This window comes from Camellia sinensis, chromosome 7 (genome assembly GCF_055761805.1).
Source record: "Camellia sinensis isolate YWXY chromosome 7, ASM5576180v1, whole genome shotgun sequence".
NCBI lineage: Eukaryota > Viridiplantae > Streptophyta > Magnoliopsida > Ericales > Theaceae > Camellia > Camellia sinensis.
In genome coordinates this window covers 92,334,548-92,622,905 of record NC_138967.1, presented here as the reverse complement: position 1 = coordinate 92,622,905, position 288,358 = coordinate 92,334,548, and the positions used below count along the sequence as shown (strand labels likewise).

Below are 288,358 nucleotides of genomic sequence, written 5' to 3'. Positions count from 1 at the left end.
AATGACGGTTGTGCTACAATTGAGAATAAGGTAGCTTGACTACCCTGCCTATTAAATTGTACATCGAATTCATTTAGTTCACCCAACATTTTCCCATGGCAAGGCTAGCAAGTGTACTTATAGACTTCCTACTTAGATAATCGGCAACTACGTTTGCTTTTCCCGGGTGGTAATGCAATTCAAAGTCATAGTCTTCCATAAATTCCATCCACCTTCTTTGACGTAAATTCAAGTCTTTTTTGGAAAACAAATATTTGAGACTCTTATGATCAAAAAATACATAAAATCTCTCTCCATGGAGGTAGTGTCTCCAAAGCTTCGAAGCAAAAATTATTGCGGCTAGTTCAAGATCATGAGTGGGGTAATTCTTCTCGTGTGTTTTTAGTTGGCGAGAACCGTAAGCCACTACTTTGCCTTCTTACATCGGGATGCACCCAAACCTTTCTCTAGATGCATCACAATAAACTGTGCAACCTTTTCCTCTCTCCAAAATGATTAAAATGGGTGCGGTAGTTAATCTAGTTTTCAATTCTATGAAGGAATTCTCACAAGCATCACTCTATACAAACCTTACCCCCTTTCTAGTCAACTTAGTTGCGCCGCTAGAGTGGAAAAATCCTTCACAAAACGTCTATAATATCCGGCAAGACCCAAGAAACTATGAAATTCAAACACGTTTATAGGTCGTTCCCACTTCTACACTACTTCAAGCTTTGAAGAATCTTCCATAATTCCCTCATTTGAGACAACATGACCAAAAAATCTCACCTCTAAGAGCCAAAACTCACACTTATCATATTTAGCGTATAATCGATGTTCTCTAAGAAGTTATAAAACAATGTGAAGATGCTTCTCATGTTCTTCTTCAGACAGAGAATAAATGAGAATATCATCCACAAACACTGCCACAAACTTATCAAGGTAATCCTGAAAGACTCAATTCATTAAGTCCATGAAAGTAGCCGGAGCATTAATTAAGCCAAACGACATCACAAGAAATTTGTAGTTGCCATACCAGGTACAAAAGGCCGTTTTAGGAATGTCCCCTCCTTCACCTACAATTGATGGTACCTCAATCTTAAATCTATCTTTGAAAAACATCGAGAGCCCTTGAGTTGGTCAAAGAGGTCATCTATTTGGGGCAAAGGGTATTTGTTTTTAATTGTGACCCTATTGAGTTTGCGATAGTCGATGCATAATCGCAACGAACCATCTTTTTTCTTCGTAAAAAAGGCCGGCACCCCCATGGAGAGGTACTCGGGCGTATGAAACCCTTGTTTAACAATTATTGTAGTCGCTCCTTCATGACTAGTAGTTCCGCCAGGGCAAATCTATAGGGAGACACAAAAATGGGTGTTGTTCTGGGCATTAAATCTATAGAAAAACTCCACCTCACGATGAGGTGGTAACTCAATGAGGTCCTCCAGAAATACATTTGGATACTCACAGACTACCTTAGGGAATATTCTTTGAACCCCGTTACTTTCATCATCTACGATAGTCGATAGAAGAAAACTAAGTTTGCCTCGGGTTCGTGGATCATAGAATGGTGACAACACTCTACTAGCTCTGTCCCCCAGAAAATAGAAACAATCCCCTCCAGTTGTACACACCGTCATCCTTTCATGGTAGGAATCTATTATAGCACGGTAGGAGGACAACCAGTCCATACCAAGAATAACATCAAAGCTAGTCATTTCTATTAACATGAGATTAAAAAGAAGTTGACGTTCAGCTACCTCAATTATTCACCCTTGACCCCTGATCCAAAACAACTTGACCTCCAAGCGGTGACTCAATCTTAAGTGATGATGCTAATCGGTTTGCCTTTAAACCCAACGTAGATGCAAATGCAGATGCAACAAATGAATGCGATGCCCTAGTATCTATCAATACATTGGCCCATGTATTATAAACAGGATAGGTACCTCTCATCACCAATAGTCCTGATGATTGTTCAGATACAGTCACGGCATACACACTCTTTTGAGGTCTTTGGTCACCCCAGTCACCCCTCATAGCACTGGCTGGGGATGTTGATTGCGTTGAGGTATTCTCTTGTACTGCCCTCGATGTTTGACCAGACTGAACTGGCTAAAAACCTTGCCTTTGACCTTGGCTTGCTTGGTAAGCCCCGGCATTTTGAAACCCTGAAGTACTCCCTGTGTCGATCAATTGTGGACAAGATCTTTTCACATGACCAGATTGCCCGCAATGATAACACATTGGAAATTGGCCTTTCCCTTGAACAAGGCCTTACGAATGAGCTTGTTGTTGCCGACTAGGGTTTTGATTGCAATCCGATGCTCTGTGGCCTTGTTGGCTGCATCTATAACAAGTAATACGATAGGAACTCTTACTTCCAGAACTTCTCATGGAAACAGACCCCGATGTCTTAGCTTGTTGGGGTATGGATTGAAAAGATGAAGAGTAAGAGCCCTTAGATCTCTTGGAAGATCCCGTATCACTCTTGGATTCTGCATAACTTGACCTCTTGTGTTTTTGTCTTGCTTTTTCGGCTTCCAACATTATCTCGACATATGCTATGGCCTCTACCAACTTATCATATTCTCAATATACGTGGCCCATCACCTTCATCAATATCTTAGGCCTTTGCCTCTTTTCGAACTCAAAACACTGACGTTCTTTTATTGCTACAAGCTCGGGAACAAAGCGTACTAAGCTAGTAAATGTGGCCTCAAATTCTGCCACCGTTGCATCTAACTGCCTTAGGTCTTGAAATTGTTTCCTTAACCTCTCCCTGGCCGTAAGAGGTAGGAACTTCTCTTGGAAGGTGTGCGTGAAGGCCTCCCATGTACGTTCCACCCTGTGCTTAACCGATTTCCATCACTGACCAGCCTCCTCTTTCAATTGATACGCTTCAAACGCCACCCTAAGCTCCCCGTCATTAATATTCAACTCAGACCACGTCACTCTCACTACTCAAGAAAGCTACAAGAAGGCAACTAAGCCTCCCCGACCACATGAATCTTACACTAGCGACAAAACTTTATCAGCTTAGTCCCCTAGAAAATAAAAACATTCACCATTAGGGGTGCACACCAGAACTCTTTGACGGTAACTGTGGGGGCCGAATAATTGGGAGTCGTAGAGATTCCGGATAGTCGAATCTGGGAGAGTCGAGATTCGAAGCACTCGGCAATTGTCTCGAAAGCTCAAATCCAACCCTACTCGACAAGGGGCCGAGTGAAGATCGATCTATTATAAAATGTGCCGAGCATGAGGTGGGAAATGGATCTAATCCCGAGGCCCAAAGAAGAAAAGATATAAATAGAAGAAACATCAGCCAGACAGAGGTATGTGAGAATTGTTGTGCTAAACATAGAATACAAGCATTCTTGAGTGTAGAGACTACTTGTCCGTCGGAGTGCTAATTCCGGCACCCTCGACCGGAGTGTTTATTCCTTTTCTGGTGACTATCAGGGGATCACAAGCTCCCCCCAAGATCAGAAGAGTATTGCCAAACCACTTCTCCATAATTGGTGCCGTCTGTGGGAATTACTCAAACACATCCATGGCGGGCGCAGCGGAAGACCCTCCGATAGCCACTGACGAAACAACGCAAAGAGGCGACCTCACTCCATCAAACATGCTTGGACCGAACACCATCCCTGTAAGACGTGCTATGAACTTCGCCTCACCCTCAACTCCAGAGCATGAAGCAATGCAAGCAATCATGGAACAAGCAAAGCAAAACGAACAAAGGTTGGAGAACATGATCGTAGAGAACGAACGTCTTCGTGAAGATTTGGCCTTGGAAGTGGTGAAGTCCAAACAAGCTGTACGCCTAAAGCCGGATCGACCTCCGCAGGCAGGTGGTCGACGTCCTCGAGCCCGACAAGACGACACTGATAGCGGCTCCGACTCGTTATCCCCGGAGCCCAGGAAGAAGGGGCAACCTGAAACTACCAGTTTTTCTGAAGAAAGTCCTTGTATAAGGCACAAGCGAACAAGGCACAGTTCGGACGAAGATCAACACGATCCCTTCGTACAACAGATTGCAAAGGCGGTGCTACCCAAGAAATTCAAAGCACCGTCATTCACCTTGTACGACGGCAAATCAGACCACACCGATCACATCCTCCACTACAAGCAAGCCATGACATTGCATGCAGATGGCGAGGCCCTCATGTGCCGAATATTCCCCAGCAGTTTGGGACCATTGGCCGCTAGGTGGTATTATAAACTGGAACCGGCTTCGATCAAAACTTTCAAACAATTGCAGAAATCCTTCAGGGCCAGATTCATCACTAACGAGGTCCAACCGAAACAAGCCGACTCTTTTTGGGCAATACAGATCTAGCCGGGAGAAACACTAAGGGCGTATTTGGCACGATATTGGGAGTGCTTTAATCTTATTGATGACGCCTACAATGACTCAATGGCCATCACCGCCTTTAAAATGGGATTACACCCAGACAGTGCCCTCCGCAGCTCCTTGACAAGAAGGCCCCCCAAAAAAGTCTGGGCATTGATGAAGAAAGTTGAGGAATACTGCAAAGTGGAAGACAATGCCTTGCGGGTTAAAGCTGGACAAATGGCCAACAAAACGGCCCCTCCTGAAATTGCTCAGCCAATAAGTTCCGTACCATCTCAGAGTCCTGAACCACGACAACGAGCTAAACGAGACAAGAAACAGGATTCTCGTCATTCAAGCGATCAATGCTCACACCGAGCAAATGAACAACTGCAGGTCAATAGCAGGCGCACAAAGCGCACCAACAAGAAATATACGGAGTTGTCAGAGCCAATCAGCTCGGTTATGTCCAAAATCCAACATCTTCCGTTCTTCAAATGGCCGTCTAAAATGGTTGGACCCCCTGACACGAGAAGGCGGGACAGGCGGTGTGAATATCACAAAGATTACGGTCATGATACGAACAGTTGTTATGCTTTGAAAGAACACATTGAGGAATTGGTCCAAGATGGTCGCCTCCAGCAACATGTCTGAAAGAGCGCAATCAAAACAGTTGCCCTTCGGCAGGACTCACCTTCGCTCGGCGTTATTTATATGATATATAGCCTTCCAACGCCACGTATTGTACATGCAATTCAGTCAGCCCCCCAGAGGCAACGCATACCAACGAAACAGCCCCACGAAGCTCCGAGTATTGTCTTCGACGATTCTGATCTTATCGGCATAACACTCCCCCATATTGATCCATTGGTCATTGAACTACACGTAAATCGAATTACCGTTGAACACATCCTCATAGACTAGGGGAGCACTTCGGAGGTTATGTATTACGAGACCTTCATCAAACACGGCTTCAACAAATCAGACTTGTCCCCGGCTCCTCACCCATTATTCGGCTTCAACGCAAATCCAGAGTACCCATTGGGGAAAATCACACTTCTCGTTCGAGCGGGCTCCCAAACAGTGGATGTGGAATTCTTGGTCGTGAAGCTCCCTTCGCCATATAATCTCATCATGGGGCAAACCTGGTTGCATCATATTCAGGCCATGCCAAGCACCTATCATCAGCTACTACGCTTCTTGACCAAACACGGTATTGAGCAGATCCGTGGTTCTCGGCAATCTGCACAAGCATGTTATCTCATTTCTGGAAGGACACCAACGAAGTCACATGTTAACTCCACTGAAGTGCCGAATCGAAACAGCCTTGACGACGTCGAACGGCTCCCTAGCGAAAAGCGACGGAAGCTCTAGGCGATACCAGCGGCAGCTTGCCAGGACGTATGATCAACGCGTTCAGTCGCGCCGCTACATGCAGGGAAAGTTGCTCCTGAAGGTATTTCTGGATGATAGGAGACCGGTTGATGGAAAATTAGGTACGCGGTGTTGCTCCTGAAGCACTCACGAAAATTCTGTCATCAAACTCGACTTGTGGGGAATGATCCTAGTTCTAAAAGATTCGCGATGTACACATTCCACCTTTGTAATGGAAGGATTCTTGTTTAGAAGCTGGATTCCTATGTAAAATAGCGCTCCGACAAAAAAGCCTCCAGATTCGGAACACCCTTCGTGGATATCACGATTGGCCAAACTAAGTCTCCAGATTCGGAGCCCCATTGGCACATGACGTCTTTGGGCCGATTAAGCCTCCAAATTCGGAGCGCCCTTCGTGGATATCATGATTGGCCAATCTAAGTCTCCGGATTCGGAGCCCCATCAGCGCATGACGTCTTTGGGCCGATTAAGCCTCCAGATTCGGAGCGCCCTTCGTGGATATCATGATTAGCCAATCTAAGTCTCTAGATTCGGAGCCCCATTGGCACATGACGTCTTTGGGCCAATTAAGCCTCCGGATTCGGAGTGCCCTTCGTGGATATCACGATTGGCCAAACCAAGTCTCCGGATTTAGAGCCCGATCGGCGCATGACGTCTTTGGGCTGATTAAGTTTCCAAATTCGGAGCGCCCTTCATGGATATCATGATTGGCCAATCCAAGTCTCCGGATTCGGAGCCCCATCGGCACATGACGTCTTTAGGCCGACTAAGCCTCTGGATTCGGAGCGCCCTTCGTGGAAATCACGATTGGCCAATCTAAGTCTCCGGATTCGGAGCCCCATCGGCGCATGACGTCTTTGGGCCGATTAAGCCTCCGGATTCGGAGCGCCCTTCGTGGATATCATGATTGGCCAAATAAAGTCTCCGGATTCGGAGCCCCATCGGTGCATGACGTCTTTGGAGCCGATTAAGCCTCCGGATTCAGAGCGCCCTTCGTGGATATCACGATTGGCCAAACTAAGTCACCGGATTCGGAGCCCCATTGGCGCATGACGTCTTTGGGCCGATTAAACCTCTGGATTCGGAGTGCCTTCGTGGATATCACGATTGGTCAAACTAAGTCTCCGGATTCGGAGCCCCATCGGCGTATGACGTCTTTGGGCCGATTAAGCCTCCAGATTTGGAGCGTCCTTCGTGGATATCACGATTGGCCAAAATAAGCCTCCAGATTCAAAGAACCCTTTGTGGATATCACGATTGGCCAAAATAAGCCTTCGGATTCGGAGCACCCTTCGTGGATATCACGATTGGCCAAACCAAGTCTTCGGATTCGGAGCCCCATCGGTGTATGACGTCTTTGGGCCGATTAAGCCTTCGGATTCGGAGCCCCATCGGCGCATGACGTCTTTGGGCTGAAAAAACCTCTGGATTCGGTGCCTCATCGGCACAAGACGTCTTTGGCCGATAAAGCTTCCAAGCTAAAGGGTCGAGTAGTATTCTGAATTCGGAGCGCCCTCCAAAATGAAAATATTTATACATCAAGGCAGGGATATGTAGGTTGAGCCAGTACAACCGCATGAACAAGACAAAACGCGCTAGCATTCAAAATAAGATTCTTAATTAAGCATATAAAGATTCAGAATGAGATAAACTTTTAAAATAAAACATTTTATTCGATTAAACAGTAATTACAAAAGCATAATCCGCGTTCCAAGCATTACAATATCTATTCTTATACGGCGTCGTGTTGATACAGCAGCAGCGCCGAATCAACGCCCGCTGATCGGAGAGCATCCGCAACTTGAAATGCCTTGATCTGACCATGCTTGAATCTGCGATGTTCACACCAACGAGACAATCACTTTTGAGGTGGAGAGCTTCGACACCATAGACAACGTCAAGGCCAAGATCCAGGACAAGAAATGAATTCCTCACGAAAACAGTAATACTCAACGGTCGCGGCGCTACATCGGCCTCATTTCTCGGTAGCGGTTGTGGAGAACTCCTCCATTGCTATTTCTCTCTTTGGGCTGATCTGCTTCGACGACTTATGGGTTGACATTTTTTTTCATTTTTTAAACGCCCTACCTCCCTCGCGAGTGGGTTCTCTGCTGCGATTCATTGCAATGTCAAGCTCAGCCAAAGTCGAAGTTTCTCCTCTGCTGTTGAAGAAAACTCCATTTGACATCCACACTTATCTAGCCCCACGCAACAAAATCATTTTAAATCGAGTCTGAACACAGTAAGTGAAGTTACTAGAGCGAAAAGTTCGAGGCAATTTATTTCTAAATCCTTACAGCGACCCCAAGGCGATTTCATTAACGCAACCCCAAAAGACGGACACCGAGCGATATTGGCCACATCCACTCCACGTACTAATTTTTGGCTTTTTTGGAGTTAAAATGGCCCAATTATATAAATGGCAATTATAGATGGGCTGACTGTCTCCGGATTCGGCGCCCCAAGTGCATGACACCTTTGCGCCAGTTACGCCTCCGAATTCGGAGCCTCATCAGCACAATGGACCATGCGTGACATGCCAAATATATATTTAATGAAGAATGCTCATGACAAGCCGGCATATAACCGTTCGGAATTAAAATACCTAGTTGACTCGGGCCGGTCAATGTTTATACAATGAAACACATGCAAACACGTGTGTGCCGAATGCAAATCACAATGAAACATTTTATTCAATTAGACAATAATTACATAGTTGTGAATGCGATCGGCGTTCGAATGTTACATTGAGTGTTTTTACACGACGTTGCCCCCATCCTCACTCTGCTCGACTTCAAAGGTGGAAAATGGACAATGGTTACACTGGTACAGTGGCAATGCCGAGTCGACGCTCGCTACTCGAAGAGCTTCTTTGGCCTGAAGCGCCTTGATCCAACCATGCTTAAATCCACGATTTTCGCATCGGCAAACTTCCTCGCCGAGCTTCTCCTTGGTCTTCTGTATCCCTACTTTCTGGCCTTCATGGAATCCTTGTTCATAAGCCCTCCCCTTCGTGGATTCCATCACGAACATGCTCGCCGTATCGCGATTAGTGAGCGCGGTACTAATAAGCCACTGGGTGACCCTTTCTTCCACGATTTGGTTACCCTATCTGACGGTTGTGCCTGAACGGCCTTGACCTTCCGTAGCTCACGCTCAGCCACCTTCGCGCAAGCCTCCAAGCTTCGGATGCGTTCATCCCTCTTCTCTATTTCTCGGCGGGCAGCACGGAGACGCATGCCAATTTCGTAGGCGGTGTAGAGCCCTTCACCGCACCGTGAATGCCTTCACGAAACACTTCGAAGTCCTGCCGACCTACCATCGACTGCTGGACCTGGGGTGAAAAAATCTGACGAGCAAATTCGACTGCCACACTTGAATCTTGAACGATCGGGTCTGCATCTATCATGGGTCTATTCCCCACGAAGACTGCAAAACTCAGTGGGCGTGGGTTCGCACCGGGCTCCCTTCCAGAACGGGGTTGCAGGGATTTACCCTGTGGCTCCTTGTCCCTCCTAGGCGACCTACTTTGACGACGAGGAGATTCACGTCTCTTCCGATCCCTCGAAATCCTCCCTCCCACACGCGAAGGTTCGCCACTTCGATTCATGTCTCCTCCCAGCTCGGATAGCGTCCTCGCTTCCCCTTTACTGTTAAAGAAGAGTCTATTTGACATTCGCGCTTGTTTATTCTTTATCAAAGACCTGGACTGAGTTGCTCATTGAGCACATAAATAGAACCTTCATTCATTTATTCCCTACGATGGCAGCGCCACCGAGGCAATCTCATTAACATCGAAACCTCAACAGCCCGGCGCTGACCGAGTCATGCCCCTATCAAACACTGTTATTCGGCAGTCTTAACTTTCGCAAGGGCAGATTCATCAATCTATTCGGCTTAAGTGCCGCAGCCGCTTCACGAATTGACTCGTCAATATTGTCTAATTCGGCGTTTAACGTTCGTGAACCAGCTGGGGCAAGGGCAGATTCATCAATCTATTTGGCTTGAGTGCCGCAGCCGCTTCACGAATCGACTCCTCAATATTGTCTGATTCGGCATTTAACGTTGATGAACTAGCTGGGGCAAGGACATATTCATCAATCTATTCAGTTTGAGTGTCGCAGCCGCTTCACGAATTGACTCATCAATATTGTCTGATTTGTCGTTTAACGTTCATGAACCAACTGGGGTAAGGGCAGATTCATCAATCTATTCGGCTTGAGTGCCGCAGCCGCTTCATGAATTGATTTACTAGTCCTATTCGGCACCAAGAGTTGACTTACTTGTTCAGATAAATCAAAGTTTAAACTAATATAATTGCCAATATTACACTGCTATCCAATCGATAGTTAGAAGGCACAACGGACAATAATCATTTTATCCAAAGTAGTGGAAGGCAAAACTCTTCATAAATATCAAAAACTGCGTACAAGTAATAGTGAAACAAGAAGGAAATTTTCATTAATAAATTGAGCGCAGATAGTAACTAATTTATACATGAAAATTACCTTGAAGTGACAAGAATCCACTAAACAAAAACGTACATTGAAATTGAAGATACCCAATAAAACTAGAATGTCTCCCAGGTCAATCCTAGGGATCAGACTCAAGTGGCTCAACGTCCACTTGCTCGTATGGAATTAACAAGGCCAATGTAACTCCAGCGGCAGCGAGGGCTTTGAGCCACCCATGTTTGAAACCCCGATTCTCGAATTTGGGGACCTCAATTACGTATTCCTTTAAGGCGGCGCTCTTCCCAGCCTCTAGTGCTGTAGAAGCTTCAGATTTGGCTTTTTCCTTGGCCGCCTTCAATTCTTCTAACTCGGCCTCTGCCTTGGAAAGCGCCTCTTGGGCTAACTTGAGCGACTCCTCACTCGTGTTCGCCCTATCCTCGGCTTCAGATCTGAGTTGGTCAGCAGTCTGAGCCCTTTCCTTTTCAGCTTCGGCTCGAGCACTTTCCATCGCGGCTCTCATCGCCTCGAACTCGGCCCTACTTCTTTCACCTTCAGCTTCAAACTTTAAGCGGCCAATTCTTTCAATGGCATCACGCTGTCGGCGGCCTAGTTCGGCTATCCTTCCAATCGTCTGCAAAACAAGTTTGGATCACCACACCAAGCAATATCGTATGCAAACCAAACCAAACGAGCAAAAAAGAAAGTATCGCATACATACCAGAAGGGCTGACTGGGCAGCGAACACTATAGCTACCAAATCCGGCTCTTCTAGAAAGGTGGCCTTGTCAGCCGATAGCGAAACTAAGGCAGCCAAGCTCAACGCCACGGCTGGATCCTTCATGGCCGATACGTCAGAGGAGATTGGCGTGTCTTTGATCTTTGGTTGAACAATGAAAGGGACAACCACGTCGGACTCCTCTAAGTGAGGTCGTTTGTCAGTAGGGCTATCCTCTGAGCCGGCCTCTCCCTCGGCAGAACGTTTTTCGCCCCGCTTTTTTGAAACTAGCCGTTCTTCCGTAACCTGCTATTTAGCCCCCTCATCTCGGTCACAACAACTTGAGCTGTTTCTTCTCCAGTAACCGGTTGTAAAGATTTAACCAGGTCAGGCTCAGAACGGGCGGCCTTGGCTTTCTTTCGGGCGGCCATTCGCTCGGCATTTCTCTTTCTCACCATCTGCGTGAGATTTTCCCCAACCATGCCTTCAGAAAAAGTGCCAGGTAGATCTCTCAAGTTTGTAAAAATATCTCGAAGGAAAACTCTGCCCGACTTGAAGTGGACGAAGAGTTAGGCTGGTTAAGACCGGCTGCCGCAAACGCTGATTTCAGAGCTTCGTCGACCTCTTCGGCCTCCGCAGTGAACACCTTTGTTGATTCGGCAACTGCTTCGACCACCGGCTCTAAGTCTTGCACCGAATCAAAAGCTTTGAGACCAATTTGCCTGAGGGCCTTGAAGTTGGGGAAGACAAGAGCCGTACGGTGTTGTTCGCCGGTTGGGATCGGAATGTCATCCGCGGCCGAGAATGTAGTATAGGTTGGCTCGTACCGCAGGAGAATATGGGCGGCTCTTCCTTGCTTATGTACGTTTGGACGGCCAAAGTACTTTAGTATAGTCTTAATTTCCGCAAGGACTTCGTCGTCAGCCGAGGTCAGAATCCTCTTCAACTTATTGCCTGTAAAAACAAAGGGTTAGACTCCGAGAAAAAGCCAAATAAAAGAAAGATCAACAAACAGGGAATTATACGGTAACCTGGTTCACCCCTCTATCTGGGAATAGGGTCTAGGCGATCTTTGCCTTCGTCGAATTCCCAGTTGCCTCGGACGTTGACCATTACATCATCAACTCGTTTGCTAGAGCTGGCAAGCATCGTTACCAAGTGATGGTCGGTGTCCTTAGCCTTGAGAAAATAGTGTCCGAGCCGACCGGAGGATTTGGCTAAAGTGTAGCAGTGTCGAATCGCAGGAATGCCAAGATTGATCTTGAGACGCCGGTTCAACTCTACGATTCCCATTATAATTCGAAAAAAATTCACATTGGGTTGTGAAGGAATCAAACCCCAATAGCGGAGGACGACCCTAAGAAATGGGTGTAGGGGACAGCGAACTCCGCCCGCTGCAATGGATAGGAGAGGAAAGATAATTGTATTTTGGTCGTCCCTCTCCATATCAAGGGTATTGTCCTTTACTAGAGATAGATGGACATCATTGGGGATAGAGAAATGTCTTCGGAACCCAGAAATTCGACCCTCAGAAAGGAGGTCTTTCAAATGCTTAGCCATCCTGGTAAGGACCCAAGGATATTCTAAAATCAAAGATAAATACGGAATGTAGGGTTGCAAAACGAAGAGAAGAAAACTTACAAAAGGCAAAGGAGAAGACGGAGAAGACGGAGAAGAGTCGCAGAAAACGCGTTGGAGAAGAGACACCGACTGGCAATCCAGGAGGTTCAAATATTCGAAAAAGCATGCATTCGAAGGGACTGAAGTTTCAAAATCGTAATAAATGCGAGAGAAGCATGAATGAGGCAGGAAAGCGTTGCAGTGACCAAAAAGCATGTACGCGTTCTGACGCTCATCGGGAAGAGGGTTAACCGCCGAATTTTTGACTGCCTAGACTAGAAGCCAAACACGCCGACTAACTGATGCTAGTGAGGTGTTTGGGGGGCAATTGTGGGGGCCGAAGAATTGGGAGTCATAGAGATTCCGGATAGTCAAATATGGGAGAGTCGAGATTCGAAGCACTCGGCAATTGTCTCGAAAGCTCAAATCCAACCCTACTCGGCCAAATTACCGATTAAGCAAGGGACCGAGTGAAGATCGGTCTATTATAAAATGTGCCGAATATGAGGTGGGAAATGGATCTAATCCTGAGGCCCAAAGAAGAAAATATATAAATAAAAGAAACATCAGCCAGAAAGATGTATGTGAGAATTGTTGTGCTAAACATAGAATACAAGCATTCTTGAGTGTGGAGACTAACTTGTCCGTTGGAGTGCTAATTCCAGCACCCCCGACCGGAGTGTTTATTCCTTTTCAGGTGACTATCAGTGGATCACAAGCTCCCCCCAGGATCAGAAGAGTATTTCCAAACCACTTCTCCACAGTAATAATCTATAATAGCATGATACGAAGACAACCAATCCATGCCTAAGATGACATCGAAACTCGACATGTCTAACAATACAAGAGCAAAAAGAAGTCGGTAACCGGGAACCTCAATCTCACAACCTCGACGTCCTCGGTCTAGGACAACCCTACCCCCAACTAGTGGCTCTACACTGAGTGGAGATGCTAACTGAGCCACTTCTAATCCCAAAACAAATGCGAATATAAACAAAATGAAGGAATGAGATGCACCAGTATCAATTAACACATTGGCAATAAAATTGAACAACAGAAAGTTAGCTCTCATAACAGAGGATACACATGCTTGGTGGGTCTTTGATATACCTGCTTACCCCTCAGAGCATAAGACTAGTAAACTAATTGAGCCGAAGAGGTCCTTGAGTGGCCCTCAAGACCTGTGCTGACTGGGTAGGTTGATGGCTCTATGTCTGCCTCGAACCAGACGCACCAGATGTGCCACATGCCTGAGGGCAAAACCTCTTCAAGTGCCCTAATTGCCCATACTGATAACAGGTAGGAGGCTGTCCTCTTCCCTGACTCTGGCTCTGTGGACAAGCCAAAGACGATATAGACTATTTCCTTCCTACTCTCTATGGACCCCGCTGACAACACTTAAAGCAAGTGGTCCCACCTTGACTACCACTTTCTGTGTGATAATCCTGTCCAGTGTTATGTTTATTAATCTTAATCATGATTGTGGTTATGTGCTTAATATGATTTTCGGTGCCATTTACATGATTATATGTGTTTTTGAATTTCTATCTGTTCACTATAGAAAAACCTGCTCGATTTTCTATTATAAAATTTAAATTGAGGGCCGTAGAGGCGATAGAATGCAAAATTGACTGTGTCCTTGCGATTAGCATGATATTTAGAGCCTACAGTGAAATTTAATTAGAAATTGATTTGGATCAAAATAATTAGATTGAACTGATTAATTAAGCACAATTACTTAGCCTTAATCAAATTGATTAAGGCAAGCATGTATAAAGGCCTAACTACACTTAAACTCATTCTTTTGAGCTCAAAATTCTGGACTTACACCTAGAGAGAGAGAGAGTGCATGGTTTTAGAGAGAGAAAGAGGCCAATATTGAAGACTTTGCTAAGAAATCGGAAGACTAAGGGAATTGGTACAAGATTTAACTTCATTTGTGAGGATTAGAGCCTCTAGGTGAGTAATTGAACTCAACTTCATGAATTTAAATTCATAATTGAGTGAATTGAAGCAAGATATGAAATGAATTACAAGAATTGAGTTGATTTTGATAAATTTGAAGTCAATAGAACCATGCATGTAGAGAATTGCGATGAATTTGTGTAATCAAGCATGTAGCATGTTAATTATGAAGAATTGAGTATCAAAGCTTACATGCATGCATAATCTTGTTGAGCCTTATGGCATTGAGCATCATTTGTACCTTTTGGAATGAAATTGGAGTTAATGAATTACAAGCATGCTAGATTCATGAAGATATGTAACTTGATTGCATGAGCTTGAAGAACTTGAAATGGTTTTGGAAATTTGGGAGATGAACCATGATTTTTGCGCAAATGATTTCAAGTATCCAAGTGCTTTTATGTCATAATATGTTTGTCTATATTTTTGGCATCAATTTATAGCTTTGGAGCCTTTGAAGATGTGTTTTGAGACTTAAACAGAATTCTGGAAACCCAGAATTCGACCTATCCACTCAAGCATGGAAATTCTCGCTCGAGCGTGAAAACTTAGCTCCCATTAGTTTACAGAGAATACACGGACGCTCGAGCGGCCAAAGCTGCGCTCAAGCGTACCTTGTTTGACAAGACTTCTCGCTCGAGCATCAAAAGTCTCACTGGAGCGTAAATTACAAACAACCAATACTGTTGCAGACCGAAAAGGTCCGCTCGAACAGCCAAAGTTGTGCTCGAGCGGAAAGCCCTATTTCAGAAATTTTGAAAAGTCATTTTTGTGTTTTGTTTTCCATTCTCTTTCATTTCTAAGCACTCTTAGGCATGCATTGGGCATTGTAAATGACCTAAAAGGATAAGAAAGAGGCCTAAGAGAAATAAATAAATTAAGAACAGATTGAATTGCTTGTAACCCATATGTAATGTGTAGGGTCAAGTCCAAGGACAAATCCACCCGCAAAACACTATGAGTAATATCTTAGTAAGTGTGTATAGAAGTATGCTAACCTCTAAATGCTTACTTTTGTCTGGGTTTTATGGATTTGCTAATTGAATCAGATAATTGTTATGTCAATGATATGACTACGATCTCAAGTATGAAATGAGTATAGAAAAGAATGGGCCAAAGGCCGTTTGACATAAATGAATGGGCCAAAGGAAGTTTGACATAAATGAATAGACCAAAGGCCGTTTGACATGAATATATGGGCCAAAGGCCGTTTGACATGAATGAATGGGCCAAAGCCCGTTTGACATAAATGAGTGGGCCAAAGGCCGTTTGACATAAATGAATTGGCCAAAGGCCATTTGACATAAATGATTGGGCCAAAGGTCGTTTGATGTGATTCATTGGGCCAAAGGTCGTTTGATGTGATTAATTGGGCCAAAGCCCATTTGATAAGAACGAGTTGAGCCTGAGCCCATTGGTTAAGAATGATGTGGGCTTAAGGCCGTCTGTTAAAGTAGATAAATACATGAATTGGGCCTATGGCCGTTTGATGTATTTGTCATGGATTTCATTCATACGACTTCTTTATTTGATATTATTCACTGGCCTTTTGCTTACTCTCATTTATGTGTATGTAGGTGAGAATAGAGACGCCACCCAACCTCGGTGAAGAATAGGAAAGGAAGTCAAGTTTTGAGAAGTCAGCCTTAATGTCTCACGCACGAGACTATGTTTTTGTTCTTTTGCTCTTTTGTTTATTTTTGCTCAGTGAAGAAGTGTCAAACATGGACTGCTTTGCCAGATACAGAGTCGCCACCTAAATATTTTATTTTGGAAAATTTAGAAAACCCTGACTCGGTGCCAAAAGCCACGTGTCCATCATCACCAAAGTTGCCTCGGCTCGGGAACTTGGGTACGATTGGGGAAGGTCAGCTATGAGCACCCCCTCTCGCCCGATCAAAGATCGTCCTCTACTAACCGTGATATCTTGTTTTGAAAGCATTATGTGTTCCTATTCCGGTTATTAGCCTAGAATTACTATGTTATGCGCACAGCAAACAAGTATAGACCAAATCGCCTAAATTGGAACAAAACATTTCATGTTTGTTTGGAAAATGATTTGCTACTCGCGAGTAGGCTAAAATGCAAATTTTGCCACCCTTAAGTGGGCTTTAGAAAAGATGGTTTTGCCACTATCTAGTGGGCTTACAACTCACAGTTTTAGTGCATTATTCCAATTTAGGTAATTCAACCTCCATCCACAGGCATTCAGGCAGTTACATCACATAAGTAGCTAGCCTTATCGTAATTATGCTATCATGGCAACATTCACACACATGTGGCATGCTAAAGCATAAAACCTTACTTAGTACTCCAAGCCAAAACAGAAACCAGTTAGTAATCATGTGCATGATCCTAGTTCATGTTAAGATGGCTAATGCAACACATGCAAAATGCAACTAAGATAGGCTCGGCTAATCTACAATGGCATGCGAGATGCTACAACTAACACGTATTCAATTTGGAATTGAAGTACAAATGCAGTTAGAATGATGCACCGAGCCCGGTGCATGTAAGACAAATGTATGGATGCACGCATGCATAGCATAAGGTATGCTAAATTAAATATGACCTAATATTAACCATCAAAAGCAGGTAAGTAAAAGGGAGAAAGAAGTGGGGGTTGGAAGACATACACACACGCACCTACATTTATTACAAATTTGCCCTTGCTCAGAGGGACCAAAAGAATAATAATACAATTAACTAACCTACAAGTTAATTAATTATTACAGACAAATTAACTAATCTAATGAAAGCAGTAAACAGCCTCGGGAAGAGGGCCCAATGCAATGCGTGCTCGGCTCCGCTCAGAAAGCCACTGCCATGCACAAGTTGCCTCTACTTTGACTGTTATCCTTCTTTGAAGACTGCACAAATCTCAGGGTTGCTTCCCTGAATGCCGTGGAACACCACCGGCTGAGGGAATTGGTCACCGGCCATGGAGAATGGTCACCAGCCACAAATTAATACATCGGCCACTTATGGATGGCCGGTCGGCACTTCAGATGGCCGGCCGGCCAAATCTTCCTGCAGAATCTGTTTTTGACAGCAGCAGAGGGCAAAACATAGCATGGCAATGCATTTCAAGTAGATGTGTGCACCACCACATCCCTTATCAAGTTTATGACTCAAAGGGACACGGTTCTCGATTCTCGGACCACCAATCACGCATTTCAATGCGTGATAGCCCAAGGAACCAAGTTGTGCATTTTCAATGTGGAGTGAAATGCACATAAACAAACAATGGGGCTCAACCTCCATCACAATCAATTCAAGAGGTTAAGCATGCGTACCCATGTGATGCAACCTAGGCATGTGAGCTAGCATGCAATCATGGAAATGCAAAGAAGCATGCAAGGCATACAACAATCATGCAAGGCATGCAAAGCATGAAGCAATGTAACCAACAAGTATGCAAGATAAAATGTGGGTGTTCAAGCATGCAAGCAAACATGTGACTTCATTCAATCATGCAACAACACACTAGTATGCAACAACATGCAAAGGGGTGGACTTAAACTAATTTAGGCAGCCCTCAAACAAACCTAAAACAGTGGACAATGCTATGGAAATGAGGGCCTACACACACACACATGTACATGTTGATGGGCCAACACTTAAGCATCAAACAAGCAACCTTTAAGCACACTTGAAAGAGCCTAAACATGGGCAATTAGCATGCAATGTAAACTCTGGAAATCATGTTAATGATGCTGCCAAATCAATTTAAACAAGACAAACAGGGCATGCAATTGGTCCAAGTACTTGAGGCAAGCCAAGGAGACTTAAACCATGGCTAAGTCAACCTAGCCTCTCAAGGCCAAGAGGACTTAAAACAGGTTCAAGGCAGACCTAGACAGTAGCTGAGTATCGGACTTAAAATATTGATCCATTTTTAGCACTTTTCTACGACAAATACTTTCTGCAATGTGTTCATGATAGGAAAGTATCGGAGTTCATCGAACTAAAGCAAAATAACATGACAGTAGCTGAGTACGAGGCCAAGTTTACTGAATTGGCCAGATTTGCACCACACATGGTCGATACCGACTATAAGAAAGCAAGACATTTTGAGGGAGGCCTTCGGGATGATATCTTAGAAAAAGTGAATGTACTCAAGCTTGAAACCTATATCGAAGTGTTAGACCGGGCCATAATATCAGAAGCTAATATAACCAAGCAGGCCAAATCATCAACCGACTAGAAAAGTAGTAAAAGACAGGGCTTCTTTTCAAAGAAGAGATTTCCAAAGAAGAAGAATACGGGCTCCTCATGTACCTTGAATTCTTCCAGAGACATATCCCTAATGTGCAACCAGTGTGGAAAAAGGCATCGTGGGGTTTGTTACCATATATTAGGGACCTGTTTTAAGTGTGGTAAGGCAGGGCACATGGCCAGAGATTGTAATCAAAGCAATGGTGTGGACTTGCCTTTTTTCGCGCCCCACCTTTCAAAAAGGTTTGAAAGAAAGGCCTCATAGTTCGAACTCCCGCGGTTCTAAATCTAAATCTCGCAAGTGCAATGTGAAATTGAAAACACCAAAGAGTCCAAATCCGACAAATCTTTTTGGAAAATCGATTTTAAATCAAATAAGGCCAAAATTGGATTGCTTTGCTAGATAAAGAGTCGTCACCTAAATATTTTTTATTTTGGGAAAATTTAGGAAACCCTGACTTGTGCCGAAGGCCATGTGTCCATCATTACCAAAGTAGCCTTAGCTCGGGAACTTAGGTACGAGAGGGGAAGGTCATGAATTGAGCACCCCCGCTCGCCTGATCAAAGATCGGCCTCTACTAATCATGATATGATTTTTTTATAAACATTATGTGTTCTTGTTGATTATTAAGCTAACATTACTATGTGATGTGCACAAACAAGTATAGACTAGTTTGCTCAATTTGGAACAATTCAATTCATGTTTGTTTGCGAAAATGGTTTGAAGTTGCCACCTCGAGTGGGCTTAAAAATGCGAATTTGCCACCAAACATAATGGACTTAAAACATGATTTGCCACTTAACAAAGTGGGCTTAAAACGCACATTCGTTGAATCGTTCCAATTCAAACAACAAGCCTTCATCCACAGGCATTCATGCAATTTTAGCATTTAAGCACATAGCCTCATGGTAAGCATGCTAATCATGACAACATCCACGCTTATGCAAGTATGCTAAAGCATAAAAACTCACCTAGTACTCCAAGCTAAAACTAAAACTAGTTAGAATGATGCATGATCCTAACTATGCAAGATGCCTAATGCAATACATGCAATAATGCAATTAATAGGCTCGACTACTAATATGGCATATGATTGATTTGATAACAACATGCAATTAAACACATATTCAAAGAAGATATTAAAATGACGATGTTGTTTGAATGATGAGCTGAGCCTCTGTGCATGTAATATGAATGAATGGATGCAAGCATGCGATATGCTAATTCAAACATGTCCCTAATCTAACCATCAAAAGCGATTAAGCAAAAGGGAGAAAGATGTGGGGTTGGAAAACATACATGCATGCATGCACACTTATTACAACATTACGCCCTCGCGAAGGAGGGTCCGAATGAATAAACTAACTAACTAGCTACGCTAATTAAGCTAACTAATTATTACAACCCGTAAACGAATAACTAGTTCAATTAACTAATTATTTACAGCACTTAATTAGCTACAACTAATTAATTACAACACATATAGATATTTAAGCGACAAGTAAACTTGGAATGCAATGGAGGCTCATGCACGTGCTCGGCTTCACCCAAAAAGGGGCTGTCTTGCTACTGCATGTCTCTGTTTACACATTTGAACACCAAAGAAGCTGTCCACTTCCAGAACACCTCTGCTCCACCTCAGGAACACACTGTGCAAATTTCATTGGTGGCCGGTCGACCACTGGTGATGGCTGTCGGCCACTGATGGTCTGAGCTTCCTTGCTACAACAAAGAGCAAAACAGAGCATTTCTCAAGGGTTGTTTGCACACCTTGCCTCTCCTTTTCATGGGAAAATCAAATGAGGGACAAGCTTTGGTTCACAAACCATCAATCAAGCAATTTCATTGCATGATGGCTTGTGAAACCAATTATGCAAGATCAATGAATGCAAAGACAAGACCAAAAGGACCATCAGCCTATCATGCATGATCAATGGCAATGGAGACCAAGGAAAGTGGCACATTTCATCACTTTTGAGTATGCAATGTTCCATTTTCCTTGTGTTCAAATTAACATCCGATTTGAACACATGCAATGCAACATAAAGAATGTTTATCTTGCCTCTTTTACTTGTTGATTTTTGTTTACTCGTTTTAACTACCAAATCATCCTTTAATCCATTAAGTCCATTGGTGAGTGTCCTCTAATGGAAAGAGGGCTCAAACCACAAGTTGCTTTGGGCATGAAAGAGGCATTACACTATTGGTAATGAACCCACTAAGGGATTAAACCATTAGGTGTAGCACCTCTATTTTACACTTAGGCAAACAAGTGGTTTGAAACCACTTTCAAAGAAAATCAAAAGTGAAGAATTGAGGGGGATTGCAGATGTGATTAGGTGCCAGAAATGAATGATAAAAACACTAAAACATGCAACCAACTCAAACCAGTGTTAGTTAAAGCCTTACAACACTAAGCTAGTGAAGGAATTAACACTGCAACCATACCATACACGGCTCAAATGAAACAAATAACCAAAAAAAAGGCAAAATTGCCCTAAATATGGTCTAAAACATGCTGGACTAAAATCACAAAAAGCTAAAACAATAAGCTGATACATAGAGTTAACTAGGCATGCAAACAAGACACAAGGAAGTGAGGCTAACCCCTCCAATTTTGGACTTCAAAGTAAGTTTTTTACCACTGAAAAACCTCTAAAATTCAGTGGTTAAAAGGCCCAAAAAAGTTGATTTGAAAGTGATGAATAATGGCACAAAGCTTTACAAACTAACAAACAAGAAGGGTGAACCAACCCCTAACTTAAAAAGAGCTCAAACCAACACTTTGAGGCCACAAAAAAAGAGTTTTTCTCAGCTCAAAACCAACCCCAAAACAGTAAGAAAAGATGGTAAAACAAGCTTGCAAAATAAAGTAAACAAGTCAAGTACACTACCTCTTGAAGCAAAGGGGAATTCTAGGCTCAAGAACAAGCTAAAATCACCTTCAAGGGCTCCAAGACGACCCCAAATAACCTCAGCTCAAAGGTAAAAGTATTTGATTTAGGATGTGTATACAAAAGTGCAGAGAAAAACAAGCACTTACGCACAAAATTGTAAGAGAGAGAGAGAGAGAGAGAGATTTTTGCTTTGAATTTTCTAACCCTCAAAAATGAGGGAGGAACCCCCCTATATATAGAAGAACATGCCTTGAGCTTAGAAATATCCCACCATACACATGTAGGAAGATGCAATTCAATGTGGTAACAGCTGTCATAGCTGGCAACAAATATCAAGAAATATTTGGAAAAAGAGACTGGTAGCCGTCGGCCCCCACGGATAGCCGACCGGCCACCACTCGTGGCTGACCGGCCACACCAATGGCTGACAGCCAAAGGCAATGGCCGACAGCCTCTGGCAGTGGCCAACAGGTCACCACAAGTTCCAAGCACCAAGTTTTGATCCAAAACAAGGCACAGAAAGGGCAAGGTCCAAAGGCTCAAAGACAGGGCGTCCCGCCGAGGGCTTCAGGCACTCAAAATGAACACAAACAAATATTATCATCATACACACAAGGGATGACGCCCCAGTGTTGAGGATGATAAAAAAATGTGGTGTCTACAGTTGGCCCTCTTTGACAGAACTCGAAAGTCATGGAATGACGGGAGTGAATGTCAAAACCCAGAGACAACCCATTTTTGACAAGGCCGGAGACTTGGACAAACAAACAAGCAAGACAAAAATGGTTGCACCCACAGGCTGCCTACGTATCCCTTTGCAAGGAATCAAACCAGTGTAGTTCTAGGGAAAAATGCAAGTGATATGCATGATGTAGGAACATAACTTATGATCATGCAATGAGGTTGTAATGAAACATTTAAATGCAAACGCTATGCAAAGAAAATGCCACATCCAAACCGAAACAAGGTATATCAACCTCAAACACAAAAGTAAGTAGACACGCCACACATGGAAATTACGAACCAAACCACATTTCATTTAGAAAGGATATAAGAAAATTATGCAAGCTTAACTACGTGATGCGTAGGAAAGACTAAGAGCAACAAAATCACCGGGCATACCCGAGATGTCAAACAAGATCCTAACGCACTGCACGTAGAAGAAAACAAGGATGGTGTGAACACCGGGATGCACCCGAATGTTTTTAACCGATGGAAGGTAACCAAAGAATGGTATGAACATCAGGACGCACTCAAATGTTTTTAACCGAAGGGAGTTAACCGAAGGATGGTATGAACATCAAGACGCAGTCAAATGTTTTTAACCGAAGGGCGGGTAACCGAGGGATGGTATGAACATCAGGACGCACACAAATGTTTTTAACCGAATGACGGGTAATCGAAGGATGGTATGAACATCAGGACGCACACAAATGTTTTTAACTAAAGGATGGGTAACTGAAGGATGGTATGAACATCAGGACGCACACAAATGTTTTTACCCGAAGGACGGGTAACCGAAGAATGGTATGTGTTAGACTTATTTATTTTGATGATTTATTTAATTTTGTTTTAATTTATTTGGAAGAGAAAAATAGAATCAAATTTCATTTTGATGAATTATTTGAAAGAGAAAAATAGAATCAAAATTTATTTTGATGATTTATTTGAAAGAGAAAAATAAAATCAACATTTATTTTGATGATTTATTTAATTATGTTTTAATTTATTTGAAAGAGAAAAATAGAATCAAAATTTAGTTTACCCCATTATTTCTCACCTAAACTTCTATCATAAATGTTGTTAGAATGTATTTAATATTTGCTTAAATCAGGAGTTCAAACAGCCCAAAAACAGAGGTTCAAACAACCCAAAATCAGAGGTTCAAACAGCCCAGCACAGCAGCAGTCCAAAAAGTTTAAATCTGTCAAAGGACTGGACGTCCGGGTGGACATCCGGCTGGTCATTTGGCCGGACGACCAGGTAGGCCATTTCTGCTCAGTTCTGCTTCAGTTCAAATTTTCTTCTCAATGGCTCTGAGCTACAACGACTATTTTTCAAAGTAAAGCTGTTTCAGACCATGGTTTGCCTCCTACCAAGATCAAAGTAATGATGAAATGATTTATATTCAAAATGAATTCAACGGCTTTATAAGCTTCATTATAAATACAGAGCCTCTGTTGAACAAGCAGGAGTAGTTACAGAAACCATATATACAAGAGATACAACCCAGCAAAAATTCCTTGATCAAAAATCATTCTCATCTTTTCTCCAAAAATTCTCTAAGAAGTGTTATTCAATTTTGTTTACATCTTTATCTCAGAAATTATACACTGAGCCTTATAGCATTAAGCTCATCTTTCCTGTGTGAGGTTTCTAGAAAAATCAAAGCTTCATTTTATATATCTATCTTTGAGAGATAATTCTTGTAGCTTTTTGTGAAAGCAAAAATAACTTCTTTCAACCTTGTAAGAGTGTAGTATACTCAGTGTTCTTGACTTCGAAAGTCTATGTAAAATCTGTGGTGGATTGCTCCATCTGTGAAAATGTTGCTAGCACCCTGTGAAGCTAGATTACAGTGGAAAATCTCAAGTGAAGCGTGAGGAGTGGACGTAGGTCGAGTTAAAGCCGAACCACTACAAATTTGTTTGCCTCTCTCTCTCTCTTCTTCTTTATTTTATTTTAAATTGCCATAGCTATATTTCAAATTTTTACTCTGCTAAAATCATTAACTAACATAGTTGTTAAGACAGTTGTTTTAATTATTTTTATTTCCAGGACGCACACAAATGTTTTTAACCGAAGGACGAGTAACCAAAGGATGGTATGAACCTCAGGACGCACACAAATGTTTTTAACCGAAAGAAGGTAATCCTAACGCGCCTCATGTGCAAGGAGAAGGAGTAAAAGGATGTGATTCGAAGGACACAAATGATTTTACCTGAAACTCCTCTGAATGGACTGTACATACAATATCGTTTGTCTCTGCTGGCTCCGCTAAATGAACAATACATACAATATTGTGCCTGTGTACAAAAGCATGCTATGTAATAACAATGCATTTTCTATGAAAGAAACAAGAATGAAAGCATATTCTATGCAACAATCGAGAAGTGCATATTCTATGCCATAATAGAGAAAGGCATATTTTATACAAGTGTAACGAATAGGAAATGCATATTCTATGCAAGAAAACAACTAAGATATAATGGCATGTTCTATGTGAACCAAACAATTTGAGAGCATATTCTATGCATGATTGGTAACGGGAGCACATTCTATGCATGATTCAAAATCAAATGCATATATTCCATGCATGATTCAAGAGCGAAAGCAATAAGCATGTTCCATGCATAATGCAAGAGCGGAAGCACATTCTATGTAGCTAGAATAAAAGCATGTTCTATGCGACAGTAGAAGTAGAATATACGTTCCATGCAATAACAAAGAAACACACATGCAATGAAATAACAAGAAGCATATTTGTCAAAACCGATTCAAGAACAACTTTCGATTTACCTCTCGGAAGAGTTGCAACATGGAAAAAGGATACACCTTGGTCAACGAGTGACGAACAACGACCAACGAAAACACAAATTTGAGATTCCATAGATAGAATTTGAACTCAATAGTGACCTTATCTTGCACCTCTTGGGAAACAGAGACAACTACAGCACCAACACACAAAATAGGAGCATTGGGCACTGGCGGCCACTTGGGAGGCATGTCGGCCACCTGTCAGCCACCCCTAACGTTGTTGGCCACCAATGAGGCTTGTCGGCCATCAGTGGTGGCCAACCAACCACCGATGGCATATTGGGCCATTTCGGTCTTTTCACCTGTAGATCTTTAAATATAGGTCATGGGACCCCATTTCCACACACCTCCATGCCCGAAATTCCACCCTCTCTCTCTAGATCCGAGCTTTTTAAGCGTTTTCCAACGCCCCACACATATTTTCTTCGCTAAACCCTCTTGGTTTACCTCGTTTTGAACCAATTGAAATTTGATTTTGGGACTTTTTCTTGGAGTTTCACCACTTAAGGCTTGTTCCCCTCGAGTTTCTCTCGGGTTTAGTGCCTTGTTCTGGGCTTTGACTTTTTCTTCCCTTTTCTCTCTCCTAGGGTTTGACTTTTTCAAAGTTTACTCCATTTTCTCCAGTTTCTTCACTGTTCATCAACTCTTCACCCATATTCCAGATGGCAGACAACATACCACATGATGGAGGTCCCCTAGAGCCATTACCACTGGGAGTGAGGCCTTTTGATCCGGCGAGGTATCATCCTCAGACACATATTCTGCCTGCTGGAGGCGTTAGGCACTTCACTGACTTTGCTACTGACGTGCCAAAGGATCTCATACTGAGGGAGCTAGATTCCCATCTTTCAGTCGTTGCCGTTGAGGTACAACCTTTATTCACTTGCACATCTGATGTCCTTTACTTACATTTCTTGCGCCGTCTCTCATCTGATTGTACTACTTTCATCACCGTCATCGCGTCCATTTTGCACTTCTTTTTCAACTAATTGTTTTACACTAGTTCACTTGTCCTCTACCACAGGGGAACTCTCGCGCATACAGGGGCTATGGGGCCACGACGGCCAGAGATTAGTATGATGAGCTCCCCATAGGAATGCGTGACATTGTTGACGAGGCTGACTTCGGCCTATTCTGCTCTGGATTGACACGTGTTATAGCAAGTAATCCACTTCTTCGAGCGCTAGTGGAGAGATAGTGGGACACCACCAACTCTCTCCATATTTCTCTTGCCGGAGAGATGACGATGACTCCACATGACTTCACCATGATCACAGGCCTAGGTGTAGGGGGTGATCCGATTCGTCTCGATCTTGACATGAGGGAGTGGGAGGCTGCCTGGATTGAGCTACTGGGGGCGTGCCTACCTTTGATCCGGACAGCTATGGTCAGATACAGTTGGTTTGAAAAGTAGTTCCGGGGGATTGAGGCAGAGGCAGTAGAGGAGATAGAGCACTATGCTCGGGGTTTTCGGATGTTCCTCCTCGGTACCACCCTGTTTTCGAACAGGAACATCGTAGGGTTATACTTGCTGGGCACACTGGTGGTCCTTCCCCAAGTGAGTTTCTATGATTGGGGTGGAGCCAGCCTCGCTACTTTATACGGCTATATGAGCTCAACCTCCCGCGGGAGTGGACAGTTGATCGGAGGCTACTGGTGAGCCTGGGAGATACAATCTCAGTTCCCTCTTTACACCTTGCATTTTCTATTAAGCATTTCTTGCTTTACATCTGTTCAACATATGTACTTTCTGGTTTTCGCTTCCTATATCTGTTCAAACACTGTATGCTTTCTGTTTTGCATTTGCTACATCTGTTCAAACACTATATACTGATCACATACCACTGCACTTTCTCCACAGCTATGAGTGTATGCATACTTCCCGACTTTGGCCCCAGAGCCTGCAGGGGAGGTTCCATTGACGGTTTCCTATTCACGGGTGTACGATGGTCAGCTTTGTCGCAGGACCCGCAGGCCCTTCACGTTCTCCAGACATTACTTTGATATCGTAGCTGTCCATGAGGTAACCTAAAACACGGTCATCATTTTTGCTCTACATCTGTTCTTATTCACATATTAGCATCAAACGACTACTAATAATCTATTCATCTTCTATTTGCAAATCACATGGCAGCCATGGGCTAGGATGCCGACGGGGATTCGAGGCCGGTACATTGTGGCCATGGGCATCTCGCGTTATCGTATTCTACTTGAGGGTCCGGTTTGTCGAGCCTAGTACTTAGGCGACAGAGTCGTACATTAGTCTCTGGCTCTGCATACTTCATTCATACCGATGATGTCACCAGAGTCTATGAGGTCAGCAGACAACCTATCTGTTGACAGAGTTATCCAATTCATGGTGGGCTTGAAGGCAGAGGACTTCTGAGTCGAGGGCGATTATACGGTCTTCATTCAGACACAACTTATGCCACCTCGAACCGATGTTCGTGGTGGTGAGAGGGCGAGAGCTCTTGCTGCGAGGGCGGGCCTAGAGCGAGGTAGAGGATTGGCTGGCCGGAGCTTCCTACTGCACTCACCTGTTGGTGATATACTGGGGAGGTATATCAAATTCCAATTGAGCCTACTGCAGCAGGGCACAGATATGTCAAAGCTCTTGTCATACCTTCGGTATGTACCACTTTTTTAGTTTTCTCATCCCTTTCTGATATTTGTTCTTTCTGGACATTGATCATTCCCAATGTAATTGTAGGCATCCCCAGGATACACTGAGGATCTGCTGGAGCTATTAGCCTCATTCGAGGGCATGATATTGAGGAGGGAGGCACTGCTCAACTCCCACGGCATTCAGGTCATTTGTTTAGTTTTCTTACATTCCCGTCATAAATTTCCACTGACACACTGAAACTAACATGAGAAATTTCCCCACACTGTACTGATACACTGCATCTAAAATACTGCACTTCCATACTGTATTCATACTCTGCACTTCCATACTTCATTCATATACTCATTCTACCCCATACTTGCATTTGATACATCCTCATAATTGCATCTGATACGCATACTGTGGCTGACATATGTCAACTGTCTTTTCAGGTTCCACCCTTACTGATAGCACTGGCGGCAGCTACAGCACATGCGCCAGCTATGCCTCCTCTGGCAACAGGGAGAGAGAGACAGGCTCCAACACACAGCTGAGGTCGAGCTAAAGACACATGGGCTGAGGGTGGCCCTTCAGAGCCTATTGTGAGCGATGATGAGGCTAAGACTAGCGAGGCTAAGGTGGAAGCGAGTCAGCATGCTGAGTCACCCGAGAGTGGAGACAATGACGCTGGTTCAGGTTCTGCGAGTAGGAGTACTGAAGCTAAGGAGGGCTCCGCTGAGGAGGACTCCGAGGCGAAGAGTGGAGACGGCTCTGGTTCAGACTCTGATTCTGGTTCAGACAGTGGCACCGATGGAGACAGTATCACAAAGTCATCTCCTCTGAAGAAGAGGGCTTCTCGAGCCTGAGGCGACCAGCGTTGATTTTCTGTAGTTTTTGCTTAGCTTCTTTCTGTTAGTAGTGTTTAGCACATTGTACAGCTTCAGAAGAGCTTTATTTTCTTTACAAAATTGTACTGCACTTCTATGATCGGAATGAAACTAGTACATTTTTTAAAAAGTGTTGTGTTTTGCATCATGAGCACCGCACCGCAAGAAAATGAGATTGAAATTGATATTGAAAACCAAATACTTGTATTGTCACAACAGTCTGAATGAGGTAACGAACAGACCAACAACTGAAATAATCAAAGCAATATAACTCGATAATCAAAATAACTATTTCGTTAAACAAAACTAGACAACTCGATAAACAACAAATCAACTTGAATACAACTCGATGTGCAAAACAAGACAAATACAACTCAATAAACAAAACAAAAGAAACAGACCTCAACAAGCATGCTAAGGCCTGAAAAGACTCAAAACAAGACTCCAAAACACACAAAGAACAAAACAAGGCTCATGCTACCAGCACTTTCCAGCACAAGAAGGACATCATGCTAAAGTGGGAAGATGTCGGCCATGAATGGAGGCCGTCGACCATCAGTGGTGGCCGATCAGCCACCAAAGTGGTGTGTCGGCCATCACCAATGGCCGGTTGGCCACCACTGCGAGAAGCCTCCAGAATGTTGACACCTGGCTTCCACTCACTACTTTATCTTCTACAAAAGGTTTGGAGCTCGTAGTTACTTCATTTCAACAGCAAATTCTTCACAAATGGAGCCATTCTTTTCTGAAAAACTCTCGAATTGGATTGCAACTTTAGATGGCTTGGAAAAGCTTATTTTCTGGGGTTTCAGCATAAATGCACTATTCTCACTGAGTCGTTCTCCGCTTTGTTTTCCATTTCTTCACACAATGGCTAGATGTTGGAACCTAACTACACACATCTTTAGCATCGGGGGGACAAGAGATATGCCCGAAAATCAAAGAATTTCAAGTGCTAATGGAGTCCCGGCGCGATGAGAAAAACTTGGCTCAGTCCCGTTTTGGTTACATCCAAGCTTTGGAAAGGATGTGTAGATTCACTTTGCAGGAGGCTCGATCCTTGGTTCACAATGGAGAGTTGGACATCCACAGTTTGATTCATCGATTTTCTAATGTCGGTGACCGAAGCGATCTTCTCTGGCAGGGTTTTTGACAACACGCCCTTTGTTTATGCATGCTATCACATTTTTTCCTAGCCCCTAGTTTCGGCGGGTCAAGCATTCGGCTAGTTGAAGTAGCCCAAGGTTTGAAGGAGGGCAAGAGCTAGATTGGTTTGACTTTGGCTGAGACTTTGATGGGCTTAGACACCTTTCATCAGTGAGAGACAACCAACTTTACGGGAAGTCCATTACTTCTTCAGGTAATGTTTCCCACCCTTTCAAATATATGTTTCTCACATCACTCGGCACTCATGCTCTGTTTTTCTCTCAAAACCCTTTTCTCAACACACACCTCTCTATTCTTTAATCTCTATTTTCTTTCATCCCTCCCCAGATTTGGCTCATGGATAGGTTGAAGGTAGTGGATTCTTGCCCTGCATATTTCGCACAGGGCTATTTCTTTCGCCAACGGCTAGTGGATTTCCCGAACGAGGGGTGGTGGTGCCATTGGATGTGCAACAGGTCTGCTGTTGACATTGCTTAACGTTGCCTCTAGTTTGATTTTCCCGAGATGAGCTACAACATGACTTGGCAACCTGGCATTTAGCTGATTGGATTGACACGCTGTGTGTTCTACTTTCCGTTCCGGTTCAAGTGTCAGTTCAAACACGATCAAACTTGCCCAGAATAGGGGGTAAAGTACGCAGCTTTATTCCTAATCCGAGGTTCACAATTGGCTTGATATCCCACTGCATAGAGGACTAGAGAACTTATGGCTCTTGTCCCTAGTTTCAACTGCGCACTTTCTGGCGAGTGCCTGACTTGGCTTGAAGATGAGACACAATCTGGGCCCACTTTAGCATCAGGATCTTCCATAAGCACAAGCGGGGGATGCAGGAACACCTGACTCAGCTATGCCCCAAGTTTATTACTTTGATCTTACTTTTCAAGTTTTATGCATGTAATAAAAAGCAACTTTGATTTGTATCAAGAGTTGGAGAACTTTGTATTGAAATCAATGAAATTGAAGTTGTGGGCGTTGAAAATTTTCCTTTTTGTCCAAAAATGGTCTAAGTTGTAGAAAGATTAATCTGAACAAAATCAACTTTTATTAAAACTTTTTAAAACCATTTTCGATAAAGATCACAACTTGACACACATGGAATCTATCCTCGAGATGTACAACCCCGAATCTAGAAATGGAAAATTGCCCCTTGACTGAATAGCACTGCTCAGCACTGTAGTCAGCTCTTCTCTCAGGGTAAGGATCACAACCGAACTTTCAGATAACTAATAGACAAGGATGCCTTGATCAAACCAATGGACACAGTTGATTTGGAGGTGTTTACGGCTGAATTTTGAGATGAAATTGCCTACGTATCCCGAAGATGGGAATCAGGCCTTACGTAGTTCAGTTCAGGTTCACTCGGGTATTAATGCTCTCCGTTTGCGCTCTAACTTTTGCGAAGGTCTCCCTTTAGAGTTTTCAACCTTGCGAGCTCAGTTTTTCTTTTTTCCAATTTTTTGTACTCTAAATTTTGCCTAGGTTGCCCTTCTGGGTTTTCGGCCTAGCGAGCCTCTTAGGGGTAATATTTCTTCAACTTGTCCATGTTGATTGGTTGGGAAAATTCTAGGCCATCCAAGTCCATGAGAATAGCAGCTCCACCCAACCAGATAGTCTTGATAATGTAAGGACCAGTCTGATTAGGTTTGAACTTGCCCCTTGGGTCGTGGATGGAAGCCCGGTTGTCTTTCAATACCAAATCCCCTTCCTTAAGATTCCGAGACTTAACTTTCTTGTTAAAAGTCCTGGCAATCCTGCGTTGATATCTTTGAACATGGTACAGTGCTTTTAGCCTTCTCTCATCAAACAGCATCAGTTCTTCAAACCTGCTCTGTTGCCAGTCTACTTCTGCTATCTGGCACTCAGCCATAACCCGCAGCGATAGAACCTCTATGTCAATCGGTAGAACAACTTCTATCCAATAAACAAGAGAGTACGAAGTTGCCTCAGTAGATGTCTGAATTGAAGTTCTGTAGCTCCAGAGAGCAAATGGCAATTTGTATTGCCAGTCCCTGTAGGTCTCAACCATTTTTTGCAAAATGCGCTTGATGTTCTTGTTGGCGGCCTCAATAGCTTCATTGGTTTGCGGCCGATATGTAAACGACTTATAAAAAGCCACGTTGTATTTCTCTAACAGGTCGATCACTTCTTTCTTAAAATGGGAGCCATTGTCTGAAATGATCTCATTTGGGACTCCATAACGACAGATGATGTTATTCGGGATGAACTTAGCCACATGCGCTGCTTTCAACACTGTATAAGACTAAGCTTCCACCCATTTCGTGAAATAATCAATTGCCACCAAAATGTATTCGTGCCCATTTGACCCTTTTGGTGTAACTTCCCCAATGACGTCAATTTCCCAGGCTGAGAAAGGCCACGGTGAAGTCATGTTGTACAGCTTCGACGGTGGGTGTAGACACCCCATTTTTGACCGACCTTAAGACTCAGACGTCATCGATTGAGCGCTCGGTGATAGTGCGTGTTGTGCTCGTTTTGAGCTTCGGAGTTTTGGTTGAGAGCCTTGCCTCCGGGTCTTCGAACTCTTTGTGCTTCAGCTCGGTTTGAGGACCAAACCCTTGTTTCCCTTTCTAAAGGGAGGGAGAGGTCTTGTAGACCATCTCTCGGTGGTCGTAGACTACTTTTCATGGTCATAACCCACTTTTTTCGTTTGGAGACTAGTTTCCGGTTTTTGGAGCCTTCGGTCATGCGCCTTTTCTCGGGACCGGTTAACGTTCTCCATTTCGCTTGGTTTTTGAACCAGACCTTGCTTCCTCTCCCTAGAGGGACACTGTGGTCAGAGAGACCACTTTTGTGGTCGTGTACCACTTTTGGGACTCAACAGCTAGTTTTTGAGGCTCCCGGCTGCGCGCTTTGCCTCTCGAACTCTCGTCTTGTATCCGTTTTGGTTTGTTTTTGTACAAATCTTGTATTCCTTGTTTGGAAGGTGGTACGAGGGTGGGAGACCAGTCTTTTCCCTTTGAGACCACTTTCCTTCCCACTAGTCAGTTTTCTAGTCGGGAAACTAGTTTTCTTGGTCTTTGGGCCACCTTTTCTGGTCTCCCACCCCACCATTGGCTTGCTTTCAGTGTGGAGTGCACCATTTCCCCCTGCCGACCACTGTTTTTCTTGGGAGACCACTACAAGTAGCAGGCCGACCACTTTAACTAGTCAGCAGCTCTCCCCCTGTTTTGGCAAACTGTGTGAATGCTAGTTGTGCCAGCTGGAGGGCATAGACTGTATCCTCCATACACGTGTATAGAGGGATTGCATCCAAGTTTTAGCTTCTCCAAGAAGCTTGAACCTTTGTTTTTCTATAAGAGAGGCTCTCCCTCTCCATTCCAGAGGTTCTAAAATTTCCCTAAGGCACAAGTATATATCTCCCTCTATATCTCTATATTTGGTGCCAAAAGAGTGTGTTGTTCTTCACTTTTGAACCACAACTCTTAACCATACACCCCCATCATTAAACTGAGGTTCTTGAAGGACATTTTGATGGCTAAAACGTTGGTTCTTGGCTGAGAAATTTGCTGGTATTGCAGTGCTTCAAGGATAACCTATTTTCTCCCTTTTAAGCTTTGTTTTGATCACTCTCTTAGCCATATTTGCATGCTTCTCTTGGCTTAACATTGAACTACAGAAAGCTCTATTTTTCAGTCCTTAGAATGTTTGTTTAAGGGAGTCTGACAATAATTTGTGGGCACAATTACTTGGTATTGAAGTTTCGAACTTATTAGGCCTAAAGAGCAGCAAAAAAGAACCAAAAAACAAACTCACTGAATTATTTCTCATTGTGAAAAAATGGCAGAAGAACTTACTTACGAGGTGGATGGTGTTACGTTTGAGGAGAGCATGTGAAAATCACTACCATGTGCATAGTTGTTAGAATTTTACAATTCGCAATTTGATTCACGATTCATGCATAGATCGATGTGAATCTATTTTAGGATAGGATCGATAGTGAATTGCAGTATTCATAATTTGATTTGTGTTTTACAATTCATACGATTCAATCTATGGCTGAATCTGTTTTGAGATAAAGTCTGCAGTGAATATGATTTCAGTTCACAATTTGATTCACGATTCATGTAAATTTTGAAATTGTTGAGTCCAACAGATTTTGATACGTTTTTACATCTTTTGTTTAATATGCAATTTAACTTCGTAGAGTGTTTAGTACGAAAATAATCAATACCTCTACATAATTTGTTGTTCTTTTGGTGATTAGAGGGTTTTGTAGGATCCAATCATATCCAATCAGAATATTCTTTCTCACATTTTTCTTCAGAAAAAATTGTCAAAATACATCTTCTAAGAATGTTTAAGGCTAAAATAACTTTCACCCATGAAATATATATTGCTATCTTGGTGAAATAATCATAGTCTAATATAATATAGGCCAGGTTAGTTGGACCCGAAGGTTCCACAATTTTTTTTTTTTTTTTTGTCTTTTTCTTTTCCCTAAACTGATGTAAGTAATCATCATGTGCTTCTGTTTGTTAGTTGTTGTGTTAGCTAGTAGTGGAGTTAGTTGCCTACAAATAGGTGTGTAGAGGCTTCATAACTAATATTGCATTGCTCTTGTATTTCCCATTGGGAATTTTCTAGATATCATTCTTTCTCTGAATTTTGGATTCATCATTTTGGTATCAAAGTAAAGGATTCTGTATCTACTATGTTCTTGCCTGGACGATGATCTCAACAAAAATTAGCTTGATCTCAGTTTGCACCTCTTGGTGGATAACAAACACTAACTGGGAATTATACCTTTCATCTTAAGTTTGGGAGTTGATTTCAAAACAACATGAGCCCTAGCGGCCGTAATGGGTGGCAATAACTACTACAACCGTTACGTAACGGTTGCGGCTGCTTTTTAAAACCTTGCTTTTGACTGATTTGAGTGTCCCTCAGTCTTCTTCGACCTCCCTTGACTCCATAGTGCTATTCAGATTGCCCATAACACTGTCTTTTCATGAGCGGACGAAGCACATTGAGATTTATTGTCATTTTGTACGTTAGCATTTGCAATCTGGCTCCATCTTGCTTCTTTTTGTCTCTTCGGCATTACAACTTGTTGATTTCTTTATCAAGACTCACACCACTGCTCGATTTCAGTTTCTTCTTAACACACTCTCACTGTTTTCTGCTAAAACATCTTGAGTTTGAGCGGGGGTGTGAGAATATTATGTTAATTATGGAAATATATATATTAGGTTGATTGTATAGGGTTATTCTTATTTCCTATTTTAGATTAGGTTTACGATTGCTATATGTATGTCGGTTGTACTCTTTGTATTATACACAATTGAACATACAGAATCGTTTAGAAAACTTATAGGGGGCCTAAGTGTATTTTTTCTAAACCTCAGGGTGGTCAGTATAATTTACCCTTTATTTAATTTTGTATTGGTTGTTTTGTTTCTAAGATCTGTGATATTTAATTTTGTATTGGTTGTTTTGTTTCTAAGATCTCTGAGACAATGAAAGTAGTTAGTGCTTGTGGATTTCAATGAATTTTTTTTTTTATTTTTTGAAGTTTTGGGTAGTCGTAATTTCATTTCTCCCTATTTATTTTAGTTATGTTGCTTTTGTGTTGGTTTTAAGGGAGCAATAAAAGAAGAGTAAGGTAAGAAAGGAAAAATTAAGCATATTAGTAATTCATCCCAAATTTCTTGTGCTACGTAATAATTGTTCTTGTAATATTGGGTGAATCCTTGAACTTTTTTTCAATTGTGCAGGAGGATATAATGTTAACAAGGACGGATATGCAATTCCCGCCGGAACTGATATTTTCTTTCTGAGTGGTTCATCTTCTTGCATCTTTAGCTTATTTTTAGTATTATATGGATGCATGACGGATGTACAATTGTTATGGGCTTTACCCATTTTCCCCTCCAAAAATGATAATCTTTTACAATGAGAAATGAAATAGTTAGAACTTGATTTTGCTAGAGGTACCTTCGTATAGAATATCTGTTTACCAGCTTTTTGTTCTGTTTATTGACTTCAACTCTCTTTTTCTATTAAACGTGATTTTCGATTGTGATTCTCCTGTTTAGGTTTATAATCTCCATAGATCTCCATATTTCTGGGACAAACCTCATGAATTTGAACCAGAGAGGTTTCTAGCACAAAAAAATAGTGAAGGCATAGAAGGGTGGGCTGGATTTGATCCATCTCGAAGCCCCGGAGCATTATACCCAAATGAGGTTTTATACAATAGCTACTTTTTAGCCTTTCTAATATTTCACACATTTTTTTTAATATCAATTAATGGTTTATTGCTTCATTTAACAGATTATATCAGATTTTTCCTTCTTGCCTTTTGGTGGAGGACCAAGAAAATGTGTTGGGGACCAATTTGCACTAATGGAATTGACGGTGGCATTAGCAATGTTGTTACAGAATTTTGATGTGGAGCTGAAAAGATCTCCCGAATCTATGGAACTTGTTACCGAGGCAACAATTCATACAAAGAATGGACTTTGGTGCAAACTTATGAAGAGATCTGATATTCATTGAAAAAGAGTAAGCAATAGAGATTGCACGCGTATAAGCCAATAATTGTATCTACCATCTAGTGTACTCCTGGAAAAAAAATTTACACATATAAAGTACTGTGAATGCCTGAATATATATGAAGTCCTTCATCAATATATATAAACCTAATGTCTCAGGTTATGTTAATTTTCCTGACATAGTCGATCAAAGATATGGGTATTGAATGAATACGAGTTCTGCCAACACAGAGATGTTAGCCCAACAGGCCATCGACTCTCTCTCTCTTTCATTTTTATTAGCATTCAAATGCAATTGTTTGTATTCTAGTAGACAACAATAAGTAAAAAAATGAAATGTTATTTTATTATGAGTTCTGCTATTAGCACCTATCAAAATTCTTTGGACCCCCCATTTCTTTGGACCCCAACCTTAAACCCTAAATTTTAATAATATTTTTTTGGACACTCCACTTATTACCAAATCTACCCCTATTCCTAATATTTTTACAATCAAATGCACACCCACCTAATTTTCATACCTCTCATTCCTGACTGTTGGTCTACCACTGTGTTCATCTTCGAAAGTGCTTGGGACATTTGAAATGCACACCGACCTAATCAAATGCACACCGATTGAATCCATTTTGCTGCTTGATTCCATTCCGAAAGTGCTGCTTGATTCCATTCCGAAAGTGTGCTTTGGACCCCCATTTCGGAAATTCAACACTTTACTGCTGTAAAATTTTCCATCTACCATCAAAGGTATGATTTACTGCTATAAAATTTTTCATCTACCATCAAAGGTATAATTTATATATCTTTTCTCTTCAATTAATCATCACCACACAAACAAAAAAACCATTTACCAACCAAAACCACAACCACACAAAACGCTAATATTATAATGTAATGACCAAGTGTGGATAGGGGCATTTTGTAAAATTGAACAAGTGTGGGTATACATATATATATATATATATATATATCTTGAGAGCTCGTGTGGTTTGAACCTTAGGCCTGGTAACACTTTTTTGATTGGATTTATTGATTTTGGGAATTACAAATCACAATAGAAAATTGTAGATTCAATTATAATCTATTTCCCTATCTCAAATATTTCATTTATTTATTAATTTCAGGGTTTAACAACAATCCATTTGTTTTGAAATAAGGGCTCTACATATCTAATTTCTTTTTTAGATCAGACTTTCAGAGTGAGTTCAATTTTGTTCGGAAAATGAGGATGATGAAGAGGTGAGAAGAAGAGGAAAAAAGAGATATAAGAAAGTATAATAACTATAATTGTAGTTTCTTTGTTTGAAATTCCATATTGTTCTTAAATTTTCTACATATTAAATTCAAACTCTGACATCTATCCTTACCTAAGAAAAGTATATTAACACTGTCATATAATTGTTAAATAGATATAGACATATCAAGTGCATGAAGAGAGATGGGGTTGATCTGTTGGTGGTTTGCTGGAGCTCTGGTGGGTGTTTGGTTCTGTTTTGTGTGGCTGAAGTTGAACTGGTAGTGTGAATGTTTGTACTGCTTGGAGTGGGTTGAAGTGGGCTGAAGTGGGTTGAAGAGGGATGGGGTTGATCTGTTGTTGATTTGTGTTGTCTAGGCTGGAGTGGGTTGAAGTTCTGAATCTGAATTTTGTCTTGCTGGTATAGTGGTTGTTCTGAATCATGTTTTGGTATGCATTAAAGAGGGCTGGCTTGTGCAGAGGAGTTTAGATTCAAGCATCTGAAGTGTTCAAGAATCTGCCTTAGACTGTTGGGCATGCCGGTTCTGATCTGCTGCAGGGTAGAATGTTGTCTTGGTCTGCTGTATAGCCCCAAAAAAGGAGTTATGTTGTTCTACTTCTGGCTTCCTAGCAGCAGGGGTGCTCTGTGCTGGCTTTGGGTTATGGGTTGGTTTGGTCTACCTCTGGTCTGTTTTGCTCAACAGTGCTGCTCTGTCATAGGATTTTGGCTAGGGCAGAGGTGTTAGTTTGTTCTATTTGGACTGCTGGGCATGTTGGTTCTGATCTGCCTTGGACTGCTGGGCATGTTGGTTCTGTTCTGCTGCAAGGTTGTAGGCTTCCTGGTCTGCTGTAGTGCCCAAAAAAAAAAAAAAAAAAAAAAAAGGAGTTACTCTGCTTTACAATGCTGCTCTGAACTTACTTGTGGGTCTCCTGCAATCTGTTTGTGGGCAAGTCCTCTTGGTGTTTGACTTGGTTTTGTTGGATTTTGGTTTTGTTGTCTCATGATGTCCTTCTTTCTTTTGAGTTTGGTTCCTCACCAATCTCTTGGGGTTGAGCTTGCAGATGATTGGGCTACCTTCTCGATGCCAACCTAGTTGGGATTGGGTTTGGTCGCTTTGATGCTTGATGCTTCCCCTCTCTCTTTTTTGATGTAAACTCATATCTTGTATGATTTTCCATCAATAAAGGTTCTTTTTGCTGATCAAAAAAAAGAGCGCATGAAGACATGATATGAGTGTTCAAACATAATCATGCTTTCAAGGGGCTCCTACTGTCCTATTTTGAGTAAATTTAACAATTTGCAAACCTCATACTGTCAACCACACCAGGCTCTCTATCACTTAATATCACCTTGTGGCAACCATTAGGGGGTACTATAAGAATTCTACCTAACCACTACATTGGAGTGGGTAGTTCCTTCTTCTTGTGTTCATTTGTTTTGTGTTGATCTAAGAGGTTTTGGTTCAAGTGACAAAACTCAAGATGTTTGTAATTGTGTTGTGTGTTCAGTTTTGTGGGTCATATGGTTAGCAAGGGATGATAGAATCTTTGAACGGAAAAGTGATGATTTTGAGAGATTATGGGAGAAGATTCACTACTTGGCTTCATTTGGGTTTCAATATCTCCTTCCTTTAAAGGAGATTCCCTTATTTTTTTTATTTCTAGAGATTGGAAGGTTTTTCGTAGATCATGATATTTTCCTTTCGTTTTTTTTTGCTGGGGACTTCTTGTCCTTATGGTTTCCTTTTATTTTTGTATTCCATGTTCTTACTTTTTTATTAATGAATTTTTTTGTTATTGACAAAAAAAATTATGGTGGGACAATGATATCATGAACCCACCAAGTGGAGATCATATTATTTAAGAAAGTAGAGGGAAGGAGGAAACAGTGAACCAATCCCAAATCAAAAAAACTCAACTAATCAATATCTAAGCCAAGTTTGCAAAACCTATTACATATCATCCTAGGAAACCTCAGTAATAGTTGCCAAAAAAAAAACTACAATAAATCCTAATAAAACCCAATAAATCAAAAATCAGAAAATAATGCTAAAGCAAATCCCTAAACTTCAAGTTTATAGTCACATTTTTTTTGTCCATGTATGTTTAAAGGGATGGTATTAAATTTTTTGTCAGTTAGAACTTGAGAACTTGTGCAGGGTTGAGATACTTTGTAGAATGGAGGTATTAATTTAAATTTGATTCTTATTTAAATTTGAATTGTGTGAGCTAATTTAAGTAAGCTAGTTAAGGATATTAATTAAGTCATCTATCTATTCTATCTGCATAGCATACCTGCATTTAGCAGTAAAGCCCAAGCAAGCCCAAGCTATAGACCAAATAATGCATCTATCTATTTTTTTGTTTTTGATGGCCTTGCTCTTGGCATGCTTCTAATGCATTACATCTAATTGTACTTGGTGGACAGCTATGGTGGAAACTGCTCGAGATCGCCCAACAGCGTCTAGGAGACGTAATGTTATACTTTCTCAAAAAGTGGCTAAGAGATCTCAACGCACTCGTAAGACTAAGGATCAAGGTAGTGGAGTTAATGAACATGGCATGAATGACATAGGTGCTGCTCTAGCAAAAACGGTTGAGGTTGAAAACGATAGAGGCAATCAATTTAATGTGAGTGACATGGGTGATGATTTGGGGGATGAACCAATAGATATGGGTGATGAACCAACAGACATGGGTGATGATCTAGGTGATGAACCAACAGACATGGGTAACTATGAAGACCAACCAGCAGATACAACTGAAAAAGTTAATGAAGATCTTACTGGACCTTTTCTTGGAGGGCCATATGATCCTTCAATTTTGAAGAGTTTTCATTGTCACATAGCAGCCAAAATTTGGCATAATGATGTAAGTCATTGTCTTACATTAATTTAATGTTTCAAATTTTGTTTCAACTTTACTAATTCTTTTTTTCTTTTTTCTTTTTTCTTTTTTCTTGTTTTCATTCTATGTTGCAGGAACATGGAATACTTAAATGCTTAAATCATGGTTTTAAAGTTGGAGAATGGTCATTCAACTTGGAAGATAATGAACAGTCCAAATTTCATGGTTTAATTAAGGATTCGGGGTTGATTTCTTTAGTGAGTTGCTCTTACAAATTTGTAAACAAAGTTGTAGTTTTGGCCTTTGTAGAAAGATGGCAGCCAGAGACAAACACGTTTCATCTACCATTTGGTGAGATGTCACCAACCTTAGATGATGTTAGTGTAATTCTAGGGATTCCAGTGATTGGTAAATCAGTCTCTTGCAAGAAGTTATCAAATGTTGACGCTGCAAATTTGCTAGTTGAGGCTTTTGGAGTAACAATAGATGAGGCGAATGTAGCGTTGAAGGTAGCACGGGCCAGTCTATCAAGGTAGAATGGTTTAGACAACGGTTTGGGTCAGTGTCTGATACGAACAATGATAATACCATTGAGTGTGCAACTAGGGCATATTTGTTATATTTGTTAGGTTATACCTTATTTGCAGACAAGACAGGCACACGTGTTCCGGTAATGTATTTGTCTTTTCTTATGGATTTGTGGTCGGTTGCTTCTTATGCTTGGGGTGCAGCCGCATTGGCTTTTTTATACCGGCAATTGGGTACTGCGACAAGGTATGCCGTAAAACAGATGGCAGGATATATGACATTGCTGGAAGCTTGGATTTACGAGCATTTTGTTGGTGCTAGACCCCACCCCAATTTGGACTATAAAGAAGATCAACCTCGTGTCTTTTGTTGGATTTCTCGCACCCAATCTGGTTCGTCAACGTCTATTTTACAAAGGTTGCGAGAGGACCTCGACAGATTAGAGGCCCATGACGTAAGTGTCAATCTTATGTCAATGTATGTACATATTACTTTTTATTATTCAATCTAATTCATAACTTACATATAAAATTTTTACTATTGTAGGTTATTTGGGATCCATACCATGATAACTGTATTGAGCATCCTTTTTTTGATGTTGCTTACTATAGTGGATGCTTAAAATGTATGCACATTGTTGAACCATACCATCCAGATAGGGTACTGAGACAGTTTGGTAGGGTGCAAATTATTCCCTCACCTCCGCTTGCTCCAGTTCGAGCCTCTAGAGGATCCACTGCAAAACAGTACATCATTGCCTATAAATACTTGGATACGATTTGGGAGAGTTGGGAAAATCACTTGTTGTCTGAGATAGGTCGTAGTGTTCTAGTCTTGCATCCATCGGATTGTGTGCCAGGTTACTTGGACTGGTTTACTTCCATTTCACACATGCAAGTTCAAAACCCGACACATCGTTCTAAGTATAATCCACACACAAAGACATCAGCTGATTATCATGAACTTCAATTCGTATGTCAATTTTTACCATTTTCATTTTCATTTTCATATATATTTTGTTTAAGGCAATTGTTAAGTTTTATTTTATTGTTTGCAGCGCATTGACAGTGCCTTAAGCATTTCACGTTCAATGCTCGAAATTGGATACAATGAAGCAACTCCCACCCGAGATATGTTACGCAATGCCATGAAGAAGATAACACAAGTCTTGGAGGGCCAACAGTCCACTGAAAAACATACACCATCAGAGAACTTAGTGTACACTCATCGCAGGAAGCATGGAGCAACGTCTTAGACTTTAGTATTTGTTGGGTTCAAATGTTTTGAATGTGTATTTTGAAATCTTAGTCTCAAACATGTGTTAGACTTTTTGATGGTGTTAGACACAAGTATAACAAATGTCAAATAACACTTTACTATATGTTAGACTTTTTGATGGTGCTAGGCTTGTATATGACTTTACCATACCTTTTTGGGCACTCAATGAATTATTTTGATGGTTTAGATGGTTTGATGGTTTAGATGGTTTGAATTGTTTTGATGGTTTAGATGGTTTGATGGTTTGAATTGGTTGGATGGTTTGATAGTTTGTTTCTTTCAAATATTGGTAAGTTTATTGCATTATGGTCATCACTGAATAAACAAAGATGGAAATAAACATGAATTTTCTATTCATCACTGACTAACAGAACAAATCCTCCTCGTTCAGCACTGTAGAACTGAATAAAACTGACTTATTTAGCACTGTAATGCCGAACAGGTAGTCTTAGTTTATCACTGTAATGCTGAACATTTGATGGTTTAAATGGTTTGATGGTTTGAATTGGTTTGATGTTTGATAGTTTGTTTGTTTCAAATATTAGTAAGTTTATTGCTTTATGGTCATCACTGAATAAACAAATCTGGACTAATGAATAGACATGAATTTTCTGTTCATCATTGACTAACCGAATCAAACTGACTAGTTCATAACTGTAGTGCCGAACAGATGGTCTTTGTTTATCACTGTAATGCCGAACATATATGGTTCATCACTGTGTAACTTGAATCTATTCCAATTCACTTTTTTCATCAACTTTAATTCAGTACAACACAGAAAATAACATTCATTTCAGTCCAATGTTTACCATTCCAATTCATTAGACTAAAGAAAATAACATGAATTAAATCCATTCAAAATACATAACTTAAATCCATTCCAATTCACTCTTTTCCATTCTAAGTTAATTTAACAAAGAAAATTACATAACTGGAATCCATTCTAATTCTATTTCTTAGCTCACTCATATGACATTAGTCCTCATCCAGGTCTACTGTTTCGATTGTGGCTACGTCTAGATTGATGAGTGATTTGAAATGTTGCACTCTGAAACTGTATGCAACCTCCCAGCCTACTGCACAAGGGTCATGGTACCTCCGCCAGTTAGTTGCTATGGCTGGAATAGGATGACCATGCTCCAAAATGAGCTACAAAAAAAATAAAAATAAATTAGAATATACAAAAATATTGTCGTTATTAAGAAATTTGTCGTTATAATATACAAGAATTTACAAAAAAATTAGAATGTACAAAAATATTAGAAACCAATACTTGAACAAAATGGTTGTTGTTGACAAAGCCAATACATATCTCCTTGCGAGAGGCAACATACGTCGGTATTGACGTAAGAGGGAGGAATGTCAAACATTGTTGCATAGACAAGTAGACCAAAATGACTTGGTAGAAAGACGATATAAGATGACCCATGTCAGGCATCGTCATCCACCGGTCCAACCCAGGGTTTGGTTCAAAATATGCCAAGATGTTGGTCAAGTCATCGATTCTCTGTTGTGATCCAAATAAGTTCTTGTAGTGGTCACTATGCGCATGCAACTGTTTAAGTAAATCTTTTCTCACTTGTAACCATCCTTCTTCTCCAAAACCCATCAAACCAGCAATAGCTCGAAACCCACAATTGCCATCCGCTGCAACATCCTTAACGTATTTAATATATCGTCTCAATTCAGAAGGGAATGCCTCTAAAAAGCAATTTGGATTCAATGATCGAAGCCGATGAACCTATCTTAGGCCAATGCCAATGTTTGACAATAAAGTAGGCAACATGACACAATTATACCTCACTAGTAAACCATGTACCTTTTCTTTCTTCTTTGTTTTCACCTTTTTTGTTGTTACACTCGCCTTGGCAATGACTCCGGGTGGATAACTATCTTGTGCTGAAGCAACTATTTCAAACGCAGATGGCTCACGACGAGTGGAGGTCTCAATCTTCAATTTTGGCCGACCCCGTGGATTAGACTTCACTTTCGGCTCAATCAAAAATGTACAATCAGGTTTGGCTAACTCCCTCAATTTTTGTAACAAAAACCTCTTCATATCTGGATCCACTTCCTCAAATCGTTTGGCAAATAATTCTAACTCAGGTGTACAAGTCCACTCTTCACTTACAGTGTGTGGGGTACTCAACATATCAAGCTTAGTCCAATATGAACAAACCGAAGAGAGGGGAATTGGCCGATTTTCCCTCATGTAATTTGCTATCTCATGTGCACATAGCAAACCATAAGTACGTCGAACAACACATCCACATGCCGTAATATCAATACCAACAGAAGATGCTCATTTAGACTCAGCCAATATGATCTCTAATGCAGTAATTGAGGCATTACCATGAAGCTCCTTAAGCTGCGCAGGTTTGACATCATGTTGCACAATTAACTTGCTTTTCTCAAATGATGATTTTATTTCACTATGTTGCAACTCAAGTAAATTGTGTATCCTTGTCCAATTCGACTCAAAATTTCCTTAACTTGATCCAAGATATCTTTTAAGTTTTGCATGTGAACTCTCAACCCTATATATGAAAATAAACTATTATAAAAATAATGTTATAAAAAAACCAAACAACTAGTAAATTTAAATGTTCGTATTTACCTATTTGTTGTAGAATTTCCAAAGTGCATAAATGTGTCAGTCCAAGCAGCCACAAATTTCGACTTATATGTATCCAACCAAGATGAGGTAACATAATGAAGTGCATCTTGATAAGTACTGAACTCACTATATAACAAAGACAGTCGTTGCATGTATACTTCTTCAGACGATGACATAACCAACATATTCCAACTCATTATAAACATTTCCCATTTATCCTTGGTCTCAAACATCTTTTTGCAATTGGCAAGCACATTTTTTCCAATATGCCATCTACACAACAAATTTGTAGTTACAGGAAACACCGTACATATGGCATTCATAAGGGCCAATTCTCTATCTGTGACAATAACAGAAGGAAGAGTGAGTATTTTCATCCGTGACACTATGCAAAAGACCAAGTGCCCATGTATAGTTATCCTCCTTCTCATACTGAAGGTATGCAAATGCAACTGAAAAGGTCATGTCTGTCGATGTCACACCTACATTCTCCAGAAGGGGCAACCGATATCGATTGGTCTTATAAGTACAATCCATCAACAATACTTTTGGAAATGCACGTAACAAATTCAAACTAGTAGGATGTGCAAAGAACAAATCAGTCACTGTCTCAGTATCTGCACGGCTCCTATGCCACTCAATGTACTTGTTCATCGCTAACTGACCTAATAGTTGGTGCATTTGAGATCTCTCAGCTTTCTCAGCAACTTTATACCTATGGCGTGCATTGTAAATTGTCTTCATTATGGAAGCATTTGCATCATCACGTTGTTTCAATGTAACCAATATCTCACTCGGTCATACCATACTCTTCGACATGTCTACCAACAAAGAGGTTTCCTCATGTGACAACCTTCCAGCATAAGAATGACCCTCAAGATATTCTGCAGCAGAATGATTATGCACAACACAAACAACTATCAAGATCCAGTCATCATTTGTGGCTAATTTTTTGCCCTTTAATAAAAAAGGACATTCACATTTTTTTGTACCAGTCAGTCTTGCTTTTTTTTTCTTAGGCCTGCTGTTTTTTCGAGTGTCCCTATAAGATCCACTCCTCTCACAAGCTAATCTAAGTCTTGGCTTCCTACCTCGAATACCACCCCCATCTGATTTCTGCACGATAATAACGAATCCATTTTTTCTTCCAACTTGACGTGCCCATCGAATTAACTCATCTCGACTCTTGAAAATCTGAAATAAATAAATAAATAAATTAAACTAACCGATTATTGCACATAAGAAAGGTGCATTACTTGTAAAACAATCAAAGACTCACCTCATGAGCAACAAATTCATTACTATAATCCATTACAAGTTCTGAATCAACCTTACTGCCTCTAGTCAAAGCATCACCCTGAAAACACGTGTGAAGGTAATTTCAAAATTGAGAAAATGATGTTCATTTTAACAGTCCCGAAACTAATGGTTTTATTCAGTTCAACAGTGACGAAAATGAAGATGATATTCGGTTGAACAGTACTGACTATATGCACAATGTTCGGAACCTATGTATTGAACGAAAGGATTATGTTCAGTACTGTATTACCGAACATAATTCTAACAGTCATCAAACCAGTACCGAACAGTTCGAACGAAACAAGAACGAATGAACGAAAACAACTGAAAACGACCGAAAATGACCGAGAATGTTAATACAAGATAGATAAACTTACTAATGGAACGTCGGTCTCACTAGAATTGTTGTCCTCCTCCTCCATTGTTGTACACAGTGACATAAGTGAAGCCAAACTTTCAAGTCCAATAGTGTTGATGATGGTGATGAAGATAACACATTCAGGATTTAAGATGATTATGAAAAATAATAGATTTAGGGTTTATGTTAGTTGGTTATGAAAAGTAATAGGTTTAGGGTTTACAAACATGGAATACGTATAGTTTGAGTTGGAGGTGGGGGTGGAGGTGGAGGTGGGTGTCCAATATTATAGAGTATTAATTCTTATTGATAGGTGGGTGTTCCATTTAATAATGTCTTTTAATGTAATTTTACTTTAGGGTATAATTGTAATAAAAAAATTATAAAATGGGGGGCCTAAAGAATTTTGACAGGTGCTAATAGCAGCACTCTTTATTATTCCTTATGGCAAGTGCATGTATGTTGGGGAACAAGTATAGTTGGATCATGGGAGGTAGCATTTTATGAGATCCAATCAAACAAAGTCATCAGCTGATGGAGCACGAACCCAACAACACAATAGTTAAAATTGTCTCTTTTTTTTTTTAATTTTCTCCAATTATAGTCGTTCCATACAAATATTTGTATATGCTGTGTTGATTATTTTTAGGGTTTAGAAATTGTGTGGTCAATTTAAATTGATGCTCTCGACATATGTGGATATATATATGCCAATGACTTCTCTCTTGTGTGTGTGTATTACTAGCATGGAGTTATGCACAATGGATGTTTGCTAAGTTATCTCAATGTGTGACTTGACTGGGAAAGGTTACCATGTGCATTCCAAAAAAAATTTGCATATGTTAAGCATTTTATATAAATAGAATAACTTTTTTTCATTATAAAAAATTTAACTTCTTGTTCTTCACAAAAAGTATTCACTGTGTTTGGTTTGAGTTTTCTGGATTAAGTTTTTTAAAAATTGAGTTTTTTGAATTTTTAAAAGATTTTTTTTACAATTTTTTTACTTTTTAGGTGTATTTATGTTAAGTGTGTCTAAAAAGTAAAAAATTTGCATAAAATATTTAAAAAATTCAGTAAAAACAAAAAAACACGGAAAATAAGAGTGTAGAATTTTCTGAAAACTGTTTTTAAAAAATGGAAACCAAGCAAAGTGATTACTTTTCTTGTGGTTATTTGGAATGTCCTAAATAAGTGTACTTTTTCAGTTTTTGGACTAATAATTAAAGGGAAAAAAATAGTTGTTTGGGATAATTTTTTGACTTAGGGGTGTAAAAACAATCGATAAAAACGAACTGACCACTCAAGATCAATTGAAATTTAAGTTTTTGTTGCATTTTTTATACTGGTATTCTATTTCGATTTCGAAAATTTTTACATTAATATAAACTGAAAGATTAGGGGTGTAAGAAAAATCAATGAAACCAAACCGATTGCTCAAAATTGATCAAAATTTTAGTTTTATGTCTGTTTTTCATATTGTGTGGTCTGTTTTGATTTTGAAAATTTTTACACTAATATAAACAGAATCAACTGAAATATTATATTTAAAAACTTTTATGTTTTAAGTGATTAATAATTCAATTTTTGTAATAAAAATTAAGGAGGGAAACATTTTCACTATTTTTCTTCATTTATTCCCAATGTGGAATTTTACAAGTTTTTATAAATTATTTTAAAATTTCATGTGAATCCTTCTTCTACACCAAATTGACAAAACCAACAAAATTGAATTGTAATATGCGGTTTATTTGGATTATTTAACCACCAAAACTGAAAGACTCAGTTTGGTGCTAAACTTTCTCATAATCCTGACCGAACCAAACCACTTATACGCTTATAAAAGATGAAGAGTTGAGAAAAAATATTGGGCAAATTACACAAGTAGTCTTTGACACTTATATCATTTTGATCCTTATAATTTCAATTGGCTCAATTTTGACCTTGAATTTATGATATTGTCTTAATTTGATCCAATTGATTATAAGTGTTAGTTTTTTTTTATAGAAAATGTGCACATAAGAATATGTGTCATGCTTTTAAGAGTAAAATTATAAATTTAACTAACTCTGTAAATTAACCTCAACCAACTTAGTAATCATTTTTTGACAAAAATCATAATCAGTATTATCAAATGGACCAAATTGACACAATATAAAAAGTCAAGGGTCAAAATCAAGCAAATTAAAAGTGTAGGGACTAAAATGACACGATGGACAAAATTCAAGAACTATCAGTACAGTTTACTTTAAAATATTTCAATCATATATGACAATTATGATAAAATGATAAAATAAATTTGACGATAAATAACATCACATGTTCAAAAAATTCTATCCAAGTTAGATAGGGACGTATGTCAATATGTTTTCAGTGCAAATGCTCTTGCCAACAAACGCAGTCATGATCCGACCCCATTTAGATTTTCTTTCTTTCTTCTGTTCAGAATTTTTGAAATTGTAAATAAAAACTTGTTTGTTTACAAAAAAAATTGGTTTCACTTTTTAATTTTTCCCCTCCATTTCTTCCTCTTTCTGCCACCCTTTCCAATCACCACCCACTACTCATTATTACCACCGCTTACCATTGTTAATGGCCTCTTATGCCAACCACTTTCAGCCACCAATCGCCTCCCACTTGTGATAACCACATTCGGTCACCACTTCTTGTTAGAGACAAGCTTTAACTAGCACTTTAGATGACAGAGTGGCTAATATTTCGAACCGTCAATCACTTTCGACCATGACCTCTCACTGTTGGCAATCACTTTTGGCCACCACTAACCACCTCCCACCAGTGGCAATTACTTTTGGCCACTACATTCGAAGGCGAACAACCACATTTGGTCATTATCTTCAACCGTCTACAACTATCTCCTGCAGACCAATTCTTTCATTTGTTTTCAAAATAAGTTTTTAAAACACGTATATCAAATTTGCTTTTTGTTTTCATTTTTACCTAAAATAAACATAAACATATTTAATATTTTCTGTAAACTAAAAATAATAAAATGTAAACGTTACCAAACCACATATAAATCATTCCACCTTAATCTAAAAACACAATTTGAAATATCAGTTTCAAAAAAAAAAAAATTTGACAAAGTGTATAGAATAATTTTACAGGTCCACGAATTTTTTTCCTCACTTCTAGCACAGTTGAGTATAAACTTGGCTTTTAAGAGCAACTCCAATGGTTTTTCTATTTGCCTTGCCAAAGCCAAAAAATGACTTAGCTTGACAAAAGCACTACTCTAATGGTGTGCCATTTGCAATGCCAAAAAATAGCAAAGCCAAATCAGTTTTACTACCAAAATTAGCTGTTTTTTTTAACCTCCAATTGTTAGTTTCACAACTTCTACAAATCAAAACTCTACCATAAATTTTAAAACTATAGTAAAATCTATGAAATTACAAAAACTCAATAAAGATCCATCCAGAGATTCAGCTTTCCAAATTTAATTTGGAACACTCAAATTTTTTGAATACTGGAAAGTTTATAGATTGTACAAAATTTTAGAATAATTTAGAACCCAAATTTGAACACAATTTTAGAACAATTTACAACCCAAATTTGAATTTGGCATGTGGTTGTTCCAAAATGGCAAGTCCCTATTAGAGTAGAATAACCAAAAAAATAAGTTTTGTGCACTGTAGTAAGCCAAAAAATAATTTTGACAAAGCCATTTTAACTTGAGCCGTGGAGGATCTAACTTGCAATTTCAGAAACGGTTGTAGGTTTGCTAAATAATTTCTAGGAAGTTTTGGGGGTGGGAGGATGGTGGTTTTGTGCCTTCTCCCTTCAGTGTTGGAGCTGAATTTGAGGGCTTTTGTATTGCCATGTCAACAAAAGGGGATGAGCTCTTTGCTTTTGATTTTGAGGGTGCCAATGGTTTACTCAAGTTTCATTGGGTAATAAGTGAGCTTTCTATTATGTTCAATCCTTTGCTTGAGCATTACGTGGGCTTTGTCACCCAGCTCGGTGATGGCCGTATGTGTTTCCTGTATGGCGGCGAGGAGGAGAAGCTCTTCCCAGGCGGGAGGTTTATTATTCGTGTAGCGGTGGTCTTTCGGGTTTTCAAAACATTTGGTGTTGGTGGCAAGCCGTTCCTCTCCGAACAAATTGAGCATCTGCAAGCATATGATTCAGAAAATTGAAATTGTGCTTATCGAGTAATCGAGTCTGTCATCATGTAAGCAAATATTTTTTCCATTGCTTCTTTTTAACACCCACCCACCCCTATATTATATGCATGACTGCCTTCCCTTTCACCTTTTTATGTTGGTTTTCCCCTTTTTATGTTGGCTTTGTATTTTCATTGTGATGATGATCCTAATGTATAGATTATTGTATGGCATTTAATTTCCTGTACGCCCCTTTCCCCCTCAATGTTAGTATTATTATGATTGGACAATTTCATTCCATATATTTGTGTGCTTAGGCGGCAAGGTGGAAATTATGTGCTACATTACATCCCTCTAGCAATTAGAGCATTATTTGGATTAGTCTGTGCCGAAGTTGGAGACCTTTTCACTCTGTTGGTTGTTACTTGTTTGATGTTACTCTTATTCTATTTTAAGTTAATGTTATAAAAGTGTTTTACTTTCTCAAAAGAACTTCCAGTATTAACTGGTGTGTGATTTGAAACTTTATTACTACTATGTGTCTTGCCAAGTGGTACCCACTTTAGTCTAGCTGTGAGATCGTTATATGAAGTTAGAAGGCATGTGAAAGTTGAGGTCCTTGGGTATAATGGAAAGGAATAGAACTGTATAATATACAAGCAATTATCACTGCAACAAATTACCCTTTTGGCGACTAAACTTTTAGTCGCCAAAAGTCATATTTTAGTTGCCAAAACGTTTTGCCAACTAAACGTTTTGGGCGCCAACTTTGTCGCTAGATTATTGTCGGGGAAGGTATTGGCGACTAAAAATTATTTAGTTGCTAAAGGCCTCAATTGGTGACTAATTTTTTAGTCGTCAAAAGTTTTCAATTGGCGACTAAGAATTATTTAGTCACTGAAAATATTCAATTGGCGACTAATTTTTTAGTCGCCAAAAGTTCATAATAAATTTAACATTATATTTTTAGTGACTAAAAATTTTTGTCGCCAAAAACTTAATCATTTAGGGCGACCAAACTTTTAGTCGCTAATTTTCTTTTTTTATTCATCTTATTTCTTTTAGCTACTAAATGGTTTAGTAGCCTAAAGTCTAGTTTTTGTTTAGCTACTAAAGTTTTAGTCGCCAATTAATTTTCTTTATTTTGTTTTTTTTTTTTTTTTGCCACTAAATCATTAGTCGCCTAAAGTCTTTTGTTTATGGCTACTACATATTTAGTCTCCAAAAGATTTGTTTCCATTTAATTCTTTTTTTAGCTACTAACTATGTAGTCACTAAAAATATTTATTCCATTTTTGGCTACCAATTGTTTAGTAGCCAAAAACATAATTTTTTGTTTTTTGTTTTTTTAAAAAATAATTAATTTATCCACAACCTATATGTATTCCATGCAACCTGTAACATGTACACAAACAAAACAATACATATATATATTATCACCCATTCCACAATTTGCATCTATTTCACTTACAACCATCCAAACAAAATTATAACTTTTAATGTCAACATTGCAAACAAAGTATATTCCAACTTAAAATAATAATTTCATACAAACCTATTTAAACATATGAGCTACCAGTAACATCCATACACCAGCTATATATAAAATCAAAAGACTTCAAAAATCCACTAGAATAAATCAAAAGGCGTTCTACATGAAGGGATACACCAAAGGCGTTCTGTTGGTGTTGAGCAGAACCCAATAAGACGTAATAGATTCCTGTGAACAGCTACACTTATCATCTCAACTTCACGCTGGAATGCTGCGTCTCCACCAGAACTCTCATAGTCATTTAATCGTTTCACAGCCACTTTAGTATTATTTGAAAGCACTCCTTTATAAACCTTTCCAAAACCCCCCTTTCCAAGGACATTTTTCTTGTTAAAGTTGTCTGTAGCTAGCTGTAATTCTCGCGAAGCGAATCTTCTCAATTGGCCAAATGCAATTCTTTTGTCAACTTCACCTGAGCATACAAATAAACAGAATCCATCAGTAAATTACCAGAAAACCCAAGTCACAACAAAATCAATACCTCAATTATATATCTACCAAAGATTTAGAATTAATGAGAAAGTTAGAGGTTAATACACATTGACAAGATAATATATCAAACACTGAAGAACTAACAAAAATATAATGCACCAAGAAAATGAAATTATGAACTATAAATTGTGCTAATAAAATCTCAAAATTCAACTGATAACATCTCTTTGGCATTGTTTCATTAAATCCAATTTTTATATACTAATAAGTATTCTTTTCTCAAAAGAATCCAATCTGCTTGTAGATATCAAAGATGCTTCACAAATTGATTTGGGAAAAATATTAAATAAACCTAACAAATAGTTGTCACAAGTCCTTTTCTAACTAAGTTTAAAGCGTATTCGGCTCTAACTCTCAATCTACGGGTCCGAATTACGTTCTATCAGTTGTCACAAGTCCTATTTCTCAAGAGGAAGCTGTCCATGAGAGTCACACGGTGGTTCGAGGGTTGTTTTGAATTTTCGCCCCCGGAATGCCTTTTTTCGACTAAGTTTAAGGCATTTTCGGCTCAAACTCCAAGCATACGGGTCCTAATTACATTCCAGCTATTGTCACAGGTTGTAATTTTCATGGAGAAGCTGTCCGTAAGAGCCACACGGTGGTTCGGGGGCTATTTTGAATTTTCACCACTGGAATGCTCTTTTTCGACTAAGTTTAAGGCGTATTCAATTCTAACTCTCAACCTACGGGTCCAAATTACATTCTGTCAGTTGTCACAAGTCCTATTTGTCAAAGGGAAGCTGTCCGTGAGAGCCACACGGTGGTTCGGGGGCTGTTTTGAATTTTCCCCCCTGGAACGCCTTTTTTGGACTAAGCTTAAGGCGTTTTCAACTCAAACTCCAAGCCTACGAGTCCTAATTACATTCCGGTTGTTGTCACAGGTTGTAATTGTCATAGGGAAGCTGTTCGTAAGAGCCACACGATGATTCAGGGGCTATTTTGAATTTTCGCCCCTGGAACGCCCTTTTCGGACTAAGTTTAAGGCATATTCGGCTCTAACTCTCAACCTACGGGTCCGAATTACATTCTGTTAGTTGTCACAAGTCCTATTTGTCAAGGGGAAGCCGTTCGTGAGAGCCACATGGTGGTTTAGGGGCAATTTTGAATTTTCGCCCCCGGAACGCCCTTTTTCGACTAAGTTTAAGGCGTATTCGGCTCTAACTCCCAACCTATAGTTCCAAATTACATTCCATCAATTGTCACAAGTCCTATTTGTCAAGGGAAAGCTTTCTGTGAGAGCCATATGGTGGTTCAGGGGTTGTTTTGAATTTTCACCCCCAGAACGCCCTTTTTCGACTAAGTTTAAGGCGTATTCGGCTCTAACTCTCAGCCTACAGGTCCGAATTACATTCCGTCAGTTGTCACAAGTCCTATTTATCAAGGGGAATCTGTCCGTTAGAGCCATACAGTGGTTTGGGGGTTGTTTTGAATTTTTGCCCCCGGAATGCCCGTTTTCGACTAAGTTTAAGGCGTATTTGGCTCTAACTCCCAACCTACGAGTCCGAATTACATTTCATCAATTGTCACAAGTCCTATTTGTCAAGGAGAAGCTGTCCGTGAGAGCCACACAGTGGTTCGAGGGCTGTTTTGAATTTTCGCCCCCGGAACCCTTTTTTTTACTAAGTTTTGAATTGTTAAGAATGTAATATTAAGTTTGGTTGTGGAGGTGATGGACTACGAATCTAGGGGCAGCATCACTTAAGTTAATAGTTATTTTCCATCACCAAGCCCATAAAGATTACAAAGAGAAAATAAATATTATTAATCATACTTTTTGCACACAAACAATTACCACAAAAGCCATTCAAAAGCATTAACCAAAGCACATTACCCCTGTTTGCCAAATTGCATGTCATGCCTCAAACATAATTGTAGGTCACTTTTGTCTAGGGATTGAGTTCTTCTTTAGATGGTTTTGGCAGAGTATCCACAGCAATAGTACATTTGTAGATATATGAAAATAGATCAAAAGACGTGAGAAAACTTTAAATCAACTGATAAGTAATATTTATGGGCAACAAAGATGCATGCAACTGTGCCCACCTCAACCTTAACAAGCTTCTCATTCTTCTTTTTAATAGGCTTTTCATCATCTGTTGCAGCCCTTTTCCCAAGTAATGCATATAAGTTTGCATCTATGAGTTGCTATTCCAAAAGACAACAAAGAAGTGTAACTAAAAAGATTATTGAAATACCTCAATAAGCCTCTGATATTATACCATTTGTTAAAAACTAAGAAAAGCATTTCATATCAAATATATGTACTACCATGCATAAATGAAATACCTCAATAAGCCTCTCTTAGCTTCTCATACTGTTTTTGATATCCTTCCTCCTGTTTAATAAAAGCAGCCATAAGTTGAAGAGGTGGTAGCCGAATTCATTATAGGTTCTATTTGCTAAGTTTCTGACTGCAGCTTCCTTGCAGAGTCGCAGAAAAGGATAAGGTATATTGAGCTAAAAAGTAATCAAGTAATCTTATGCATGCTACAAATGTATGAGAGAGTTTGAGTGTGTGGTAGTGTATTTTTTAAACCCTAGTTTATTTTCTTTCCCGACCAACTTTTTTAGTCGCCAATAATAAATAAAGGAATTAATTTTCCCTCAAAAATCTGAAGTCCAATTGTTAAAATTTTTAATTATAATTGCCGACTAAAATTTAGTCGCTAAAAGTAAATTAATCCTGACTAAATTATTTTTAGTAGCTAAAGATTGTACATTTAGGGACCAAATTATTTTTAGTCACCTATTGGGTAAGTTTTTAGCTACTAATTGTATTTTAGTCACCTATTGGGCTATTTTTAGCGACTAACTATTTTTTAGTCCCTGATTGGGTCATTTTTTAGCTACTAATTGTGTTTTTAGTCGCCAATAAGTAATATACGGCTACTAAAAAATTTTAGTAGCTAAATTATGCAACATTGCCGACCAATTCAAATTTTAGTCACCAAAGTGCTAAATTTTGGCGACTAAATTAATTTTAGTCACCAAATTTGGTCGCCAAAAGTGTAATTTCTTGTAGTGTATACATACGCTTGCCATAAGTTCTTTTGGCCACTGTTTGTTCGTATGACATATATTTCATGCAAGAATAGGTTCTAGTGTCTTAGAAGATGTTTGTGTAGTTATGGTGAGCGGATTTTGGGCAGGCAGGTACACCGGTTCTAGGGAAAGAGAGTTTATAAAGGTTGGTTGCCCGCAGTTAGGGGTTTTACATAATTGGGAGTCTTCAAATTACATCATGTGCCTCTTGTCGCTCGAATAGCATTCCCCATCCCCTTCGCCTATGAAGCACATATATTTCTAAAAGAGTGTTCTATCCGTATCGTATCTATATCAAATACTGATATTTTTTTGAATATTTGCGGATATGTATTCGAATTTCCTAAATGTATTCGATACTTGATGTCAAATTTTGAGAAGCTTCGAATATCATTTAGACACTCTAGGTCACGTATCCAAACTATTATGAAATTAAAATTTTAATAATTTTTGCATATTATTAAAGTGTAATTGTTAGAATAATTTCAAGAGTAACTTTTCAATATTTTCTTAAATCTGGCTTTCTTTCTCTCTCCGGCGAGCTTTGCTGGCTATGATGAATGACAATGAGGGCTTGCCGTTGGTAGGGTACACCAAACTTATGACCGTTGGTAGTGGAGAGAGAGCTAGAGAGAGAGAGAGAGAGAGAGAGAGAATAGGTCTAAATATTATGGGTAAAAATGTCTAAAATTTAAAAACTAGGGACTTTAACTAGAAACTAAATTTTTTATGGATTTAAACCCTTACAAAAATATTTAAAGGGGTGTATTGCTAGTTTTCCTATAAGCATTGTCATTTACTATATCTTATGCAAATTGAATAAAAATCTTAATGATTAATATTTAAAACTAGCGCTATTTGGTTAGATCACTCTTTCCATTAAATATCAAGGAGTGTGGCATTTTGATAGTTAAAAGGTCAAATTGTATGTTTTTATAGTTTAGGAGGTTTTCATGTAATTAACTCATTGCTAAATAGTACATTGGCTATAAAATAACCAAAATATTGGCACGTGTCTTTCAATCTCCCGATTTACTCACAACTAAAGGATGGAGGGGGGCGTATGTGATACATTTTGATAGTGTCAATTTGTATGTTTTTTAGTTTAAGGACCTAAAATGATATTTGACAATAGTTTAGGGGTCAATTTGTTCGTTTTTTTAATATAAGGGTCAAAGGGGTACCTAACAATAGTTTAGAAGGTGTTTGTGTAAATACTCTTTAACTTGACTAAACGTCTTATTTCTAAAAAATTCAAAGTCTTATATCTAACTTAATGTATTTTTTGTTGTAAATATTTGATGCATTTTTGTATTGTTTAACATTTAGTTAGGAAAATTTTAATTTTATATTTTACATATATGACTTTTTAATAGCAAAAATTTTACTTGGATATTAAATTTTTCAAGACAAATTATTTTTAAATCTCAAAAGTTTAATTGTTTAAAAATTACAATAATAATTACACTCTTTTTTAATAATTTAAAAGACGAGAAGTAGAGCATAAATATTATTATTTAAAAAAATTCTAATATCGACCCTCCATTTTTAGCCCTATCTACGATCATTCTCTACAGCAAATCACCTACAAAGTCGGCACCGCAATCTCTGGGCTGATGAAAGCAAAGGATAGATAGGGTTTTTGAGAATACGCAAGTAGGCGGTGAGAAATTTTGAGGAGGATCAGATCAAGATGGCAACAAAGAAGGATTTGTATATGTATGTGCAGTCACCTAAAGTACTATGCCGTCTCAATGTTACCAAGTTATGCAAAGGTGGCGCCGATCTTGAACTTGTGTGTGATTTTCGCAATTGCACTAGCACCAATGGTGGATCCCTGATGGGAATGGGATGTATGGTTGTGGATTCCAAATTGTATATGGTTGGGGGTACGACTGTTGTAATTGATTAAAATGATGGTTCTTGTAATTGATGAAAATCATGGTCACAATTGAGGGAAAAATTTATGTTCTTTCCAGACATTCATACTACTCATACCTATTTGAACTTGAGATTGAGGCACCCTATTTTGAGGTTTTTGATTCCAATCCCGTTGACGGAGGAGATAGAAAGTGGGAAATCCTCTCCAACCCTCTTAGCTTCAGTAAATCTGGTGGTGATACTATCCTCGACTACTTTGCTTGGGGACACAGGCTCAAAATTTATACCAAGGCTGGTTTCTGCATGTTTCACACTAGTAAAAATAAATGGGAGGATGGGACAGAGTTTTCAAGCCAGTTTTGTGTTCTGGATGATCTTAGTTTTGTGCCTTGTCCCTTCGGTGTTGGAGCTGAATTTGAGGGCATTTGCGTTGCCATGTCAGCAAATGGGGATTAGCACATTGATTATGATTTTGAGGACGCCAATGGTTTCCTCAAGTCTCATTGGGTACTAAGTGAGCTTTCTATTATGTTCAATCCTCGGCTCAAGTTTTACGTGTGCTTTGCCACCTATCTCGGTAATGGCCATATGTGTTTCTTGTATGGCGGCGAGGAGGAGAAGCTCTTCCCAGGTGGGAGGTTTATTATTTGTGTAGCGGTCTTTCGAGTTTCAAAGCTGTTGGTGTTGGTGGCAAGCCGTTCCTTTCCGTACAAATTAAGCATCTGTGTTTGTGTTGTTCTTGTCCCTAGTGTTTTCGCCCCCCCTTTTCAAGGATAGATATGATATATTTCATGCAAGAATAGGCTCTAGTGTCTTAAAAGATGTCTGTGTGGTTGTGGTGAGGGGATTTTAGTTACGCAGGTACACCGGTACAAGGGAAAGAGAGTTTATAGAGGTTGGTTGCCCGCAATTAGGGGTTTTACATAATTGGGAGTCTTCAAATTACATCATGTGCCTCTTGTTGCTCGAATAGAATTCTCCATCTTCTTAGGAGGAAGAAAGGATATTTACTCGGATATGATATGACAATTGAAGGTGATTATTTCTCAAATTAGGACTAGGATGGGGAGTTCTAGGGTTGTATTACTAAGGCACTTGGATAATGGTTGTGGCCCTCCTCCTATGAAGCACGTATATTTCTAAAAGGAGTCCTATTTGTATGGTACCCATATCGGATACCGATACTTTTTGGATATTCGCGGATACGTATTTGAAGCTTCCTTAATGTATTCGATACTTGATGTTAAATTTTGAGAAGCTTTGGATACCATTCAGACACTCTAGGTCATGTATCCAAACTATTATGAAATTGAAATTTTAATAATTTTTGCATATTATTAGACTATAATTGTTTGAATAATTTCAATAATAATTTTTCAATATTTTCTTATTTCTTACTGAAGAAGAAAAAAGTAAAATTAAAGTAGTATAAATATACAAAGTAAATCCTTCACTTCAGTTAACAAATACCGTGCATTTTAATCATTCGATCATACAATGTCTTGACTAAGTCAATAGATTATGAAAAACTATCAAACCCCAAAATCGTATGCGCTAAATATAACTAATATTACTCATGTTAGTGAAATTAAAAATTCCTTTCTAAATATCACATTGCCCTGGCCAAGGTCTTCCTTGAGTAATTCTAAAACTTGAGACCATCATAGGTGTCTTATATCTGTCTTATTAAGTAATGAACATTTGTTTTGGTAGGTAGTTAAAACTCCATATAGATATTCATCAGTCATCACATTAAGTGAATTTGTTCTCTAACAAGCACTCACATCATATGTTTGCATTACATCGCATATCTGCCTTATTTTCCACACTAGTGACTTGAGACTAGCTACTTTTCCAAGTGTGCTAGCGTAACACATGCTAGTCTTATCGAGTTGCTAACGCCCAATTAATAATCCTATGACTAGGAACAGTTAAGAATAAAGCATTGAGAAGTGAAGTATTATATTCTAAATCTTAAGAACACGTCTTCTCAATTTTAATTCTATGGGTTATCAGGTATAAACAATAACAAACAAAGTAAATATGACAATAAAACTTGCCTTTTATTATTAATTAAATGATAAGATTTTTTACAAAATTGTATCATCCACATTTTATGGATTGGTTTTTAGGGTACAACACTAATGCTAGGTTTGGTGGGGCATTAGTGTTTGTGGCCAAAAACAATGACCAGTTGGTGAATCATAAAAATAAAGGAAGGAGTGGGTGGGGCACACTGGTTGAATTGGAGTTGAGTCAGAGTATTTGAGGTTAATCAATCTCGTGAAAGGCTCATATGACTCTAATCCATTAGTAAATTAGATGGAACTAAATGAAATGTGCATTGAACCAAATTAAAGAATTTGAGAGCTTAATTAAGACAATTGGTAGTTAGGGGCTTAGTTGACACAATAGGTATAAATGAGAGTGAGGTGCCATTTTGGTAATCTACACTCTAATGTCAAATGTTTAAAATAAAAAAGAATTGAACACTACTCACATCTGGAGTAAAAAGGCCACATGACTTCTATAAGGGTGTGCACGGATGTCGAAGCGAGGTGTGTGTGTGGCATAACATATAAAGGAGGATCTGATGTCATGTTTGAGCAGAATATTTGAATTGCACACACAGATGCTCATAATTAATTTCTTTGAGCAGAATATTTGAATTGTTGTTAAATTATTTTCTGTTGAATTATAAGTTATTCTTTCAAATTCAAATGGAATTTTGTTGAGCAATCAAAGTATGAGAAACATGTGTTTTGTGGGTTATTAATGAGTTGATAGCCACTCAAAAAAAAAGAATGGCTTAATAGTCAGAAGTCCATATACACATCTACAAGGTCTCCTTTGGTGGTGAGGTGTCAGCTCATATAATGATTTTTCAGAGCATATAAAGAGAACAAAGAAGAGTGAAGTAGGTCATGGATTCTATATCACTTTTCTGAAGTTATCGTTGATTATTTTATTTTAGCGATCAATTTCACCTATGAGCTTCCCATTTTCTCTCATTGTCCCTGTTGCAAGTAAGTGGCACTTGCTGGTGAGGGAGAATCTAGACAATTGAAGAAAGTAAAGTTAGAGAGATGAACAGTACAATCGATTTGTCTAGCCATAAAAGATTTGCACCAGTGAGGCAAACTGATATGAGTTTGGTCAAGATTAATGTTGAAACAAGATAGTAGGAAAGGATTTGATCCTGTGGTTTCAAGAACATATGACCCTTGATAACCCTTGATATTGCACAATTATAGAACAAGTTTTAATTGCTAAGAGTATTATTGCAATGTGTCAAGAGGGAGAGGGTTTCTCCATTGGGAATATTATTGCTAAGAACAAGGTATTATTAGGGTAATGGTTATGGAGATTTTTTTATTAAATGAGATACTTCATGGCATTCTGTGATCAATAGTAAGGCCCCATTTGGTGAGTCCTAAATAAGCTAGCTTTTTCTAAAAAAACCCAAAAAGTCAAAAAAAACCAAAAACACCCCTAAAATGAGTTTGGCATCCTCTAAAAAAGCAACCACCAAAATTACTTTTTACTCGACCAAAACGTTTTGCTGTGACATTACCTTCTTTCTACTACATCAAGGGAAAAATCATCTTTTACCCCACCAAAAAGTTTTGATGTGACATTTGATCCCACTTTTTCAAATACCAAAAAAATTCATTATTTTAGCCACAGCCAAACACTTTTTAAAAAAGCAACTAAAAAGACAAAAAGTAGCGTTTTTAGAAGTTCCCAAACACCCACCAAGTATGGGATCCAACACAATTGTAACGCCCTCAAAATAATAACATTAAACCCATCAATATAAACATACATTTATATACAAATGATCCACATTCCCTCAATTAATCAGAGTACTTCATTACAAAAGTATTACACGTTAACAACAAAAGTAAATGCCCTGCGGGCTTACAGCTTTCCAAGTTATCACTTGGTTACAAAAGAGAGTATTAACTCGGTTACACATTAAGCCCTTGGCTTGAATTTACATGTAATACATCAAAAGGAAAATAAGGCAACAAAAGTATGTCCTGCCCCTAGCCTCACAAGCTATGTCCTTAGAGGCTACATGCTACCTGTACCTGAAAATGATGTTCCCATATAGGGTGAGCCACAGCCCAGCAGAGATATACTAAACCAACTATGAACAATGATTAAAAGAATAGCAACTGATAGATGGTCGATACTTACACTTCCATTTACATCTTATTTCAATTCCATGACAACCAAACCTATGTTACAATTCACTTTTCATTTCTTATTCAACTTCGAGTTTGAAAACAGGGTTCAGTACTCTGGCCAAAACATTTTGATGAGATTATAGTTCATCACTAGAACATTTTCAAAATTCACGGTGGATACACATTTTGGTGTTGTATCAATAACACATAAACTACTTCCATACTTCACAAACGATGATGATATACATTTTAGTGCTATATCAAATCAAACAGACTTTTCAGTAGATAAGCATATGAGCTATATCACTACTACAACAGATAAGCATATGAGCTATATCACCATTCCAATAGATAAGCATATCACACATCAACAGATAAGCATATTAGCTGTATCTACACTTCACTAGACAAGCATATGAGCTGTATCTACACTTCACTAGACAAGCATATGAGCTGTATCTACGGAGTTCATCCCCCATCTCCTCCCAATCCTATCCGGTTTAGAGGTACAACCCCCATCTTCCCCTAAACCGCGGAGTACATCCCCCATCTCCTCCTCTACACAATGCAAATAAACACAAAGGTTCTATACACAATATAACGCATGTAAACACAGAATCACATACGCAATCAATCAATACATAAAGTTAATGTACTCTATCAACCGTCATACTCTATGACACATCCGATTGATTAGTTTTAGTTTGCCTAATCATCATGCATTGTCTACAACAATCAACACTACCTTCCACCGGTAGCCCAAGCAATTATTTCTAAGCAGGAAATAAATGCACAAATGGATAATATATCAACATTTTCAATTCAATTCCTCGTTTTCTTCAATTAATTATATGCATTAATTAATTTAAACCAATTAGGGAAAATTACCATAATTCACAAAACAACCCTAAGGTTCCATTTCCATCAATGTACCAACATTAATCTCATTTCTCTATGCCTAACATGCATATAGGTTTATATATTTAAAACCCCGACTTTCGTAAAATTACACAAAGGCCCAAACTTTCTCAAAATTACCCAACAACCCCCAACATATCAAAATGCTAAAATTCAAAGACAAAGCTCATAAGATGGAGTAGGTTATCCCTACCTCGAAGTTTGAGCCAAAAAGGAGATGAAGACTCGAAGATCAACGTGTTCCAAATCCCAACTTTTTCAGATTAAAACAAAGTTCTCAATGCCCTCTATCTTTTTAACAAAGGCCCTAGGCTAGATTCACACTCTAGGGAGATCAATTCTTAGAGAGAGTGTAAGTTTAAAGAGAGAGAGTCTCGGATCTAGGGTTTGATCAAAAGAAAAGTGAAAAAGTGATGTTCAAAAACGCTACTGTCCGCTGATATAAAACACGCTCGCTCGAGCGAAGCATTTGTCGCTCGAGCGACCAGACACAGAAAGATCTCGCTCGAGCCAAGAAGTTCTCGCTCGAGCCGAAAAGCTAGAAGTGCGCTCGAGCGAAAGAACGCTCGCTCGAGCCAACAACTCAAACCCTCAGGTCTGTAACCAGAAGCACGCTCGAGCAACATACCCCTCGCTCGAGCGAAGAACAAACCCAGACCGCTCGAGCGAAGAAAACTCGCTCGAGCCAAGAAATGCAACTCTCAGGTCCAGAACCAGACGCAATCGCTCGCTCGAGCGAAGCCACTCTAGCTTGATCCACCAGACACGAACTCAACTCTCGCTCGAGCGACCAACTCCTCGCTCGAGCGAAGGTCCAAAAATCTGGGCAGCAGCACTAGGCTCCCAAACACAACCAACCTGTAACAAACCTGCCCAACACATCCTATAACTCAATATTCAAAGTAGTAACAGATGTAAACAAGACAATAATCAATTACTAACATCCACGGACACATGTCCGGATCACTGTTCAACAAGGGTAAACCTGGGATCGCTATAACAATGGTTGGGATTCACATGTGGTTTTTAGGGGCAACTCTAGATCTCGATGGAAATGCATTGTGCATTTATAAGGGATTTGATATTTTTAAAATTTCATTCCTCTCATGGTAGGGAATCGAAAGAATCTCTCTTTGAGAGAATGTTTAGATTGTGGAGGACTCCTTTGATCATTTATTTATGTGCCTTTTCCGTTTATCTTTCTCTCACAAGCCACAATACTCCCGTCACTTTTCTTGCCAGTTCCCGCGAGGCTTCCATTTCTTGGAATATCAAAATTTTTAGAAATTTAAATGATACGGATGCTAGTGACTTCTGATTATTGTTAGTTATTGCTCAAAATGTTTTCTTGAGTCGTCATGCTATAGATAGAAGAGCGCGGTCCATTGATTCCTCGGGTATGTTTTCTTGCGAGTCTTTTTGCATCGAAATGTAACCTTATTACTAACACAAGTAGAAATAGTAAAATATTGTAGATTGAAAACCATGAGATACCAGAAAGCGGAAAGATTGAAAATGATGAAACTTATAGTGTACCAAAGTAGGTTGGCTCAAGTGGAGATGTGCTAGATAGTAACAAATTTGAAAAAAAAAAATCTTATAGGGTAACTTTGAGGCCTACAATGCTTTATGGCACTGAATGTTAGGCAACTATGAAACAATAAATTTGTAAAATTTAGTGTAGCATAAATGAGGATGTTAAAATAAATGGGTGGTAAGATGAGGAAAGTACTTTCGTGGAACGTTAGGGGTAGCAATGGTTGATCATTGTGTAATGGTTGTAGAGGAGTTATGAAGATGGTAGGCAGGCACTAATATGGACTAGAGGTGGCAAAGGAGAGAGCCAACGGTAGCCAACAGTAGCCTTGGTAAAGAGGTGTGGCGGTGGAGAGCTTGTATGTCAGAAGAGCAAGGAGATGCAGTTATGTTGTGTCTCGCATGCATTTTGAACCCTCCTTTATGTTGGGTGATGATCTAGGTTGAGCCAACTCAACTGATGATAGATGGATCAATCTTTTAGGCTTGGCGAATTTGAGGGAAATTAGATCAACTCTATAACATTTGATGTAGGCCTCGGGGATGTAACATACTTGGATACGTGGACATAGGTAGGCTTGGTACATCCCTTTTTGGGTGTGTCAAGAGTGGCATAGAGATATGATACGACCATCAAGGTGTCGCGTCTTGGTTAAGGCCCCTCTTACAAACTGGTTTTAGTGTTCCAACTCAAGGGTGGTAATGAGTTACTCGGGCAACCCTTTTGTATTCTAGCCTCTAATTCACAAGTCCTCTAGCGTTTATGAGCGAGGTATTTGAGCTCTACTCCCAACCTAAGCGATGTATCAAGAATGTGTAATAGTGACAATTTAGGGTCTGTTGATTCAGAGATGATTACCCAAAAATAAGATCCTTCTCTAAACTCGTTGATTCATAAGGAATACAAAGAATAAAGGCTCAATAATGGTTGATTTGAAACGAATACCTAAGGTTGGAAAAAGAATAAAAACTCAAAATTGTATTAATTCTCTAAACTATTCACCCGTAAGGCTTACAATGATTTTTTATATTGACAACCACCCTAATGTACTAGGAATAACCAGAATCAACAATTTTTTAATGAGCAAAACAAAAATAAGCAAATACAATGAAAATTGCGAAAAAAAGAAATATCGAAATAAAACAAAGAAATTAGTAATTTAGGCTACCACGATAATCACAAATTCGACGGAATCGAATTCTGACTTGTGCACTAAGATTAATTGAAGTTGCAAATCTTTCCAAAAATGGCTAAATCTCGAAATTGATGGCCTAAATGATGGAATTTTCCCAAAATTATTGAGTTCCGTGGGACAGCTATGGATCTTGATCAAAACGATATTTCCATCAACTCAACGAATTTTGCGCAATTTTGAGCACGTGCCGTTTGATTCCTGCTGGTGCCTTTTGCCTTGTTTGGCCACATGCCTATCCATTTGATCTACAAATTTTATGGCCACACACTACGTCATCATCTCCAAGGTAGGAAGAATTCACCCTTGAATTTGTAGCCTTGTCATCAGAACTATCTCCCTAATATGGAATGTAGGGGTGTTTACAGGTTGGGGTTTACCCTCATCCGTTGTCGACCGACCTACTATTCGAAATTGACCGAGTCATGACAATCGATTAGGTGGTCGGTTTGGTCGATTTTGCAAATCTGTTATAGAAAGAGGTTGGAGGAAAAAAATGGAAAAAATATGATTCAAAGTTTAAAAAAAAACAAAACCATAAACTCATATACATACAAACAGATTGAAATAAAGATAATGGAGGAAAGAAAATGGGAAAAAAAGGGAAAAAGAGAAGGGAAACTCACCATGCCACGACCATTGCTCATCGACACTACCACCACCGCCATCACTCAACGCCACCTCCGCCACACCATTGATAACTACCAACATTTGCCACCATCGCAGAGGGAAAGACTGAAGATTGAGAGGGAAGAGAGAGAGACGCAGAGATGATTGAGAGATGAGAGAGCATTTATCTTGAAGTTCCAAGGAAGAGAGAGACAAGTCCCATAGTTTTTTGCTAGAGTTTGTCTTTGTGAGAGAGTGAGATAGAGAGAGAGAGAGGGAAGTAGGATAGATGGCAGGATGATAGAGACAAAAAGGTAGATGAACGGGTGAAAAAGAAGGTGAAAAGAGACAGAGTTAGAGTGAAAATTAAAGTCTCTGACACTAGGTAAGGCCATAGCCCAACTATTGATTGCAGAAGTCATTGATGATAATGTTGTATGTGTACAACTAAGGTTCTTGGGAAACAAAATCCACCATTAAAAGGCAACATGTCTAAGCACCATTATTAATTTAATTATAATTATATTCGGTTGGATCAATTTATGCAGTTTTTCAATTAATACGCTCATAATTCGATCGAAATCCGCACTAAATTTATAATTTCAATTGATTCTCGACTGTTCAACCATTGAAACTGTCCAAAATGGTGTCAGATCGGTTGGATTGGCTCGATTTGCTCGAGTGATTTAGTTTTATGAACACTCCTAATGGAATGAGATGTTTGATGTGGAACACGTTGGTGGTGCAAATGAGATCTTTTCACAATCTCTAATGGCCCAATTTTTCTGGCTGCCAATTTGTTGTACTTGCAGGCAGAAAACTTGTCTTTTGTGAGAACGACCTAAACAAAATTTGTGGACTTCCTATAGGTTGCTAATAAGATTTTTTGCTTTTTCATTGATACGCTTTCAGTTCGGCACAGGTGCCAAGTCCAATGGAGCTCGTGGTTGATAACCATAGTTAACATAAAAGGGATTAAAATCAAAACTTCGATTTTCTGAAGGGTTACAAGTGCAATTTCTAGTCCAATGGTTTCAAATGATCCCCTACCAAACACATCAATGAATTTCCCAAATTGACAACTCTCATTTGACTGTCACTTTGAGGATGATAGGCACTACTAAAGTCAAGCTTTGTATTATACAAATAGCTCCAAAAATGATTGAGAAATCGGCTATCCTTGTCTGACACAATGGATTGTGGTAGCCCATGTAGGCAATAGACTTCTCAAAAATACAATTGTGCCACATTTATAGCATCTATTGTCTTCTCGATGCAATGAAATGGGCCTTTTAGAAAATTTGTCCATAACCACGTAGATGGAATCATAACCTCATTGTGTATATGGAAGCCCCAAAACAAAATCCATCCTAACATCAATCCATTCTAACAAAATCCATTCTCACCAATATTCAACTGCCTTGGATCCACGTTGGACAAGAGGTTTCACTTTCACAGGATGGGTAAAATTAGCTCTGGCATGCCAATAATGAGTAAGATGACATGACTAGGAAACTCAAGGTCAATATTGCTAGTTTGTCAATAATGACTTAGATGACAGGAACAAATTTGGGAGAAATTTAAATAAAGGAGTACTTTTCTCCAATTTCCAAATATCTGGATGAGTTTGATTGTATATGCCAAGTACTTGGAATAAATTGCTAAGGCATCGATAATAGTTTGAGTTAAATTACGAACGTAACATCTCTAGAGTTAGGCTTCAAAAGGCCATGAGTGTGTTCACAACCCAAATATATTAATTACATATCATTAAAATAACACAAGCTTGTGAGCTAACTCATCTTATAAGTCTATAAACAAACTAGTTAGGTTTACACGCCAGTCTCCAAAATAATGGCAACTTAAAAAAGGTAAATACGATTAAGCATGGGTATACATGTATAACTCTGTAAAAGATTTGAATATATGGCATGGCCACCCAACTTTATGCTTACAGTGGTGGAGTACCTGTAAATGTAAAGGACGAGCAAAGATTAAAGCTCACTAAATAATCATCCAAGACATTGAAAATGAGTAGCCAATATATTAAATGTTATAAGGATGACGCCATATTACACAATTATCTTAAAATTCACATACCACCACTGTAAGCATCAATTGCTCAAATATTATGAAATTCAAGGTAAAATCAATACCACCCAAAAATCAATGAAACATCTCGATAACCTAGACAGACCCTATTGAGTCTAACTAGAACACAATTGTGTCTTTAACCTAGGCGACTAATCCCTAATCCCGTATTTATGGTTTACTAGACCAATACACTATGGGAAAGCCAACCCCGCGTGGGTGTTAGGGGTTGTCACCGATGGTATGATGCGGCACCAATCCTTACTCTAATGCACACAACTAACCAAATAGTGGAACATCGGTGCATTTGTATTATTTATCACAAAAGAGGCTTAAGGAATTCCATTGTTAGGTTATCTTTGGGACGTTCAGGTTTCATGTCCTTATTTTGAACATTGGTGCATTTGATTTATTTATCACTAGTAAATGGACTTTCTATTGTTAGGTTGGCTTCCCATCATTTATTTTGCTGTAGAATTTACTTGTAGATTAGAGAATCTAAAAAAAGGATTCCGGCACATACAATTTTTTTAAAGATTTGGTTACATGTAGGGTTTATTATCTTAAAATCATAAATGCGGTGCATTTTAGTGGACTAATCATTTGGTCAGACTAAGTGTCCAGTCTCGAGTCTTGACTGCCGGAAGTTGGAAAGGCGTCAAGTTACGGGAAATTTTGATATCATCGAACAATTTGATAAAATAAAAAAATAAAACCTCAATTTTTAATTTTTTTAACTCTTTTTTCTTTTTTCTTTTTTTCTCCTATCTCTTTTTCTTTTTCTTTTTTTGAACGTTCCCATTATGTGCCCCATGGTACACGATTCATAAATTGCTCTTTTGTGTCCGTCTTACCCATGTTTGGGATTTGGAACCTTTGGGATTTTAATTAGTATTGTTCATGCAGGAATTCGTACAGTTTTTCCTTTTTGTGGTTTGAACTTTTTTATAAGCCAGCTAATCTAGTTGTTTGGAGATGATTTGGTTTATAAATGTGTTTCGTATCATAAATTAGATGTCTCTGCTTTTGCTTTTCTGTAAAAGTTTTTGTAAGATTCTAACTTCTAAGTGCAGATGAAAATGAAGTTTAGAAGTTGGGTGGCATGAATCAAAGCATCTGAGGTTTTGGGATTATCAGCTATATGTTTCAAAAGAACAGCTTTGGGGAGACTTCAATCCTATTTACAATATATAATTATTTTGCTCGAGTTAATGTTTCTGTAAAACATAATTTGCTGCAGTGAATTTTTAATTTAGTTAACCAGAAGTATTTAACATATTTCACTGTTGCATTACTTCTTGTGAAATTAGTTTGGTTGATTATTGTCTTACGAGTACTTAGCAATGTTTGACTTGGATATATCGGGAGTTTTAAATCTTAAGGGAGAATTACATTTTTCACCTTTGTAGTTTGACTCAAATTTCAATTTGATTCTTACACTTAAAATTCAGTTTTAATTTGGTCCTTTTGTCTAAAAAATTGTTAATTTTTTCATGCACGTATTACAATATTGTAAGTTTTAATGTTTAATTTGAATGGAAGGATTGAATTGAAATCGGACTTAAAAGGCAGGAATCGAATTATTTAAATTAAAATGGTAAGGACTAAAGTGAAATTTGAGTCAAATTAGAAGTTTAACTTATCTTATCTTAGTCAACATCTCTGTGGTTTTCATAGAGCAATCCTACACATGTAACGAGTACTAACTTGTAGAATTTTCCATAGATGTAAAGAAATTCTAGTTTTTTGAGCCTGCCATAATTAAATCCCTTCTTTTTTCAATTGCTGCTTACCTGACAAGTTGATACCTAATCCTTTTTATAACGATTGATTTCCCACATAACCTAAGTGGCGACGTCGTTTTCTTGATTTTATGCATGCAACACTTTGACCTCCTTAACCGTAGAATAAAAATTGTATGGGCCACTCTGGATTCTTTGTATGTGTGTGATGTGTAATTGGCCAAGCAAGGAAAATATTTTATTGTTCTTATTGAAAATTATTCTTCAACGTAGTTAATTGATACCAATCATTGTTTGGGTAAGCAGTGTCTTGTTTGGATAATGCTTTATTTGCTTCACTATTGGAATGAAGTGGAATAACATGATTAATCTATTAAAATATTTATCATCACCTTTGATTCACTAAAAAAATAATAAAAAATACACCCTAAATTGAATCATCATTCACATTATAAAAGAATGATAATTTCATACGAAAGTCTAAGGAATAATTATTTTAACTTGTTTTAGCGAATCAAACAATTCCTAGTTGTTAGATTAAGTCTAATAAATTGTACTTTCAAGTTTGACTTGTATACATAATAAATCGATTTTGAACGACAACCATTGCTGCTATAATGCTATTGTCATTGCTATTGCTATAATTTGGCAATGAATAATGCTATTTTGTCAAATTATAGCAATGGTGCTCAAATAGTCATTTGTTATTTTAGCAAATCTTAACTTACTTTATTTCTAAATTTGTAAGTGTTGTTTAGATATAGGTTTTTTTGTAATTTTATTTTTGTTTATTTTTTTTCTTTTGTGACATTTTTTTACCTGTTTGTAAAAAAAATTATATATTTATATTATTTCTATCTAGACAAATATAAAAAATGAAAAAAAAATGAGAAATTGGAAAAAAAATTAAATATAATTCACCCCACTAAAAAATATACCATTACATATTTAATAATTTTTTTAACTATATATAAAAAATAAACAATTACTAATTAGCTATAGAAATTTAAAATATTACTGTTTGAAAAAAATAGCCGTTTAAAGATAACTGTTGTTATTAAATTTTTTTTTTTTTAAAAACCAAACAGAACACAACGGCTATTTTAAGGGCAAAGTGGTAGATCACAACCGTCCACGTCTAAAATGTTCAATGGTTGAGATGATTCTCTAGAATCATCCAACCCTCTCCTCTCACTCTCATCACACCGTCTTCCCTCTCCCAGTCATTCTGTCTTCCCTCTCACTCTCCTCAAACCGATCTCAAACCGATCTCTCTCTCTCTCTCTCTCTCGCACTATCTTCCCTCTCCTCAAACTGATCTCTCTCTCTCTCACTCTCGCTCTCACTCTCGCACTGTCTTCCCTCTCTTCACCGATCTCTATACTCTTCGATCTCTTTACTCTCCGATCTGTCTCTCTCTCTCTCGCTCTCCGTCTATATACACATCATGTATATATATATATATATATATGCTTTGATTTTTTGTTTATTTTTCTGGTTGTTGATGTGGAGGTGATCGCGATTTTTCAAACTCAGGTCTCGCGATGGCTTCAAACCGGATCTTCAAAGAACTCAAGCATCTCCAGATCTTCAAACAACTCAGGTCTGTGCTCTCCGATTTTTCGTAATTATTTATTTTGATTTTTGGTTTAATTTTTGTTCATCCAACTATTTTTGTTCATCCATTTATTTTATTTTGATATTTATTTTGATCTTCAAAGAACATCCATCTGATTTTGGTTTGGTTTATTGTGATAATAGCCATCTGATTTTTACACTCCATTTGGATCAACTGATTTGGTGATAAATGATTAAAAAAAACAGAAAAGAGAAACCGAATTTGGGTTTGTCAAATTTATTCTGAAATTTGTGAACTTGGCAAAAAAAATTGTATAAATTGGGTTTGATTCTGAATTTGTTGGATTTTCTACTGTTTCAAATCTGTTTCTTCATTTAAATAAATTGGGACCTTACTGTTTCTATGTTGGGACTTATATTTTAAAATAAATTCCCCATTTAAATGATGTTTTATTGCAAAAATGTCATTGCCACGTTATTTTAGTGATAAATTTTGTATGAATAACAATTTGCTTTCTCATATGGTCTGGTATGTTTTATTATTTTATAAATATAATAAATACTATACATGCACACTATTGTTATTGCATAAGTACATATAAAAAGGTGAAATAAAATGAGAGAGCTATTATTTATCAACGGCTTCATTTGACCTCTTGTGTTTATACTATAAAAGTCACGTACATGTGTAAAAAAAAATCATATTAAAAAAATAGTAGAACTTACCATGTCACATGAAAGATTAGGGGTGTAAAAAAAATCGATGAAACCGAACTGACCACTCAAGATCAACCGAAATTTAAGTTTTCGATGCATTTTTTTATACTGGTATTCTATTTCGATTTTGAAAAGTTTTACATTAATATAAACTGAAAGATTAGGGGTGTAAGAAAAATCAATGAAACCGAAACGATCGCTCAAAATTGATCAAAATTTTAGTTTTATGTCTAGTTTTCATATTGTGTGGCCTGTTTTGATTTTGAAATTTTTTACATATAAACAGAATCAATTGAAATATTATATTTAAAAACTTTTATATTTTAAGTGATTAATAATTCAATTTTTGTAATAAAAACTAAGAGGGAGACATTTTCACTATTTTTCTTCATTTATTCCCAATGTGGAATTTTACAAGTTTTTATGAAATATTTTAAAATTTCATGTGAATCCTTCTTCTACACCAAATTGACAAAACCAACAAAATTGAATTGTAATATGTGGTTTATTTCGATTCTTCAACCACCAAAACTGAAAGATTCAGTTTGGTGCTAAATTTTTTCATAATTCTGACCAGACCAAACCAAACCACTTACACCCCTATAGAAGATGAAGACTTGAGATAAAATATTGGACAAATTACACCGGTAGTCTTTGACACTCAAGTTATTTTGATCCTTATAATTTCAATTGGCTCGATTTTGGCCCTGAATTTATGATATTGTCTTAATTTGGTCCAATTGATTATAATTGTTATTGGTTTTTTTATGAAAAATGTGCACATAAGAATATGTGTCATGCTTTTAAGTGTAAAATTTTAAATTTATCTAACTCAGTAAATTAAGCTCAACTAACTTAGTAATCATTTTTTGACAAAAATCACAATCAGTATTATCAATTGAACTAGATTGACACAATAAAAAATCAAGGGTTAAAATCAAGCCAATTGAAAGTGTAGGGACTAAAATGACATGATGGACAAAATTCAAGAACTAACAGTGTAATTTGCTATAAAATATTTCAATCATACATGACAATTATGATGAAATAATAAAATAAATTTAACGATAAATAACATCACGTGTTCAAAAATTTTTATCCAAGTTAGATAGGGATGCATGTCAATATGTTTTCAGTGCAAATGCTCTTGCCAACAAACACAGTTGTGATCCAACACCATTTAGATTTTCTTTCTTTCTTCCGTTCAGAATTTTTGAAATTGTAAATAAAATTTTGTTTGGTTTATGTTTTTGTTTACAAAAATTTTCTAAACACAAAAAAACTGGTTTCACAATTTAATTTTTGCCCCCCATTTCTTCCTCTTTCTTCCACCCTTTTCAATCATCACCCACTAATTATTTCCACCACTTCCGCCAACCACTTTCGGCCACCACTTCCCTTGGTCACAATCACCTCCCACTTGTGATAACCACCTTCGGTCACCACTTCTTTTTAGAAACAAGCTTTAACTAGCACTTTAGATGACTGAGCGGCCATTAGTTCCGATCGTCAACCACTTACGACCATGACCTCTCACTATTGGCACTTACTTTCGGCCGCCACCTTCGAAGGCAAACAACCACATCTGGCCATCATCTTCAACCGTCTAAACAGACCAATTCTTTCACTTTTTTCCAAAATAAGTTTTTTAAAACATTTACGTCAAATTTGTTTTTTGTTTTCATTTTTACCTAAAATAAACATAAACATATTTAATATTTTTTGTAAAATAAAAATAATAAAATGTAAAAGTTACCAAACCACATCTAAATCGTTTCACCTTAATCTAAAAACACAATTTGAAATATCAGTTTCAAAAAAATAAAAATAAATTAGAAAGTGTATAGAATAATTTTACGAGTCCACGGATTTTTTTCCTCACTTCTAGCACAGCGGAGAATAAACTTGGATTCTAATAGCAACTCCAATGGTTTTTCTATTTGCCTTGCCAAAGCCAAAAAATAACGTGGCTTCACAAATGCACTACTCTAATGGTGTGTCATTTGCCATGCCAAAAAATGGCAAAGTCAAATCAGTTTTGTAACCCAAATTAGCTGTTTTTTTGAACCTTCAACTGTTAGTTTCACAACTTCTACAAATCAAAACTCTACCATAAATTTTCGAACCACAGTAAAATTTATAAAATTACAAAAACTCAATAAAGATCCTTCTAGAAATTCAGCTTTCCAAATTTAATTTGGAACCCTCAAATTTTTTGAATACGAAAAGTTTATAGATTGTACAAAATTTTAGAACAATTTAGAACCCAAATTTGAACACAATTTTAGAACAATTTACAACCAAAATTTGAATTTGGCATTTGGTTGTGCCAAAATGGCAAGTCCATATTAGAATGGTATAACCAAAAAAATAAGTTTTGTGCATTGTAGTAAGCCAAAAAATAATTTTGACAAAGCTATTTTAACTTGAGCCATTGAGGATCTAACTTCCAATTTCAAAAACGGTTGTGAGTTTGCTAAATAATTTCCAAGCTATAGTATTTTATAAATAACTATAAGGCTGAGAGCACATAATTTGTGGTTGAAAAAAATCACGTGCGTTAAATATTTAAAAAAAAATTGAATAATAGCATAGCTGACTCTTGTGGGCATTTTTAATATATATATATATATATATGACATGTCTGCACTAATTTAATTGTAAGCTTTATGTTATATATTATAATATTAAGGGTACACACATAACGTGTGTATCATGACAATTGTTTAAAGTACTTAGATTTCATAATTATGACACTTATATTTGAAGCAGTTAAATATGAGAGGGACAACTATCAAGTTTAGAATTACTTTGGGAATTTTTTTTTTTTTTTTTGGCAATTTACACTAATTTATTTGTAGGTTTTATATAATAGAATAGATTAACAACCAAAAGGCCGGTTATGATGGGAAGGATTTGTATCCAATTCTCATAAACGATTTGGACTATCTAGTCAAGTCATTGGGGTCTATTTCAATGATATGAATCATTCAACTTAAACTAGATATATTTGGTGATTATACCTATGTATTTTCATCATTTATTTAGAGAAAAAAAAAAGTAATTAAATATGATTAAAATTATCGAACTAAATAAATTTTGTCTGTGAATAATTTACATATAAATATCAAAAGAATAAATAAATCAGATTATCAAAATGGGCCAAAAGAATGAATGATCATATTATAAAAATGGGTCATGTGAAAGGCCCCCCAAAGGTGAACTTGATGAGTGGATGCCTTTTTCCGTTGTAATTGAAGGAAAACCCTACCCCTCTCTTTGGGCGAGAATTTAGCGGAAGGAAACCCTACCCCACCTTTTGTGGGTGTGTTTTTTTTTGTTTTTTTATCTTTTACTGCGAGTCCCTGTCTCCATGGCTGATTGAAGAGAGAATATCAAAGAGGAAGTCTGAGTATCAAAAGAGAAAAAAGATTGGTCTAGGAAAGAAGCAACCGGTCGTTCTCCTTGATGGTATATATCTGTATTTCTCTTTCCGGTTCGCATGCAATTCCTCCTATGTAGTTATAGAATTGCACAACAATGAAACGTGTAACTAGCAAGTAGCAAGAGAGTGGTTATGCTCACCTCGCCTCGCCTTTTCTCGCCTCTACAAAATTAAAAAAAAAAGAAAAAGAAAACCAGAGAACTAAGAAGACAACAATGGAGCATTAAAAACCACCATTTCTGTCTTTCATGTCCTTGTTTCTTGGTTCTTCCATTTAGACGGCAAATGTCAAAAGCTATCACCTTTTTCCTTTGAAGTTATCTGAGCTAATTTAATAATGTGTCATACAAAAGGCTACATTGTGGTTTCGTGGTGCTTATCTTGACATACTTCCCATTTGATTGCATTAGGGCTTCCCACTCCTTTGCGTAGTGCCACAGGCATTTGAAGCCTTCTCAACCCAACAAATATGCCCAACAAAGTAAACGTCAATACATAAAGAAAAAAAATTACGCTTATGGTTCTAGCTAAATTTTTTTCCCACTTAACAAATGTCCTAGTTGAAAATTAGTTCCAGTGACTTCCAATTGTAACGCCCTCAAAATTAACCCATTATATATCATTGACATGCATTATTTAAAGAAGACAATTTATTAATTCATTCATCAGAGTATTACTAAATAAAGCATTACATGTAACATCGAATAAAATGCCCTACAGGCTTACATCTTTCCAAGCCAACACTTGGGCTTGAATGTTTACTTGTACTATTAAATAAAAACTATTAACTAAAGGTAGTCTTCTTCAATCCAGAAGCGAAACCCTCCCAAGCTAAGTCTTTGGAGGTAGTTTATCACCTGAACCTGAAAATGATGTTCCCATAAAGGGTGAGCCACAGCCCAGTAGAAATATACTAAACCACATATAAGCAATGAATAAAGCAATAGCATTCAACAGATGGTTAACCAAAATAATCAATTACTTCATTTTACAGTCTCATGACACTATTGCCAAAGATACGTTTTACTTTCCAATTTTATCAACATGGCTCAGAACCTGGCCAAACTTATAACAGTGAATCACATATATCATATTCACATCCTTCCAATATCAACAAACAAATGAGACTCAAGCTCAAATCAAACACTTCATACTTCCAGATTGATACACATTTTAGTGTTGTATCAATAAAACACTTATATATAAATAAGCACACATAAAAGTGATGCTAATGGAGTCCATCCCCTATCTCCTCCCAAACAAAATCCGGTTTAGAGGTCCATCCCCTATCTTCCCCTAAACCGTGGAGTACATCCCCTATCTCCTCCCACACACAAAACAATGTATGCAAATGCAATGCTCAATCAATACATGTATTTTCTGTATCAATGCCATAGTCAAAATTAATGACTTAACCAATGTGATTAGTTTCAGTTATTCCTAATCTACATGCAATGTCTACAACAATCACGACTATCCTCCACCGATAGCCCAAAACAGTTATTTCTAAATTGAAAATAACTATGTCAACAATTTAATAGACAAATGATTCCAATTACCCAATTACGCTATTTAACCAATGAATTCCCCAATTCCATGAATTTAACCATCTTTTCCCAATTCCATGAATTACTTATACAAATTAATTCAATAATACAACTAGGGTTTTTCCCAAAATTTACCAAAGTATCCCCAACATATCAAATTACCAAAGCTTAGAACAAAACCTATAAAATGGAGTAGGAAATCCCTACCTCGAAGAAAACAACACAAATGGTGAAGACAAAGATGAGTGCCCAAATACCAAAGTGCTCCAAACCCAAGAGTGTTCAGATTAAACGGAAGCCTTCGACCCACTCTATCTTTTTAACAAAGGGCTTAGGGTAGAAATACACTCTAAGTAGATCAAACCTAAGAGAGAAGGTGTGTAGGGAGAGGGAGAAGACGGTTCTAGGGTTTTAAAATCAAAAAGGAGATAAAAAATGATCCTGAAAGTCGGATCTCGGATTTTTATACCAGTCGCCCCGCTCGAGCGTGGAAACCCCCGCTCGAGCGCCACTCACAGACTCCCGCTCGAGCGGCGAATGCACTCTCCCAGAATTTTTTGCAGACAGGTCCCCCGCTCGAGCGCCCAACTCCCTGCTCGAGCGTCACACATGACTTCCCGCTCGAGCGTCCAATCCCCCGCTCGAGCGGCCAACACTACACAGGACATACTGGATGGGTGTATTCCCCGCTCGAGCGTCCAAACCCCCGCTCGAGCGGACAAGCCAAAATCTGGGCAACTAGACTTGGTTCCTAAGCTCAACCAACCTGCTCCAAATCTTCCCAACACAACCCAAGACTCAAAATAAGAAAATAATGAATGACAACAACAATTATACAATGATGGAATCTACGGAACCTAAGTCCGGATACAAAAATCAAATGGGAAAAGACCGGGGTCGCTATAACCTCCCCCCTTAAAAGAATTTCGTCCCCGAAATTAAGCATAAGTTTGTAAATAAAAACAAGTTTTTCTCAATTCTCAAAGATATTGTATAACAACAATAAACATCTTGACCCAATACTGGTCACTTCATCTCTTTATCAAGGGGTATCTCACAATATATATAAAACAACATATATTTCAACCTGCATTACTATTGTGCATTATTCCTTCCAACGTTAGCAATTCTCATATCGAATTCAATTCCAAAATATAACCATTGACCAAAACATACCCAGTATTTTACAACTTAAGACATTTATAAAGCTCTTAAGTTCAACAATATTACAAAATCTAAATACAAGAGTGGCTTCCTCCACTCCATGATGTTTCCACAAAACTTTTACCAAAGGGATGGTCTTGCCTCGCAAAACTTGATCCCGCATATCCAAGACCCGAACCGGTCTCTCCTCATACGAAACATCCTCATCAACCACTAAATCGGTCCAATCCAGCACATGTGATGGATCCGGCTCATACTTCCGAAGCATACTCACATGAAACACGTCATGTACTCCGGACAACTGCGGTGGCAAAGCTAAACGATAAGCAGCCTCGCCAATCCTCTCAAGGATCTCAAACGGACCAATGAACCGAGGGGACAACTTCCCACTCTTCCCAAACCTCATCGAACCCCGTCTAGGTGATATCTTCAGAAAGACATGATCACCCACCTCAAACACCAAAGGTCTCCTCCTACGGTCGGCATAAGATTTCTGACGATTCTGTGCTGTAACAAGCCTCTTACGGATAAGCTCAACTTTCTCCGTCGTTTCCCTCACCAACTCCGGACCCAACAGAGGTGCATCACCCACCTCAGCCCAACAAACAGGAGATCTACACGGTCGGCCATACAAGGCCTCAAATGGTGCCATACCGATACTAGACTGGAAAATGTTGTTGTAGGCAAACTCCACCAACGGCAAGTGCCTCTCTCACGACCCACTAAAGTCTAGGACACAACCCCGAAGCATATCCTCAAGTATCTGAATAGTACGCTCGGACTGTCCGTCAGTCTGAGGATGATAAGCCGTGCTAAAGGTCAACTTAGTGCCTAAGGCACTCTGCAAACTCTGCCACAACCTGGCAGTAAAACGAGGATCTCTATCTGAGACGATCGTCACTGGGACCCCGTGCAATTTCACTATGTCCCGAATATACAAGTCGGCAAGATGATCTACCGAATCTCTCACGCGCATAGGAATGAAGTGCGCCGACTTAGTCAACCGGTCTACAACCACCCAAATAGCATCACTACCCCGCTGAGTCCTCAGAAGACCCACAACGAAGTCCATAGTGATGTGTTCTCACTTCCACTCAGCAATAGGCAAGGGTTGCAACAAACCCGCTGGCCTCTGATGTTCAGCCTTCACTTGCTGACAAGTAAGGCACTTAGATACGAAAGCTGCCACATCACTCTTCATACCCCGCCACCAGAACTGGCGACCCAAATCCCGATACATCTTAGTGCCCCCCGGATGCACCGCAAGACGTGAATGATGAAACTCTCGGAGTACCTCCTCTCGGCAAGACTCCGGCACAAACAGACGGTCTCGGTATCTCACACTCAGGTCGGAATATACCGTCAAACCCTTCTCAACCTTCCCACCGGAAATCTTCTCACGGAGAGATTCTACCTCAAAGTCACCTCTCTGAGCCTCTAACACTCGAGTCACAAGTGTAGGCCGTGCAATAACAGAAAACAAGGCCGCAGCCTCAACGGATTCGCCCAGAAGTAAATCAAACTCCCCAAGTGCACCCAACATCTCCCATTCTCGGATGGCTATACTAGCTATGACACCAACAGGTTTTCTGCTAAGGGCATCGGCCACCACATTGGCCTTTCCTGGATGATAATGCAACTCAAAGACATAATCTTCAATGAACTCCATCCACCTCCTCTGCCTCAAGTTCAAATCTTTCTGTGTAAACAAATATTTCAGACTCTTATGATCCGAGAATACCTCAAATTTCTCACCATAAAGATAATGCCTCCAAATCTTCAAGGCAAATATCACAGCTTAGGGTAATTCTGCTCGTGAATTTTCAACTGACGTGAGCCATAGGCAACTACTTTCCCCTCTTGCATTAACACACAACCCAAACCCTCTCGCGAGGCGTCACAATAGACTGTATAACCCAACCCTCTCTCTGGAATAATCAATACTGGAGCGGTGGTCAGTCTAACTTTCAACTCCTGAAACGACTTTTCACAAGTCTCACTCCATACAAATTTGACTCCCTTCCGAGTCAATCTAGTCAAAGGCGAAGCTAATCTGAAGAAATCTTTCACAAACCGACGGTAATACCCAGCTAATCCCAGAAAATTGCGGATCTCAAATACACTCTTAGGCTGTGCCCAATCCTGCACTGCCTCCACCTTAGATGTATCAACAGACACTCCTTCCCCGGATACCACGTGGCCTAAGAATTTGACTTCCCTCAGCCAGAACTCACACTTCCCAAACTTGGCATACAGCCTATGGGCTCTAAGTAACTCAAGCACCACTCTCAAGTGTGACTCATGCTCCTCCTCAGAAGGCGAATAGATAAGGATGTCGTCCACAAAAACGACTACAAACCGATCCAAGAATTCCCGGAAGATCCGGTTCATCAAGTCTATAAAGACTGCCGGTGCATTGGTGAGTCCAAATGGCATCACCAGAAACTCATAATGGCCATACCGCGTACGGAATGTCGTCTTCGGAATATCCTCCTCTCTGACCCTCAACTGGTGGTAACCCGATCTCAAGTCTATCTTAGAGAAACAACGGAAACCCTTCAACTGGTCAAACAGATCATCTATACGAGGCATAGGGTACTTATTCTTAACCGTAGCCCGATTCAATTTCCGGTAATCTATACAAAGTCTCAAAGCGCCTCCTTTCTTTTTAACAAAGAGGGCTGGTGCTCCCCACGGCGAAACACTAGGACGTATAAAGCCCTTATCTAGCAACTCCTGGAGTTGGATCTTCAACTCAACTAACTCAGCTGGGGCAAAACGATAAGGTGCCATCGAAATCGGCGCCGTGCCGGGCACTAGGTCAATGGAGAACTCAATCTCCCTATGCGGTGTGGCAAACCAACAAGATCCTCGGGAAAGACGTCCGAGTACTCACAAACCACCCTTGGCAACACAATCTGTGTTACCTCATCCTCACTAATCGAAAGGTTAGCAAGTAGACCACTAAGCTCACTCCGTCCTCGTGGAACATACCCTGGTGGCAACACATCACCAACCCGGTCCCCCAGAAAGTGAAAAAACTCTCCGCTCACAGTACAACAAGTGACCCTCTGGCGGTAGCAATCAATAACTGCCCGGTATGACGATAACCAGTCCATACCCAGAATAACATCAAAACCCCTCATAGGCATAACTACAAAGGAAAATGGGATTCTATGATAATCAACCTCTATATCACAACCCCTAACGCCTTGTTTCAAGATCAATTCACCCCCAAGAGGTGACACTACACAAATAGGAGATGCTAACTGTGCTAACTCCAACTCCAAAACAGATGCAAATGCAGTAGACACAAAGGAATGAGATGCACCCGTATCAATCAAAACATTAGCAACCGAGTTACAAAACAAAAAGGTACCTCTCACAACTGATGGTGCTGGCACAAGATCCTGCGCGGTAACAGCATACACGCGCCCAAACGACCTCTGATCAACCTGCTCACCCCTAGGAGCATAAGATTGCTGCACTGACTAGGACGATGAAACCCCCTGATTGGCCCTCGAGGCCTGACCTGATAGAGCTGGCTGCTGACCCTGAATCGGCCTCAAACCCGATGCTCCAGGTGTGCCACCCAACTGCGGGCAATACCTCTTCATATGCCCTGGCTGACCACACTGATAACACGAGAGTGGCTGGCCTCTACCCTGACTCTGGCTCTGAGATCGAGCCGAAGAAGATACTGCTCTCTGAACTCCTCCCCTCTGAGGGCAAACTGGAGACTTGTGGCCCAGCTGGCCACACTTGAAGCAGGTAATGTCTCCCTGACTGCCTTTTCCCGAACTAGCACTCGGCACAGGAAAAGTCGATCTAGAAAAGCTACCCTGAGACTGCTGAGGATTAAAACCCTTCTGTCTCACTCTGACCATCCTGACTCCTCTTGGAGCCCTTCTGTCCTTCCTCCTCCTCCTGCATCATGATTTCCATGTGGGCTGCAGCATCAACCATACGCCCATAATTCCGAATCATAGTTCCCCCAACTCTCAACTTAAGGCCATGCCTCAACTTCTTTTCAAACTCAATACAACGGCGTTCCTCAGACGCCACTAACTCAGGTGCAAACCTGGACAAGCTAGTAAATGCAGCCTCAAACTCGGCCACTGAAGAACTCGACTGCTTAAGCTGACAGAACTGGTCTCGCAGCTTCTCCCTGACTGCTGGAGATAAGAACTTCTCCTGGAAAGCATTCACAAAAGCCTCCCACGTAACTCCTATACGACCCTTAGTAAACTTCCACCACTGACCCGCATCCCCCTTCAACTGGAAAGATGCCAAGGTCACTTTCAACCCCTCGTCTTCGATGCCAAGCATCTCAAACGTCTTCGTTGTCTGTTCGAGCCATTCATCTGCCTTAAGCGGCTCTTTAGGATCACCCACAAATTCATCCGGATTAGACCGAAAGAACTCCCTTTTCAGAAAAGAAGGTCCTGCATCTACAGCAACATCCCGAGCTTGATTCTCAGCTCTGAGAATGCCTACTGACTCCCTGAATGCCCCTGCTATCTCTCGAGCTAAAGCGCCCATAGCCTGCTGGCCTACTGGCTCGGCCACATTGGCCTGGCCAATACCCTCCTGAACTGCCGGACTCTCCTCTGGCACAGGCACCTCCTGCCTACCCGGCCTACCACGCCTACCGCGTCCTCGTCCTCGTCCTGACATCCTAATAAAGGAAACAAAGACATTAGCACATTAATAAATGTGCCGAAGCTAAACACTCGCGTCCTAATGCATTGAACAACAATAATTCATTCCACGTAAGTACATAACCACATAAGCACCTACCAATTTCATTCCCGGATCAGTCCCAATGCGTTACTATAGTTCCGGTTGGAAGCAGCAGTGATCAAGTGCCTTTCCAACAAGACTACTAGAAACTCAAGGGTCCAATCAACATCCTAGAAACTACATTCCATACCCACATAATCACATAAACATGTTATCACATAAGCATATAACTTTACACTAAGTCTCTATCAAACGAGACGAACCCAATGTGATACTAATCACTTCCCACGTACCCAAAGTATTCAAACCCGGTACGTTCTGATACCAAGTTGTAACGCCCTCAAAATTAACCCATTATATATCATTGACATGCATTATTTAAAGAAGACAATTTATTAATTCATTCATCAGAGTATTACTAAATAAAGCATTACATGTAACATCGAATAAAATGCCCTACAGGCTTACATCTTTCCAAGCCAACACTTGGATTCAAAAATATGAGTTCTAATCTCAATACAAGAAAAGCCCTAGGCTTGAATGTTTACATGTACTATTAAATAAAAACTATTAACTAAAGGTAGTCTTCTTCAATCCAGAAGCGAAACCCTCCCAAGCTAATAAGTCCTTGGAGGTAGTTTATCACCTGAACCTGAAAATGATGTTCCCATAAAGGGTGAGCCACAGCCCAGTAGAAATATACCACATATAAGCAATGAATAAAGCAATAGCATTCAACAGATGGTTAACCAAAATAATCAATTACTTCATTTTACAGTCTCATGACACTATTGCCAAAGATACGTTTTACTTTCCAATTTTATCAACATGGCTCAGAACCTGGCCAAACTTATAACAGTGAATCACATATATCATATTCACATCCTTCCAATATATCAACAAACAAATGAGACTCAAGCTCAAATCAAACACTTCATACTTCCAGATTGATACACATTTTAGTGTTGTATCAATAAAACACTTATATATAAATAAGCACACATAAAAGTGATGCTAATGGAGTCCATCCCCTATCTCCTCCCAAACAAAATCCGGTTTAGAGGTCCATCCCCTATCTTCCCCTAAACCGTGGAGTACATCCCCTATCTCCTCCCATACACAAAACAATGTATGCAAATGCAATGCTCAATCAATACATGTATTTTCTGTATCAATGCCATAGTCAAAATTAATGACTTAACCAATGTGATTAGTTTCAGTTATTCCTAATCCACATGCAATGTCTACAACAATCACGACTATCCTCCACCGATAGCCCCAAACAGTTATTTCTAAACTGAAAATAACTATGTCAACAATTTAATAGACAAATGATTCCAATTACCCAATTACGCTATTTAACCAATGAATTCTCCAATTCCATGAATTTAACCATCTTTTCCCAATTCCATGAATTACTTATACAAATTAATTCAATAATACAACTAGGGTTTTTCCCAAAATTTACCAAAGCATCCCCAACATATCAAATTACCAAAGCTTAGAACAAAACCTATAAAATGGAGTAGGAAATCCCTACCTCGAAGAAAACAACACAAATGGTGAAGACAAAGATGAGTGCCCAAATACCAAAGTGCTCCAAACCCAAGATTGTTCAGATTAAACGGAAGCTCTCGACCCACTCTATCTTTTTAACAAAGGGCTTAGGGTAGAAATACACTCTAAGTAGATCAAACCTAAGAGAGAAGGTGTGTAGGGAGAGGGAGAAGACGGTTCTAGGGTTTTAAAATCAAAAAGGAGATGAAAAATGATCCTGAAAGTCGGATCTCGGATTTTTATACCAGTCGCCCCGCTCGAGCGTGGAAACCCCCGCTCGAGCGCCACTCACAGACTCCCGCTCGAGCGGCCAAACTCCCGCTCGAGCGGCGAATGCACTCTCTCAGAAGTTTTTGCAGACAGGTCCCCCGCTCGAGCGCCCAACTCCCTGCTCGAGCGTCACACACGACTTCCCGCTCGAGTGTCCAATCCCTCGCTCGAGCGGCCAACACTGACATACTGGATGGGTGTATTCCCCGCTCGAGCGTCCAAACCCCCGTTCGAGCGGACAAGCCAAAATCTGGGCAACTAGACTTGGTTCCTAAGCCCAACCAACCTGCTCCAAATCTTCCCAACACAACCCAAGACTCAAAATAAGAAAATAATGAATGACAACAACAATTATACAATGACGGAATCTACGGAACCTAAGTCCGGATACAAAAATCAAATGGGAAAAGACCGGGGTCGCTATACCAATAAAGAATGTTCCATATGCTTCTTTGTTATATTATTGGATTTATAAATAGTAAATACTAAAAGGAAAATGTTTGAGAGCCACAATTTTTGTGGCCACAATGGCTCAAAACTGTCAAAACGACGTCGTTTTGGGTGCAAAACATGCCAAAACGACGTCGTTTTAACAGTTTTGAGCCATTGTGGCCACAAAAATTGTGGCTTTCTAGCATTGTTGATACTAAAAATCTGTACAAATACAAAAGAAGCAGGACACCTACTTCATAGTAATAAGAAAGAGAGAGTATAACAACAATAATTGTTTTAAGAAACTGACACTTATTTTGAAATTAAAAATTATAAGAATCCGATAAGAAACTGTTTTCATATCACCGAATACGTGATAAATTCACTATTTTTTTTGTTAATAAACTAACACACTTATGCTTGTCCAAAGGCTAGTTTTGAATTTTCTTTCATCATTCAACTTCATGACTGGTATAGTCCTAGCTATTTCAATTGGAATTTTTAATTAATTAGGCATTTGTCATGAAGTTAATTGCTTGATTCATTGTTAAGAGGTAATTTATTGGTTTCACGGATTAAATTATAGTTTCTTTGACGTGTATAACGTTGATTATTATGCTAATTGTGGTCATTTAGGTTATCGCCTTCGTGGTGGAGTGAAAAGCCTGCCAAACTTGCCGGCCTAGGTATTAATGAACCTGTTTGCTTTATCAACATTTGATGCATCAGCCAAAAAAGTAATTAATTAGCTTGAAGTAATCAGCAAATTTGCCGTTTTAAATACTAACTTATCTAATGTGTGTACAAAGTTAGTAATCAAATTTTAATTAAATTCATTGAATAGGATTATGGGAGAAAGAAGAAAATTTTCACTCACCCACTTGACACAAATACAATCACAAATACTACCACCGACATTGTAGCCATTTGTTGAGATACTTCATGTAAATGCCATTTGATCTTCTACTTGATCGAACTTAGCAGCTAAGAAATTGTATAGGCAGATAGAATTCAATGTAGTAATTTTGATTATCACTCAGTTGATTAGTGTAAAGCTTTTATAACCTTTGTTTTTGCACTAAACAAAATTTGGTTATTGTTACGAAACTAATTTTTCGCAATAAGTAAATTTATTGTGATGAAAATTATTTTGTCCTTATAGTTCGTCACAAATTCCATGGTCGGAAGTTTTAAAGCCAGTGGGAGTTAAATACTGCTATGAATTAGCTTCATCACAATAAATTTGTTGCAATAAAAACTCGTACCACCATTGTAAATCTTTTGATTGTGACTCAAGGTGGTACACCACTTTGCCCAACTTGGCATTTCCATAAACCAAGTAGACATTGTTTGCACAAATTTCTCCATGTAGTTGTCTCAATACATCTGAAGTATATGATGCCATTAAGTATATCCCTACAGAGTAAATGACCAAAAAAATTTGAATGAAAAGACAAAAAAACGAATGAATTGCTTGGATAAATAGCAAATATGACATAGACATGCACTTACCCCAAGATGCCAATAAAAGGCTTACTCAACCTTTCAGTATACTCAGAATCAATGGGAGGGTTTTTCATCACCCAATCGTGTAGAGTTCCTTCTACCACCTCTGTGAAAAGCACTTCATTGCCAACAAAACTACTTTTGATACTTTCCAATTACTCTCAGTAAATACAGGCTGCAGTAACTCGTCACAAACCCGTACCAATGGGTAAATCTTTTGATTGTGACTCAAGGTGGTACACCACTTTTATGCTATTTTGTGTATTTCCAATGTAACCAATATACATGTTTGAATCCTCAATTTGTTTTCCTTCTGAAAATTGTATTTCAAATGCTCTAGCAGGCTAGAGTCATATAATTTAAACAAAATATATAGATAAAAAGTTACCTATACGATAATATGGATAAAATATGGAGGTAATGGATGAAACATACTATGGTATCTGGATCAATAACCATCTTGAATCAAAATCAGCAACTCTAACCCCAGATACCATAGTATGTTTCATACCATAGTTATCGTATAGGTAACTTTTTATTCATATATTTTGTTTTAATTATATGACTCTAGCCTGCTAGAGCATTTGAAATACAATTTTCAGAAGGAAAACAAATTGAGGATTCAAACATATATCCCGAAAGGTTGAGTAAGTGCATGTCATATTTGCTATTTATCCAAGTAATTCATTCATTTATTTTTTTGTCTTTTCATTCGATTTTTTTTGTTTGAATCCTCGATTTGTTTTTCTTTTGAAAATTGTATTTCAAATGCTCCAGCATGCTAGAGTCATATATTTAAAACAAAATATATGGATAAAAAGTTAGCTATGCGATAATATGGATAAAATATTCTACAAAATGGAGGTATAGGACGAAACATACTATGAACAGCCATCTTGAATCAAAATCAGCAACTTTAAAATGGGGTCACCCTATCTAACAGATTAGAATCTCCTTAAATCTAGGTCATTGACAAAGCCAATGAACTATAAGTACAATAAGGATATGATTAAATCTTCTCAATGTTAGCATACAATGACAAAAAAAAATTGAAAGGATTTAGTAGTTTTATTGCAAAAATAACAACCACGTCAATTCTCCACATCACCAGCTGTACATGTAACAAATTGTATCAAATGTTAATGTCTTGGTTCGTATTGATCACTCTTCTTTGTTTTATTTCTGCTTATTTGATCCCATTGGACCTCCTGATCTCCAGACCTCCTATTAATAATCCCTTGAACTGGGCTTGGTCCAACATCATATTTAAGTTAATGCTGGGCCTGTGCAGATCCGAATTGACTGTACCTATGATGATGGGTCTGGTATTGAGGAGGGTTGGGCTGGTGATTGATATTTTGTGATTTGGGCTTCATCCTGTTTCCATTTCCATTCACTTCTTATGTGGTTCAGACCTCCAATTAATAATCCCTTGAACTGGGCTTGGTCCAACATCATATTTAAGTTAATGCTGGGCCTGTGCAGATCCGAATTGACTGAGGTGCATTACCTATGATGATGGGTCTGGTGGCACAAGGGAAGCTTGCGCTTTCGGACGTCGAGAATAAGATCAACCCTATCCAAACGACCACCAATGTCAGGAGAAGTGTTAGTCTTAAGATCAACCTTATCCAACTATTAGGCTCCCCCTCGCCACAATTCGCTGACTAGAAAGGAAAAAAGATAATTTATGTTGATAGGCCATCTCCTCATCCGCAATCTCATCTATATAACACTATCCCTCGAAGAAGATGGCAGAGAAGAAGGAAAGATCGCGGAAAGTAACATCCATACTAACATACACTTTGCAAGTGTAAAGATCATAGCATTCTGAGTAGTAGAATAACCAATAAAGACACAACGTACAGCCTTATAATCGAGTTTCCCACGAGTACGAGGTTGCAAATGAACAAAACAGACACACCCACTTTTCCCAGCATCAAAACCCTTCCACTTTTCCCTGACTTGTCCCATAGCACGTCTCATTAACTACTGACATAGCTAGTGAAATGATGCCTCTTCCAGAATTCATGGATTTGAGTTCTTTTTTTCTGGTGCCTTCCACTTTTGTTGTGGATTTGAGTTCTTTTCTTCTAGAATTCAAGCCTTCCTCACCAAGCTTGGCACTTTTGTCAGATATCTTTCCAATTACCATGTAATGATACGACTTCGATTATTACTATTTTTTGGTTTAACTATCAAACTTGATTGTTATTATTTTTGTTATTAATCATATGTCGTTTGTATCTGTTGGTGACCTAACAGATGTAATATTTCTCACTTCCTTCTCTTTTCAGTTTATATGGAATTTTGTCAATTATATTCTATAAATTGTGGAGAATTGGTCTTGATCTTACTTTTGTCAATTATATGTATATGGTTAGGGGTGCGAATGTTGTAATTGATGAAAATGATGTTTCTTGTAAAGACAATTTCTGTTTAGATGCTTTTGCCTTTGATCCCACCATTGATCCAGAGGAGAGTTTGTTGGTCCCTATCCGTGATATTCCCACCACTAATATTCCTGCCCAATCCTCTCAGCTTCGGTAAAACTAGTGGTGAAACTATCCTCGACTACCTTGCTTGGGGACACAGGCTTAGAATTTGTACCCAGCCTTCCTCACCAAGCTTGGTACTTTTGTCAGATATCTTTCCAATTACCATGTAATGATACGACTTCGATTATTACTATTTTTTGGTTTAACTATCAAACTTGATTGTTATTATTTTTGTTATTAATCATATGTCGTTTGTATCTGTTGGTGACCTAACAGATGTAACATTTCTCAATTCCTTCTCTTTTCAGTTTATATGGAATTTTGTCAATTATATTCTATAAATTGTGGAGAATTGGTCTTGATCTTACTTTTGTCAATTATATGTATATGGTTAGGGGTGCGAATGTTGTAATTGATGAAAATGATGTCTCTTGTAAAGACAATTTCTGTTTAGATGCTTTTGCCTTTGATCCCACCTTTGATCCAGAGGAGGGTTTGTTGGTCCCTATCCGTGATATTCCCACCACTGATATTCCTACCCAATCCTCTCAGCTTCGGTAAAACTGGTGGTGAAACTATCCTCGACTACTTTGCTTGGGGACACAGGCTTAGAATTTATACCAAGCCTTCCTCACCAAGCTTGGTACTTTTGTCAGATATCTTTCCAATTACCATGTAATGATACGACTTCGATTATTACTATTTTTTGGTTTAACTATCAAACTTGATTGCTTTTATTTTTGTTATTAATATGTCGTTTGTATCTGTTGGTGACCTAACAGATGTAATATTTCTCACTTCCTTCTCTTTTCAGTTTATATGGAATTTTGTCAATTATATTCTATAAATTGTGGAGAATTGGTCTTGATCTTACTTTTGTCAATTATATGTATATGGTTAGGGGTGCGAATGTTGTAATTGATGAAAATGATGTTTCTTGTAAAGACAATTTCTGTTTAGATGCTTTTGCCTTTGATCCCACCATTGATCCAGAGGAGAGTTTGTTGGTCCCTATCCGTGATATTCCCACCACTAATATTCCTGCCCAATCCTCTCAGCTTCGGTAAAACTGGTGGTGAAACTATCCTCGACTGCCTTACTTGGGGACACAGGCTTAGAATTTATACCCAGCCTTCCTCACCAAGCTTGGTACTTTTGTCAGATATCTTTCCAATTACCATGTAATGATACGACTTCGATTATTACTATTTTTTGGTTTAACTATCAAACTTGATTGTTACTATTTTTGTTATTAATCATATGTCGTTTGTATCTGCTGGTGACCTAACAGATGTAATATTTCTCACTTCCTTCTCTTTTCAGTTTATATGGAATTTTGTCAATTATATTCTATAAATTGTGGAGAATTGGTCTTGATCTTACTTTTGTCAATTATATGTATATGGTTAGGGGTGCGAATGTTGTAATTGACGAAAATGATGTTTCTTGTAAAGACAATTTCTGTTTAGATGCTTTTGCCTTTGATCCCACCATTGATCCAGAGGAGGGTTTGTTGGTCCCTATCCGTGATATTCCCACCACTGATATTCCTGCCCAATCCTCTCAGCTTCGGTAAAACTGGTGGTGAAACTATCCTCGACTACCTTTCTTAGGGACACAGGCTTAGAATTTATACCCAGCCTTCCTCACCAAGCTTGGTACTTTTGTCAGATATCTTTCCAATTACGATGTAATGATACGACTTCGATTATTACTATTTTTTGGTTTAACTATCAAACTTGATTGTTATTATTTTTGTTATTAATCATATGTCGTTTGTATCTGTTGGTGACCTAACAGATGTAATATTTCTCACTTCCTTCTCTTTTCAGTTTATATGGAATTTTGTCAATTATATTCTATAAATTGTGGAGAATTGGTCTTGACCTTACTTTTGTCAATTATATGCATATGGTTAGGGGTGCGAATTTTGTAATTGATGAAAATGATGTCTCTTGTAAAGACAATTTCTGTTTAGATGCTTTTTGCCTTTGATCCCACCTTTGATCCAGAGGAGGGTTTGTTGGTCCCTATCCGTGATATTCCCACCACTGATATTCCTGCCCAATCCTCTCAGCTTCGGTAAAACTGGTGGTGAAACTATCCTCGACTACTTTGCTTGGGGACACAGGCTTAGAATTTATACCCAGCCTTCCTCACCAAGCTTGGTACTTTTGTCAGATATCTTTCCAATTACCATGTAATGATACGACTTCGATTATTACTATTTTTTGGTTTTACTATCAAACTTGATTGCTTTTATTTTTGTTATTAATCATATGTCGTTTGTATCTGTTGGTGACCTAACAGATGTAATATTTCTCACTTCCTTCTCTTTTCAGTTTATATGGAATTTTGTCAATTATATTCTATAAATTGTGGAGAATTGGTCTTGATCTTACTTTTGTCAATTATATGTATATGGTTAGGGGTGCGAATGTTGTAATTGATGAAAATGATGTTTCTTGTAAAGACAATTTCTGTTTAGATGCTTTTGCCTTTGATCCCACCATTGATCCAGAGGAGGGTTTGTTGGTCCCTATCCGTGATATTCCCACCACTGATATTCCTGCCCAATCCTCTCAGCTTCGGTAAAACTGGTGGTGAAACTATCCTCGACCACTTTGCTTGGGGACACAGGCTTAGAATTTATACCCAGCCTTCCTCACCAAGCTTGGTACTTTTGTCAGATACCTTTCCAATTACCATGTAATGATACGACTTCGATTATTACTGTTTTTAGGTTTAACTATCAAACTTTATTGTTATTATTTTTGTTATTAATCATATGTCGTTTGTATCTGCTGGTGACCTAACAGATGTAATATTTCTCACTTCCTTCTCTTTTAAGTTTATATGGAATTTTGTCAATTATATTCTATAAATTGTGGAGAATTGGTCTTGATCTTACTTTTGTCAATTATATGTATATGGTTAGGGGTGCGAATGTTGTAATTGATGAAAATGATGTTTCTTGTAAAGACAATTTCTGTTTAGATGCTTTTGCCTTTGATCCCACCATTGATCCAGAGGAGAGTTTGTTGGTCCCTATCCATGATATTCCCACCACTAATATTCCTGCCCAATCCTCTCAGCTTCGGTAAAACTGGTGGTGAAACTATCCTCGACTACCTTGCTTGGGGACACAGGCTTAGAATTTATACCCAGCCTTCCTCACTAAGCTTGGTACTTTTGTCAGATTTCTTTCCAATTACCATGTAATGATACGACTTCGATTATTACTATTTTTTGGTTTAACTATCAAACTTGATTGTTATTATTTTTGTTATTAATCATATGTCGTTTGTATCTGTTGGTGACCTAACAGATGTAATATTTCTCACTTCCTTCTCTTTTCAGTTTATATGGAATTTTGTCAATTATATTCTATAAATTGTGGAGAATTGGTCTTGATCTTACTTTTGTCAATTATATGCATATGGTTAGGGGTGCGAATGTTGTATTTGATGAAAATGATGTTTCTTGTAAAGACAATTTCTGTTTAGATGCTTTTGCCTTTGATCCCACCATTGATCCAGATGAGGGTTTGTTGGTCCCTATCCGTGATATTCCCACCACTGATATTCCTGCCCAATCCTCTCAGCTTGGGTAAAACTGGTGGTGAAACTATCCTCGACTACTTTGCTTGGGGACACAGGCTTAGAATTTATACCCAGCCTTCCTCACCAAGCTTGGTACTTTTGTCAGATATCTTTCCAATTACCATGTATGATAGGACTTCGATTATTACTATTTTTTTGTTTAACTATCAAACTTGATTGCTATTATTTTTGTTATTAATCATATGTCGTTTGTATCTGTTGGTAACCTAACAGATGTAATATTTCTCACTTCCTTCTCTTTTCAGTTTATATGGAATTTTGTCAATTATATTCTATAAATTGTGGAGAATTGGTCTTGATCTTACTTTTGTCAATTATATGTATATGGTTAGGGGTGCGAATGTTGTAATTGATGAAAATGATGTTTCTTGTAAAGACAATTTCTGTTTAGATGCTTTTGCCTTTGATCCCACCATTGATCCAAAGGAGGGTTTGTTGGTCCCTATTCGTGATATTCCCACCACTGATATTCCTACCCAATCCTCTCAGCTTCGGTAAAACTGGTGGTGAAACTATCCTCGACTACTTTGCTTGGGGACACAGGCTTAGAATTTATACCCAGGCTGGTTTTTGCTGGTTTGACGGGGTTCTTAACGAAGTTCCAGTGTTGGAATTGAATTTGAGGGGGGCTTTAGCAAAAGGGGATGAGCTCACTGCTTATGATTTTGAAGAGGCCAATGGTTTCCTCAAGTCTCACTGGGTACTAAGTGAGCTTTCTATTATGTTCAATCCTTTGGTCAAGCGTTACGTAGGCTGTCACCCATCTCTGTGATCGCCTTAGGGGCTCTTCCCAAGCGAGCGGTTTTGTATACGTGCAGCGGTCTTTCGGGTTTCCAAAACCTCTTTGACGAAATTGAGCATCTGCAAGCATATGATTTGGAAAATTGGAATTGTGCTTATTGAGTAATCGAGTCCGTCGTCATGTAAGTAAATGAAGGAATCCTTTTTTGATATGACAGAATATCCTATAAACTAACGTACCAAGTTAATATCCCAAAAATATGGGAAGAAAATTAAGAAAAATCACTTTGCTTGTATATGGCGTTGAAATGTTGCAGTCAAACTCTTTCCCATTTTGTTCTTTTCTACTTAGAGCCACCATCGACCACCGCTGACCAATCTTTTTCCTTTATAAGATCTTTCCCACTTCCCAAACCTTCACATGATTAAATATATGACACACAACTCATAAATATTTTTTCAGGTCTATCACATTTTTTTCCTCCAAAATTGTCTATAAAATTTGTAATTGCTCAAAAATTTTCAATTGCAAAATCTTTTTTATTCATCGAAAAATCTAAAATTTTATATATAAAATTATAAATGTGGGGACTCTGTATGTAAATGTAGGACAGAATTTTGCTAATTTGGCTGATGTGCATCATGTAATTGGTTGTCTAGCAAATCCATGGTGTATGAATTAGCTGTGAAAATTCTGGTCTCAACCACAAATCAGATGGTGGTTGTTAACGTGATCCTGATCCTCATAATAATAACAATAGGAGTAGTGTTATATAATTAGAATTTCTAGATTAAAAAATATATATATAACAAATGATATGAATTTTTGTGATATTTTAAAAAATGTCACTACAACATTATTTTTGTCAAAAATTTCATATATATATAACAAATGATTATTGTTTTTGTACAAACACATTAATTTTATTATAATAGAATGGTGCCGTGGCTCGTCAAGATTTGCCCAGCACATATTTTAAGCACCTAGTTGAAGTTGGTGGAAAGATGATATGGCTTCAAACCGTTCAGTTGTGCCATGGCAAATCATATCACTTAATCTTTATTAATTAATTAAATACTTCAAGAAATGTCTAGGATTGAGAATGACAGTTTTAGGGTTATGGGTACAAATACTTAGCAACTAAGGCGTGATTAAGGGGTTGTTTGGGATGTTCTAAATAAGTGTACTTTTTATATGGGTTGGGTTTGAAGTGATGTGTTAAAGAGGTGATATGACCTAAATAGGATGATGTGATTTAAATAGGATGGTGACTTTTTGACTTTTTGATTTTTCAGAGTATATGAAGAGAACAAAGAAGAGTGAAGTAGGTCATGGATTCTATGTCACTTTTCTGAAGTTATCGTTGATTTTTTTATTTTAGCAATCAATTTCACCCATGAGCTTCCCATTTTGTCTCATTGTCTATGTTGCAAGTAAGTGGCACTTGTTGGTGAGGGAGAATCTAGACAATTGAAGAAAGTAAAGTTGGAGAGATGAACAGTACAATCGATTTGTCTAGCCATAAAAGATTTGCACCAGTGAGGCAAACTAATATGAGTTTGGTCAAGATTAATGTTGAAACAAGATAGTAGGAAAGGATTTGATCCTATGGTTTCGAGAACATATGACCCTTGATAACCCTTGATATTGCACAATTATAGAACAAGTTTTAATTGCTAAGAGTATTATTGCAAAGTGTCCAAGAGGGAGAGGGTTTTTCCATTGGGAATATTATTGCTAAGAACAAGGCCTTATTAGGGTAATGGTTATGGGGATTTTTTTTTATTAAATAAGATACTTCATGGCATTCTGTGACTAATAGTAAGGCCCCATTTGGTAAGTCCTAAATAAGCTAGCTTCTTCTGAAAAAACCAAAAAGCCAAAAAAAATCCAGAACACCTCTAAAATGAGTTTGGCATCCTCTAAAAAAGCAACCACCAAAATTACCTTTTACTCGACCAAAAAGTTTTGATGTGACATTACCTTCTTTCTATTACATCAAGGGTAAAATAGTCTTTTACCCTACCAAGTATGGGATCCAACACAATGGTTGGGATTCATGTGGTTTTTTGGGCCAACTCTAGATCTCGATGGAAATGCATTGTGCATTTATAAGGGATTTTATATTTTTAAAATTTCATTCCTCTCATGGTTGGTAATTGAGAGAATCTCTCTTTGAGAGAATGTTTGGATTGTGGAGGACTCCTTTGATCATTTGTTTATGTGCCTTTTCCGTTTATCTTGCTCTCACAAGTCACAATGCTCCCATCACTTTTCTTGCCAGTTCCCGCGAGGCTTCCATTTCTTAGAATATCAAAATTTTTAGAAATTTAAATGATACGGATGCTAGTGACTTTTGATTATTGTTAGTTATTGTTCAAAATGTTTTCTTGAGTCGTCATGCTATAGATAGAAGAGCGTGGTCCATTGATTCCCCGGGTATGTTTTCTTGCGAGTCTTTTTGCATGGAAATGTAACTTTGTTACTAACACAAGTAGAAACAGTAAAATAGACTTTATTACTAACACAAGTAGAAACAGTAAAATAGTGTAGATTGAAAACCATGAGATACCAGAAAGTGGAAAGATTGAAAATGATGGAACTTTAGTGTATCAAAGTAGGTTGGCTCAAATGGAGATGTGCTAGATAGCAACAAATTTGAAAGAAAAATCTTTAACTTTGAGGTCTGCAATGCTTTATGGCACTGAATGTTAGGCAACTACGAAACAATAAATTTGTAAAATTGAGTGTAGCATAAACTCTATGTCATAGGTATTGTAATTGCTCTTAAGCTTCTCACTCTAGTACGCAATCGGCTGGCCATCTTGACTCCAAACAACACCAATACCTACTTTTGATATGTAACAGTGTAACTCAAAGGGCTAAGAAAATTTTGGCAATATGTGCACAGATGTTGAAGTCAACTTTTGCTTGATCTATTGAAATGCTTTTGTTGCAGCCTCTATCCAAGAGAACCTCTAAGCCTTCATGCAGTCTGTAATAGGCGCCATGAAAGCTACACACATCATGAATATTCTTTGGTATTGGTCACTGACACACTGCTTCTACCTTGGGAGTCAATATTGTTGGTACTGCACACGCACTGAGGCTCTCTCTAACATGTTCCTTTGCCACTTGCTTATCTACCTAACGGTGAAGCTCTTCATGTTGCTTTGGACTCATTCAATAATGGGGACGATTTGGCAAATTTGCTCTTGGAATCAGATCAATCTGATGTTGTATGTCCCTCAAGGATGGCAACCTTGGAGGCAACTCATCTAGAAAGACATCATGCAATTCCTCAATCAATGCTTTCATAGGTTCTGGGATGTTATTTTTCACATTGTGTTCTTTTCCCACCAACATGAACACCATTCCCATTTTTGTCACTTAATGAACCGGTGCATAGACAACAAACTGGAACTCTCTTTTGCTACTAGTTTTTGAGCTTCATCTCTACTGGGGGAGGGGGGTCGTTCATAAGGCTGGTGATAGCAAGCGGAGGTTAGGAGCGACAGAGGGTTGTGACTGGCGGTGAAGGTGGCTGGAGGGAAGGTGTGTCCATTTAATCCTTGATGGTAATTTGTGGTGTGCAAATAGAAGCTCCCTTTATCTGCATATTTTGGCTTTGTGGGCAGCCTATAGATACTACGGCTATTGTCATTGAGAGATATTTTTTATATTAAGAATGGACATTGAATTTAGAATGAGAGCTCTATTATTTTTCTTTTTTTATATTTTTTTTTTCTCTTCTCTGCCTTTTCCCCTACAGGACTACATCAATAGTGTCTGCTAAATCTGATCCATAGTTGTTAACCAGTAATCATAGTCTTTGTGATTGCTTGCCACTGCCAAAGTTCCATTATCAACTCTTAATTGTTGCTTCAGTTTGTGTTGCCATTCATCACTAGGACAATGACTAGTCCTTCGTTCTTTTTTGTTTTGGTTTGGTTGTTTTTTGTGTAATCAAGATTGTTGTCATTGCGTTCCATTGTCGCTAGAAGATTCGAGACAAAACCATACCCATCTTTCCTAATTGTTTGTCGTGATCATTGCTTTCTGTACGGGGAAGAAATAATTCTCCTCGTATAATCCTGTTGACTAAGTCCACGCTCCTCCGTACGACGTCGCTTTGTCACTTGAAAACACAAACGTGAGCTAGCCGGCGGGTGTGTGCCGGAAACCTCTCCGATGCCTGAGTCAGAAAACTTGACAAATAGACAAAGCTCAATGTGTTCAGAAAAGAAGATTGTATGTAGTGTTATGTTGTTACCTCCCCCAAGGTGATGCTTGTGAGCTTTTATAGATTTCGAGTGGCACAATCCTAGTAGGACTTTTATTTTCTCCACGCAGAGTCCTCCTAGGATTCATACTCCTAAAAGATAATGCTTATCCTTTTACACCCCCCCACTGCTTAAACCAAGTGGGATGGTTTTCACTATGGCCGAACTACCACTTGACCGAAGTAAAACGGGCTATGTTGAGCCACAGAGTAAGCCGAGCTATCCTTAGTTCGGCTCTCCCTCTACTCCTCCTTACCTCGGTTTTCTCCTGTTCAACCCATGGTATGTCTGGACCGAACCAATGACTTGACCGGTATAATTCTAAGACCGACATAACTTCAAGGCCGGTCTTAACTTCAAGTTGCTGCAGGACCGAAGTACATTTATAATCCTACAACCGAAGTAACTTTATCTCTTCTTAGGCCGGAGTAACTTTATCTTTCTTAGGCCGGAGTAACTTTATCTTTCTTGGGCCGGAGTAACTTCTCGGCCCTTTTCACCCAGTCCTTCGTACTTTGGGCCACAAAGTTCACCTCACACAGCTCGGCCCAATTTTTACCAAAAATTACCCTCTCAATTGCCCCTTAATTCCATCTGCACAGCATGATTGGGATTACCAGTCCACCAACCGAGCTGAAATTATTAAGCCCTTCCAGCCGAGCTAAAAACCCTTTAGCCTCTCCAGCCGAACTAATTTTACCTAGGGCTTTGTTTTGTTCGGTCAAAAACGTCTCTTCAACCATGACTGCAACGCTTCCCTTTCCGTATACACGTGGCACGCTCCCATTCGTAGAAGGCAGCTGTCAACGCCGTCTTCGTATTTCGCAATTTTTGAACAGTTCCCGCCTTTTCTCTTTCTCTTTCCACAAAACATACATTCTGCCCTTTGGATCAACCACTCTACCATTACTATTCTTCATCTTCTCTCTTTGTTCCTCTTCCTCTTCATCTGCCAAGCTCGTATATTTTTTTTTTAATAGCTGCGACTGTTCCCATCTCTAGTTCCTTCTTCTCCAATCTGGTAAGTAAATCCATTCTCTCTCCTCTGTTTTGCTTTTGCATCTTGCTTTCCATGTTTTTTTTTTTTTTTTTTTTTTTTTTTGCAAAACACATTTGTATAGTTTTGTTTTGCTCCTGTACTTTCATGGGAAAACCAGTAGTATCGTATGAGTATATGCTATATATCTCATAAAAAACTTGATTTTGATCCAAAATCATGTTCCAACCGAACTAGGGAACTGTTTGCCCCATATAGGTAGATCACTTTAGATAATAACCGAACTAGCCCTTGTAGAAATAACAGTAGTTTCCGAAAGTTACCAACTCCTGACTTCCTCTTGCCGGAATGATATCACCGAACGAAGTTTGCACTTATTTCACTAGGAACCCCGTCTTTCAACCGAGCTAAACCTTGGGGCTAAGCCATCTTTCTTAGTTTCTGAACCAAACTCAGAAAGCTGCCCCTAGGGGCTCAACCGAAGTAACAAAACACAGAGTTCAACCGTTTTAGGCCTCAGGGCTAAGCCAGCTCTCTTAGTTTTTTAGACCGAACTAAGAAAGCTGCCCCTAGACGGTGAACCGGTCGAATAAGCAACCTGCTCAAACCGAGCTTACCAAACCTTTTACCAAACCGAGATATCACCTGCCCTTAAAGCCGAAATAGGACGTTTTTACCTTGTTTTTAATTTGTAGCACGGTCCTATGATCTATGCTTAACCCCTTTGTTTTCTACTTTGTAGACTTAGGTTGTCCAGGCATTCCTTCCTGTGCTCAACCGAGCTACTTGAGTCCAATCTTCCGACCGAACTAACTTATTAATAATTTATACAACAAATGGGTAAGTATATGTATTTGGTAGAGACCCCTGGTGGCATGGCCGAATTCCGAAGGGATTATGGCATTCCAGACGATGTACACCTTACCCTAGCCAAGAAGGATATCATACCACTGGGGTGAGGCAGGCTTTGTGCCCTTTACCCTGCTTTCAATAATAGAGACCGGACTAAGGTTCCCAGTCCAGCCTTTAATTTGTGAATTTCTTAGGCAAACCAGACTATGCCCAACCCAGCTATCCACCAATACATATCGGATAATAATGGGTATAGCCGAGCTAAACCGCCAAGCAGGCCTGAACCTTGGTTTAGCCGAAATCTTCCACCAATACTCCATAGGTTCCAAAGAAGATGGCTGGGTTTATTACCTTAGGATACGCCGCCGTAGAGAAAAGATAATACAAGACACGCCGGATAAGGACGTTAATGATGATGACTTTTTCTGGGTATCGGGCAATTTTGAAGATCAGCAAGCCCAAATCCCAGGCCGAAATATTAACTGGAACAAAGGAAAACCTGGTAGAGTTTACTCCGATTTTATGTTTTTCTTGTACTTTGGTTTCGGATGTCACAACCGATCTAACAGTTATCCATATTGCAGATTCAGCTCATCTTGCTTCCTATTACAGTTACCCAAATCTGAACACACTCCGAGCCGCACTACGGATCAAAGAAAGAAGTTGGGCCAAGCTTCTAAACTTTGAACCGACCTACAGATATAGCGGTCGTCGAAAAGCCCGAGTGACCGATTTCCTTCTTGAGGAAGCACCAGAACCGGACCCAACCCTGCCCGAAATACGACTTGTCCCATTAACTGCTGAAGAAGAGATGGCAAAGAAAAGCAAAGTTAGGGCCCTTCTGACTTCAACAACCAGAGCCGAAGTACAGCCATCCATACAAGCACAGCCTGCCGTTGTGGCCCTTCCTTCTCAGCAACCTTCTTCATCTCGCCCTTCTAAACGCGCCCGATCTACATCGACCGAACAGCAACTTGTCGATGAGGTTGAATCCATCCCCCAAAGTCCTCAACCTATCCAACCGGAGCAAACTGACCCAACAGAACCTTCCAAATGGGCTCCGAAGTTAACCTTCAACGACCGAGATATCAAAGATTCTGATTCGGTTGTTACTCAAAAGGATCATCAATTGGCCTTTAACCTGGCCAAAAGTGTTGCCTCCCCAAGGACATGGAGCACCACCTAAAGCAATTAAACACCGAAATGAAGTCAATTCGGTCCACGTCGAAGTCCATGATTTTGGTAAGTCACTCTGTCCGCTTTTTGTGTCTGATTTTCCCAACTTTTACTTCGGCTTAAGAGATGTCTTCGTTTTGTCAGGCCTTACAGAAAAATAACATTACTTATAAAAAAGTCCAAGAGCTTAGAAAAACCACGAGGCAAGCAATGGCGGAAGCCGAAGCAAAGGTGGCCAAGCTAGAAGAAGCCGAAAAGAAAATGGCCGAGCTTCAAGCAGAAAACGGTCGACTTGCCGATCTGGTTAGTTCGGCTGAAGCGGAGAAGCAGAAAGCCGCCATCGCTATGAAAGACAAGTATCTGCGCGAGTTGGTTAAGCTTGAAAAGAGAAAGGATACCGAAATAACTCAACTGAAAAATAGCGCGAAGGGGGCCGAAAAGCAGGGCTACAAGAAGGGTTATAAGAAGGCAGAGGACGCTTATGTCAAACAGTGCGATGCTGCCAAGGAGTTGTTCTTCAAGTGTGGCTGGAGGGCAGCAATTGAGAAGCTCGGTCACGACCCACAGACCGAGGTTTTCAACCCTCCTGCTTACTTCATACCGAGCTCCCTTGGGGAGTATGCCAATGCCCTGCAACAAGAATTTCTGGAAGACTCAGATTCCGATGACTCCTCTGCTTCCGAAGACATTCCGGTTGTCAGTGCAGACCCATCACTTCGGTTGGAGCCCATGGTAGAGGACTTACCTATTGAACAGCCAAGTGACACCGTGGTTCCAACCGAAACCATCCCGGCAACTGAGAGCGAACTTCCTCTTGAAACCGGTCTTCAAGTTGATGGTGATGCGGCTTTTGACGCCGAAATTGAAGAACTTTTTTCCTGATTTTTTCTCCTTTTTTGTTACATTTTCTTTGTAACCGGGCTATGTCCCTCTTGTACTTGCTTTTTAATGAATGAAAATTTTGTTAGACTCTTATTCCGGTTCTGATATGTACGCCTGTACTTCGTAATGCCTTCTAATACTCCAACCTTTATTTCGGTTTTTACTTGTTAAACTATGCTTACCAGCCAACCACTCCTTAGCCGACATAATTATTGTGGCTGAGGAGTACACAGAGTTTGGTTAATCCATCCAACCACTTCTTCAGCCATACCCTTACTTCGGCTGAAGAGTAATAAGAGTTGGTTTTATTCCAGCCAACCATTCTTCAGCCGTAAACTTACTTCGGCTGAAGAGTAACAAGTGTTGGTTTATTCCAGCCAACCACTCTTCAGCCATTCCCTTACCTCGGCTGAAGAGTAACAAGTGTTGGTTTATTCCAGCCAACCACTCTTCAGCCATTCCCTTACTTCGGCTGGAGAGTAAAAAGAGTTGGTTTATTCAGCCAACCACTCTTCAGCCATTCCCTTACTTCGGCTGGAGAGTAAAAAGAGTTGGTTTATTCAGCCAACCACTCTTCAGCCATTCCCTTACTTCGGCTGAAGAGTAACAATAGTTGGTTTATTCAGCCAACCACTCTTCAGCCATTCCCTTACATCGGCTGAAGAGTAACAAGAGTTGGTTTATTCCAGCCAACCTCTAAGTTAGTTTTTCCAGCTAACTTAGAACAATGTTTGGTTATTCCGACCAAAACGTCCTGCAGCCTGGATCCTTATCCTGGGCTTAGGAAGGGTGTTGGTTTAATCCAGCCAACCTCTAAGTTAGTTTTTTCCAGCTAACTTAGAATAGAATGCTTGCAATATACCTAACTAAGGCTAACTTTTACAAAGAACAACTTGTGCTGAAAAGAATTGCTTGTTTTATTGAAGGAAGAAAAAATTACATATGTTTGAAAAAAGAAAAGCTAAAAGTAAAATAACTTGAGATTGGCCGTATTCCATGGCCTAGGGATTGCCTTGCCATCCTTGTCTTCTAGGTGGTATGCCCCTTTGCCTGCTAACCCAACCACCTTGTAAGGGCCTTCCCAGTTTGGCCCTAACTTTCCATCTCCTGGGATCAAGGTGTTTCCCATTACTTTGCGCAGTACCCAATCGCCGATCTTGAATTGTCTTGGATGCACCTTTTTGTTGTATTTTCTGATTAACTCGCGTTGGTATGCGGCGATGTGAACCAGTGCTCTTTCTCTTCTTTCTTCTGCAAGGTCGAGTTCTAAAGCCATGGCTTCTCCATTTAAGTCTGGATCAAAATTTTCGCTTCGAATTGTGGGGAGGCCAACTTCTAGTGGGATTACTGCTTCCATTCCGTAAGCTAAGGAGAATGGTGTTTCTCCTGTCGATCACCGAGGTGTGGTGCGGTATGCCCATAAAACATGAGGAAGTTCGTCTGCCCACTTGCCTTTTGCCTTCTCTAGTCTTTTCTTTAGTCCATCCAAGACGACTTTATTTGATGCTTCTGCTTGACCATTCGCTTGAGGATATGCTGGTGTAGAATTGTAGAACTCTATCTTGTACTCTTCACAAAAGCTTCTGAAGATTCTGCCGTCGAATTGAGTGCCATTGTCTGAGATTAGGGCCTTTGGTATGCCAAATCGAGTGATGATGTTTTGCCAGACGAACTTCTTCACATCTTTTTCCTTGATTGATGCCAATGCTTCTGCTTCAACCCACTTTGTGAAGTAGTCTGTTGCCGCGAGAAAGAACTTCCTGCTGCCGGGCGCTGTTGGAAGTGGTCCTACAATGTCCAAACCCCACATTGCGAAAGGCCATGGGCTAGTCAATGGTAGGAGTTCTCTGGCTGGTTGATGTATTTGATGTGCGAATTTCTGGCATTTTTCACACTTCTTCACATATTTCTCTGAGTCTGCCTGCATGTATGGCCACCAATAACCTTGTGAAATGGCCCTGTAAGCTAGCGACCTTCCCCCTTGATGGCTTCCGCATACTCCTTCGTGTATTTCGAACAAGAATGCTTCTACTTTGCTGGGATGAACGCACTTTAGGTAAGGCCCTGAGAATGACTTCTTGTATAATGCCAAAGATGGAGATAGCCAAAATCGCTGTGACTTTGCTCTTATTCTGTTGGCTTCTTTTTTCTTTTCTGGTAGGATGCCGTCTTTTAGGAACAGGATAATGGGATCCATCCAAGAGGGGCCTAATTCTGCGCAACATACCTCTTCTGCTTCGGGGTCTTCTATGCTTAGTCTTGGTAAGTAGTCGATGAGTAATGGATGAGGGATGAATGCATCTGCCATTGAGGCAAAGCCTGCCAGTTCGTCTGCTCTGCTGTTTTCCTCCCTGCTAATTTGTTCTATCCTTACTATATTGAACTTTTTGATCTCTGTTCTGACCAGCTCTTGGTATTTGGCCATTCTGTCATCTTTTGCTTTGTAGTCGCCAGAAATTTGGTTTACCATCAGTTGTGAGTCGCTGTAAACCATTAATTCGGTGGCCTTCATGTAGTGTGCTAACTTGAGTCCTGCGAGAAGCGCCTCATACTCCGCTTCATTGTTGGATGCTGGGAAGTCAAGGTTGATTGCTTGCTCTACAACCAGGCCGTCTGGAGAGATGAGGACTATGCCAAGTCCTGCAACATGCCGGTTGGATGCTCCATCCACAAAGAGTTTCCACATCTCTCCAACGAATAACTTCCAGCAAGTGGAGGGGTTAGATGATGTCGTGGGGTCAAGAATGGTGTTTTCTTCAAGGTCCATGCCTGTTGTCGGTTCCTCGCCATCTAGTTGGGCTGTTGGTGAGTCTTGGGCTGCTTCTTCCTTGCGATTTTTAGTCTGGTCTGCCTTGGAGTCTGACTGAGTGCTTATTGCTAGGAGTTGCGCTATTCCGGCGTTAACTTCCATCCCTAGTCTGGTCTGTCGATCGGGCAGATGTGATGACTTTCAGGAGTAAATTCTGCGACAAAGTCTGTCAAAGATTGGGCTTTTACTGCGGTTCTGGGTTGGAACTTAATGTCGAATTGTCCCAACTCTACTGCCCACTTTAAGATGCGCCCAGAAAAGTTTGCCCTCTCAAACAAAGCTTTTAGTGGAAAAGCTGTGAGGACGACTATGGTGTGGGCATGAAAGTAGTGTGCCAATTTTCTGGATGCCATCATTAATGCTAATGCAAGTTTCTCTAAGGGCAAGTACCTTGTTTCGGCTCCCAACAATGTCTTGCTGACATAAAAGATGGGCAAGTGTTGTATTCCTTCTGCACGAACCAACACTGCGCTAACTGCGTGCTGAGAGACTACCAGGTACAAAAATAGTTCTTCATCAGGTACTGGAGTAACAAGAAGTGGTGGGGAAGACATGTACTCCTTCAAGCTTTCCAGAGCTTGGTCGCATTCTTCATCCCACTCAAACTTGGCTTTTAAAGCTTGGAAGAATGGTCGTAATCTGTCTGATGACTTGCTTATGAACCGATTGAGCGCAGCCGCCATGCCGATGAGATGCTGTACTTCTTTGACTGAGTTTGGTCTCTCCAACTCCAAGATTGCCTTGATTTGAGAGGGGTCTGCCTCTATACCTCGGTTGGTCACGAGGAAGCCTAGGAATTTTCCAGATCCTACTCCGAATGCACACTTGGACGCATTGAGGCGTAGCTTGTGCTTCTTCAGGATCTCAAACATCTCGCCTAGATCCTTAAGATGGTCATTCTCATCCTTGCTTTTGACCACCATGTCGTCGATGTAAGCTTCCATTGTTCTGCCTAACAATGGTTCAAACATCTTGGTGACCATCCGTTGGAATGTTGCCCCAGCGTTCTTTAGGCCAAAGGGCATGACCTTGTAACAGTATAGTCCTCTTGGGGTTGTAAAAGACGTGACCTCCTGGTCTGGCTCATGCATGGCGATTTGGTGATAGCCTCTGTATGCATCCAGAAAGCTAAGTCGGTTGTGCCCTGCCGTTAGGTCGACCAGTTGATCTATCCTTGGTAGAGGAAAGTTATCTTTTGGGCAGGCCTTGTTGACTGTTTTGTAGTCGACGCAGACTCGCCATTTGCCATTTTTCTTTGGCACTACCACTGTGTTGGAGATCCATCTTGGATAGTGTACTTCTCTAATTGCTCCTGCCTCCAGCAGGTTGCCTACTTCTTCTGCCACTATTTCAGTGTGGTGGAGTGCCGATCTGCGTGTGCGTTGAATGACTGGTCTGGCGGATGGGTGGACATTGAGTTGGTGACTGATGAAGTTTGGATCAATTCCTGGCATGTCGTAAGGTGTCCAGGCAAACACTTCGATGTTAGAGGTCAAGAACTCCAAGACCTCTAATCTCTCAGTGCTGGACAACGAGGAGCCAAGCAAGAAGAACTTATCCGGGTTCTTCTCATCTATTTTTACCTTCACTAAGTCTTCCACCGCTTTTTGATCAGCCTCTTTGCCGACGTCTGCGAATAGCTCATTACTTTCTGGTTCTTCCACCGAATGAACGTACCCTTTGGCGGCGCGGCTGCCATTCACCGTGGCGAAACATTGTTTTGACATGATTTGGTCTCCATATACTTCTTCAATTATACCGGAGTCATTGGGAAACCGCATCACTTGATGGTATGATGATGCCACCGAACGCATGGCGTGCAGCCATGTTCTGCCCAAGATGATGTTGTAAGTGGAGGGGACCTTTAATACCCAGAACTCCACTTGGTTTGTTACACTTCCTGCTCTGATTGGAAGAATTATTTTGCCGACGGGCCACTCTGGCATGGAGTTGAATCCAATTAGGGGAGAGACTGCAGGCGCCAAGTCTTTGTCTTGCAGCTTTAACTGTTTGAATGTTTCGTAGGACATGATCTCACATGAACTACCCTGGTCGATCAGAATCCGCTTGACGTCAAAATCTTTGACTCGGAGAGTGACAACCAGAGCATCATTGTGAGGACAGTATATTCAATCCAGGTCTTTATTCGAAAAAGACATGACGTTTGTTGCTTCTGTCTTCCCTTTCTTGGTGGCAGGTTGGGCACCTAGCACTTCTCTAAAGTGCTCAGCCTTTTTGATTGAACCTCTGAGCTCGCATACGCGCTCAGGTTCAAAAACTCCATGTATGACATTGATAATACCTTGAGGCGGTGCATCGATTGGCATTCCGTTGGGATGGTTATTATGATCTTGGAGGGCTGGTTGCGTCCCCCCTTCAATATATTTGTCCAAGTGGCCTGCTGCCACCAACTCTTCCAAGTGTTGTCTTAACGGTGTGCAATTCTCAGTTCGGTGCCCCTTTTCTTTGTGGAAGATGCACCGTGATCTGTCGTCGTAGTCTTTCTAAGCTTCCCCTAGCTTGGCTGGCCACTTGACAAAAGGCTCATCTCTTATTTCGCTCAGAATTCGATATATTGGTTTTTTGAACACTGTTGTTATGGTAGTGCGGATTCTCAACCATCTTTTGTCTGGGTCTTCTCCGTTATCTCGTCTGCCACGCCCGTTTTTATTCTGCCGATCTGCTATATTGACCTTTGCTGAGGTCTTCTTTTCTGGTACTGCGGTTGCACTAGATTTTGCTTTGGCACGTGCGCCATCCTCTTCTACCCTGATGTGCTGATGAACTCTTTCCATTAGGGCCTCCATGGTGAGGGGTGGCGTCATGGTGATCGAATCCCTTAGTCTGTTCCCTACTGGAAGGCCTCTTTTATACTGTGCAATGGTAAGATTGGTGGGGCAGTCCCCAATCTGATTGAATGTTTCCCAGTAGCGACTGTTGTAGGATCTAAGGGTCTCTTTATCCCCCATGTCGATGGAGAGTAACTAGTCTATCTCCACCGGCGTTTTAGTGTTTGTTCGAAACCTTGTTACAAATGCTTCTGCCAGTTGAGCCCAGGAGGCTATGCTGCCCTCTGGGAGCTTTTCGAACCAAGTCAAGCCTAGGTCGCCAAGGCTTGATGGGAAGAGTATGCACATTAAAGCCTCGTTTCGCCTGTACACAGCCATGACTTGGCGAAAGTGGCTCAAGTGTGAATACGGGTCCGCCTTCCCTTCATATGTAGTGAATTTCGGCTGAAGGAAGCCTGATGGTAGGGGAGCGTTCTCTATTGCTGGAACAAACAGCGAAATCTGTAGCCTTGCTAAGGCTTTGTCCGTTGGTTCGTAGGCAGGGCGCGGTATTGGCATTCCAACCTCGACGCTTCCATGCGTTCGAGGAGCCAACCGCTGTAAGGCAGAAACTTGGTGTGGATCCCTTGCCCTGGCATCCTCCTTGCATCGTGCTTTTTCTTCGAGCATGGTTCGTAAGTCGGATGACCTGGGCAGCTCTGTCTGTCTAGATCTGGTTTGGTGTGAATGTGAAGGCCAATACGTGCTTCCTTCAGTGTATGATCTCTCAGATCTCGTCCTCTCAGACCTAGAGTGGCGAGTTCTGGAAGACAAGGATTGAGTGTCGCCTGTCCTGAGGCTTCTGCTTTCTCCTTGTGAGGGTGTAGTATTCCTACTACGATTTTCTGAGTGGCGAGGGGGCCTCTTGTTTTTGCGCCCCTCTCCTGTCGCCACTTCTTTTTTCTTCATCTGGTGTTTCAAGGCCTCCATATCCGCCGCCATCTTTCTAATCAATTCATCTTGTTCTTTCACGCGGTCTTCCAGAACTTGAGGGTCAATCCTCCGTCTTTGCCTGTCTGGACTTTGTGAATGAGAGCGATGGGGGCTGTTATTCCGCCTTCCCCTAGCATCCCTCCTGGAGGTATGTCGTTGGGGCTCCAAGTCCGCCATGGGATGGACAAAAGGTAATCCTTCACGCCTTGCGCCCCCTTCTGGAGTTAGTTCGTCGATGGCGGACGGCGGTAGTTCTTCAATGTGTGCCATTGATTGAGAAAAGGAGAAACTTAGTCAAGAGGTTTTTTGTTCTTGTCTGTTCTTCCCACAGACGGCGCCAATTGTACGGGGAAGAAATAATTCTCCTCGTATAATCCTGTTGACTAAGTCCACGCTCCTCCGTATGACGTCGCTTTGTCACCTGAAAACACAAACGTGAACTAGCCGGCGGGTGTGTGCCGGAAACCTCTCCGATGCCTAAGTCAGAAAACTTGACAAATAGACAAAGCTCAATGTGTTCAGAAAAGAAGATTGTATGTAGTGTTATGTTGTTACCTCCCCCAAGGTGATGCTTGTGAGCTTTTATAGATTTCGAGTGGCACAATCCTAGTAGGACTTTTATTTTCTCCACGCAGAGTCCTCCTAGGATTCATACTCCTAAAGGATAATGCTTATCCTTTTACACCCCCCCACTGCTTAAACCAAGTGGGATGGTTTTCACTATGGCCGAACTACCACTTGATCGAAGTAAAACTGGCTATGTTGAGCCACAGAGTAAGCCGAGCTATCCTTAGTTCGGCTCTCCCTCTACTCCTCCTTACCTCGGTTTTCTCCTGTTCAACCCATGGTATGTCTGGACCGAACCAATGACTTGACCGGTATAATTCTAAGACCGACATAACTTCAAGGCCGGTCTTAACTTCAAGTTGTTCCAGGACCGAAGTACATTTATAATCCTACAACCGAAGTAACTTTATCTCTTCTTAGGCCGGAGTAACTTTATCTTTCTTAGGCCGGAGTAACTTTATCTTTCTTGGGCCGGAGTAACTTCTAGGCCCTTTTCACCCAGTCCTTCGTACATTGAATTTAGAATGAGAGCTCTATTATTTTTCTTTTTTTATATTTTTTTTTTCTCTTCTCTGCCTTTTCCCCTACAGGACTACATCAATAGTGTCTGCTAAATCTGATCCATAGTTGTTAACCAGTAATCATAGTCTTTGTGATTGCTTGCCACGGCCAAAGTTCCATTATCAACTCTTACATTGTTGCTTCAGTTTGTGTTGCCATTCATCACTAGGACAATGACTAGTCCTTCGTTCTTTTTTGTTTTGGTTTGGTTGTTTTTTGTGTAATCAAGATTGTTGTCATTGCGTTCCATTGTCGCTAGAAGATTCGAGACAAAACCATACCCATCTTTCCTAATTGTTTGTTGTGATCATTGCTTTCTTTGTTGCCACTGACATGTTCATTAGTGAGGGGTAGCAGTTTGGGTCTATTTTTGAATCAAATCGTGTCTTTTATCATAAAGGAGAAGATCCATTTTCCACAATTGGTTTATAAGTCTTGACATGCCCCTGATTCATTAGTTGAAAGGTCAGATCAGGATCTGACCCAAATCCAATATCCAAACCAAGATCCGAACCAACAAAATTAACCCATTGTCCAACACATCTTCAACAATGACTTTCTTTCTTTACCTTATTTACAGTTTCCACTTTTTATATCCCATAAGTACACTTTGAACATCGGAGAAACAAAAAAGAATCTTAAATTTTGTTCCATTGCTATCCCTCTTCATTTATCACCTCTAGTTGGAGTTTGTTGCATTATCAATGGGCTACTAATTCCTTGCTAAGCTATGACTCTTCTACACTAAATCTTGGCTAGTATCAATATTTATTGCTTTCAAGTCAATTGCAAATTAGGTTCTAATTTATTTTTGTCGTGCTCAGATTTTGACAAAGAAAACTAGACTAAAAATTGAAGTTTTTATTGCAACGATGGAAATAATATCCAATTACTTTAATCAGGCCTTTTTAATTTACTGAAAATTTAGAGTCACCACCTAACATAGAGTAAATAGTTTTGTTTTTGAGCCAATACTTTGTATTTTTGTTTACAAGCATGCTAGATTGGGTATGTTTCATATTAGTGATTCTCATTTTGGTCAATGTAAATCAAAGTTGAGTCTGCGGGTTTTATGTTACGAGTAGGGAAGGTGTTATGCACCCTACATCGCCCTTTTGGTATTGACTTCCCTAAACCTTGTTAATTCCTATGAATGCTGACTTGGGTTTTTGGATGACCTGTTACCTGTTATATTTAAAAGAACATGTCTTTAGAAAGACGACAATGTATTGATTGTGGAATTTATTCAATTTGTTCTTTCTATGATAATATCAATGTGAGCTTCCTGTACTAGTATTGATTATAGACTTGCTGTGAAGATGACATTGTATTGATTGTGAAGTTTATCGAACTTATGTTTTCCATGGTGATATTAACATGTATCTTTCTATAGTGGCCGAACTGATGGAATGAGGCCAAACTGATGGAATGATGGCTTTAATATGCCTAGATGGTGTATGAGTGATAAAATATATTATTTTTAGTGTGGGAAAAGAAAAGCCTAGGTGGCAGCATATTTGTTATATATTGCGCTAGGGCAAATAGTAGTATAATACTACATATATTTACTATATATATTTTGTATATTTATTAAGTTAGAAAGTTCGGACGATAGTATATTTATTTACTACATACTATACTAGGGACAATAATATAATACTGCGATGTATATTTACATATGTATAGATTGCTGGAATGTAAATAATAAGAATGGAAAAGTCCAGGCAATGGTATATTTTACCCTTTTTCCTTGTTTAAAAAAAAATAAAAATACGTAGGACAAAATGGTATATCAACAATTTTCTACCCTTTTTCCTTTTCCATTTTTATTCCCCTACCAAAAAGCCCTTGTTGCATCCATACCCACACTACTTTTGTTGAAAACTCTAGAATTGGCACTCTCATCGCATTCACATTCCTTTGTACGTGTTGTGAGTAGGACATAATTTATTTATTTTTTGCCATTTTAAATATTAGCGTAAACCATTTTCCTCCCTTACGCCACTGTGACCATTAGTGATTTCTATGACCAACAAGCCTTATTGGACCAAACGCACCTTAGAATAGAACATGAACACGGCCATCTGTCAGAAGGACTTGACCACCATTCAAAACAACTTCATGACTATCATTAAACCCACATGTCCCAACCAATCAAGACATGGCGGTCCTTCAAACCAACATCATAAATCAAATCCATTCTGATTTTGACGCTCAATTCCGTAGACGATAGGATGATTTCTGTATGCAACAAGATGAAATTTGTAAGGAAGTCTTTCCTGATGTAGCAAGCCAAGTAACTCAACAAGTTAGTTCAGTGAAAATTTTCCCATTAGAGAAAAACATTTTGGAAAGCTTCCATTTGAGGAAGCTTAGGTAGAGTCCAATGTTTTGTATCACATTGTTCCTGTGGGTCCTTCGGTCGCACTATTCAATTTTTCACCAATATTCAACATCCTTAGGTCCATGTTGGACAAGAGGTTTCGCTTTCACATGTTGGGTGAAATTAGCTTTGGCATGCCAATAATGACTAAGATGACATAACTAGGAAACTCAAGGTCGCTATTGCTAGTTTGTCAATAATGACTCAGATGACAGAAACAAATTTGGGAGAAATTTAAACAAAGGAGTACTTTTCTCCAATTTCCAAATATCTCAATCAGTTTGATTGCATATGCCAAGTACTTGGAATAAATTGCTAAGGCATCGATAATAGTTTGAGTTAAATTACAAACGTAACATCTCTAGAGTTAGGCTTCAAAAAGCCATGAGTGTGTTCACAGCCCAAATATATTAATTACATATCCTTAAAATAATACAAGCCTGTGAGCTAAGTCATCTTATAAGTCTGTGAGCAAACTAGTCTGGTTTACATGCCAGTAGTTCCTAATCTCGTATTTATGGTTTACTAGAACACAATTGAATCTAACTAGAACACAATTGTGTCTTTAACCTAGGCGACTAGTCCCGAATCCCATATTTGTGGTTTACTAGACCAATACACTATGGGAAAGCCAACCCCGCATGGGTTTTAGGGGTTGTCACCGATGGTATGATGTGGCACCAATCCTTACTCCAACGCACACAACTAACCAAATAGTGGAACATCGGTGCATCGGTATTATTTATCACAAAAGAGGCCTAAGGAATTCCATTGTTAGGTTATCTTTGGGATGTTCAGGTTTCATGTCCTTATTTTAAGCATTGGTGCATTTGATTTACTTATCAATAGTAAATGGACTTTCTATTGTTAGGTTGGCTTTCCATCATTTGTTTTGCTGTAGAATTTACTTGTAGATTGGAGAATCTGAAAAAAGGATTCTAGCATATACAATTTTTTTAAAGATTTGGTTACACGTAGGGTTTAATATCTTAAATCATAAATGTGGTGCATTTTAGTGGACTAATCATTTGGTCAAACTAAGTGTCCAGTCTTGAGTCTTGACTGTCAGAAGTTGGAAGGGCATTAGGTTATGAGAAATTTTGTTGTCATCGAACAATTTGATAAAATAAAAAAATAAAACCTCAAATTTTTAATTTTTTTGAACTCTTTTTCTTTTTTCTTTTTTTCTCCTATCTCTTTTTCTTTTTCTGAACGTTCCCATTATGTGCCCCATGGTACACGATTCATAAATTGCTCGTGTTGTGTTCGTCTTACCCATGTTTGGGATTTGGAACTTGTGGGATTTTAATTAGCATTGTTCATGCAGGAACTCGTACAGTTTTTCCTTTTTGTGGTTTGAACTTTTTTATAAGCCAGCTAATCTAATTGTTTGGAGATGATTTGGTTTATAAATGTGTTTCGTAGCATAAATTAGATGTCTCTGCTTTTGCTTTTCTGTAAAAGTTTTTGTAAGATTCTAACTTTTAATTACAGATGAAGATGAAGTTTAGAAGTTGGGTGGCATGGCATGAATCAAAGCATATGAAGTCCTGGGATTATCAGCTATATGTTTCAAAAGAACAGCTTTGGGGAGACTTCAATCCTATTTACAGAATATAATTATTTTGCTCGAATCAATGTTTCTGTAAAACATAATTTGCTGCACTGGATTTTTAATTTAGTTAACCAGAAGTATTTAACCTATTTCACTGTTGCATTACTTCTAGTGAAATTAGTTTGGTTGATTATTGTCTTACGAGTACTTAGCAATGTTTGACTTGGATATATCGGGTGTTTTAAATCTTAGGGGTAATTACATTTTTCACCTTTGTAGTTTGACTCAAGTTTCAATTTGATTCTTACACTTAAAGTCCAGTTTTAATTTGGCCTTTTTGTCTAAATACTAGCTAATTTTTTCATGCACTCCTTGGGAGACTGACACGTATTACAATATTGTAAGTTTTAATGTTTAATTTGAATGGAAGGATTGAATTGAAATCAGACTTAAAAGGTAGGAATCGAATTATTTAAATTAAAATGGTAAGGACTAAAGTGAAATTTGAGTCAAATTAGAAGTGTAACTTATTCTATCTTAATCAACAAATATGTGGTTTTCATAGAGCAATCCTATATATCCAACTAGAACTAACTTGTAGAATTTTCCATAGATGTGAAGAAATTCTATTTTTATGAGCCTCTCAATAATTAAATCCCTTCTTTTTTTAATTGTTGCTTACCTCGGTGCTTTTCCTAAACTAAGCCCTGCACTATTTTATTTCCCAAACTAAGTCTAGTTTGGCCGATTTTTTCAAATTAAGCTAAAACGTGTTTATTAAATACACTTTCAGCATTTTTGTGGTTTAGGCAGACAAATTAAATAAAATTATGAAAACGTGTTTAGAAAACGCATTTTCAATTAAGGTCGCGCGGTTGCAAATTGCGTGTTTATTAATTATCGCATCAATTAATAAAACGAAATTGAAAAATACGTGTTTTGAAAATGCGCTTTCAATAAAAAAAAAATTAATTAATTTTACACTAAAATTCACTCTTTTTTTTTTCTCTCTCTCTCTCTCTCTCTCTCTCTCTCTCACATTCACTTACACTCACATCACTCACACTCATATCATTCCACTCTCTTTCTCTCACACACACTTCTACACACATTTATAATAAATAAATAAAAATAAAAGTAATTAATTTTATTCATTATATTTATTTTAATAAAAACATATATAATTTTTAATGTATATAAATTTTATGTTATAAAATTGAGACTAATATTAAGGCCTCGTTTGGGAACCCTTCCTTTTAGTTAAAAAGTAAAAAAGTTACTAAATTAGCCAAAAAGCCAACAACCCATGCCAAAAAGTCAAAGATTCTCTTTTCTCTCTACTTTTTGCACATATTTTCGTAAAAAGTCAAAAAGTCATCCCAAACATACTAATTTTTTTAGCTCATATTTTAGCCAAATAGCCAAAAAGTTACTAAATTAGTCTGTTCCCAAACGAGGCCTAAATATATACATATATATATATATATAATTTATAATAACAAATAATAATCAACTATATAAAATGATCACTTTTTTTACTTTAATACTTAAAATTTATTTTTTTTTTATTTTAAGGTTTAGGATATAGGGTTTAATTCTTAATTTTTTTTTTTATTTTAGGGTTTAGGGTTTAATTCTTAACATTTATTTATTTTTATTTTAGGCTTTAGGATTTAGGGTTTAGAATTTATAGTTTAATTCTTAAAATTTATTTTTTTATTTTAGAGTTTAGGGTTTAATTCTTAAAATTTATTTATTTTTATTTTAGAGTTTAGGATTTAAGGTTTAGGACAAAGTGTAATTTATGATGCCAAAAAACATAGTAAGAGCATTAAAAAAAAAAAAAAAGATAAAACTGTGTCGTTTTAAGTACAATAAAAAACGCAATAGGGGGTCACAGCAGTGACCCCGTGGCCAAAAAAAAAAAAAAAGATAAGACTTGGCATCAGACATCACAGACACTCACACTCTTTTCTCTCTCTCTCTCTCTAACACACTTACACTCACATCACTCCACTCTCTCTCTCACACACATCCACACACAATTATAATAAATAAATAAAAATAAAAATAATTAATTTTATTCATTATATTTATTGTAATAAAACATATATAATTTTTAATATATATAAATTTTATTTTTATAAAATTAATATCAATAAAAAGATGTCAATCATATTTTTAAAATGAGACCAATATTAAATATATATATAATAATTTATAATAATAAATAATAATTACTCTGTTTGGTTTGGTTATATTTTTTAAATTATTAGTCTCATTTTAAAGATAATCAAATCAAACAGAGTGATTGTTATTTTTATAGACCAATATCAAATATATGTAACAATAATTTATAATAATACATAATAATCGAATCAAACAGAGTGATTATTATTTGTTATTATAAATTATTATTACATATGTTTAATATTGGTCTCATTTTAAAAATATGATTGATATCTTTTTATTGGTATTAATTTTATAAAAATGAAATTCATATATATTAAAAATTATATATGTTTTATTAAAATAAATATAATGAATAAAATTAATTATTTTTATTTTTATTTATTTATTATGAGTGTGTGTGGATGTGTGTAAAAGAGAGAGAGGGAGAGTGAAGTGATGTGAGTGTGAGTGACGTGGGTACAAGTGTGTCAAAAAGAGAGAGAGAGAGAGAGAGAGAGAGAGAAAAGAGTGTGAGTGTGAGTGTGTGTGATGTGGGTGTAAAATTAATTATTATTATTATTATTATTATTATTTTATTGAAAGCGTGTTTTCAAAACACGTTTTCATGTTGCATGTTTTTTAATTGCGTTTTATTAATTGACACGATAATTAGTAAACACGCGATTTATTATCGTGCGACCTTAATTAAAAACGCCTTTTCTAAGCACGCTTTCATAATTTTGTGTATTTTGTTTGGACCACAAAATACTGAAAGTGTGTTTAGTAAACACGTTTCAGCTTAGTTTAGGAAATTCGGCCAAACTAGACTTAGTTTGGAAAATAAATTAGTGTACGGGCTTAGTCTGGGAAAAGCCCCGCTTACCTGCCAAGTTGATACCTAATCCTTTTTATAACGATTGATTTCCCATATAACCTAAGTGGCGAAGTCTTTTCCTTGATTTTATGCATGCAACACTTTGACCTCCTTAACCGTAGAATAAAAATTGCATGGGCTACTCTGGATTCTTTGTATATGTGTGTAATGTGTAATTGGCCAAGCAAGGAAAATATTTTATTGTTCTTATTGAAAATTGTTCTTCAGCATAGTTAATTGATACGAGTCTTTGTTTGGGTGATATAGCGGTCCCGATATTTCCTGTTGTTGTTTAACTATAATCTGGACTCAGTTTCGTAGATTCGTTGTTGTCTTATCCTCATTTCTATCCCTTACTCTTTGTTTTAGAGTTTTGGGTTGTGTTGGGCAAGTTGGGAATTAGTTGGTTGTGTTTTAAAGCTTTGAAATTTTGCCCAGGTTTTGGTCTCTCCGCTCGAGCGGCGGTTTTGTGCTCGAGCGAGCTTTTGTTGCTGCCTTTACGCTCGAGCGGCAGTTTGGACGCTCGAGCGTGAATTTCCTTCTCTCAGCATTTTGGTCGTCTGCAGAAAATTCTGGGAGAGTGCACCCGGCGCTCGAGCGGATCGTTGGACGCTCGAGCGTGAACTTGTGTCTGTACGCTCGAGCGGGGTGTTGTACGCTCGAGCGGACCCGCTTTTATATCAGTTCGTGAAACCACCTTTTTGATCACTTTTTGATTTCCTTTCTCTCTCTTACTTTTTCAAAACCTCCATTGGAGAGCACCTCACTCTAAAACCGAACTTCTCTCTTAGGATTGATCTACCTAGAGTGTTTTCCTCACCTTGGGCCTTTGTAAGAAGTGTGTTGATCGTCGAGGGCTTTGTTGAGATCTGAGAAATTTGGGATTTGGAGCACTTCTGAGTTTTACTCATCTTCTCCCTTGGAGCTCTGAATTTGAGGTAGGGATATCCTACTCCTCTCTATGGATTTTGTCTTTAAATTTTGGTAATTTGAGATGTTGGGGTTGGTTTGGTAATTTTGTGAAAGTTTGGGCCTTTTGTGTTATTTTACAAAAGTTGGGGTTTTATTTGTAATAAACCTAGATGCATGTTTGGTATAGAGAAATGGAATAAATGTTGAATCATTGATGAAAATGGGACCTAAGGGTGGTAATGGTAATTATGGAAAATGACCTAATTACATTGTTTAATTAATTGAGATAATTAATTGTGGGAAATGAGGAAATGAAATGGAATTGCTGAGATTGGGAGTGCATGGGGTTAAAGGGTGTAGTTGAATTATTTATCACTCACCGAATTGAAATGTCGATTGAATATCCATTGTGCATTTATTTCCTGCTTAGAAATAATTTCTTTGGGCTACCGGTGGAGGGTAGTGTTGATTGTTGTAGACAATGCTTGATGATTAGGCAAACTAAAACTAATCAATTGGATGTGTCATAGAGCATGTCGGTTGATAGGATACATTAATTTTATGTATTGATTGATTGCTTATGTGATTCTGTGTTTATATGCATTACTTGTGTATGGGAGGAGATAGGGGATGTACTCCACGGTTTAGGGGAAGATGGGGGATGTACCTCTAAACCGGTTAATGGTTTAGGGGAAGATGGGGGATGTACCTCTAAACCGGTTGTTGGAATGTTGATATAGCTCATATGCTTATCGGTTGAAGTGTTGATACAGCTCATATGCTTATCTGTTGTAGTAGTGATATAGCTCATATGCTTATCTATTGAAAATTTTGTTTGATTTGATATAGCACTAAAATGTATATCATCATTGTTTGCGAAGTATGGGAGTAGTTTATGTGTTATTGATACAACACCATAATGTGTATCCACCTTGGATTTCGAAAGTGTTCTAGTGATGAACTATAATCTCATCAAACGTTCTGGCCAGAGTACTGAGCCTTGTTTTCAAACTCAAAGTTGAACAAAAATGAAAAGTGAATTGTAACATAGACTTGGCTGTCATGGTAACGTAGGGAGATGTAAATGGAAGTGTCAGTGTTGACCATCTATCAGTTGCTAATCTTTTAGTCATTGTTCATGGTTGGTTTAGTGTATTTCTACTGGGCTGTGGCTCACCCTATATGGGAATATCATTTTCAGGTACAGGTAGCATGCCACCTCCAAGGACGTAGCTTGGGAGGCCAGAGGCGGACTTTTTTGTTGTTTTACTTTTGATGTATTACATGTAAATTCAAGCCAAGGGCTTAACGTGTTTGAGTTAGTACTCTTTTGTTGTAACCAAGTGTTAACTTGGAAAGCTGTAAGCCCATAGGGCATTTGCTTTTGTTGTTAACATGTAATACTTTTTGTAATGAAACTCTGATAAATGAAAGAATGTGAAGCTTTTGAATATCAATGCATGTCTTATTTAATGGGTTTAAAGTTATTATTTTGAGGGCGTTACAGGTGAGCAGTGTCTTGTTTGGATAATGATTTATTTGCTTCACTATTGGAATGAAGTGGAATAACATGATTATTCTATTAAAATATCTATTGTCACCTTTGATTCACTAAAAAATAATAAAAAATGCACCCTAAATTGAATCATCGTTCACATTATAACAGAATGATAATTTCATACGAAAGTCAGGAATAATTATTTTAACTTGTTTTAGCGAATCAAACAATTCCTAGTTATTAGATTAAGTCCAATAAATTGTACTTTTAAGTTTGACTTGTTTACATAATAAACCGATTTCAAATGAGTTTTTAACGAGTCAAACACAAATTGAGCTTGAGTAGCTTGATTCGTTTAATAACCCTAACTATATAGGGACTTATATTTTAAAATAAATTCCCCATTTAAATGACGTTTTATTGCAAAAATGTCATTGCCCCGTCATTTTAGTGATAAATTTTGTATGAATAACAATTTGCTTTCTCATAGTATGGTATGTTTTGTTATTTTCTAAATAAAATAAATCCTATACATACACACTATTGTTATTGCATAAGTACATGTAAAAAGGTGAAATAAAATGAGAGAACTATTATTTATCAACGGCTCCATTTCACCTCTTGTATTTATACTATAAAAGCAATGTACATATAGCGATCCCGGGTTTACCCTTGTTGTACAGAGATCCGGACATGTGTCCGTGGATGTTAGTAGTTGATTATTATCTTGTTTACATCCTTTTTACTTCGTATTTAGGTTATAGGATGTGTTGGGCGGATTTGTTTCAAGTTGGTTGAGTTTAGAAACCAAAACTAGTTGCCCAGTTTTTGGCCTGTCCGCTCGAGCGGGGGTGTTGGCGCTCGAGCGGGGAATACACCCATCCAGTATTTTTTTTGTGCAGTGTTGTACGCTCGAGCGTGGAGTTGGCCGCTCGAGCGGGGTTGTGTGAGTGCCGCTCGAGCGTAGGGTTGGGAGCTCGAGCGGAGACCTGGTTCTGTCGAGATGCTGGGAGAGTGCATCCGGCGCTCGAGCGGAAGTTTGGACGCTCGAGCGGAAGTCTGTGAGTTACGCTCGAGCGGGGTGTTTTACGCTCGAGCGGAGAGCTGGGTTAAAGCTCCGTGTTTTGACTTTTCAAATCACTTTTTCACTTTCTCTTCTCTCTCTTACTTTTCCAAAATCACCATTGTTGAGCCTCTTACTCTAGACTATACCTTCTCTCTAGGTTTTGATCTAGTAAGAGTGGTTTGCTCACCTTTGGCCTTTACAAAAAAGTTGTTGATCGTCGAGGGCTACATTTTAATCTGAAAATCACGGGTTTTGGAGTACGTTTGGTTTTGTCACCTTCTCCTTTGGAGCTCCGAATTTGAGGTAGGGATATCCTACTCCTCTCTATGGATTTTGTCTTTAAATTTTGGTATTTTGAGATGTTGGGGTTGGTTTGGTAATTGTAACGCCCTCAAAATAACAACATTAAACCCATCTGATAAGACAAGCATTTACATATAAACTAACCACATTCCTTTATTCATTAGAGTTCCATTACATAAGTATTACATGTTAACATCATAACAAAATACCCTACGGGCTTACAGCTTTCCAAGTTAACACTTGGTTACAACAAAAGAGTACTAACTCGTTTACACATAAAGCCCTTGGCTTGAAGTTACATGTAATACATCAAAAGTAAAACAACAAAACATGTCCGCCTCTAGCATTCCAAGCTATGTCCTTGGAGGTGGCATGCTTCCTGCACCTGAAAATGATATTCCCATATAGGGTGAGCCACAGCCCAGTAGAAATACACTAAACCAACCATGAACAATGACTAAAATATTAGCACTTGATAGATGGTCAACACTGATACAATCACATAAATCATATATTTATGTCATACGACTTACAAGTCCCAATTACTTTTCATTTCCCCTTTTTCAACAGATAGGCATATAAGCACTACCCACATGCTCAACAGATATGTATAACAACAATATCCACATTCTCAGATAAGCAAATAAGCTATATCCACATTCTACAACAGATATGTATAACAACAATATCCACAGATAAGCATAAAAGCTATATCCACACATCACAAAGATAAGCATATAAGCTCTATCTTCACTTCTTTAGACAAACATATGAGCTGTATCTACGGAGTTCATCCCCTATCTTCTCCCAACACTATCCGGTTTAGAGGTACATCCCCTATCTTCCCCTAAACCGCGGAGTACATCCCCTTTCTCCTCCTCTACACATAACGTATATAAACACATTGGTTCTATATACAATCACCCAATACAACAGTTAATGTATTCTATCAATCGTCAAGTTCCATGACACATTTCATTGATTAGTTTCAGTTTGCCTAATCATCATGCATTGTCTACAACAATCACGACTATCCTCCACCGATAGCCCAAGCAGTTATTTCTAAACAGAAAATAAATGCACAATGGATATTCAATCAACATTTCATTTTCTCATCCTTCTCAATTAATTATCCCAATTGATTAAACAATGTAATTAGGTCAATTCCCATAATTAACATTTCAACCCTTAGGTCCCATTTTCATCAATGATTTAACATTCATTCAATTTCTCTATGCCAAACTTGCATCTAGGTTTATTTTGAATAAAACCCCAACTTTTGTAAAATTGCACAAAAGCCCCAAACTTTCACAAAATTACCAAACCAAGCCCAACATCTCAAAATACCAAAATTTAAAGACAAAATCCATAGAGAGGAGTAGGATATCCCTACCTCAAATTCGGAGTTCCAAGGGAGAAGACGACAAAACCCAACGTGCTCCAAAACCCGAGATTTTCAGATTAAAATGAAGCCCTCGACGATCAACAACTTTTTTGTAAAGGCCAAAGATGAGCAAATCACTTCTACTAGATCAATACCTAGAGAGAAGGTAGAGTCCTAGAGTGAGAGGCTCAACAATGGTGATTTTGGAAAAGTAAGAGAGAGAAGAGAAAGTAAAAAGTGATTTGAAAAGTCACAATTTCGGGACTTAAACCCAGTCTCCCGCTCGAGCGTAAAACACCCCGCTCGAGCGTCACTCACAGACTCCCGCTCGAGCGTCCAAACTTCCGCTCGAGCGCCGGATGCACTCTCCCAGCATTTATACAGAACCAGGCCTCCGCTCGAGCTTCCAACTCCCCCGCTCGAGCGGCACTCAGACAACCCCGCTCGAGCGGCCAAACCCACGCTCGAGCGTACAACACTACACAAGAAATACTGGATGGGTGTATTCCCCGCTCGAGCGCAAACACCTCCGCTCGAGCGGACAGGCCAAAAATCTGGGCAACTAGTTTTGGTTTCTAAACTCAACCAACCTGTAACAAACCTGCCCAACACATCCTATAACTCAATTACGAAGTAAAAAGGATGTAAACAAAATAATAAACAACTACCAACATCCACGGACACATGTCCGGATCACGGTATAACAAGGGAAAACCCGGGATCGCTATAACCTCCCCCCCTTAAAGAATTTCGTCCCCGAAATTAAGCACGAGTTTTCAAAAACAAGTTTTTCTCCATTTTAAACAATGTTACACTTGAACATTCAACAATTCGACCCATTACCGGTCATCCCATCCCTTTAACAAGAGACATATCACAATATGTAAACAACATATGTACTTTTAACATGCATCAACATTATGCACTATCTTTCCAATTTCAACAATATATTCAACACATATAGTGTCACATTCAACTTCCATATGAGGCAAGTTCCCAAAACATACTTCCAATAAACTAAACATTTTCAATGTTTCACAACTTAAGACATATATAAAAGCTCTTAAGTTCAATAAAATGCAAAATGTAAATACAAGATTACATATCAACAAACAAGTCCGGATATTTCTCTCGAACTTCCAACTCACGTTCCCAAGTGGCTTCCTCCACTCCGTGATGTTTCCACAAGACTTTCACCAAAGGAATGGTCTTGCCACGCAGGACCTGATCCCGCCTATCCAAGACCCGAACCGGTCTCTCCTCATACGAGGCATCCTCATCTACCTCTAAATCGGTCCAATCCAACACATGTGATGGATCTGGCTCATACTTCCGAAGCATACTCACATGAAACACGTCATGCACTCCGGACAACTGCGGCGGTAAGGCTAACCGATAAGCAACCTCGCCAATCCTCTCAAGGATCTCAAAAGGACCAATAAACCGAGGGGATAACTTCCCACTCTTCCCAAACCTCATCAGACCTCGTCTAGGTGATATCTTCAGAAAGACATGATCACCTACCTCAAACGCCAAAGGCCTCCTCCTACGGTCGGCATAACTCTTTTGTCGACTCTGGGCTGTAACAAGCCTCCTACGGATAAGCTCAACTTTCTCCGTCGTCTCCCTAACCAACTCCGGACCCAACAAAGGTGTATCACCCACCTCGGCCCAACAAACTGGAGACCTACACGGTCGGCCATACAAGGCCTCAAACGGTGCCATACCGATGCTAGACTGAAAACTGTTGTTGTAGGCAAACTCTACCAAAGGTAAGTGCCTCTCCCACGTCCCACTGAAGTCAAGGACACAACCCCGAAGCATATCCTCGAGGATCTGAATAGTACGCTCGGACTGCCCGTCAGTCTGAGGATGATAGGCCGTACTAAAAGTCAACTTAGTGCCCAAGGCACTCTGCAAACTCTGCCACAACCTAGCAGTAAAACGAGGATCTCTATCTGAGACGATCGTCACTGGGACCCCGTGCAATCTCACTACGTCCCGAATATACAAATCGGCAAGATGATCCACCGAATCTCTCACGCGCATAGGAATAAAGTGCGCCGACTTAGTCAACCGGTCTACAACCACCCAAATAGCATCACTACCCCGCTGAGTCCTCGGAAGACCTACAACGAAGTCCATAGTGACATGCTCCCATTTCCACTCGGCAATAGGCAAGGGTTGCAACAAACCCGCTGGCCTCTGATGCTCGGCCTTCACTTGCTGGCAATTAAGGCACTTCGATACGAAAACAGCCACATCTCTTTTCATACCCCGCCACCAAAACTGGCGACCCAAATCCTGATACATCTTAGTACCTCCCGGATGCACCGCAAGGCGCGAATGATGAAACTCTCGGAGTACTTCCTCTCGGCAAGACTCCGGTACAAACAAACGGTCTCGGTATCTCACACTCAGGTCGGGATACACCGTCAAACCCTTCTCAACTTTCCCACTGGAGATCTTCTCTCGGAGGGATTCTACCTCAAGGTCACCTCTCTGTGCCTCTAGCACTCTAATCACAAGTGTAGGCTGCGCAACAACAGAAACAAGGCCGCAGCCCCAACAGATTCGCCTAGTAGCAAATCAAACTCGCCAAGTGCTCCCAACATCTCCCATTCCCGGATGGCTATACAAGCTACATCACTAATGGTCTTCCTACTAAGGGCATCGGCCACAACATTGGCCTTTCCCGGATGATAATGCAACTCAAAATCATAATCCTCGATGAACTCCATCCATCTCCTCTGCCTCAGATTCAAGTCTCTCTGTGTAAACAGATACTTCAAACTTTTATGATCCGAGAACACCTCGAACTTCTCACCATAAAGGTAGTGCCTCCAGATTTTCAAGGCAAAGATCACAGCTGCTAACTCTAGGTCGTGTGTGGGGTAATTCTTCTCGTGTATTTTCAACTGACGTGAGCCATAAGCTACCACTTTCCCTTCTTGCATCAACACACAACCCAAACCCTCTCGTGAGGCATCACAATAAACCGCATAACCCAACCCTCTCTCCGGAATAATCAACACCGGAGCGGTGGTCAATCTAACTTTCAGCTCTTGGAACGACTTGTCACAAGTCTCACTCCACACAAACTTGACTCCCTTCTGAGTCAGTCTAGTCAACGGTGACGCTAGCCTGGAGAAATCTTTCACAAACCGACGGTAATACCCAGCCAATCCCAGAAAACTGCGGATCTCAAACACACTCTTAGGCTGTGCCCAATCTTGCACTGCCTCAACCTTGGATGTATCAACAGACACCCCTTCCCCGGATACCACGTGGCCTAAGAATTTGACTTCCCTCAGCCAGAACTCACACTTCCCAAACTTGGCATACAGCCTATGGGCTCTAAGCAACTCAAGCACCACACTCAAGTGTTCCTCGTGCTCCTCCTCTGAAGGTGAAAAGATAAGGACGTCGTCCACAAAGACGACCACAAATCGGTCTAAGAACTCCCGGAAAATCCGGTTCATCAAGTCCATAAAGACTGCCGGTGCATTGGTAAGCCCAAATGGCATCACCAGAAACTCATAATGGTCATACCGCGTACGGAATGCCGTCTTCGGAATATCCTCTTCCCTGACCCTCAACTGGTGGTAACCCGATCTCAAGTCTATCTTAGAGAAACAACGGGAACCCTTCAACTGGTCAAACAAATCATCTATACGGGGCATAGGATACTTATTCTTAACCGTAGCCCGATTCAACTTCCAGTAATCGATACACAATCTCAAGGCACCATCTTTATTTTTAACAAAGAGGGCCGGTGCTCCCCACGGTGAAACACTAGGGCGAACAAAGCCCTTATCTAGCAATTCCTGGAGTTGAACTTTCAACTCAACCAACTCTGCTGGAGCAAAACGGTAAGGTGCCATAGAAATCGGCGCCGTGCCGGGCACTAAATCAATAGAGAACTCTATCTCTCGGTGAGGTGGCAAACTAACAAGATCTTCGGGAAAAACATCCGAATACTCACAAACCACCCTCGGCAACACAAGCAGGGTCTCACCACTCTCACCACGCTCAAAGCTGGCAAGTAGACTACTAAGCTCACTTCGCCCTCGCGAATCATACCCCGGTGGCAAAACACTACCAACCCGGTCTCCCAAGAAATGGAACCACTCCCCGCTCAAGGTACATAACGTGACCCTCTGGCGGTAGCAATCAATAACAGCCCGGTATGACGATAGCCAGTCCATACCCAAAATAACATCAAAGCCCTTCATGGGCATGACAACAAACGGAAAAGGAAGCTTATAGTCGGCGACCTCTATATCACATCCTCTAACACCCTGTTTCAGGATCAACTCGCCACCCAAAGGCGATACCACACAAATAGGAGATGCTAACTGTGCTAACTCCAATTCCAAAACAGATGCAAATGCAGCAGATACAAAAGAATGAGATGCACCCGTGTCTATCAACACACTAGCAACTGAGTTGCAAAACAGAAAAGTACCTCTCACTACTGATGGAGCCGGTACTAAATCCTGCGCGGTAACAGCATACACACGCCCCGTAGGCCCCTGGTCTACCTGCTCACCTCTCGGAGCAAAAGACTGCTGCACAGACTGGGATGACGAAGCTCCCGGATTGGCCCTCGAGGCCTGCACAGACTGAGCTGGCTGAGAACTCTGCGTCTGCCTAGAACCAGACGCTCCCGAAGTGGCACTCAACTGTGGGCAAAACCTTTTCAGGTGCCCAGGCTGTCCACACTGATAACAAGTCAAGGGCTGCCCCCTGCCCAAACTCTGACTTTGTGATCTAGCTGAAGAAGAAACAGCTCTCTGACCCCCACCCTTCTGCGGGCAAACTGAAACCTTGTGACCCAGCTGGCCACACTTGTAACAAGTGAATTCCCCCTGACCACCTCTCCCGGAGCCTACACTCGGCACTGGGAAGGTCGATCTAGCAACACCACCCTGCGACTGCTGAGGGTTAGAACCCCTCTGCCTCCTGCCATCACTCTGACTATCCTGGCTCCTCTTGAAGCCTCTCTGCCCCTCATCCTCCTCCTGCATCATAAGCTCCATATGAGCTGCAACGTCCACTAGATGTCTATACTCTCGGATATAAGACCCACCAACTCTCAACTTGAGGCCCCGCCTCAACTTCCGCTCAAACTCATAGCAACGGCGTTCCTCAGACGCCACCAGTTCAGGTGCAAACCTGGACAGACTGGTAAAAGTAGCCTCAAACTCGGCCACTGACAAGCCCTGCTGATTAAGCCGGCTAAACTGATCCCTCAGCTTCTCCCTAGCTGCTGCAGACAAAAACCTCTCCTGAAAAGCATTCACAAATGCCTCCCAAGTACCACCAACACGAGCCTTCTCGTACTTCCACCATTGACCCGCATCTCCCTTCAGCTGGAAGGATGCCAAGGTCACCTTCAGTGCTCCGTCCTCGATGCCAAGCATCTCGAACGTCTTACTCATTTGTTCTAACCACTCATCAGCCTTCAGTGGCTCCTTCGGATCCCCGACAAACTCATCCGGATTAGACCGGAAGAACTCCCTCTTCAAGAAGGAAGGCCCTGCCTCAGCTGCCTGATTCCCAGCTCTAAGAATACCCAAAGCTCCTGCTATCTCTCTGGCCAAGGCACCCATAGCCTGCTGACCTACTGGCTCAGCCACATTGGCCTGCCCAACTCCCTCCTGCACTGCCGGAATCTCACCCGGTAACGGTACTTCCTGCCTCGCAGGTCTACCACGCCTAGCTCCTCTTCCTCGTCCTGACATCCTAATAAAGGCAACACAGAACGTTAGCACATTCATAAATGTGCCGAAACTAAACACTCACGTCCTAATGCATGGACAACTGTAATTCACTCCACATAAGCACATAAACACATAAGCACTTACGAATTTCATTTCCGGATAATGATAGTCCCGAGGCGTTACTAGAGTTCCGGTTAGAAACAGCATTGATCAAGTGCTTTTCCAACAAGACTCCCAGAAACCCAAGGATCCAATCAACATCCTAGAAATTAAATCCCATACCCACATAGTCACATAAGCATGTTAGCATTTAAGCACATAGCATATGATACTACATCTAAGTCTCTATCAAGCGAGACAAACCCATTGTGATACTAATCACTTCCCACGTACCCAAAGTATTCGAACCCGGTAGGCTCTGATACCAAGTTATAACGCCCTCAAAATAACAACATTAAACCCATCTGATAAGACAAGCATTTACATATAAACTAACCACATTCCTTTATTCATTAGAGTTCCATTACATAAGTATTACATGTTAACATCATAACAAAATGCCCTACGGGCTTACAGCTTTCCAAGTTAACACTTGGTTACAACAAAAGAGTACTAACTCGTTTACACATAAAGCCCTTGGCTTGAAGTTACATGTAATACATCAAAAGTAAAACAACAAAACATGTCCGCCTCTAGCATTCCAAGCTATGTCCTTGGAGGTGGCATGCTTCCTGCACCTGAAAATGGTATTCCCATATAGGGTGAGCCACAGCCCAGTAGAAATACACTAAACCAACCATGAACAATGACTAAAATATTAGCACTTGATAGATGGTCAACACTGATACAATCACATAAATCATATATTTATGTCATACGACTTACAAGTCCCAATTACTTTTCATTTCCCCTTTTTCAACAGATAGGCATATAAGCACTACCCACATGCTCAACAGATATGTATAACAACAATATCCACATTCTCAGATAAGCAAATAAGCTATATCCACATTCTACAACAGATATGTATAACAACAATATCCACAGATAAGCATAAAAGCTATATCCACACATCACAAAGATAAGCATATAAGCTCTATCTTCACTTCTTTAGACAAGCATATGAGCTGTATCTACGGAGTTCATCCCCTATCTTCTCCCAACACTATCCGGTTTAGAGGTACATCCCCTATCTTCCCCTAAACCGCGGAGTACATCCCCTTTCTCCTCCTCTACACATAACGTATATAAACACATTGGTTCTATATACAATCACCCAATACAACAGTTAATGTATTCTATCAATCGTCAAGTTCCATGACACATTTCATTGATTAGTTTCAGTTTGCCTAATCATCATGCATTGTCTACAACAATCACGACTATCCTCCACCGATAGCCCAAGCAGTTATTTCTAAACAGAAAATAAATGTACAATGGATATTCAATCAACATTTCATTTTCTCATCCTTCTCAATTAATTATCCCAATTGATTAAACAATGTAATTAGGTCAATTCCCATAATTAACATTTCAACCCTTAGGTCCCATTTTCATCAATGATTTAACATTCATTCAATTTCTCTATGCCAAACTTGCATCTAGGTTTATTTTGAATAAAACCCCAACTTTTGTAAAATTGCACAAAAGCCCCAAACTTTCACAAAATTACCAAACCAAGCCCAACATCTCAAAATACCAAAATTTAAAGACAAAATCCATAGAGAGGAGTAGGATATCCCTACCTCAAATTCGGAGTTCCAAGGGAGAAGACGACAAAACCCAACGTGCTCCAAAACCCGAGATTTTCAGATTAAAATGAAGCCCTCGACGATCAACAACTTTTTTGTAAAGGCCAAAGATGAGCAAATCACTCCTACTAGATCAATACCTAGAGAGAAGGTAGAGTCCTAGAGTGAGAGGCTCAACAATGGTGATTTTGGAAAAGTAAGAGAGAGAAGAGAAAGTAAAAAGTGATTTGAAAAGTCACAATTTCGGGACTTAAACCCAGTCTCCCGCTCGAGCGTAAAACACCCCGCTCGAGCGTCACTCACAGACTCCCGCTCGAGCGTCCAAACTTCCGCTCGAGCGCCGGATGCACTCTCCCAGCATTTATACAGAACCAGGCCTCCGCTCGAGCTTCCAACTCCTCCGCTCGAGCGGCACTCAGACAACCCCGCTCGAGCGGCCAAACCCACGCTCGAGCGTACAACACTACACAAGAAATACTGGATGGGTGTATTCCCCGCTCGAGCGCAAACACCTCCGCTCGAGCGGACAGGCCAAAAATCTGGGCAACTAGTTTTGGTTTCTAAACTCAACCAACCTGTAACAAACCTGCCCAACACATCCTATAACTCAATTACGAAGTAAAAAGGATGTAAACAAAATAATAAACAACTACCAACATCCACGGACACATGTCCGGATCACGGTATAACAAGGGAAAACCCGGGATCGCTATAGTAATTTTGTGAAAGTTTGGGACTTTTGTGTAATTTTACAAAAGTTGGGGTTTTATTCATAATAAACCTAGATGCATGTTTGGAATAGAGAAATGGAATAAATGTTAAATCATTGATGAAAATGGGACCTAAGGGTTGAAATGTTAATTATGGGAATTGACCTAATTACATTATTTAATTAATTGGGATAATTAATTGTGAGGAATGAGGAAGTGAAATGTTGTTTGAATATCCATTGTGCATTTATTTTCTGTTTAGAAATAACTGCTTTGGGCTATCGGTGGAGGATAGTCGTGATTGTTGTAGACAATGCATGATGATTAGGCAAACTAAAACTAATCAATGAAGTGTGTCATGGAACTTGACGGTTGATAGAATACATTAACTATATGTATTGAGTGATTGTATATAGAACCATTGTGTTTGTATACGTTATGTGTAGAGGAGGAGATGGGGGATGTACTCCGCGGTTTAGGGGAAGATAGGGGATGTACCTCTAAACCGGATAGTGTTGGGAGAAGATAGGGGATGAACTCCGTAGATACAGCTCATATGCTTGTCTAGAGAAGTGAAGATAGAGCTCATATGCTTATCTTTGTGAAGTGTGGATATAGCTTTTATGCTTATCTGTGAATGTGGATATTGTTGTTATACATATCTGTTGTAGAACGTGGATATAGCTTATACGCTTATCTGTGAATGTGGATATTGATGTAATACATATCTGTTGAGAATGTGGGTAGAGCTTATATGCCTATCTGTTGAAAAAGGGAAAATGAAAAGTAACTTGGACTTATGAGTCGGTTGACATAAATGTGTAATTTATGTGAATGTATCTGTGTTAGCCATCTATCAATTGCTAATATTTTAGTCATTGTTCATGGTTGGTTTAGTGTATTTCTACTGGGCTGTGGCTCACCCTATATGGGAATATCATTTTCAGGTACAGGTAGCATGCCACCTCCAAGGACATAGCTTGGGAGGCTAGAGGCGGGCACACTTTTGTTGATTTACTTTTGATGTATTATATGTAAACTCAAGCCAAGGGCTTAACGTGTACGAGTTAGTGCTCTTTTGATGTATCCAAGTGTTAACTTGGAAAGCTGTAAGCCCGTAGGGCATTTTGTTTTGATGTTAACATGTAATACTTATGTAATGAGACGCTAATGAATGATAGAAGGTGGTTTGTTTATATGTCAATGCATGTCTTATTTGATGGGTTTAATGTTATTATTTTGAGGGCGTTACAACTTGGTATCAGAGCGTACCGGGTTCGAATACTTTGGGTACGTGGGAAGTGATTAGGATCACAATGGGTTTGTCTCGCTTGAAAGAGACTTAGATGTAATACCATATGCTATGTGCTTAAATGATAACATGCTTATGTGACTATGTGGGTATGGGATTTAGTTTCTAGGATGTTGATTGAATCCTTGGGTTCCTGGGAGTCTTGTTGGAAAAGCACTTGATCAATGTTGTTTCTAACCGGAACTCTAGTAACGCCTTGGGACTATCATTATCCGGAAATGAAATTCGTAAGTGCTTATGTGTTTATGTGCTTACGTGGAGTGAATTACAGGTGTCCATGCATTAGGACGTGAGTGTTTAGTTTCGGCACATTCGTGAATGTGCTAACGTTCTGTGTTACCTTTATTAGGATGTCAGGACGAGGAAGAGGTGCTAGGCGTGGTAGACCAGCGAGGCAGGAAGTACCGTCACAAGGTGAGATTCCGGCAGTGCAGGAGGGAGTTGGTCAGGCCACTGTGGCCGAGCCAGTGGGTCAGCAGGCCATGGGTGCCTTGGCCAGAGAGATAGCAGGAGCTTTGGGTATTCTTAGAGCTGGGAATCAGGCAGCTGAGGCAGGGCCTTCTTTTTTGAAGAGGGAGTTCTTCCGGTCTAATCCGGATGAGTTTATCGGGGATCCGAAGGAGCCACTGAAGGCTGATGAGTGGCTAGAGCAAATGAGTAAGACGTTCGAGATACTTGGCATCGAGGACGGAGCACTGAAAGTGACCTTGGCATCCTTCCAACTGAAGGGAGATGCGGGTCAATGGTGGAAGTACGAGAAGGCTCGTGTTGGTGGTACTTGGGAGGCGTTTGTGAATGCTTTTCAGGAGAGGTTTTTGTCTGCAGCAGCTAGGGAGAAGCTGAGGGATCAATTTAGTCAGCTTAATCAGCAGGGCTTGTCAGTGGCCGAGTTTGAGGCTACTTTTACCAGTCTGTCCAGGTTTGCACCTGAACTGGTGGCGTTTGAGGAACGCCGTTGCTATGAGTTTGAGCGGAAGTTGAGGCGGGGCCTCAAGTTGAGGGTTGGTGGGTCTTACATCCGAGAGTATAGACACCTAGTGGACGCTGCAGCTCATATGGAGCTTATGATGCGGGAGGAGGATGAGGGGCAGAGAGGCTCCAAGAGGAGCCAGGATAGTCAGGGTGATGGCAGGAGGCAGAGAGGTTCTAACCCTCAGCAGTCGCAGGGTGGTGTTGCTAGATCGACCTTCCCAGTGCCGAGTGCAGGCTCCGGGAGAGGTGGTCAAGGGGATTTCACCTGTTTCAAGTGTGGCCAGTTGGGTCACAAGGTTTCTGTTTGCCCGCAGAAGGGTGGGGGTCAGAGAGCTGCTTCTTCTTCAGCTAGACCGCAGAGTCAGAGTTTGGGCAGGGGGCAGCCCTTGTCTTGTTATCAGTGTGGACAGCCTGGACACCTGAAGAGGTTTTACCCACAGTTGAGTGCCACTTCGGGAGCGTCTGGTTCTAGGCAGACGCAGGGTTTTCAGCCAGCTCAGTCTGTGCAGGCCTCGAGGGCCAATCCGGGAGCTTCGTCATCCCAGATTGTGCAGCAGTCTTTTGCTCCGAGGGGTGAGCAGGTAGACCAGGGGCCTACGGGGCGCGTGTATGCTGTTACCGCGCAGGATTTAGTACCGGCTCCATCAGTAGTGAGAGGTACTTTTCTGTTTTGCAACTCCGTTGCTAATGTGTTGATAGACACGGGTGCATCTCATTCTTTTGTATCTGCTGCATTTGCATCGGTTTTGGAATTGGAGTTAGCACAGTTAGCATCTCCTATTTGTGTGGTATCGCCTTTGGGTGGTGAGTTGATCTTGAAACAGGGTGTTAGAGGTTGTGATATAGAGGTCGCCGACGATAGGCTTCCTTTTCCGTTTGTTGTCATGCCCATGAAGGGTTTTGATGTTATTTTGGGTATGGACTGGCTATCGTCATACCGGGCTGTTATCGATTGCTACCGCCAGAGGGTCACGTTATGTACCTTGAGCGGGGAGTGGTTCCATTTCTTGGGAGACAGGGTTGGTAGTGTTTTGCCACCGGGGTATGATTCGCGAGGGCGAAGTGAGTTTAGTGGTTTACTTGCTAGCTTTGAGAGTAGTGAGTGTGATGAGACCCAGATTGTATTTCCAAGGGTGGTTTGTGAGTATTCGGATGTCTTTCCCGAAGATCTTGTTAGTTTGCCACCTTACCGAGAGATAGAGTTCTCTATTGATTTAGTGCCCGGCACGGCGCCGATTTCTATGGCACCTTACCGTTTTGCTCCAGCAGAGTTGGTTGAGTTGAAAGTTCAGCTCCAGGAATTGCTCGATAAGGGCTTTGTCCGCCCTAGTGTTTCGTCGTGGGGAGCGCCGGCCCTCTTTGTTAAAAAGAAAGATGGTGCCTTGAGATTGTGTATTGACTACCGGAAGTTGAATCGGGCTACGGTTAAGAATAAGTATCCTATGCCCCATATAGATGATTTGTTTGACCAGTTGAAGGGTTCCCGTTGTTTCTTTAAGATAGATTTGAGATCCGGTTACCACCAGTTGAGGGTCAGAGAAGAGGATATTCCTAAGACGGCATTCCGTACGCGGTATGGCCATTATGAGTTTCTGGTGATGCCATTCGGGCTTACCAATGCACCGGCAGTCTTTATGGACTTGATGAACCGGATTTTCCGGGAGTTCTTAGACCGATTTGTGGTCGTCTTCGTGGACGACATCCTTATCTATTCGACTTCAGAGGAGGAGCACGAGGGACACTTGAGAGTGGTGCTTGAGTCGCTTAGAGCCCATAGGCTGTATGCCAAGTTTGGGAAGTGTGAGTTCTGGCTGAGGGAAGTCAAATTCTTAGGCCACGTGGTATCCGGGGAAGGGGTGTCTGTTGATACATCCAAGGTTGAGGCAGTGCAAGATTGGGCACAGCCTAAGAGTGTGTTTGAGATCCGCAGTTTTCTGGGATTGGCTGGGTATTACCGTCGGTTTGTGAAAGATTTCTCCAGGCTAGCGTCACCGTTGACTAGACTGACTCGGAAGGGAGTCAAGTTTGTGTGGAGTGAGACTTATGAAAAGTCGTTCCAAGCGCTGAAAGTTAGATTGACCACCGCTCCGGTGTTGATTATTCCGGAGAGAGGGTTGGGTTATGCGGTTTATTGTGATGCCTCACGAGAGGGTTTGGGTTGTGTGTTAATGCAAGAAGGGAAAGTGGTAGCTTATGGCTCACGTCAGTTGAAAATACACGAGAAGAATTACCCCACACACGACCTAGAGTTAGCAGCAGTGATCTTTGCCTTGAAAATCTGGAGGCACTACCTTTATGGTGAGAGGTTCGAGGTGTTCTCGGACCACAAGAGTTTAAAGTATCTATTTACACAGAGAGACTTGAATTTGAGGCAGAGGAGGTGGATGGAGTTCATCGAGGATTATGATTTTGAGTTGCACTATCATCCGGGAAAGGCCAATATTGTGGCCGATGCCCTTAGTAGGAAGACCATTAGTGATGTAGCTTGTATAGCCATCCGGGAATGGGAGATGTTGGGAGCACTTGGAGAGTTTGATTTGCTACTGGGCGAATCTGTTAAGGCTGCGGCCTTGTTTTCTGTTGTTGCACAGCCTACACTTGTGACTAGAGTGTTAGAGGCACAGAGAGGTGACCTTGAGGTAGAATCCCTCCGAGAGAAGATCTCCAGTGGGACAGTTGAGAAGGGTTTGACGGTGTATCCCGACCTGAGTGTGAGATACCGGGACCGTTTGTTTGTACCGGAGGCTTGCCGAGAGGAAGTACTCCGAGAGTTTCACCATTCGCGCCTTGCGGTGCATCCGGGAGGTACTAAGATGTATCAGGATTTGGGTCGCCAGTTTTGGTGGCGGGGTATGAAGAGAGATGTGGCGGTTTTTGTATCAAAGTGCCTTACTTGTCAGCAAGTGAAGGCCGAACATCAGAGGCCAGCGGGTTTGTTGCAACCCTTGCCTATTGCCGAGTGGAAGTGGGAGCATGTCACTATGGACTTCGTTGTAGGTCTTCCGAGGACTCAGCGGGGTAGTGATGCTATTTGGGTGGTTGTAGACCGGTTGACTAAGTCGGCGCACTTCATTCCTATGCGCGTGAGAGATTCGGTGGATCATCTTGCCGATTTGTATATTCGGGACGTAGTGAGATTGCACGGGGTCCCAGTGACGATCGTCTCAGATAGAGATCCTCGTTTTACTGCTAGGTTGTGGCAGAGTTTGCAGAGTGCCTTGGGCACTAAGTTGACCTTTAGTACGGCTTATCATCCTCAGACTAACGGGCAGTCCGAGCGTACTATTCAGATCCTCGAGGATATGCTTCGGGGTTGTGTCCTGGACTTCAGTGGGACGTGGGAGAGGCACTTGCCATTGGTAGAGTTTGCCTACAACAACAGTTTTCAGTCTAGCATCGGTATGGCACCGTTTGAGGCCTTGTATGGCCGACCGTGTAGGTCTCCAGTTTGTTGGGCCGAGGTGGGTGATGCACCTTTGTTGGGTCCGGAGTTGGTTAGGGAGACGACGGAGAAAGTTGAGCTTATCCGTAGGAGGCTTGTTACAGCCCAGAGTCGACAAAAGAGTTATGCCGACCGTAGGAGGAGACCTTTGGCTTTTGAGGTAGGTGATCATGTCTTTCTGAAGATATCACCTAGGCGAGGTCTGATGAGGTTTGGGAAGAGTGGGAAGTTATCCCCTCGGTTTATTGGTCCTTTTGAGATCCTTGAGAGGATTGGCGAGGTTGCTTATCGGTTAGCCTTACCGCCGCAGTTGTCTGGAGTGCATGACGCGTTTCATGTGAGTATGCTTCGGAAGTATGAGCCAGATCCATCACATGTGTTGGATTGGACCAATTTAGAGGTAGATGAGGATGCCTCGTATGAGGAGAGACCGGTTCGGGTCTTGGATAGGCGGGATCAGGTCCTGCGTGGCAAGACCATTCCTTTGGTGAAAGTCTTGTGGAAACATCACGGAGTGGAGGAGGCCACTTGGGAACGTGAGTTGGAAGTCCGCGAGAAATATCCGGACTTGTTCGTTGATATGTAATCTTGTATTTAAATTTTGCACTATTGTTGAACTTAAGAGCTTTTATATATGTCTTAAGTTGTGAAGCATTGAAAATGTTTTGGTTTATTGGAAGTATGTTTTGGAACTTGCCTCATATGGAAGTTGAATGTAACATTGTATATGTTGAAATTGGAAAGATAGTGCATAATGTTGATGCATGTTGGAAGTACATATGTTGTTTACATATTGTGAAATGCCTCTTGTTAAGGGATGGGATGACCGGTAATGGGTCGAACTGTTGAATGTTAAAATGTAACATTGTTTAAAACGGAGGAAAACCTGTTTTCGAAAACTTGTGCTTAATTTCGGGGACGAAATTCTTTAAGGGGGGGAGGTTATAGCGATCCCGGGTTTACCCTTGTTGTACAGAGATCCGAACATGTGTCCGTGGATGTTAGTAGTCGATTATTATCTTGTTTACATCCTTTTTACTTCGTATTTGGGTTATAGGATGTGTTGGGCGGATTTGTTTCAAGTTGGTTGAGTTTAGAAACCAAAACTAGTTGCCCAGTTTTTGGCCTGTCCGCTCGAGCAGGGGTGTTGGCGCTCGATCGGGGAATACACCCATCCAGTATTTTTTTTCTGCAGTGTTGTACGCTCGAGCGTGGAGTTGGCCGCTCGAGCGGGGTTGTGTGAGTGCCGCTCGAGCGTAGGGTTGGGAGCTCGAGCGGAGACCTGGTTCTGTCGAGATGCTGGGAGAGTGCATCCGGCGCTCGAGCGGAAGTTTGGACGCTCGAGCGGAAGTCTGTGAGTTACGCTCGAGCGGGGTGTTTTACGCTCGAGCGGAGAGCTGGGTTAAAGCTCCGTGTTTTGACTTTTCAAATCACTTTTTCACTTTCTCTTCTCTCTCTTACTTTTCCAAAATCACCATTGTTGAGCCTCTTACTCTAGACTCTACCTTCTCTCTAGGTTTTGATCTAGTAAGAGTGGTTTGCTCACCTTTGGCCTTTACAAAAAAGTTGTTGATCGTCGAGGGCTACATTTTAATTTGAAAATCACGGGTTTTGGAGTACGTTTGGTTTTTTCACCTTCTCCTTTGGAGCTCCGAATTTGAGGTAGGGATATCCTACTCCTCTCTATGGATTTTGTCTTTAAATTTTGGTATTTTGAGATGTTGGGGTTGGTTTGGTAATTTTGTGAAAGTTTGGGACTTTTGTGTAATTTTACAAAAGTTGGGGTTTTATTCATAATAAACCTAGATCCATGTTTGGAATAGAGAAATGGAATAAATGTTAAATCATTGATGAAAATGAGACCTAAGGGTTGAAATGTTAATTATGGGAATTGACCTAATTACATTATTTAATTAATTGGGATAATTAATTGTGAGGAATGAGGAAGTGAAATGTTGTTTGAATATCCATTGTGCATTTATTTTCTGTTTAGAAATAACTGCTTTGGGCTATCGGTGGAGGATAGTCGTGATTGTTGTAGACAATGCATGATGATTAGGCAAACTAAAACTAATCAATGAAGTGTGTCATGGAACTTGACGGTTGATAGAATACATTAACTATATGTATTGAGTGATTGTATATAGAACCATTGTGTTTGTATACGTTATGTGTAGAGGAGGAGATGGGGGATGTATTCCGCGGTTTAGGGGAAGATAGGGGATGTACCTCTAAACCGGATAGTGTTGGGAGAAGATAGGGGATGAACTCCGTAGATACAGCTCATATGCTTGTCTAGAAAAGTGAAGATAGAGCTCATATGCTTATCTTTGTGAAGTGTGGATATAGCTTTTATGCTTATCTGTGAATGTGGATATTGTTGTTATACATATCTGTTGTAGAACGTGGATATAGCTTATACGCTTATCTGTGAATGTGGATATTGATGTTATACATATCTGTTGAGAATGTGGGTAGAGCTTATATGCCTATCTGTTGAAAAAGGGAAAATGAAAAGTAACTTGGACTTATGAGTCAGTTGACATAAATGTGTAATTTATGTGAATGTATCTGTGTTGGCCATCTATCAATTGCTAATATTTTAGTCATTGTTCATGGTTGGTTTAGTGTATTTCTACTGGGCTGTGGCTCACCCTATATGGGAATATCATTTTCAGGTACAGGTAGCATGCCACCTCCAAGGACATAGCTTGGGAGGCTAGAGGCGGGCACACTTTTGTTGATTTACTTTTGATGTATTATATGTAAACTCAAGCCAAGGGCTTAACGTGTACGAGTTAGTGCTCTTTTGATGTATCCAAGTGTTAACTTGGAAAGCTGTAAGCCCGTAGGGCATTTTGTTTTGATGTTAACATGTAATACTTATGTAATGAGACGCTAATGAATAATAGAAGGTGGTTTGTTTATATGTCAATGCATGTCTTATTTGATGGGTTTAATGTTATTATTTTGAGGGCGTTACAGTACATATCTAAAAACAATCATATTAAAAAAGTAGTAAAACTTACCATGTCACATGAAAGATTAGGGGTGTAAAAACAATCGATGAAATCGAACTAACTACCCAAGATCAATCGAACTTTAAGTTTTTGCTGCATTTTTTATACTGGTATCTTATTTCGATTTTGAAAATTTTTACATTAATATAAACTGAAAGATTAGGGGTGTAAGAAAAATCAATGAAACCAAACTGATTGCTCAAAATTGATCAAAATTTTAGTTTTATGTCTGTTTTTCATATTGTGTGGTATGTTTTGATTTTGAAAATTTTTACACTAATATAAACAGAATCAACTGAAATATTATATTTAAAAACTTTTATATTTTAAGTGATTAATAATTCAATTTTTGTAATAAAAATTAAGGAGGGAGACATTTTCACTATTTTTCTTCATTTATTCCCAATGTGAAATTTTACAAGTTTTTATAAATTATTTTAAAATTTCATGTGAATCCTTCTTCTACACCAAATTGACAAAACCAACAAAATTGAATTGTAATATGCGGTTTATTTCGATTATTTAACCACCAAAACTGAAAGACTCAGTTTGGTGCTAAACTTTCTCATAATCCTGACCGAACCAAACCACTTATACGCCTATAAAAGATGAAGAGTTGAGAAAAAATATTGGGCAAATTACACAAGTAGTCTTTGACACTTATGTCATTTTGATCCTTATAATTTCAATTGGCTCGATTTTGACCTTGAATTTATGATATTGTCTTAATTTGATCCAATTGATTATAAGTGTTAGTGTTTTTTTTATAGAAAATGTGCACATAAGAATATGTGTCATGCTTTTAAGAGTAAAATTATAAATTTAACTAACGCTGTAAATTAACCTCAACCAACTTAGTAATCATTTTTTGACAAAAATCATAATCAGTATTATCAAATGGACCAAATTGACACAATATAAAAAGTCAAGGGTCAAAATCAAGCAAATTAAAAGTGTAGGGACTAAAATGACACGATGGACAAAATTCAAGAACTATCAATACAGTTTGCTTTAAAATATTTCAATCATATATGACAATTATGATAAAATGATAAAATAAATTTGACGATAAATAACATCACGTGTTCAAAAAAATTTATCCGAGTTAGATAGGGACGTATGTCAATATGTTTTCAGTGCAAATGCTCTTGCCAACAAACGCAGTCATGATCCGACCCCATTTAGATTTTCTTTCTTTCTTCTGTTCAGAATTTTTGAAATTGTAAATAAAAACTTGTTTGTTTACAAAAAAAATTGGTTTCACTTTTTAATTTTTCCCCTCCATTTCTTCCTCTTTCTGCCACCCTTTCCAATCACCACCCACTACTCATTATTACCACCGCTCACCATTGTTAATGGCCTCTTACACTAACCACTTTCAGCCACCAATCACCTCCCACTTGTGATAACCACATTCGGTCACCACTTCTTGTTAGAGACAAGCTTTAACTAGCACTTTAGACGACAGAGTGGCTAATATTTCGAACCGTCAACCACTTTCGACCATGATCTCTCACTGTTGGCAATCACTTTTGGCCACCACTAACCACCTCCCACCAGTGGCAATTACTTTTGGCCACCACATTCGGAGGCGAACAACCACATCTGGCCATCATCTTCAACCGTCTACAACTACCTCCTGCAGACCAATTCTTTCATTTGTTTTCAAAATAAGTTTTTAAAACATGTATATCAAATTTGTTTTTTGTTTTCATTTTTACCTAAAATAAACATAAACATATTTAATATTTTCTATAAACTAAAAATAATAAAATGTAAACATTACCAAACCGCATCTAAATCATTCCACCTTAATCTAAAAACACAATTTGAAATATCGGTTTCAAAAAAAAATTTTGAGAAAGTGTACAGAATAATTTTATAGGTCCACGGATTTTTTTCCTCACTTCTAGCACAGTTGAGTATAAACTTGGCTTCTAAGAGCAACTCCAATGGTTTTTCTATTTGCCTTGCCAAAGCCAAAAAATAACTTAGCTTGACAAAAGCACTACTCTAATGGTGTGCCATGTTCTATGCCAAAAATAGCAAAGCCAAATCAGTTTTGCTGCCAAAATTAGCTGTTTTTTTTAACCTCCAATTGTTAGTTTCACAACTTCTACAAATCAAAACTCTACCATAAATTTTAAAACTATAGTAAAATCTATGAAATTACAAAAACTCAATAAAGATCCATCCAGAGATTCAGCTTTCCAAATTTAATTTGGAGCACTCAAATTTTTTGAATACTAGAAAGTTTATAGATTGCAAAAAAAATTTAGAATAATTTAGAACCCAAATTTGAACACAATTTTAGAACAATTTACAACCCAAATTTGAATTTGGCATTTGGTTGTTCCAAAATGGCAAGTCCCTATTAGAGTAGAATAACCAAAAAAATAAGTTTTGTGCACTGTAGTAAGCCAAAAAATAATTTTGACGAAGCCATTTTAACTTGAGCCATTGAGGATCTAACTTGCAATTTCAGAAACGGTTGTAGGTTTGCTAAATAATTTCAAGGAAGTTTTGGGGGAGGGAGGATGGTGGTTTTGTGCCTTCTCCCTTCAGTGTTGGAGCTGAATTTGAGGGCTTTTGCATTGCCATGTCAGCAAAAGGGGATGATCTCTTTGCTTTTGATTTTGAGCATGCCAATGGTTTCCTCAAGTTTCATTGGGTACTAAGTTAGCTTTCTATTATGTTCAATCCTTTGCTTGAGCGTTACGTGGGCTTTGTCACCTATCTCGGTGATGGCCGTATGTGTTTCCTGTATGGCGGCGAAGAGGAGAAGCTCTTCCCAGGCGGGATGTTTATTATTCGTGTAGCAGTCTTTCGGGGTTTTCAAAACCGTTGGTGTTGGTGGCAAGTTGTTCCTCTCCGTACAAATTGAGCATCTGCAAGCATATGATTCAGAAAATTGAAATTGTGCTTATCGAGTAATCGAGTCTGTCATCATGTAAGCAAATATTTTTCCCATTGCTTCTTTTTAACACCCATCCACCCACCCCTAGATTATATGCATGACTGCCTTCCCTTCACCTTTTTATGTTGGTTTTCCCCTTTTTATGTTGGCTTTGTATTTTCATTATGATGATGATCCTGATGTATAGATTATTGTATGGCAATTAATTTCCTGCACGCCCCTTTCCCTCTCAATGTTAGTATTATTATGATTGGACAATTTCATTCCATATATTTGTGTGCTTAGGCAGCAAGGCGGAAATTATGTGCTGCATTACATCCCTCTAGCAATTAGAGCATTATTTGGATTAGTCTGTGCCGAAGTTAGAGACCTTTTCACTCTGTTGGTTGTTACTTGTTTGATGTTACTCTTGTTCTATTTTAAGTTAATGTTATAAAAGTGTTTTACTTTCTCAAAAGAACTTCCAGTATTAACTGGTGTGCGTTTTGAAACTTTATTACTACTATGTGTCTTTCCAAGTGGTACCCACTTTAGTCTAGTTGTGAGATCGTTATATGAAGTTAGAAGGCATGTGAAAGTTGAGGTCCTTGGGTATAAATGAAAGGAATAGAACTATATAATATACAAGCAATTATCACTACAACAAATTACACTTTTGGCGACTAAACTTTTAGTCGCCAAAAGTCATATTTTAGTCGCCAAAATGTTTTGCCAACTAAACTTTTTGGTTGCCAACTTTGTCGCTAGATTATTGTTGGGGAAAGGTATTGGCGACTAAAAATTATTTAGTCGCTGAAAGTCCTCAATTGGCGACTAATTTTTTAGTCGTCAAAAGTTTTCAATTGGCGACTAAGAATTATTTAGTCACTGAAAATATTCAATTGGCGACTAATTTTTTAGTCGCCAAAAGTTCATAATAAATTTAACATTATATTTTTAGTGACTAAAAACTTTTGTCGCCAAAAACTTAATCATTTAGGGCGACCAAACTTTTAGTCGCTAATTTTCTTTTTTTATTCATCTTATTTTTTTTAGCTACTAAATGGTTTAGTAGCCTAAAGTATAGTTTTTGTTTAGCTACTAAAGTTTTAGTCGGCAATTAATTTTCTTTCTTTGTTTGTTTTTTTTTTTTTTTGCTACTAAATCATTAGTCGCCTAAAGTCTTTTGTTTATGGCTACTACATATTTAGTCTCCAAAAGATTTGTTTCCATTTAATTCTTTTTTTAGCTACTAACTATTTAGTCACTAAAAATATTTATTCCATTTTTGGCTACCAATTGTTTAGTAGCCAAAAACATAATTTTTTGTTTTTTGTTTTTTTTTTTAAAAATTAATTTGTCCACAACCTATATGTATTCCATGCAACTTGTAACATGTATACAAACAAAACAATACATATATATATTATCACCCATTCCACAATCTACATCTATTTCACTTACAACCATCCAAACAAAATTATAACTTTTAATGTCAACATTGCAAACAAAGTATATTCCAACTTAAAATAATAATTTCATACAAATCTATTTTAACAAATGAGCTACCAGTGACATCCATGCACTAGCTATATATAAAATCAAAAGACTTCAAAAATTCACTAGAATAAATCAAAAGGCGTTCTGCAAGAAGGGATACACCAAAGGCCTTCTATTGGTGTTGAGTAGAACCTAATAAAACGTAATAGATTCCTGTGAACAGCTACAGTTATCATCTCAACTTCACGTTGGAATGCTGCGTCTCCACCAGAACTCTCATTGTCATTTAATCATTTCACAGCCACTTTAGTATTATTTGAAAGCACTCCTTTATAAACCTTTCCAAAACCCCCCTTTCCAAGGACATTTTTCTTATTAAAGTTGTCTGTAGCTAGCTGTAATTCTCGCGAAGCGAATCTTCTCAATTGGCCAAATGCAATTCTTTTGTCAACTTCACCTGAGCATACAAATAAACAGAATCCATCAGTAAATTACCAGAAAACCCAAGTCACAACAAAATCAATACCTCAATTATATATCTACCAAAGATTTAGAATTAATGAGAAAGCTAGAGGTTAATACAAATTGACAAGATAATATATCAAACACTGAAGAACTAACAAAAATATAATGCGCCAAGAAAAGGAAATTATGAACTACAAACTATGCTAATAAAATCTCAAAATTCAACTGATAACATATCTTTGGCATTGTTTCATTAAATCCAATTTTTATATACTAATAAGTATTTTTTGCTTTTCTCAAAAGAATCCAATCTACTTGTAGATATCAAAGATGCTTCACAAATTGATTAGGGAAAAATATTAGATAAACCTAACAGATAGTTGTCACAAGTCCTTTTCCGATTAAGTTTAAGGCGTATTCGCCTCTAACTCTCAACCTACGGGTCCGAATAATATTCCATCAGTTGTCACAAGTCCTATTTGTCAAGAGGAAGCTGTCTGTGAGAGTCGCACGGCGGTTCGAGGGTTGTTTTAAATTTTTGCCCCCGAAACACCTTTTTTCGACTAAGTTTAAGGCGTTTTCGGCTCAAACTCGAAGCCTACGGGTCCTAATTACATTCCAGCTGTTGTCACAGGTTGTAATTTTCATGGGGAAGCTGTCCGTAAGAGCCACACAGTGGTTCGGGGCCTATTTTGAATTTTCGCCATCGGAACGCTCTTTTCCGACTAAGTTTAAGGCGTATTCAACTCTAACTCTCAACCTACGGGTCCGAATTACATTCTGTCAGTTGTCACAAGTCCTATTTGTTAAAAGGAAGCTGTCCATGAGAGCCACACGGTGGTTCGGGGGCTGTTTTGAATTTTTGCCCCAGAATGCCTTTTTTCGACTAAGTTTAAGGCGTTTTTGGCTCAAACTCCAAGCCTATGGGTCCTAATTACATTCCAGCTGTTGTCATAGGTTGTAATTTTCATGGGGAAGCTGTCCGTAAGAGCCACATGGTGATTCGGGGGCTGTTTTGAATTTTCGCCCCTAGAACGCCCTTTTCGGACTAAGTTTAAGGCATATTAGGCTCTAACTCTTAGCCTACAAGTCCGAATTACATTCTGTCAGTTGTCACAAGTCCTATTTGTCAAGGGGAAGCTGTCCGTGAGAGCCACATAGTGGTTCAGGGGCTGTTTTGAATTTTCACCCCCGGAACGCCCTTTTTCGACTAAGTTTAAGGCGTATTCGGCTCTAACTCCCAACCTACGGGTCCGAATTACATTCCGTCAGTTATCACAAGTCCTATTTGTCAAGGGAAAGCTTTTTGTGAGAGCCATATAGTGGTTCAGGGGCTGTTTTGAATTTTTGCCCACGGAACGCCCTTTTTCAACTAAGTTTCAGGCGTATTGGGCTCTAACTCCCAACCTACGGGTCTGAATTACATTTCATCAGTTGTCACAAGTCCTATTTATCAAGGGGAAGCTGTCCGTGAGAGTCATATGGTGGTTTGGGGGCTGTTTTGAATTTTCGCCCCCGGAACGCCCTTTTTCGGCTAAGTTTAAGGCGTATTCGGCTCTAACTCCTAACCTACGAGTCCAAATTACATTCCGTCAGTTGTCACAAGTTCTATTTGTCAAGGAGAAGCTGTCCGTGAGAGCCACATGGTGGTTCATGGGCTGTTTTGAATTTTTTCCCCCGGAACGCCTTTTTTTGACTAAGTTTTGAATTGTTAAGAATGTAATATTAAGTTTAGTTGTGGAGGTGATGGACTACGAATCTGGGGTAGCATCACTTAAGTTAATAGTTATTTGCCACCACCAAACCCATAAAGAGCATAAAGAGATAATAAATATTATTAATCATTCTTTTTGCATCACACAAACAATTACCACAAAAGCCATTCAAAAGCATTAACCAAAGCATATTACCCATATTTGCCAAATTGCATGTCATGCCTCAAACATAATTATAGGTCACTTTTGCCTAGGGATTGAGTTCTTCTTTAGATGGTTTTGGCAGAGTATCCACAGCAGTAGTACATTTGTAGATATATGAAAATAGATCAAAAGACGTGAGAAAACTTTAAATCAACTGATAAGTAATATATGTGGGCGACAAAGATGCATGCAACTGTGCCAACCTCAACCTTAACAAGCTTCTCATTCTTCTTTTTTAATAGGCTTTTCATCGTCTATTGCAGTCCTTTTCCCAAGTAATGCATATAAGTTTGCATCTATGAGTTACTATTCCAAAAGACAGCAAAGAAGTGTAACTAAAAAGATTATTGAAATACCTCAATAAGCCTCTCATATTATATCATCTGTTAAAACTAAGAAAAGCATTTCATATCAAATATATGTACTACCATGCACAAATGAAATAGCTCAATAAGCCTCTCTTAGCTTCTCATACTGTTTTTGATATCCTTCCTCCTGTTTAATGAAAGCAACCATAAGTTGAAGAGGTGGTAGCCAAATTGATTATATGTTCTATTTGCTAAGTTTCTGACTGCGGCTTCCTTGCAGAGTTGCAGAAAAGGATAAGGTATATTGAGCTAAAAAGTAATCTTATGCATACTACAAATGTATGAGAGAGTTTGAGTGTGTAGTAGTGTATTTTTTAAACCCTAGTTTATTTTCTTTCCCAACCAACTTTTTTAGTCGCCAATAATAAATAAAGGAATTAATTTTCCCTCCAAAATCTGAAGTCCAATTGTTAAAATTTTTAATTATAATTGCTGACTAAAATTTAGTCGCTAAAAGTAAATTAATACCGACTAAATTATTTTTACTAGCTAAAGATTGTATATTTAGGGACCAAATTTTTTTTAGTCACCTATTGGATAACTTTTTAGCTACTAATTGTATTTTAGTCACCTATTGGGCTATTTTTAGGGACTAACAGTTTTTTAGTCACTGATTGGGTCATTTTGTAGCTACTAATGGTGTTTTTAGTCGCCAATAAGTAATATACGGCTACTAAAAAATTTTAGTAGCTAAAATATGCAACATTGCCAACCAATTCAAATTTTAGTCACCAAAGGGCTGAGTTTTGGCAACTAAATTAATTTTAGTCGCCAAATTTGGTCGCCAAAAGTGTAATTTCTTGTAGTGTATACATATGCTTGCCATAAGTTTTTTTGGCCACTGTTTGTTCGTATGACATATATTTCATGCAAGAATAGGTTCTAGTGTCTTAGAAGATGTCTGTGTAGTTATGGTAAGCGGATTTTGGGTAGGTAGGTACACCGGTACTAGGGAAGGAGAGTTTATAAAGGTTGGTTGCCCGCAATTAGGGGGTTTACATAATTAGGAGTCTTTAAATTACATCATGTCCCTCTTGTCGCTCGAATAGCATTCCCTATCCCCTTCGCCTATGAAGCACATATATTTCTAAAAGAGTGTTCTATCCGTTTCCTACCCATATTAGATACTGATATTTTTTGAATATTTGAAGATATGTATTTGAATTTCCTAAATGTATTCAATACATGATGTCAAATTTTGAGAAGCTTCGTATAGCGATCCCGGGTTTACCCTTGTTGTACAGAGATCCGGACATGTGTCCGTGGATGTTAGTAGTTGATTATTATCTTGTTTACATCCTTTTTACTTCGTATTTGGGTTATAGGATGTGTTGGGCGGATTTGTTTCAAGTTGGTTGAGTTTAGAAACCAAAACTAGTTGCCCAGTTTTTGGCCTGTCCGCTCGAGCGGGGGTGTTGGCGCTCGAGCGGGGAATACACCCATCCAGTATTTTTGTGCAGTGTTGTACGCTCGAGCGTGGAGTTGGAAGCTTGAGCGGAGGCCGGGTTCTGTCAAAGTGCTGGGAGAGTGCATTCTGCGCTCGAGCGGGAGTTTGGCCGCTCGAGCGGAAGTCTGTGAGTTACGCTCGAGCGGGGTGTTTTACGCTCAAGCGGAGAGCTGGGTTAAAGCTCCGTGTTTTGACTTTTCAAATCACTTTTTCACTTTCTCTTCTCTCTCTTACTTTTCCAAAAACACCATTGTTGAGCCTCTCACTCTAGAACTCTACCTTCTCTCTAGGTTTTGATCTAGTATGAGTGATTTGCTCACCTTTGGCCTTTACAAAAGAGTTGTTGATCATCGAGGGCTACATTTTAATCTGAAAATCTTGGTCTTAGGAGCACGTTTGGTTTTGTCACCTTCTCCTTTGGAGCTCCGAATTTGAGGTAGGGATATCCTACTCCTCTCTATGGATTTTGTCTTTAAATTTTGGTATTTTGAGATGTTGGGGTTGGTTTGGTAATTTTGTGAAAGTTTGGGACTTTTGTGTAATTTTACAAAAGTTGGGGTTTTTTTCATAATAAACCTAGATGCATGTTTGGAATAGAGAAATGGAATAAATGTTAAATCATTGATGAAAATGGGACCTAAGGGTTGAAATGTTAATTATGGGAATTGACCTAATTACATTATTTAATTAATTTGGATAATTAATTGTGAGGAATGAGGAAATGAAATGTTGATTGAATATCCATTGTGCATTTATTTTCTGTTTAGAAATAACTGCTTTGGGCTATCGGTGGAGGATAGTCGTGATTGTTGTAGACAATGCATGATGATTAGGCAAACTGAAACTAATCAATGAAGTGTGTCATGGAACTTGACGGTTGATAGAATACATTAACTATATGTATTGAGTGATTGTATATAGAACCATTGTGTTTGTATACGTTATGTGTAGAGGAGGAGATGAGGGATGTACTCCGCGGTTTAGGGGAAGATAGGGGATGTACCTCTAAACCGGATAGTGTTGGGAGAAGATAGGGGATGAACTCCGTAGATACAGCTCATATGCTTGTCTAGAGAAGTGAAGATAGAGCTCATATGCTTATCTTTGTGAAGTGTGGATATAGCTTTTATGCTTATCTGTGAATGTGGATATTGTTGTTATACATATCTGTTGTAGAACGTGGATATAGCTTATACGCTTATCTGTGAATGTGGATATTGATGTAATACATATCTGTTGAGAATGTGGGTAGAGCTTATATGCCTATCTGTTGAAAAAGGGAAAATGAAAAGTAACTTGGACTTATGAGTCGGTTGACATAAATGTGTAATTTATGTGAATGTATCTGTGTTAGCCATCTATCAATTGCTAATATTTTAGTCATTGTTCATGGTTGGTTTAGTGTATTTCTACTGGGCTGTGGCTCACCCTATATGGGAATATCATTTTCAGGTACAGGTAGCATACCACCTCCAAGGACATAGCTTGGGAGGCTAGAGGCGGGCACACTTTTGTTGATTTACTTTTGATGTATTATATGTAAACTCAAGCCAAGGGCTTAACGTGTACGAGTTAGTGCTCTTTTGATGTATCCAAGTGTTAACTTGGAAAGCTGTAAGCCCGTAGGGCATTTTGTTTTGATGTTAACATGTAATACTTATGTAATGAGACGCTAATGAATGATAGAAGGTGGTTTGTTTATATGTCAATGCATGTCTTATTTGATGGGTTTAATGTTATTATTTTGAGGGCGTTACAACTTGGTATCAGAGCGTACCGGGTTCGAATACTTTGGGTACGTGGGAAGTGATTAGGATCACAATGGGTTTGTCTCGCTTGAAAGAGACTTAGATGTAGTACCATATGCTATGTGCTTAAATGATAACATGCTTATGTGACTATGTGGGTATGGGATTTAGTTTCTAGGATGTTGATTGAATCCTTGGGTTCCTGGGAGTCTTGTTGGAAAAGCACTTGATCAATGCTGTTTCTAACCGGAACTCTAGTAACGCCTTGGGACTATCATTATCCGGAAATGAAATTCGTAAGTGCTTATGTGTTTATGTGCTTACTTGGAGTGAATTACAGTTGTCCATGCATTAGGACGTGAGTGTTTAGTTTCGGCACATTCGTGAATGTGCTAACGTTCTGTGTTACCTTTATTAGGATGTCAGGACGAGGAAGAGGTGCTAGGCGTGGTAGACCAGCGAGGCAGGAAGTACCGTCACAAGGTGAGATTCCGGCAGTGCAGGAGGGAGTTGGTCAGGCCAATGTGGCCGAGCCAGTGGGTCAGCAGGCCATGGGTGCCTTGGCCAGAGAGATAGCAGGAGCTTTGGGTATTCTTAGAGCTGGGAATCAGGCAGCTGAGGCAGGGCCTTCTTTTTTGAAGAGGGAGTTCTTCCGGTCTAATCCGGATGAGTTTATCGGGGATCCGAAAGAGCCACTGAAGGCTGATGAGTGGCTAGAGCAAATGAGTAAGACGTTCGAGATGCTTGGCATCGAGGACGGAGTACTGAAAGTGACCTTGGCATCCTTCCAACTGAAGGGAGATGCGGGTCAATGGTGGAAGTACGAGAAGGCTCGTGTTGGTGGTACTTGGGAGGCGTTTGTGAATGCTTTTCAGGAGAGGTTTTTGTCTGCAGCAGCTAGGGAGAAGCTGAGGGATCAGTTTAGCCGGCTTAATCAGCAGGGCTTGTCAGTGGCCGAGTTTGAGGCTACTTTTACCAGTCTGTCCAGGTTTGCACCTGAACTGGTGGCGTCTGAGGAACGCCGTTGCTATGAGTGTGAGCGGAAGTTGAGGCGGGGCCTCAAGTTGAGAGTCGGTGGGTCTTATATCCGAGAGTATAGACACCTAGTGGACGCTGCAGCTCATATGGAGCTTATGATGCAGGAGGAGGATGAGGGGCAGAGAGGCTCCAAGAGGAGCCAGGATAGTCAGGGTGATGGCAGGAGGCAGAAGGGTTCTAACCCTCAGCAGTCGTAGGGTGGTGTTGCTAGATCGACCTTCCCAGTGCCGAGTGCAGGCTCCGGGAGAGGTGGTCAGGGGGATTTCACCTGTTACAAGTGTGGCCAGTTGGGTCACAAGGTTTCTGTTTGCCCGCAGAAGGGTGGGGGTCAGAGAGCTGCTTCTTCTTCAGCTAGACCGCAGAGTCAGAGTTTGGGCAGGGGGCAACCCTTGTCTTGTTATCAGTGTGGACAGCCTGGGCACCTGAAGAGGTTTTTCCCGTAGTTGAGTGCCACTTCAGGAGCGTCTGGTTCTAGGCAGACGCAGGGTTTTCAGCCAGCTCAGTCTGTGCAGGCCTCGAGGGCCAATCCGGGAGCTTCGTCATCCCAGACTGTGCAGCAGTCTTTTGCTCCGAGGGGTGAGCAGGTAGACCAGGGGCCTACGGGGCGCGTGTATGCTGTTACCGCGCAGGATTTAGTACCGGCTCCATCAGTAGTGAGAGGTACTTTTCTGTTTTGCAACTCGGTTGCTAATGTGTTGATAGACACGGGTGCATCGCATTCTTTTGTATCTGCTGCATTTGCATCGGTTTTGGAATTGGAGTTAGCACAGTTAGCATCTCCTATTTGTGTGGTATCGCCTTTGGGTGGTGAGTTGATCTTGAAACAGGGTGTTAGAGGTTGTGATATAGAGGTCGCCGACTATAGGCTTCCTTTTCCGTTTGTTGTCATGCCCATGAAGGGTTTTGATGTTATTTTGGGTATGGACTGGCTATCGTCATACCGGGCTGTTATCGATTGCTACCGCCAGAGGGTCACGTTATGTACCTTGAGCGGGGAGTGGTTCCATTTCTTGGGAGACCGGGTTGGTAGTGTTTTGCCACCGGAGTATGATTCGCGAGGGCGAAGTGAGCTTAGTGGTTTACTTGCTAGCTTTGAGAGTAGTGAGTGTGATGAGACCCAGATTGTATTTCCAAGGGTGGTTTGTGAGTATTCGGATGTCTTTCCCGAAGATCTTGTTAGTTTGCCACCTCACCGAGAGATAGAGTTCTCTATTGATTTAGTGCCCGGTACGGCGCCGATTTCTATGGCACCTTATCGTTTTGCTCCAGCAGAGTTGGTTGAGTTGAAAGTTCAGCTCCAGGAATTGCTCGATAAGGGCTTTGTCCGCCCTAGTGTTTCGCCGTGGGGAGCACCGGCCCTCTTTGTTAAAAAGAAAGATGGTGCCTTGAGATTGTGTATTGACTACCGGAAGTTGAATCGGGCTACGGTTAAGAATAAGTATCCTATGCCCCGTATAGATGATTTGTTTGACCAGTTGAAGGGTTCCCGTTGTTTCTCTAAGATAGACTTGAGATCGGGTTACCACCAGTTGAGGGTCAGAGAAGAGGATATTCCTAAGACGGCATTCCGTACGCGGTATGGCCATTATGAGTTTTTGGTGATGCCATTTGGGCTTACCAATGCACCGGCAGTCTTTATGGACTTGATGAACCGGATTTTCCGGGAGTTCTTAGACCGATTTGTGGTCGTCTTCGTGGACGACATCCTTATCTATTCGACTTCAGAGGAGGAGCACGAAGGACACTTGAGAGTGGTGCTTGAGTCGCTTAGAGCCCATAGGCTGTATGCCAAGTTTGGGAAGTGTGAGTTCTGGCTGAGGGAAGTCAAATTCTTAGGCCACGTGGTATCCGGGGAAGGGGTGTCTGTTGATACATCCAAGGTTGAGGCAGTGCAAGATTGGACACAGCCTAAGAGTGTGTTTGAGATCCGCAGTTTTCTGGGATTGGCTGGGTATTACCGTCGGTTTGTGAAAGATTTCTCCAGGCTAGCGTCACCGTTGACTAGACTGACTCGGAAGGGAGTCAAGTTTGTGTGGAGTGAGACTTATGAAAAGTCGTTCCAAGAGCTGAAAGTTAGATTGACCACCACTCCGGTGTTGATTATTCCGGAGAGAGGGTTGGGTTATGCGGTTTATTGTGATGCCTCACGAGAGGGTTTGGGTTGTGTGTTAATGCAAAAAGGGAAAGTGGTAGCTTATGGCTCACGTCAGTTGAAAATACACGAGAATAATTACCCCACACACGACCTAGAGTTAGCAGCAGTGATCTTTGCCTTGAAAATCTGGAGGCACTACCTTTATGGTGAGAGGTTCGAGGTGTTCTCGGACCACAAGAGTTTAAAGTATCTGTTTACACAGAGAGACTTGAATTTGAGGCAGAGGAGGTGGATGGAGTTCATCGAGGATTATGATTTTGAGTTGCACTATCATCCGGGAAAGGCCAATATTGTGGCCGATGCCCTTAGTAGGAAGACCATTAGTGATGTAGCTTGTATAGCCATCCGGGAATGGGAGATGTTGGGAGCACTTGGAGAGTTTGATTTGCTACTGGGCGAATCTGTTGAGGCTGCGGCCTTGTTTTCTATTGTTGCGCAGCCTACACTTGTGACTAGAGTGTTAGAGGCACAGAGAGGTGACCTTGAGGTAGAATCCCTCCGAGAGAAGATCTCCAGTGGGACAGTTGAGAAGGGTTTGACGGTGTATCCCGACCTAAGTGTGAGATACCGGGACCGTTTGTTTGTATCGGAGGCTTGCCGAGAGGAAGTACTCCGAGAGTTTTACCATTCGCGCCTTGCGGTGCATCCGGGAGGTACTAAAATGTATCAGGATTTGGGTCGCCAGTTTTGGTGGCGGGGTATGAAGAGAGATGTGGCGGTTTTTGTATCAAAGTGCCTTACTTGTCAGCAAGTGAAGGCCGAACATCAGAGGCCAGCGGGTTTGTTGCAACCTTTGCCTATTGCCGAGTGGAAGTGGGAGCATGTCACTATGGACTTCGTTGTAGGTCTTCCGAGGACTCAGCGGGGTAGTGATGCTATTTGGGTGGTTGTAGACCGGTTGACTAAGTCGGCGCACTTCATTCCTATGCGCGTGAGAGATTCGGTGGATCATCTTGCCGATTTGTATATTCGGGACGTAGTGAGATTGCACGGGGTTCCAGTGACGATTGTCTCAGATAGAGATCCTCGTTTTACTGCTAGGTTGTGGCAGAGTTTGCAGAGTGCCTTGGGCACTAAGTTGACCTTTAGTACGGCTTATCATCCTCAGACTGACGGGCAGTCCGAGCGTACTATTCAGATCCTCGAGGATATGCTTCGGGGTTGTGTCCTGGACTTCAGTGGGACGTGGGAGAGGCACTTGCCATTGGTAGAGTTTGCCTACAACAACAGTTTTCAGTCTAGCATCGGTATGGCACCGTTTGAGGCCTTGTATGGCCGACCGTGTAGGTCTCCAGTTTGTTGGGCCGAGGTGGGTGATGCACCTTTGTTGGGTCCGGAGTTAGTTAGGGAGACGACGAAGAAAGTTGAGCTTATCCGTAGGAGGCTTGTTACAGCCCAGAGTCGACAAAAGAGTTATGCCGACCGTAGGAGGAGACCTTTGGCTTTTGAGGTAGGTGATCATGTCTTTCTGAAGATATCACCTAGGCGAGGTCTGATGAGGTTTGGGAAGAGTGGGAAGTTATCCCCTCGGTTTATTGGTCCTTTTGAGATCCTTGAGAGGATTGGCGAGGTTGCTTATCGGTTAGCCTTCCCGCCGCAGTTGTCCGGAGTGCATGACGTTTTTCATGTGAGTATGCTTCGGAAGTATGAGCCAGATCCATCACATGTGTTGGATTGGACCGATTTAGAGGTAGATGAGGATGCCTCGTATGAGGAGAGACCGGTTCGGGTCTTGGATAGGCGGGATCAGGTCCTGCGTGGCAAGACCATTCCTTTGGTGAAAGTCTTGTGGAAACATCACGGAGTGGAGGAGGCCACTTGGGAACGTGAGTTGGAAGTCCGCGAGAAATATCCGGACTTGTTTGTTGATATGTAATCTTGTATTTAAATTTTGCACTATTGTTGAACTTAAGAGCTTTTATATATGTCTTAAGTTGTGAAGCATTGAAAATGTTTTGGTTTATTGGAAGTATGTTTTGGAACTTGCCTCATATGGAAGTTGAATGTAACATTGTATATGTTGAAATTGGAAAGATAGTGCATAATGTTGATGCATGTTGGAAGTACATATGTTGTTTACATATTGTGAAATGCCTCTTGTTAAAGGGATGGGATGACCGGTAATGGGTCGAACTGTTGAATGTTAAAATGTAACATTGTTTAAAACGGAGGAAAACCTGTTTTCGAAAACTTGTGCTTAATTTCGGGGACGAAATTCTTTAAGGGGGGGAGGTTATAGCGATCCCGGGTTTACCCTTGTTGTACAGAGATCCGGACATGTGTCCGTGGATGTTAGTAGTTGATTATTATCTTGTTTACATCCTTTTTACTTCGTATTTGGGTTATAGGATGTGTTGGGCGGATTTGTTTCAAGTTGGTTGAGTTTAGAAACCAAAACTAGTTGCCCAGTTTTTGGCCTGTCCGCTCGAGCGGGGGTGTTGGCGCTCGAGCGGGGAATACACCCATCCAGTATTTTTGTGCAGTGTTGTACGCTCGAGCGTGGAGTTGGCCGCTCGAGCGGGGTTGTGTGAGTGCCGCTCGAGCGTGGAGTTGGAAGCTCGAGCGGAGGCCTGGTTCTGTCAAAGTGCTGGGAGAGTGCATTCTGCGCTCGAGCGGGAGTTTGGCCGCTCGAGCGGAAGTCTGTGAGTTACGCTCGAGCGGGGTGTTTTACGCTCGAGCGGAGAGCTGGGTTAAAGCTCCGTGTTTTGACTTTTCAAATCACTTTTTCACTTTCTCTTCTCTCTCTTACTTTTCCAAAAACACCATTGTTAAGCCTCTCACTCTAGAACTCTACCTTCTCTCTAGGTTTTGATCTAGTATGAGTGATTTGCTCACCTTTGGCCTTTACAAAAGAGTTGTTGATCATCGAGGGCTACATTTTAATCTGAAAATCTTGGTCTTAGGAGCACGTTTGGTTTTGTCACCTTCTCCTTTGGAGCTCCGAATTTGAGGTAGGGATATCCTACTCCTCTCTATGGATTTTGTCTTTAAATTTTGGCATTTTGAGATGTTGGGGTTGGTTTGGTAATTTTGTGAAAGTTTGGGACTTTTGTGTAATTTTACAAAAGTTGGGGTTTTTTTCATAATAAACCTAGATGCATGTTTGGAATAGAGAAATGGAATAAATGTTAAATCATTGATGAAAATGGGACCTAAGGGTTGAAATGTTAATTATGGGAATTGACCTAATTACATTATTTAATTAATTTGGATAATTAATTGTGAGGAATGAGGAAATGAAATGTTGATTGAATATCCATTGTGCATTTATTTTCTGTTTAGAAATAACTGCTTTGGGCTATCGGTGGAGGATAGTCGTGATTGTTGTAGACAATGCATGATGATTAGGCAAACTGAAACTAATCAATGAAGTGTGTCATGGAACTTGACGGTTGATAGAATACATTAACTATATGTATTGAGTGATTGTATATAGAACCATTGTGTTTGTATACGTTACATGTAGAGGAGGAGATGAGGGATGTACTCCGCAGTTTAGGGGAAGATAGGGGATGTACCTCTAAACCGGATAGTGTTGGGAGAAGATAGGGGATGAACTCCGTAGATACAGCTCATATGCTTGTCTAGAGAAGTGAAGATAGAGCTCATATGCTTATCTTTGTGAAGTGTGGATATAGCTTTTATGCTTATCTGTGAATGTGGATATTGTTGTTATACATATCTGTTGTAGAACGTGGATATAGCTTATACGCTTATCTGTGAATGTGGATATTGATGTAATACATATCTGTTGAGAATGTGGGTAGAGCTTATATGCCTATCTGTTGAAAAAGGGAAAATGAAAAGTAACTTGGACTTATGAGTCGGTTGACATAAATGTGTAATTTATGTGAATGTATCTGTGTTAGCCATCTATCAATTGCTAATATTTTAGTCATTGTTCATGGTTGGTTTAGTGTATTTCTACTGGGCTGTGGCTCACCCTATATGGGAATATCATTTTCAGGTACAGGTAGCATGCCACCTCCAAGGACATAGCTTGGGAGGCTAGAGGCGGGCACACTTTTGTTGATTTACTTTTGATGTATTATATGTAAACTCAAGCCAAGGGCTTAACGTGTACGAGTTAGTGCTCTTTTGATGTATCCAAGTGTTAACTTGGAAAGCTGTAAGCCCGTAGGGCATTTTGTTTTGATGTTAACATGTAATACTTATGTAATGAGACGCTAATGAATGATAGAAGGTGGTTTGTTTATATGTCAATGCATGTCTTATTTGATGGGTTTAATGTTATTATTTTGAGGGCGTTACACTTCGAATATCGTTTAGACACTCTAGGTCACGTATCCAAGCTATTATGAAATTAAAATTTTAATAATTTTTGTATATTATTAAAGTATAATTGTTAGAATAATTTCAAGAGTAACTTTTCAATATTTTCTTAAATCTAGTTTTCTTTCTCTCTCCGGCGAGTTTCGCCGGCAGTGATGAATGACAATGAGGGCTTGTCGTTGGTTGGGTACACCAAACTTATGACTATTGGTGGTGGGGGTTTTGGAGTGAGAGCTAGAGAGAGAGAGAGTGAGAGAGAGAGAAAATAGGTCTAAATATTAAGGGAAAAAATGTCTAAAATTTAAAAACTAGGGACTTTAACTAGAAACTAATTTTTTTATGGATTTAAACTCTTACAAAAATATTTAAAAGGGTGTATTGATAATTTTCCTATAAGCATTGTCATTTACTATATCTTATGTAAATTGAATAAAAATCTTAATGATTAATATTTAAAATTAGCGATATCTATATAATATAACACTATATAAAATTTTCTTTAATAATGGCCCTTTCAAAGAATATTTAAATAGAAAATTAACTCTATATATAATCTATACCATTTAAAATAATTGATATGACTTCATGCTCAAAAATTCTAATTTAATTTTGTTACACATGTCAAATTATTAGTAAATTTAAGCGGTATTTACATAGACACTCCTTAAACTATTGTCAAGTATCATTTTGACCCCATAAACTAAAAAAAAAATGTACAAATTGACCCCTAAAACTATTATCAAGTATCATTTTGACCCTCTAAACTATCAAAATATATCATTTTAACTATTAAATCATATAATTCTACCATTCATCTATCAAAATGTCATACATCCCTTAATGCCGCTAACGAAAACGGTGAAATGACCAAATTGTCTTATCTTTTCAATATTTTCACACTCTCTCTTACTTTGAAGTCTATTAAAAATCATTACAAAATTAATATATATATATATATATATAAGGATTTTTTCATTTTTTTTTTAAATGGAGTGAGGGGTGGGGCGATAAAAAAATATAAAATGATTTTTTCAGGAATTTTTTTGAAATGAAAAGGAGAGGTAAGGTGGTAGGATTAGGGTTTTCAATGGATTTATAAAAAATAAAAAATAAATAAAAAATTGTAATGGTTTTTGATAGATTTCAAAAAGAAAACAAGTGCCTGAGATATTACAAAGAGAGAGAATTTGGTTAGATCACTCTTTCCATTAATATCAAGGAGTGTGGCATTTTGATAGTTAAAAGGTCAAATTGTATGTTTTTATAGTTTAGGAGGTTTTCATGTAATTAACTCATTGCTAAATAGTACATTGGCTATAAAATAACCAAAATATTGGCACGTATCTTTCAATCTCCCGATTTACTCACAACTAAAGGATGAAGGGGGGCGTATGTGATACATTTTGATAGTGTCGATTTGTATGTTTTTTAGTTTAAGGACCTAAAATGATATTTGACAATAGTTTAGGGGTCAGTTTGTTCATTTTTTTAATATAAGGGTCAAAGTGATACCTAACAATAGTTTAGGAGGTGTTTGTGTAAATACTCTTTAACTTGACTAAATGTCTTATTTCTGAAAAATTCAAAGTCTTATATCTAACTTAACATATTTTTTGTTGTAAATATTTGATACATTTTTGTATTGTTTAACATTTAGTTAGGAAAATTTTAATTTTATATTTTACATATATGACTTTTTAATAGCAAAAATTTTACTTAGATATTAAATTTTTCAAGACAAATTACTTTTAAATCTCAAAAGTTTAATTGTTTAAAAATTAGAATGATAACTGCACTCTTTTTTAATAATTTAAAAGACGAGCAGTAGAGCATAAATATTCAGTATGTTTGGTCTGAGTTTTCTGGATTAAGTTTTTTGAAAACTAACTTTTTTGGTTTTCGTGTTTTTTTGTTTTTAGTGAATATTTTTTAAATTTTAAACATTTTTTTACTTTTTTAAATGCACCTTACTTAGATGTATCTAAAAAGTAAAAAATTTGTGAAAAAATATTTTAAAAAATTAATAAATACATAAAAATACAAAAAATGTACTAAATTCTTGTTTTTTTTCTTTTGTATTTTTGGTATTTAGTGAATTTTTAAAAGATTTTTTTTACAATTTTTTTACTTTTTAGGTGTATTTATGTTAGGTGTGTTTAAAAAGTAAAAAAATTGCTTAAAATATTTAAAAAAATCAGTAAAAACAAAAAAAACACAAAAAATAAAAAAGTAGAATTTTCTGAAAAGTGTTTTTTGAAAAATGGAAACAAGCAAGGTTATTTAAAAAAATTCTAATGTCGACCCTCCGTTTTTAGCCCTAGCTAAGATCATTCTCTACAGAAAATCACCCACCAAGCCGGCACCGCAATCTCTGGACTGATGAAAGCAGAGGATAGATAGGGTTTCCGAGAATGCGTAGGTAGGCGGTGAGAAATTTTGAGGAGGATCAGATCAGGATGGCGACGAAGAAGGATTTGTATATGTATGTGCAGTCGCCTGAAGTACTATGCTGTCTCAATGTTACCAAGTTATGCAAAGGTGGTGCCGACCTTGAACTTGTGTGCGATTTTCGCAATTGCACTAGCACCAGTGGTGGATCCCCGATGGGAATGGGATGTATGGTTGTGGATTCCAAATTGTATATGGTTGGGAGTACGAATGTTGTAATTGATGAAAATGATGGTTCTTGCAAAAAGAATTTCTATTTAGATGCTTTTGCCTTTGATCCCACCACTCATCCAATCAGATTGTCAGGTTACAAACCCAGACCTATCATGGTCACACTTGAGGGAAAAATTTATCTTCTTTCCAGACATTCATACTACTCATACCTATTTGAACTTGATCTTCCATTTTGAGGTTTTTGATTCCAATCCCATTGACGGAGGAGATAGAAAGTGGGAAATCCTCCCCAACCCTCTCAGTTCAGTAAATCTGGTGGTGATACTATCCTCGACTATTTTGCTTGGGGACACAGGCTCAGAATTTATACCTAGGCTGGTTTCTGCATGTTTCACGCTAGTAAAAATAAATGGGAGGATAGGACGGAGTTTTCAAGCCAGTTTTGTATGCTGGATGATCTTAGTTTTGTGCCTCGTCCCTCCGGTGCTAGAGCTGAATTTGAGGGCTTTTGCATTGCCATGTCAGCAAATGGGGATCAGCACATTGCTTATGATTTTGAGGACGCCAATGGTTTCATCAAGTCTCATTGGGTACTAAGTGAGCTTTCTATTATGTTCAATCCTCGGCTCAAGTTTTACGTGTGCTTTGCCACCCATCTCGGTGATGGCCGTATGTGTTTCCTGTATGGCGGCGAAGAGGAGAAGCTCTTCCCAAGTGGCAGGTTTATTATTCGTGTAGCGGTCTTTTGGGTTTCAAAACCATTGGTGTTGGTGGCAAGCCGTTCCTCTCCATACAAATTAAGCATCTGTGTTTGTGTTGTTCTTGTCCCTAGTGTTTTCGCCCCCCTTTTCAAGGATAGATATGATATATTTCATGCAAGAATAGGCTCTAGTGTCTTAGAAGATGTCTGTGTGGTTGTGGTGAGGGGATTTTGGTTACGCAGGTACACCGGTACTAGGGAAAGAGAGTTTATAGAGGTTGGTTGCCCGCAATTAGGGGTTTCACATAATTGGGAGTCTTCAAATTACATCATGTGCCTCTTGTTGCTCAAATAGAATTCTCCATCTTCTTAGGAGGAAGAAAGGATATTTACTCGGATATGATATGACAGTTGAAGGTGATTATTTCTCAAATTAGGACTAGGATGGGGAGTTCCAGGGTTGTATTACTAAGGCACTTGGATAATGGTTGTGGCCCTCCGCCTATGAAGCACGTATATTTCTAAAAGGAGTCCTATTTGTATGGTACCCATATCGAATACCGATACTTTTTGGATATTCACGGATACATATTTGAAGCTTCCTTAATGTATTCGATACTTGATGTTAAATTTTGAGAAGCTTCGGATACCATTCAGACACTCTAGGTCATGTATCCAAACTATTATGAAATTGAAATTTTAATAATTTTTGCATGTTATTAGACTATAATTGTTAGAATAATTTCAATAATAATTTTCAATATTTTCTTATTTCTTACTGAAGAAGAAAAAAGTAAAATTAAAGTTGTATAAATATACAAAGTAAATCCTTCACTTCAGTTAACAAATACCGTGCATTTTAATCATTCAATCATACAATGTCTTGACTAAGTCAATAGATTATGAAAAACTATCAAACCCCTAAATCGTATGCTCTAAATATAACTAATATGACTCATGGTAGTGAAATTAGAAATTCCTTTCTAAATATCACAATGCCCTGGCCAAGGTCTTCCTTGAGTAATATCCTAGAATGTCACATGGGACATGCTCTCTCTTTACTTAAGAGTGATAGATCTCTTATTGAACATTCACATGCTTCCATGCATATCTCACTAAGCACGATCAATACATTTTCATATTTTATAATTAGAATACAAACATATTGTACGATTAAAGCTTAATAAGACATATATAAGACACCTATGATGGTCTCAAGTTTTAGAATTACATGCACCATTGTAAGTAATGAGCATTTGTTTTGGTAGGTAGTTAAAACTCCATATAGATATTCATCAGTCGTCACATTAAGTGAATTTGTTCTCTAACAAGCACTCATATCATATGTTTGCATTACATCACATATCTGCCTTATTTTCCACACCAGTGACTTGAGACTAGCTACTCTTCCAATTGTGCTAGCGTAACACATGCTAGTCTTATCCAGTTTCTAACGCCCAATTAATAATCGTATGACTAGGAACATTTAAGAATAAAGCATTGAGAAGTAAAGTATTATATTCTAAATCTTAAGAACACGTCTTCTCAATTTTAATTCTATGGGCTTATCATGTATAAACAATAACAAACAAAGTAAATATGACAATAAAACTTGCCTTTTATTATTAATTAAATGATAAGATTGTTTTATAAAATTGTATCATCCACATCTTATGGATTGGTTTTTAGGGAACAACACTAATGCTAGGTTTGGTGGGGCATTAGTGTTTGTGGCCAAAAACAATGACCAGTTGGTGAAATCATAAAAATAAAGGAAGGAGTGGGTGGGGCACACTGGTTGAATTGGAGTTAAGTCAGAGTATTTGAGGTTAATCAATCTCGTGAGAGGCTCATATGACTCTAATCCATTAGTAAATTAGATGGAACTAGATGGAATGTGCATTGAACCAAATTAAAGAGTTTGAGAGCTTAATTAAGACAATTGGTAGTTAGGGGCTTAGTTGACACAATGGGCATAGATGAGAGTGAGGTGCCATTTTGGTAATCTACACTCTAATGTCAAATGTTTAAAATAAAAAAGAATTGAACACTACTCACATCTGGAGTAAAAAGGCCACATGGCTTCTATAAGGGTGTGCACGGATGTCGAAGTGAGGTGTGTGTGTGGCGTAACATATAAAGGAGGATCTGATGTCATGTTTGAGCAGAATATTTGAATTGCACACATAGATGCTCTTAATTAATTTCTTTGAGCAGAATATGTGAATTGTTGTTAAATTATTTTCTGTAGAATTATAAGTTATTCTTTGAAATTCAAATGGAATTTTGTTGACATGTATTTTGTGGGTTATTAATGGGTTGATAGCCACTCAAAAAAAAGAATGGCTTAATAGTCAGAAGTCCATACACACATCTAAAAGGCCTCCTTTGGTGGTGAGGTGTCAGCTCATATCATGATTTTTCAGAGCATATGAAGAGAACAAAGAAGAGTGAAGCAGGTCATGGATTCTATGTCACTTTTCTGAAGTTATCGTTGATTATTCTATTTTAGCTATCAATTTCACCTATGAGCTTCCCATTTTCTCTCATTGTCTCTGTTGCAAGTAAGTGGCACTTGCTGGTGAGGGAGAATCTAGACAATTGAAGAAAGTAAAGTTGGAGAGATGAACAGTACAATCGATTTGTCTAGCCATAAAAGATTTGCACCAGTGAGGCAAGCTGATATGAGTTTGGTCGAGATTAATGTTGAAACAAGATAGTAGGAAAGGATTTGATCCTGTGGTTTCGAGAACATATGACCCTTGATAACCCTTGATATTGCACAATCATAGAACAAGTTTTAATTGCTAAGAGTATTATTGCAATGTGTCAAGAGGGAGAGGGTTTCTCCATTGGGAATATTATTGCTAAGAACTAGGCATTATTAGGGTAATGGTTATGGAGATTTTTTTATTAAATGAGATACTTCATGGCATTCTGTGATTAATAGTAAGGCCCCATTTGGTAAGTCCTAAATAAGCTAGCTTTTTCTAAAAAAACCCAAAAAGTCAAAAAAAAAATAAAAAACACCCCTAAAATGAGTTTGGCATCCTCTAAAAAAGCAAGCACCAAAATTACTTTTTACTCGACCAAAAAGTTTTGATGTGACATTACTTTCTTTCTATTACATCAAGGGTAAAATAGTCTTTTACTTCACCAAAAAGTTTTGATGTGACATTTGATTCCACTTTTTCAAATACCAAAAAAAATCATTATTTTAGCCACAACCAAACACTTTTTAAAAAAGCAACTAAAAATACAAAAAGTAGCGTTTTTAGGAGTTCCCAAACACCCACCAAGTATGGGATCCAACACAATGGTTGGGAGTCTCATGTGGTTTTTAGGGGCAACTCTAGATCTCGATGGAAATGCATTGTGCATTTGTAAGGGATTTGATATTTTTAAAATTTCATTCCTCTCATGGTAGGGAATCGAAAGAATCTCTCTTTGAGAGAATGTTTGGATTGTGGAGGACTCCTTTGATCATTTGTTTATGTGCCTTTTCCGTTTACCTTGCTCTCACAAGTCACAATGCTCCCATCACTTTTCTTGCTAGTTCCCGCGAGGCTTCCATTTCTCGAAATATCAAAAATTTTAGAAATTTAAATGATACGGATGCTAGTGACTTCTGATTATTGTCAGTTATTGTTCAAAATGTTTTCTTGAGTCGTCATGCTATAGATAGAAGAGCGCGATCCATTGATTCTTCAGGTATGTTTTCTTGTGAGTCTTTTTGCATCGAAATGTAACCTTATTACTAACACAAGTAGAAATAGTAAAATAGTGTAGATTGAAAACCATGAGATACCAAAAAGTGGAAAGATTGAAAATGATGAAACTTATAGTGTATCAAAGTAGGTTGGCTCAAGTGGAAATGTGCTAGATAGCAACAAATTTGAAAGAAAAATCTTATAGGGTAACTTTGAGGCCTGCAATGCTTTATGGCACTGAATGTTAGGCAACTACGAAACATTAAATTTGTAAAATTGAGTGTAGCATAAATGAGGATGTTAACATAAATGGGTGGTAAGATGAGGAAAGTACTTTCGTGAAACATTAGGGTTAGCAATGGTTGATCATTGTGTAATGGTTGTAGAGGAATTGTGAAGATGGTAGGCAAAGGAGAGAGCCAATGGTAGCCTTGGTAAAGAGGTGTGGCAGTGGAGAGCTTGAATGTCAAAAGAGCAAGGAGATGCAGCTATGTTGTGTCTTGCATGCATTTTGAACCCTCCTTTATGTTAGGTGATGATCTAGGTTGAGCCAACTCAACTGATGATAGGTGGATCAATCTTTTAGGCTTGGCGAATTGGATCAACTCTACAACATTTGATGTAGGCCTCGGGGATGTAACATACTTGGATACGTGGACATAGGTAGGCTTGGTACATCCCTTTTTGGATGTGTCAAGAGTGGCCTAGAGATATGATACGACCATCAAGGTGTCGCGTCTTGGTTAAGGCCCCTCTTACAAACTAGTTTTAGTGCTCTAACTCAAGGGTGGTAATGAGTTGCTCAGGCAACCCTTTGTATTCTAGCCTCTAATTCACAAGTCCTCTAGCGTTTATGAGCGAGGTATTCGAGCTCTACTCCCAACCTAAGTGATGTAAAGAATGTGTGATAGTGATGATTTAGGGTATGTTGATTTAGAGATGATTACCCTGAAATAAGATCCTTCTCTAAACTCGTTGATTCATAAGGAATACAAAGAATAAAGGCTCAATAATTGTTGATTTGAAACGAGTACCTAAGGTTGGAAAAAGAATAAAAACTCAAAATTGTATTAATTCTCTAAACTATTCACCCGTAAGGCTTACAATGATTTTTTATATTGACAACCACCCTAATGTACTAGGAACAACCAGAGTCAACAGTTTTTTAATGAGCAAAACAAATATAAGCAAATACAACAAAAATTGCCAAAAATAGAAATATTGAAATAAAACAAAGAAATTAGTAATTTAGGCTACTACGATAATCACAAATTCGATGGAAATCGAATTTTGACTTGTGCGCTAAGAGTAATTGAAGTTGCAAATCTTTCCAAAAATGGATAAATCTTGAAATTGATGGCCTAAATGATGGAATTTGCCCAAAATTATTGAGTTCCGTAGGACAGCTATGGATCTTGATCAAAACAATATTTTCCATCAACTCACCAAATTTTGTGCGATTTTGAGCACGTGCCGTTTGATTCTTGCTGGTGCCTTTTGCCTTGTTTGGCCACATGCCTATCCATTTGATCTACAAATTTTATGGCCACACGCTGCGTCATCATCTCCAAGGTAGGAAGAATTCACCCTTGAATTTGTAGCCTTGTCATCAAAACTGTCTCCCAAATATGGAATGCAGGGGTGTTTACAGGTCTAGGTTTACCCTCATCCGTTGTCAACCGACCTACTATTCGAAATCGACCGAGTCATGAGAATCGATTAGGTGGTCGGTTTGGTCGATTTCGCAAATATGTTATAGAAAGAGGTTGGAGGAAAAAAATGAGAAAAATATGATTCAAAGTTAAAAAAAAAAACAAAACCATAAACTCATATACATACAAACAAATTGAAATAAAGATAATGGATGAAAGAAAATGGGAAAAAAAGGGAAAGAGAGAAGGGAAACTCACCATGCCACGACCATCGCTCATCGACACCACCACCACCGCTATCACTCAACGCCACCACCGCCACACCATTGATAACTACCAATATTTGCCACCGTCACAGAGGGAAAGACTAAAGATTGAGAGGGAAAAGAGAGAGACGCAAAGATGATTGAGAGATGAGAGAGCATTTATCTTGAAGTTCCAAGGAAGAGAGAGACAAGTCCCATAGTTTTTTGCTAGAGTTGTCTTTGTGTGTGTGTGTGTGTGTGAGAGAGAGAGAGAGAGAGAGAGAGGAAAGTAGGATTGTCACGACCCCAAACCGCCCCTAGTAGTTTGGTGCCGTGATGGCCAGTAATCCGTAATTACCGAAGGCCAACTTTCAAAAACTTAACACAATCAGAGTATAATAATCGGGGCTAACCAATGCGGAAGCAATAATCTAAAATACGAGCGGTCCGTAAGAGCTGTGCGTAGATCAAAAGCAATGCCAAACATTTCCAATTAACTTTACGACTTGAATACAACAAGGTAAAATACATGTTACATCTTGATCAAAAGGCTTCTCGAGCCGACATATACAAAATACAGCTAATACAAGTCAAGAAGCATGATTTTCAAGATTTGCCGACATGCAAAGCAGGGCATCGCCGACGTAAATACAAAAGCAAAGCTGACATAAGTACGAATCCAAAACAAGCATCTAGAACGATCTAGGCGTCGCCGCCGTCCTGCTCATCACCTACATATATATAGAGGGGTGAGTACAAATACTCAGTGAATGGTACTAATAATAAAGGTTTTGCATGAATATAGCCGAGGTCCTTCAAAACGAAACACATCAAACTTTAGCAAGACGAGGGATGAACCGTATTCATCAATCAAATATTACAAGTATCCAAAGATGTTTACTGACATAGGCAAAACAAGGGATGAACCGTATTCATCATCCAGTATCATAACATCGGCGAAGCAAGGGATGAACCGTATTCATCAGTCAAATATTACAACATCGGCGAAGCAAGGGATGAACCGTATTCATCAGTCAAATGTTACAATATCGGCGAAGCAAGGGATGAACCGCATTCATCAGTCAAATATTACAACATCGGCGAAGCAAGGGATGAACCGTATTCATCAGTCAAATATTACAACATCGGCGAAGCAAGGGATGAACCGTATTCATCAGTCAAATATTACAACATCGGCGAAGAAAGGGATGAACCGTATTCATCAGTCAAATATTACAACATCGGCGAAACAAGGGATGAACCGTATTCATCAGTCAAATGTTACAACATCGGCGAAGCAAGGGATGAACCGTATTCATCAATCAAATGGTACAACATCGGCGAAGCAAGGGATGAACCGCATTCATCAGTCAAATATTACAACATCGGCGAAGCAAGGGATGAACCGTATTCATCAGTCAAATATTACAACATCGGTGAAGCAAGGGATGAACCGTATTCATCAGTCAAATATTACAACATCGGCGAAGCAAGGGATGAACCGTATTCATCAGTCAAATGTTACAACATCGGCGAAGCAAGGGATAAACCGTATTCATTAGTCAAATGGTACTGCGAAAGTTTAGAGTCCTCCAGCACAAGGGACTTGTGTTACTTAGGCCCGTAGCCCGATTTAACAAGGACCGTATCCTTTTATACTTAGTACTGCGAAAGTTTAGAGTCCTCCAGCACAAGGGACTTGTGTTACTTAGGCCCGTAGCCCGATTTAACAAGGACCGTATCCTTTTATACTTAGTACTGCGAAAGTTTAGAGTCCTCCAGCACAAGGGACTTTCCGAGGATAACAATCAAAACAAGGCTATTTATTCATGCTTAGCAAATACCCACGTCAAAACAAACAAAACAAGATTTATCAAAAGCAAGTGTAACATAGCTTTATTAGAAATACCACTCACCTAGTTCTTCAGGTGTAGACTCAAAGCAAATATCAAGGACCTACAATCACATGGCAAGTCACATTCTCAAAGCAAGCTCTATATGCATGCAAATGATCTCGGCATTCTTGCCAGATCCAAGTCAAAGACAAAGCAAAACAAGCTGGAAGCTTAATCACTGCTCCCGTTTCATGAAAACACACTGGGTACCGTCCAGGACTATGCCGAGGTCCCGCTAAACAAAGTCAGGAAAAACCTGGGTTTTCCTTTGAAGAATACGAAGAACATGATCATTTGAAAGATGGATGCAAGCTCACAACTTGTTACAAAAATATGAGTTTTCATGCCAAGAGTTCAAAATATGGACCTGGGTACCCCTTCAAGAAAGTCATGCAAGAACAAACACAAAAACATGGTTTTCGTTCCAACTTTTGGATCAAAACGAGACTTTCCTCAAGAACACATGAAAACCATTTTCTCTTTCCAAAACTAACTTCAAAACGATGCATGACATGCAAAACAGATCCGATCATGCAATGCAGCTAGATAATCCATAACAACATTCAAAGTAGATCAAGAATCTTACCCCAAAGCTTGAATCTAACGGTTCAAGCCACGAAGATCAAGCTTGGAAGACTATTCTCACTCAAGAACCCTTATTCCTCCTCTCTAGAGCTTCTCTCTCTAAAACAAAGATTTGAGACCAAAAAGACTCGTTTCCAAGTCTGCCGGCTGTCTTAACAATCAGCTCGGACATGTGGCGCTGCCGGGTTGGTTCAACTCGAAAAGGTGATTGATAGACAAGACAAGTCTCTGACAAAGCGTATGCAGCAAGCTCGGGTAAGACACATCGGCAATAAAGGACATCGGCTCAAATCAAGAATCCGGCAACAGGATAACAAGGACATCGGCTAGGGAGGACAACGCTTGACTAAGCTGTGCCACACCTTGGCCGGGGTGTGCCACATCTCGGCCTAGGCCATACCTGCCTGCGGACAAGGTTCACTAAGTGCAAAACATCTCGGCAATGAATGCCCGAAGTGAAGATGGGGTTGAACAAGATCTCAAAACAAATCTAAGTACAAGGTTCAAAGGCGGACTAAGCTCAAGATGACCTCGGCTACGCACACACCGAACAAGGGACAAGATCACGCAAGTAATACTAACAAAACAAGGCAAACAAATCCTTCCAATTATTAAAATAAGGCAAGATCATGCAGGAATGTATGCAAGTAAGACAAGGGTAAGGTGAGGGTTGTTACAAGGATAGATGGCAGGGTGATAGAGACAAAAAGGTAGATGAGAGGGTGAAAAAGAAGGTGAAAAGAGACAGAGTTGGAGTGAAAATTAAAGTCTCTGAGACTAGGTAAGGCCATAGCCCAACTATTGATTGCAGAAGTCATTGATGATAATGTTGTGTGTGTACAACTAAGGTTCTTGGGAAACAAAATCCACCATTAAAAGGCAACATGTTTAAGCACCATTATTAATTTAATTATAATTATATTCGGTCGGATCAGTTTATGCAGTTTTTCAATTAATACGCTCATAATTCGATCGAAATCTGCACAAAATTCATAATTTCCATCGATTCCCGACTGTTCAACCATTGAAATCGTCCAAAATGGTGTCAAATCGGTTGGATTGGCTCGGTTTGCTCGAGTGATTTAGTTTTATGAACACTCCTAATGGAATGAGATGTTTGATGTAGAACACGTCGGTTGTGCAAATGAGATCTTTTCACAATCTCTAATGGCCCAAATTTTCTGGCTGCCAGTTTATTGTGCTTGTAGGCAGAAAACTTGTCTTTTGTGAGAACAACCTAAACAAAATTTGTGGACTTCCTATAGGTTGCTAATAAGATTTTTTGCTTTTTCATTGATACGCTTTCAGTTTGGCACAGGTGCCAAGTCTAATGGAGCTCGTGGTTGATAACCATAGTTAACATAAAAGGGACTAAAATCAAAACTTCGATTTTCTGAAGGGTTACAGGTGCAATTTCTAGTCCAATGATTTCAAATGATCCCCTACCAAACACAGCAATGAATTTCCCAAGGAACAATTAACAACTCTCATTTGACTGTCACTTTGAGGATGATAGGCACTACTAAAGTCAAGCTATGTATTATACAAACAGCTCCAAAAATGATTGAGAAATCGGCTATCCTTGTCTGACACAATGGATTGTGGTAGCCCATGTAGGCAATAGGCTTCTCAAAAATACAATTGTGCCACATTTATAGCATCTATTGTCTGCTCGATGCAATGAAATGGACCTTTTAGAAAATTTGTCCATAACCACATAGATGGAATCATAACCTCATTGTGTATATGGAAGCCCCAAAACAAAATCCATTCTAACATCAATCCATTCTAACAAAATCCATTCTCACCAATATTCAACTGCCTTAGGTCCACGTTGGACAAGAGGTTTCGCTTTCACAGAATGAGCAAAATTAGCTCTGGCATGCCAATAATGACTAAGATGACACGACTAGGAAACTCAAGGTCGATATTGCTATTTTGTCAATAATGACTCAAATGACAAAAACAAATTTGGGAGAAATTTAAATAAAGGAGTACTTTTCTCCAATTTCCAAATATCTGGATGAGTTTGATTGCATATGCCAAGTACTTGGAATAAATTGCTAAGGCATCGATAATAGTTTGAGTTAAATTACGAACGTAACATCTCTAGAGTTAGGTTGCAAAAAGCCATGAGTGTGTTCACAGCCCAAATATATTAATTACATATCATTAAAATAACACAAGCCTGTGATCTAACTCATCTTATAAGTCTGTAAGCAAACTAGTCAGGTTTACACGCCAGCCTCCAAAATAATGGCAACTTAAAAGGGTAAATACAATTAAGCATGGGTATACATGTATAACTCTGTAAAAGATTTGAATATATGGCATGGCCACCCAACTTTATGCTTACAGTGGTGGAGTACCTGTAATTGTAAGGGACGAGCAAAGATTAAAGCTCACTAAATAATCATCCAAGACATTGAAAATGAGTAGCCAATATATTAAATGTTAATAAGGATGATGCCATATTACACAATTATCTTAAAATTCACATACAAGGATCAATTGCTCAAATATTATAAAATTCAAGGTAAAATCAATACCACCCAAAAATCAATGAAACATCTCGATAACCTAGACAGACCCTATTGAGTCTAACTAGAACACAATTGTGTCTTTAACCTAGGCGACTAGTCCCTAATCCCGTATTTATGGTTTACTAGACCAATACACTATGGGAAAGCCAACCCCGCGTGGGTTTTAGGGGTTGTCACCGATGGTATGATGCGGCACCAATCCTTACTCCAATGCACACAACTAACCAAACAGTGGAACATCGGTGCATTTGTATTATTTATCACAAAAGAGGCCTAAGGAATTCCATTGTTAGTTTATCTTTGGGACGTTTAGGTTTAATGTGCTTATTTTGAACATTGGTGCATTTGATTTATTTATCACTAGTAAATGGACTTTCTATTGTTAGGTTGGCTTCCCATCATTTGTTTTGTTGTGGAATTTACTTGTAGATTGGAGAATCTAAAAAAAGGATTCCAGCACATACAATTTTTTTAAAGATTTGGTTACATGTAGGGTTTAATATATTAGATCATAAATGTGGTGCATTTTAGTGGACTAATCATTTGGTCAGACTAAGTGTCCAGTCTCGAGTCTTGACTGCCGGAAGTTGGAGGGGCATCAAGTTACGGGAAATTTTGATGTCATCGAATAATTTGATAAAATAAAAAAATAAAACCTCAATATAAAATTTTTTTAAACTCTTTTTTCTTTTTTCTTTTTTTCTCCTATCTCTTTTTTTTTTCTGAACGTTCCCATTATGTGCCCCATGGTACACGATTCATAAATTGCTCTTTTGTGTTCGTCTTACCTATGTTTGGAATTTGGAACCTGTGGGATTTTAATTAGTATTGTTCATGTAGAAATTCGTACAATTTTTCCTTTTTGTGGTTTGAACTTTTTTATAAGCCAACTAATCTAGTTGTTTGGAGATGATTTGGTTTATAAATGTGTTTCGTAGCATAAATTAGATGTCTCTGCTTTTGCTTTTCTGTAAAAGTTTTTGTAAGATTCTAACTTCTAAGTGCAGATGAAGATGAAGTTTAGAAGTTGAGTGGCATGAATCATAGCATAAGTCTTGGGATTATCAGCTATATGTTTCAAAAGAATAGCTTTGGGGAGACTTCAATCCTATTTACAATATATAATTATCTTGCTCGAATTAATGTTTCTATAAAACATAATTTGCTAAACTGGATTTTTAATTTAGTTAACAAGAAGTATTTAACATATTTCACTGTTGCATTACTTCTTGTGAAATTAGTTTGGTTGATTATTGTCTTACGAGTACTTAGCAATGTTTGACTTGGATATATTGGGAGTTTTAAATTTTAAGGGGAATTATATTTTTCACCTTTGTAGTTTGACTCAAATTTCAATTTGATTCTTACACTTAAAGTTCAGTTTTAATTTGGTCCTTTTGTCTAAAAAATTGTTAATTTTTTCATACACTCCTTGCGAGACTGACACGTATTACAACATTATAAGTTTTAGTGTTTAATTTGAATGGAAGGATCGAATTGAAATCGGATTTAAAAGGCAGGAATCAAATTATTTAAATTAAAATGGTAAGGACTAAAGTGAAATTTGAGTCAAATTAGAAGTTTAACTTATCTTATCTTAATCAACATCTCTGTGGTTTTTATAGAGCAATCCTACACATGCAACGAGTACTAATTTGTAGAATTTTCCTTAGATGTGAAGAAATTCTAGTTTTCTGAGCCTACCATAATTAAATCCCTTCTTTTTTCAATTGCTGCTTACCTGACAAGTTGATACCTAATCCTTTTTATAACGATTGATTTCCCATATAACCTAAGTGGCAACGTCATTTCCCTGATTTTATGCATGCAACACTTTGACCTCCTTAACCGTAGATTAAAAATTGTATGGGCTACTTTGGATTCTTTGTATGTGTGTAATGTGTAATTGGCCAAGCAAGGAAAATATTTTATTGTTCTTAATGATACCAGTCATTGTTTGGGTAAGCAGTGTCTTGTTTGGATAATACTTTATTTGCTTCACTATTGGAATGAAATGGAATAACATGATTATTCTATTAAAATATCTATCATCACCTTTGATTCACCAAAAAAATAATAAAAAATACACCCTAAATTGAATCATCATTCACATTATAAAAGAATGATAATTTCATACTAAAGTCTAAGGAATAATTATTTTAACTTGTTTTAGCGAATCAAACAATTCCTAGTTGTTAGACTAAGTCCAATAAATTGTACTTTTAAGTTTGACTTATTTACATAATAAACTGATTTCGAACGACAACCATTGTTGCTATAATGCTATTACTATTGCTATAATTTGACAATAAATAGTGTTATTTTGTCAAATTATAGCAATGGTGCTCTAATGGTCATTTGTTATTTTAGTAAATCTTAACTAATTTTTTCTCCAAATTTGTAGGTGTTGTTTGGATATAGATTTTTTTTGTAATTTTATTTTTGTTTATTTTTTATCTTTTGTGACATTTTTTTATCTGTTTGTAAAAAAAATTATGTATTTATATTATTTCAAACTAGACAAATATAAAAAATGAATTTTTTTTGAAAAATTAGAAAAAAAAATTTAAATATAATTCACCCATCAAAAAATATATCACTATATATTTAATAAATTTTTTTAATTATATACAAAAAATAAACAATCACCGCTCAGTCATAGAAATTCGAAATATCACTGTTTGAAAAAAACAACCGTTTAAAGATAACTGTTGTTATTGAATTTTTTTTTTTTTTTTTTTTAAACCAAACAGAACACAACGGCTGTTTTATGGGCAGAGTGGGAGATCACAACCGTCCACGTCTAAAATGTTCAATGGTTGAGATGATTATCTGGAATCATCCAAACCTCTCCTCTCACTCTCATCACACTGTCTTCCCTCTCCCAGTCACTCTGTCTTCCCTCTCAGTCTCCTCAAACCGATCTCTCTCTCTCTCTCTCTCTCACACACACACACACACACACACACTCGCACTATCTTCCCTCCCCGCAAACTGTCTCCCTCTCTCTGACTCTCGCTCTCTCACTCTCGCACTGTCTTCCCTCTCTTCACCGATCTCTGTACTCTCCCATCTGTCTCTCTCTCGCTCTCCGTCTTTATACACATCATATATATATATACACTTTGATTTTTTGTTTATTTTTCTGTTTGTTGATGTGGAGGCGATCGCGATTTTTCAAACTGAGGTCTCGCGATGGCTTCAAACCGGATCTTCAAAGAACTCAAGCATCTCCAGATCTTCAAACAACTCAGGTCTGTGCTCTCCGATTTTTGGTAATTATTTATTTTGATTTTTGGTTTAATTTTTGTTCATCCAACTATTTTTGTTCATCCATTTATTTTATTTTGATATTTATTTTGATCTGCAAAGAACATCCATCTGATTTTGGTTTGGTTTATTGTAATAATATCCATCTGATTTTTTCACTCCATTTGGATAAACTGATTTGGTGATAAATGATTAAAAAAAAAAAAGAGAAACCGAATTTGGGTTTGTCAAATTTATTCTGAAATTTGTGAATTTGGCAAAAAAATTGTATAAATTGGGTTTGATTCTGATATGTGGGTTTGATTCTGAATTTGTTGGATTTTCTACTGTTTCAAATCTGTTTCTTCATTTAAATAAATTGGGACCTTACTGTTTCTATATTGGGACGTATATTTTAAAATAAATTCCCCATTTAAATGATGTTTTATTGCAAAAATGTCATTGCCATGTCATTTTAGCGATAAATTTTGTATGAATAACAATTTGCTTTCTCATATGGTCTGGTATGTTTTATTATTTTATAAATATAATAAATCCTCACTTCTAGCACAGCTGAGTATAAACTTGGATTCTAAGAGCAACTCCAATGGTTTTTCTATTTGCCTTGCCAAAGCCAAAAAATAACGTGGCTTCACAAATGCACTACTCTAATGGTGTGCCATTTGCCATGCCAAAAAATGGCAAAGTCAGCTGTTTTTTTGAACCTCCAACTGTTAGTTTCACAACTTCTACAAATCAAAACTCTACCATAAATTTTCAAACCACAATAAATTTATAAAATTACAAAAACTCAATAAAGATCCGTCTAGAAATTCAGCTTTCCAAATTTAATTTGGAACCCTCAAATTTTTTGAATATGGAAAGTTTCTAGATTGTACAAAATTTTAGAATAATTTAGAACCCAAATTTGAACACAAATTTAGAACAATTTACAACCCAAATTTGAATTTGGCATTTGGTTGTGCCAAAATGGCAAGTCCATATTAGAATGGTATAACCAAAAAAATAAGTTTTGTGCATTGTAGTAAGCCAAAAAATAATTTTGACAAAGCTATTTCAACTTGAGCCATTGAGGATCTATCTTGCAATTTCAAAAACGGTTGTGAGTTTGCTAAAAAATTTCCAAGCTATAGTATTTTATAAATAACTAGAAGGCTGAGAGCACATAATTTGTGGTTGAAAAAAATCATGTGCGTTACCAGGCAGTTGAAAAAATATTTTAAAAAAATTTGAATAATAGCATAGCTGACTCTTGTGGGCATTTTTAATATATATATATGTATGACATGTCTGCACTAATTTAATTGTAAGCTTTATATTATATATTATAATATTAAGGGTACACACATAACGTGTGTATCATGACAATTGTTTAAAGTAATTATATCTCATAATTATGACACTTATATTTGAAGTAGTTAAATATGAGAGGAACAATTATCAAGTTTAGAATTACTTTGGAAATTTTTTTTCTTTTGACAATTTACACTAATTTATTCATAGGTTTTATATAATAGAATAGATTAACAACCAAAAAGGCCGGTTATGATGGGAAGGATTTGTATCCAATTCTCATAAATGATTTGGACTATCTAGTCAAGTCATTGGGGTCTATTTCAATGATATGAATCATTCAACTTCCAATTTCTTGTATGTAGACTATTAATTAAAAAAAAAATCAGATATATTTGGTAATTATAGCTATGTATTTTCATCATTTATTTAGAGAAAAAATAAATAAATGAATGATAAGTAATTAAATATGATTAAAATTATCGAACAAAATAAATTTTCTATGTGAATAATTTACATATAAATATCAAAAGAATAAATAAATCAGATTCTCAAAATGGGCCAAAAGAATGAATGATCATATTATCAAAATGGGTCATGCGAAAGTTCCCCCAAAGGTGAACTTGATGAGTGGAAGCCTTTTTCCGTTGTAATTGAAGGAAAACCCTACCCCTCTCTTTGGGCGAGAATTTAGTGGTAGGAAACCCTACCCCACCTTTTGTGGGTGTGTGTTTTTTTGTTTTTTTTATCTTTCACTGCGAGTCCCTGTCTCCATGGCCGACTGAAGAGAGAATATCAAAGAGGAAGTCTGAGTATCAAAAGAGAAAAAAGATTGGTCCAGGAAAGAAGCAACTGGTCGTTCTCCTTGATGGTATATATTTGTATTTCTCTCTCCGGTTCGCATGCAATTCCTCCTTATATGTAGTTATAGAATTGCACAACAAAGAAACATGTAACCAGCAAGTAGCAACAGAGTGGTTATGTTCACCTTGCCTCGCCTCGCCTCTATAACATTAAAAAAAAAAAAAAAAAAAAAAACCAGAGAACTAAGAAGACAACAATGGAGCATTAAAAATCACCTTTTTCCTTTGAAGTTATCTGAGCTAATTTAATAATGTGTCATACAAAAGTCTACATAGTGGTTTCGTGGTGCCTATCTTGACATACTTCCCATTTGATTGCATTAGGGCTTCCCACTCCTTTGCTTAGTGCCACAGGCATTTGAAGCCTTCTCAACCCAACAAATATGCCCAACAAAGTAAACGTTAATACATAAAGAAAAAAAATTACGCTTATGGTTCTAGCTAAATTTTTTTCCCACTTAACAAATGTCCTAGTTGAAAATTAGTTCCAGTGACTTCCAATAAAGAATGTTCCATATGCTTCTTTGTTATATTGTTGGTTTTTCTAAATAGTAAATACTAAAAATCTGTACAAATACAAAAGAAGCAGGACACCTACTTCACAGTAATAAGAAAGAGAGAGTATAACAACAATAATTGTTTTAAGAAGCTGACACACTAATTTTGAAATTAAAAATTATAAGAATCCGATAAGAAACTGTTTTCATATCACCGAATACGTGATAAAGTATTATTGTTCTTCACTATTTTTTTGTTAATAAACTGACACACTTATGCTTGGTGTTCATTCTGTAAGCCAGTATCCAAAGGCTACCTATTAATGTTTTGAATTTTCTTTCATCATTCAACTTCATGATTGGTATGGTCCTAGCTATTGCAATTGGAATTTTTAATTAATTAGGCATTTGTCATGAAGTTAATTGCTCGATTCATTGTTAAGAGGTAATTTATTGGTTTCACGGATTAAATTATAGTTTCTTTGACGTGTATAACGTTGATTATTATGCTAATTGTGGTCATTTAGGTTATCGCCTTCGTGGTGGAGTGAAAAGCCTGCCAAACTTGTCGGCCTAGGTATTAATGAACCTGTTTGCTTTATCAACATTTGATGCATCAGCCAAAAAAGTAATTAATTAGCTTGAAGTAATCAGCAAATTTGCCGTTTTAAATACTAACTTATCTAATGGGTGTACAAAGTTAGTAATCAAATTTTAATTAAATTCATTGAATAGGATTATGGGAGAAAGAAGAAAATTTTCACTCACCCACTTAACACAAATACAATCACAAATACTGCCACCGACATTGTAGCCATTTGTTGAGATTCTCCATTTGATCTTCTACTTGATCGAACTTAGCAGCTAAGAAATTGTTTAGGCAGATAGAATTCGACGTAGTAATTTTGATTATCACTCAGTTGATTAGTGTAAAGCTTTTATAACCTTTGTTTTTGCACTAAACAAAATTTGGTTATTGTTACGAAACTAATTTTTCGCAATAAGTAAATTTATTGTGATGAAAATTATTTTGTCCTTATAGTTCACAAATTCCATGGTAGGAAGTTTTAAAGCCAGTGGGAGTTAAATACTGCCACGAATTAGTTTCATCACAATAAATTTGTCGCAATAAAGATTAAATTAGGACATATTGTGACAAACTATTTTGTAACAATAGGTAACTGTTAATTGCCACAAAAATATTGTTGTAATACGTTGTTGAGTACTTGAAGGAGGGCATGCGGATCTCCTGTGCTTGTGGGCTCGTCCCTCTTGTTTGGCTTCTTGCTGATGGGGGCTTCTATGATCACATCTAAGGAGGGTTTCCATGCATTGTTCACCCTTCCTTCCATTTTCTTTTAATGAGAAAAAATATATACATATGATTATTTAAATATGATTGTTACAATAATTAACAAAACAACTTGGATTATTAGTTAGGTCCAATCAATATTAGGGATAAAATTATAATAAAGAATTAATTATTGAAAATTTTGAAAATATTTATCCATCTGAGTATTATTTCAAGTTAAGTTGGATGAAATTTTTTTTATTCCGTCAAACTTTAATTACTCCAAATCTTATATAACATTAACCAATTTTCAAATAATAGATGGATGATATATACTATTTTATTTTTAAAATTTGGATTATAAAATGCATCTTTTTATTTTGTTATTTTTTAATTAAGGGAAAATATTATTAACAATCATACATCTACTATAATAGTACATCTACTACAATGGGATACAATATAATCTCACATGATATATAATAGTACATCATCTACTATAAAATTTGAATATTGAGACAAAAAGGGTTGTTGAGAAAGTTCGGAGGAAGAAAGCCAATGGAAAATTTGAGCTATTGGTTTGAATTTTATTTCTTTTGTTTTCTTATGGTTTTTCATCAACTGAGCTTGGCATCATGTTGCAATTGGTTCTTTGCAATAGTAAGAGGAGAGGGAATAGAATGTATGTAGTCAGATATTATATGACTTGCCCCCTTTTCTCTTATTTTATGCAGATATTCCTTTTTTAATAGATATTGTATGACTTGCCCTTTGCATTCCTTTTCTTTAATGGGTTGATTTTCAATTTGAAATACATGTATTTGTTGTGTGTGTATGTGTTCCATTGAGGTTTACTTTGGCAAAGAGTTTTACACAAAGGAATTGGTTTTGATCTTCTGATTTACATCACTTTTTGAATAATGTTGTTGTTTTCTACCTTAGGTTTGACATCTTTTTGTTCAATAGGATTGGAACAACCCTTTACTTTTCCCGGGTAGCATCCAAGCTTACCCAATCTAAGGGGCTTGGAAATAGAGGGTTCCAAGATTTATGATGAAGATAAGGGTGCTAAGATGAATGGGAACAATATAATGGCCTTTGTTCCTCTATGGATGCTGATATGACAGCATTCTAAAAGTCACTTGTCCCTATTGAAGAGCTCGATATACATTGTTGAGCTCATTTCCAGACAACTTAAGCTTTTGAGCTTGATGTATATTATTAAGCTCATTTCCTAACATCTTAAGTTTTTGGGACTAGTGGTGATCTAATAGTTCCCCCCTATACGATCAATACATATGGTATGTACTTGTGTCTATGTGGACCTAAGAAAGAGAGATTTATATTTTACTTTTAACTGTTTTAAATTATAATACTAAATTCCAGACCTTGTGTCTATTTTTTCTAATTGACCTTGAGATAAAGACTATGATCACTTGGACTATCTTAGCTTGAAACATCAGTGCAGAATGTTAAGTTGACCTTCTCAGCCCTGCAATTATGCATCAGGTTTCTTTACTATATATTGATTCTTTTAGCTTTGATGCAGCTGCATTCATCTTCGTATGTGCACTCAAGTTTGAAAAACTGATGATAACTGTAGGGATATTACAATTTAAGACACTAATTGTTTAGTAGAGTAATTTGTTACTTGTTAATTTAGTTTTATGAGTTCACATCTGCTACATGTACTGTTGGTGATGTGGGGAACTGACGTGGTTATTTTTGCAATAAAACTGCTTGATCCTTTGCCGGTCTATTGAATCAGAACCTTTTAATTTTTTGTCATTGTATGCGTTGTTGAGAAGATTTAATTGCCTTCATATCCTTATTGTACTTATAGTTTGTTAGCTTTGTCAATGGCCTGGATTTAGGAGATTAAGTGGTAGCACTAGAAGTATGTTAACTATTTATTGTGGTTTGTTATTCTAATCTGTTACAGAGAGTTACCCCATTTTAGAGTTACTGATTTTGATTTAAGATGGCTGTTGATCCAGATACCATAGTATGTTTTATCTTATACCTCCATTTTGTAGAATATTTTATCCATATTATCTTATAGCTAACTTTTTATCCATATATTTTGTTTTTATTATATGACTAGCTTGCTAAAGCATTTGAAATACAATTTTTAGAAGGAAAACAAATTGAGGATTCAAACATGTATATTGGTTACCTTGGAAGTACACAAAATAGTATAAAAGTGGTGTACCACCTTGAGTCACAATCAAAAGATTTATAATGGTGGTACGATTTTGCGACGAGTCACTGCAGCCCGTATTTACTGAGAGTAATTGGAAAGTGTCAAAGTAGTTTTGTTGTTTTCACAGAGGTGGTAGAAGGAACTCTACACGATTGGGTGAAGAAAAACCCTCTCATTGATTCTAAGTATCCTGAAAGGTTGAGTAAGTCTTTTATTGGCATCTTGGGGTAAGTGCATGTCTATGTCATCTTTGCTATTTATCCAAGTAATTCATTCATTTGTTTTTTTGTCTTTTCATTCAAATTTTTTTGGTCATTTACTTTGTAAGGATATACTTAATGGCATCATATACTTCAGATGTATTGAGACAACCACATAGAGAAATTTGTGCAAATAATGTCTACTTAGTTAATGGAAATGCCAAGTTGGGCAAAGCTGTAAATCCTGAGTGGTACGAGAAGACATTGGGGGATGACATTGACAAATTCTGTGGTATGGTTAAATCTCTCTTCAAGTCCAAATGGTCTAAATTTTCCTTTGTTTTGGAAAGTATAGTATTTCTTTAATTATGATTTTTTAAGTATTGTATAGTGTTTTTATTATATTGATTCTCACGTTTTTTGTTATACAAGCATTTGATGAATGTAATTAATCATCAGATCTTGTTGATTTTAGATGCAAGATACGAGTATGGGCTAGTTGCCTATTCTCTTGTTAAACACCATTCTGGCCTATACTTGCATCTTACATCTAACGTCAACATGATCGGATGATTAATTGCATTCATCAAATGCCTGTATAACAAAAAGCGTGAGAATCAATAGGAATAAAAACACTATACAATACTTAAAAAATCATAATTAAAGAAATACTGTACTTTTTAAATTTGTTGTATTTTTGCACGTATCTACGCAAATGATCCAAACCAAAGGGAAGTTTTGACCCTTTGGACTTGAATAGAGACTTGACTATGCCGCAGAACTTGTCAATGTCATCCCCAAATGTCTACCACTCAGGATTTAGAGCTTTGCCCAACTTGGCATGTCCATTAACCAAATAGACATTGTTTGCACAAATTTCTCCATGTGGTTGTCTCAATGTAAATCTGAAGTATATGATGCCATTGAGTATATCCCTACAAAGTGAATGACAAAAAAATTGAATGAAAAGACAAATGAATGAATTACTTGGATAAATAGCAAAGATAGAAATATGTACTTACCCAAGATGCCAATGAGGATACTCAGAATCAATGAGAGGGTTTTTCTTCACCCAATCGTGTGAAAAGCAACTCTTAGTAAATACGGGCTGTAGTGACTCGTCGCAAACTCGTACTACTTAGTATACATGTTTGAATCCTTGATTTGTTTTCCTTCTGAAAATTGTATTTCAAATGCTCTAGCAAGCTAGAGTCATATAATTAAAACAAAATAAAAATATATGGATAAGAAGTTATACGATAATATGGATAAAATATTCTACAAAATGGAGGTATAGGATCTTGAATCAAAATCAGCAACTTTAAAATGGGGTCACCCTATACCACTTAATCTCCTAAATCCAGGCCATGGACAAAGCCAGTGAACTATAAGTACAGTAAGGATATGATGGTAATTAAATCTTCTTAATAACGCATACAATGACGGAAAAAAATTGAAAGGATTTAGTAGTTTTATTGCAAAAATAACAACTACGTCAGTTCCCCACATCACCAGCAGTACATGTAATAGAGGTGATCTCATAAAAAATTTGTTCGTGTCTTAAATTGTAAACAATAACTGTACTACCAAAGTATAGATTGATAAATCCCATGAAAATGTTAGTGTCTTAAATTGTAATATCCCTACGATTTTTGTCATCTTGCATCTCTGTCCTTTCTTCTTCTGTTATGATCTCTAGTTTGTGACACTGATGATGAGAGGGCCACTGCTGCTGCCCTCAAAATTGCCCCTCTTCACCTTGACCATGCCTTCTTTTGCCCCGGTCTTCTTTTCCTTTTCGACTCACTATTCGGTTGATTTGTATTGATCACTCTTCTTTGTTTTATTTCTGCCTCATCTTGACTCAGTTGCTTATTTGATCCCAATGGATCTACAATTTCCTCAATGGATGGCGGGGCTGGTGATTGATATTTTGTGATTTGGGCTTCATCCTGTTTCCATTCACTTCTTATGTGGTTTAGACCTCCAATTAATAATCCCTTGAACTGGGCTTGGTCCAACATAATATTTAAGTTAATGCTGGGCTTGTGCATATGCTCTTCATAAAGCCCATCGGAAGGCCCACACAGATGATAGAGGAATAGACTGATGATGGGTTTGGTGGCACAAGGAAAGCTTGCTCTTTCAGACGTCGAGAATAAGATCAACCCTATCCAAACGACCACCAATAACAGTCTGCTGACTAGAAAGGAAAAAAGATAACTTGTGTTGATCTATAACAATCAGATTCACAGAAAGTAACATCCATACTAACATACACTTTGCGAGTGTGAGGATCATAGCATTTGTAACCCTTATGAGTAGTAGAATAACCAATAAAGACACAACGCACAACCTTGGAATCGAGTTTCCCAGTGCATGCCTTCCACTTTTCCTAGTTACCATATAATGTGGATTTGAGTTCTTTTTTTGTGGTGCCTTCCACTTTTGTTGTGGATTTGTGTTCTTTTCTTCCAAAATTCAAGCCTTTCTCACCATGTAATGTCTTTCTAACCTCTTCTAGCTTGGTAAATACTTTTGTCAGATATCTTTCTAATTACCATGTAATGTCTGTGTTCTTCTATCAGGCTTCTTGTTGTTGTTAGACTTCAATTATTACTATTTTTTGGTTTAACTAATTATATGTTGTTTGTATCTGTTGGTGACCTAACAGATGTAATATTTCTCACTTCCTTCTCTTTTCAGTTTATATGGAGTTTTGTCAATTATATTGTATAAATTGTGGAGAATTGGTCTTGATCATTACTTTTGTCAATTATATTGTATATGGTTAGGGGTGCGAATGTTGTAATTGATGAAAATGATGTTTCTTGTAAATACAATTTCTGTTTAGATGCTTTTGCCTTCCTTTGATCCCACTAGAGGAGGGTTTGTTGGTCCCTGTCCGCGATATTCCCAGATTGTCAGGTTACAAGGCCAGACCTATTGTGGTCACACGAGGGAAAAATTTACGTTCTTTCTAGACATTCATACTAATTCCTGTTTGAACTTGATCTTGAGGGGCCCCATTTTGAGGTTTTTGATCCCAAAGGTGGGAAATCCTCCCCAATCCTCTCAGCTTCAGTAAAACTGGTGGTGAAACTATCCTCAGAATTTATTCCTAGGCTGGTTTTTGCTTGTTTGACAGAGTTCTTAAGGAAGTATTGAGGGCGAGAGGATGGAGTGTTGTGCCTTCTCCAGTGTTGGAACTGAATTTGAGGGGGGTGAGCTCACTGGGTACTAAGTGAGCTTTCTATTATGTTCAAACCTCTGCTCGAGTGTTACGTAGGCTTTGTCACCCATCTCTGTGATCGCCTTATGTGTTTCTTGTATGGCAGCAAAGCCAAGTGAGAAGCAAAGCCAAGTGATCGCCTTATGTGTTTCCAAAACCGTTGGTGTTGGTGGCGAACCGTTCCTCTCCGACAAAATTGGAATTGTGCTTATTGAGTAATCGAGTCCGTCATCATGTATATGACAAAATATCCTATAAACTAACGTAACAAATTAATATCCCAAAAATATGGGAAGAAAATTAAGAAAAATCCCTTGCTTGTATATGGCAGTCAAACTCTTTCCCATTTGGTTCTTTTCTACTCAGAGCCACCATCAACCACCGCTGACCAATCTTTTTCCTTTATAAGATCTTTCCCACTTCGCAAACCTTCGCAAACCAATCTTGGTACCATTGCCCAACAGGATCCATAATCACACAAAATCAAAGATTAAATATATAACACAGAACTCATAAATATTTTTTTAGGTCTATCACATTTTTTTTCTCCAAAATTGTCTATAAAATTTGTAACTACTCAAAAATTTTCAATTGCAAAATTTGTTTTATTCATCGAAAAATCTAAAATTGATGGGGGACTGTGTATGTAAATGTAGGACAGAATTTTGCTAATTTGGCGGATGTGCACCATCGTATTGGTTGTCTAGCAAATCCATGGTGTATGAATTAGTTGTGAAAATTTTGGTCTCAACCACAAGTCAGCTGGTGGTTGTTAACATGATCCTCATAATATAATTAGAATTCTAGATATATATATATATATATATAACAAATGATATAATTTTTGTGATATTTTAAAAAATGTCACTACAACATTATTTTTGTCAAAAATTTCATATAAACATTCCATTCCATATGGTTATCGTTTTTGTATAAATACACATTAATTTTATTATAATATATGTGACAGAATGGTGCGGTGCCACGTTGTGATTTGCCCAGCACATATTTTAAGCTCCTAGTTGAAGTTGGTGGGAAGATGATATGGCTTCCAACCGATCAGTTGTGCCGTGGCAAATCAGATCACTTAATCTTATTAATTAATTCTTCAAGAAATGTCTAGGATTGACATTACAGTTTTAGGGTTATGGGTTCAAATACTTTGCAACTAAGCCATGATTAAAAATACTAGGATTGTTATATATTATTTAATTTTTTTTATCAAATTATATAATAAGATATTATTTTATCTTTATTAAATATTTTAATAATTAGGAATCCAAAAAAAAATATATTTTAATAATTAAATTTACATAAGAGAATTAATTATTAATATTCATGTAAAAATTGATATATATATATATATATATAATCAATCATATATAATATTTCTCTAAAAATATTAATCAGTGTGTCCAAAATCCCATACGTTTCTTTCGTGGAAGCAAACTAAATAGAAAAGTCCAATGCAATGAGGCTGGACAAAGGCAAGTTAATTAAACTGTTTGAACTTGTTCTTTGCAATTAAGGCCTAACAATTTGATTTTATTTCACAGAATCTTTTATTAGAGTTAAAAATTAATCATGTTTATATTTATTTTTGATAAATAAAAAAAATGTTTAATACGCATATATGTTTTAAGTTTTGTTTTGAAAATAAGGAAGTAATCGAAAGTAATTGCTGACAACTGGATATATGTTTTAAATTTTGTTTTGAAAATAAGGGAGTAATCAAAAGTAATTGCTGACAACTGGATATAGTGTTAGAGGTGATTTTTGGCAGGAGGAGGCAACCAAAAGTAGTTTCCAGCAAGATGTGGTTATTAGTGCTTGGAGGGGATTTCTGTCAATTGGAGTGGCCAGATGTGATGCCCGATGGTGGTGTGGCTTGAAGGAATTAAAGAGAGAGAAATTATTTTTCTTAACATGTGAAACTAATTTGTTTTAAGTTAAGAGTTTAATAAATTTTGTAAACTGCTAACAATTTTAAAAAATAAAAATGAACATCAAATAAATTTTTGTTTACAACTTTCAAAATTTTATAAATATATATAATAATAAAAAAATGCTAGCTTAGTCAATCATAGTTTGTTGATAATTGCAAAAATGTAAATGAGGACACGTGTAGGCACGTGTAGTTTCGAACATGGTTAAGTTATTCTCACAATTAAATCTGTATGAGAGTTATAACATTGTAAATGAGGACACGTGTAGGCAAAACGGCTGAAAGGAATCTTGAACCACTAAAGACCACTTATCAACATGTGAAGACCAAACTATATAAGGTTGACATGTTCAATTCATTAGGGAAATCAATACCCGAATCCTAATTCCTAGCTTTCTTTTCAAGTTTTCTTCTCTAATTTATTTGGAGGGTTTTTGGTTTACATCACACCAACACCGGGTGAGATTCACCACTACTTTATCCATTTCAGGTCATGACATCATCAATAGTAATTTAACCCCAAGTGGTGAGAGGTGACAAATTTAGTTTAACAACTTCTTTTAAGTCAACTTTTTGATTTAAAAAAATAGAGAAAAATCAAAGATAAAAAAAATAAGGAAAATTAGTCTAAGGTCCATCTCCCATCTTTAGTAATGGAAGAGATTCACAACATTATTTTATGATGTCTAAGGTCCCTCAACCCCACATTCATGTATTATTTTATGACGGCTTCAAACCTTCACCCTCTCTTTCTTTTCTTTCTCTCTCAGACTCACGTCTCACCTCTTCTCTCTCCTTGTTGCTAAGGCTCTCTTTCGTCGATCCAGCTCGATCAATCCAAGAAGCCCTATGTCAAGAACTCCTCGGCCACTCTTGCTTCGATTGAACAGTTGTATGAAGGTCTTCCACCGTGGCTCGACGACAATCTCTGACCACTCTCGAAGCTTCTTTAGAGCATTGATCCCCTGATCCTATCACCTCCTCCTTCTCGCTATGGTCCATGAAGAAAGCAATGAGAACAATCATGGTTAGATGTTAATCAATCAGAGTTAGAGAATTTTGTGGTTCACGTGGCTCCATCACCCATCCAAGAATGTGCACCAGATGCTCCAGAAGGTAGCTTTCAATTAGCAGTTATAAATAGTGATCACAAGAAACCAAGATCAAGTGGTAGTTTCAATGATACTTCCACAATCTTTTGGTGAAATGGTTGATTTTGAGGATGAGCCTACCTTGAACATTGTGGTTATCTGGGCAAGTTTGTAGAATTGATCTGCTTGAGGATATCATTGAAGATGTAAGAAATAACAAGGTAGTCTTGCTAGTTTTTCAAATTGTTTATTATGATCATAAGCTACTAGAAATTCTTCCTTATTTAACTTTTTGTTATTAGGAACCCTTTCTTATAATCTTAGGGCAGTGAAAACAAAACCACCTTGCTGTTAAACCTTTCTCTGGTTTGGTTAATTTTCTCTGCCATGTTTAATTTTTTCCGTGGTGTTCAATTTTCTCTTGATAGATAGAGGGATTTGAATGTTGATCTAGAGAAATTTGAATATTAGTACAGAGAAATTTGTGAAACGGTCAAGGGATTTTTATGTTAGTCCAGAGATCTAGAGAAATTTGAATGTTAGTTCAGAGAAATTTGAAAAAAGTTCAAGGGTTTTTGATGTTAGTCCAGAGAAATTTGAATGTTTGTCCAGAGAAATTAGTCCAAAGAAATTTGAATGTTCAAGGTCTTGACCCCATAGAATTTCCAAGGATTGCTTTGTATGTTTAATTCATTATGAATATAGACATAAATATAGTTATTGGATCAAGTCTCTTTTTGTAGTATAAGAATAATGTTGGATCAAATCACTGAAGCCATCAAACTGCAGACAACACAAGTGAATTTCTAGTTAGAGGGGATTTCTCTGGGGTTGAGTAAATTTCTTTGGGGTGGAGAGGGAAATTTCTCTGGGTTGAATCTAGAGAAACTCTCTGGTGAGATTTTCTCCATGAATCCAAAGCACTGAAGCCATCAAATTGCAGACAACACAATTAAATTTCTCTGGTTGAAGGGGATTTTCTCTGGGGTTGAGTAAATTTCTCTGGGGTGGAGATGGAAATTTCTCTGGTGAGATTTTCTCTGTGATGTGTCCAGAGAAATTTGGAATTTTCTCTATGATTTGTCCAGAGAAATTCTCTATGATGTTGAGAGACCTTAGACATTATGAAAATATTAAAAGTTCTTTATGCTATAAAATCTTAATATCAAGAACCTTAAAAAAAAATCCCAAAAAAACCAAAGGAAAATCATGTTGGTTCGAAATCTAGTAAGTGGATAAGCGTAAGTGGCTGATTCAATGAGCCCACAATGCTCAGGCAGACCCATTATATTTATAGCATGTGACATTATTATTTTGGCATTAATCATTATCGATGATGTAGTTGGGAAAAAAAAGGGCTTATTTGAGCCTCTCTTTTTTTTTGGGGGGGGGGGGGGGGGCGGCTTATTCTTTGAGCCTTTTTCAACATTTTTAACTGAAAAAAGGGCTTCCAAACTAAGAATTTACAGTGGAAAAATAAAAAATAAAAACCTCTACCATCATTTCCAGCATCCATAATTTATAAAAAAAAAAAAATAAAAAAAAAATGATAAGGAAAAAATTGAAAAATTAGTCTAATTTTTTTTTTTTTTTGGGCAAGTGAACAAGCCAGGAGGATGACATTATTAACTATCGAATTAAAATGTATCTTTTAGGCCCACTTGTTTTAGTGGTATTTTATTTTCATTTTCTATATAATCAAAGGCCATAGTTGAGAGAGATTGTCACGTTTATAATAAATTACTAAAAGAGTTATGATATATATTATTTGTTTGATAACAAATTAAAAAATTATATTTTAAAAAAAAAAAAAATTGGACTTCAATGAAGTTTTGTAAAATTTGTGTCAAAATTTAAAAAATAAATTACATTTTCGTTAATAAAATGCAATTTTTTTGACTAATTCAAACAGTTAATGTTAGAAACTCACAACTTCAAAAAAAAAAAAAAAAACTAAAAATTCATAATTTAAATCTATAAATTTATTTATTACTTGTCCTTATTTTTTCTCTTTTCCTTCACGTAATTGTGTCAATCTGGCGAACAACAAATGCTCTTAACACGAGATTTTTTTAGAGTCAGATTTTATAGTGGTCTGACAAAGCTCTTCATGGCGTACAAAAGCAAAAGCATTACGGACACTCCAAACCTAGTCCAAACTAGGATCAAGACCAGCCAAAAAATCATATAAATGATCCTTCTCAATCTTCTTTTTCTGGGTGGCAGCATCTGTGGCAGACTTCATTGCACTCAGAAGGTCCAATTCGTGCCAAATAAGTTGAAGAGCACCATAGTAATCAACCACAGACTTACCATTCTGGCGTGTCTCATGAGACCGACATCGGAGTTCATACATCTGTGAAGCATCATGAGTAGTAGGGAGACGAAGAAACACAACCCTAACATTAGAGGTCATTGAATTAAGAAGCTAAGATTTAACCATGGCATTATCCTCCAACCAAGTAGAGTAAGCAACATCTGTTTCATTGGGTTTAGGTTTTTTTTCCAGTTAAATACTGCACTTTTCCTCTTCCTGTGAATACACCTCCACACTTTGAGACCACGTGGAGCAATTTGAGCCATCCAATTTGTCTGGGGTGATTTGTAGAGTTGTCTTGATGCAAAGTCACAGTAGTTGGAGAAGGGGTAGCAACAGAGTTTTCATCACCCATGTTGAGAGTAAATAGGAAGAATAGCAATAATCGGCAGAAAGATTGCATAGTAGCGGCCGTAAAGCAGTTTCTAGCGATAGTGGCAGCGGCAGACTTTTCAGACCAGATCGGAATTGGTCGGATAATATGTTAGGGTAAAAATCGCAGAAGAAAAAAGAGAGGAAAAGTTTTAGGATCAATGCTCTGATACCATGCTGGAATATAGCAGATTATTTTATTCTTTTCCAATATGGAGGTATATATAGCTATATGAGGCAATACAGGAAAAGATTTACAATTAAGTAATACAACTAATCTAATTAACAACTACTATGAATAACTAAAAAATGACAACTAATCCCTAGCTGTACACACATCATCAAGTTCTTTAAAAATTCATGAACAACTTTTAAATGTCTTGGATAGGCAGTTATACAGACTGATCATATGATGAAATTAACATGATTGACTTACACAATTCGAGAGCTTAAGAAGCCTCCATACTCATCTTCCAAAGCTTGGGGAACATCAAATTGAAGAAGAGTCACAAAGGGCTTTATACCTGCATATATAATTTAGGACAAACATATGTCTTCACATAAGAATACATATATATATATATATATGCATTTTGACTTGTTAAATAGATTATGAAAGAGTTGAGGTTGAATCAATAACCATTGGCAAGAATCTATGAGGTGTTGTAGTATTTGATTCCTTCTTCTTTCACACCTTCACTAAACCTTCCATCTAATAATTCCAAATTTTGAAAAGAAACAATAAATAAATAGAAACCAAATAAGGATCCATTGATTTGAAAGGATTATAACATTCCATTGAGATATCAGAAGTTTTAAGATACTTTGATTAAACGATGGAAACACATGATATTTGGGATTCCTAAAACCAACATTTTTTTTTTCATTTGCACATTTTTCTTTTCTTTTCTTTTTTCTTTATTTTCTTTCATTATGTTTATGTTTTCATTTTTGTGGCCCAATATCATATTTTTAAGAGCAAAATACCAAAGACAAACCCTCAAGGTTTGATGAACATACAAAATATATATATATATATCCTATGATTTGAAAAGGAGTCTTGTGAATAACTATCCATTGGCCGTTAGAAACCAAATAATGTCAAAAAGTTTAAAATTTCAATACACATTTGACATAATTTCATACATTTTTTTACTATATGTTTTTAAATATTTTCACATATTTCAATGTATAAACATTACATAGTGCATTTCCCTTTCAAAAAATTGAAAAAGAAAAAAGAAAAAAACATGAGGCAAGTTAGTCAATTATAAACCATCTAAGTAACAGAAAAAAATTGTTCGATGTCAACATTTTTTGGTGCCATGTTCGAAAAGGGAGCCTATGTTTACACCACAAATTCAACTTCTTACACCCAACTTTTCATACTCATTTAAAGCTTGGATTTTTTTTCCTCTTTTCACCATATATTTCCGAAGTACTCTCACATCTAACCTTGCATATCTTGACGTCTCTAACCCTCCAAACCCTAACCCACACAACCTATCCCACAACCAGCACCACTTCCAACGACCACCCTAGTCCCTCTCCTATATATATGCCACCCACTTCTCCACCACCATGATACCTACTAACTTTCTTGCTGGCCTCTATCCCTTCTCTCATAATCGTGAAACCCCAATTGACTTACCTTTGCAAATCATGTATGAGAGAGAGAAACAGAGAGACTTTTAATGGGGGAGGCCTAGGGTATTCAAATTGAGAGTGGTGGTGTTTGGTGGTTGTAGGGTTTCATAGAAGATGGGGTGTTGACAGAGGAAAAGAGGGATTAGAGGTGACGGGAAGGGGATAGGGTGTCAAGATGGCAGGATGGGAGTTGACTGGGGAAAGGGTGGCAGAGACAGGGTTTGAGGGAGTCAATGAGCTAGTAGTGGGTGTGATGGAAGAGGAATGGAATAGTTACAAATGGCAGCAATAGGTGGGGGAGAGGGTGGTGTCAATGGTTGGCAGTACGCACTAACAAGTGAGCTGGTAGCAAGTAGCATGGGTTGGTAGAGAAGTTTTTTTGTTTTAGATTTAGAGTTTTTGTTTTAAAATTTAGTTTTATTAAGGGCAATTTATTCGGAAATCCCATCCCAAAAAAGTAAGTTTTGGAAAGTCCTATGAATTTTTGTGGACAATCACAGTCTTATTGAATTTGGAAATGTACACCGTGAGATCATTTCACTATATTTTTTGGAGATTCTTGGGTGAAATATACTACGTTTAGTTTCCAAATGTTGGGTATGAACTTTTGCCAAATGTGTCATTCTTAAAATGTGACAATGAGACATCATTATTAAAATGCCAATTGTGTCATTCTTAAAATGTGATAATGGGGCAATCATTCTAATGCATGCCTTATTGTCTTATTAAACTTTTGTCAAATGTGTTATTCTCAAAATGTGACAATGTGACCTAAAATGACAACTACGATTTTGCAATTTGAAATATCATATTCACATACACATTTTACGTTTCTAAATGTGGATGTGTTTCATTTGAAATTTTTTGATGTTAGACAAGACTTTTTGGATTATAAGAATATTTGGGATTAAGTGGATAAGTTATGGATATAAAATTTAATAGTTAATGTCGTTTTTTACTAATTTACAAGTTGTAATAAAAAGGATTCAAAGTGGGGGGTGTATTGAGCTTGAGAAATTTATTTATAAATTTTATAGCCCAATAAATTCACAAAGTATTCTTGTGTTCCACCTAATCCCATACATTTGAATTCCAATAGGTCTTTTTTCCTATATTAGAAGTATTATGTGGATTATTTTACCCTTATAAGCTTTTATTGTAATATATATATATATTAAATGAAATATATTTAATCATAATTTTCTTTCTATATGGTAATATATATATATATATATATAATACTGTATATAAATATATAAAATTATTATTCTTAATATTTTATTTGCCTCAATGTGAGGAATTCACTTGATCAAAGATCTTTACCATTATTTTACAATGAGGTCTTATCATGGAAGAATATTTGGAAGAGAAGGTTAGTTAACCAATGATAGAGATGATGATGGACTCGCAACAGAGATAATCGTAAATCAACAGTGGACAGTCGTTTTTTTGCTATTTTTATACATAAAACATAGTCTCTTCGTCAGTTTGTATAGTCATTGATATTGTGTAGTTTATTCGCTGGTATTATGCTGGAGTTGATTATATACATATTTTTTCTAAAAAGGTGCATCAATATATATGAAATATTTGATGATTTTTTTATATATTGTTTGATGATTTGTTATATATTGATTGTTACTATGGTTTTTGATTGAGCAATCATTTTTATTGTCATTGAATAATTGAAATAGGCGTTTTTTACTTTTTTTAATTTTGTTTCCTGTTTTCACATCGCAGTGTGAATGTTCACATTGGTATGAGTTTAGTTTTTTTTAAGGATAATTGTATGTTAATTGTAAACTATGAACATTTACATTATATTTTGGTATTATTTTTCTGAAAGTTAGTTGTATGTTAGTTATTTTTATTACAAGTTGGTTAAACAATCATTTTTGTTACCATTGAACAATCGAAGCAGTCAATTTTCACTTTTTTGAATTTTTTTTTATGTTTTCACATTGTAGTGTGAATGTTTACATTGGTATGAATGTAGTTTTTTTAAGAACAGTTGTATGTTAATTGTAAATTGTGAATATTCACATTGTATTTTTATATGAGTTTTATTTTTTTGAAAATTAGCTGTATGTTTGTTATTTATTGTGAACATTCACATATATTTTGTTTTTTTCGAAGATTAATTGTATATTAATAGCCAGATTAGCACGAACATAGTATGTACATAGAGATGTAAATATTTACATTAATTTTGTAATACAAACACTACAACAAAATTTGTCTATAACCACGTTTTTTAGACAATGTTTTTTTGGAAAACGCTTTGCAAAGTGAAATTAAAGATACGCATGTTTCACTTTATAACGGTCATTTCTCTCTAGTGTTTTCTCTTTCCGTCATTTTGTTTTCTCTCCCCATTTCTCTCTATCGTTTTCTCTCTTCATCCTAGATCTAGGGTTTTCTCCATCTCCTCATGCTCCTTGATAGATTCACCGGGGTTCAGATCTAATTCTAATTCCATCGATTCCTGCATCGATTTTGTTGAAATTTCTTGATGGTTTTTTGGTTTTCTTGATTTTGATTCTGATGATTTTGCAGGGGAAGATGGTTCGGTTGAGTTGCACAAATCGACGGGGTTATGAGACCGAGGAGTGAAGAAAGATCAAGATCATCAGGATCGAGATAGGGCTTGGGACCGAGACCGAGACCGATCAAGTCGGAGCAAGAGGAAACCAACTGATGAAATGATAGGGTTTTCTGTTCCAAGAAAAGCTCGAGCGCGATGGCATTGGATGTGCCTGTTGAAGCTCCTCCTCAGGTCTGGTTCTCCTGTCGCTACCATCCCTCAGGTCCTCTCTCTTTATTGCTCCATTAGATCTTCGATCTGGCCTCTCTTCATTCGAATTTTGCTCTTTTTTTTTCTTTTCACTTGCTATTTTTGGTCCGCTCTCTTTTCAATAGAATCTCATTCACTTTGATCTTTTTGTTTTTCAATCTCACTTTTTTCAATTTTTTCAATCTATTTTTGATCTTCTGGTAGATTGGTTTGTCTGTGTATTTGGCTTTCATTACATTTTTGTATCTCCCATATTTTGTTTGTGTTTGTCAGACAAGGGGAATGCAAAAGTGGCTGTGTCTCTGGTTGGATATGATCAGGAACTGAAGGTATAATTCAATTGTGTGCTGGAATGTTTCTAGCATGTGCCTTTCTTAATGGGCCAAAATCTTCTTCGCATTCGTGCGATTTTGTTTTTGGTTGGATAAAAGAACTTTGGCTTGGGTTAGTTATATTTTGTTTTTAAAGAGAGTTGATATGTGTTGCAAAGTGCTATGGAATGTGTATTTGGTTCAACATTTGTGTGCAAAACTATTAATGCAGCGAGGGAGGTAAGTCTTTTTCAGTAATCCTTTTCCCTTAGGTGCCTTTGTATAGATGATTCTAATATATATTTTCCATTTGAAGATGACATGTTTTCTTTTGTTGCTCTGCTGCTATGTTTTGTGGTCATGTTATATTTGAGTGCAACTGTTGATTCTATGTCTTGATTTAAATGTACTGTAGTTCACTAAGAACACTGCAAAAGAGGATCAAAGAGCATGTGGTGCTGGATTTTTTTTCTCAGAAGTTAGAATTGATGAATGAATTTATTTTTTGACAAACATCTTAGAAACATATGCACTTTGGTTTAAGGTTATGCTATTGATCTGTAAAAGTGTTAACTTGGCTAAATCTTTTTTTTGGCATTGGGCCAAATTAATTTGTCGTCTTGTATGTGTCTAAACTACTACGTATTTTGAATAAATGTGTTTTTTGTTACCTTGTTGAGCTTGATCGCATTTTCACATTAATGACTAGTCCATAGGTTGCTTTTAATAGAGAAATTGGCACCCCAAGTGTCACTCTCGAGGGTGATATATTTCAGCCAAGTGCCCATTCTTGAGAATAGTAACGATTTATAATTTTGGTCAGTTGTTACTTGTACTTTTTAAGGATGGGAGGTGCGCGGAAACAGATGACATTCTTCCAGATGGATTTAAACTGAAAAAGGAAGATGGTGTTTTACTACATGTCCTATGCCATGGGCAGAGGATGCCTTACATTTGGGGAGATGATGCAGAAGATTTCCGACCTGAAAGATGGCTCAACAATGGTGTTTTCCAACCTAAATCACCGTTCAAATTCATTGCATTTCATGTACGTTTACAGTTTACTTTTTTTTTTTGTTTACAGAAAAGATTATACGTGCTTATATTTATTTCTGGCAAAAACAAAAATGAAAACATGGAGATGGAACGCGTGATCGAGTTTCCACACGCACGTGGATCGTTGTCCCAGAAAGAGACCGCGTTTGGGTTGGGACATTGCTCCTCAGACCCTCAAGGTATCAAATCTGTTCTCTAGATCTTTGATTTCATAATTTTTTTCTTCTTTTTTCGATTCTATTTTTTGCTAGATCAGGTCGAAATTAGATACGTGGTAGATCAAGTATGAGAAAAGTTTTATGCTTTTATGTTTGATCAATTTTTATTGGCTAATTCATTGTAGTTTCTTATGGATCTGTAAATTTCATGCTTTTATGTGTTCTTTGTTGTTGTCTGTGTTGCTGTGGCATTTGTCATTGGTATATGCTGCTGTCTTCCATGTATAATTGCAATATTATATGCAGTAGCAGATCAGGTAATTTGCAGAAGTGTCTCTTTGGTTTTGTATTTATTGCCATGAAAGATTTAATATATTATATTTCTAAGCCTAGATTTTTCAACTGCAAAATAGTTATTGGTGTTCAGATTTTACAGCTCACGCCAATAGTTGCTTTATTAATCAACTAAATCCGCTACGAAGCATAATTGAAATTATGTTGAACTTCTAACTTTTGAACTATATGTTCTACTACTTACCAGAATTATCTGTGGCTTAAAATATTGTAAATTTAACGTTTAAGCTTGGATTTGAATCCAGTGTTCTTCAAACAGTTATTTGATGGATGACCCCATCACATCACTTGTAACATTTTCATCCTAACTTTCTAGCTCGGTATTGTAGCTAACTTTTCTTGTTCTTTTTTTTTTTTTCTGAGTTTGGACAGAAACTTCTTACTTTGTTTGCAATTTGAATACACCTTATGTCTTTGGGTGAGTGACATCATGGAATTTATTGGCACATTGTCTGCAAGAAAATGTAACATTAATGACACAGGGCAGAATGTAGAAATTTCTTTCTATGACTATAGAGGTGGAACTTGCTAGAGATACTAGTGCACTGACTATCTTGGACTATGTTCCTAAAGAGGAGATATCATGCTAGGAGCATTGGATGAGAACTGAGATCTGAGTTTGGGTTGTTAATTCTCTCTCTCTCTCTCTCTCTAAGTTAAAAAGGGTTCATGGTCAACTATCTAGTCTGTACTTAGAATTGCTTTGCCAAATGTCTGTTTCGTTATTTGACATCACCTTGACTCTGAATGTTGAATGCTTCTTCTTTGACTTGGCATTAACTTCTGTATGAAAACAGGAAGGAGCAACGAAGGAAGAAAAGACACGTTTGTTTGGGTGGATATGGGTTTAGAAAGGTACTAATAGTCTAATAAAATTATTAATCTGATGTTTGGTTAAATGATTAAAGTACGGACTAATAATTTATTCAGATATGGCCTTTCACACATGATGGACTATTCAATTCCATAGAGTGAGATATAAATTTGAGGACTAAGCCTCCAAATGGACTATTCAATCCCACAGGGTGGGATATAAATTGGAGGACTAAGCATCTAAACATATGATAGGATACACAATCTAACGGGATTCGTAGTTCTAGGACTATTAGCGACAAAAATACTAATCTAACTTAATCTAGTCCACCAAATAAACATGGCCTAAAGTTAGCGCCAAAGATGGGCTAAAGTACTGGGGGCATTGGGGAGGAGGGGGGCTAGGGAAGGGTTGTAATAAGGGCAAGGTTCATTGGAATGATAATGGAGGGTGGCCGGAGATGGGGGTGGGAGGACTGTTGGATAAACGATGTTGTAGGGTTGTGGGTTCAAAGAAAAGGTACAGTTAGGATTATAGTGGGTGCTCAAATAAAGAAAAAATAATGCAGAGGAATTTTGGTATAGGTAAAGAAAAAATGTGGAGAGATTATAAAAAGATCTAAACTTAAATAAGTTTATAAAATAGGACTTGTCACTAAATCTTTTTTTTAAAAAATGGATAAATTACACTAATTTTCTTTTAGATTTGGAAAGAAAAAAAAAATACTGAATACTATGAATTTGTTATAATTACACTTCTTTAAGATTTTAATTCCACATTTGCTCCGTACAACTGAGACACTTCCATCCTACAGTCTGGTAGATGAAGAAGACTAATTGACAGTAAAATGTCCATATTGTGAAAACTTCATTTTTTTTTTTACTGATTCTAATGTCATTGTTTATTTTGCAGAAAGAAATTGCGCAGCTTACATGTGAATGTGAACGGCACATTGGGACACAATCTGGTGGCATGGACCAGGTTACATAACCTCCATTACATGCTCCAACAATCTGAGGGCTTTACTCTCAATAGTTTGACATCATCCAAACATACTCCAACTCTTACAAAAACATATTTCTCTTGTATATTGCAACTTGCTAATTTTTAATACATTTTAAGGAAGAAGTCCTTTGTTAAGTTGGTGGCTAGTGTTATTTGTCCTTGTTAGGGATGGATAACAGTTTATTCGATCCGCACAATTCGTCCAAACTGATTCTATCCGCACAAATCTGACCCTACGCGCATGCATAAATAGGGCGAGTGCAGGTCTATTTTTCCATACAAAATCGGGTTTGGGTCAGACCCAACCCTACCCGTGCAAATCTGCAACCCACCCGAATGATCCGCAGCATATGCTTAAACGAAAAAAAAATCTGGGTATGCCTCTCTCAAATTCATTTTTTTATACTCCTTTCTCTCTCTACCAAGCTGTCTCTTTTTTTCTCTCATCTGCTGTATCTCACTCTCTCTCTCTCTCTCTCTCGCCTACCTCTCTATTCATCTCCTTCCCGTCGCCATCGCTCTCATCTCCTCTACCGCCGCCGTCGTCTCTCCATCCCCTCCACTTCTCCCTGTCGCAATGTCGCCGTCGCCCCAAACCAGATCTAGAGATGGCACATCTGGAAGATCTACAGCAAAAAAAAAAAAAAAACAAAAACCGAAGGTACCTAGATCGCCCAGATCTCGCCTCTCCTCCATTTATTTATGGTTTGCAGACTTATTTTGTTGTGGGTTTGTAACTTTTTTGCTTATTTTATTTAATACAAGAATATGCTTTTGGTTGTGTTGTTGTGTTGTGGGTTTGCAAAGGGGTTTGTAACATTTTGCTTTGATTATTTAATAAAAGAAAATGTTTTTATTGCTGAATAATAATAATAATAATCTGTTTTAAGAAAAAAAAACTTCGGAAAAAAATAATCTGTTTAATAATAATCTGAATAATAATAATAATCTACTTAATAATAATCTGAATAATAATAATAATAATATGTTTAAAAAAAACTGCCGAAAAAAATCTCTCAAAAGAAAAAATCTCTCAAAAATAAAAAAAAAAATAATTCACAAACCGCTCGCAACTGCCCGCGCAACCGCATGATCCACCTGTTCAATCCGCAGCCCGCAATGCGGGTGGACGCGGTTCCATTTTTTCCCAACCTGCACCGCATCGGGTGGGTCCAACCCGTCATCCGAACCGCACGAAACCGATTCGTGAGTAGGATTTTAGTTATTTTAATGACTATCAAACGTGTTCATATTATTTTTGTTTGGGTCAGATTGGCCACAACCTATCAGTCCATAATTTGATTCACCTTGCAGGCTATCTCTGTCATGGCTCAATCTGGGTTTGTGGAGTTGATTGATTTCAATCCCATTCGCGCAACTGATGTGCAGCTTCCTGCTGGTGGTTCTTTTGTAATAGCATTCATTGGCCGAATCCCAGAAAGCGGTCACTGCTGCTATAAATTACAATAATCAGGTTGTTGAATGCCGTTTAGCTGCTGTAAGTTTTATTTTGTTTCATTTTATTTTTTGATAGTTGGTGTATATTTTACTTTATATTGCAATTTGGTTGTTTGTTATTTATCAAAAAAAAAAAAAAAAAAAACTTTATATTGCATTTTCTATCAAAATGACCGAAAGCATTAGTCTATGGATTCAATAGCCATTGTGAAGGCTCCTAATTTTAAAATCTACGAGGTCTATTAGCTAAATTGTCCTCCAATGCAATAGTTTATAGACTTCCAAATGCTTTTAGCTTTTTATTGTACTCTTGATATTGGGTGGTTCTGCAGATTGTTCTCAGTATAAAGCTTGGAATGAAACCTCAAGAGGCAATATCCAAAGTGAAAACTCTTTCTGAAGTTGAAGGGTTGTGTGTATCATTTGCTAGCAGTTGTGGATCTTCTGATCCTGTCGTTGCTGTGAAGGTATGTATTTATTTATTTTCTGCAGTAAGGCTGTTTTAATCATTTGTTTTTGTTTTTAATGATGCCTCTACTTTGTGCAACACCATCAGAGGTGGTTGTGATCATGGATAAAAATGTTTATGTTTACTTGGAAAGAACAATAAGTTACACAAATCCATAATCTAATGAGCTTCTAATGGTGTTATACAGGTACACAGGAACTTTTGAGTGAAGAACCTTATAGAGCTGAAAATATTGAGAAAATCACTGAGGAAAACCTGCAATCAATCTTTGCCGATTCTCCAACTTCTTCGGATGTGCTAAAAGTGGCCAGACTATATAAGTTATTCCAGGTAACTTTTTTTACAGTAGCTTTTATTCCAACATCATGATTGAGTTATGATTTAAATTTGTGAGCACAGAATGCTGTTATCCATCGTCTCTGTTTTTGTTAGTTATGAATTATTATTAAAATTTCGTCTGGATTCATAAGGGTGAATGCTTGCTAATTTTTCTTCCTTCAAATCCTGGATTAAACGTGGTAGGTAGAAGGGGCCATTTATGGAAAATTTTCTTCCATATGTGCATTACCTGCATTTTTCTTCATGTATTTTTGGGATGAAGTTTTGGTTATATTGATCCACTAGTTTTTTTATTTTGTTACACAAAATCGATAGTCGCAATCTATTATTCACTAGTCAGAGCATGTTACCAACAGTCAAAGAAGAGCACAACTCATAATGATACCTCTAAAATGGTAGAGAAATAAATTATAACAAAACACAAACACAAGCACAGAGGAACAAATTTAATTTCAAAGAGAAAGAAGAAAATATATGGTGCCACTACAGTATTGTCATATTCAAATCTATTGCTGCAAACAGGGAAAAGGAAGTTGTGCAATTTTCTTTCCGTATATGAGGTAGTGCGAAGAGAAAAACAACATATCTATGCAGATGCAACCACTAGAATCAAAACAAATGGCAATCATAAATCAAGGTTCTAAATTATATTTGGTCTGGCCGTGAATGAAGGAAACTAAAGTAAACTTTTCAAATACAATTAGCTCTTAAATTGTAACAATAAAGTAACATACAAGTGGTGATATGTTTTGGTAACAAATGAAATACAAAATCAAACATGTCTGATAGTTTGAAATTTAAATTCCAATTTCTTGTTTGTGATGGGCTAAAATAACTCATCATATACTAAAATAGTCAACAAAATAAAACACTCATTACATTACTCTTTTTATTTTTTTACACGTGTTTTTATTATTCGCAAACGATACCATGTAATAAATAAATAAATAAATCGGATCTATATCTAAGGCATAGTTTGAATAGTTTTTATTTTTATAATCTGTAACTTGAGATATATACAGAAATTGATTGTTCTTAGAGAAATACTGTTTAGCACTGTCTTTTCCATTACATCGTCCTTTTTTACTCACTTGATTTCGGTGAACATAGGCCAATTCCATTGACGTATCCTGATTGTTAAATCCATGAAAGAGTGAACGGATGTGAAACAAGCGAAAATCTTAAAATTCAAGGAAAATGAACAAATCGTAGTTTTACTTACCATGAAATGTTGGTGAATTTGAATCTGCTCCTTCAGAATCCATAGCTATGAAATCAACAATTAATCATCACTATATAACACCAATGACACATCCATATATCCATACATATATATATCATGTATTTATGTTTGTGTATATGTGATGAACTCATATCACATCATAACAATTAATCATCACAGTGAATGGATGTGAAACAAGCGAAAAACTTATAATTCAAGGAAAATGAACAAATCGTACTATTACTTACCATGAAATGTTGGTGAATTCGAATCATCTCCTTCAGAATCCATACCTATCAAATCAACAATTAATCATCACTATATAACACCAATGACACATCCATATATCCATACATATATATGTATATATATCATGTATTTATGTTCGTATATAAGTGATGAAGTCTAACACATCCATATATCATAACAGTCTAATAGATCCATATAGTATTACTTTGAAGTTGCTGTGTTTTAGTTTTGCGAGAGAGAGAATATGTGTGTGTTTGGTTTTGAAATGCTTTTGAATGATAAACTCATAATACCACATCATAATAGTCTAACAGATCCATATAGAGCATTACCTTGAAATTGCTGTGTTTTGGTTTTGCGCGCAAACACGAGAGAGAGAGAAAGTATGTGTGTGTGTTTGGCTTTGAAATGCTTTTGAATGATAAACTCATAATACCACATCATAACAATCTAACAGATCCATATAGCATTACCTTGAAGTTGCTGTGTTTTGGTTTCGCACGCGCGTGTGAGAGAGAGAGAGAGAGAGAAAGTATGTGTGTGTGTTTGGTTTTGAAATGCTTTTGAATGATAAACTCATAATACCACATTATAACAATCTAACAAATCCATATAGCATTGCTTTGAAGTTGCTGTGTTTTGGTTTTGAGAGAGAGAGAGAGTATGCGTGCGTGTTTGGTTTTGAAATGCCATTGAATTGAATTTTGAAGCGCGAGGGGTTTATAAGGCAGTTTCTATTTTTTTTATTTTATATTTTTTTTATCGAAGTTTCTAGCACAGCACCAACCCCATGGGAGTGGTGTGTGGCAGCTGTTGGTTGGTTTCATGTGTTTGCCATCATGGTTTTAGATGCCATATATACTGTACAGCAGGTACTTAACGAGATTAGAGAAAGAACAGGGCAGAACACAAACAACGATGAAATGAAGGCTTTCGAGCAGCTTTACTTAGCCACACCAACCCTTTAGAGGTACCGAGCCTTTTGTGCTCTAGCGTAGAGTGAACATTCCTCGAATAAAAAACCTTAGGGAAGGAGACGAGATGCGCTAGTGAGATGTGCCTGTTGCTGATCCTCAGTCGCAAGGTCTTAAGGAAAGAAGGAAGGTCTGATGCATTTATCTGAGGGCGGGGGAGTTCATGCAAAGGGCAAGATTCAGAGTCGACTATGCGGGTTATGTCCAACATTCCTCGAGTTACAAACCTTCGGGGAATCACTCAATGCCTTGGATAGCTCAAGGACAGATGTAGAGTGTGCCGGAGGAAGGAAAGAGAGACGTGCTTTCTGAGGTGCCGAATGGGATACATTTCATGTGAACCAATTTCCCACTCGTATCGACCAGTTTTTTTTAATTTTTATCAGTCAGTTCTCGTATTGGCCAGTTTACTGTAACGATTACAAATTAATATGTAATGAGAACTGACTGATAAAAATAAAAACTAGAAAAAAAACTGGCCGATCCGAGGGGGAAATCGGTTCACACGAAATGTATCCCATTCGGCACCTCAAAAAGCTGTTGAGTACATGCTGTATAGTATATATGGCATCTAAAATCATGATGGCAAACACATGCAACCAACCAACAGCTGCCACACACCACTCCCATGGGGGTGGTGCTATGCCAGAAACTTTGATAAAAAGAAATAAAAAATAAAAAAAAATAGAAACTACCTTATAAACCCCTCGCGCTTCAGAATGCAATTCAATAGCATTTCAAAACCAAACACACACACATACTCTCTCTCTCTCGCAAAACCAAAACACAACAACTTCAAGGTAATGCTATATGGATTTGTTAGATTGTTATGATGCGGTATTATGAGTTTATCATTCAAAAGCATTTCAAAACCAAAACACAGCAATTTCAAGGTAATGCTATATGGATCTGTCAGATTGTTATGATGTGGTATTATGAGTTTATCATTCAAAAGCATTTCAAAACCAAACACACACACATACTCTCTCTCTGGCACGCGCGTGCGAAACCAAAACACAGCAACTTCAAGATAATGTTATATGGATCTGTTAGACTGTTATGATGTGGTATTATGAGTTTATCATTCAAAAGCATTTTAAAACCAAACACACACGTATTCTCTCTCTCGCAAAACCAAAACACAGCAACTTCAAGGTAATGCTATATGGATTTGTTAGACTGTTATGATATGTGGATGTGTTATGGTGATGAGTTCATCACATATATACGAACGTAAATACATGATATATATACATATATATATATATATATATATGGACATATGGATGTGTCATTGGTGTTATATAGTGATGATTAATTGTTGATTTGATAGGTATGGATTCTGAAGGAGATGATTCGAATTCACCAACATTTCATGGTAAGTAATAGTACGATATGTTCATTATCCTTGAATTTTTAGTTTTTCGCTTGTTTCACATCCATTCACTATGATGATTAATTGTTATGATGTGATATGAGTTCATCACATATACACGAATATAAATACATGATATATATATGTATGGATATATGGATGTGTCATTGGTGTTATATAGTGATGATTAATTGTTGATTTGATAGCTATGGATTCTGAAGGGGCAGATTCGAATTCACCAACATTTCATGGTATAAGTAATATTACGATTTGTTCATTTTCCTTGAATTTTAAGATTTTCGCTTGTTTCACATCCGATGATTAATTTTACGATTTGTTTATTAAGTGATGATTAATTTCATGGTATAAGTAATATTACGATTTGTTCATTAAGTGATGATTAATTTTACGATTTGATAGCTTGTTTCACATCCGTTCACTCTTTCATGATTTAACAATCGGGAGACATCAATGGAATTGACCTGTGTTCACCGAAATCAAGTGAGTCAAAAAGGACGACGTAATGGAAAAGACAGTACTAAACGGTATTTCTCTAAGAACAATCAATTCCTGTATGTAGTTAACTTCTCAAGTTACAGATTATAAAAATAAAAACTATTCAAACTATGGGTTAGGTATAGATCCGATTTATTTATTACATGGTATCGTTTGGGAATAATAAAAACACGTGTAAAAAAATAAAAAGAGTAATGTAATGAGTGTTTTATTTTGTTGACTATTTTAGTATATGATGAGTTATTTTTTAGCCCATCACAAACAAGAAATTGGAATTTAAATTTCAAACTATCAGACATGTTTGATTTTGTATTTCATTTGTTACCGAAACATATCACCACTTGTATGTTACTTTATTGTTACAATTTAAGAGCTAATTGTATTTGAAAAGTTTGCTTTAGTTTCCTTCATTCACGGGTCAGACCAAATATAATTTAGAACCTTGATTTATGATTGCCATTTGTTTTGATTCTAGTGGTTGCATCTGCACAGACATATTGGAAAGAAAATTGCACAACTTCCTTTTCCCTGTTTGCAACAATAGATTTGAATATGACAATACTGTAGTGGCACCATATATTTTCTTGTTTCTCTTTGAAATTAAATATGTTCCTCTGTGTTTGTGTTTGTGTTTTGTTATAATTTATTTTAGAGGTATCATCATGAGTTGTGTTCTTCTTTGACTGTTAGTAACATGCACTGAGTAGTGAATAATAGATTGTGACTATCGATTTTGGGTAACAAATTAAAAAATTAGTAGATCAATTTGTTGTGACAGTTGGTCATACAGTTATTTTCTTTTGAATAGCTTTTCCTCTGACCATTAGTCTCCTGTGACCGATTATAGGTTTTTTTGAACAAAGGCATGCATAAGAGTGGTCATATTGGATTTGAATAGATTCATCCTATTTCTCAATACTATATTATTCAACTCAAGGTCTAGAATTATCCACACACTCTCAAAAACTCTCTGCCGCTGTGGTACATACACGGTCTCTCACCATATACTTGCAGAGTGTTTTCTTTGATTGAAAGATCATGGAGTTAAGTATTGACTCTTGTCACTTGTTGGAAGCGTTCTAAAGTATGAATACATATTTATAGTGGCTAAGTTTTTGAATCCATATGTTATGAGTTTTGATGCAAGTGAGTTATATAATTTTTTGTATTATGTGTGATGTTTGAACAAATCGGTGAATAGTTAAATTTTGAATAGATATGGATACTTTTGGATAAATAATATATTTTTAGTAAAATAAAAATAAAAATTAAACTAATGTATTGACACAATAAAATATATAATTGTTGTTTCTTCTCTTATTTTATCAATTGTGTTTTGTGGGATGCTCGTAAACGTTGCTTGTTAATAAATATTTTTAGACAAATTACAAAAGTAGTTCTTGTATTTTAGTTTTTATGTCATTTTAATTTCTATAATTTCTATTGACTCAATTTCAATCATGAATTTGTGATTTTGTTTTAATTTGGTCTAATTAATTACATTTTTGTTATGAAAAATATACATACAAGTGGCATGTATCATATTTTTTAAAAGCAAAATTATAAAATTACTTAACTCAGTGAGTTAACTTAAATCAATTTATTGATTATTTTTCGTCAACAACACTAATAACATTATTAATTGGATTAAATTGACACAAAATTTAAAATTAACGGTAAAAATTGAGTCAATTGAAAGTGTAAAAATCAAAATGATACAAGAGATAAAATGTAAGACTACTGTTATAATTTACCCAATATTTTTAGTTGAATTTATGACGTGTTCGGTGTAAAAAAAAGTACAAGAAAATAATTAAAAAAAAAGTCATAACTTTAACAGCTGAGTAGTTAAAAAAAAAAACAACTGACCCGACACCCGAGTTATAAATAATTAAAAAAAACAGCTGAGTAGTCAAATTATCACATACTTTTATTTAAGAAAAAATAAATATATAATCTAAATTCATTCAGTGTTGGTCTAACATAGATAAGTTAATTTTGAAAAATGCTAATCTTTATGAGTAAGATTCGGGACATAAATTTTACGGCGAAATATTAATAAATCTCTAATAATAATCCATTAGACTTAGTTTAGTTAGTCACCATACTTTCCTCAGAGCATCACAATGGGTGTGTCAGTGGGTGTGCTAGTGTGCCAAATTTTGGCCAGCTAAAAACATTGTTTTGTGCTGCAATGAAGTTGCTAACTTGTGTATTAGTGTCAGCCTTAGCATTGTATATTAACTTGTGTGTTAACTGTGATTAGCATTTTAGCCAATGAGAGAAAGAGGGCATTGGGTTTCCTGCAAACCCAAAAAATATAGTATTATTTTTCAATTACAACATAGACAATAGCATTAAAAAAACAAAAATGCAAAAAAAAAAAAAAAAAAACACATTAAACATTAATGTTAAAAAAACAAAGCCCAACAAGTTTAAAAAAAAAAAAAAAAGTTAACCAATGGACCGGCCGGACTTCTAGGCAGATGTCTCGGCGGACGACCCAATCCGTTGTGTTGCGCATTTATATTCTTAACACACACCTTAACATATTCATTGCACCATCGCTCACTCTCTAAAATTAACAAATTCTTAACACACTTTACCACACATTTTTTAGGCTTCACTTTTGTTACTTTTTGTCATATAACACACTTTAACAAACAATTTTAGCCATCTCATTGTGGATGCTCTTAGGGCTTAGTCCTTAGGGAGGTCATGGGTTCAATTCCTAATTGAAGGAGTTGAATTAAGGGAGTGCAAGCATTTAGATGTTTTGTTAAGGATTGAGAGATTTTTTTCCCATAGATACTAATCTAGCAACCAACATTTGCTGATAAAAAATAAATAAATAAAAATCTCGAATAGTGATTTTAAGAACTGTTTGGTCTTTTTTTTTTATTTTGTTTTTTAATTAATGGATTCAAAAGTCATATTCTAATGTGAATTACATAAAGGGTTAAGTATGAACGGGCATATGCTATGTGTTGAGAGACAAATGTGAGTTTTTCTAAACGTAACATTCCGATGTAACACATTAAAAGTTTATTTAGTGTACTTTTTTCAAACATAACAACGTAACATTTCAAAAAAATTCTTTAGTGTATTTTTTTTCCAAACGTAACACTTAAATCAATGTAACAAATAAAAACTCCTTAGTGTATTTTTCCAACGTAACAACGTAACATTCCAAGAAAATCCCTTAGCGTATTTTTCCCAAATGTGACACTCCAATCAATGTAACACAAAAAAACTTTTTAGTGTACTTTTTCTAAACGTAACACTCCAATCAATGTAACACAAAAACTCCTTAGTGTACTTTTCCCAAACGTAAAAATGTAACATTCCAAGAAAATTCCTTAGCGTATTTTTTTTCCAAACGTAGCACTCCAATCAATTTAACATATAAAAATTCCTTAGTGTATTTTCTTTTTCCAAATGTAGTACTCTAATGTAGCACTTCAATATAATACCAAAAAATACACTAATAAAAATGTATATTTCCACGCTTGAAAAGAATTTTCCACAACCTTACCTTTCCGTTCCCATGCCAAAAACGAATTAGAAATGGGCAAATTACATATACACCCCTCCAGGTTTGGTTAAATTACAGATACCCCCCTGAGGTTTCGGAAATTACATCCCACCCCTTGAGGTTTGTATTTTCATAACAATTTACCCCCTGAGGTTTATATTTCATAACAAATTACCCCCTAATTTCTTATGCAAATATAGCATTCAGGGGGGGATTCGTAATTTCTCAAACCTCAGGGGGGTATCTGTAATTTTGTCAAACCTGGAGGGGTGTATATGTAATTTGCCCATTAGAAAATTGAAAAAATGAATCATAAAGGGCATTCACTTAAATTCAAATAGCACTAAATCAAATAAATACAACTTTCTAAAACAAAAAGGACTAATTGATTCATAAAAAAAACTTTTAATACTAAATAGATCAACATTCACCATATTAGATTTATAGGTAAATTTTTCTAAATTTTAATCCCTCCCCTAGCTCACGGTTATGTTAATTAACAGATTGAAGTAATGTACACCCTCCGTCTCAAAATATTAGTCTCTTATTCTATTTTTATTGTCTCAAAATGTTAGTCTCAAAATAATTATTAACAAGTGGGCATCATTGAAAGCAAGCATAGCTAGTTTGACAAAATTAAATAATTGCACTTGTAATTTTTTTCATATAACGTTGACATGAATTTTTTTAAATGTCAGCAAGCAAAACTTGAATTATTTGACCTCCCTCACAAATAGTTGTGTACTGGGTAGAAATTGATTATTTTTTCAACACGATCTCTAATTGTTTTGTTTTGTTTTGTTTTGTTTTTCCAGTGCCAGAGATAGATGGTGGTTTGCTCGGCCCGATTGGGCCACTAGGATTCGGTATAGACCTTAAATTTTACAAGTTTTTTTGAATTATGGGTTATGAGTTCTTATGTTTTAATATGACAAGCAAAATTTAAATTGTCTGACATTGCTCAAAAATAGTTTTTTACGGGACAAATTGATTTTTTTTTGAACGCTGTCTTTTGTTTTTTCCAATTGTAGTAGGCATATATGATGATCTGCTTGGCCCTCCGATTGACGGTAAGAATTGAAATTTTGTCAGTTGTAGTGAACGGATTGCGAGTTCTGATAAATAGGTTAAGTTCTAATTTTTAATAATTGCATTTCTGCACAAAAATGGCAAAAAATATTATTAAGAATAGGGCATTATGGGATGTAAGTGGAGATATTATATTGGCAAAATTAAATAATTACACACTTGTAATATCTGTGCATATAACATTACGCAATGACATGAATTTCTTTGAATGTTGAGTTGCAAGAGTTGGATTATTTGTCCTCCCCTCATGAATAGTGCTTTGCAGAACATAAATTGATTATTTTTTCTGCACTATCTTTTTTTTTTCTAATGGCGGGCGTATATCTTGGTCTGCTTGTTGCACCTATTAACCCACCAGAGCTTGGTATGAACTGGAATTTTTTAAGTTGTAGTCAATGGGTTGCAATTTTTGATCAATGGGTTGAAGTTATAGTTTTTAATAATTGACTTACCATACAAAAATGGGGAAAAATGTTATTAAGAATAGGGTATTATGTGAAGGAAACAGAGATACTTAGAATCTCAAAATTATATTATCTCACCGCCGTAAATTCTTTTCATGTAACGTTATGTAATGACATCAATTTTTTGAACGTCAAGAAACAAAACTTGAATTATTTGACCTTCCCTTACAAATAGTTGTATACTGGGTTGAAACTGATTATTTTTCGACACTATCTTCTTTTCTTCTTCTTTTTTTTTTCCCTTGCCAATGGCATGTGTAGATTTTGGCTTGCTCGATGCGCCAAATGATCCACCGGCATTCAGTAATGATTGAAATTTAGTAAGTTATAATCATTTGGTTACAAGTTTTGATCATTAAGTTGAATTTTACTTTATAAAAATTGCAGAAAAAATTATGAAGAATTGGGCATTGTCGGAAGCAAGTGAAGACAATAGGTTTGACGAAATCGAATAATTGCACATCTAATCTTATTTTTTTGTAAGATTATGCATTGACAAAAATATTTTTTGAATTTAATCAAGTAAAACTTGAATTATTTGACTTCTCCTCTGAACAAGGTCTTTACTGGATAAGAAATTGATTTTTTTTTTTTTAAACACTATCTTTGTTTTACATTTGAAAATTTTATAAGTTGTGGTCAATGGGTTTCAAGTTATTGCAAACAAGTTGAAGTTGTAAAAATATTATTTCAAAAGTAGCCATCATCGACAGAAAGCTAGATCTACAAAATTAAATAATTACGCTTCTAATTTCGTTCCATATAACATTATGCAATGACACAAATATTTTTGAATGACGAGCAAAACATGAATTGTTGCATCTCCCCTCACAACTTGTGGTTTACTAGATGGAAACATATATATATATATATATTTTCTAAATGAATCTTTCTTTTTCTCTTTTCCCTAGAGGCAGGCGCAAAAGATGGCCTCCGCGTCGCGCCTGCCTCTAGAGAAATATTATTAATAAATGACTTAACCACAGAACAATGAGTAAAAATATTATTAACAAGTGGGCATCATTGAAAGCAAGCGCAACTAGTTTGACAAAATTAAATAATTACACTTGTAATTTCTGTTCATATAACGCTACGCGTTGACTTGAATTTTTTTGAATGTCAACAAGCAAAACTTGAATTATTTGACCTCTCCTCACAAATAGTTGTGTACTGGGTAGAAGTTGATTATTTTTTCTACACAATCTCTTTTTGTTTCGTTTTGTTTTTTTCTAGTGGTAAAGATAAATGGTGGCTTGCTCGACCCGATTGGGCCACTAGGATTCGGTATAGACCTTAAATTTTACAAGTTTTTTGGATTATGAGTTACCAGTTCTTATGTTTTTGAATATGACAAGCCAAACTTGAATTATCTGACATTGCTAAAAAATAGTGGTTTACGGGATAGAAACTGATTTTTTTTTTGGATGTCGTCTTTTGTTTTTTTTCCAATTGTAGGCGTATATACTGATCTACTTGGCCCTCTGATTGACGGTAAGAATTGAAATTTTGTCACTTGTAGTGAACGGGTTGCGAGTTTTGATTAATGGGTTGAAGTTCTAATTTTTAATAATTGCATTTCCGCACAAAAATAGCAAAAAATATTATTAAGAATAAGGCATTATGGGATGCAAGTGGAGATACTATATTGACAAAATTAAATAATTACACAGCTGTAATATCTGTTCATATAACATTATGCAATGACATGAATTTCTTTGAATGTCAAGTAGCAAAAGATGAATTATATGTACTCCCCTCATGAATAGTATTTTGCAGAACATAAGCTGATTATTTTTTCTACACTATTTTTTTTTCTCCTAATGGTAGGCGTATATGCTGGCCTGCTCGTTGCACCTATTAGCCCACCAGAGCTTGGTGTGAACTGGAATTTTTTAAGTTGTAGTCAATGGGTTGCAAGTTTGGATCAATGGGTTGAAGTTATAATTTTTAATAATTGGCTTGCCCTACAAAAATGAGGAAAAATGTTATTAAGAATATGGTACTATGTGAAGGAAATGGAGATACATAGAATCTCAAAATTAAATAATTTCACCGCCGTAAATTCTTTTCATGTAACGTTTTGCAATGACATGAATTTTTTTGAACGTCAACAAGCTGAACTTGAATTATTTGACCTCCCCTTACAAATAGTTATATACTGGGTAGAAACTGATTATTTTTTCAACATTATCTTCTTTTCTTTTCTTTTTTTTCCCCTTTCCCAATGGCATGCGTAGATTTTGGCCTACTCAATGTGCCAAATTATCTACCAGCATTTGGTAGTAGTTGAAATTTAATAAGTTGTAGTTATTTGGTTACAAGTTTTGATCATTAAGTTGGAGTTTTACTTTATAAAAATTGGCAAAAAAATTATGAAGAACTGGGCATTATCGGAAGCAAATGGAGATAACAGGTTTGCAAAATTGAATTATTGCACATCTAATCTCATTTTTTGTAAGATTATGTAATGACAAAAATATTTTTTGAACGTGATCAAGCAAAACTTGAATTATTTGATCTCTCATCAAGACAAGCTCTTTACTATATAAGAAATTGATTTTTTTTAACAGTGTCTCTTTTTACAATGGCAGGAGCTGGTCCTTGGGCATAATGCACGAGGGTACGTTATACCACTCGTGGAGCCAGCTTCTCGGGAGGATAACAAGCGCCCAGTCCGTGACAAGTGGTATTAGAGCCAACCTAGAGCCAATGTGATAGGGACGGTACGTGGGACTTACACCAAGTGCCTTCATTGTGGGGTCTGCGCCAAGGGTGGTGTTCGCACGGGACGGGTTTCGTGGGTAAGGGAACGGACAAGCGTGGACGCAGGCAGGGTAATGTCCCCCTGACGAGGGCGTCAGGGACTGGCGGTGGTAGTGTGTCACGTACCGACTCATTGGGAATGCGAGTTCTACACCAAGCACTTTGCAAGCGCATTAGTTTGTGAGCAGCAAGGCAGGCAGGGTAGATACCTATCGCATCTCCTGGGTTGGTCCTTGGATATAATGCACGGGGTACGCAGTACCACTCGTGGAGCCGGCTTCTCAGGAGGATGACAAGCGCCCAGCCCGTGACAACCAGTTCCAGTTATTGTAAAAAAAGGTGTTAAAAAAAATATATCAATTTCTTATCCAGTAAAGAACTTGTTTTGAGGAGAGGTCAAATAATTCAAGTTTTGCTTGATAACATTCAAAAAATATTTTTGTCGTTGCATAATCTTACAAAAAATGAGATTAGATGTGCAATAATTTGATTTTGTCAAACTTGGTATCTCCACTTGCTTCCGATATGCCCAATTCTTCGTAATTTTTTTGTCATTTTTTATAAAGTAGAACTCCAGCTTAATGATCAAAACTTGTAACCAAATGACTATAACTTACTAAATTTCAGCCATTACCGAATGCTGGTGGATCATTTGGTGCATCGAGCAGGCCAAAATCTATAGATGCCATTGGGAAAGGAAAAAAAGAAAAGAAAAGGAGATAGCGTTGAAAAAATATTTAGTTTCTACTCAGTATACAACTATTTGTAAGGGGAGGTCAAATAATTCAAGTTTTGTTTCTTGACGTTCAAAAAAATTAATGTCATTGCATAACATTACATGAGAAGAATTTAAGGCTGTGAAATTATTTAATTTTGAGATTCTATGTATCTCCATTTTCTTTACATAATACCCTATTCTTAATAACATTTTCCCTCATTTTTGTATGGTAAGTCAATTATTAAAAATTATAACTTCAACCCATTGATCCAAACTTGCAACCCATTGACTACAACTTAAAAAATTCCAGTTCACACCAAGCTCTGGTGGGCTAATAGATGCAACGAGCAGGCCAGGATATACACCAACCATTAGGAAAAAAAAGATCGTGTAGAAAAAATAATCAGTTCATGTTCTGCGAAGCACTATTCATGAGGGGAGGACAAATAATTTATCTTTTGTTACTTGACATTCAAAAAATTCATGTCATTGCATAATGTTATATAAACAGATATTACAGTTGTGCAATTATTTAATTTTTTCAATATAACTTGCATCCCATAATGCCCTATTCTTAATAATATTTTTTGCCATTTTTGTGCGGAAATGCAATTATTAAAAATTTGCACTTCAATCCATTTATCAAACTCGCAACTTGTTCACTGCAACTGACAAAATTTCAATTCTTACCGTCAATCGGAGGGCGAAGCAGATCACATATATGCCTACAATTGGAAAGAACAAAAGATAGCGTTCAAAAAAAAAAAATCAATTTCTATCTCGTAAACCATTATTTTTGAGCGATGTCAGATAATTCAAGTTTTGCTTGTCATATTCAAAAACATAAGAACTTGTCACCCATAATTCAAAAAAATTTTAAAATTTCAGGTCGATACCGAATCCTAGTGGTCCAATTGGGCGGAGTAAGCCACCATCTATCTCTGCCATTGGAAAAAACGAAACAAAAAGAGATTGTGTTGAAAAAATAATCAATTTCTACTCAGTACACAATTATTTGTGAGGGGAGGTCAAATAATTCAAGTTTTTCTTGTGGACATTCAAAAAAATTCATGTCAACGCATAGCGTTATATGAAAAGAAATTACAAGTGCAATTTTTTAAATTTGTCAAACTAACCTTTCAATGATGCCTACTTGTTAATAATACGTTTCCTCATTGTTCTATGGTTTAAGTCAATTATTAATAATATTTCTTTAGAGGCAAGCGCGACAAGTGGGCCAACATTTGTGCTTGCCTCTAGAGAAAAGAGAAAAAGAAAGATTCAGTTAGAGAAAAAAAAAATATATATATATATATATGTTTCCATCTAGTAAACCACAAGTTGTGGGGGGGAGATGCAATAATTCATGTTTTGCTCGTCATTCAAAAATATTTGTGTCATTGCATAATGTTATATGGAATGAAATTATAGTCGTAATTATTTAATTTTGTAGATCTAGCTATCTCTGCTTTCTTTCGATGATTACTACTTCTGTAATAATATTTTCACCATTTTCTTGTGGAAAAGGCAATTGTTAAAAAATACAACTTCAACCTGTTCGTCATAACTTGAAACCCATTGACTACAACTTATAAAATTTTCAAATGTTACCGAAAGCTAGTGGATCAATCGGTATGTTCGGTAGGCCAGCACCAGCTCTTGCCACTGTAAAAAAAAGTGTTAAAAAAAAAAAATCAATTTCTTATCCAGTAAAGACCTTGTTTTGAGGAGAGGTCAAATAATTCAAGTTTTGCTTGATAACATTCAAAAAATATTTGTCATTGCGTAATCTTACAAAAAATGAGATTAGATGTGCAATTATTTGATTTTGTCAAACCTGTTGTCTTCACTTGCTTCCGATAATGCCAAATTCTTCATAATTTTTTCTTTAATTTTTATAAAGTAAAATCCAACTTAATGATCAAAACTTGTAATCAAATGACTACAATTTATTAAATTTCAGCCGAATACTGGTGGATTATTTGGCGGATCGAGCAGGCCAAAATCTACGCACGCCATTGGGAAGGGAAAAAAAGGAAAGAAAAGAAGATAGTGTCGAAAAATAATCAGTTTCAACCTAGTATGCAATTATTTGTAAGGAGAGGTCAAATAATTCAAGTTTTGTTTCTTGACGTTCAAAAAAATTCATGTCATTGCATAACGTTACATGAAAAGAATTTACGATTGTGAGATTATTTAATTTTGAGATTATATGTATCTCCATTTCCTTCACATAAATACCCTATTCTTAATAACATTTTCTCCCATTTTTGTATGGTAAGTCAATTATTAAAAATTATAACTTCAAGCCATTGATCAAAACTTGCAACCCATTGATTACAACTTAAAAAATTCCAGTTCATACCTAGCTCTGGTGGGCTAATAGGTGCAACGAACAGGCCAGGATATACGCATGCCATTAGGAAAAAAAAGATAGTGCCGAAAAAATAATCAATTTATGTTCTGCAAAGCCCTATTCATGAGGGGAGGACAGATAATTCATCTTTTGCTACTTGACATTCAAAGAAATTTGTGTCATTGCATAATGTTATATGAACAGATATTATAGCTGTGTAATTATTTAATTTTGTCAATATTGTATCTCCTCTTGCATCCCATAATTTCCTATTCTTAATAATATTTTTTTTTACCATTTTTGTACGGAAATGCAATTATTAAAAATTAGAACTTCAACCCCATTTATCAGAACTCGCAACCCATTCACTACAACTGACAAAATTTCAGTTCTTACCGTTAATCAGAGGGCTGAGCAGATCAGCATATATGCCTAGAATTGGAAAAAACAAAAGATAGTGTTAAAAAAAAATCAGTTTCTGTCCCGTAAACCACTATTTTCGAGCGATGTCAGTTAATTCTAGTTTTGTTTGTCAAATTCAAAAACATAAGAACTTATAACCCATAATTCAAAAAAACTTGTAAAATTTAAGGTCTATACCGAATCCTAGTGGCTCAATCGGGCCGAGCAAGCCACCATCTATCTCTGCCACTAGAAAAAAACAAAACAAAACAAAACGAAACAAAAGAGATTGTGTTGAAAAAATAATCAATTTCTACCCAGTACACAACTATTTGTGAGGGGAGGTCATATAATTCAAGTTTTGCTTGTTGACATTCAAAAAAATTCATGTCAACGCAAAGCGTTATATGAAAAGAAATTACAAGTGTAATTATTTAATTTTGTCAGACTAGCTGTGCTTGCTTTCAATGATGCCCACTTGTTAATAATATTTTTCCTCGTTTTGTGGTGAAGTGTCAATTATTAATAATATTTCTCTAGAAATCCATTGACTACAACTTATAAAATTTGAAATCTTACCGAAAGTTAGTGGATCAATCGGTACGTCCGGTAGGCCAGCACCAAGCGCCCAGTTTGTGTCATGGTGTTGGTCTATCGGACGTACCGATTGATCCACTAGCTTCGGTAAGATTTGAAATTTTATATGTTACAATGGGCTTCAAGTTATGGTGAACGGGTTGAAGTTGTATTTTTTAACAATTGCCTTTTCCAGAAGAAAATGGTAGAAAATATTATTTCAGAAGTAGCCATCAACTGAAGAAAGCAGAGATAGCTAGATCTACAAAATTAAATAATCACACCTGTAGTTTCCTTCCATTTAACATTGTGCAATGACACAAATATTTTTGAATGACACGCAAAACATGAATTATTGCACCTCCCTTCACAACTTGTGGTTTACTAGATGGAAACAATTTTTTTTTTTAAACAGAATCTTTCTTTTTTTCTTTTCTCTAGAGGCAGGCGCAAATGCTGGCCCGCTCGTCGTGCCTGTTGGTCTCCCAGTGCCTGGTAAGAACTAATTTTTTTTTTAAGTTGTATTCAATTAGTTACAAGTTCTGAAATAATTGACTTAACCACAGAACAATGAGGAAAAATATTATTAACAAGTGGCCATCATTGAAAGCAAGCACACGTAGTTTGACAAAATTACACTTGTAATTTCTTTTCATATAACATTATGCAATGGCATGAAATTTTTTTAATGTCATCAAGCAAAACTTGAATTATTTGACCTTCCCTCACAAATAGTTGTATACTAGGAGTGCCCAAAAACCCGGTTTTTTTCTTTTCTTTTCTTTTCTTTTTTTTTTCTTTTCCCTTCTATACATTGGTTTTGTTTTCGATCTTAAAATATCAACTTGATAGGATTGGATTGGGTCTTCATTTAGGTCAATGGCTACACCGAACCAACTTGGGACCAAAACCCATATCTACTGTAAAATATTCTAATTATACTCACGTATCTTCATGTATTTGATTTGTTGTAAACAGTAAGGTGGACTTGATATTTTTTCTTTCTTTCTTTATTTCTTTCTTTTTTTTTTTGGAAAACTAAGAAGGTGGGACTTGAATGCATCTGATCGTTTTATATATAAGACAAAAGTTAGGGCTCATTAAATTTCATTTCTTATTCTTTGGACCCCACCTCTTTTCTTTCCTTTTTATTGCAATTTTACCCTAACATAAATTCCATCTTTACCCAATGCCTATCCTCTCTAACCCTAACCCTACCTAACCTTAGCCCCACCCGTACCCCACTAGCTCCAGTCGGGACCTCATCAATGTCCACTACAACAAAAATAGTTAAAGATCACACTTTGACAAAAAAAAGATCTCACTTTTATTGGAAGTATGATAAAAAAAATTGGATTGATATTTTAATCACACTTTAATTTGATTGAGTGATAATATTTATTTTTTATGTCACTTTTCAATTAAGTGTGATTATATATATATATTTTTAATCACACCTTCTAATTAAAGTGTGATTATATATACACTACTATTTTTTAATCACACTTTTTAAATAAGTGTGATTATATATATATTTTTTAATCACACATTCAAATTAAAGTGTGATTATATATATATTTTTTAATCACACATTCTAATTAAAGTGTGATTATTTATATATTTTTTAATCACACCTAAATAAGTATAATTATATATATATATATATTTAATCGCACTCCCTAAATAGGTGTGATTGTATAAAATATTTCAATTTAATTTTTATATAAAATATACAATTCCCAAATCCGCGCCTCTATTCTACCCATGAATGACAAAGGACGACCAACTACTAGAAAAGAAGGCTTTAGACATGGAACTTTTTTCAACAGTTTGAAAATCGTTGCAAAAAGCAATATTTTGTGACGGCAAAAAAAATCGTCGCGAAATTAATTTTTTTGTGATGGCATTTGACTGTCGCAAAAAAGGCATCGACTAAATACCATTATTAGAGATAGAAAATCCAAAGCCGTGACAAAAAGTAATATTATACACGACGATACATTAACTGTCTTCTTTTTTTTTTTTTTTTGCAGCGCCTTTTGTTAATCCGTTGCAAAAGATTTTATTTTGCTCATTAATGATGGTCCTTAAACTCGTCGCAAAAACTTAATCCCTAATTACCTTCGCGCCCTCCCCAACCCCCTTACTTTTTCCTGCTCATCCCTAAACTTTTAGACTTCTCTTCGGATTTTTTTTTTTAAAAAAAAAACTACCAGTTTTATTGGTGATCATATTTGGTTTAATTTTCTGAAACTTGTAAAAATTAGTTTCGTGAAAAAATTAAAAATATTTATCAATTTTATATAACTTTACAAAGGATATGAGTAATTTTTAAAAATAAAAAAATCGATCCCGATATATAAAGCATGAATGCTGGGTGTTGAAATCCTAAAATACTTTCTCTCTATCGCACTATCTGTGTGTATGTGTCATGTCTCTGCAAAAACTCTTCAAACCCCTACCCTCTCTCCATCAGACCCCAAATCCCAAACCCTCCTCTCTCTCTCTTTTGCAAAAACTCCTCAAAACCCTCTCTCTCTCTCTCTCTTTCTCTCTCTCTCCATTAGACCCCAAATCCAAAACCCAAACCCTAACTGGCATAACAATGAGTGAGAAGGAGAAGATGGACAAAGAAAATACACACAGACAGAGCTCTGAACCAGAAGAAAAGAACAAAGAAAGAGAAGTAACGACGGAGAGAGAAGACGGCCGAAAGGAGACGGAAGAGACGAATCCATGCAAAGAACACTTCCACCCTTCAACCAGGTTTAGATTCAAACTAGGGTTTTGATTTGGGGATTTTCACTAAAAAATCAAGGTTTTGATTGAGCAATTCCAAAATTATGTAAAATTTTGTGATTGTCCACAAAAATTCATAGGACTTTCCAAAACATACTTTTTTGGGATGGGATTTCCGAATAAATTGCCCTTAATAAAACTAAATTTTAAAACAAAAACTCTAAATCTAAAACAAAAAAACTTCTCTACCAACCCATGCTACTTGCTACCAGCTCACTTGTTGGTGCGTACTGCCACCACCCCTCCCCACCCATCAACCATTGACACCACCCTCTCCCCCACCTATTGCTGCCATTTGTAACTATTCCATTCCTCTTCCATCACACCCACTACTAGCTCATTGACTCCCTCAAACCCTGTCTCTGCCACCCTTTCCCCAGTCAACTCCCGTCCCGCCATCTTGACACCCTAGCCCCTTCCCGTCACCTCTAATCCCTCGTTTCCTCTGTCAACACCCCATCTTCTATGAAACCCTACAACCACCAAACACCACCACTCTCAACCTATAAACCTTTAGATTTGAATACCCTAGGCCTCCCCCCTTAAAAGTCTCTCTGTTTCTCTCTCTCATACATGATTTGCAAAGGTAAGTCAATTGGGGTTTCACGATTATGAGAGGAGGGGATAGAGGCCAGCAAGAAAGTTAGTAGGTATCATGGTGGTGGAGAAGTGGGTGGCATATATATAGGAGAGGGACTAGGGTGGTCGTTGGAAGTGGTGCTGGTTGTGGGATAGGTTGTGTGGGTTAGGGTATGGAGGGTTAGAGACGTCAAGATATGCAAGGTTAGATGTGAGAGTACTTCGGAAATATATGGTGAAAAGAGGAAAAAAAATCCAAGCTTTAAATGAGTATGAAAAGGTGGGTGTAAGAAGTTGAATTTGTGGTGTAAACATAGGCTCCCTTTTCGAACATGGCACCAAAAAATGTTGACATCGAACAATTTTTTTCTGTTACTTAGATGGTTTATAATTGACTGTAAACTTCAAACCTCATGTTTTTTTCTTTTTTCTTTTTCAATTTTTTGAAAGGGAAATGCACTATGTAATGTTTATACATTGAAATATGTGAAAATATTTAAAAACATATAGTAAAAAAATGTATGAAATTATGTCAAATGTGTATTGAAATTTTAAACTTTTTGACATTATTTGGTTTCTAACTGCCAATGGATAGTTATTCACAAGATTCCTTTTCAAATCATAGGATATATATATATATATATATATTGTATGTTCATCAAACCTTGAGGGTTTGTCTTTGGTATTTTGCTCTTAAAAATATGATAGAGGAATATTGGGCCACAAAAATGAAAACATAAACATAATGAAAGAAAATAAAGAAAAAAGAAAAGAAAAGAAAAATGTGCAAATGAACAAAAAATGTTGGTTTTAGGAATCCCAAATATCATGTGTTTCCATCGTTTAATCAAAGTATCTTAAAACTTCTGATATCTCAATGGAATGTTATAATCCTTTCAAATCAATGGATCCTTATTTGGTTTCTATTTATTTATTTTTTCTTTTCAAAATTTGGAATTATTAGATGGAAGGTTTAGTGAAGGTGTGAAAGAAGGAATCAAATACTACAACACCTCATAGATTCTTGCCAATGGTTATTGATTCAACCTCAACTCTTTCATAATCTATTTAACAAGTCAAAATGCATATATATGTATTCTTATGTGAAGACATATGTTTGTCCTAAATTATATATGCAGGTATAAAGCCCTTTGTGACTCTTCTTCAATTTGATGTTCCCCAAGCTTTGGAAGATGAGTATGGAGGCTTCTTAAGCTCTCGAATTGTGTAAGTCAATCATGTTAATTTCATTATATGATCAGTCTGTATAACTGCCTATCCAAGACATTTAAAAGTTGTTCATGAATTTTTAAAGAACTTGATGATGTGTGTACAGCTAGGGATTAGTTGTCATTTTTTAGTTATTCATAGTAGTTGTTAATTAGATTAGTTGTATTACTTAATTGTAAATCTTTTCCTGTATTGCCTCATATAGCTATATATACCTCCATATTGGAAAAGAATAAAATAATCTGTTATATTCCAACATGGTATCAGAGCATTGATCCTAAAACTTTTCCTCTCTTTTTTCTTCTGCGATTTTTACCCTAACATATTATCCGACCAATTCCGATCTGGTCTGAAAAGTCTGCCGCTGCCACTATCGCTGGAAACTGCTTTACGGCCGCTACTATGCAATCTTTCTGCCGATTATTGCTATTCTTCCTATTTACTCTCAACATGGGTGATGAAAACTCTGTTGCTACCCCTTCTCCAACTACTGTGACTTTGCATCAAGACAACTCTACAAATCACCCCAGACAAATTGGATGGCTCAAATTGCTCCACGTGGTCTCAAAGTGTGGAGGTGTATTCACAGGAAGAGGAAAAGTGCAGTATTTAACTGGAAAAAAACCTAAACCCAATGAAACAGATGCTGCTTACTCTACTTGGTTGGAGGATAATGCCATGGTTAAATCTTAGCTTCTTAATTCAATGACCTCTAATGTTAGGGTTGTGTTTCTTCGTCTCCCTACCACTCATGATGTTTGGGATGCGATTTCCCAAACCTATTTTGTGGGCAAGGATGATGTATGAACTCCGATGTCGGTCTCATGAGACACGCCAGAATGGTAAGTCTGTGGTTGATTACTATGGTGCTCTTCAACTTATTTGGCACGAATTGGACCTTCTGAGTGCAATGAAGTCTGCCACAGATGCTGCCACCCAGAAAAAGAAGATTGAGAAGGATCATTTATATGATTTTTTGGCTGGTCTTGATCCTAGTTTGGACTAGGTTTGGAGTGTCCGTAATGCTTTTGCTTTTGTACGCCATGAAGAGCTTTGTCAGACCACTGACTCTAAAAAAATCTCGTGTTAAGAGCATTTGTTGTTCGCCAGACTGACACAATTACGTGAAGGAAAAGAGAAAAAATAAGGATAAGTAATAAATAAATTTATAGATTTAAATTATGAATTTTTAGTTTTTTTTTTTTTTAGTTTTTTTTTTAGTTTTTTTTTTAGTTTTTTTTTTTTTGAAGTTGTGAGTTTCTAACATTAACTGTTTGAATTAGTCAAAAAAATTGCATTTTATTAACGAAAATGTAATTTATTTTTTAAATTTTGACACAAATTTTACAAAACTTCATTGAAGTCCAATTTTTTTTTTTAAAATATAATTTTTTAATTTGTTATCAAACAAATAATATATATCATAACTCTTTTAGTAATTTATTATAAACATGACAATCTCTCTCTCTCTCTCAACTATGGCCTTTGATTATATAGAAAATGAAAATAAAAAACCACTAAAACAAGTGGGCTTAAAAGATACATTTTAATTCGATAGTTAATAATGTCATCCTCCTGGCTTGTTCACTTGCCACAAAAAAAAAAAAAAAAATTAGACTAATTTTTCAATTTTTCCCTATCATTTTTTTTTATTTTTTTTTATTATAAATTATGGATGCTGGAAATGATGGTAGAGGTTTTTATTTTTTATTTTTCCACTGTAAATTCTTAGTTTGGAAGCCCTTTTTTCACTTAAAAATGTTGAAAAAGCTCAAAGAATAAGCCTTTTTTTTGGTTTAAAAAAAAAAAGCCCCCCCCCCTCCCAAAAAAAAATGAGGCTCAAATAAGCCAAATTATTTGGCCATTCAGTTTTTTTTTTTTTCCCAACTACATCATCGATAATGATTAATGCCAAAATAATAATGTCACATGCTATGAATATAATGGGTCTACCTGAGCATTGTGGGCTCATTGAATCAGCCACTTACGCTTATCCATTTACTAGATTTCGAACCAACATGATTTTCCTTTGGTTTTTTTGGGATTTTTTTTTAAGGTTCTTGATATTAAGATTTTTTATAGCATAAAGAACCTTTAATATTTTCATAATGTCTAAGGTCTCTCAACATCATAGAGAATTTCTCTGGACAAATCATAGAGAAAATTCCAAATTTCTCTGGACACATCACAGAGAAAATCTCACCAGAGAAATTTCCATCTCCACCCCAGAGAAATTTACTCAACCCCAGAGAAAATCCCCTTCAACCAGAGAAATTGAATTGTGTTGTCTGCAATTTGATGGCTTCAGTGCTTTGGATGCATATTCATAGAGAAAATCTCACCAGAGAGTTTCTCTAGATTCAACCCAGAAAAATTTCCCTCTCCACCCCAGAGAAATTTACTCAACCCCAGAGAAATCCCCTCTAACTCGAGAAATTCACTTGTGTTGTCTGCAGTTTGATGGCTTCAGTGATTTGATCCAACATTATTCTTACACTACAAAAAGAGACTTGATCCAATAACTATATTGATGTCTATATTCATAATGAATTAAACATACAAAGCAATCCTTGGAAATTCTATGGGGTCAAGACCTTGAACACTCAAATTTCTTTGGACTAATTTCTCTGAACTAACATTCAAATTTCTCTAGACTAACATCAAAAACCCTTGAACTTTTTTCAAATTTCTCTGAACTAACATTCAAATTTCTCTAGATCTCTAGACTAATATAAAAAACCCTTGACCATTTCACAAATTTCTCTGTACTAATATTCAAATTTCTCAAGATCAGCATTCAAATCCCTCTATCTATCAAGAGAAAATTGAACACCACGGAAAAAATTAAACATGGCAGAGAAAATTAACCAAACCAGAGAAAGGTTTAACAGCAAGGTGGTTTTGTTTTCACTGCCCTAAGATTATAAGAAAGGGTTCCTAATAACAAAAAGTTAAATAAGGAAGAATTTCTAGTAGCTTATGATCATAATAAACAATTTGAAAAACTAGCAAGACTACCTTGTTATTTCTTACATCTTCAATGATATCCTCAAGCAGATCAATTCTACAAACTTGCCCAGATAACCACAATGTTCAAGGTAGGCTCATCCTCAAAATCAACCATTTCACCAAAAGAGATGTCTTTTGTGGAAGTATCATTGAAACTACCACTTGATCTTGGTTTCTTGTGATCACTATTTATAACTGCTAATTGAAAGCTACCTTCTGGAGCATCTGGTGCACATTCTTGGATGGGTGATGGAGCCACGTGAACCACAAAATTCTCTAACTCTGATTGATTAACATCTAACCATGATTGTTCTCATTGCTTTCTTCATGGACCATAGCGAGGAGGAGGAGGTGATAGGATCGAGGGATCAATGCTCTAAAGAAGCTTCGAGAGTGGTCGGAGATTGTCGCCGAGCCACGGTGGAAGACCTTCATACAACTGTTCAATCGAAGCAAGAGTGGCCGAGGAGTTCTTGACATAGGGCTTCTTGGATTGATCGAGCTGGATCGACGAAAGAGAGCCTTAGCAACAAGGAGAGAGAAGAGGTGAGGCGTGAGTCTGAGAGAGAAAGAAGAGAAAGAGAGGGTGAAGGTTTGAAGCCGTGAGGCATATCAAATTTCTCTGTAATACATGAATGTGGGGTTGAGGGACCTTAGACATCATAAAATAATGTTGTGAATCTCTTCCATTACTAAAGATGGGAGATGGACCTTAGACTAATTTTCCTTATTTTTTTTATCTTTGATTTTTCTCTATTTTTTTAAATCAAAAAGTTGACTTAAAAGAAGTTGTTAAACTAAATTTGTCACCTCTCACCACTTGGGGTTAAATTACTATTGATGATGTCATGACCTGAAATGGATAAAGTAGTGGTGAATCTCACTCGGTGTTGGTGTGATGTAAACCAAAAACCCTCCAAATAAATTAGAGAAGAAAACTTGAAAAGAAAGCTAGGAATTAGGATTCGGGTATTGATTTCCCTAATGAATTGAACATGTCAACCTTATATAGTTTGGTCTTCACATGTTGATAAGTGGTCTTTAGTGGTTCAAGATTCCTTTCACGTGTCCTCATTTACAATGTTATAACTCATACAGATTTAATTGTGAGAATAACTTAACCATGTTCGAAACTACACGTGCCAACACGTGTCCTCATTTACATTTTTGCAATTATCAACAAACTATGATTGACTAAGGTAGCATTTTTTTATTATTATATATATTTATAAAATTTTGAAAGTTGTAAACAAAAATTTATTTGATGTTCATTTTTATTTTTTAAAATTGTTAGCAGTTTACAAAATTTATTAAACTCTTAACTTAAAACAAATTAGTTTCACATGTTAAGAAAAATAATTTCTCTCTCTTTAATTCCTTCAAGCCACACCACCATCGGGCATCACATCTGGCCACTCCAATTGACGGATGTAACGCCCTCAAAATAACAACATTAAACCCATCTGATAAGACAAACTAACCACATTCCTTTATTCATTAGAGTTCCATTACATAAGTCTTACATGTTAACATCATAACAAAATGCCCTACGGGCTTACAGCTTTCCAAGTTAACACTTGGTTACAACAAAAGAGTACTAACTCGTTTACACATAAAGCCCTTGGCTTGAAGTTACATGTAATACATCAAAAGTAAAACAACAAAACATGTCCGCCTCTAGCATTCCAAGCTATGTCCTTGGAGGTGGCATGCTTCCTGCACCTGAAAATGATATTCCCATATAGGGTGAGCCACAGCCCAGTAGAAATACACTAAACCAACCATGAACAATGACTAAAATATTAGCACTTGATAGATGGTCAACACTGATACAATCACATAAATCATATATTTATGTCATACGACTTACAAGTCCCAATTACTTTTCATTTCCCCCTTTTCAACAGATAGGCATATAAGCACTACCCACATGCTCAACAGATATGTATAACAACAATATCCACATTCTCAGATAAGCAAATAAGCTATATCCACATTCTACAACAGATATGTATAACAACAATATCCACAGATAAGCATAAAAGCTATATCCACACATCACAAAGATAAGCATATAAGCTCTATCTTCACTTCTTTAGACAAGCATATGAGCTGTATCTACGGAGTTCATCCCCTATCTTCTCCCAACACTATCCGGTTTAGAGGTACATCCCCTATCTTCCCCTAAACCGCGGAGTACATCCCCTTTCTCCTCCTCTACACATAACGTATATAAACACATTGGTTCTATATACAATCACCCAATACAACAGTTAATGTATTCTATCAATCGTCAAGTTCCATGACACATTTCATTGATTAGTTTCAGTTTGCCTAATCATCATGCATTGTCTACAACAATCACGACTATCCTCCACCGATAGCCCAAGCAGTTATTTCTAAACAGAAAATAAATGCACAATGGATATTCAATCAACATTTCATTTTCTCATCCTTCTCAATTAATTATCCCAATTAATTAAACAATGTAATTAGGTCAATTCCCATAATTAACATTTCAACCCTTAGGTCCCATTTTCATCAATGATTTAACATTCATTCAATTTCTCTATGCCAAACTTGCATCTAGGTTTATTTTGAATAAAACCCCAACTTTTGTAAAATTGCACAAAAGCCCCAAACTTTCACAAAATTACCAAACCAAGCCCAACATCTCAAAATACCAAAATTTAAAGACAAAATCCATAGAGAGGAGTAGGATATCCCTACCTCAAATTCGGAGTTCCAAGGGAGAAGACGACAAAACCCAACGTGCTCCAAAACCCGAGATTTTCAGATTAAAATGAAACCCTCGATGATCAACAACTTTTTTGTAAAGGCCAAAGATGAGCAAATCACTCCTACTAGATCAATACCTAGAGAGAAGGTAGATTCCTAGAGTGAGAGGCTCAACAATGGTGATTTTGGAAAAGTAAGAGAGAGAAGAGAAAGTAAAAAGTGATTTGAAAAGTCACAATTTCGGGACTTAAACCCAGTCTTCCGCTCGAGCGTAAAACACCCCGCTCGAGCGTCACTCACAGACTCCCGCTCGAGCGTCCAAACTTCCGCTCGAGCGCCGGATGCACTCTCCCAGCATTTATACAGAACCAGGCCTCCGCTCGAGCTTCCAACTCCCCCGCTCGAGCGGCACTCAGACAACCCCGCTCGAGCGGCCAAACCCACGCTCGAGCGTACAACACTGCACAAGAAATACTGGATGGGTGTATTCCCCGCTCGAGCGCAAACACCTCCGCTCGAGCGGACAGGCCAAAAATCTGGACAACTAGTTTTGGTTTCTAAACTCAACCAACCTGTAACAAACCTGCCCAACACATCCTATAACTCAATTACGAAGTAAAAAGGATGTAAACAAAATAACAAACAACTACCAACATCCACGGACACATGTCCGGATCACGGTATAACAAGGGAAAACCCGGGATCGCTATAACGGAAATCCCCTCCAAGCACTAATAACCACATCTTGCTGGAAACTACTTTTGGTTGCCTCCTCCTGCCGAAAATCACCTCTAACAATATATCCAGTTGTCAGCAATTACTTTTGATTACTCCCTTATTTTCAAAACAAAATTTAAAACATATATCCAGTTGTCAGCAATTACTTTCGATTACTTCCTTATTTTCAAAACAAAATTTAAAACATATATGCGTATTAAACATTTTTTTTATTTATCAAAAATAAATATAAACATGATTAATTTTTAACTCTAATAAAAGATTCTGTGAAATAAAATCAAATTGTTAGGCCTTAATTGCAAAGAACAAGTTCAAACAGTTTAATTAACTTGTCTTTGTCCAGCCTCATTGCGTTGGACTTTTCTATTTAGTTTGCTTCCACGAAAGAAACGTATGGGATTTTGGACACACTGTTTAATATTTTTAGAGAAATATTATATATGATTGATTATATATATATATATATCAATTTTTACATGAATATTATGTAAATTTAATTATTAAAATATATTTTTTTTTGGATTCCTAATTATTAAAATATTTAATAAAGATAAAATAATATCTTATTATATAATTTGATAAAAAAATTAAATAATATATAACAATCCTAGTATTTTTAATCATGGCTTAGTTGCAAAGTATTTGAACCCATAACCCTAAAACTGTAATTGTCAATCCTAGACATTTCTTGAAGAATTAATTAATAAGATTAAGTGATCTGATTTGCCACGGCACAACTGATCGGTTGGAAGCCATATCATCTTCCCACCAACTTCAACTAGGAGCTTAAAATATGTGCTGGGCAAATCACAACGTGGCACCGCACCATTCTGTCACATATATTATAATAAAATTAATGTGTATTTATACAAAAACGATAACCATATGGAATGGAATGTTTATATGAAATTTTTGACAAAAATAATGTTGTAGTGACATTTTTTAAAATATCACAAAAATTATATCATTTGTTATATATATATATATATATCTAGAATTCTAATTATATTATGAGGATCATGTTAACAACCACCAGCTGACTTGTGCTAGACAACCAATAAGATGGTGCACATCCGCCAAATTAGCAAAATTCTGTCCTACATTTACATACACAGTCCCCCATCAATTGAAAATTTTTGAGTAGTTACAAATTTTATAGACAATTTTGGAGGAAAAAAATGTGATAGACCTAAAAACATATTTATGAGTTCTGTGTTATATATTTAATCTTTGATTTTGTGTGATTATGGATCCTGTTGGGCAGTGGTACTAAGGAATCATGTGAAGGTTTGAGAAGTGGGAAAGATCTTATAAAGGAAAAAGATTGGTCAGCGGTGGTCGATGGTGGCTCTGAGTAGAAAAGAACAAAATGGGAAAGAGTTTGACTGCAACATTTCAACGCCATATACAAGCAAGGGATTTTTCTTAATTTTCTTCCCATATTTTTGGGATATTAATTTGTTACGTTAGTTTATAGGATATTTTGTCATATACATGATGACGGACTCGATTACTCAATAAGCACAATTCCAATTTTCCAAATCATATGCTTGCAGATGCTCAATTTTGTCGGAGAGGAACGGTTCGCCACCAACACCAACGGTTTTGGAAACACATAAGGCGATCACTTGGCTTTGCTTCTCACTTGGCTTTGCTGCCATACAAGAAGGGTGACAAAGCCTACGTAACGCTCGAGCAGAGGTTTGAACATAATAGAAAGCTCACTTAGTACCCAGTGAGCTCACCCCCCTCAAATTCAGTTCCAACACTGGAGAAGGCACAACACTACCATCCTCTCGCCCTCAATACTTCCTTAAGAACTCCGTCAAACAAGCAAAAACCAGCCTAGGTATAAATTCTGAGGATAGTTTCACCACCAGTTTTACTGAAGCTGAGAGGATTGGGGAGGATTTCCCACTTTCTATCACCTTTGGGATCAAAAACCTCAAAATGGGGTGGGAATTAGTATGAATGTCTGGAAAGAACGTAAATTTTCCCCTCGTGTGACCACAATAGGTCTGGCCTTGTAACTTGACAATCTGGGAATATCGCGGACAGGGACCAACAAACCCTCCTCTAGATCAGTGGTGGGATCAAAGGAAGGCAAAAGCATCTAAACAGAAATTGTATTTACAAGAAACATCATTTTCATCAATTACAACATTCGCACCCCTAACCATATACAATATAATTGACAAAAGTAATGATCAAGACCAATTCTCCACAATTTATACAATATAATTGACAAAACTCCATATAAACTGAAAAGAGAAGGAAGTGAGAAATATTACATCTGTTAGGTCACCAACATATATACAAACAACATATAATTAGTTAAACCAAAAAATAGTAATAATTGAAGTCTAACAACAACAAGAAGCCTGATAGAAGAACATATAATTAGAAAGATATCTGACAAAAGTATTTACCAAGCTAGAAGAGGTTAGAAAGACATTACATGGTGAGAAAGGCTTGAATTTTGGAAGAAAAGAACACAAATCCACAACAAAAGTGGAAGGCACCACAAAAAAAGAACTCAAATCCACATTATATGGTAACTAGGATTCCAAAAAAAGAACTCAAATGCACTGGGAAACTCGATTCCAAGGTTGTGCGTTGTGTCTTTTTCCCTTTCTAGTCAGCGGACTGTTATTTGTGGTGAGGGGAGCCTGCCATTGGTGGTCGTTTGGATAGGGTTGATCTTATTCTCGACGTCTGAAAGAGCAAGCTTTCCTTGTGCCACCAAACCCATCAGTCAGTCTATTCCTCTATCATCTGTGTGGGCCTTCCGGTGGGCTTTATGAAGAGCATAAGCACAAGCCCAGCATTGACTTAAATATTATGTTGGACCACATAAGAAGTGAATGGAAACAGGATGAAGCCCAAATCACAAAATATCAATCACCAGCCCCGCCATCCATTGAGGAAATTGTAGGTCCATTGGGATCAAATAAGCAACTGAGTCAAGATGAAGCAGAAATAAAACAAAGAAGAGTGATCAATACAAATCAACCGAATAGTGAGTCGAAAAGGAAAAGAAGACCGGGGCAAAAGAAGGCATGGTCAAGGTGAAGAGGGGCAATTTTGAGGGCAGCAGCAGTGGCCCTCTCATCATCAGTGTCACAAACTAGAGATCATAACAGAAGAAGAAAGGACAGAGATGCAAGATGACAAAAATCGTAGGGATATTACAATTTAAGACACTAACATTTTCATGGGATTCATCAATCTATACTTTGGTAGTACAGTTATTGTTTACAATTTAAGACACGAACAAATTTTTTATGAGATCACCTCTATTACATGTACTGCTGGTGATGTGGGGAACTGACGTAGTTGTTATTTTTGCAATAAAACTACTAAATCCTTTCAATTTTTTTCCGTCATTGTATGCGTTATTGAGAAGATTTAATTACCATCATATCCTTACTGTCCATGGCCTGGATTTAGGAGATTAAGTGGTATAGGGTGACCCCATTTTAAAGTTGCTGATTTTGATTCAAGATCCTATACCTCCATTTTGTAGAATATTTTATCCATATTATCGTATAACTTTTTATCCATATATTTTTATTTTGTTTTAATTATATGACTCTAGCTTGCTAGAGCATTTGAAATACAATTTTCAGAAGGAAAACAAATCAAGGATTCAAACATGTATACTAAGTAGTACGAGTTTGCGACGAGTCACTACAGCCCGTATTTACTAAGAGTTGCTTTTCACACGATTGGGTGAAGAAAAACCCTCTCATTGATTCTGAGTATCCTCATTGGCATCTTGAGTAAGTACATATTTCTATCTTTGCTATTTATCCAAGTAATTCATTCATTTGTCTTTTCATTCAATTTTTTTGTCATTCACTTTGTAGGGATATACTCAATGGCATCATATACTTCAGATTTACATTGAGACAACCACGTGGAGAAATTTGTGCAAACAATGTCTATTTGGTTAATGGACATGCCAAGTTGGGCAAAACTCTAAATCCTGAGTGGTAGACATTTGGGGATGACATTGACAAGTTCTGCGGCATAGTCAAGTCTCTATTCAGGTCCAAAGGGTCAAAACTTCCCTTTGGTTTGGATCATTTGCGTAGATACGTGCAAAAATACAACAAATTTAAAAAGTACAGTATTTCTTTAATTATGATTTTTTAAGTATTGTATAGTGTTTTTATTCCTATTGATGCTCACGCTTTTTGTTATACAGGCATTTAATGAATGCAATTAATCATCCGATGCCAGAATCGTGTTTAACAAGAGAATAGGCAACTAGCCTATACTCGTATCTTGCATCTAAAATCAACAAGATCTGATGATTAATTACATTCATCAAATGCTTATATAACAAAAAGCGTGAGAATCAATATAATAAAAACACTATACAATACTTAAAAAATCATAATTAAAGAAATACTATACTTTCCAAAACAAAGGGAAATTTAGACCATTTGGACTTGAAGAGAGATTTAACCATACCACAGAATTTGTCAATGTCATCCCCCAATGACTTCTCGTACCACTCAGGATTTACAGCTTTGCCCAACTTGGCATTTCCATTAACTAAGTAGACATTATTTGCACAAATTTCTCTATGTGGTTGTCTCAATACATCTAAAGTATATGATACCATTAAGTATATCCTTACAGAGTAAATGACCAAAAAAATTTGAATGAAAAGACAAAAAAAACAAATGAATGAATTACTTGGATAAATAGCAAAGATGACATAGACATGCACTTACCCCAAGATGCCAATAAAAGACTTACTCAACCTTTCAGGATACTTAGAATCAATGAGAGGGTTTTTCTTCACCCAATCGTGTAGAGTTCCTTCTACCACCTCTGTGAAAACAACAAAACTACTTTGACACTTTCCAATTACTCTCAGTAAATACGGGCTGCAGTGACTCGTCGCAAAATCGTACCACCATTATAAATCTTTTGATTGTGACTCAAGGTGGTACACCACTTTTATACTATTTTGTGTACTTCCAAGGTAACCAATATACATGTTTGAATCCTCAATTTGTTTTCCTTCTAAAAATTGTATTTCAAATGCTTTAGCAAGCTAGTCATATAATAAAAACAAAATATATGGATAAAAAGTTAGCTATAAGATAATATGGATAAAATATTCTACAAAATGGAGGTATAGGATAAAACATACTATGGTATCTAGATCAACAGCCATCTTAAATCAAAATCAGTAACTCTAAAATGGGGTAACTCTCTGTAACAAATTAGAATAACAAACCACAATAAATAGTTAACATACTTCTACTGCTACCACTTAATCTCCTAAATCCAGGCCATTGACAAAGCCAACAAACTATAAGTACAATAAGGATATGAAGGCAATTAAATCTTCTCAATAACGCATACAATGACAAAAAATTAAAAGGTTTTGATTCAATAGACCGGCAAAGGATCTAGCAGTTTTATTGCAAAAATAACCACGTCAGTTTCCCACATCACCAACAGTACATGTAGCAGATGTGAACTCATAAAACTAAACTAACGAGTAACAAATTACTCTACTAAACAATAACTATACCACCAAAGTATAGACTAATGAATCCCATGAAAATGTTAGTGTCTTAAATTGTAATATCCCTATAGTTATCATCAGTTTTTCAAACTTGAGTGCACATACGAAGATGAATGCAGCTGCATGAACTTAACTTAGAGAATCAAAGCTAAAAGAATCAATATATAGTAAAGAAACCTGATGCATGATTGCAGGGCTAAGAAGGTCAACTTAACATTCTGCACTGATGTTTCAAGCTAAGATAGTCCAAGTGATCATAGTCTTTATCTCAAGGTCAATTAGAAAAAATGGACACATGGTCTGGAATTTAGTATTATAATTTAAAACAGTTAAAAGTAAAATATAAATCTCTCTTTCTTAGGTCCACATAGACACAAGTACATACCATATGTATTGATCGTATAGGGGGGAACTATTAGATCACCACTAGTCCCAAAAACTTAAGATGTTAGGAAATGAGCTTAATAATATACATCAAGCTCAAAAGCTTAAGTTGTCTGGAAATGAGCTCAACAATGTATATCAAGCTCTTCAATAGGGACAAGTGACTTTTAGAATGCTGTCATATCAGCATCCATAGAGGAACAAAGGCCATTATATGGTTCCCATTCATCTTAGCACCCTTATCTTCATCATAAATCTTGGAACCCTCTATTTCCAAGCCCCTTAGATTGGGTAAGCTTGGATGCTACCCGGGAAAAGTAAAGGGTTGTTCCAATCCTATTGAACAAAAAGATGTCAAACCAAAGGTAGAAAACAACAACATTATTCAAAAAGTGATGTAAATCAGAAGATCAAAACCAATTCCTTTGTGTAAAACTCTTTGCCAAAGTAAACCTCAATGGAACACATACACACACAACAAATACATGTATTTCAAATTGAAAATCAACCCATTAAAGAAAAGGAATGCAAAGGGCAAGTCATACAATATCTATTAAAAAAGGAATACCTCCATAAAATAAGAGAAAAGGGGGCAAGTCATATAATATCTGACTACATACATTCTATTCCCTCTCCTCTTACTATTGCAAAGAACCAATTGCAACATGATGCCAAGCTCAGTTGATGAAAAACCATAAGAAAACAAAAGAAATAAAATTCAAACCAATGGCTCAAATTTTCCATTGGCTTTCTTCCTCCGAACTTTCTCAACAACCCTTTTTGTCTCAATATTCAAATTTTATAGTAGATGATGTACTATTATATATCATGTGAGATTATATTGTATCCCATTGTAGTAGATGTACTATTATAGTAGATGTACTATTAATTAAAAAATATGATTGTTAATAATATTTTCCCTTAATTAAAAAATAACAAAATAAAAAGATGCATTTTATAATCCAAATTTTAAAAATAAAATAGTATATATCATCCATCTATTATTTGAAAATTGGTTAATGTTATATAAGATTTGGAGTAATTAGAGTTTGACGGAATAAAAAAAAATTTCGTCCAACTTAACTTGAAATAATACTCAGATGGATAAATATTTTCAAAATTTTCAATAATTAATTCTTTATTATAATTTTATCCCTAATATTGATTGGACCTAACTAATAATCCAAGTTGTTTTGTTAATTATTGTAACAATCATATTTAAATAATCATATGTATATATTTTTTCTCATTAAAAGAAAATGGAAGGAAGGGTGAACAATGCATGGAAACCCTCCTTAGATGTGGATCATAGAAGCCCCCATTAGCAAGAAGCCAAACAAGAGGGACGAGCCCACAAGCACAGGAGATCCGCATGCCCTCCTTCAAGTACTCAACAACGTATTACAACAATATTTTTGTGGCAATTAACAGTTACCTATTGTTACAAAATAGTTTGTCACAATATGTCCTAATTTAATCTTTATTGCAACAAATTTATTGTGATGAAACTAATTCGTGGCAGTATTTAACTTCCACTGGCTTTAAAACTTCCTACCATGGAATTTGTGAACTATAAGGACAAAATAATTTTCATCACAATAAATTTACTTATTGCGAAAAATTAGTTTCGTAACAATAACCAAATTTTGTTTAGTGCAAAAACAAAGGTTATAAAAGCTTTAGACTAATCAACTGAGTGATAATCAAAATTACTACATCGAATTCTATCTGCCTAAACAATTTCTTAGCTGCTAAGTTCGATCAAGTAGAAGATCAAATGGAGTATCTCAACAAATGCCTACAATGTCGGTGGCAGTATTTGTGATTGTATTTGTGTCAAGTGGGTGAGTGAAAATTTTCTTCTTTCTCCCATAATCCTATTCAATGAATTTAATTAAAATTTGATTACTAACTTTGTACACCCATTAGATAAGTTAGTATTTAAAACGGCAAATTTGCTGATTACTTCAAGCTAATTAATTACTTTTTTGGCTGATGCATCAAATGTTGATAAAGCAAACAGGTTCATTAATACCTAGGCCGACAAGTTTGGCAGGCTTTTCACTCCACCACGAAGGCGATAACCTAAATGACCACAATTAGCATAATAATCAACGTTATACACGTCAAAGAAACTATAATTTAATCCGTGAAACCAATAAATTACCTCTTAACAATGAATCAAGCAATTAACTTCATGACAAATGCCTAATTAATTAAAAATTCCAATTGCAATAGCTAGGACCATACCAGTCATGAAGTTGAATGATGAAAGAAAATTCAAAACATTAGGTAGCCTTTGGATACTGGCTTACAGAATGAACACCAAGCACAAAAAAATAGTGAAGAACAATAATACTTTATCACGTATTCGGTGATATGAAAACAGTTTCTTATCGGATTCTTATAATTTTTAATTTCAAAATTAGTGTGTCAGCTTCTTAAAACAATTATTGTTGTTATACTCTCTCTTTCTTATTACTGTGAAGTAGGTGTCCTGCTTCTTTTGTATTTGTACAGATTTTTAGTATTTACTATTTACAAAACCAATAATATAACAAAGAAGCATATGGAACATTCTTTATTGGAAGTCACTGGAACTAATTTTCAACTAGGACATTTGTTAAGTGGGAAAAAAATTTAGCTAGAACCATAAGCATAATTTTTTTTCTTTATGTATTAACGTTTACTTTGTTGGGCATATTTGTTGGGTTGAGAAGGCTTCAAATGCCTGTGGCACTAAGCAAAGGAGTGGGAAGCCCTAATGCAATCAAATGGGAAGTATGTCAAGATAGGCACCACGAAACCACAATGTAGACTTTTGTATGACACATTATTAAATTAGCTCAGATAACTTCATAGGAAAAAGGTGATTTTTAATGCTCCATTGTTGTCTTCTTAGTTCTCTGGTTTTTTTTTTTTTTTTTTTTTTTTTTTTTTAATGTTATAGAGGCGAGGCGAGGCAAGGTGAACATAACCACTCTGTTGCTACTTGCTAGTTACATGTTTCTTTGTTGTGCAATTCTATAACTACATATAAGGAATTGCATGCGAACCGGAGAGAGAAATACAAATATATACCATCAAGGAGAACGACCAGTTGCTTCTTTCCTGGACCAATCTTTTTTCTCTTTTGATACTCAGACTTCCTCTTTGATATTCTCTCTTCAGTCGGCCATGGAGACAGGGACTCGCAGTGAAAGATAAAAAAAACAAAAAAACACACACCCACAAAAGGTGGGGTAGGGTTTCCTACCACTAAATTCTCGCCCAAAGAGAGGGGTAGGGTTTTCCTTCAATTACAACGGAAAAAGGCTTCCACTCATCAAGTTCACCTTTGGGGGAACTTTCGCATGACCCATTTTGATAATATGATCATTCATTCTTTTGGCCCATTTTGAGAATCTGATTTATTTATTCTTTTGATATTTATATGTAAATTATTCACATACAAAATTTATTTTGTTCGATAATTTTAATCATATTTAATTACTTATCATTCATTTATTTATTTTTTCTCTAAATAAATGATGAAAATACATAGCTATAATTACCAAATATATCTGATTTTTTTTTTAATTAATAGTCTACATACAAGAAATTGGAAGTTGAATGATTCATATCATTGAAATAGACCCCAATGACTTGACTAGATAGTCCAAATCATTTATGAGAATTGGATACAAATCCTTCCCATCATAACCGGCCTTTTTGGTTGTTAATCTATTCTATTATATAAAACCTATGAATAAATTAGTGTAAATTGTCAAAAGAAAAAAAATTTCCAAAGTAATTCTAAACTTGATAATTGTTCCTCTCATATTTAACTACTTCAAATATAAGTGTCATAATTATGAGATATAATTACTTTAAACAATTGTCATGATACACACGTTATGTGTGTACCCTTAATATTATAATATATAATATAAAGCTTACAATTAAATTAGTGCAGACATGTCATACATATATATATATTAAAAATGCCCACAAGAGTCAGCTATGCTATTATTCAAATTTTTTTAAAATATTTTTTCAACTGCCTGGTAACGCACATGATTTTTTTCAACCACAAATTATGTGCTCTCAGCCTTCTAGTTATTTATAAAATACTATAGCTTGGAAATTTTTTAGCAAACTCACAACCGTTTTTGAAATTGCAAGATAGATCCTCAATGGCTCAAGTTGAAATAGCTTTGTCAAAATTATTTTTTGGCTTACTACAATGCACAAAACTTATTTTTTTGGTTATACCATTCTAATATGGACTTGCCATTTTGGCACAACCAAATGCCAAATTCAAATTTGGGTTGTAAATTGTTCTAAATTTGTGTTCAAATTTGGGTTCTAAATTATTCTAAAATTTTGTACAATCTAGAAACTTTCCATATTCAAAAAATTTGAGGGTTCCAAATTAAATTTGGAAAGCTGAATTTCTAGACGGATCTTTATTGAGTTTTTGTAATTTTATAAATTTATTGTGGTTTGAAAATTTATGGTAGAGTTTTGATTTGTAGAAGTTGTGAAACTAACAGTTGGAGGTTCAAAAAAACAGCTGACTTTGCCATTTTTTGGCATGGCAAATGGCACACCATTAGAGTAGTGCATTTGTGAAGCCACGTTATTTTTTGGCTTTGGCAAGGCAAATAGAAAAACCATTGGAGTTGCTCTTAGAATCCAAGTTTATACTCAGCTGTGCTAGAAGTGAGGATTTATTATATTTATAAAATAATAAAACATACCAGACCATATGAGAAAGCAAATTGTTATTCATACAAAATTTATCGCTAAAATGACATGGCAATGACATTTTTGCAATAAAACGTCATTTAAATGGGGAATTTATTTTAAAATATACGTCCCAATATAGAAACAGTAAGGTCCCAATTTATTTAAATGAAGAAACAGATTTGAAACAGTAGAAAATCCAACAAATTCAGAATCAAACCCACATATCAGAATCAAACCCAATTTATACAATTTTTTTGCCAAATTCACAAATTTCAGAATAAATTTGACAAACCCAAATTCGGTTTCTCTTTTCTTTTTTTAATCATTTATCACCAAATCAGTTGATCCAAATGGAGTGAAAAAATCAGATGGATATTATTACAATAAACCAAACCAAAATCAGATGGATGTTCTTTGCAGATCAAAATAAATATCAAAATAAAATAAATGGATGAACAAAAATAGTTGGATGAACAAAAATTAAACCAAAAATCAAAATAAATAATTACGAAAAATCGGAGAGCACAGACCTGAGTTGTTTGAAGATCTGGAGATGCTTGAGTTCTTTGAAGATCCGGTTTGAAGCCATCGCGAGACCTCAGTTTGAAAAATCGCGATCGCCTCCACATCAACAAACAGAAAAATAAACAAAAAATCAAAGTGTATATATATATGATGTGTATAAAGACGGAGAGCGAGAGAGAGACAGATGGGAGAGTACAGAGATCGGTGAAGAGAGGGAAGACAGTGCGAGAGTGAGAAAGCGAGAGTCAGAGAGAGGGAGACAGTTTGCGGAGAGGGAAGATAGTGCGAGTGTGTGTGTGTGTGTGTGTGTGTGTGAGAGAGAGAGAGAGAGAGATCGGTTTGAGGAGACTGAGAGGGAAGACAGAGTGACTGGGAGAGGGAAGACAGTGTGATGAGAGTGAGAGGAGAGGTTTGGATGATTCCAGATAATCATCTCAACCATTGAACATTTTAGACGTGGACGGTTGTGATCTCCCACTCTGCCCATAAAACAGCCGTTGTGTTCTGTTTGGTTTAAAAAAAAAAAAAAAAAAAATTCAATACCAACAGTTATCTTTAAACGGTTGTTTTTTTCAAACAGTGATATTTCGAATTTCTATGACTGAGCGGTGATGGTTTATTTTTTATATATAATTAAAAAAATTTATTAAATATATAGTGATATATTTTTTGATGGGTGAATTATATTTAAATTTTTTTTTCTAATTTTTCAAAAAAAATTCATTTTTTATATTTGTCTAGTTTGAAATAATATAAATACATAATTTTTTTTACAAACAGATAAAAAAATGTCACAAAAGATAAAAAATAAACAAAAATAAAATTACAAAAAAAATCTATATCCAAACAACACCTACAAATTTGGAGAAAAAATTAGTTAAGATTTACTAAAATAACAAATGACCATTAGAGCAACATTGCTATAATTTGACAAAATAACACTATTTATTGTCAAATTATAGCAATAGCAATAGCATTATAGCAACAATGGTTGTCGTTCGAAATCAGTTTATTATGTAAATAAGTCAAACTTAAAAGTACAATTTATTGGACTTAGTCTAACAACTAGGAATTGTTTGATTCGCTAAAACAAGTTAAAATAATTATTCCTTAGACTTTCTTTTATAATGTGAATGATGATTCAATTTAGGGTGTATTTTTTATTATTTTTTTGGTGAATCAAAGGTGATGATAGATATTTTAATAGAATAATCATGTTATTCCATTTCATTCCAATAGTGAAGCAAATAAAGTATTATCCAAACAAGACACTGCTTACCCAAACAATGACTGGTATCATTAAGAACAATAAAATATTTTCCTTGCTTGGCCAATTACACATTACACACATACAAAGAATCCAAAGTAGCCCATACAATTTTTAATCTACGGTTAAGGAGGTCAAAGTGTTGCATGCATAAAATCAAGGAAATGACGTCGCCACTTAGGTTATATGGGAAATCAATCGTTATAAAAAGGATTAGGTATCAACTTGTCAGGTAAGCAGCAATTGAAAAAAGAAGGGATTTAATTATGGTAGGCTCAGAAAACTAGAATTTCTTCACATCTAAGGAAAATTCTACGAATTAGTACTCGTTGCATGTGTAGGATTGCTCTATAAAAACCACAGAGATGTTGATTAAGATAAGATAAGTTAAACTTCTAATTTGACTCAAATTTCATTTTAGTCCTTACCATTTTAATTTAAATAATTTGATTCCTGCCTTTTAAATCCGATTTCAATTTGATCCTTCCATTCAAATTAAACACTAAAACTTATAATGTTGTAATACGTGTCAGTCTCGCAAGGAGTGCATGAAAAAATTAACAGTTTTTTAGACAAAAGGACCAAATTAAAACTGAACTTTAAGTGTAAGAATCAAATTGAAATTTGAGTCAAACTATAAAGGTGAAAAATATAATTCCCCCTAAAATTTAAATCTCCCAATATATCCAAGTCAAACATTGCTAAGTACTCGTAAGACAATAATCAACCAAACTAATTTCACTAGAAGTAATGCAACAGTGAAATATGTTAAATACTTCTAGTTAACTAAATTAAAAATCCAGTGTAGCAAATTATGTTTTACAGAAACATTAATTCGAGCAAGATAATTATATATTGTAAATAGGATTGAAGTCTCCCCAAAGCTGTTCTTTTGAAACAATAGCTGATAATCCCAAGACTTCAGATGCTTTGATTCATGCCGCTCAACTTCTAAACTTCATCTTCATCTACACTTAGAAGTTAGAATCTTACAAAAACTTTTACAGAAAAGCAAAAGCAGAGACATCTAATTTATGCTACGAAACACATTTATAAACCAAATCATCTCCAAACAACTAGATTAGCTGGCTTATAAAAAAGTTCAAACCACAAAAAGGAAAAATTGTACGAATTTCTACATGAACAATACTAATTAAAATCCCACAGGTTCCAAATTCCAAACATAGGTAAGACGAACACAAAAGAGCAATTTATGAATCGTGTACCATGGGGCACATAATGGGAACGTTCAGAAAAAGAAAAAGAGATAGGAGAAAAAAAGAAAAAAGAGTTTAAAACAATTTAAAATTGAGGTTTTATTTTTTTATTTTATCCAATTGTTTGATGACATCAAAATTTCTCGTAACTTGATGCCCCTCCAACTTCCGGCAGTCAAGACTCGAGACTGGACACTTAGTCTGACCAAATGATTAGTCCACTAAAATGCACCACATTTATGATCTAAGATATTAAACCCTACGTGTAACCAAATCTTTAAAAAAATTGTATGTGCTGGAATCCTATTTTTAGATTCTCCAATCTACAAGTAAATTCCACAACAAAACAAATGATGGGAAGCCAACCTAACAATAGAAAGTCCATTTACTAGTGATAAATAAATCAAATGCACCAATGTTCAAAACAAGCACATTAAACCTGAACGTCCCAAAGATAACCTAACAATGGAATTCCTTAGGCCTCTTTTGTGATAAATAATACAAATGCACCGATGTTCCACTGTTTGGTTAGTTGTGTGCATTGGAGTAAGGATTGGTGCCGCATCATACCATCGGTGACAACCCCTAAAACCCACGCGGGGTTAGCTTTCCCATAGTGTATTGGTCTAGTAAACCATAAATACGGGATTAGGGACTAGTCGCCTAGGTTAAAGACACAATTGTGTTCTAGTTAGACTCAATAGGGTCTGTCTAGGTTATCGAGATGTTTCATTGATTTTTGGGTGGTATTGATTTTACGTTGAATTTTATAATATTTGAGCGATTGATCTTTGTATGTGAATTTTAAGATAATTGTGTAATATGGCATCATCCTTATTAACATTTAATATATTGGCTACTCATTTTCAATGTCTTGGATGATTATTTAGTGATCTTTAATCTTTGCTCGTCCCTTACAATTACAGGTACTCCACCACTGTAAGCATAAAGTTGGGTGGCCATGCCATATATTCAAATCTTTTACAGAGTTATACATGTATACCCATGCTTAATTGTATTTATCCTTTTAAGTTGCCATTATTTTGGAGGCTGGCGTGTAAACCGGACTAGTTTGCTTACAGACTTATAAGATGAGTTAGATCACAGGCTTGTGTTATTTTAATGATATGTAATTAATATATTTGGGCTGTGAACACACTCATGGCTTTTTGCAACCTAACTCTAGAGATGTTACGTTCGTAATTTAACTCAAACTATTATCGATGCCTAAGCAATTTATTCCAAGTACTTGGCATATGCAATCAAACTCATCCAGATATTTGGAAATTGGAGAAAAGTACTCCTTTATTTAAATTTCTCCCAAATTTGTTTTTGTCATTTGAGTCATTATTGACAAACTAGCAATATCGACCTTGAGTTTCCTAATCGTGTCATCTTAGTCATTATTGGCATGCCAGAGCTAATTTTGCTCATTTTGTGAAAGCGAAACCTCTTGTCCAACATGGACCTAAGGCAGTTGAATATTGGTGAGAATGGATTTTGTTAGAATGGATTGATGTTAGAATGGATTTTGTTTTGGGGCTTCTATATACACAATGAGGTTATGATTCCATCTATGTGGTTATGGACAAATTTTCTAAAAGGTCCATTTCATTGCATCGAGCAGACAATAGATGCTATAAATGTGGCACAATTGTATTTTTGAGAAGTCTATTGCCTACATGGGCTACCACAATCCATTGTGTCAGACAAGGATAGCCGATTTCTCAATCATTTTTGGAGCTGTTTGTATAATACATAGCTTGACTTTAGTAGTGCCTATCATCCTCAAAGTGACAGTCAAATGAGAGTTGTTAATTGTTCCTTGGGAAATTCATTGCTGTGTTTGGTAGGGGATCATTTGAAATCATTGGACTAGAAATTGCACTTGTAACCCTTCAGAAAATCGAAGTTTTGATTTTAGTCCCTTTTATGTTAACTATGGTTATCAACCACGAGCTCCATTGGACTTGGCACCTGTGCCAAACTGAAAGCGTATCAATGAAAAAGCAAAAAATCTTATTAGCAACCTATAGGAAGTCCACAAATTTTGTTTAGGTTGTTCTCACAAAAGACAAGTTTTCTGCCTACAAGCACAATAAACTGGCAGCCAAAAAATTTGGGCCATTAGAGATTGTGAAAATATCTCATTTGCACAACCGACGTGTTCTACATCAAACATCTCATTCCATTAGGAGTGTTCATAAAACTAAATCACTCGAGCAAACCGAGCCAATCCAACCGATTTGACACCATTTTGGACGATTTCAATGGTTGAACAGTCGGGAATCGATTGAAATTATGAATTTTGTGCAGATTTCGATCGAATTATGAGCGTATTAATTGAAAAACTACATAAACTGATCCGACCGAATATAATTATAATTAAATTAATAATGGTGCTTAAACATGTTGCCTTTTAATGGTGGATTTTGTTTCCCAAGAACCTTAGTTGTACACACACAACATTATCATCAATGACTTCTGCAATCAATAGTTGGGCTATGGCCTTACCTAGTCTCAGAGACTTTAATTTTCACTCCAACTCTGTCTCTTTTCACCTTCTTTTTCACCCTCTCATCTACCTTTTTGTCTCTATCACCCTGCCATCTATCGTACTTTCCTCTCTCTCTCTCTCTCTCACACACACACACATACACGCAAAGACAAACTCTAGCAAAAAACTATGGGACTTGTCTCTCTCTTTCTTGGAACTTCAAGATAAATGCTCTCTCATCTCTCAATCATCTTTGTGTCTCTCTCTTTTCCTTCTCAATCTTTAGTCTTTCCCTCTGTGATGGTGGCAAATATTGGTAGTTATCAACGGTGTGGCGGTGGTGGCATTGAGTGATAGCAGTGGTGGTGGTGTCGATGAGCGATGGTCGTGGCATGGTGAGTTTCCCTTCTCTCTTTCCCTTTTCCCCCCATTTTCTTTCCTCCATTATCTTTATTTCAATTTGTTTGTATGTATATGAGTTTATGGTTTTGTTTTTTTTTTAACTTTGAATCATATTTTTCTCATTTTTTTCCTCCAACCTCTTTCTATAAGAGATTTGCGAAATCGACCAAACCGACCACCTAATCGATTCTCATGACTCGGTCGATTTCGAATAGTAGGTCGGTTGACAACGGATGAGGGTAAACCTAGACTTGTAAACACCCCTGCATTCCATATTGGGGAGACAGTTTTGATGACAAGGCTACAAATTCAAGGGTGAATTCTTCCTACCTTGGAGATGATGACGCAGCGTGTGGCCATAAAATTTGTAGATCAAATGGATAGGTATGTGGCCAAACAAGGCAAAAGGCACCAGGAAGAATCAAACGGCATGTGCTCAAAATCGCGCAAAATTTGGTGAGTTGATGGAAAATATTGTTTTGATCAAGATCCATAGCTGTCCTACGGAACTCAATAATTTTGGGCAAATTCCATCATTTAGGCCATCAATTTCAAGATTTAGCCATTTTTGGAAAGATTTGCAACTTCAATTACTCTTAGCGCACAAGTCAAAATTCGATTTCCGTCGAATTTGTGATTATCGTAGTAGCCTAAATTACTAATTTCTTTGTTTTATTTCAATATTTCTATTTTTGGCAATTTTTGTTGTATTTGCTTATATTTGTTTTGCTCATTAAAAAACTGTTGACTCTGGTTATTCCTAGTACATTAGGGTGGTTGTCAATATAAAAAATCATTGTAAGCCTTACGGGTGAATAGTTTAGAGAATTAATACAATTTTGAGTTTTTATTCTTTTTCCAACCTTAGGTACTCGTTTCAAATCAACCATTATTGAGCCTTTATTCTTTGTATTCCTTATGAATCAACGAGTTTAGAGAAGGATCTTATTTCAGGGTAATCATCTCTGAATCAACATACCCTAAATCATCACTATCACACATTCTTTACATCACTTAGGTTGGGAGTAGAGCTCGAATACCTCGCTCATAAACACTAGAGGACTTGTGAATTAGAGGCTAGAATACAAAGGGTTGCCTGAGCAACTCATTACCACCCTTGAGTTAGAGCACTAAAACTAGTTTGTAAGAGGGGCCTTAACCAAGACGCGACACCTTGATGGTCGTATCATATCTCTAGGCCACTCTTGACACATCCAAAAAGGGATGTACCAAGCCTGCCTATGTCCACGTATCCAAGTATGTTACATCCCCGAGGCCTACATCAAATGTTGTAAAGTTGATCCAATTTCCCTCCAATTCGCCAAGCCTAAAAGATTGATCCACCTATCATCAGTTGAGTTGGCTCAACCTAGATCATCACCTAACATAAAGGAGGGTTCAAAATGCATGCAAGACACAACATAGCTCCATCTCCTTGCTCTTCTGACATTCAAGCTCTCCACTGCCACACCTCTTTACCAAGGCTACCATTGGCTCTCTCCTTTGCCTACCATCTTCATAACTCCTCTACAACCATTACACAATGATCAACCATTGCTTACCTTAATGTTTCACGAAAGTACTTTCCTCATCTTACCACCCATTTATGTTAACATCCTCATTTATGCTACACTCAATTTTACAAATTTAATGTTTCGTAGTTGTCTAACATTCAGTGCCATAAAGCATTGCAGGCCTCAAAGTTACCCTATAAGATTTTTCTTTCAAATTTGTTGCTATCTAGCACATTTCCACTTGAGCCAACCTACTTTGATACACTATAAGTTTCATCATTTTCAATCTTTCCACTTTTTGGTATCTCATGGTTTTCAATCTACACTATTTTACTATTTCTACTTGTGTTAGTAATAAGGTTACATTTCGATGCAAAAAGACTCGCAAGAAAATATACCCGAAGAATCAATGGACCGCGCTCTTCTATCTATAGCATGACGACTCAAGAAAACATTTTGAACAATAACTAACAATAATCAGAAGTCACTAGCATCCGTATCATTTAAATTTCTAAAATTTTTGATATTCCAAGAAATGGAAGCCTCGCGGGAACTAGCAAGAAAAGTGATGGGAGCATTGTGACTTATGAGAGCAAGATAAATGGAAAAGGCACATAAACAAATGATCAAAGGAGTCCTCCACAATCCAAACATTCTCTCAAAGAGAGATTCTTTCGATTCCCTACCATGAGAGGAATGAAATTTTAAAAATATCAAATCCCTTATAAATGCACAATGCATTTCCATCGAGATCTAGAGTTGCCCCTAAAAACCACATGAGAATCCCAACCATTGTGTTGGATCCCATACTTGGTGGGTGTTTGGGAACTTCTAAAAACGCTACTTTTTGTATTTTTAGTTGCCTTTTTAAAAAGTGTTTGGTTGTGGCTAAAATAATGAATTTTTTTGGTATTTGAAAAAGTGGAATCAAATGTCACATCAAAACTTTTTGGTGGAGTAAAAGACTATTTTACCCTTGATGTAATAGAAAGAAAGTAATGTCACATCAAAACTTTTTGGTCGAGTAAAAAGTAATTTTGGTGGTTGCTTTTTTAGAGGATGCCAAACTCATTTTAGGGGTGTTTTTGATTTTTTTTTTTTGACTTTTTGGTTTTTTTAGAAAAAGCTAGCTTATTTAGGACTTACCAAATGAGGCCTTACTATTAATCACAGAATACCATGAAGTATCTCATTTAATAAAAAAATCTCCATAACCATTACCCTAATAATGCCTAGTTCTTAGCAATAATATTCCCAATGGAGAAACCCTCTCCCTCTTGACACATTGCAATAATACTCTTAGAAATTAAAACTTGTTCTATGATTGTGCAATATCAAGGGTTATCAAGGGTCATATGTTCTCGACACCACAAGATCAAATCCTTTCCTACTATCTTGTTTCAACATTAATCTCGACCAAACTCATATCAGCTTGCCTCACTGGTGCAAATCTTTTATGGCTAGACAAATCGATTGTACTATTCATCTCTCCAACTTTACTTTCTTCAATTGTCTAGATTCTCCCTCACCAGCAAGTGCCACTTACTTGCAACAGAGACAATGAGAGAAAATGGGAAGCTCATAGGTGAAATTGATAGCTAAAATAGAATAATCAACGATAACTTCAGAAAAGTGACATAGAATCCATGACCTGCTTCACTCTTCTTTGTTCTCTTCATATGCTCTGAAAAATCATGATATGAGCTGACACCTCACCACCAAAGGAGGCCTTTTAGATGTGTGTATGGACTTCTGACTATTAAGCCATTCTTTTTTTTGAGTGGCTATCAACCCATTAATAACCCACAAAACACATGTTTCTCATACTTTGATTGCTCAACAAAATTCCATTTGAATTTCAAAGAATAACTTATAATTCAACAGAAAATAATTTAACAACAATTCACATATTCTGCTCAAAGAAATTAATTAAGAGCATCTATGTGTGCAATTCAAATATTCTGCTCAAACATGGCATCAGATCCTCCTTTATATGTTACGCCACACACACACCTCACTTCGACATCCGTGCACACCCTTATAGAAGCCATGTGGCCTTTTTACTCCTGATGTGAGTAGTGTTCAATTCTTTTTTATTTTAAACATTTGACATTAGAGTGTAGATTACCAAAATGGCACCTCACTCTCATCTATACCCATTGTGTCAACTAAGCCCCTAACTACCAATTGTCTTAATTAAGCTCTCAAACTCTTTAATTTGGTTCAATGCACATTCCATCTAGTTCCATCTAATTTACTAATGGATTAGAGTCATATAAGCCTCTCACGAGATTGATTAACCTCAAATACTCTGACTCAACTCCAATTCAACCAGTGTGCCCCACCCACTCCTTCCTTTATTTTTATGATTTCACCAACTGGTCATTGTTTTTGGCCACAAACACTAATGCCCCACCAAACCTAGCATTAGTGCTGTTCCCTAAAAACCAATCCATAAGATGTGCAATTTTATAAAACAATCTTATCGTTTAATTAATAATAAAATGCATGTTTTATTGTCATATTTACTTTGTTTGTTATTGTTTATACATGATAAGCCCATAGAATTAAAATTGAGAAGACGTGTTCTTAAGATTTAGAATATAATACTTTACTTCTCAATGCTTTATTCTTAAATGTTCCTAGTCATACGATTATTAATTGGGCGTTAGAAACTCGATAAGACTAGCATGTGTTACGCTAGCACAATTGGAAGAGTAGCTAGTCTCAAGTCACTGGTGTGGAAAATAAGGCAGATATGTGATGTAATGCAAACATATGATATGAGTGCTTGTTAGAGAAAAAATTCACTTAATGTGACGACTGATGAATATCTATATGCAGTTTTAACTACCTACCAAAACAAATGCTCATTACTTACAATGGTGCATGTAATTCTAAAACTTGAGACCATCATAGGTGTCTTATATATGTCTTATTAAGCTTTAATCGTACAATATGTTTGTATTCTAATTATAAAATATGAAAATGTATTGATCGTGCTTAGTGAGATATGCATGGAAGCATGTGAATGTTCAATAAGAGATCTATCACTCTTAAGTAAAGAGAGAGCATGTCCCATGTGACATTCTAGGATATTACTCAAGGAAGACCTTGGCCAGGGCATTGTGATATTTAGAAAGGAATTTCTAATTTCACTACCATAAGTCATATTAGTTATATTTAGAGCATACGATTTAGGGGTTTGATAGTTTTTCATAATCTATTGACTTAGTCAAGACATTGTATGATTGAATGATTAAAATGCACGGTATTTGTTAACTGAAGTGAAGGATTTACTTTGTATATTTATACAACTTTAATTTTACTTTTTTCTTCTTCAGTAAGAAATAAGAAAATATTGAAAATTATTATTGAAATTATTCTAACAATTATAGTCTAATAACATGCAAAAATTATTAAAATTTCAATTTCATAATAGTTTGGATACATGACCTAGAGTGTCTGAATGGTATCCGAAGCTTCTCAAAATTTAACATCAAGTATCGAATACATTAAGGAAGCTTCAAATATGTATCCGCGAATATCCAAAAAGTATCGGTATTCGATATGGGTACCATACAAATAGGACTCCTTTTAGAAATATACGTGCTTCATAGGCGGAGGGCCACAACCATTATCCAAGTGCCTTAGTAATACAACCCTGGAACTCCCCATCCTAGTCCTAATTTGAGAAATAATCACCTTCAACTGTCATATCATATCCGAGTAAATATCCTTTCTTCCTCCTAAGAAGATGGAGAATTCTATTCGAGCAACAAGAGGCACATGATGTAATTTGAAGACTCCCAATTATGTGAAACCCCTAATTGCGGGCAACCAACCTCTATAAACTCTCTTTCCCTAGTACCGGTGTACCTGCGTAACCAAAATCCCCTCACCACAACCACACAGACATCTTCTAAGACACTAGAGCCTATTCTTGCATGAAATATAACATATCTATCCTTGAAAAGGGGGGCGAAAACACTAGGGACAAGAACAACACAAACACAGATGCTTAATTTGTATGGAGAGGAACGGCTTTCCACCAACACCAACGGTTTTGAAACCCGAAAGACCGCTACACGAATAATAAACCTGCCACCTGGGAAGAGCTTCTCCTCCTTGCCGCCATACAGGAAACACATACGGCCATCACCGAGATGGGTGGCAAAGCACACGTAAAACTTGAGCCGAGGATTGAACATAATAGAAAGCTCACTTAGTACCCAATGAGACTTGATGAAACCATTGGCGTCCTCAAAATCATAAGCAATGTGCTGATCCTCATTTACTGACATGGCAATGCAAAAGCCCTCAAATTCAGCTCTAGCCCCGGAGGGACGAGGCACAAAACTAAGATCATCCAGCACACAAAACTGGCTTGAAAACTCCGTCCCATCCTCCCATTTATTTTTACTAGCGTGAAACATGCAGAAACCAACCTGGGTATAAATTCTGAGCCTGTGTCCCTAAGCAAAATAGTCGAGGATAGTATCACCACCAGATTTACTGAAGCTGAGAGGGTTAGGGAGGATTTCCCACTTTCTATCTCCTCCGTCAACGGGATTGGAATCAAAAACCTCAAAATGGAAGATCAAGTTCAAATAGGTATGAGTAGTATGAATGTCTGGAAAGAAGATAAATTTTTCCCTCAAGTGTGACCATGATAGGTCTGGGTTTGTAACCTGACAATCTGATTGGATGAGTGGTGGGATCAAAGGCAAAAGCATCTAAATAGAAATTCTTTTTGCAAGAACCATCATTTTCATCAATTACAACATTCGTACTCCCAACCATATACAATTTGGAATCCACAACCATACATCCCATTCCCATCGGGGATCCACCACTGGTGCTAGTGCAATTGCGAAAATCGCACACAAGTTCAAGATCGGCGCCACCTTTGCATAACTTGGTAACATTGAGACGGCATAGTACTTCAGGCGACTGCACATACATATACAAATCCTTCTTCGTCGCCATCCTAATCTGATCCTCCTCAAAATTTCTCACTGCCTACCTACGCATTCTCGGAAACCCTATCTATCCTCTGCTTTCAACAGTCCAGAGATTGCGGTGCCGGCTTGGTGGGTGATTTTCTGTAGAGAATGATCTTAGCTAGGGCTAAAAACGGAGGGTCGACATTAGAATTTTTTTAAATAACCTTGCTTGTTTCCATTTTTCAAAAAACACTTTTCAGAAAATTCTACCTTTTTTTTTGTGTTTTTTTGTTTTTACTGAATTTTTTTAATATTTTAAGCAATTTTTTTACTTTTTAAACACACCTAACATAAATACACCTAAAAAGTAAAAAAAATTGTAAAAAAAATCTTTTAAAAATTCACTAAATACCAAAAATACAAAAAAAAAAAAACAAGAATTTAGTACATTTTTTGTATTTTTATGTATTTATTAATTTTTTAAAATATTTTTTCACAATTTTTTTACTTTTTAGATACATCTAAGTAAGGTGCATCTAAAAAAGTAAAAAAAATGTTTAAAATTTAAAAAATATTCACTAAAAACAAAAAAATACGAAAACCAAAAAACTTAGTTTTCAAAAAACTTAATCCAGAAAACTCAAACCAAACATACTGAATATTTATGCTCTACTTCTCGTCTTTTAAATTATTAAAAAAGAGTGCAATTATCATTGTAATTTTTAAACAATTAAACTTTTGAGATTTAAAAGTAATTTGTATTGAAAAATTTAATATCTAAGTAAAATTTTTGCTATTAAAAAGTCATATATGTAAAATATAAAATTAAAATTTTCCTAACTAAATGTTAAACAATACAAAAATGTATCAAATATTTACAACAAAAAATATGTTAAGTTAGATATAAGACTTTGAATTTTTCAGAAATAAGACATTTAGTCAAGTTAAAGAGTATTTACACAAACACCTCCTAAACTATTGTTAGGTATCACTTTGACCCTTATATTAAAAAAACGAACAAACTGACCCCTAAACTATTGTCAAATATCATTTTAGGTCCTTAAACTAAAAAACATACAAATCGACACTATCAAAATGTATCACATACGCCTCCCTCCATCCTTTAGTCGTGAGTAAATCGGGAGATTGAAAGTATAGCGATCCCGGGTTTACCCTTGTTGTATAGTGATCCGGACATGTGTCCGTGGATGTTGGTAGTTGTTTATTATCTTGTTTGCATCCTTTCTTACTTTGTATTTGAGTTATAGGATGTGTTGAGCGGGTTTGTTACAGGTTGGTTGAGTTTAGAAACCAAAACTAGTTGCCCAGATTTTTGGCCTGTACGCTCGAGCGGAGGTGTTGGAGCTCGAGCGTAGATTACACCCTTTCAGTATTTTCCTGTGCAGCGTTGTACGCTCGAGCGTAGGGTTGGGAGCTCGAGCGGAGGCCTGGTTCTGCAAAAGTGCTGGGCGAGAGCATTCTGCGCTCGAGCGGGAGGTTGGCCGCTCGAGCGGAAGTCTGTGAGTGGCCGCTCGAGCGGGGTGTTTTACGCTCGAGCGGAGACCTGGGTTAAAGTCCCGAATTTGTGACTCTTTAAATCACTTTTTCACTTTCTCTTCTCTCTCTTACTTTTCCAAAATCACCATTGTTGAGCCTCTCACTCTAGACTCTACCTTCTCTCTAGGTTTTGATCTAGTAGGAGTGATTTACTCACCTTTGGCCTTTACAAAAAAGTTGTTGATCGTCGAGGGCTTCATTTTAATCTGAAAATCTCGGGTTTTGGAGCACGTTGGGTTTTGTCGTCTTCTCCTTTGGGACTCCGAATTTGAGGTAGGGATAACCTACTCCTCTCTATGGGTTTTGTCTTTAAATTTTGGTATTTTGAGATGTTGGGCTTGGTTTGGTAATTTTGTGAAAGTTTGGGGCTTTTGTGTAATTTTACAAAAGTTGGGGTTTTATTCATAATAAACCTAGATGCATGTTTGGCATAGAAAAGTGGAATGATTGTTGAATCATTGATGAAAATGGGACCTAAGGGTTGAAATGGTAATTATGGAAAATGGCCTAATTACATTGTTTAATTAATTGGGATAATTAATTGGTGAGAAATGAGGAAATGAAATGTTGATTGAATATCCATTTGTGCATTTATTTTCTGTTTTAGAAATAACTGCTTTGGGCTATCGGTGAAGGATAGTCGAGATTGTTGTAGACAATGCATGATGATTAGGTAAACGGAAACTAATCAATGGAATGTGTCATGGAACTTGACGGTTGATAGAATACATTAATTGTGTGTATTGTGTGATTGTATATAGAACCAATGTGTTTATATACGTTATGTGTAGAGGAGGAGATAGGGGATGTACTCCGCGGTTTAGGGGAAGATAGGGGATGTACCTCTAAACCGGATAGGTATTGGGAGGAGATAGGGGATGAACTCCGTAGACAGAGCTCATATGCTTGTCTAGAGAAGTGAAGATAGAGCTCATATGCTTATCTTTGTGAAGTGTGGATACAGCTTGTATGCTTATCTGTGGATATTGTTGATATACATATCTGTTGTAGAGTGTGGATACAGCTTGTATGCTTATCTGTGGATATTGTTGATAAACATATCTGTTGAGAATGTGGATATAGCTTTTATGCTTATCTGAATGTGAGATATAGTTTTTATACATATCTGTGGAAATGATGATAGAGCTAGCATGCTTATCTGTTGAAAAAGGGAAAATGAAAAGTAATTGGGACTTGTAAGTCGTTGACATAAATATGTAATTTATGTGATTGTATCGGTGTTGACCAACTATCAATTGCTAATGTTTTAGTCATTGTCCATGGTTGGTTTAGTGTATTTCTACTGGGCTGTGGCTCACCCTATATGGGAATATCATTTTCAGGTGCAGGAAGCATGCCACCTCCAAGGACATAGCTGGGAGGCTAGTGGCGGGCATAGTTTTGTCGTTTTACTTTTGATGTATTACATGTAATTTCAAGCCAAGGGCTTAATGTGTAAACGAGTTAGAACTCTTTGTTGTAACCAAGTGTTAACTTGGAAAGCTGTAAGCCCGTAGGGCATTTTGTTATGAGGTTAACATGTAATACTTATATCTTGGAATTCTAATGAATGAAAGGAATGCAGTTAGTTTAAATGTAAATGCATGTTTTATCTGATGGGTTTATTGTTTTTATTTTGAGGGCGTTACAGAAAGATACGTGCCAATATTTTGGTTATTTTATAGCCAATGTACTATTTAGCAATGAGTTAATTACATGAAAACCTCCTAAACTATAAAAACATACAATTTGACCTTTTAACTATCAAAATGCCACACTCCTTGATATTAATGGAAAGAGTGATCTAACCAAATTCTCTCTCTTTGTAATATCTCAGGCACTTGTTTTCTTTTTGAAATCTATCAAAAACCATTACAATTTTTTTTATTTATTTTTTATTTTTTATAAATCCATTGAAAACCCTAATCCTACCACCTTACCTCTCCTTTTCATTTCAAAAAAATTCCTGAAAAAATCATTTTATATTTTTTTAGCGCCCCACCCCTCACTCCATTTAAAAAAAAAATGAAAAAATCCTTATATATATATATATATATTAATTTTGTAATGATTTTTAATAGACTTCAAAGTAAGAGAGAGTGTGAAAATATTGAAAAGATAAGACAATTTGGTCATTTCACCGTTTTCGTTAGCGGCATTAAGGGATGTATGACATTTTGATAGTTGAATGGTAGAATTATATGATTTAATAGTTAAAATGATATATTTTGATAGTTTAGAGGGTCAAAATGATACTTGATAATAGTTTTAGGGGTCAATTTGTACATTTTTTTTTTTTAGTTTATGGGGTCAAAATGATACTTGACAATAGTTTAAGGAGTGTCTATGTAAATACCGCTTAAATTTACTAATAATTTGACATGTGTAACAAAATTAAATTAGAATTTTTGAGCATGAAGTCATATCAATTATTTTAAATGGTATAGATTATATATAGAGTTAATTTTCTATTTAAATATTCTTTGAAAGGGGTATTATTAAAGAAAATTTTATATAGTGTTATATTATATAGATAGCGCTAATTTTAAATATTAATCATTAAGATTTTTATTCAATTTACATAAGATATAGTAAATGACAATGCTTATAGGAAAATTAGCAATACACCCTTTTAAATATTTTTGTAAGAGTTTAAATCCATAAAAAAATTAGTTTCTAGTTAAAGTCCCTAGTTTTTAAATTTTAGACATTTTTTCCCTTAATATTTAGACCTATTTTCTCTCACTCTCTCTCTCTCTCTCTCTCTCTCTCTCTCTCTCTCTCTCTCTCTCTCTATAGCTCTCACTCCAAAACCCCCACCACCTATAGTCATAAGTTTGGTGTACCCAACCAACGACAAGCCCTCATTGTCATTCATCACTGCCGGCGAAGCTCGCCGGAGAGAGAAAGAAAACTAGATTTAAGAAAATATTGAAAAGTTACTCTTGAAATTATTCTAACAATTATACTTTAATAATATACAAAAATTATTAAAATTTTAATTTCATAATAGTTTGGATACGTGACCTAGAGTGTCTAAACGATATTCGAAGCTTCTCAAAATTTGACATCAAGTATCGAATACATTTAGGAAATTCAAATACATATCTGCAAATATTCAAAAAATATCAGTATCTAATATGGGTACGAAACGGATAGAACACTCTTTTAGAAATATATGTGCTTCATAGGCGAAGGGGATAGGGAATGCTATTCGAGCGACAAGAGGCACATGATGTAATTTGAAGACTCCTAATTATGTAAAACCCCTAATTGCGGGCAACCAACCTTTATAAACTCTCCTTCCCTAGTACCGGTGTACCTGCCTACCCAAAATCCACTTACCATAACTACACAGACATCTTCTAAGACACTAGAACCTATTCTTGCATGAAATATATGTCATACGAACAAACAGTGGCCAAAAGAACTTATGGCAAGTATATGTATACACTACAAGAAATTACACTTTTGGCGACCAAATTTGGCGACTAAAATTAATTTAGTTGCCAAAACTCAGCCCTTTGGTGACTAAAATTTGAATTGGTTGGCAATGTTGCATATTTTAGCTACTAAAATTTTTTAGTAGCCGTATATTACTTATTGGCGACTAAAAACACCATTAGTAGCTAAAAAATGACCCAATCAGTGACTAAAAAATAGTTAGTCACTAAAAATAGCCCAATAGGTGACTAAAATACAATTAGTAGCTAAAAAGTTATCCAATAGGTGACTAAAAAAATTTGGTCCCTAAATATACAATCCTTAGCTACTAAAAATAATTTAGTCGGTATTAATTTACTTTTAGCGACTAAATTTTAGTCAGCAATTATAATTAAAAATTTTAACAATTGGACTTCAGATTTTGGAGGGAAAATTAATTCCTTTATTTATTATTGGTGACTAAAAAAGTTGGTCGGGAAAGAAAATAAACTAGGGTTTAAAAAATACACTACCACACACTCAAACTCTCTCATACATTTGTAGTATGCATAAGATTACTTTTTAGCTCAATATACCTTATCCTTTTCTGCAACTCTGCAAGGAAGCTGCAGTCAGAAACTTAGCAAATAGAACCTATAATCAATTCGGCTACCACCTCTTCAACTTATGGTTGCTTTCATTAAAAAGGAGGAAGGATATCAAAAACAGTATGAGAAGCTAAGAGAGGCTTATTGAGCTATTTCATTTATGCATGGTAGTACATATATTTGATATGAAACGCTTTTCTTAGTTTTAACAGATGATGTAATATGAGAGGCTTATTGAGGTATTTCAATAATCTTTTTAGTTACACTTCTTTGCTGTCTTTTGGAATAGTAACTCATAGATGCAAACTTATATGCATTACTTGGGAAAAGGACTGCAATAGACGATGAAAAGCCTATTAAAAAAGAAGAATGAGAAGCCTGTTAAGGTTGAGGTTGGCACAGTTGCATGCATCTTTGTCACCCGCATATATTACTTATCAGTTGATTTAAAGTTTTCTCACGTCTTTTGATCTATTTTCATATATCTACAAATGTACTACTACTGTGGATACTCTGCCAAAACCATCTAAAGAAGAACTCAATCCCTAGGCAAAAGTGACCTATAATTATGTTTGAGGCATGACATGCAATTTGGCAAATATGGGTAATATGCTTTGGTTAATGCTTTTGAATGGCTTTTGTGGTAATTGTTTGTGTGATGCAAAAAGTATGATTAATAATATTTATTATCTCTTTATGCTCTTTATGGGTTTGGTGATGGCAAATAACTATTAACTTAAGTGATGCTGCTCCAGATTCATAGTCCATCACCTCCACAACCAAACTTAATATTACATTCTTAACAATTCAAAACTTAGTCAAAAAAAGGCGTTCCGGGGGAAAAAATTCAAAACAGCCCACGAACCACCATGTGGCTCTCACGGACAGCTTCTCCTTGACAAATAGGACTTGTGACAACTGACGGAATGTAATTCGGACTCGTAGGTTAGGAGTTAGAGCCGAATACGCCTTAAACTTAGTCGAAAAAGGGCGTTCCGGGGGCGAAAATTCAAAACAGCCCCCAAACCACCATATGGCTCTCACGGACAGCTTCCCCTTGATAAATAGGACTTGTGACAACTGATGAAATGTAATTCAGACCCGTAGGTTGGGAGTTAGAGCCCAATACGCCTGAAACTTAGTTGAAAAAGGGCGTTCCGGGGGGCAAAAATTCAAAACAGCCCCTGAACCACTATATGGCTCTCACAAAAAGCTTTCCCTTGACAAATAGGACTTGTGACAACTGACGGAATGTAATTCGGATCCGTAGGTTGGGAGTTAGAGCCGAATACGCCTTAAACTTAGTCGAAAAAGGGCGTTCCGGGGGTGAAAATTCAAAACAGCCCCTGAAGCACTAGGTGGCTCTCATGGACAGCTTCCCCTTGATAAATAGGACTTGTGACAACTGACAGAATGTAATTCGGACTTGTAGGTTAAGAGTTAGAGCCGAATATGCCTTAAACTTAGTCCGAAAAGGGCGTTCTAGGGGCAAAAATTCAAAACAGCCCCCGAATCACCATGTGGCTCTAACAGACAGCTTCCCCATGAAAATTACAACCTGTGACAACAGTTGGAATGTAATTAGGACCCATAGGCTTGGAGTTTGAGCCAAAAACGCCTTAAACTTAGTCGAAAAAAGGCATTCTGGGGGCGAAAATTCAAAACAGCCCCCGAACCACCGTGTGGCTCTCACGGACAGCTTCCCTTTAACAAATAGGACTTGTGACAACTGACAGAATGTAATTCGAACCCATAGGTTGAGAGTTAGAGTTGAATACGCCTTAAACTTAGTCAGAAAAGAGCGTTCCGATGGCGAAAATTCAAAATAGGCCCCGAACCACTGTGTGGTTCTTACGAACAGCTTCCTCGTGAAAATTACAACCTGTGACAACAGCTGAAATGTAATTAGGACCCGTAGGCTTCGAGTTTGAGCCGAAAACGCCTTAAACTTAGTCGAAAAAAGGCGTTCCGGGGGCGAAAATTTAAAACAACCCTCGAACCGCTGTGCGACTCTCACAGACAGCTTCCTCTTGACAAATAGGACTTGTGACAACTGATGGAATATAATTCGGACCCGTAGGTTGAGAGTTAGAGGCGAATACGCCTTAAACTTAGTCGGAAAAGGACTTGTGACAACTATTTGTTAGGTTTATCTAATATTTTTCCCTAATCAATTTGTGAAGCATCTTTGATATCTACAAGTAGATTGGATTCTTTTGAGAAAAGCAAAAAATACTTATTAGTATATAAAAATTGGATTTAATGAAACAATGCCAAAGAGATGTTATCAGTTGAATTTTGAGATTTTATTAGCATAGTTTATAGTTCATAATTTCCTTTTCTTGGCGCATTATATTTTTGTTAGTTCTTCAGTGTTTGATATATTATCTTGTCAATTTGTATTAACCTCTAGCTTTCTCATTAATTCTAAATCTTTGGTAGATATATAATTGAGGTATTGATTTTGTTGTGACTTGGGTTTTCTAGTAATTTACTGATGGATTCTGTTTATTTGTATGCTCAGGTGAAGTTGACAAAAGAATTGCATTTGGCCAATTGAGAAGATTCGCTTCGCGAGAATTACAGCTAGCTACAGACAACTTTAATAAGAAAAATGTCCTTGGAAAGGGGGGTTTTGGAAAGGTTTATAAAGGAGTGCTTTCAAATAATACTAAAGTGGCTGTGAAATGATTAAATGACTATGAGAGTTCTGGTGGAGACGCAGCATTCCAACGTGAAGTTGAGATGATAACTGTAGCTGTTCACTGGAATCTATTACATCTTATTGGGTTCTACTCAACACCAATAGAAGGCCTTTGGTGTATACCTTCATGCAGAACGCCTTTTGATTTATTCTAGTGAATTTTTGAAGTCTTTTGATTTTATATATAGCTAGTGTATGGATGTCACTGGTAGCTCATTTGTTAAAATAGATTTGTATGAAATTATTATTTTAAGTTGGAATATACTTTGTTTGCAATGTTGACATTAAAAGTTATAATTTTGTTTAGATGGTTGTAAGTGAAATAGATGTAGATTGTGGAATGGGTGATAATATATATATGTATTGTTTTGTTTGTATACATGTCACAAGTTGCATGGAATACATATAGGTTGTGGACAAATTAATTTTTAAAAAAAAAACAAAAAACAAAAAATTATGTTTTTGGCTACTAAACAATTGGTAGCCAAAAATGGAATAAATATTTTTAGTGACTAAATAGTTAGTAGCTAAAAAACGAATTAAATGGAAACAAATCTTTTGGAGACTAAATATGTAGTAGCCATAAACAAAAGACTTTAGGCGACTAATGATTTAGTAGCCCAAAAAAAAAAAACAAAGAAAGAAAATTAATTGGCGACTAAAACTTTAGTAGCTAAACAAAAACTAGACTTTAGGCTACTAAACCATTTAGTAGCTAAAAGAAATAAGATGAATAAAAAAAGAAAATTAGCGACTAAAAGTTTGGTCGCCCTAAATGATTAAGTTTTTGGCGACAAAAGTTTTTAGTCACTAAAAATATAATGTTAAATTTATTATGAACTTTTGGCAACTAAAAAATTAGTCGCCAATTGAATATTTTCAGTGACTAAATAATTCTTAGTCGCCAATTGAAAACTTTTGACGACTAAAAAATTAGTCGCCAATTGAGGACTTTCAGCGACTAAATAATTTTTAGTCGCCAATACCTTTCCCCAACAATAGTCTAGCGACAAAGTTGGCAACCAAAAAGTTTAGTTGGCAAAACGTTTTGGCGACTAAAATATGACTAAAGTTTAGTCGCCAAAAGTGTAATTTGTTGTAGTGATAATTGCTTGTATATTATATAGTTCTATTCCTTTCATTTATACCCAAGGACCTCAACTTTAACATGCCTTCTAACTTCATATAACGATCTCACAACTAGACTAAAGTGGGTACCACTTGGAAAGACACATAGTAGTAATAAAGTTTCAAAACGCACACCAGTTAATACTGGAAGTTCTTTTGAGAAAGTAAAACACTTTTATAACATTAATTTAAAATAGAACAAGAGTAACATCAAACAAGTAACAACCAACAGAGTGAAAAGGTCTCTAACTTCGGCAGAGACTAATCCAAATAATGCTCTAATTGCTAGAGGGATGTAATGCAGCACATAATTTCCGCCTTGCCGCCTAAGCACACAAATATATGGAATGAAATTGTCCAATCATAATAATACTAACATTGAGAGGGAAAGGGGCGTGCAGGAAATTAATTGCCATACAATAATCTATACATCAGGATCATCATCATAATGAAAATACAAAGCCAACATAAAAAGGTGAAGGGAAGGCAGTCATGCATATAATCTAGGGGTGGGTGGATGGGTGTTAAAAAGAAGCAATGGGGAAAATATTTGCTTACATGATGACAGACTAGATTACTCGATAAGCACAATTTCAATTTTCTGAATCATATGCTTGCAGATGCTCAATTTGTACGGAGAGGAACAAATTGCCACCAACACCAACGGTTTTGAAAACCCCGAAAGACCGCTACACGAATAATAAACCTTCCGCCTGGGAAGAGCTTCTCCTCTTCGCCGCCATACAGGAAACACATACGGCCATCACCGAGATAGGTGACAAAGCCCATGTAACGCTCAAGCAGAGGATTGAACATAATAGAAAGCTAACTTAGTACCCAATGAAACTTGAGGAAACCATTGGCATGCTCAAAATCAAAAGCAAAGAGCTCATCCCCTTTTGCTGACATGGCAATGTAAAAGCCCTCAAATTCAGCTCCAACACTGAAGGGAGAAGGCACAAAACTACCGTCCTCCCTCCCCCAAAACTTCCTTGAAATTATTTAGCAAACCAACAACCGTTTCTGAAATTGCAAGTTAGATCCTCAATGGCTCAAGTTAAAATGGCTTCGTCAAAATTATTTTTTGGCTTACTACAGTGCACAAAACTTATTTTTTTGGTTATTCTACTCTAATAGGACTTGCCATTTTGGAACAACCAAATGCCAAATTCAAATTTGGGTTGTAAATTGTTCTAAAATTGTGTTCAAATTTGGGTTCTAAATTATTCTAAATTTTTTTTGCAATCTATAAACTTTCTAGTATTCAAAAAATTTGAGTGTTCCAAATTAAATTTGGAAAGCTGAATCTCTGGATGGATCTTTATTGAGTTTTTGTAATTTCATAGATTTTACTATAGTTTTAAAATTTATGGTAGAGTTTTGATTTGTAGAAGTTGTGAAACTAACAATTGGAGGTTCAAAAAAACAGCTAATTTTGGCAGCAAAACTGATTTGGCTTTGCTATTTTTTGGCATAGAATATGGCACACCATTAGAGTAGTGCTTTTGTGAAGCTAAGTTATTTTTTGGCTTTGGCAAGGCAAATAGAAAAACCATTGGAGTTGCTCTTAGAAGCCAAGTTTATACTCAACTGTGCTAGAAGTGAGGAAAAAAATCCGTGGACCTATAAAATTATTCTGTACACTTTCTCAAATTTTTTTTTTGAAACCGATATTTCAAATTGTGTTTTTAGATTAAGGTGGAATGATTTAGATGCGGTTTGGTAACGTTTACATTTTATTATTTTTAGTTTATAGAAAATATTAAATATGTTTATGTTTATTTTAGGTAAAAATGAAAACAAAAAACAAATTTGATATACATGTTTTAAAAACTTATTTTGAAAACAAATGAAAGAATTGGTCTGCAGGAGGTAGTTGTAGACGGTTGAAGATGATGGCCAGATGTGGTTGTTCGCCTCCGAATGTGGTGGCCAAAAGTAATTGCCACTGGTGGGAGGTGGTTAGTGGTGGCCAAAAGTGATTGCCAACAATGAGAGATCATGGTCGAAAGTGGTTGACAGTTCGAAATATTAGCCACTCTGTCGTCTAAAGTGCTAGTTAAAGCTTGTCTCTAACAAGAAGTGGTGACCGAATGTGGTTATCACAAGTGGGAGGTGATTGGTGGCTGAAAGTGGTTGGTGTAAGAGGCCATTAACAATGGTGAGCGGTGGTAATAATGAGTAGTGGGTGGTGATTGGAAAGGGTGGCAGAAAGAGGAAGAAATGGAGGGGAAAAATTAAAAAGTGAAACCAATTTTTTTTGTAAACAAACAAGTTTTTATTTACAATTTCAAAAATTCTGAACAGAAGAAAGAAAGAAAATCTAAATGGGGTCGGATCATGACTGCGTTTGTTGGCAAGAGCATTTGCACTGAAAACATATTGACATACGTCCCTATCTAACTTGGATAAAATTTTTTGAACACGTGATGTTATTTATCGTCAAATTTATTTTATCATTTTATCATAATTGTCATATATGATTGAAATATTTTAAAGCAAACTGTACTGATAGTTCTTGAATTTTGTCCATCGTGTCATTTTAGTCCCTACACTTTTAATTTGCTTGATTTTGACCCTAGACTTTTTATATTGTGTCAATTTGGTCCATTTGATAATACTGATTATGATTTTTGTCAAAAAATGATTACTAAGTTGGTTGAGGTTAATTTACAGCGTTAGTTAAATTTATAATTTTACTCTTAAAAGCATGACACATATTCTTATGTGCACATTTTCTATAAAAAAAACACTAACACTTATAATCAATTGGATCAAATTAAGACAATATCATAAATTCAAGGTCAAAATCGAGCCAATTGAAATTATAAGGATCAAAATGACATAAGTGTCAAAGACTACTTGTGTAATTGGCCCAATATTTTTTCTCAACTCTTCATCTTTTATAGGCGTATAAGTGGTTTGGTTCGGTCAGGATTATGAGAAAGTTTAGCACCAAACTGAGTCTTTCAGTTTTGGTGGTTAAATAATCGAAATAAACCGCATATTACAATTCAATTTTGTTGGTTTTGTCAATTTGGTGTAGAAGAAGGATTCACATGAAATTTTAAAATAATTTATAAAAACTTGTAAAATTCCACATTGGGAATAAATGAAGAAAAATAGTGAAAATGTCTCCCTCCTTAATTTTTATTACAAAAATTGAATTATTAATCACTTAAAATATAAAAGTTTTTAAATATAATATTTCAGTTGATTCTGTTTATATTAGTGTAAAAATTTTCAAAATCAAAACATACCACACAATATGAAAAACAGACATAAAACTAAAATTTTGATCAATTTTGAGCAGTCAGTTTGGTTTCATTGATTTTTCTTACACCCCTAATCTTTCAATTTATATTAATGTAAAAATTTTCAAAATCGAAATAAAATACCAGTATAAAAAATGCAGCAAAAACTTAAAGTTCGATTGATCTTGGGTGGTTAGTTCGATTTCATTGATTGTTTTTACACCCCTAATCTTTCATGTGACATGGTAAGTTTTACTACTTTTTTAATATGATTGTTTTTAGATATGTACATTGCTTTTATAGTATAAATACAAGAGGTGAAATGGAGCCGTTGATAAATAATAGTTCTCTCATTTTATTTCACCTTTTTACATGTACTTATGCAATAACAATAGTGTGTATGTATAGGATTTATTTTATTTAGAAAATAATAAAACATACCATACTATGAGAAAGCAAATTGTTATTCATACAAAATTTATCACTAAAATGACGGGGCAATGACATTTTTGCAATAAAACGTCATTTAAATGGGGAATTTATTTTAAAATATAAGTCCCTATATAGTTAGGGTTATTAAACGAATCAAGCTACTCAAGCTCAATTTGTGTTTGACTCGTTAAAAACTCATTTGAAATCGGTTTATTATGTAAACAAGTCAAACTTAAAAGTACAATTTATTGGACTTAATCTAATAACTAGGAATTGTTTGATTCGCTAAAACAAGTTAAAATAATTATTCCTGACTTTCGTATGAAATTATCATTCTGTTATAATGTGAATGATGATTCAATTTAGGGTGCATTTTTTATTATTTTTTAGTGAATCAAAGGTGACAATAGATATTTTAATAGAATAATCATGTTATTCCGCTTCATTCCAATAGTGAAGCAAATAAATCATTATCCAAACAAGACACTGCTTACCCAAACAAAGACTCGTATCAATTAACTATGCTGAAGAACAATTTTCAATAAGAACAATAAAATATTTTCCTTGCTTGGCCAATTACACATTACACACATATACAAAGAATCCAGAGTAGCCCATGCAATTTTTATTCTACGGTTAAGGAGGTCAAAGTGTTGCATGCATAAAATCAAGGAAAAGACTTCGCCACTTAGGTTATATGGGAAATCAATCGTTATAAAAAGGATTAGGTATCAACTTGGCAGGTAAGCGGGCTTTTCCCAGACTAAGCCCGTACACTAATTTATTTTCCAAACTAAGTCTAGTTTGGCCGAATTTCCTAAACTAAGCTGAAACGTGTTTACTAAACACACTTTCAGTATTTTGTGGTCCAGACAAAATACACAAAATTATGAAAGCGTGTTTAGAAAAGGCGTTTTTAATTAAGGTCGCACAATAATAAATCGCGTATTTACTAATTATCGCGTCAATTAATAAAACGCAATTGAAAAACACGCAAAATGAAAACGTGTTTTGAAAACACGCTTTCAATAAAATAATAATAATAATTATTATTAATTTTACACCCACATCACACACACTCGCACTCACACTGTCACACCCCAAATCCGGGCATGATCGGCCGTGGCCCACAGGGACTTAGACCAAGGCACACGTAAGCCTAAACACGAATCCAATCACATTGAACAACTGAACAATAGTCCAATAATAAATAACCAAAACTCAATCCAGACATGCCACAATTATAAACGGCAAAATCAACCGTAATCAAAAGCCATCCAAACTTATGGGATATAAACAACCCACACATCAACATTATGCACTATCTTTCCAATTTCAACAATATATTCAACATATACAATGTTACATTCAACTCCCATATGAGGCAAGTTCCCAAAACATACTTCCAATAAACCAAACATTTTCAATGTTTCACAACTTAAGACATATATAAAAGCTCTTAAGTTCAACAAAATGCAAAATGTAAATACAAGATCACATATCAACAAGCAAGTCCAGATATTTCTCACGGACTCCCAACTCACGTTCCCAAGTGGCTTCCTCCACTCCGTGATGTTTCCACAAGACTTTCACCAAAGGAATGGTCTTGCCACGCAGGACCTGATCCCGCCTATCCAAGACCCGAACCGGTCTCTCCTCATACGAGGCATCCTCATCTACCTCTAAATCGGTCCAATCCAACACATGTGATGGATCTGGCTCATACTTCCGAAGCATACTCACATGAAACACGTCATGCACTCCGGACAACTGCGGCGGTAAGGCTAACCGATAAGCAACCTCACCAATCTTCTCAAGGATCTCAAAAGGACCAATAAACCGAGGGGATAACTTCCCACTCTTCCCAAACCTCATCAGACCTCGCCTAGGTGATATCTTCAGAAAGACATGATCACCTACCTCAAACGCCAAAGGCCTCCTCCTACGGTCGGCATAACTCTTTTGTCGACTCTGGGCTGTAACAAGCCTCCTACGGATAAGCTCAACTTTCTCCGTCGTCTCCCTAACCAACTCCGGACCCAACAAAGGTGTATCACCCACCTCGGCCCAACAAACTGGAGACCTACACGGTCGGCCATACAAGGCCTCAAACGGTGCCATACCGATGCTAGACTGAAAACTGTTGTTATAGGCAAACTCTACCAAAGGTAAGTGCCTCTCCCACGTCCCACTGAAGTCAAGGACACAACCCCGAAGCATATACTCGAGGATCTGAATAGTACGTTCGGACTGCCCGTCAGTCTGAGGATGATAGGCCGTATAGCGATCCCGGGTTTACCCTTGTTGTACAGTGATCGGGACATGTGTCCGTGGATGTTGGTAGTTGTTTATTTTCTAGTTTGCATCCTCTTTACTTTGTATATTGAGTTATAAGATGCGTTGGGCAGGTTTGTTTCAGGTTGGTTGCGTTTGGGAGCCTAGTGTTGCTGCCCAGATTTTTGGTCCTTCGCTCGAGCGAGGAGTATGTCGCTCGAGCGAGAGTGGTGTTGCGTCTGGTTCTGGACCTGAGAGTTGCATTTCCTGGCTCGAGCGAGCTTTTCGTGGCTCGAGCGGTCTGGGTTTTTCTTCGCTCGATCAAGAACTTCTTGGCTCGAGCGAGAGTTTTCTGTGTCTGGTCGCTCGAGCGACCAATCCTTCGCTCGAGCGAGCGTGTTTTATATCAGCGCACAGCAGCGTCTAAAACATCACTTTTTCACTTCTTTTCTTTGAGCAAACCCTTAATCCGACACTCTCTCTCTCTAAACTTGCACTCTCTCTAAGGTTTGATCTCCCTAGGGTGTGAATCTAGCCTAGGGCCTTTGTTAAAAAGGTAGAGGGTGTTAAGAGCTTCGATTTAATCTGAAAAAGTTTGGATTTGGAGCAAGTTGATCTTGGAGTCTTCATCTCTTTTTGGCTGAAACTTCAAGGTAGGGATATCCTACTCCTCTCTATGGGTTTTGTCTTTAAATTTTGGTATTTTGAGATGTTGGGCTTGGTTTGGTAATTTTGTGAAAGTTTGGGGCTTTTGTGTAATTTTACAAAAGTTGGGGTTTTATTCATAATAAACCTAGATGCATGTTTGGCATAGAAAAAATGGAATGATTGTTGAATCATTGCTGAAAATGGGACCTAAGGGTTGAAAAAGTAATTATGAAAAATGGCCTAATTACATCGTTTAATTAATGGGGATAATTAATTGGTGAGAAATGAGGAAATGAAATGTTGATTGAATATCCATTTGTGCATTTATTTTCTGTTTTAGAAATAACTGCTTTGGGCTATCGGTGGAGGATAGTCGAGATTGTTGTAGACAATGCATGATGATTAGGTAAACGGAAACTAATCAATGGAATGTGTCATGGAACTTGACGGTTGATTGAATACATTAATTGTATGTATTGTGTGATTGTATATAGAACCAATGTGTTTATATACGTTATGTGTAGAGGAGGAGATAGGGGATGTACTCCGCGGTTTAGGGGAAGATAGGGGATGTACCTCTAAACCGGATAGGTATTGGGAGGAGATAGGGGATGAACTCCGTAGACAGAGCTCATATGCTTGTCTAGAGAAGTGAAGATAGAGCTCATATGCTTATCTTTGTGAAGTGTGGATACAACTTGTATGCTTATCTGTGGATATTGTTGTTATACATATCTGTTGAGAATGTGGATATAGTTTTTATGCTTATCTGAATGTGAGATATAGTATTTATACGTATCTATGGAAATGATGATAGAGCTAGTATGCTTATCTGTTGAAAAAGGGAAAATGAAATGTAATTGGGACTTGTAAGTCGTTGACATAAATATGTAATTTATGTGATTGTATCAGTGTTGACCAACTATCAATTGCTAATGTTTTAGTCATTGTCCATGGTTGGTTTAGTGTATTTCTACTGGGCTGTGGCTCACCCTATATGGGAATATCATTTTCAGGTGCAGGAAGCATGCCACCTCCAAGGACATAGCTTGGGAGGCTAGAGGCGGACATAGTGTAGTTGTTTTACTTTTGATGTATTACATGTAACTTCAAGCCAAGGGCTTAATGTGTAAACGAGTTAGTACTCTTTTGTTGAAACCAAGTGTTAACTTGGAAAGCTGTAAGCCCGTAGGGCATTTTGTTTTGATGTTAACATGTAATACTTATGTAATGAAACTCAATGAAATAAAGGAATGTGGTTAGTTTATATGTAAATGCATGTCTTATCTGATGGGTTTAATGTTATTATTTTGAGGGCGTTACAGGCCGTACTAAAGGTCAACTTAGTGCCCAAGGCACTCTGCAAACTCTGCCACAACCTAGCAGTAAAACGAGGATCTCTATCTGAGATGATCGTCACTGGGACCCCGTGCAATCTCACTACGTCCCGAACATACAAGTCGGCAAGATGATCTACCGAATCTCTCACGCGCATAGGAATAAAGTGCGCCGACTTAGTCAACCGGTCTACAACCACCCAAATAGCATCACTACCCCGCTGAGTCCTCGGAAGACCTACAACGAAGTCCATAGTGACATGCTCCCACTTCCACTCGGCAATAGGCAAGGGTTGCAACAAACCCGCTGGCCTCTGATGCTCGGCCTTCACTTGCTGGCAAGTAAGGCACTTCGATACGAAAACAGCCACATCTCTCTTCATACCCCGCCACCAAAATTGGCGACCCAAATCCTGATACATCTTAGTACCTCCCGGATGCACCGCAAGGCGCGAATGATGGAACTCTCGGAGTACTTCCTCTCGGCAAGACTCCGGTACAAACAAACGGTTTCGGTATCTCACACTCAGGTCGGGATACACCGTCAAACCCTTCTCAACCTTCCCACTGGAGATCTTCTCTCGGAGGGATTCTACCTCAAGGTCACCTCTCTGTGTCTCTAACACTCTAATCACAAGTGTAGGTTGCGCAACAACAGAAAACAAGGTTGCAGCCTCAACAGATTCGCCCAGTAGCAAATCAAACTCGCCAAGCGTTCCCAACATCTCCCATTCCCGGATGGCTATACAAGCTACATCACTAATGGATTTCCTACTAAGGGCATCGGCCACAACATTGGCCTTTCCCGGATGATAATGCAACTCAAAATCATAATCCTCGATGAACTCCATCCATCTCCTCTGCCTCAGATTCAAGTCTCTCTGTGTAAACAGATACTTCAAACTCTTGTGGTCCGAGAACACCTCGAACTTCTCACCATAAAGGTAGTGCCTCCAGATTTTCAAGGCAAAGATCACAGCCGCTAACTCTAGGTCGTGTGTGGGGTAATTCTTCTCGTGTATTTTTAACTGACGTGAGCCATAAGCTACCACTTTCCCTTCTTGCATTAACACACAACCCAAACCCTCTCGTGAGGCATCACAATAAACCGCATAACCCAACCCTCTCTCCGGAATAATCAACACCGGAGTGGTGGTCAATCTAATTTTCAACTCTTGGAACGACTTTTCACAAGTCTCACTCCACACAAACTTGACTCCCTTCCGAGTCAGTCTAGTCAACGGTGACGCTAACCTGGAGAAATCTTTCACAAACCGACGGTAATACCCAGCTAATCCCAGAAAACTGCGGATCTCAAACACACTCTTAGGCTGTGCCCAATCTTGCACTGCCTCAACCTTGGATGTATCAACAGACACCCCTTCCCCGGATACCACGTGGCCTAAGAATATGACTTCCCTCAGCCAGAACTCACACTTCCCAAACTTGGCATACAGCCTATGGGCTCTAAGCAACTCAAGCACCACTCTCAAGTGTTCCTCGTGCTCCTCCTCTGAAGGCGAATAGATAAGGATGTCGTCCACGAAGACAACCACAAATCGGTCTAAGAACTCCCGGAAAATCCGGTTCATCAAGTCCATAAAGACTGCCGGTGCATTGGTAAGCCCGAATGGCATCACCAGAAACTCGTAATGGCCATACCGCGTATGGAATGCCGTCTTAGGAATATCTTCCTCCCTGACCCTCAACTGATGGTAACCCGATCTCAAGTCTATCTTAGAGAAACAACGGGAACCCTTCAATTGGTCAAACAAATCATCTATACGAGGCATAGGGTACTTATTCTTAACCGTTGCCCGATTCAACTTCCGGTAGTCTATACACAATCTCAAGGCACCATCTTTCTTTTTAACAAAGAGGGCCGGCGCTCCCCACGGTGAAACACTAGGGCGAACAAAACCCTTATCTAGCAATTCCTGAAGCTGAACTTTTAACTCAACCAACTCTGCTGGAGCAAAACGGTAAGGTACCATAGAAATCGGCGCCGTGCCGGGCACTAAATCAATAAAGAACTCTATCTCTCGGTGAGGTGGTAAACTAACAAGATCTTCGGGAAAGACATCCGAATACTCACAAACCACCCTCGGCAACACAAGCTGGGTCTCACCACTCTCACCACTCTCAAAGTTGGCAAGTAGACTACTAAGCTCACTTCGCCCTCGCGAATCATACCCCGGTGGCAAAACACTACCAACCCGGTCTCCCAATAAATGGAACCACTCCCCGCTCAAGGTACATAACGTGACCCTCTGGCGGTAGCAATCAATAACAGCCCGGTATGACGATAGCCAGTCCATACCCAAAATAACATCAAAGCCCTTCATGGGCATGACAACAAACGGAAAAGGAAGCCTATAGTCGGCGACCTCTATATCACATCCTCTAACACCCTGTTTCAGGATCAACTCACCACCCAAAGGCGATACCACACAAATAGGAGATGCTAACTGTGCTAACTCCAATTCCAAAACAGATACAAATGCAGCAGATACAAAAGAATGAGATGCACCCGTGTCTATCAACACACTAGCAACTGAGTTGCAAAACAGAAAAGTACCTCTCACTACTGATGGAGCCGGTACTAAATCCTGCGCGGTAACAGCATACACGCGCCCCGTAGGCCCCTGGTCTACCTGCTCACCTCTCGGAGCAAAAGACTGCTGCACAGACTGGGATGACGAAACTCCCGGATTGGCCCTCGAGGCCTGCACAGACTGAGCTGGCTGAAAACCCTGCGTCTGCCTAGAACCAGACGCTCTCGAAGTGGCACTCAACTGTGGGCAAAACCTCTTCAGGTGCCCAGGCTGTCCACACTGATAACAAGTCAAGGGCTGCCCCCTGCCCAAACTCTGACTCTGCGGTCTAGCTGAAGAAGAAGCAGCTTTCTGACCCCCACCCTTCTGCGGGCAAACTGAAACCTTGTGACCCAGCTGGCCACACTTGTAACAAGTGAATTCCCCCTGACCACCTCTCCCCGAGCCTACACTCGGCACTGGAAAGGTCGATCTAGAGACTGCACCCTGAGACTGCTGAGGGTTATAACCCTTCTGTCTCCTGCCATCATTCTGACTATCCTGGCTCCTCTTGGAGCCCCACTGTTCTTCCTCCTCCTCCTGTATCATAATCTCCATATGAGCAGCAACATCAACTAGGTGTCTATACTCTCGGATGTAAGACCCACCAACTCTCAACTTGAGGCCCCGCCTCAACTTCCGCTCAAACTCATAGCAACGGCGTTCCTCAGACGCCACCAGTTCCGGTGCAAACCTGGACAGACTGGTAAAGTAGCCTCAAACTCGGCCACTGACAAGCCCTGCTGTTTAAGCCGGCTAAACTGATCCCTCAGCTTCTCCCTAGCTGCTGCAGACAAAAACCTCTCCTGAAAAGCATTCAGAAACGCCTCCCAAGTACCGCCCACACGAGCCTTCTCGTACTTCCACCATTAACCCGCATCTCCCTTCAGCTGGAAGGATGCCAAGGTCACTTTCAGTGCTCCGTCCTCAATGCCAAGCATCTCGAACGTCTTACTCATTTGTTCTAACCACTCATCAGCCTTCAGTGGCTCCTTCGGATCCCCGACAAACTCATCCGGATTAGACCGGAAAAACTCCCTCTTCAAGAAAGAAGGCCCTGTCTCAGCTGCCTGATTCCCAGCTCTAAGAATACCCAAAGCTCCTGCTATCTCTCTGGCCAAGGCACCCATAGCCTGCTGACCTACTGGCTCAGCCACATTGGCCTGCCTAACTCCCTCCTGCACTGCCGGAATCTCACCCGGTAACGGTACTTCCTGCCTCGCAGGTCTACCACGCCTAGCTCCTCTTCCTCGTCCTGACATCCTAATAAAGGCAACACAGAACGTTAGCACATTCATAAATGTGCCGAAACTAAACACTCACGTCCTAATGCATGGACAACTGTAATTCACTCCACATAAGCACATAAACACATAAGCACTTACGAATTTCTTTTCCGGATAATGATAGTCCCGAGGCGTTTCTAGAGTTCCGGTTAGAAACAGCATTGATCAAGTGCTTTTCCAACAAGACTCCCAGAAACCCAAGGATCCAATCAACATCCTAGAAATTAAATCCCATACCCACATAGTCACATAAGCATGTTATCACTTAAGCACATAGCATATGATACTACATTTAAGTCTCTATCAAGCGAGACAAACCCATTGTGATCCTAATCACTTCCCACGTACCCAAAGTATTTGAACCCGGTACGCTCTGATACCAAGTTGTAACGCCCTCAAAATAACAACATTAAACCCATCGGATAAGACATACATTTACATATAAACTAACCACATTCTTTTATTCATTAGAGTTCTATTACATAAGTATTACATGTTAACATCAAAACAAAATGCCCTACGGGCTTACAGCTTTCCAAGTTAAAACTTGGTTACAACAAAAGAGTACTAACTCGTTTACACATTAAGCCCTTGGCTTGAAGTTACATGTAATACATCAAAAGTTAGGCGACAAAAGTATGTCCGCCTCTAGCCTCCAGCTATGTCCTTGGAGGTGGCATGCTTCCTGCACCTGAAAATGATATTCCCATATAGGGTGAGCCACAGCCCAGTAGAAATATACTAAACCAACCATGAACAATGACTAAAAGATTAGCAATTGATAGATGGCCAACACTGATACAATCACATAAATCATATATTTATGTCAAACGACTTACAAGTCCCAATTACTTTTTATTTCCCCTTTTTCAACAGATAGGCATATAAGCACTACCCACATGCTCAACAGATATGTATAACAACAATATCCACATTCTCAGATAAGCAAATAAGCTATATCCACATTCTACAACAGATATGTATAACAACAATATCCACAGATAAGCATAAAAGCTATATCCACACATCACAAAGATAAGCATATAAGCTCTATCTTCACTTCTTTAGACAAGCATATGAGCTGTATCTACGGAGTTCATCCCCTATCTTCTCCCAACACTATCCGGTTTAGAGGTACATCCCCTATCTTCCCCTAAACCGCGGAGTACATCCCCTATCTCCTCCTCTACACATAACGTATATAAACACATTGGTTCTATATACAATCACCCAATACATACAGTTAATGTATTCTATCAATCGTCAAGTTCCATGACACATTTCATTGATTAGTTTCAGTTTGCCTAATCATCATGCATTGTCTACAACAATCACGACTATCCTCCACCGATAGCCCAAGCAGTTATTTCTAAACAGAAAATAAATGCACAAATGGATATTCAATCAACATTTCATTTCCTCATTTCTCACCATTAATTATCCCAATTAATCAATAATGTAATTAGGTCGTTATCCATAATTACCATTTCAACCCTTAGGTCCCATTTTCATCAATGATTTAACATTCATTCAATTTCTCTATGCCAAACATGCATCCAGGTTTATTATGAATAAAACCCCAACTTTTGTAAAATTACACAAAAGCCCCAAACTTTCACAAAATTACCAAACCAAGCCCAACATCTCAAAATACCAAAATTTAAAGACAAAATCCATAGAGAGGAGTAGGATATCCCTACCTTGAAGTTTTAGCCAAAAAGGAGATGAAGACTCGAAGATCAACGTGCTCCAAATCCAAACTTTTTCAGATTAAATCGAAGCTCTCAACACCCTCTATCTTTTTAACAAAGGCCCTAGGCTAGATTCACACTCTAGGGAGATCAAATCTTAGAGAGAGTGCAAGTGTAGAGAGAGAGAGGCTCGGATTTAGGGTTTGATCAACAAAAGAAGTGAAAAACTGAAGCTCAAAACCGCTACTGTTCGCTGATATAAAACACGCTCGCTCGAGCGAAGCCTTCGTCGCTCGAGCGACCAGACACAGGAACTCTCGCTCGAGCCAAGAAGTTCTCGATCGAGCGAAGAAAAACCCAGACCGCTCGAGCGAAGGAAGCTCGCTCGAGCCAAGAAAGGCAACTCTCAGGTCCAGAACCAGGTGCAACCGCTCGCTCGAGCGAGCCACTCTGGCTCGACCCACCAAACACGAACCCCACTCTCGCTCGAGCGACCAACTCCTCGCTCGAGCGAAGGTCCAAAATTCTGGGCAGCAACACTAGGCTCCCGAACATAACCAACTTGTAACAAACCTGCCTAACACATCCTATAACTCAAATATGAAGAAAAAGGAATGTAAACACGATAATAACCAACTACCAACATCCTCGGACACATGTCCGGATCACTGTACAACAAGGGTAAACCCGGGATCGCTATAACAATTGTATCCCTTGAGCAAATTACCATCAAGGATTAAATGGACACACCTTCCCTCCAGCCACCTTCACCGCCAATCACAACCCTCTATCGCTCGTGACCTCCGCTTGCTATCACCAGCCTTATGAACGACCCCCCTCCCCCAATAGAGATGAAGCTCAAAAACTAGTAGCAAAAGAGAGTTCCAGTTTGTTGTCTATGCACCGGTTCATTAAGTGACAAAAATGGGAATGGTGTTCATGTTGGTGGGAAAAGAACACAATGCGAAAAATAACATCCCAGAACCTATGAAAGCATTGATTGAGGAATTGCATGATGTCTTTCTAGATGAGTTGCCTCCAAGGTTGCCATCCTTGAGGGACATACAACATCAGATTGATCTGATTCCAAGATCAAATTTGCCAAATCGTCCCCATTATCGAATGAGTCCAAAGCAACATGAAGAGCTTCACCGTTAGGTAGATAAGCAAGTGGCAAAGGAACATGTTAGAGAGAGCCTCAGTGTGTGTGCAGTACCAACAATATTGACTCCCAAGGTAGAAGCAGTGTGTCAGTGACCAATACCAAAGAATATTCATGATGTGTGTAGCTTTCACGGGCTGGCCTCATTCTATCAGAGGTTCATTCCTAACTTCAGTAGAATCATGGCGCCTATTACAGACTGCATGAAGGCTTAGAGGTTCTCTTGGATAGAGGTTGCAACAAAAGCATTTCAATAGATCAAGCAAAAGTTGACTTCAACATCTGTGCTCATATTGCCAAAATTTTCTTAGAGTTACACTGTTACATATCAAAAGTAGGTATTGGTGTTGTTTTGAGTCAAGATGGCCAGCCGATTGCGTACTAGAGTGAGAAGCTTAAGAGCAATTACAATACCTATGACATAGAGTTCTACTCCACTATTTAAGCCTTGAAGCACTGATATTCTTATCTGTTCCAAAGTGAATTTATTATGTTTTCTTACCATGATGCTTTGAAGCAGATAAACAGCCAAGATAAGCTCTTATCGAGGCATGCCGATTGGATCGCATACTTGCAGCAATTCACTTTTGTTATCAAGCACAAGTCGGGGCCTGAACAAGGTGGCTATTGAAACTTAACCAACGTTCCCTTTTGCTCACTACTATAAGGACCAAGGTACTTGGGTTTGATTCCTTTCAAGAGTTATTGGTTGCTAATCCCTATTTTTCTAATATTATTGCTGAAATTGAATTAGGTCAATGGTCTGACTTTATTATCTACGACGGCTTTCTCTTCAAAGGCAACCAGTTGTGTGCTCTTAAATTGAGCCTACGATTGAAATTTATTAAGGAGTTGCATAAAGAGGGCCATGTTAGGCACGACAAGGCCTTACAATTACTGGTCAGCTCCTACTCTGGCTTTCCATGAGGAAAGAAGTTGCCAAGTTCATGGACGGGTGTTGCACCAGGCAAGTGTCAAACGGAACAACGGCAAACGCGGGATTATATATGCCGCTACCAATACCTTGTCAACCATGGACTGATGTTAGAATGGATTTTGTTTTGGGGCTTCCATATACACAATGAGGTTGTGATTCTATCTATGTGGTCATGGACAGATTTTCTAAAAGGCCCATTTCATTGCATCGAGAAGACAATAGATGCTATAAATGTGGCACAATTGTATTTTTGAGAAGTCTATTGCCTACATGGGCTACCACAATCCATTGTGTCAGACAAGGATAGCCGATTTCTCAATCATTTTTGGAGATGTTTGTCTAATACAAAGCTTGACTTTAGTAGTGCTTATCATCCTCAAAGTGACAGTCAAACGAGAGTTGTCAATTGTTCCTTGGGAAAATCATTGCGGTGTTTGGTAGGGGATCATTTGAAATCATAGGACTAGAAATTGCACTTGTAACCCTTCAGAAAATTGAAGTTTTGATTTCAGTCCCTTTTATGTTAACTATGGTTATTAACCACGAGCTCCATTGGACTTGGCACCTGTGCCAAACTGAAAGCGTGTCGATGAAAAAACAGAAGATCTTATTAGCAACCTATAGGAAGTCCACAAATTTTGTTTATGTCGTTCTCAAAGAAGACAAAATTTTAGCTTGCGAGTACAACAAATTGGTAGCCAGAAAAATTGGGCCATTAGAGATTGTGAAAAGATCTCATTCGCACTACCGACGTGTTCCACATCAAACATCTCATTAGGAGTGTTCATAAAACTAAATCACTTGAGCAAACTGAGCCAATCCAACCGATCTGACACCATTTTGGACGATTTCAATGGTTGAACAGTCAAAAATGGATTGAAATTAAGAATTTTGTGCGGATTTCGATCGAATTATGAGCGTATTAATTGAAAAACTGCATAAACTGATCTGACTGAATATAATTATAATTAAATTAATAATGGTGTTTACACATGTTGCCTTTTAATGGTGGATTATGTTTCCCAAGAACCTTAGTTGTACACACACAACATTTTCATCAATGACTTCTGCAATCAATAGTTGGGCAATGGCCTTACCTAGTCTCAGAGACTTTAATTTTCACTCCAACTCTCTCTTTTCATCTTCTTTTTCACCATTTCATCTACCTTTTTGTCTCTATCACCTTGTCATCTATCCTACTTCCCTCTCTCTCTCTCTAAAAGACAAACTCTAATAGAAAACTATGGGACTTAGAGTCCTTGGAACTTCAAGATAAATACTCTCATCTCTCAATCATTTCTGCGTCTCTCGCTCTTCCCTGTCAATCTTCAGTCTTCCTCTCTGCGATGGTGGCAAATGTTGGTAGTTATCAACGGTGTAGCAGTGGTGGTGGTGTCGATGAGCGATGGTCATGGCATGGTGAGTCTCCCTTCTCTCTTTTCTGTATTTTCTTCCTCCATTATCTTTATTTCAATTTGTTTGTATGTATATGAGTTTATGGTTTTATTTTTATTTTTTTTTTGAATTTGAATCATATTTTTCCCATTTTTTCTTCAACCTCTTTCTATAATAGATTTGTGAAATCGACCAAACCTACCACCTAATCGATTGTCTTGACTTGGTCGATTTCGAAGGTCGGTTGACAACGGATGAGGGTAAACCCCGACATGCAAACACCCCTACATTCCATATTGGGGAGACAATTCTGATGACAAGGCTACGAATTCGAGGGTTAATTCTTCCTACCTTGGAGGTGATGACGCAGCGTGTGGCCATAAAATTTGTAGATCAAATGGATAGGCATGTGCCCAAACAAGGCACAAGGCACTAGCAGGAATCAAACGGCACGTGCCCAAAATCGCGCAAAATTTGGTGGGCTGATGGAAAATATTGTTTTGATCAAGATCCGTTGCCATGCCATGGACCACAATAGATTTTGGAAAATTCCATCATTTAGGCCATCAATTTCAAGATTTAGCCATTTTTGGAAAGATTTGCAACTTCAATTACTCTCAGCGCACAAGTCAGAATTCAATTCCGTCGAATTTGTGATTATCGTAGTAGCCTAAATTACTAATTTCTTTGTTTTATTTCAATATTTCTATTTTTGGAAATTTTTATTGTATTTGCTTATTTTTTGTTTTGCTCATTAAAAAACTGTTGATTTTGGTTGTTTCTGGGTAATCATCTCTGAATCAACAGACCATAAAATCGTCACTATCACACATTCTTGCTACATCACTTAGGTTGGGAGTAGAGCTCGAATACCTCGCTCATAAACACTAGAGGACTTGTGAATTAGAGGCTAGAATACAAGTTGAGTTGGGGCACTAAAACCAGTTTGTAAGAGGGGCCTTAACCAAGACACGACACCCTGATGGTCGTATCATATCTCTAGGCCACTCGACACACCCAAAAAGGGATGTAACAAGCCTACCTATGTCCACGTATCCAAGTATGTTACATCCCCGAGGCCTACATCAAATATTGTAGAGTTGATCCAATTTCCCTCCAATTTGCCAAGCCTAAAACAGTGATCCACCTATCATCAGTTGAGTTGGCTATGCAAGACAACATATCTACATTTCCTTGCTCTTCTGACATACAAGCTCTCCACTGCCACCCCTCTTTACAAAGGCTACCGTTGGCTCTCTCCTCTGCCACCTCTAGTCCATATTAGTGCCTGCCTACCATCTTCATAACTCCTCTACAACCATTACACAATGATCAACCATTTCTACCCCTAACGTTTTGCGAAAGTACTTTCCTCATCTTACCACCCATTTATTTTAACAACCTCATTTATGCTACACTCAATTTTACAAATTTATTGTTTCGTAGTTGCCTAACATTCAGTGCCATAAAGCATTGCAGACCTCAAAATTAAAGATTTTTCTTTCAAATTTGTTGCTATCTAGCACATCTCCATTTGAGCCAACCTACTTTGATACACTAAAGTTTCATCATTTTCAATCTTTCCACTTTCTGGTATCTCATGGTTTTCAATCTACACTGTTTTACTGTTTCTACTTGTGTTAGTAATAAAGTCTATTTTACTGTTTCTACTTGTGTTAGTAACAAAGTTACATTTCCATGCAAAAAGACTCGCAAGAAAACATACCCGAGGAATCAATGGACCACGCTCTTCTATCTATAGCATGACGACTCAAGAAAACATTTTGAACAATAACTAACAATAATCAAAAGTCACTAGCATCCGTATCATTTAAATTTCTAAAAATTTTGATATTCTAAGAAATGGAAGCCTCGCGGGAACTGGCAAGAAAAGTGATGGGAGCATTGTGACTTGTGAGAGCAAGATAAACAAAAAAGGCACATAAACAAATGATCAAAGGAGTCCTCCACAATCCAAACATTCTCTCAAAGAGAGATTCTCTCAATTACCAACCATGAGAGGAATGAAATTTTAAAAATATAAAATCCCTTATAAATGCACAATGCATTTCCATCGAGATCTAGAGTTGGCCCAAAAAACCACATGAATCCCAACCATTGTGTTGGATCCCATACTTGGTAGAGTAAAAGACTATTTTACCCTTGATGTAATAGAAAGAAGGTAATGTCACATCAAAACTTTTTGGTCGAGTAAAAGGTAATTTTGGTGGTTGCTTTTTTAGAGGATGCCAAACTCATTTTAGAGGTGTTTTGGATTTTTTTTGGCTTTTTGGTTTTTTCAGAAGAAGCTAGCTTATTTAGGACTTACCAAATGGGGCCTTACTATGAAGTATCTTATTTAATAAAAAAAATCCCCATAACCATTACCCTAATAATGCCTTGTTCTTAGCAATAATATTCCCAATGGAAAAACCCTCTCCCTCTTGACACTTTGCAATAATACTCTTAGCAATTAAAACTTGTTCTATAATTGTGCAATATCAAGGGTTATCAAGGGTCATATGTTCTCGAAACCATAGGATCAAATCCTTTCCTACTATCTTGTTTCAACATTAATCTTGACCAAACTCATATCAGTTTGCCTCACTGGTGCAAATCTTTTATGGCTAGACAAATCGATTGTACTGTTCATCTCTCCAACTTTAGTTTCTTCAATTGTCTAGATTCTCCCTCACCAACAAGTGCCACTTACTTGCAACATAGACAATGAGAGAAAATGGGAAGCTCATGGGTGAAATTGATCGCTAAAATAAAAAAATCAACGATAACTTCAGAAAAGTGACATAGAATCCATGACCTACTTCACTCTTCTTTGTTCTCTTCATATACTCTGAAAAATCAAAAAGTCAAAAAGTCACCATCCTATTTAAATCACATCATCCTATTTAAGTCATATCACCTCTTTAACACATCACTTCAAACCCAACCCATATAAAAAGTACACTTATTTAGAACATCCCAAATAACCCCTTAATCATGCCTTAGTTGCTAAGTATTTGAACCCATAACCCTAAAACTGTCATTCTCAATCCTAGACATTTCTTGAAGTATTTAATTAATTAATAAAGATTAAGTGATATGATTTGCCATGGCACAACTGAACGGTTTGAAGCCATATCATCTTCCCACCAACTTCAACTAGGTGCTTAAAATATGTGCTGGGCAAATCTTGACGAGGCACGGCACCATTCTATTATAATAAAATTAATGTGTTTGTACAAAAACAATAATCATTTGTTATATATATACGAAATTTTTGACAAAAATAATGTTGTAGTGACATTTTTTAAAATATCACAAAAATTCATATCATTTGTTATATATATATTTTTTAATCTAGAAATTCTAATTATATAACACTACTCCTGTTGTTATTATTATGAGGATCAGGATCACGTTAACAACCACCATCTAATTTGTGGTTGAGACCAAAATTTTCACAACTAATTCATACACCATGGATTTGCTAGACAACCAATTAGATGGTGCACATCAGCCAAATTAGCAAAATTCTGTCCTACATTTACATACACAGTCCCCACGTTTATAATTTTATATATAAAATTTTAGATTTTTCGATGAATAAAAAAGCTTTGCAATTGAAATTTTTTGAGCAATTACAAATTTTATAGACAATTTTGGAGGAAAAAAATGTGATAGACCTGAAAAAATATTTATGAGTTGTGTGTCATATATGAAGGTTTGAGAAGTGGGAAAGATCTTATAAAGGAAAAAGATTGGTCAGCGGTGGTCGAAATGGGAAAGAGTTTGACTGCAACATTTCAACGCCATATACAAGCAAAGTGATTTTTCTTAATTTTCTTCCCATATTTTTGGGATATTAACTTGGTACGTTAGTTTATAGGATATTTTGTCATATCAAAAAAGGATTCCTTCATTTACTTACATGATGACGGACTCGATTACTCAATAAGCACAATTCCAATTTTCCAAATCATATGCTTGCAGATGCTCAATTTCGTCGAAGAGGTTTTGGAAACCCGAAAGACCGCTGCACGTATACAAAACCGCCCGCTTTGGAAGAGCCCCTAAGGCGATCACAGAGATAGGTGACAGCCTACGTAACGCTTGACCAGAGGATTGAACATAATAGAAAGCTCACTTAGTACCCAGTGAGACTTGAGGAAACCATTGGCCTCTTCAAAATCATAAGCAGTGAGCTCATCCCCTTTTGCTGGCATGGCAGGCAATGTCAATTCCAACACTGGAACTTCCTTAAGAACCCCGTCAAACAAGAAAAAACCAGCCTGGGTATAAATTCTAAGCCTGTGTCCCCAAGCAAAGTAGTCGAGGATAGTTTCACCACCAGTTTTACCGAAGCTGAGAGGATTGGGCAGGAATATCAGTGGTGGGAATATCACGGATAGGGACCAACAAACCCTCCTCTGGATCAATGGTGGGATCAAAGGCAAAAGCATCTAAACAGAAATTGTCTTTACAAGAAACATCATTTTCATCAATTACAACATTCGCACCCCTAACCATATACATATAATTGACAAAAGTAAGATCAAGACCAATTCTCCACAATTTATAGAATATAATTGACAAAATTCCATACAACTATTTGTAAGGGGAGGTCAAATAATTCAAGTTTTGTTTCTTGAAGTTCAAAAAAATTAATGTCATTGCATAACATTACATGAGAAGAATTTAAGGCGGTGAAATTATTTAATTTTGAGATTCTATGTATCTCCATTTTCTTTACATAATACCCTATTCTTAATAACATTTTCCCTCATTTTTGTATGGTAAGTCAATTATTAAAAATTATAACTTCAACCCATTGATCCAAACTTGCAACCCATTGACTACAACTTAAAAAATTCCAGTTCACACCAAGCTCTGGTGGGCTAATAGATGCAACGAGCAGGCCAGGATATACACCAACCATTAGGAAAAAAAAGATCGTGTAGAAAAAATAATCAGTTCATGTTCTGCGAAGCACTATTCATGAGGGGAGGACAAATAATTTATCTTTTGTTACTTGACATTCAAAAAATTCATGTCATTGCATAATGTTATATAAACAGATATTACAGCTGTGCAATTATTTAATTTTTTCAATATAGTATCTCCACTTGCATCCCATAATGCCCTATTCTTAATAATATTTTTTGCCATTTTTGTGCGGAAATGCAATTATTAAAAATTTGCACTTCAATCCATTTATCAAACTCGCAACTTGTTCACTACAACTGACAAAATTTCAATTCTTACCGTCAATCGGAGGGCGAAGCAGATCACATATATGCCTACAATTGGAAAGAACAAAAGATAGCGTTCAAAAAAAAAAAAATCAATTTCTATCTCGTAAACCATTATTTTTGAGCGATGTCAGATAATTCAAGTTTTGCTTGTCATATTCAAAAACATAAGAACTTGTCACCCATAATTCAAAAAAATTTTAAAATTTCAGGTCGATACCGAATCCTAGTGGTCCAATTGGGCGGAGTAAGCCACCATCTATCTCTGCCATTGGAAAAAACGAAACAAAAAGAGATTGTGTTGAAAAAATAATCAATTTCTACTCAGTACACAATTATTTGTGAGGGGAGGTCAAATAATTCAAGTTTTTCTTGTGGACATTCAAAAAAATTCATGTCAACGCATAGCGTTATATGAAAAGAAATTACAAGTGTAATTTTTTAAATTTGTCAAACTAACCTTTCAATGATACCGAATCCTAGTGGTCCAATTGGGCGGAGTAAGCCACCATCTATCTCTGCCATTGGAAAAAACGAAACAAAAAGAGATTGTGTTGAAAAAATAATCAATTTCTACTCAGTACACAATTATTTGTGAGGGGAGGTCAAATAATTCAAGTTTTTCTTGTGGACATTCAAAAAAATTCATGTCAACGCATAGCGTTATATGAAAAGAAATTACAAGTGTAATTTTTTTAATTTGTCAAACTAACCTTTCAATGATGCCTACTTGTTAATAATACGTTTCCTCATTGTTCTATGGTTTAAGTCAATTATTAATAATATTTCTTTAGAGGCAAGCGCGACAAGTGGGCCAACATTTGTGCTTGCCTCTAGAGAAAAGAGAAAAAGAAAGATTCAGTTAGAGAGAAAATATATATATATATATATATATATATATGTTTCCATCTAGTAAACCACAAGTTGTGGGGGGAGATGCAATAATTCATGTTTTGCTCGTCATTCAAAAATATTTGTGTCATTGCATAATATTATATGGAATGAAATTATAGTCGTAATTATTTAATTTTGTAGATCTAGCTATCTCTGCTTTCTTTCGATGATTACTACTTCTGTAATAATATTTTCACCATTTTCTTGTGGAAAAGGCAATTGTTAAAAAATACAACTTCAACCTGTTCGTCATAACTTGAAACCCATTGACTACAACTTATAAAATTTTCAAATGATACCGAAAGCTAGTGGATCAATCGGTATGTTCGGTAGGCCAGCACCAGCTCTTGCCACTATAAAAAAAAGTGTTAAAAAAAAAAATCAATTTCTTATCCAGTAAAGACCTTGTTTTGAGGAGAGGTCAAATAATTCAAGTTTTGCTTGATAACATTCAAAAAATATTTGTCATTGCGTAATCTTACAAAAAATGAGATTAGATGTGCAATTATTTGATTTTGTCAAACCTGTTGTCTTCACTTGCTTCCGATAATGCCAAATTCTTCATAATTTTTTCTTTAATTTTTGTAAAGTAAAATCCAACTTAATGATCAAAACTTGTAATCAAATGACTACAATTTATTAAATTTCAGCCATTACCGAATACTGGTGGATTATTTGGCGGATCGAGCAGGCCAAAATCTACGCACGCCATTGGGAAGGAAAAAAAAGGAAAGAAAAGAAGATAGTGTCGAAAAATAATCAGTTTCAACCCAGTATGCAATTATTTGTAAGGAGAGGTCAAATAATTCAAGTTTTGTTTCTTGACGTTCAAAAAAATTCATGTCATTGCATAACGTTACATGAAAAGAATTTACGATTGTGAGATTATTTAATTTTGAGATTATATGTATCTCCATTTCCTTCACATAAATACCCTATTCTTAATAACATTTTCTCCCATTTTTGTATGGTAAGTCAATTATTAAAAATTATAACTTCAAGCCATTGATCAAAACTTGCAACCCATTGATTACAACTTAAAAAATTCCAGTTCATACCTAGCTCTGGTGGGCTAATAGGTGCAACGAGCAGGCCAGGATATACGCATGCCATTAGGAAAAAAAAGATAGTGCAGAAAAAATAATCAATTTATGTTCTGCAAAGCCCTATTCATGAGGGGAGGACAGATAAATTCATCTTTTGCTACTTGACATTCAAAGAAATTTGTGTCATTGCATAATGTTATATGAACAGATATTATAGCTGTGTAATTATTTAATTTTGTCAATATTGTATCTCCTCTTGCATCCCATAATTTCCTATTCTTAATAATATTTTTTTTTACCATTTTTGTACGGAAATGCAATTATTAAAAATTAGAACTTCAACCCATTTATCAGAACTCGCAACCCGTTCACTACAACTGACAAAATTTCAGTTCTTACCGTTAATCAGAAGGCTGAGCAGATCAGCATATATGCCTAGAATTGGAAAAAACAAAAGATAGTGTTAAAAAAAAAATCAGTTTATGTCCCGTAAACCACTATTTTCGAGCGATGTCAGTTAATTCTAGTTTTGTTTGTCAAATTCAAAAACATAAGAACTTATAACCCATAATTCAAAAAAACTTGTAAAATTTAAGGTCTATACCGAATCCTAGTGGCTCAATCGGGCCGAGCAAGCCACCATCTATCTCTGCCACTAGAAAAAAACAAAACAAAACAAAACGAAACAAAAGAGATTGTGTTGAAAAAATAATCAATTTCTACCCAGTACACAACTATTTGTGAGGGGAGGTCATATAATTCAAGTTTTTCTTGTTGACATTCAAAAAAATTCATGTCAACGCAAAGCGTTATATGAAAAGAAATTACAAGTGTAATTATTTAATTTTGTCAGACTAGCTGTGCTTGCTTTCAATGATGCCCACTTGCTAATAATATTTTTCCTCGTTTTGTGGTGAAGTGTCAATTATTAATAATATTTCTCTAGAAATCCATTGACTACAACTTATAAAATTTGAAATCTTACTGAAAGTTAGTGGATCAATCGGTACGTCCGGTAGGCCAGCACCAAGCGCCCAGTTTGTGTCATGGTGTTGGTCTATCGGACGTACCGATTGATCCACTAGCTTCGGTAAGATTTGAAATTTTATATGTTGTAGTCAATGGGCTTCAAGTTATGGTGAACGGGTTGAAGTTGTATTTTTTAACAATTGCCTTTTCCAGAAGAAAATGGTAGAAAATATTATTTCAGAAGTAGCCATCAACCGAAGAAAGCAGAGATAGCTAGATCTACAAAATTAAATAATCACACCTGTAGTTTCCTTCCATTTAACATTGTGCAATGACACAAATATTTTTGAATGACACGCAAAACATGAATTATTGCACCTCCCCTCACAACTTGTGGTTTACTAGATGGAAACAATTTTTTTTTTTTAACGGAATCTTTCTTTTTTTCTTTTCTCTAGAGGCAGGCGCAAATGCTGGCCCGCTCGTCGTGCCTGTTGGTCTCCCAGTGCCTGGTAAGAACTAATTTTTTTTTTAAAGTTGTATTCAATTAGTTACAAGTTCTGAAATAATTGACTTAACCACAGAACAATGAGGAAAAATATTATTAACAAGTGGCCATCATTGAAAGCAAGCACACGTAGTTTGACAAAATTACACTTGTAATTTCTTTTCATATAACATTATGCAATGGCATGAAATTTTTTTAATGTCATCAAGCAAAACTTGAATTATTTGACCTTCCCTCACAAATAGTTGTATACTAGGAGTGCCCAAAAACCTGGTTTTTTTCTTTTCTTTTCTTTTCTTTTTTTTTTCTTTTCCCTTCTATACATTGGTTTTGTTTTCGATCTTAAAATATCAACTTGATAAGATTGGATTGGGTCTTCATTTAGGTCAATGGCTACACCGAACCAACTTGGGACCAAAACCCATATCTACTGTAAAATATTCTAATTATACTCACGTATCTTCATGTATTTGATTTGTTGTAAACAGTAAGGTAGACTTGATATTTTTTCTTTCTTTCTTTATTTCTTTCTTTTTTTTTTGGAAAACTAAGAAGGTGAGACTTTGTAACGCCCTCAAAATAATAACATTAAACCCATCAAATAAGACATGCATTGACAAATAAACAAACCACCTTCTATTATTCATTAGCGTCTCATTACATAAGTATTACATGTTAACATCAAAACATAATGCCCTACGGGCTTACAGCTTTCCAAGTTAACACTTGGATACATCAAAAGAGCACTAACTCGTACACGTTAAGCCCTTGGCTTGAGTTTACATATAATACATCAAAAGTAAATCAACAAAAGTGTGCCCGCCTCTAGCCTCCCAAGCTATGTCCTTGGAGGTGGCATGCTACCTGTACCTGAAAATGATATTCCCATATAGGGTGAGCCACAGCCCAGTAGAAATACACTAAACCAACCATGAACAATGACTAAAATATTAGCAATTGATAGATGGCCAACACAGATACATTCACATAAATTACACATTTATGTCAACTGACTCATAAGTCCAAGTTACTTTTCATTTTCCCTTTTTCAACAGATAGGCATATAAGCTCTACCCACATTCTCAACAGATATGTATAACATCAATATCCACATTCACAGATAAGCGTATAAGCTATATCCACGTTCTACAACAGATATGTATAACAACAATATCCACATTCACAGATAAGCATAAAAGCTATATCCACACTTCACAAAGATAAGCATATGAGCTCTATCTTCACTTCTCTAGACAAGCATATGAGCTGTATCTACGGAGTTCATCCCCTATCTTCTCCCAACACTATCCGGTTTAGAGGTACATCCCCTATCTTTCCCTAAACCGCGGAGTACATCCCCTATCTCCTCCTCTACACATAACGTATACAAACACAATGGTTCTATATACAATCACTCAATACATATAGTTAATGTATTCTATCAACCGTCAAGTTCCATGACACACTTCATTGATTAGTTTCAGTTTGCCTAATCATCATGCATTGTCTACAACAATCACGACTATCCTCCACCGATAGCCCAAAGCAGTTATTTCTAAACAGAAAATAAATGCACAATGGATATTCAATCAACATTTCATTTCCTCATTCCTCACAATTAGTTATTCAAATTAATTAAATAATGTAATTAGGTCAATTCCCATAATTAACATCTCAACCCTTAGGTCCCATTTTCATCAATGATTTAACATTTATTCCATTTCTCTATTCCAAACATGCATCTAGGTTTATAATGAATAAAACCCCAACTTTTGTAAAATTACACAAAAGTCCCAAACTTTCACAAAATTACCAAACCAATCCCAACATCTCAAAATACCAAAATTTAAAGACAAAATCCATAGAGAGGAGTAGGATATCCCTACCTCAAATTCGGAGCTCCAAAGGAGAAGGTGACAAAACCAAACGTACTCCAAAACCCGTGATTTTCAGATTAAAATGTAGCCCTCGACGATCAACAACTTTTTTGTAAAGGCCAAAGGTGAGCAAACCACTCTTACTAGATCAAAACCTAGAGAGAAGGTAGAGTCTAGAGTAAGAGGCTCAACAATGGTGATTTTGGAAAAGTAAGAGAGAGGAGAGAAAGTGAAAAAAGTGATTTGAAAAGTCAAAACACGAAGCTTTAACCCAGCTCTCCGCTCGAGCGTAAAACACCCCGCTCGAGCGTAACTCACAGACTTCCGCTCGAGCGGCCAAACTCCCGCTCGAGCGCAGAATGCACTCTCCAAGCACTTTGACAGAACCAGGCCTCCGCTCGAGCTTCCAACTCCACGCTCGAGCGGCACTCACACAACCCCGCTCGAGCGGCCAACTCCACGCTCGAGCGTACAACACTGCACAAAAATACTGGATGGGTGTATTCCCCGCTCGAGCGCCAACACCCCCGCTCGAGCGGACAGGCCAAAAACTGGGCAACTAGTTTTGGTTTCTAAACTCAACCAACTTGAAACAAATCCGCCCAACACATCCTATAACCCAAATACGAAGTAAAAAGGATGTAAACAAGATAATAATCAACTACTAACATCCACGGACACATGTCCGGATCTCTGTACAACAAGGGTAAACCCGGGATCGCTATAGACTTGAATGCATCTGATCGTTTTATATATAAGACAAAAGTTAGGGCTCATTAAATTTCATTTCTTATTCTTTGGACCCCACCTCTTTTCTTTCCTTTTTATTGCAATTTTACCCTAACATAAATTCCATCTTTACCCAATGCCTATCCTCTCTAACCCTAACCCTACCTAACCTTAGCCCCACCCGTACCTCACTAGCTCCAGTCGGGACCTCATCAATGTCCACTACAACAAAAATAGTTAAAGATCACACTTTGACAAAAAAAAGATCTCACTTTTATTGGAAGTATGATAAAAAAAATTGGATTGATATTTTAATCACACTTTAATTTGATTGAGTGATAATATTTATTTTTTATGTCACTTTTCAATTAAGTGTGATTATATATATATTTTTTTAATCACACCTTCTAATTAAAGTGTGATTATATATACATTACTATTTTTTAATCACACTTTTTAAATAAGTGTAATTATATATATATTTTTTAATCACACATTCAAATTAAAGTGTGATTATATATATTTTTTAATCACACATTCTAATTAAAGTGTGATTATTTATATATTTTTTAATCACACCTAAATAAGTATAATTATATATATATATTTAATCGCACTCCCTAAATAGGTGTGATTGTATAAAATATTTCAATTTAATTTTTATATAAAATATATAATTCCCAAATCCGCGCCTCTATTCTACCCATGAATGACAAAGGACGACCAACTACTAGAAAAGAAGGCTTTAGACATGGAACTTTTTTCAACAGTTTGAAAATCGTTGCAAAAAGCAATATTTTGTGACGGCAAAAAAAATCGTCGCGAAATTAATTTTTTTGTGATGGCATTTGACTGTCGCAAAAAAGGCATCGACTAAATACCATTATTAGAGACAGAAAATCCAAAGCCGTGAC

At 37.5% G+C, this 288,358-nt stretch overlaps 3 protein-coding genes and 2 long non-coding RNA genes across 38 annotated transcripts; 1 reads left to right on the top strand and 4 right to left on the bottom strand.

Annotated features, from left to right (window-relative positions):
- Positions 1–43,153: 43,153 nt before the first annotated feature.
- Positions 43,154–44,390, bottom strand: LOC114310790 (uncharacterized). The gene is made up of 3 exons (XM_028256884.2): positions 43,998–44,390; positions 43,452–43,919; positions 43,154–43,327 (listed from the first exon to the last, which is right to left on the bottom strand). The coding sequence occupies exons 1-3, from the start codon at positions 44,388–44,390 to the stop codon at positions 43,154–43,156; spliced, it is 1,035 nt and encodes a 344-aa protein (XP_028112685.2).
- A 90-nt stretch (positions 44,391–44,480) lies between these two features.
- LOC145795953 (uncharacterized) lies at positions 44,481–46,516 on the bottom strand. The gene is made up of 7 exons (XM_082880905.1): positions 46,472–46,516; positions 46,075–46,152; positions 45,788–45,989; positions 45,600–45,679; positions 45,194–45,533; positions 44,796–45,135; positions 44,481–44,610 (listed from the first exon to the last, which is right to left on the bottom strand). Exons 1-7 carry the CDS (start codon positions 46,514–46,516, stop codon positions 44,481–44,483), a joined length of 1,215 nt encoding a protein of 404 aa, XP_082737031.1.
- A 24,419-nt stretch (positions 46,517–70,935) lies between these two features.
- LOC145789384 (galactokinase-like) lies at positions 70,936–258,324 on the top strand. Of its 33 annotated transcripts, XM_082878805.1 has the most exons (15): positions 70,936–71,274; positions 71,362–71,428; positions 194,439–194,957; positions 195,663–195,913; positions 196,088–196,145; positions 197,017–197,770; positions 198,424–198,607; positions 198,900–199,034; positions 199,232–199,366; positions 203,154–203,198; positions 203,402–203,446; positions 203,661–203,740; positions 208,062–208,112; positions 208,278–208,316; positions 209,187–212,071. In XM_082878805.1, the coding sequence occupies exons 8-14, from the start codon at positions 198,924–198,926 to the stop codon at positions 208,288–208,290; spliced, it is 480 nt and encodes a 159-aa protein (XP_082734931.1). In that variant the 5' UTR covers positions 70,936–71,274; positions 71,362–71,428; positions 194,439–194,957; positions 195,663–195,913; positions 196,088–196,145; positions 197,017–197,770; positions 198,424–198,607; positions 198,900–198,923; the 3' UTR covers positions 208,291–208,316; positions 209,187–212,071. The 33 variants fall into 33 exon arrangements, 27 of the variants coding, with proteins under 27 accessions (XP_082734931.1, XP_082734914.1, XP_082734906.1 ...); XR_014335675.1 differs by lacking the exons at positions 70,936–71,274; positions 71,362–71,428; positions 195,663–195,913; positions 203,154–203,198; positions 209,187–212,071 and adding exons at positions 173,197–173,471; positions 173,584–173,650 and having other exon boundaries at positions 194,567–194,957; positions 197,017–197,085; positions 198,499–198,607; positions 199,224–199,366; positions 208,062–208,316; XR_014335674.1 differs by lacking the exons at positions 70,936–71,274; positions 71,362–71,428; positions 195,663–195,913; ... (3 more) ...; positions 208,278–208,316; positions 209,187–212,071 and adding exons at positions 173,197–173,471; positions 173,584–173,650; positions 257,855–258,324 and having other exon boundaries at positions 194,567–194,957; positions 197,017–197,085; positions 198,499–198,607; positions 199,224–199,366.
- Positions 213,634–215,667, bottom strand: LOC145795205 (uncharacterized). The gene is made up of 3 exons (XR_014335682.1): positions 215,237–215,667; positions 215,033–215,068; positions 213,634–213,945 (listed from the first exon to the last, which is right to left on the bottom strand). It is a non-coding gene; the product is annotated as an uncharacterized LOC145795205 (long non-coding RNA).
- On the bottom strand, positions 228,068–238,403 carry LOC145795203 (uncharacterized). Of its 2 annotated transcripts, XR_014335679.1 has the most exons (3): positions 238,082–238,403; positions 237,905–237,971; positions 228,068–234,728 (listed from the first exon to the last, which is right to left on the bottom strand). It is a non-coding gene; the product is annotated as an uncharacterized LOC145795203 (long non-coding RNA). The 2 variants fall into 2 exon arrangements; XR_014335678.1 differs by having other exon boundaries at positions 237,905–238,403.
- Positions 258,325–288,358: the final 30,034 nt, after the last annotated feature.

Coding starts and splice junctions, on each gene's coding strand:
- LOC145795953 (XM_082880905.1), bottom strand. CDS start 46,516: ATGGAGGAGGAGGACAACAATTCTAGTGAGACCGACGTTCCATTA. Junction 45,990..46,074: donor ATGAATTTGTTGCTCATGAG/GTGAGTCTTTGA, acceptor TATTTATTTCAG/ATTTTCAAGAGTCGAGATGA. Junction 45,680..45,787: donor AAAAAAAGCAAGACTGACTG/GTACAAAAAAAT, acceptor ATTCTGCTGCAG/AATATCTTGAGGGTCATTCT.
- LOC114310790 (XM_028256884.2), bottom strand. CDS start 44,390: ATGAGGGAAAATCGGCCAATTCCCCTCTCTTCGGTTTGTTCATATTGG. Junction 43,920..43,997: donor AAACAAAGAAGAAAGAAAAG/GTACATGGTTTA, acceptor GGCCTAAGATAG/GTTCATCGGCTTCGATCATT. Junction 43,328..43,451: donor ACAACAACCATTTTGTTCAA/GTATTGGTTTCT, acceptor TTTTTTTTGTAG/CTCATTTTGGAGCATGGTCA.
- LOC145789384 (XM_082878777.1), top strand. CDS start 173,212: ATGGTTGAGATGATTATCTGGAATCATCCAAACCTCTCCTCTCACTCT. Junction 197,086..197,362: donor AATCTGGTGGCATGGACCAG/GTTACATAACCT, acceptor ATGCATAAATAG/GGCGAGTGCAGGTCTATTTT. Junction 197,771..198,423: donor AAAAAAAACAAAAACCGAAG/GTACCTAGATCG, acceptor TTCACCTTGCAG/GCTATCTCTGTCATGGCTCA.